The following is a 255,635-nucleotide window of genomic DNA, read 5'->3' as shown; positions in this document are numbered from 1 at the left end:
TGAGCACAGTGCAAACAAACTGGGGACTCGCTCATTCAAACATTGCTCCATAGGGCTTCTAGTGTTCAAAAACTGTTTTATGATTCCTTGTGTTTCCTGAAATGTTCTGTTTCATTATTGTGTTTTCTAAAATATTCTCTCTCTGATGCTGAGAAGCAGCTATCAATGCGAGGCCTTGTCATTACCAACAAAAGAACTCTTCAAAAGCCACAGATAAACCTGTGCACATCGAGACAGCCTGGGAAACTCCATTAGTGTTGATATTTCACCTCTTGGGCTGCTACAAGCACTTGTTACCTATAAAATGGGTCTGGGGGTCCTGTAAAGTGCTGCTGTTTGTCACAACCACACAACCACACAATCCATCATGTCACAACAGTGCACTAAAAAACCGAAGTCAGGCATTCAAGCTGTGTCACTAATCTCCTGGGCTAAAGAAAGACCAGATAGTCCCCTCCTGGCCTTAATCTTGTGTTGACTTTATATAAACTCACCTCAGATTGAGGCTGATAAGCGGTTACCACATCAGCAGCACTCACAGCATGGCGGTTCTGGGAAACTTCCACTACGTCCTCGCGTCAGTTTCCAGCTTCCGTTTAGCAGAGTTAAAAGCAGCCCGTCCATGGCTAATCCCTCTAAAGAGACTGAAGCCCCAAGAGCAGATCAGATGTAATGTGCTGCAATGAAAACCTGCTTTTCACTGCTTCTGCCCTCCATCATCGCAAAGTGGTCTGACATAAGTACTGCTGACAAGTAATCTCACCACAAGGTCCATTGAGTAGCTGCTCTGGAGCTTTCCATCATGTCACATGGTCTTTTTCACCAGATGGAGATTATTAGCAACTCTGCACTAATAAACATGTGATGTGATTGAAAGCTCCAGAACAGATCCAGCAGTTGTGGAGCAACATTAGCATTCATTTGTTTTTTAGCTCTAGCTGGTTTTGGTCTCTACTGACTCCTGAGGGAAACGTCGGGCTCTTTAGCTGCTAAATGCTCCAATAGCTTCACCGGCTAAATGCTAACTTTGTCTGTCTGATGTTTGGTGCAGAGCAGATGTGTACAATGGATCTTCAGAGAGCTTTTTGGCTGATAACAGCCTGCTGCACCGGAAAAAGACGATACGAGAAGTGAGAGTGAACCAAAACAGTGAAGTTGTGGCTTGAACAGCTGAGAGATGAGCTGAAACTCACGGCTAATTATAAATCACTGTGAAGCCGAGTGGAGCTGCAGATTCAGGCGCTGAGTCTCTGCAGGTTCATCACTAAGACCCCCCCTTTCACAGCCGTTTGATAAATCTTGATTACAGCCACTTTAATGTTCTTGCCACTGACATTATGGACACAACTGTCCCGACTGTCTCTTACTAGCTGAGCTGAAAACACTGAAGATAAACTTCCTGTTGTACAAAGACTGGAAAACACCCAGCATCCCTGCCTTAAACAAAGGTGAACACATATCATTGTGTAACCACCGTCTCCTATTTCATAACAGTTTTAACTATGCATTACACAATTCATGCAGAATACATTGACCATCTGCTCCGTCCCACACAGACCGAGCTCACACATTTACCTCTAATCCCATATTGACTTCAACTGTAAATCCACAGAAATCAGAAAAGTTACAGAAGACATAAATAACTTTCAGAAGAGCAGCTGATTTCCTTTAAATACACTCTATTCAGTTTAGTTCAATCACTTCGTGATTTAAAAGTATCAAATAATGCTTGTTTTGACGATGAATAAACAACATTCAACTTTTTATGGCCAACCCTCCAGCATTTAACATGAAACAGATAAAAACAACTCAGACAAACACCGAGTCAATAACTGAACACCTGGATTTATTTTAAGAAACAACACAAACATACCAGAAGACTCGTTTTTTCACATCCACACTCACAAGCTCACATTCATTCTCACACGCCAAACTCGAAGCGTGGGGCGGCGTCGCTACTTGTCCTTCTCTTTCTGCTCCTTCTCTTTCTTGTCTTTCTCGGCTTTGGCCTCTTCTGCTTCGTGCTTCTTGATCAGCTCCTCGACTTCCTTCAGCTTCAGCACTTTGATGCAGGTCTTGCCGTTCTCGCGGGTCAAAGTGGCGATCTCCACTAAAAAACAAAGACGGAGCCAGACGGCGAGGAATGATTAAGTACACATTGAATTTTAGACATAATGTTTTTTTTTTTTATAAACTTTATTTGTATTGAATTATTTGCTTTACAATAAAACAGAACATTTAAATACCAAAAAATGCACAGATGATCAAGTGGAAACTAGCAAGGAACACATGAATCACAATTACAGCCAAGGCCGCCTTAATGCACGGGCTTACCTGGGCTGAAGCCCAGGGGCCCACGGAATTTAGGGGCCTATCATTTTTGGGACAAATTAGCATAAAAAGTCAAATTGTTATGTAACTTGTCAGTTTTCCTGTCAATCACATTATGTGCAAATTTGAGACTGCTGATTGATCTAAAATAACCCGTTGCCACCATGCCCAACCCCGCCCCCCCATGTGTCAATCTGGTCACGATTCATGACTTTGATAGAGAGACAGGTGGAAGATGTCGGCCAAATAAAAGTTCGAGAGTGGTGCTTCCAAAAAAAAAATCAGCTTGTGACAAACAGAACAGGGAGAAAACTTTACTATAGAGCATCCCAAAGCTCACGGCATTCTTTCAGTCTCACACAGATGACAGCGGAGGAAGCGGCCCATCGAACACACCGGAGGAAGCAGTGGGGCCTGCGCCGATGCCGGAGGTAACGGACACAGGAGATGAACACAGAGGTGGGGCGGAGGGGGAGCGGCAGGCACAAATGGGACCAACGGCTTGTCAAATTAAAAGCGCTGATATGTCTGCGTCAGAGCGCACATATAAACAAACAGAGATGTTTTTGTTTTTTTTTTCAAAAACATATTTCAGCTGCAAACTGAGTAACGGCGAGTGTGTAAACAGAATGGCTATGTTACTCTCCATCAGCAGGGAGTGTATTTTGTAGACTCCCATCAAGCATGCAGCAAGACAGAGTCAGTAACCTTACACTTATGTCCACTGAGCATGACATTCTTCATGATTTGGATTTGGCTGTGCATTGTTTGAAAAGTGATGTTGATTAAGCTATTATTTAGTTACATCTTATGGAAGGTGACATTTAGGCCATGCTCTGTCCATGTTGCTGTGCGTGTGTGTGTGTGTGTGTGTGTGTGTGTGTGGTGTGTGTGTGCGCTAGAGGTACATCCAGAGTTTTTCAGTCATTTTAGTTCCAATTGTCCATGTTTTTATTCTCCATATCAAAACCGAGCAGAAAGCTTTTCATACAGCTATACAATAAACAACGAGTACATAGGTATTTATTAATTATCTCCTTTTACAGCGCAGGGTCATCTATTCAAAATAAGCTATCCATGTCCTCCAATATTTGGTAAGTCTGTCCATACACAGGTTGAAAGAAAAAGTCAGCTTCTCCATGTCAAACATTTCTTTTACAATACCAATTCACTCCTCTTTTGATGGGCATTCTTTAGTTAGCCACCGTCTTGTGACAGCTTTTTTACTGGCTGCTAACATTATTTTGACCAAATATCTGTCCGGAGCATTCATCATAGAAGAGATATTACCGAGATAAACTGTACAAAAATCATGTTCAAATTCGAAACCCATTATTAATTTTATTTTATCTACTACATCCCGCCAGTAAGCTGGTATAATTGGACAATCCCAGAAAACATGGAAGTGGTCTGCCTGGGAGTCTCCACACTCTCGCCAGCACCTTCCATAACTTGTTTGGCCTGTCTGAGACTGTTTCATTTTAGGAGTGATAAAAAATATGGTCATATTTTTCCATGTAAATTCCCTCCAATAACCAGAACTTGAAGTACTCATTTGAGTTTTACAGATGTTCAGCCATTCCTCTTCTGAGATGGTTATTTTTGCTTCCTTTACCCAATATAATGTATATTTCAAGTGTAGTTCAGTTTTTGGAACATGCTTTTTTTGACCACTTGGGGGCAGCAGCACAGGCTGAGAACAAAACACTGACCTATTCTCATCTTCCAAAGCTGATGTGGCGAGCTTGTTAGCAAACTATTGCTTATGTAGCCTGACTGTAAATGCTGTTTTGTTTTCAGGCATCTCTTGAAAAACACATCCTTATCCCAGTGAGACGACCACATCAAAAAGCTCTCAACATATCTAGATGTTTTCAAACCGTACCTTTCTCTGCAGACAGCTTGCTGACGTCCATGGTTTTATTGAGAACTTTAATGGCGAGAGCAAGGGCTGCAGAAAGTGTCATCTCTCCCTCCTTAAAGTCCTGCTTCAGCATGGAGACAGCTGCCTGGAAGACCACAGAGACCAAGTAAAAATCACTCTAATCACAACAAAGTCCCAAAACACCACCTTCTCATTAGTGCTGCAGAATTTACATAAGATGTGCAAAACGGTCTTCCCATGTGTGAGGACTGCATTTACACCTCAGTTTCTCCTCTCTGCTCTGTGTGGAGCACAACACCAACACTGTCCACATCAGGTGTGTGTTTCCTCACTGGAGACACCTGAACTAAAAGTGCATGCACTCAGGGCACTTTAGGCCTGATGGACAAAAGCGTTGGCACAATGCTCTGAGGCGGCTCGGTTACCCACAATGCTCTGTGTGCATCCCTGTGGTAACCCACTGAGATTAGCAAAGCCACCATGAATCAGGACTTACACAATAAGCAGCCCCAAGAGTCAGCACTAAGTAGGCCACAACATGTCTGTTTACTGTGAGCTCCCAGTCCTTTCCATGGCCACTGTGTGCAACAATTCTGTGCAGCTGCGCCCCCCAGTGTCACAGAGCAGAACAGCAGTTTCATAATTCCCTCACAGTGTTCAAATCCAGATACTCAGATTACATACCACACAGATTAGTTTCCCTTTTAAAATAGGCTGAATTCTATCTCAAGACTAAAAGCTAATAAATCCCCAGGTGCGGATGGATTCAGTTCAGAATAGTATAAGAAACTGAAGGAGGTTTTGACACCTATTTTATTAAAAACATTCAACTGGGTCCTGACTAAAGGGGAAACCTCATGGAAAGAAGCAGTTACATCTGTTATAGCTAAGGTAAATAAGAACAAATTAGACTGCTCAAATTACAGACCAGTTAGTGTGCTTAATTTGGACTATAAATTATTTACTTCAATTATTACAAAACAACTTGAGAAAATTTTACCCCGTATAATCAATATGGATCAAACAGGCTTTGTTGTAGCGCGTCAGACACATGAGAATATTAGAAGAGCTCTACAAATTATCAGACATATAAATCAAAATAAAATACAGGCCATGTTGGTTAGTTTAGATGCTGAAAAGGCTTTCGACTCAGTCAGATGGAAATTCTTATTCGATACTATGGAGAAATTTGGTTTCAATCAAGTAATTATTAATACATTAAAAGCTCTTTATGATAAACCATCAGCTAAGCTAAAAATCAACGGGGAGCTCACAGACTCATTTTTACTGGAGAGATCAACGAGACAGGGCTGTCCCCTAAGTCTGATCCTATTTGCAAATTTTTCTGAGCCATTGGCACAATGGATTAGACAGAACAACAAGATCACAGGTATTAGCATGGCAGCGGGCGAACAAAAGCTGGCCCTGTTCGCGGATGATGAGCTTGTTAGCCTTTCAGACACAACAGAATCTCTGCCAGCGTTGATGTCTATTTTAGATGAGTATGGGTCATACTCAGGATATAAATTAAACAAGAAAAAAAACTCAGGTCCTTAGTTTTCACTTTGATCCCCTTCAGTGTCTCTGCTCCAGGTACCTTCTAGACTGGGACAAAAGCTCTATGAAATATTTGGGAATTTTCCTTCCTTTAGACATATCAAAACTAGATGAGATAAACTATGGCCCCCTCAAAAAAGAAATTACAGCAGACATCAATAGATGGAACTTGATCCCTTATCTAAATATCAGTTCTTGTACAGATTCGGTTAAAATGAACATTTTACCAAGACTTTCATATTTATTTCACTCTGTATCAATAGAGAAACCTGAACTGTACTTTCGAGAGTGGGATAAAATTCTTTCCAGATATATATGGGCAGGGAAGAAGCCAAATACAATTACCAAAAGAGAAAGGTGGATTAGCCCTCCCCTGTTTGAGAAATTATTAAATCCGACCATTAGTGGGATGGTGTACCCCAAATTATAGATCGAAATGGAAAGAAATAGAAATGGCAGTGGGAAAGGGACTACCAGTTAATAATTTAGTTGGAGATCCTTCATTAATTAATCACCTCTCGGACCCCAACAACCCATTGATAATTGGCTCTTTGACAACATGGGGTGAAATAATTAAAAAATATCGACTGAAGAGAAGAACCGAACTGTTTAAATGGTTTGCATATGATCCAGATTTTATGCCAAATAATTATGACACAAGGTTCAGAAAATGGACTAACAGCATACTGTCCACTCTTAGATCAGGATAAGGTTTTGAGTTTCCAGGACCTAAAAGAAAAATTTGGTCTACAAAATCAAGATCACTTTAGACATTTACAAATCAGGGATTTTATGAGTAAGAAATTCCCAAGGGATGCTGCTTCAGGGAGGGATGAATTTTTTAACATTTTTCAAGGAGCCTACAAGAATGTCACCCTCCAAAAGATAATATCCAAACTGTACTCAGCTCTCCAAAATCTTGTGGGTGATCATACTTTGGGTATTAAGGAAAGATGGGAAGCAGAGGGAGGTTTCACAGTTTCACTAGAGGAATGGGGCAGGACTTGCAGACAGCAGGGGTCAGTGACAAGCTCCCCCTCCTGGAGGGAATTCAGCTGGAAAAACGTGACTCGATTCTTTCGCTCTCCAGCACAAAAGTCCAACTATTCAAATCAGACTGCATGTTGGAGGTCCTGTGGGAATACTTCAGTCCCTCTGTGCATCCATTTTGGAGAGAGATTCTTGGTGTCCTGGAGGCTGTCTTTAAAAGGAAAATGTTTCTAAACTTCAAAGTCATGAACCTGTGTGATTTGGATGGACTTGAATATACAAAGCAGGACAAAAACCTTTTGAGTGTGTTGTTAGTGGGGTGTAAAAAGGCTCTGACCAGAAAATGGCTTAAGAAAGACAAACTAACAATAAATGAGTGGGTCGATATAATGTATAATATATATGTTATGGACAGAATTACATTCAAACTAAGAAACCAAACTGATATTTTTGAAGAGAATTGGTCAAAATGGCTCAGTTATGTGTCAACTGTAAGACCTGATTTCATATAGATCACAAAGATAAGGTCAAATCCTTTAATAAGGAATGTTTTTTTCCCTACGTTCAAGTAGGTATCTTTGCATTTTTATGTATGATGTGCTTATGTTGCTGTTTTACTTAAGGCACAAATCCTCCCCTCGTCATGTTCTGCAATCTTGTGTTGTATGTGTATGTTACTAAAAGAAAATGAATAAAAAGTTAAAAAAATAAATAAAAATAGGCTGAATTCTATAGTTTAATTCTAGGACAGAAGCTCTGAAGGACTCGTGTGAGACTTACAGCACTGTTGTTTCCAATGCAGGTGGCCTTCCAGCCTCCGTAGTTTCCACTGGGATCGCTCTGGTAGAGCTGGAAGCCATAGTGTTTATCCCAGCCCATGTAGAGCAGCGAGACTCCGAAGGGACGTTTTCCTGTGAGAACAGACACACACAAACAAACTCCATCATACTGACTCAGCCGAAGCGTCTGTGGTGTTCCCAACTTTGATCTTTGAACCTAAATACTTTTGAAATTTGAGAGGTTCAGTAGTTTTGTTTATGGCACTTGAGAAAAGACTTTGACATTACATCAGTTTCTTATTGTAGAGTGCAAAGACAAAACTCCACAATTATTCATCTATCAATGTCGCAATAATTTTTCGATTGCAGGGATTCAGGAAACTTGACTGCACACAAAAAAAGTATATCAGGGGCAGCAGCATAAGCCACCAACAGTTTTCAGATAAACATTTTAAATTAATCATTTCAAACGCTTCTCTGAGTCGGAGTACGAAAACGAATACCCTGCATTATTTATTTTGGCGGGATGGTTCAAGATCTAGCTGGCAACTTGCCAGCTTTGCAAATGAAACATCCATTAATTTACACACGCCAGTTTGTTTACACGAGAGAGGTTGTTTGTTGCTGTCAGCCAATGATTTACGAGCTGAAGACCAAGAGGGAAAAGAAGTGAAATACCAAATAGTCAAATATTCCAACTGAGAACATTTGGCCAGATTGTACAGATGATTTCAAAGCTGGTTTCATCAGGATGTAAACTCTGCATGTACGTGAAACACAGCTGTGGTGCTGCACTGTACCTCCAAACTGGGTGTAGGCCTGTTTGATGTCACACAAAGCTGTGACCAGCTGCTCGCAGGGGATTGGCTCCTGGTACTGCAGCAAGTACCTGTAACGGCAGCACAGATCATCACATTCATGCCTGTACCCCCCCACACACACACTTTAAACACTTGGCTGCAGCAGAAACCATGAAGACCGTCCTCCTGACTGAAGCTTACCTCTGTGCTATAAGTCTGAGCTCGTTGGTCAGCACGTTGGCATCTGATGTGATTCCTGCCACGCTGCACGCCATGTCTCTGCAACACAATGGGAAGTTGTAGGATCCTTGTAAAAACAACTGTTTTCTCTGTGTATCTGATGATGTTTTCTCATTGTTATGCCTTCACAGGCTAATGCAAGCTGTTAGAAAAATATGTCACTGTCGTCCTTTTACTGTTGTAGAGCTGTAAATTAGGCCACATAAATAGGTCAATAAGGCTGAAGCAGAAGTCACTCACTCGTTCAGCTTGTAGATTTTCTCTGAAAAAAACACTTCATCCAGCAGCTTGTGAATGTTCCTCCTCTCAGCAGCCAGCAGCACGCCGTCATTGGCTAAAATCCCCAGGCAGGTGCCAGCGTGGCCGATGGCTTCCATGGCATACTCAACCTGATACAGACGCCCTGCGAATGACACAGTTCAGTCAACAAGAGGATGCCAGCACAAAGAACTAAAACACAAGAAATGAAAGAACACAAGATACCTGATCCGGGCTTGAACACGTAAAAGTTCTACGCATGGTTGAAATAATTAGCTTATGAACTCATATAAAAAGTAACTCGAAGCCGTCACACACTGAACATCTTGCAGCCTCATCGGTTGCAGTATTCAGCAACTCTTACCCTCTGGCGAGAAGATGGTTGTTCGTGAATCATATCGACGGGACTGAAAGGGAACAGAAAACAGCTGAAAGCTAACTGAACTTAACTTCACAATACAGACCACAGAGCGACAAGTAATAAAGAAGGTTTTATTGTAGCTAGTCCAGAGACAATAAGTAACTCTTCTCTTAAAATGTTCTTCACCTTTGACAAGTGCTGACCAATATATGATTAAATGTGCTTTTTGATGAAATAGCTCCTTGGGAAAATGTGTGTGTGAAATGCCTCTCAGTAGGAGGCTTTGCAGAGGCCTCAATGACACACTTTATGTTTGCTTTTCCTTTGTCAACCATCTGTATGCTGCAGTCTTTTATGGAACATTCATAGCTTCTGTTTTATGCAGCATCAATATGTAAAATCCTCCATCTAGGATCTAATGGACAAATAACCGAAATATTTGGGTCTCATTATGCCAAAACCCAGGCCCCATCACACCAACACAACACCGCAGGGAGCTTGAGGACTGAGGTCACCAGCAGTTATGGCTTCAACCTAAACTGTACCTCTTGTCAAGGAGGCTGAATAGGTGCTTTGCTTTTATCTTACAATATAGAAGCTGAGCAGCACATCGTCAATACAAATTAAAATCTAGCAATCGAGATTTCTCACCATGTTGGAGGCTGCAGTCAAAACCTGCGGGAAAACAAAGAAAGTTATTTTGTTTGGCTTTATGAAAACAGCTAGCTTAACGTTATATACAAATTTGCTTGGTCATCTGGCTACTTGTCGGTGAAAGTGAAAGAGACAAAACCAAGAATAGCTCACGCCTGTCGTGTCTAGCAGCTAGCTAACTAGTACTCACCGCTAACTATGGGATTTACTAAAATCTTATATTTGCTCAGGTTTCTTCAGATTTATGCTAGCGTTAGCGCACAGGTCTTAGCTAAACTGATGCCCACTCACAGTAACTGTTCACACAAACGGAGATGAATCGACAAAAATGTAAACCACCGCTGCGCTTGACGCTTTCAAACGCAGCTAATGGCTAATCTTTATGTAAATCTTTCACATATGAACCACGAAGGAAGACATTAACGTTAAACGAGACAAAGCTGTAATCTAACTTTGTAAGATAAAATGCTTACCGCTAACACAGCTTTCTGTAGAATGCGTTTTGATGACGTCACCAAACAGGCTGTGTTGCGTCATAAAAGCGCGATCCTTTACTTGTACCTAATGTTTACCACCAAGCAACAGCGTCTGAAAACGGCTGTTAGCGATGAGAAAAGTGACTGACATGCTGCAGTTTGAGGATGGTAAAAGTAGGCTACATCTTTCTATCATTTCGTGACTTCTTTCCATGCAAACTACCTTTGAAATATTCTACGTATCATCAGCAAACAACGCTGACATTGAAGTTATGTTTTGTTCACAACATAAGACCTCATACAGTGAGTATTTGGAGAAACAAATTATCTTTTCCAAAAACAAAATCATTTCCTCTGAAATTGCTATCATCATTGCATCAGTTTTGTATCTGATTTGTTTGATGATATGAATACTTGGATTAATTCACAATGAATTTGTAATTCAAATTTCCCTTTCACCTATAATGAATTTGTATGTTTGAAATGATCTGCAAGATAGGACTTAACTGAAGAACAGGAATAAAATCTGGTCATATTACCACTCTATTTTTAACTTTATTTATTCCTTTTATTCAGTGGTCTTATCTTCCATCGTATCTTATACTTTCTCTTTATTTTCATCCTTAATCTATTTTATTTTTGCTTTTATTATTAAGTGGGTTTTATGTTCATTCTGTCTTTTATATGAAGCATTTTGTGCATTGGATTTCTTAGTTGTAAAGCACTTTCAGCTGCATTTCTTGTATGAAAGGCGCTATACAAATAAAGTTGTTTATTATTATTATTATTATTATTATTATTATTATTATTATTACCACCATATAGTTTGTGTTTACCCCATAAGACTAGCAATAAAGTTCAAATATAACATCCTGCTTATCAAATGAGGGTTGAATATACTGTAGGGCAACTGCAGATTGTAGATACTTGAAAATGTTTCACCTCTCATCCGAAGGTCTTCTTCATTTCTAACTGACTCTTCATCAGAGGTTAAGATGATCATAGTAATCCTATGAGATGTAATAAAAGCATGGATGAGGGTCACCGCAGTGGAGACAGGAAGCGATGGCCTGCGTCTGGAGATGTTCCCCAGGTGGAGGAGGGTGGGAAGACTTGAGGTGAGGTTCAAATGAAAGGGTGGAATCAAAGATAACATGGGTAAATTGAGGCATTTGAATTTCAACTCAGTGACTTAATTTTTACTAATTAAGCCACAGGGTTATTTTTTGTTGATGAGTGGTTTGTACTGTCCTCTGTAGGTTAGACAAAAACTCAGCTCCTTTGGTTTAGTTGGGCTGCGTATTTATGTGATTAATCATATTCACCACCAGGGGGTCCCCTTGCCTTGAATGTGTCATAGAGCTGAGAACCAACTGCTTAAAAGTACACCTACTGGGATTTGTTACACTGGAAATGTGACCAATGAAGAATCAGCTTCAGTGAAGAAGTCTTCAACAGGACTGATTTATGGTTGCTGCAGTAAATCAGCTCTTTGGAGTTTCTCTATACGGGGGCAGCACTGTAGCTGACCCGGACTGCTGACCTCTGACCTCTCTGGTCAGGTGGTGGCTGTGTGTGTGTGGTTGCTTTTCAGTCTGACCGTGTACTCAGTCTCTATCCTTGGGTTTTCTCCAGCTGGATTTTTAGTCATTCATCTATTTATTTCGATCAAAGTGTTGTTGCTGCCATCTCAAATGGAAGAAGTAGCAGAGAAAGGTCATCCTGACTCGTCCTGAGTGTTTTATGAATTGAGTATAGGATCAAACCAGTCTTAGGTAGAATTTTTGTTCAGGATTATTGATGAGTTGCTTCTGAAACTAAAGAGGTGTTCTGCAAAGCTCATTCAGCTTATTTTTATTCAACAGCAAACTAAGCACTCAATATCACACAAACAGTCATGTTCAGTCCCGAATGCACATTTTCTCAAGATTCTTTATTTGAAATCCCATTATAAAAATCAGTCATCGATTTATACATTGGTCAGACAGATATGCAGTACTGCAGCATTGTACAACAAACTTCTTTGTTTCTTGTTTGAGGTTTTCCTCTCAGTTATACAGCCAGGGGTTGCCACAGCCTGGCAGCTTACCTTGAGATTATCAAAAATAATCACATCCTCATATTGTTCTCCGAGGACTGGCGCAGGGAAGTAGAGAGTTGCAGCTGCAACACCGCAATAAACAAGCCATAACACCGCACTGTTTATTCAGAGATGAGGAGTCTACTTGGTTTTGATTTGTTTTGTTGGCCCCAGTGTCCGCTGTGGAGCTGGCTCACAGATCCTCCTGGATCTGCCTGAAGACAGAGTTTATAACTCCTTCACCATATTTATCTTTTAAAGGCCTCTGACACGGGTCTCACGTTGTTCCCACTGCAGGCTGTAATTTTAAACATTTGAACTGAGCTCTAAACATCTATTCTACATCACTTTTAGCAAATAGGCACATTGTTTTGACATACGGGCTTATGGCTGAGTGATGGATGTGAGCTATCCAAGCTCCCCTGGCTTCTAATTGTTTGGTATCTCTGAAGGGGCTTATGTTGTTGTAATCATTATTTAGCTGCCAGTGCTGGAGGTGTGCTTCAGAGGGATTTTTATTGGCCACTATAAAACTCAACACAGTGGCAAAAGGTACCCAGCACCCAGGTGAAATATGGGAGGCTGCCAGCCACAAATCACTATGTGAAGGATGGCACGGATCCACAGATAAACATTTACACAAAGGCAGTCATGCTGTCAAACTCTCCCTGGAAAATTACCCTCACCTGTATTTAGCTACCAGACTTATACAAAGTGAAATAATGAGTCCAACAGCAAAATCACCCTCAGTTCCTTCCATCCAGGTTCTGTGAAAAGTCAAACCCGAACAACTGATGCAACAAGTCATCATTCTGTCCTTCTGTAATACAGCTGTTGGCATGCCCCATTGGTGAAACTAAAGTTAAATAGATCTTCATAGCAGACATTTTATATTTTCAAACACAACTTTAACCGATAGTATTATCAGTCACACCTTTTTATTGCTGGAATTAATAAGCTATCTTAGATAAGACCACTGTTTTGACATCTATATTTCAGTCACTCGTTTTAATTTATCTCCTGCAATGCTAGCTAGCTTAACTGAACACACTAAACACCTTAGCTAAACATCTTGAGCACCAGCCTTTTAAGCTAGCTAGCTTGATATCTGAAGCTAACTTTCACCATAAAACTACTCCAGCCAGTACAAACTATATTAATAATTTCCATACTTCATAAATTCTTATAACATCCACTAAAGCAGTGTTTCCCAACCTTTTTGAGCCACAGCACAAATTTTACATTAGGAAAATCACAAGGCACACCACCAAACAAAAGTGTCACACAAAGTATATTTATTGAAATATAATGAAAATCTAGTCTCAATTTACTCAATTAACTTACTCAGCGTGAAACCTGGGCCTGTTTAGTTGAATACAAAGCTGATATGCTTGCAGGAATCGAAGACACACACATTGAAGACACACAGGAAGATTTCACCTGCTCTAAGCTTTAGAGCACCAATCAGGTGAAATTGGATAATCTTCCACGGCACACCTGATGATTTCTCATGGTACGCTTATGTGCCACGGCACAGTGGTTGGGAAACACTGCACTAAAGCATTTTAGCTGAGAGGGCAAGCTAATAGTCTGTAGCTAGTGTTAGCTAGCTACCAGTGATTAACATCGAGCATCTATCTTCACAGCATCATTTTCATCTTCACGTGAAACCTGTGTAGTATCTGTGTGTGTGTGTGTGTGTGTGTGTGTGTGTGTGTGTGTTTGGAAGTGGTGAAAATCAGGACTTCACCTGACTTTGAAGCAAAAATTTTCTTTCACTTTCAGTTTCTCTGGGTCTATAGGTGACCAGTGTTTCCAGAAAAGTATCAGTCATGTGTTATTTCCCATATTGCCAATAACACATCAGACAAAGACAGTGCCAGGTGAATGTACCTTTTCAAGTGGATTCTATTTCTGTTTTTGGTTTCGTGAGTCATAAAGTCTGCCCAGCGTCATCAGCAGACATAATTAGGAAACCGTGGCACAAAGCAAAATTAGATTAGCTGTAAATGTTGAAATGATGGGATGTCCAAAGGGATCATGGTTGGGAACCGTGACAGGTATCAGACAGTGTGTCATCCCAGATGGGCATGAGATATTAAGGTGTGAGAATATTCCCATTCCTGCATCTGTTTAATGTTTCTGTCATGACTTTGTTATGAAGTGGCACAATATATGGGCTCCACACCCACCTGGTTATTCACACAGACCAATAACTGCACTGACTTTCATCTGGTTGTCTTGATTGACAGACAAATATTTTGCATAATTTAAAAATAAAATGGTCATTAGCAGATCTGTAACCATCGCTGAATGCCCAACAGTCCCTGCTTAGCGTAGCATAAAGACCGGAAAGGAGCAAAAACAACACATTGTTTTTACAATTTTAATGAGATATGGGTTTCATGGTGAGGTTTCGTTATCTTTGGATGGAGCAAGCCTGTTTCCAGTCTTTATGCTATACTCCTAGCGATAGCGCCATATTTACCATTTGAGAGAGTCGCATCAATCTTCTCATCTAATTCTTGGCCAGAAGTCGAATAAACATATTTCCCAAATTGTCAAACTATTCCTGGAATTTGGCATTATTTTTATTCTAAGAAGGTCGAAACAATCCAGCAGTTTTTGCATGTGGATTCTTACTTTACAGTAAAAATATATACAAATGTCACACTCACTAAAATACCAAGAGGCCCCTTTGTTGCTGCTTTCTCTGTTTTGAAGATTTTTTTTCATCCCATCTCAGTTTTCTGGTTGACAGAGGAATCCTGCCGGCCTCCTGGCTACGCTCACCACCATTTCAACCTTTCTAGTCTATTGTCTCCATCAGCCCACCCTCTGCCCTCAGCTACCGTCTCTGTTATTTTATGTGAAGCTCCTGTCATTTTGGACACCAACGCTGGCCTGAACCTGCACGCCGAGGGCCCCTTGACTCGGAGTTGGATTCCAACTTTCAGGGCCGAAGGGAGGATTTCCTTTTCAAAATGTCTGGCTGGTAAATATGTCACCAGGCTGGAAACCGATCCTGTGAAAAACAGGTGGGATGTTTTCAAACCCGCCACAGGAGTGTGTGATCTGCCTCCTCCCTCACACACGCTTGAAGGTAAAGAGTGTTGATCCCCTGCCAGCAGAGTATTATTTGTCAAGAGTAAGCAGCCCTGCAGCAGTTTATCTGAGATCTTCTGCTAAATCTTCTCTAATTAGATTCACCAAATATTCACTGTGTGTGTTATTTCTGTGCACCCCGAAAAGAGTTGAATTTCACTGCACACCCCCACGGTGATAACAAAAATATAACGACACTGACCTTTCAACTGATAAATCCATGCTGACGGGGAGGAGTGTTGTGTGCTGGGAGTATTGACTCACTGAAAGCTTCTTGTCAACACGTCTCAAAGAGGAAAGAACCTGTTACTCATTCTTGAGTATGTCACAGAAATACTCCATCATTTCTGCATAAAGAATGAATCAATGCCAGACACTCACTTGTCACCGCCTCCACCCACACATACACAACTTAAATACATTGTTTGAATCCACCAATGCCATTACAAGTGCGCAAGTTTACCAACAGACAGTTTGTGTGCAAGCCCACGTCTGCCAAATATCAGACTCAAGCATCTGCACTCATATCATAGCTTAGCTAGTGTCAGTTTATCAGAAAAAGGCTGTCACGCTAACAACCTGTGCTAAATGCTAACATCAGCCTGCTAAAATGCTAAAATACTGCTGTTTAGCAGAGATAATATTTCCATGTTAACCATCTTAGTTTAGCATGTTAGCATGCTAGCATTTGCTAATTAGCGCTGAACACAAAGTACAACTTAGTTTTGCAGGTTTTCTATTGGCCAAACTAGAAGTTTTGTCCTGATGGTGGCGCTAGAGGTTAAGAGATCACTAAAGTTCATTCTGCTTGAATGTGTGTATAAGATCTTACATCTTACAGATGTTAAACTATTTCACTAAAAAACTTTGACCTGCTGGTGGCGCTACAGGAAAAGTCAGAGGATCACAAAAGTCAATGCGGATTGACCTCGACCATCAATATTGATGTCAAATTTTGCAGCAATCCATTCAATAGCTGTCCAGATTTTTCACTCAATACCAAACAGGACACTTGAAAAATTTTAACCTGCTTGTGGCTATGCATGAAAAGTCAAGGGGTCATCCTCTGGGGACCATGAATGACATTTAATGGCAGTCCATTCAGGAGTTGTTGATATGCTGGACCACAAGCGGTGGCTGAGCGATCTATAAAAACATCAGGAATTACAGATGTTACAGAGCAGGCCATGAGCGATATTAAACCATCCTGGCATCACAGGGGAATGTCTGTACATAATTACGTCTCTTGGTAACAAGTCTCTGACAGCAGTGGCAATTAAATCCACAATACAGTCATGTTGTGTAGTATATAATTACAAGATGCTGCATCTTCAAGTAACATATACAAGAAACCAGAAGAAAAACACTGATTGTAACTCTGTATATGTTAGAGATTGTGCCACGAAAGAGAAGATCTAGTCTAAATCTCTAGTTTAGAGCAAGTCTAAAGTCTATTCTGATAAAAGGCCTTATCAGATCCGTCCTCCATGTTTCTCAATGCAACTGTTTCAGTCAGAACATCCAACTCAGTCTTTGTGCATCATTTATGTTAAAAAACTGTTTTTATCTCACTAAAGAAAACATTGCATTGTTCCCATTAGAAAGTATTTTAGAAAACCACAGAGATGGCACATCAGTGAATATGTGAATAAATCAAAGAAGGGAATATAAATTGGAACTAGTTTTTGCAGTCTTTCAGTCTTTTGAGCCTCAGGTTTGATTTGTGAGCAGTTATTTTCAGCATAAAAACAAGTAGTATATTGAAATATATGTCATGAAAGTTTGAGGGGGGAAAGCATGGATTATATTTCAACACAGGTAAATACTAAAACGGTTAAAAAAGGTTTCATTTGTAAACCTCACAGACACACGTTTTAAATTATTTCAAATTAGAAATTAGAAATGTTGAATTGACTGTGTGTGTGTGTGTGTGTGTGTGTGTGTGTGTGTGTGTGTGATGGGGAGGGGGTGTCCGCTCCTTTGGCCACACCCCACCCTCCTGTCAGTCATGTGCTGAGTGACACTGCCTGTTATTAAACCGACACGTTCACCCTGGAAAAAAGAAGCCAAATGAAACCCGAACAGATTCTTCACTTGAACACAATCAATGCTTTTTGTTTTGTTTTGTTTTTTAACAGGAGGGTCCTCCCATTATCCCACCCACCCATAACACTGCTATATAGCTCCCACCCTACGGCCCTACGTGGACGCGCAGCGCGAGTACACGCACAGTACGACTGGCAGCGGTTGTAGACGAGAAGAAAAAGGAGAGAGAGGCAGAGCGGAGGGGAGCTGTGGGAGGAAGGACACTCAACACAGAAGCTCCCAGGACTACGGCAGAAAGAGAGAAGGGGGACGCGCAAAACCTGGACCGTATCTGCGGCAGATTTGGAGGTTCGAGCGGCGGGGACGTGGTGCGGACTGTTACGCACGACAGCGTTTCCCTGCGGTAAAATAAGCCCGAGTTTTTTGGACAGGAGGCGCACGGCTTGCCTGCTCTTCCTCGTCAGAGAAGAGGGTTTTATAGCGGGGAGGTCTGCGGAGCAGCTGACTGAAGGCGCACTGGAGGAGGTAAGCCCCCTTTCCTCCCTTAGGTTCCACTCAGTATTTACGTGCTTGCTGTCAGTAAAGCGGACCGGCAGGGCTCGGCGTGGGGAATGTCAAACCTCCGTCTTGCGGCTCGCCCGCTGTCTGTCTGTCTGTCTGTCTGTCTGTCTGTCAGTAAAACATCAGCTGCAGCCTCCTGATCCCTATTCAAACGCAACATCAGGCCGCATAACATGTACTATTGTGAAAGATATGGATCGACGTGGTCAAATTGCTCCCACTCAACCCCCCACCCCCCCACACCCACACCTCCTCCCCACCTCACCCCCTCCATCGCCACCGTTGCTGCCGCCGCCTCGGATAAATGTCACGCTGTTTTCTTACATAATGCCTAAATGTGCAGCTACAGATGTTGCCCCGTGTATGCTGGACGTCACATCTGGGCTGCAGTTCTGTGTGCGTGGAGTCTGACAGTGCAGCAGCAGCAGCAGCAGCAGCAGCAGCAATAAACGTGACGCACTGGTGTAGATGGATGAGCTCGATCCATCCAGAGCAGTGCTGGCTGGGTTCATTGTCGCAGAGGGAGGTTGGAGCTCTGGATGTGTTATGCTGATGCTGTGAAGGCTGCAGGGCTTTGTGTTTTGGGTCTGGTGCTGAGAGCTGTGACGGACCGTTGTGACAATTGTGGTCATGTGTGAGGCTGCTTCCTTAGGGCATGCGTGAGGCTTTTTACTGCCAGACACAAGGATGGTCTGCTGCTATGCATCTAATGTTAAACAGTGGCAGTGTTGCTGTGGATGGAGATGAACGTAGGTGTGTGTGTGTGTGTTGGTGTAAGCTTCAGTGTGATCTCCTGTTGATCACAACAAACAACCATAAACAAACAAAGCAGCTATCGAAGAGACTGAAGCTCCATTAATTCCACTAAAACAACCTGCTGTCATGTATTTGCACAAGTTAAGTAGTCAATCAGCCGATGGACAGAAAATAAATCTGCTATGGGAGTCATTTCTAAGTAACAACGCTCAAAATTCACATATTTCAGCTCCTCAAACGTGAACCTTTGCAGGTCTTGGAGTATTAGTGGGACAAAAAAGCAATTTGAAGATGTCAGCATGGACATTTCTAGTGTTTTATATGACCAAACAATGAATCAGTTACTGAAGCAAATAATCAGATAAACCAATAATGACAGTAGTTGTTGCCACTGTTGTCAATATTTGGTCTGCAGCTGCAGTCTGCGAATGAGGTGAAAACATGTCATCTTTAATTACAGGGCATGTAAAATGAGTGTGACGGCTTTAAAACAGAAAGGACCAAAATTGCTTTACAAAATAAACAGTTTTAATACAGTGAATGTGGAGAAACAACCCAGAATATGTAGAGAAGATAATGACTCAAAGGCACAGAAGAAGAGCATAAATGCTGTAAAGCAGTTAGGATGGATTCACCTATTTTGGTTTTATGCAAATCTGACACCATCACTCAGCTAAGAGCTCAAAAGCAGCAACAAAAAGGGTTTGTTGCCAAGTTGGAGCTGAAATTAGGTTGTGTTTAGTCAGCTGACATGTTAAAACAGGCCTGCATGGCCTTGAACGCACCGGACCAGACCAGCAGTGCCCCGAGGTGTCTGTCCACGAGCCCAAAAGCTTCAAGAGGTGACCCACCCTCCTCCTCCTCCTCCTCCTCCTCCTCCTCCTGCGCCGGCTCTGAAGTGCCTGTGTTGAGCACCAGCACTGAGGAGCCGTGGCTGCACGCAACGAGACTCTGCCGACCCGTGGCAACGCTCATGAAATGCCACAGGGAAGGAGGCAAAGTCATTACAGGTGCATTATTTTGAAATGCCAGGACAGCTGAGAACTGCTGGCCTCCTGCAGGAGACCTGCAGTCCACTCCTCTGACTCCCCGTGTTGCTGGTTCAGTCAGAGGAGATTTCCCTTATTGCGCTGTCAACTTTGCTGACATTAACATTTCAGTCAGGTTATTATGTAAGTGGCAAAGCCCTTGAGAGCAGGACTGAAAACATTGCTTTGACAGCTCCAGCTGCCCAGTGAATGTGCCCGTGAACGCAGCGTGAAAGCAACTCAGAAAGCTTCGTTTTCTGAATGTGTGACAGATGAAGACATCACGGCAGGAGAGGAGCATCCACCCGGTCACAGTCAATACAGACAATATGAAAGCGATCATATACAAGGATACGGGTGGTGAAACAGGAACATCATTCATTTTAATAATTCATGTTGACTGAAAGCCTCTGTTCCCTTTTCTAGAGCGGTTTGAAGACACCACAGATACTTGAGGTGGCATTTTCTTCAGCATGGACACATGTACATGTACATCAACATGTACATCTTGGACTGTCCTTTTGAACCACTTGGGGCCTGTTTTCCTTTGAGACTGCTGTCAGATGCTCAGTCAGTATTTATGAACCTTATTCCCAGAAAGAGGTGAAGCAGTACTCCGTCCTTATGGAGCCGCTCCGCTGAGGTTCAGTGAGACGTTTAAAGGCCTAATATCAGACACCATCCAGGTTCATGTAAGTTTGCCTTGGTGCATTGATGTAACTGAGCAGATCAGAGGGTTAGAGGTTCTTCGGGTGCCTGCTGTTTGGTTTACATGATGTGGACCAAGACAAAAATGATGCATTGCAGCCATTTAATGATAGAAACAGGCTGGAAAAGAGGCAGTTTGTGTTTTAACATTATGAGGGAATAGAGCTTTAGATTCTAGAATAGTTAGAGAGTGCTAAATTCCATCACTTTCAATGAGAAACACTGAATTCAGCTGCTTTTGCACTTTCTGATATATATATATATATATATATATATATATATATATATATATATATATATATATATATATATATATATATATATATATATATATATATATATATATATGCCACCTGAAGGACGGCTTACTTAACGGTTTGATGAACAGCAGATGGATTTAATAGCAGTTCAGTCTCTCAAATCACATATCTAATGTTACCAAATTTTGTCTGCTTTGAGTCCGTTTGGAGACTGACTGGGAAGCAGATTTTCAGGTGGTCTCGATCTGGTTTTTTAGTCCGATTGACAGATTTCACACCAGCCTAAACAAAAAGAGTTTGTTTGAGCCAATTCAGACATGTCAGACGTGAATGTAGCCTTGGTTGAAATAGCCAGCCATTGTCTCCTAAAAGTTCTGTTTGTATAGCACTGAACTGTTTTCCCAATTATGTTGTGGCGACAAACACAATCGCAGGCAGGATTGTGTTCCTAAGCAACGTTTTTTGCAGTGGATGATGCGCCGCATTTATGTGCCGCAACGGAGTCACAGGAAGGAGTCTGGGCTTCACATCTGTGGTTACGTTCAGGCAACGAAAGCAGTTTGGTGACAGTTAGGAAAAGGTTGTGGTTTCAGTTAAATGCTGATAATCATGTTGTGTCTCATGTCACTGCAGACTGTTTCCAGCATCTAAACAGAAACATAAAAAGTTTAATACTGCTGTAGTCATTATGAGCAGTTATTGGATATTTTGGCAGAAAAATGGTGAAAATCGCTTGCATCAATGACATTAATTAGCATTTTGGCATTACGTCACCTAATTAGTTGCACATAAACATGATCTCCAGGAGACACGGGTTGCCAAAGCAGAGAGTGTTTGTACAAAGAAATGTCAAGTGGATTATTGATTTCTGAGCAAAGTAAAGACATGTTTATGAAGTCAAGCTGTACGTTTACAGTCAGCGTGGCTTAACTCTGCTTATTGTCTTGCTTAATGGAAAAACAACTGGCCTGTATGATCTCATAGCTGACCTTTTTCGTGCTGACATCCAATCACTTTTCTCACAGATTTATCATAAGCTACAAGCTCTGATGATCACGTCTGTATCAGATCATGGACGTAAGCTCATCAGCAGATTGAGGGCGGAGCTCAAGAGCGTCTCCTGTAAACTGCTGAACATCTTTCCAGTCCACGAGCCCACTGACCTGCATTTCTGTTTTGTTCCTCTGGAGCTGATGGCTTTTAGAAAGATGGTTTTTGTTCTATGTGACTGATAGCCACCGGATCCCAGTGTCCTCGCTCGAGCAGTCAAATCACACTCAAACCTGCTGCTGCGATGCTCAAGGCTCCATGTAAGACAATACCAGGATGAGGTCAATGTCTCACATACCGTGTCAGAGCTGCTATATGCATCTCTAACCAGGTGTATTTATAGAGCCGTCCACAATAGTGGTGGAGGGGGTGGTGGTGTGGTGTGCGTGGGGCGTCTTAAATAGCATCTGTCTTTGTCCTGACACAGACGTGAGGATTTGAGAAGATACTACAGCAAAGTCGTCCGGTTTCCATTGTTGTCACTGGCGTTTGTCAGAGAAAATTAAAGTTTGATGAAATCCCAGTAATGTCATTAATCAAATCTGTTATTTTGGGACAAAACACTTTTTTTATTAACTGCTGCGAAGATTGCTGGATCAAGGAGTAATCACTGTGCATCTCCCTCAAACCTTGCTGCAGCTCAGACTGCAGCAGGCAGCTTCGTCATTTTATCAATTTAAAAGGCAAAGAACCTCTTTCTTATTTTGTGCGGTTAAATCATCTGTGATGTTTATTATGCACACTGGGATGAATATTTGTACTTTTTAGTTGTATGCTTCTCTCAGCCTTCATCATCTGCTTGTAGTGCAGTTAGTGATTTCCCAGAACAACTCCCATAGACTGAGTATGATGTGGTTGCACTGAGCTGTGGGTTCATGTGTTGATCGGGTGAGCTGTGATTGCGGAGTCATGTGGCTGCAATGCATTCTGGACAACTGAGGCCCTGTAAACGGAGTAATGTGCATGTCTTCCTGTTCTGTGTGTATTAATCCGCAGCTGAAAATAGTCCCCACAAACAGCAAAATATAACATGAGCAGCTTTTTGATGTTTCTTTTATGGCTGCTGCACTTTGACCACATCTGGCCATGTTTGTCCTCAAGGATTAGACGTGTCCACTATTACTCCTGACAAACACACTTCAGCGTGCACTGGCACTCAGCTTTATTGAAAAAATCTGGCGTTTGAACATCTGAAAAGGATCCTGCATACTTCCTGAACACCATTCAGTTGAACCATGAGCGCTAACACGCCAGTGCTGTTTCTGCTGCTGGTCGAGGCTGCTGAGCGACCTCTGTGACGCTCATGTGACACGAGGACTGAAAGTGGTTTGTCACAGTGTTGATGACTGACTCTGATAGAGCCTTTAGTGTTTAAGAAGTCCATCATATTGACCACAGTCTGAACTGGACGAGGACACCCTCACACAAACACGCCTGCACCTTTTTGAAGCCTTTATCCGTAGTCGAAGTTAATTCATGAACACGTTTTACATATTCTTTAGAGAATAACACTCAAAGAAACTCTGTCCTAAACAAAAAACGACAGGCGGCATGAAATCTTACCTCTCTCTTATGCAGCTGTCTGACGGTATTAGAATCGCTTTCACTTTTTCCACAGTTCCTTCAAAGGAGTAGCAGCGGTATAATATGTGTCACTGGCGCAGATTGTTAGCATGATAGCAGAGGTCCTTTTGATTCTTAGCGGGGCGCTCCTGTTTGTTATTCTTTCAGCTGTTCAAAGCCGCGTCCTCTGTGAATTTCTGCATCCATTATCGCTCCTCACATCTCTTCGTATTATTTATTTAACCTCATTCTATGGCTGTGGCTGCATTAGGCACAAAAAAAAGATTTCTTCAAATAAACATGTCCTTGTTTTGTTGCTGAAGTTTTTTTTTCTCGATGGGGAGAGTTGGAGCACTCGATTGTGCTTCTTCAACAGGCAGCAGCTGGTGAGGGCATGGATCAGTCCCCTGGCACCGCCCGGGGCAAAGAGCAGCCGGCAGCATCGCCACGCTCCACTCCGTCCTGCTTGGCCGATCATAGATGGAGAGACGGGAAGAGAAAGTTTGACAGGGAACAGGGATGATGAAGAGGGAGTGCAGCCATTAATAGACTGTGAGGGATTCCTTTTAAATCAAGCAGCCAGCAGGCCCTCTCTGCAGATTAGGACGATGCTTCTAGCTTTTTTACGACTGCACTCACTTCTGTGTATCTATGAGACTTTAAAGGGAAATTTGAATTTATTACAGTGTGGGTCTAAACTTCTTTTGTTTGTCTGCCATTTGTACCTGCTCTGATAACATCATACTCACCAAAGTAATTGCTGAGATGTTTTAGCTGTGACTCTGCAGTCACCCAGCTGTCCAGATCTGTGAACTTTTACCCTCTGAAAGACGATGTAAAGCTCCCAGATGTAGACTGAACCACCATAAACATGCGTCTGCACTTATCTGTGTTGATATTTTGAATTTAAGGAGTTAAAAGCTGCAGCTGGCTGTATGGTCGGCCGCAGTTCTGTATTTCTGTACCGTTTGGCTTTAGTTGTCTTCAGTCAGCTTTATATTGTGTCAGATTTGGAAAATTAAATCTACATTAACTGTTTTTTGACCAGCAGAAACCAGTTGTTCACACACGATCACCTAACAGGTTGATGCATGACATTGTTAGCACACAGTTCCTCATTTGCACATCCAGCATTCACAGAGAAACGTTAGCATTCATTCACAGTCGTGTCTCTGGCCTCCTGATGGAGTCAATATTTACTCTCCTCACTTCATTCATTTTTAGCTTCCACCAGCTCCTGAGGGCAATATCTGGCTGTTTAGCTGCTGAATGCTCCACTATGTTTACCAGCTGGTCGCAAACTTTGATGTTTGGTGCTGAGCAAGTCGTGTACAGTAGGTTTTTAGAGCTTTTCACAGAGAACAGCTGCCTGCTGAAAACAATGCTAATGAGAACAATGAGAGTGAAGTAAAACAGTTAAAGCAGGCAGTAAAATGAAAACGATTAGACGAAAGATGCTAAAGTGCTTAATATGGCTGAGAGGAGCTGCAGAGCCAGGTGGTAACTCTCAGTGGGTTCTGTTGGTGAAAATATTGATTATAGCAGTGGTAAATGTATATTTTCTGTCTGTGAGCACTGAAAACAAGTCTGACAGAGCGAGAAACTGGAGCAGCCAGACAGTTAGACTGACGGTAAACAATCCAGCAATTTAGCCAGATTATCTAAGATTATCTAAACCCCTTTATTTGGAGGTAATGCTGATAGTGAGCGCGCTGTTGAAGCAGCAGGTTGGTCTGTGAGCTCAGATGACTGAAAACGGAGAGTTTGGGCCATAATTTTCACATTTATCTTTGCTTTGTGTGACATGATGTTGCCTTGTTTCCAGATCTCTGCAGCTAACGTGTTGAGGATGAAGCTATCGTTACAGAACGTGATGATGGGCTAAAGGACAAAAATAAGAGCCAAATCCCACGAAACAAGATTTTCCCTTGAAGTCTTTCTACTTTATCTCCCTCTCCTTGTCAACTTCTGGGTGGTTTAGTGTTCAGAGAGCCCATCCACATGATCCGCATGACCCCGGTCCAAGCATTAAGCCAGTAGTCATCTGCCCCGCTGAAGTGTCTTTGATCAGTTCTCTGAATCCCTTAAAGCCTTGAGGCTGACACTCAGAGGTCTGCAGACTTGAGCAGGCAAAGGGAATTTCCCCACAGCAATCGATAGAATATCACATTAATCATTTTGTTTACCAGCTCTGGATGCAGTTTTTTTTATTCTGTTCACAACATGAGTGGAGCAGCTGAGCGCAACCAGGAGCCAAACCGCGACTGTTGCAGCAGGACGTCGGTTTGAGGAACCCACAGAAAACAATGGCAGGAGGCTCAGAGGATGTGATGCACAAATGTACAGAGAAATGGCAAATTCCTATTTATTCCAATCAGAGATGCCATGAAGCTCCCATCAGCTGTAATTTGTGTCAGCTAGGAAGTGGAAAACTTGATAGAAAACAGGCAGAGAAGGGCCTCAAACAGTGAATTCAGGTGGTTGGTGTTTGCTCTCAGCCGATGTTTCAGCTCTGCTGCGGATGCTGACGCTCGCATTGTTTGTCTCACCGTGTTGCCAGCAGATTGATGGAGCTGTTTCCCAGATTGACAGATCTAGGCTCAGTCAGCCACTCTCCCCTAAAGCCAGCCAGACTCTGCCTGCGACAAAAAGCCTGAGAGGGTAAATCAGTAGTAAGAAAAACTCTCACCCCTCTGCAATTAGCACCGTGTCATTTTGGGGTTCGAAGGCAGCCGATAATGTCACATCTCACTCGCATCTGTGGTGCAGTTCTTAAACATATTTGACAGGGTGCCTGCAGACTCAGGAGGCTGCGTTATTCAGCGCCTGTGTCACTTCCCCTGAGAGCTGAATTACTGTCTTTAATAAGTGCTTGTCTCATATTTGTGCCGTCTGTGCTGTCAGTTAGTTTTGCGAGCAGCGTCTGGTTTCAGTCACCGTGGACGGGCTGCGGGTTGGGAGTCGTAGCCAAATGACGCCCCGCTGGAGAGCGCTGGCAGCCGACACACACGCGAGAGGAATTTGAATACATGCACAACACGACAGGCAGGCAAGACAAGCGTGTGACCTACTGTCTGCCATAGCTTTGTTGCAGTATGCTGTTGGCAGTGTGTGTGTGTGTGTGTGTGTGTGTGTGTGTGTGTGTGTGTGTGTGTGTGTGTGTGTGTGTGTGTGTGTGTGTGTGTGTGTGTGACAGAGAGAGAGACAGTGGTGGCCAGAGCCAGAACAAAGCAGTCTGCGACCAGAGGACTTGGGTGTGGCGCTCAGTTTGATGAGGCACCAAATGAAGTCTGATCTCTCAATACTTCTGCTTTACTACATCCATGTATTTGTAGGTGCATCTGTGTATCAGCCCAGTACTTTTTTTGTGTCCGTCGAGCATCAGAAACGGTCAAGTAGCAAAGGGACAAATGCTTTGTCAGATCTTGTTCCTGATTTAAGTCATGATTTTGCCTGTTTTCTGCTAATTTTTGCAAACATTTGCTTCTTTCTCTGTTTTATCTCACAGTTAACTGGATGTCTTTGGTTTTTCATCTGTTGTTTGGACAAAATGAGACATTTGAAGAGGTCACCTTGGGCTTTGGGCATTTTTCACCTTTTATAGGCCACATAATTAAAGGAAAGGCTCCAAGAACATGTTTACATACCTCACATTAAGGGACAAGGTAAAAAGTATTGTGCTCGTCTCCCTTTTTCCTCTTTCCTGCATGTCTCCTCTCTGTTTTTCTGGTCCTAAAAGCTTAGTCATTCTGCCAAGGTTGTCTGAAAGTTGCTCTGTCCTGCAGTCTGCCCTACTTTGGTGCACAACTCTAAACTGGGACACCACAATACGAATATAGCAGGTAGGAGCCGATGGTTCACCGGCTCAGAATCACATGCTGTGCAGACTAAAGCATTGAAGTTTTGGACTTCTCCTCTTCTGTCTTATTAATGTTTTTTCTCTTGTGTCTCTTCACTGTGGTCCTGAGGTTCCCTCAGCAGGACGCTGAACTGAACTGAGATGAGAGTGGCAGCTAGTTTACCTAATTGTAAATAACTATTATCTCATCATAGTTAAATGTGTAGGAAGTGACACATTTTCCCTCTCAGAGGAGCCTCGAACGCGTGATGGTGCTGTTGATATGGAGTCATGTGACACATCAGGCGGCATCTTTCTTTTGGATCATCATTAGCTGGTGATGTTTGTCATGTCACTATAACAATAAAGACCCACAGAAGCCTTGTTTTCATCACTTTATGTTTTTCTGCCTCTTCCCTGCCTCTCAAATTTGCTGCTTTGTTCTGTTTTATGTCATTGGATTGGATCATTTTTAACTATCTTCTGAGATTTAAATTTTTTTTAAATTCATCAAAATTTCAATCCAGTTTGGGTCCACAAACACTCGTCATAACAACAAAGACTGACAGCAGCTGTGTGTTGGACATCGTCTCATTCATCCTCATTATACGTATGTTAATGAAGGAATCGGCAGCTACTGTCACGTTTTCTGCAGGGATTCAAAGCTCAGTCCTTCTGTATTACAGATCTTTCATTCATTCATTCATTCATTCGTTCATTCATTCACTTGCTGCGTGCGTCTTCAGCCTTCCCTGTCAGGCAGCAGTTGCTAGGAGCTGGACTCGCTCTCCAATACGCAGCGAGCCAGTGACAATAAGGGTCACAGCCGAGCTTCAGAGGGCTGTTGTGCTGTTGTTATTCATTCAGAAGCAGGTTTAGAAGGATTCCTCTCATCATTCTTAAATCATCAGACTCAGTGAAACCTAACAAACAGAAGCGTCGTCTCACTCTGCTCAGGTGTGTTGCTGCTTTCCCGTTTCCTTCAGTTCTGTCCGTGTGGTTCTTCTGCAGGGATTAATCTGCTGGATGCTGAAAGATGCTGTTAATTCATTTTGTTTCAGTAGGCTGCTTTGAATATTTGGATGATGCTCGAGATACTGTGGGATTATTTTTTCTCTCGTCATGAGTCAACACGATAGAGCTGAAACAGTTGGCCGATGAATGGATTAGAGCAACAGAACATTAATCTGCAGCTATTGTCATAATAGATTAATTGCCATAAATTAACTTATTTAAAAAAATGGCAAATTTCTCTGGTTCCACCTTCACATTTTGCGCTCATTGTAACTGCATGTCTTTGCACGAGACACTGGAAGAATCATCTTGGTCTGCAGGAAATTTTTCTGCATTATTTTCACAGTTTATAGAGCAGACAGTTAAAAAGTCTTCTGCTGATTAATCAATGATGACCATTAGTTATTGGTATATTGGTTTTCTGTCATTTTATAGTATATTTGATATATTTGGATTTTTTATTGAACATGTCGAGTTGAGCTTTGAGGAACTGTGAGGTGCAGTTTTCACTATTTTTTTAAGCAATTAATTAAGAAAATCATTGGCAGATTAGTCAATAATTAAAATAATTGTTAGCTGAAGCCTTAACAGAAACAAATGGGCACTTGTATGCATCAGAATATAGTGAAAAGAAAACCTTGGCAACAAAGAAGTGCAAAATCTGTGAACAAACACAGCACAATGACAGAGGCTGATGACAAACGGCTTAAAGGAGCAGTTCAGGATGTTCAGCGGACACACGGATGATGAATACGGAGCCGCTGTTGGTAAAATACAGTGGAATGTGCCACGTTTGGACCGATCACAGAGTCACAGTTACAGCTGTTGAGCTAATGAAAAGCTCTCTGTTCCGTCTGAGCAGAAGCTCGCTGGAATAATGAGGCGAGTGAAGCAGCAGCAGCTCTACGGTCTCATCTGGAGCGATGATGAAAGCCGCTCATGTAAAACGAGCCGCGCACGGGGCGCTCTCATTGGCTGGTGACGAAAGGGGAGCGGGGGTGTGATTGGCTCGTGGCTTCCGAGTTGCAGCGATGTGGTTGGCTGTTGTCACGGTGCTGAAAGGTCTCACCATTGTACGTGTATGTGTGTGTTTAAAAGCCTACAGTAGGTCAAGGTGAGCACAGCAGGGTTTGATTTAGTCAGAGCGAGGTGTGAAAGCTGGCCCGCTGTGGCTGCACGGGTGTGAATGAAGGGTCTTTGAGACGCTCCACACACACACACACACACACACACACACACACACACACACACACACACACACACACACACACACACCAGCTCCTCGTGCCTTCTCAAAGATCAGACTTTGCCTCCCAGTCTGTAATAAAATCATAAAAGCAAACTTAATGCTTTATGAATCATTTGTGTTGTGAATTTACAGAACAATTACATGGTCATTATGTACACCTGACCGGGATAGATATTACTGTGTTCGTATTGCCCAAATCTTTGTGTGACTGACATTACTGAGTCAGTTTGCTGATTTAATAACTCTCATCTACTTGTGCTGCTGTCACACCACATTTGAGCTTTCAGCATCATCCAGGATTTTTCACTTGTGCAGCATAATTACAGGGTTTCTTTGAAATGAGACCTCACAGTGTTGACAAATAACTATGAGATCCACTAATCTGTCAGTTACATACTTGATTAATTGATTTATTAATGCATGTAAAGTGGAATAAAATAGTGAAAAATGACCATCATCATTGTTAGGAAGCTGATGCCCTCAAATGTCTTCTTTTGTCCAACCAACAGTCTAAAAACAAAAATATTACATTTACAATGATATATAAAACTACAAGAAGAATCCTCTCATAGAAGCTGAGAACAGAGAATCTTTTTCTCTCGTTTTGAACGATTAAACAGTAAATTGGCGGTTAATTTAAACGTGGTCTGTGAATTTGTGTGTGTGCGTTTCTCATTAATGCACTCGTTAATACAGGCCTCTGACAATGACTGTCAGCCTCCGTCGTGACCTTATAATCCTGCAGCTCATTTGTCTCTGGTGTCACTGTGATGCCCCCCCGCTCGACAGTCATTCACAGTCACTTCCTATGTGCAGGTGAGGTTTCCCAGCTTTGGTCTTTTAAGAAAACACGAGGTTGCACCAGGAAAGCCAAGACGTCTTGAGCATCACACATTCAGTTTTCCTGTTTCAGCCCAAAAATTCTGCACCGATGATGAAAATGTACATGAATTGGATCCTCACTTCAAACCCTGCATTCAGCACACTTTCCTTTAAAGATTAGGAGAGCCTGGTGTTGATTGCAGGAGGAAATTTAAATCTCCCACCTCTTCGGTCCGTCTCCGCCTGGCTGACAGTTGATTAGGTGGTCGAGACGGAGGACGAGGCAGAGCAGCTGCCGCCAGAGAGAAAACAATCAGCGAGGCGCACACTGGTCTCTAAGTGGATTTGGTGGCTGGAAAGAGGGAGGGGGAGGGGAGGGGAGATGGCGTCTGTGCTGCATGTCTAGATCGCCTCGTGGACTGTGTGTGTGTGTGTGTGTGTGTGTGTGTGTGTGTGTGTGTGTGTGTGTGTGTGTGTGTGTGTGTGTGTGTGATTAGATGTGCCTTTTGTTTTCAAGATGTGTGTGTGTTGCCAGTTCTGTGCAGTGATTTGGTTTTGCCAGCAATGTGTTGGACACGTGTCAGGGTTTGAGCGCGTAAGATGAAATTTTAATGATCCATGTGGGGAAACTGGGTCGTTCCACCAGCAAATTAATACGATACGGGGAAAGAAATGGAGCCGTTTCACAGAAAACATGAAACATGGTCTGCACTTGATAATAGCAAATGTGTGTCAGTGGTGACGTTAGCTGTAGAATATGCTCAGTTTATTATTCTCTGTGATGCTGTTCAACTGTTTCATGCTATACTGGCAGGTGTTTCTATGTTTTGTCCACCCCATGTATATCAGTGACGGTAGGCTCAATAACGGACACCTCTCATTGAGGTATCAATCAAACGTGCAAACCTGCTCATTGCATGAAGCCACACTGACCAGTAGCGGATGATTACTTGTGGCTGGTGATGTTTGTGTTTAGGCTTCATCCAATCAAATCCCTGAACAAATCGATCAAATCCCTCTGTTTCATTTAGAAACACGACACATCACCAATGACGCTCTAGCTGCCATTTATCCATGGCTTTAGAGGATCTGTCGATTCCTCTCGGAGCACTGATGCTCTCACCTGGTGCATGCTGGGAAAGGCTCCAATCCTGGATGCTAAAACCGGACCTGACGGCTGCTCGCTCTCCTGCTTGCACGCGTCTGCCATTGATGTGACGTTTCATCACATTTTCATCGCTACCTGTTGCTGCAGTGAATAATGACTGTATTTACCTCGTGTGTTTTGAACCTGGTGAGAGTTTGTGGTGGCTTGTGGTCGTTTTTTAGAGGAAGTGGAGAGAGCTCTGTCTCTCTCTGTCGCTTGGCACAGTACATAAATCTACTCAGGTTGTGAAAACAGACAAGCAAATATCTGAGTTAATTCAGTGCAGTTAAGACTGAAAAAAACACACGTTATATGTTTATTTTGCACTTCTGGTCACCTTTACTGACAGCCGAGTTTTTCCTTTTTTCTTGCTGCTTCTTGTCTCCTGCCATCTTTAACTTGCCCTTAATGCTGCTGCTTCCACACGAGCAAAGCTTGCCAGCTGACTGAGCGAGGCCATCATGGCGGAGCTTCCTCTCTATTACCCAATCCAGTCCAACGCTGATTTATTGATGAAGATGTTATCGTGTTTCCTGGTGCCAGAGCAGATTCGCGCACGTCCTTTGTATTATTTATCCCTGCGTGGTCATGTGTGTTAAAACTCACAGGCAAGAGCTGCGTGTGTGTGCGTGTGTGTGCGCGCGTGTGTGTGTATGATCTCATGGTGGTGATGATGATGAGGGTGTGTGTGTGTGTGTGTGTGTGTGTGTGTGTGTGTGTGTGTGTGCCTACCTTCAGTCCCACCCTGTCTTTTGAAACGTGCCCTGAGGCTCATCCTTGTGGGAGATGCGTTTGGCTTAATGGCTGCATTCTTGGGACTAAATGGAGTGTACCTAATCCACATCATTGATATCCCCACAAACACACACACACACACACACACACACACACACACACACACACACACGCACACTGACACACGCTCGTACAAGACTCACGTCCTCCCTCAGGGCCTTCTGCGTAGGAAGCAGACTGGTGTCCGATGCTGTCCTCAGTTGTCTCTCCGCGGCTTCGCATGGTCGGCATGGTGACTGTGATGCGTGTAAATGTTAACGTCCTGATCAGAGCGAGCTGTTGGCTGTGAGGCCTTATTTCTGCATTAAACTGACATCACCCAGCAGGATTTGGCAAGAACAACGCTGGAATTTGACACTACTCTCCACTTTTTTTTGTCCCTTTCCCTTCTCTTTGGTTCAAGCCGACAGTTTTTTTTCCCCCCTCGCTGACAGAAAACAGACATTTGGTCTGCAGGCCACTTGAGGGGTTTTAAAAACATCCTCTGAGTTGTTTGGCGGGTCAGCTTCAGTCTGGAATCTGAGAGCTTCTATAGCTGAGTTTGTCACACAGTCCCTGTTTCTGTGATATAATCCCGGAGGATTCGGCTCCTCTGTGTGATGGTCATATCTAATCTGTACAGGATTGCACCGGGAGGGCGGACAGGGTGATTGAGCTGGGGCTGTTGCCATGGTAACCCCAGGACCAGGGATAATCATTGAGCCAGCGTCTGGTTTCAGGAAAAGCAGAGCGAGATGTTTTTGAAGGGTTTCTGCAGCTCATTGACTGAGGATTTCTCCTCGGTTGATTTGATTTTTGGGGCCAGATACTGTTAGAAATTAATTAATTAAATCTTTTTTCATTCAACAAAGAGAAACTTCTGAAGCGTTGACGCGATAGTTTGATATTTTGGGAAATGTGTGCTTTCATGCTGAGATTTAGAGGAGGGTCTCATGTCTCTACATACATTATAAATGAAGCTCCTTAGCTTAGCTTACCATAAACACTGGAAATGGGAAAAAGCTGACATGGTAAAAAATGTGCTCCTATCAGCACCTCTAAAGCTTACTAATTGATACTTTGTATCTGGTTTGGTCAATGTGTACAAATATGGAAGTAAAAACTGGTTTTACAGGCAAATACGTGCAGAACTGTTTCTTGGCTGGGTGCAGTGACTTCTTAAAACCCATGAAACCCATGAAAATTTACATCATATCATTTGACTCAAATGAGCAAATGAGCATGTTTCCCAAAACTATTCATTTTAAAAAAGAGGCCAGATGTGCCAAATGTGAAACATTGAAGGAGCCGCAAGTTCTCAATATCCGGGGCTACGTCATTTTGTCAGTTTTGAGGTTTGACATCCAGGCTTTCCAATGAAAAGCTCTCTGTCTTCAGAGGACATTACTGTATTAGATAACAATGTATGTTTGAGTGCCTCAGTGTACAGGTGTAGTAATTCTAAGCCACTCATGCATGAATCTTTTGGCTCCGTCAGTGTTGGCCGCAGCTAGAAGATGCCAACAAAACGTAGTGTGAGAGTTCATTTCTGTGCACGAGGTTGTTTGAGTGAGAAACTGTGGGCAGGGTCGCTGCTCTTGTTAAGGTAAGGCCTTGATTTATGACCCTGTTTGGAGCCATCTTTGCCAAAGAGCCTTTTGTGTTCCCCTCTTAGCCTCCAGGGTCAGAACAGAACACCAGCGGCCTCTTTTAGCACACCACCCATTTTTCAATGATGGGACGCAGTGGAGCGTTCAGTGCCAGAGGTCTCCACTTAATAACGTAATCACTTGGCCGCTATCAGCTCCACATTCAGCTGCTAGCTGCAGTCCTGTAGCCCTGAAACGGAAGCCATTCAGGTCGTATTAGTCACAGAATTAACTCAAAGTATCAGGGATCGGTCATTTTCTCTCCGTTCTTTCAGTTGTATTTGGACTAGAAAGAGACACTTAATTCTGCACCAGGGTGGACATTTGGGACCACTGGTCCCAGTCTAAGTGAAAGGCAGAAGCATGTTTTTACTTAGTAATGAACGCTGCTGCAAACGTATACGCTGATAAGGTCATTTAGGAAGGTGGGGTACTGGAAACTGGAGCTGCAGCCTCCAGAGCCCCGTCATTACCTGCACCACCACCTCCGTCCTCAGACCTGCACTTGACAGTTGTCCCCTCTGCCTGTCTTTGTCCCTTCTCCTGTCTGACCTGCTCAGAGCTCTGCAGAGACAACGAAGCAGCTGGTCAGGGAGGCTTGGAGGTAATTTAGGTCGTCTTGCACGTTCAGACTCTCGGGTTTCTCATGACTCACAAACAGTGAAGTATAAGAAGAGGATGTGCTAATCTTCTGCTGGTCTGCCTATTTAAACCAACCATTATGGGAAATGAATCATGTGGAGGAGGCTACAGGGAGCTCTGCAGCTGAAACCTCTGAGGTGGAAGTGAAAGTGACCACAGTGCTTTGTTTGCCCTCCGCCTCTTATCGTGTTTCACCAGAACTGAAAGAGGACCTTGAAGCATCTTCCTCGTTCCCTAATTGGAGACTCATTTCCTTTTGGATTTCATGGAAGGGGAGAGAATGCGGCTGAATGAAAACTGAGAACCGAGATAAACGTCTGCTATGGAGAGAGAGAGAGAGGAAAAACAGGGAGCAAGACGACGTGAGCGGCTGCCAATGAACGTACAGCAGCAAAGCCCTCGCATTGTTATTGTGCCCAGCCGGGTTGGATTTGCTGAAGTACAAGGTCTGGTACACACAATAAGGTGTGGCCAAGGCAAACAATGCAAGCTTTTCCTCAGAAAACAAATCAAAGCGTCACACGGACGTTTCTTGGAAACTGTGGCACCAGCTAACTGTGTACAGTAATCACTTTCGCTTAATGAAACACCTCATTTGGTCGTACATGTCGTCGCCTGGTGTGCAGAGCGGCTGCAGAGTCAGAGGTCAGAGACGAGATCTTCTCCACCTCAGCATTCGAGTGAGGTGTTTACAAGCCTGTAAACAGAGCTGATCTGAGCACATTCTTCTTATTTTTGTCTGGTGATCTCGGATTTTTGGGCGACCCCCCCCCCCCCCCCCTTTTACAAACATGAACTCTGCCTCAGGTTGGATTAAGGCCCAGACAACAATAATACTAAACATGAGGCTTAGAAATTCCCTGAGTCCCTCAGTGAATGAATTGGATTTGAGTCTTTCACCGAGCATATTTCACCTGTGAACTTTAAAGTAATATGTGTCTACTGGAGGAAATATTCGTGCCAGCCCTCTCACCACGGTTAACTCTCATCTTCCCATGCTGCTCTGCAGAACATCTTAATGCCAACTAAAATGCTCCTTAAATGAATCTAACTCCATTAACGCTGTATCTGGTCTTCCGCTGAAGTCACTGCTTTGCTAAGTGGGTCGACCTTGAAGAAGTCAGACCTCCGTCTTTGCTCTTCCTCTGTCTGTCCTCGCCGACCGTGGTTCCTCTTCCCGTCACTTGAATGACGCCACTGCTTAGAAGCCATGTTGCCACGGTTGGTCTCATGACTCATTGTGACGGGCGTCAACCCCTCGTCTTCTTCATCTGCTGTTTCCTATCAAGGCCACGATGAGCTTGTGTATCTGTGCCTCCACATGCTTCATGTACTGTATGACTTTCCCTTTCCTGCCTTTTGGGATGATTCTGCAAAACTACAGATTTGACACTTTCACTTGCTCACTTTTCACCAGCATAATCCAGGAAGTCCTGTGCAGATACATTAAAGCACACAATAAAGCAATTAAAAACATAGAAAACATGTTCAGTCCGGTAATCAAGCTTCTGACGTCTGGATTTCACTTTTCATTTAAATCTCTGGAGACGAGCTTGTTGCCACTGATTCCAGGTAGTGGTTCCTGAACACTTCAGAGCCTTTTACTGCTGACATCGTGCAACCGTTGGTGGCTGGTGGTGAAGCCTCCGTACTGTAAACACTTCTGTAAGATGTGGTGGGGCAGTGTGTGACACACAGATTTCAACACCACTGTCAGCACAGATGCCTGGCAAGTATGATATGGTTTAGGCTAGAGAAAGATTGTGGTAATGGCAAATAAACTGAGGTAAAGCAACGACCAGGAGCTTTCATTTAGTTGATTTTGGCGGCCCCTGTGGACAAACGTGGTAGTGTTTCCAGCACCTCGCGTCAGTTTTGATCTGATTTGAAACCTTTTAAATTTCGCAGTTCTCTTCATCTGTTAAATGACTGACCAAGGTTGACTCACTGTTCCTTATATCTGTTTTTGTTGTTGCTCTTCACTCACTTCTTTCCTTTTTCTCTTCTAATCACAAAATGTTGTGTCAAAAAAAAATTCTTTAAGGAAAAATCTCCTCCTGCTTCCTTTTAACTGGCTAACATGCGACCCGCTGAGAAACATTGCATGGGAAAATGTAATCAAAGGCTCTTTGTGCCATAAATCCTTTTGTTTGATTTCACAGGGAATCTGACCTGGTGTCAGCCATAAAGATTAACTTCATAGAAATAGCCAGTCTTGTCTTGTTTGCTTATATTTGTCATATAGAGGCATCAATATTAAACTGACTGTTTAACCCGTTAAAACTTCCTTGTAGTTCATGTAAGTTATGGTCAGGGTTCGGCGACTAAATCGCTTGATTAAAGTTAGGGAAACATTGTGGTTAGTTGTTGGTCTGCAAATGAGCTCCAGGCTCCAATATGAAGCCCACATGCTGCTGCATGAGCCCATCTGCCTCCCTTGCAACATAAAGGGCGTGTAACTTCCTGAACTGGGACTGATAGCTGGCACTGGATGTAAACCACGTGCTCCAGAATCATCCAGTATTAATGTGGATGTATTATAAGAACTGGATGCCATACTCCAACATGGCGCCAGTTCATGAAAATGAACATAACATTGCAGTAACTTGTGGTGCTTCCCACTGCAAATGGCGTCACACACAAAAGCTTTTCATGGTTCCCTGTCAGCACCTTGCAGACGTCTCTTTTATAATGGTGGTCTATGGGGAAAATGCTTTTTTGTGCTGCAGAGATGTTGCATTTGGCCACACAGACAAATTGGCAATGAGGCCGACGCGCTGTGCTGTTTCCAGCTCTCTTAATCGATGTCTTCAGTGTTTACACCACTTTGCTCGTTTAACAAGCCGAGAGGAATAAACCCCAGCAATAGACTTCTGTAGCTCTTGAGGCTGTACTTATTTATGGGATGAATTCAGTGTTGGTTTAGTCTCTTCTGTGGAGTTTGTTGTTAGAATTAAAAACCCGAGTGATGCCAGTCTTATCCTTTTAAGGTTGAAACACTGATCAAAGAGAATTAAAGCCTGAGATGGTGAGGAAGTTGTGTGCCAACAGATGATGTGCCACTTTAGATCCCAGTACAGAAAAGTCAAGAGCCACTGTCAAAGGCAGAGCCCGAAACACGGCCGCAAACATGCGATCGGACATCCCCTCTGCTGATTGTCAAATACCATCCCTCATTTAAAAGACATGCCACTGGTAATTCTTGTGGCACCCTTGTTTTGCCTGTCTTTGCCTCTTTCTGGCTGTGCTGCGGCCGGTGTCGTGTTTCAGGCCACTGTTATTGAAGTGCTGCAGACCTCTTCATCTCAAAGCCCTTTGGCTCCGTCCACAGCAACTGCTTTTATGTATTTTTACACTCACACTCACGCACACAATCAAATGCACGCATTAGCTGCTGACTTGTTTTTCCGTCCGTCAAGGCATGGAGGGCTGTTCACGTGAACCCAAAGTGACTGCAGATCGCTTTCACGCTGCTCTGTCCACAACTGTGTATGTCTGACACAAAAACTTCTGCAAAACTGCAATCAGCAAACGTCACAATAGCCTGTAGCACCGAGAGCCAGCTTTTGCATCTGCATCGAGGAACGTAATCCCCTGTTCTCCATGCAAAAACATGCACGCATCCTGCCGGTCGTGACATGTTTGGTTCTTCCTGGTCCAGCGCTGTGAGGGCCATTATTAGGGCCAGACTTGCTTCCCTTTGATCTTCCCAAAACGCCCAATGCCGCACCATTCATTACGGCTCAGAAATTATGCATGGGGATCCGTCAGTCTGCAAGCATTACTCAGCCCTGAGCCCCTTCGCGTATGATTGGAAAGTACCAGAAGGAAAAAGAAAACAGTTTTAAATTAAGAAGTTAAAAGAGGATTGCATCCTCTGTGGGCATTTAATTGGTCCTGACATTTTACATCTCAGACCTTTTATGGAGGCCAGCTTAGCGTGAGTAATGCTGTGTAAAATAAGCTCTGTTGTTCTGTACATTCTGAACTATTCCCCGCCTTTATGTTTGAGCTTGATTTGAGGGAAATTTATCACATTAATGTCAAATAATTTAACTTAACCTGTCTTCTTGGCATTTGTAGCTCTGAAACAGAAATTAAAATAAGAGTCTATCTTAGCATTGATTATTTGAACATGAAAAAATGTGGACGTCTAATGCACAAAACAGAGGTTGGTATTGATCGTTCTCCTGCAGACTCAAATCCCAGCATTGAACGGCAGGACCAACGGGAAACAGAGGTGGACAGCAGCAGGATCAATGAGGATGATGGAGCCATTAGTGACACAGTGACCCTGGTGAGGTTTCATTGGTTTTTGTAGCATTGTTTGGACAGCAGGACTGTTGACGTTGGGTAACTGCGCAGTGGTTACTTTGAAAGCTGATGGTACCTCTGTGGTTGTTCTGTTGACGTTTCAGATGCAGGTTTCCTCGCTTATGTCGGAGCGAGCCAGCACGTCTTTAAGCGTGTCTGTCGTTCCTGCCCGCCCTATTAACTTCTACTCTTTCATTTTCCACTGTTCTGCGGTGTCCAGTAGTTACTCAGCAATAGCTCCTCTGGATAGTGTTCAGCTGACCGCACCTTGAGAGCCAAAGCTGCGGGCAGATCATCTCTTATTCTGAGCAAAGCTGCTTTAATGCAAACACACTCGGGGGGTGTTTCTGTTGGCCTCGCTCAGGTTGTGGGAGAGAAACGCAGGCCGAACTTGTCCTTGGCTCAAACTGAGATCTGCTCAGTAAGAGCAAGAGAAGAGCAAGAGAGCTTTTGGTGGTCGATGTGAAAACTATTTTAGATTTTGAACTTAAATCACTTTTAATAATTACTGCTTTCAGCCCTGCACACAATTTATCGAAGGTGAAGGCCGTGTTTTTGACCAAATTATTCAGGGTTAGTGGCGTGGCTCTATGGATGGCAGCTGGTCTGTTCACCACTTCGGTCCAGACTAAAATATTTCAACAGCTCTTGGTGGCATTGCCATGAAATGTTGTGTTTACATTCATTGTACCCAGAGGATGAATCCTAATGAGCCTTGACTTGATGTTGCATTTTTAGTTTTGCCATTTTTAACTTCAGTTTTGACATTCATGCCCCCTGCAGGATAAATTGCAATAATAGTTTAATCATGAGATTAACTTGAATTTTTCCAAGTCTTTGCTTGTAAATCTTATGACATTCCCATCAGCTTCAGCTGTATGTTGCTAATCAGCATACTTCCACCCAAAAGTAACAGGGTGAACACGCTAAATATTATATCTGCTTAACATCACCATGTTAGCATTCTCATTGTGAGCATGCTGACATTAGCATTTAGCTCGAAGCACTGCTATGCATAAGAAAAGCCTCACAGGGCCGCTGGCGTGTCTGTTGAGGTTTAGTCTTGTGAGCAACATGGCTCCTCTTTTGCACAAATATCTCTCTACCCTAACTCTCCGATATCTGTTTGACCTCAGTCAATATTGTTTTGACCTCATTAATAGCACTTTTGTTAATGTCTCAACCAATTAGTTCGTTTTGCCACTGGAACGCAACATTTTGTCAGAAGGTGACCTGATGTTTGAGTGATCACATCAAATACCATAATGTACATACAGTAGAGGCGAAGCACCCTGACAGGTAGAGACTGTGTCTGCTTCAGAATCAGTTCCTGTCTCTCACATTCAGGCTGAACCTCAGGCAGAAGGCCTGCAGGACACACCCCACCACCCTGCAGGCGAGGTCGACATTTTCTCTCTGCGCACAGGCTCGGATCAATAAGCACTCGCTGTTCATCACTTATAGAGTCATCTCTGTCTCCGTGGGGGGTTTGTTAGCTGCATCCTGAGAAAGAATGGAACCAGATAAAACTTGCTCTTTTGTTTGTTTGTGCAGTTTGCTCACATTTATCAGCTGACATAAGAATTTATAACGTGCAAAAGTAGAAAAACATTCTGAAAACATTATGGGCTGGCAGTGACATTCTGGGCAGATATTACGATTGTATGTCATTTGAACGGTTGTGGCCTCTGCTCAGACTAACGTTTATTTCACCATAAATAGTATTACAGAAAAGGGCAAGAAACGAAACAGCACTGAACAAAAAAAACAGTATGCAGCTTTAACTGCTGCTGCATCTGCAGCTGGTTACGCAGCTGAAAAGACAGAAAAGAGAGATTTGATGATAAAAACCGTTCTGGATTCTGTTCAGCCCAAAGGGACGAGAAGCGAAAAGCCATTTCCATTATGACCCCTGACTGAAGACAGTGTAACAATGATGTAATACACCGAACAACTAAATAATATCACATTGAGAGGATATAAAACACACATGCCTCTAATTGATTTCAATCAGCCTGTAGCCACGGCAACAGGGATGCTCAGATGATGTCTGATTGAAGTGGAGAGGGCGTCTTCAATCAATATAGTTCCCCACAGTGGTCTTTTTCTGACATTGATGCTCCATTAGCATGTGTGTGTGTGTGTGTGTGTGTGTGTGTGTGTATGTGCATGTGCGTGCATGTGCATGTGTGTGCGTCTATGCCAGGAGGGGAGCAGTGCAGGTCGAGGTGATGTCATCCCCCAGTGGGAAATGTAATAGTGTAGAGGATGAGGAAGTGGCTGTGCATCATGTCTTTAACACACACACACACACACACACACACACACACACACACACACACACACACACAGTATTGACCTTTTGAGGGGACCAGAGTAGGGTGTGCCGGCATATAAAGACATAAACAGTTTAAATGTGCTTCTCCTCTTCACTTCTCTTCTCTTCTTCTTCCTCACCTGTCCTCTCCTCCTTTCCCCCTCACCCCCTCTTCTCTCTCAGTCTGCTTTCTCATCTACCCTTTCCTCTCCTTGTTCCCTCTCCTCATCTTCTTCCTCATTCTACCCTCCTCCTCTTCTTCTCTTGTCTCCTCCTATTTCTCGTCTCCTGCACAAAACAGGCCAAACGAACACAAAGATGCAAAAAAGGAGACATCAGAGGAGGAGAAGCAGCATTTGGACCAAACAGAGCACGAAACCTGTTGTCCTGAGTTTTATTTCTCTCACTCTCTCTTTCTCATGCACACACACACACACACACACACACACACACACACACACACACACACACACACACACACACACACACACACACACACACAAACACACACGCACTCAGAGCGCTGCACTGAATGACTCGGCACTCTGTCTCGGTGTGCACGAGTTTCTGGCAGATGTTTGTGTCTGTGTGGGCTCAGTTCCTGTGAGCTCTACTGGCCTGCTGGAATTCAGGAATTCACACACACACACACACACACACACACACGGCATTTATTATTTAGCTTTTTTTTTTTTTTTTTTAATCTATCTTAACCTTTAACTTTCCAGGGAAAGTTGCCTGAACACATTTTCTGTTTTCTCTGTCACATTCACACTTAAAGTAAATGCTGCAGTCTTAAGGGCTCAATGTGCCTTAAACAAACCCGCTCATCCGACCACGGCTGAGCGAGAGAGTGCTCATACCTGTTCAGAGGAGGAAAAGGCCTCCGTAGAGGCATGGCAGTGAAGGTGAGATGCAGAGAATTGCAGAATGGAGATAAGAGCACACACTTTGAAACAATCTTGCTGTTGTCCACCTGAAACATAACGTGTAGTTCTTAGAAGAAGCCCCCCTTTATTCTGACATCACAAAGGTTTAGGCTCTTTGGCTGCTCTGATGGAGCAGTTTTGAGGGACTGGGTATCAAAAGGAGGGAAACATGCAGATTTACATCCTCCGCCCTCATTTTCCACAGATGCTGTGGTGATTTTTAATAGCAACTCTGTGTTCTTGCAAAATGTTTGACCTTCAACATGTCACACGAAAACAGCTTGTAGCGCGATAAGAATGAATGCTGGCAAAATACAACAAGGCGTTAACAGATTTCATGAGCCCAAGAAGTCAGAGGTTGTTCTAACCTTTATTATTTGTTATTTTGAAAATCCAGGAACACAGCTTTCTCAGTTTTGATTTCAGGGGTCGAGGTGTGAACACGAGGTGTGGCTTCGCCTGAGCTGATGTTTAGGGAACGTGTGTGTGTGTGTGTGTGTGTGTGTGTGTGTGTGTGTGTGTGTGTGTGTGTGTGTGTGTGTGTGTGTGTGTGTGTGTGTGTGTGTGTGTGTGTGTGTGTGTGTGTGTGCGTGCGTGCGTGCGTGCGTGCGTGCGTGCATGCGTGTGTGTGTGCGTGCATGCATGTGTGCACCTACCGTGCATCAGCAGCAGCCAGGAGTGAGGAGTAAAGCCACAGGGAGTTTAAAATATGCCTGTAATCCTTGAATGATCCTTTCTGATGAGTGATCAGGGGTGGGAGCGAGTGTGTGTGGAGGTAGAAAAGAATTACTGTGTGTTACTCACAGCTCAAAGTGTAATTTAACCATGTAGTCCCTAATCTGCAGCGCAATCATCCTCCAGTTAATAAGTACAGTGCGGTCGTCAGTTTTGGGACGGGGAAGCAAACGCACCTTCTGTGTTGAAAGATTTAAAGTTAAGTGAACTTGTGTGTGTTTATGTGTGTGTGAGCAGTGTTGAGGAATGCTGAGGTTTGGTGTTTATTGCTATTACACTGGTGAGAACCAACTGTGGGAGAGGAGGGGGTGTTAACATTAACCAGCCAGACTCTGAGACCTGCAGGACGAGTTGAGCTTCTCATCTGTGTTTAATAGCTTGGATGTGTGCCTGTCCCTGGCAGCTTGTACATGGTCTTAAAGACTCTCTGCCTCCTCTAATGCATTTGTTGTAGACACACAGTAATTTACTGCCTGTTTGCTGCACCGCTGCTGTTGAATATAAGTTTTTATTATCCCTGCGCCAAAGAATTATCTGGAGATGTAGAAACAAAGATGAGGAACTAACTTCCTCATCTCAGCTGCTGTGGAGAAAAGGCTGAAGTGTCAGTGTTCATGGCTGCAAAGTCTGCACCAGCCGTTCATGGAAAGGACTTTTAAGGGAGGGTTCAGTTGAGCTAACTTTATTAGCAACAGGACAGGCAACGATAAGGCTACATTTCAGGTTTTATCCCATTTAGTAAAGGGATGCAGAAAATATTGTGTAGCACCAAGGCGAAAAGCCAAAGGAGTGCAAAGAATCTGAGAGGGTGCACAGTGATGATTAAGTTACCTTGTTGGTCATATGAAACAACAAAATGAACAATGGAGGATTTTGGTGGCGTCATCGCACACCTACATTAGCAGACAGCTGAAATACAATCAGACTAATCCACAGGAGCAGCTTTGCAACTTGACTCATAAGATGCCGCACAGGTCAGCAAATATCATCCGTCATCAGGAGAGGAACTGTACGTGATTTTACACAACTTCTTTATGGAAACACAAACAGTGAGCAATATGGTGACCTGAAGTTGTTTTTAAGCGGTTCTCTTCATACAGCACAATCATCTTTTATTGTTTATTGATTTATGTTCCCAGGGTGGAATAAAGTGAATCATTTCAGACGCTTATTGTTAATAAATACATAAGATTTCAGCTAATGTTCACCTCAATCATATTTTATGCACAAAAACAGATAAATGCACGCAATAATGTGCTAACACAGCAGCTAATGGACTAATGCAGCCACAGTGTAGACTTGCAGGCTTAATGGGAGAGACAGCAGTGCTGATGTCTGGGAAGTTGCAGTGGATAATTAATTTATTGCTTTTCAGATAATATTTCAAGCATCCAAAGCTGGTTGATCGTTTATATTTAGAGTGTAAATATCCTTAAACTTTGGTCATACACAGTGGACACAGCTTGCCTAGAGCTGAAAGTATGAGTTCATTAAGTCAAAGTTAACTGCTACTACTATTATAACTATATTTTGATAGTTGATTAATCTTTTCAGTCATTTCCTTCAGCAAAAATGACCAAACATCTGCTGGTTTCAGCTTCTCAATTTGTCCAAATTTGATGCTTTTCTGTGTCTTGTATGATTGTATTCTCATTATTTTTTGGGTTTGGACACTTGGTTGGACAGAAAAAGACATTTAAAGACAATCAGTAATGAAAATAATTGTGAGTTACTCCTGTCTGTCACTTTCTCTCTCCATCTGTCTCTCCTTTCCATTCTCCATCTCACTCTTTAAATATTAAAGTCTGTTTGGGAGGAGCTCTGTTTTCTAATGTGAGCAGTTCTCCTCCACCTGAATGATGGCTCTGAATGGTTGTGACCCGCGGCTGAACCTGCGCAGCCATCGAATGACTGACACGCTCTCATTAAGACGTCCACTACTCTTTCAATCTCTCTCCATTTTAAAGCACGATCTCATTCCTCCACCACGTCAGCTCGCCGCGTTATCTCAACACGCTGTCAGCACTTCAGATTCGACCGTGTCAAAACAAGACGTAACAGACGTTTAGCCTCCTCTGCTTCACCACCTCTTCTCCTCGTCTTCTTTCCTCAGCTTTCTTCTTCTTCTTCTCATCTCGTCTCCTCGCTGTGCCTGACTTGTATCGCTCTCCAGCTCCATCCATCACAATCAAAACTCCGTCAGCCGTAGTTTTTGCGGTAAATGCTGAACATACAGTATTAAGATCACGTCGATCTGTTGTACTCAGCGTCTAATAGCCGTCCAGTTCCTGCCTGAATGACCTCACTGCACGCAGCTGTTCGAGGAAATGCCAGAAAAATGTTTTTCATCTTCCCAAAATCTTGGCGGCCAGCGTCACAGCTCCACGCATGTGATTTGTCAGAGCCTCAGCTGGTATGTAACCTTGGCTCCTCAGTCTGACCTTTGACCCCTAAAGACCATCCGTCAGTCCCCACCCCTGGTCCCTCTTATGCTACTCCTGAAGTCTCCTGCTGTCCAGCTTGCTGCTTCATAACGTCTCTGCAGACAGGCTGCTGAAAGCAGGCAGAGAGGCTAATCTTCTCCAAACTGCTCTGGAGATCCGCCGTCCAGTGGTTCTCTGCTGGAGGGGGTCTCAGTTTAACTTGAGGGGAAGGGGGGCCTTAGGTTGTAGGTTGCAGGCCAGAATTAAACTTGCTAGTTTTGGGAAAAACGTCATTACCCGAAGTAGGGATTTAGATTGCCCCCCCCCTTTAAACTGGTAATCCGCAATATCCTTTTATTTTGGTGACATCTGTGGGGCTTTTGAACGGTATTTCCCAGAGATCATTCCTGTATCAGTACTGTAATGTCTGTCTATTTAAATTACTGTAGCTGTCTGTCTAAAATGACACCAGCTGCTTAGAAACTTTGCTGTTCCATACCAATCAGTGATCAGTGAGTGGAAGGGCAGAAAATGCATCTTTTAATATCGTGTCTTGGTGGATTTCCATGTTTGTTTCCTGCTGGTTCAGAAAGCATATATTTATCTTGAGGTGTTTTTAAAAGTGTTTGGGTCAGTAAGGAGAAATACATGCAGGATAACAGTTGGTACCTAACTCAGTGAAACACACACACTCCCACACACCTACTGTATCTGTGTCATCTGTTCTCATTGTAAAAGCAGCCTGTCTTTTGCCCCATAGCGGCTAACGTGTTAGCAGTGAGACGAGCGCTCGAGGACGGCGGTCATAAGTCACAGTTTTCCATCTTAATGATTCACTGAATTAGACTGACAGCTGAGGTCAGCCAGCTCCGGAGAACTGAAGAAGACGAGCTGTATTAAGGCTGGTTTCAGTAACTGTGTATTCATATCAAACTGGAAAAGTAAGCAGGTGGAATCCGGTTCTACAGAGCTTAGAAAACAGCTGAAGGTTGTGTGCATATGAGCTTTTTTCAGTGGAACTGCCGTGATTAGTGGATTCACTAATCTGCTCAAATCATGAGTCAGGTTCAGCTTCCCTGAACTTTCACGCAGCCGTGGACCAGCAGCAGCCATACTGACAGTGCTCACCTCAAAGTGAATCCAAACCAGAGGAAGAATTACAGCTCATGATCCGTGTTGCTCCATCCACTTTTCTTTAATCCTCCTCAGTCCAAATATAAACAAGCATGGTTAGCGGGCAGTTATGAGGCAAGAGTTGATGCTGCAAACGTGTCCCTCGAGTGTGTCCAAAACCACTGCCTCATTCACTCATTCACTACCTCCTTTATGATACACTCTCATTTGTGAAATAGTGAGCAGTAAATCAAGATTTTGGACACTGATCAGTTTGTGTCATCACTGTCAGGTGTAGATTTATTTGTAGAGAAATGGCTGACAGTAAATAGTGCACTAAACTTTTCATTTGAATATATTCCTGTAGCATTAGCTATTATTAGCCCTGTCAATCATCACAAAGAAGCCTCTGGGTTGAGATAAAATGACGAGAGGAGGAATGAAGAGCACAGATTTCATTAAATGTTTGTCCTAAACTCAAAGGACACTTCTGACTCACCATGAGCTCTGGAACATCTGCCGAAAATCACATGGATGCTGTCTGGAGACCAGCAGCAAATAAACAAATCTGTACATTTAAATCGGTTTGTAGCAAAGTGCTCTTTCATGTGGTCGAGGCCTGTCTTCATCAAAGGTCACATGACGTCGACATGTTGGGCTTTAGCGTGCTTCTCCGTGCATCTGCCATAGGCTTCAATAGAGCCGGCCCCAAACGGAGCATCTGAACGTGGGTATTATGACGTCATCGGCCTTCTTTCTTTTTTAGTGTCTTGGACAAAGTCAGGGAAGGAAAGACCACAAGCAAGTAAACATGGATGTAAACAGAGCTGTATTTAAAAGACTTAAAAAAAATCAGCTTTGCAGTGTTTTACGAGGAAGGAAATGCATTCAGCACATTTGTTTCAGCTCGATTCACACAACGCAGAGTGGCACTGAAAGTAAACATGACTTGTTTGTTTAGAGGAAAACTCTGCGGGGCACCTTTGGTTTACTGTCGGGTTGTTGTGATGTATTTTAGCCTTTTTACTTTTACTCTTGCGGACTGTGGTGGGGTAACTGAGCTGCGTCTGTCCCGTTCTTCACCAGATGTTGGCTATGATGCACAATTTTGTTGTTTGCCAAGTGGAAGAGCAGGAAAAGGAAGAGATTGAGACACTTTCCTGTTGTTTTGATGTTTTAATGTGGATGGAGATCTCAAGAAAACGTGTGGAAAAGCACATTGTCAGATTTAAATTGCTAATGTAATTTAGTTAATTTGTTTGTTGATAAATCAACTCAGTGTATATGTTATCTAACAGACTACTGATCAGGGTTTGATCTGCACTCTGGGACCTTCGGAGTGAAACAGATTCGTTTTTGGTTTTGTTCTTTATTTGCACAAGCACCACACACACCCAAAAGAAACCCCACCAGGAAGCACAAATGGACCATGAATGCAAACTGTATTTACATTTCTGCATAATAGACTTCAAACTCTGACCTTTTACCCATTTGAACAGCTCATTAGTGTTCCAAAGAGTGGCTGCTTCAGTCACGGCGGACATTGTTTTCAATCTTGTGTACTCTCTTTCATCCCTGTCTGTTTCTGAGCTCAGTCGTCTCTGCCTCCGCTCCATCTTTCATCCCACACAGTTCACCTCTTTGTGTCTTACAGACACCCAGCTGTCTATTTCCTCTCTCTCTCTCTCTCTCTCTCTCTCTCTCTCTCTCTCTCTCTCTCTCTCTCTCTCTCTCTCTCTCTCTCTCTCTCTGTGTCTGTGTGGTGGTGGTGGGCTGCTGCAGACTGCTGTAGGTGGTCAGGATCACTCCAGACAGGAGGGTCTGTCTGGGGCGCTCGGAGGACGACTGGCTGGCTCGTCCTCTCCTTTTTTCTCTCTTTCTTTATCTATCTGGAACATGCACTTACTGCAGCTGAGAGAGCCATTGAGGAAAATGTTATTCAGCAACAAAAAGGGAGAGATTATTTAAATGAGGGTCTAACACGGCAGTGGTCCAGTGTGGCCAGTGAAATGTGGAACTCTGTTTGTCATTTAAGGACTCTTCTTTTTTGCCTTTGCATTATGGTTCCCAATAAACAGGATAAACAGTTGGAGAAAGAAGATAGAAATTTTAAAGTGTGATGCATGTATTTGTCCTGAAAGTGAAAATCCAGATCACAGTCAGAGAGAAAGAAGCAAAAACATCACAAGAAAACAGCCAAAAAATGCAAAAAGGAAATAGAAAGAGATGATTGAGTGCACTGACTCAGAAAAGTACGATTATTGACAGGAGCTGAAGAGCAGCGGGCGAGAGGCGGCTGGCGGGGATCAGCTAAGCCTTCACGGTGGTGGTCTCGGTGTGGCCTACATTTAAATTGACTTCTTGTTTTTACATTTTGGTACTGCACTGATCCTTCCTCTTGAGGCTCTGTGCCTGAAACACAATCACATATAGTCAGGTTTTTGGCACTTGTGTCTGCATTTAGGTGTTATGCAGCAGAATAGAATGAGCTTCAGTTCACAGATCAGACCAGTATTAAACTGGAAATGCAAAAGTCTGGAAGAGGTTTCTCGTAACATTCCTCTCAACAAGTAATAATAAGTGAACGAATGTAATAACACTGACATTGATGCCAGAAGAAACATGGCAGGTGTTACTTCTTGACACAAAACTATCTGTAATTGTGCTGTGATATAGGAGAAACAGTTAAAATGGCATATTTTTAAAAGAATTTCTTCCAAAAAACAAAATTATATGTACTTTAAATCAATTGAAATTATGTTTGGAACACTCAATGCTGCAGAGATTACTGACTCGCCTGAATAATAAGCTTTTAAAATAGTTGCTTATATTGAATTTCAGTCTGGTTTGGCAGTATTTTATATGGTCATTTAAGGTGAAAGCAACTGATAATGCAGTTCAGAGAGATAAACATGCATTTTTGAACACACATAGCATTGCTTTGCATCAGTAGCTTATAGTTAGCAGTAAATAATTGTAAGTAGTCACTTGAAAAGAGGGTTTCATTGGCTTCATCTCTGTCTCATAATCAACATATTCAACAGTAATTTACAGTTAATCTTTTTTTTTTCAACATCACATTTGTCACTTTGTAGTCTGTGAAACTGGGCCATGTGTGTGTGTGTGTGTGTGTGTGTGTGTGTGCGTGTGCGTGTGTGTGTGTGTGCAGACACAGAATGAAGTGCTGTGTTCACTATCAACAGGGAAGTGGTGAATTACACCATTGTGCTCTCATTACAGCCACTTTTGTGTGGAAGGTGGCAGCTGTTAATCTTGGCACACGGCTAGAGCCTTTGGATTATCACATGAGTACACACACGCACACACGCACGCGCGCGCACACACACACACACACACACACACACACACGCACACACACACACACACAGGGTATGTGGCTCTGATAAGCTGGCCAGTAGCCTTTAAATTCATGAAGCAGCTACTGTTCCTCATTGGTTTGAATAGCTATCAGTTCTTGTCTGTCTCTTTGACTCTTCTCATGCTGTTCTTTTGTGGCGTTTGTGATAGTAGTTCCCTTTACGATCCAAAACAGAAAGCCTATTGAGTCGGCCTTCCCTGTCATGAGACAGATGAAATCGCCATGACTCTACTGACCCTGTTGTGACTCAATGTACTGGAAATGCCCGAGGCTGTGAGGACATCATGTCTGAGAACCTAATTTCTCCTTTGAAACCTCGTTGTTCTGTTTCTTTGCTGCCATGTTTAACCCCCTCCATCTCCTCTCTCTCCTCCTCTAGTTGGGATGTCCTGAGTCAGTCCTCCGGGCCCAGAGAACGGTGTGCTGATGGGACCTGCTGCGCCACCATGAGCTTACAAGATGGCGGCTGCAGCTACGCCAGCAGCGCCAACATGGCCACCGCTAGTGGCAGCATGCGGCGGCGCCTGGAGGACCAGGAGTTCACCCTGCGAGTCTACCCAGGCGCCCTGGCTGAGGGCACCATCTACTGCCCCGTCAGTGCCCGCAAGAACACCACAGCTGCCGAAGCCATCGAGTGCCTCATCGAACGGTTGCACCTGGACCGTACCAAATGCTACGTGTTGGCAGAGGTGAAGGAGTTCGGCGGGGAGGAATGGATCCTGAACCCCGGCGACTGCCCTGTTCAGCGGATGATGCTGTGGCCGCGGAGCGCCCTGGAGAACCGCAGCGGCCTGGGTAGTGGCGATGACTACCGCTTCCTCCTGCGGGAGAAGAACCTGGATGGATCTATTCACTATGGCGGCAGCCTGCAGATGTGGCTGCGGGTGACTGAGGAGCGTCGGCGCATGGTGGAACGGGGCTTCCTCCCCCAGCCCGCAGGGAGCGACCCTCCGTCCGACCTCTGCGCTCTCCCGGAGCTAACAGAGCGCGCCATTTTGGAAAGCCTTCGTGCACGTTTCCGCCAGGAGAAGATCTACACTTACATCGGGAGTATTCTTATTGTGATTAACCCCTTCCAGTTCCTGCCAATCTACAATCCCAAATATGTCAAATTGTACGACAACCACACGCTGGGGAAGCTGGAGCCCCACATTTATGCTGTGGCAGATGTGGCGTATCACGCGATGCTGCAGCGACGGAAGAACCAGTGCATAGTCATTTCTGGTGAGAGCGGGTCTGGGAAGACCCAGAGCACCAACTTCCTCATACATCACCTGACTGCACTCAGCCAGAAGGGGTTCGCTAGTGGGGTGGAGCAGATCATCCTGGGAGCGGGGCCTGTACTGGAGGTAAGAAACTCTCTCGACAACACTAGAAGTATTGATGAAATGTCAGTTTGTCAGCAAAATAGCTCCAATTCTTATGAACAATTTGGTTCTTAGTATAGAACAGACTGTTTGATTTTGGAGGTGGTTCAGATCTGCATTGATGATTGATGAACCTTTCAGTGTTGTTGTATGTGTTTGTGCTATGAGTGCATTGCGCATGACTGCCTGGTATGACTGTAAGACCACCTGACTCTAAAGAGCCTTTTTCACTTCAAGAACTGTCTCAAAAACCCATGAACCTTTTCATGAACTCAGGAACTTGGCCTGGAACAAACCTGCAGTTTCATCTAGAGGAACTTGTGTTTAACTTAAGTTTGTGGTCCGGAGTTCCTTCCCCCAAAAAGGCAAACAGGAATGTGTAGAACTTTTCCTGATTTAGCTCCTGAGTAGTAGAGTACAAGTTCAGTCTGAGACAACTGACTGACAAGTCTGAGATGACCTTCAGAGGAGCTTGTAGATTTTCTGACCATATCAAGTGTAGATCTATAAAATGAAAGATGTTTCATAGCAAGACCCAGCAGATAGTGAAGATCAAGAAATGTGTGACCTTGAGACCATGACTTGTTGTCGTGCTACAGTCATGGGGACTCCATAATGTAAGACTCAAATATTCTGCTATACGTGTCCTGTGCTGCTGTGTTTTTTAAGCCATGCTAACATGGTCTAGCTGCACTTATTGTAGCAGTCAGCTCAAGCCAAGATGAATGAGACTCATATGTTGTGAATTAGACGGCCGTAGAAAGGAAGTGACAAAAGCCTGATGAAATCTGAAGAGAAGTCAGCAGGTTATTTCTCTGGCGTTGGAATGTCAGCTCATGAGACGAGGCATGAAATGGATTATAGAAATGTCCCTCTGAAACTGGAATGCCCCAACATGCAGGGAAACCTATATTTAGGCCCGGCCTTACCACATATGACTCTTACATATATGTTGTTTGACCCAGAAACTGTTTCTGTCCAATCTCTGCATTGATGGATGAAAAAAATCCTAATGGAATGTGCTCTAATCCGTCCTGGATTATGAATCAATAAAGTTTTATGGATTATGGAATTTCATTGGGAATTTCATGTTTTGAAAAGGTCTGTTCAAGGACAACATGTTCTTCTCCAGCCTTAGAAATATGACTCAGTGACCTCTGCACCTCCCAATAGTTTGCTGTTTTCTGGCAGCCATTTTGTTCCACAGCATGCGGCTTCCTGTCAGGACGTATGGGGATGTCGTGTCAGCACACAGCTGTGCATGTTGACACCGTGTGCGTCCCATGTGGAGATCTGTACAGTAAAACCAGACAGTCGTTTGGTCAGTTGGATATACAGTTCGTCATCTGGAAATTCTGGATCACCTTTTGGATCTCTTTGCTGCTTCCGGGGAAGAATCTTGTAGCTGCAGCTGCTTTCGTGTTTACACTTTTCTTGCGTGAAGAATAAATGGTGTCTGGCCTCTATGGAATTTTTTTGTAAGATTTCCTGCAGAAGCCTTACAGGCACACAGTTTTCATGTGACTACTGCTTCATACATCCTAAGAATCTCTTGCAGAATAACAAACAAGAGGTATATTACATGTGATTAAAATGAGTGGTGTCTTGGCTGTGTAGCTCTACCACGTTACTGTGGTTGAACCTCACTGCCAGGTGGGCAGAGTTGCACTTCTGTGCAGCTGATGATTTGACAGTGGTGACTGAATACCTGTCAGAGCTCTGATGCCAGAGGCGACAGCGCAGGGAGAGGCTTGTTTTGATGATAACACAGATAGAGGCACGTTACTCTCTGAGGAACTGGATACTGTGCGGTGGCTTGTGTGCTTTGTGTGGAAGCATGACTGTGTCCCATGTTAGCACTTCCCTATCAATCACCTGTCTCACCGAAGTGTGACAAACAAGGTGCACAGCAAAGTCCACCTTTGGTTTCCAGTTTCTTGTTTGTTTTCCAGATGTAGGATATATGACATCATGGGGACGGTGCTCTTGATGAAAGAAAAAAATAATTGATTTTGTTTACGTTACAACATAGTCAAATTTTTAAATGCATTATCTGTCTTTCCTGACTATCGCAAGTTGTAAAGAAACACTTTGACATTTTGAAAATGCACTTGAGAGTACTCTTAAGTCTGTACACTAAACATCAGGTTAAAACCAAAACCATAAAGACTGGAAAGCCTGGTTCTGTTTGAAGATAACAAAATCCACCTACCGACACCTCTAAAGCTCTCAGTTTGACAAGTTGTATCTTGTTTGTTTCACATGTACAAAAACCAAAGTGTAAACACACCACACAATAATGCCAATTTGCTGTTTTACAGGCAGTTATGGAAGAGTTAACTTCCTGGAGTGTCTGTTGCTAACCTGGCAGCTATTCCAAGCCAAGAAATAACATCCAATTGGGATTTGTACTCTTCAATTTTTGTAAATAAACATGATAATTAGTGAATTTTAGAGGTGCTGGTAGGCAGATGTTGTTAGCGTCGGACAGAGTCAGGCTAGCCATTTCCCCTTTTTCCTTTATGCTAAGCTAAACAGTTGCTTGAGTGCCTGTAGCTAACCTTGCAGCTACTCCCATCTAAGAAATAACCACATAAAACATAAAATTGTCTTTTTTACTCCTCCATTTTCATACAGATTAAACAAACAACATGATGATTAGTGAATTTTAGAGGTGTTAGCTTTAGACAGTCAGGCTAGCTGTTTCCCCCTCTTCAAATCTTCATGGCGTTAGCTTCATATCCAGCGTACAGACATGATAGTGGGATTGATCTTCTGATCTAACTTTGACAAAAAATGAATAAAATGGAAGTTTTAGTGGAAGTTTCTGCAATATTCATTGGAATTATTTTATGTAACACAGAATTTGTTTGTAGCATATAATTATATCACTATTTTGAAAGGAAGCAAAAGTAATTGGATTTTCTGTAACAAGAATCATGAAACTACAATTTGTATTTTTTTGCCATGTGTCTTTAAAAAGCTGCTTTTATAGATGGGATAATCGGATAATAGGAAAAAATGAATCCCCACATGCCAAAGTGACTCCGTCACACTGTATGAACTCTTGTGACTCTTGTTCTCACCAACTGCACACACACCGTAAACATCTAATATTAACTGTTTTCCTGAGTGCTGTTGCTCTTCCAGCACTCCCTGACAGCTGAACATGCTGTCCACCTTAATGCACTGTTTGCATCCCATGACCAACAGCTGGATGCACGGACGTTATGGGCCGCTGTGAATGCCCCGCGGCCCGACGTGTTTCTTTTAAGAAGCAGCTCTCTGGGGTAAAAATTTCACCGCTGGCCAAGAAACAAGGCTGCAGAGTTGAACCAGCCGAATTCTTTGGTTTCCACAAGTTGTAATGCCAATTACAGAACCATTTGCCTCGGTCAGATGCTGCCGCTGCTGCTTTGTGAGAGTTTGAGTGTTCGCCTGAGGCAGAGTCAGGCTGAAAATATGAGGTCGGCTAGACCTTATTAGATGGATTTCAAATACATGCCAATCTTGAAGAAGAATGAAAATTCTAGTCAATTTGTTCGTTCCCTGTTCAGCAGCTTCTTCTCCCCTTTGTCTTCCTCCAGCTTTAAGCTCTATTTCTGATCCTTCATCTGCACGCCTACCCCCCAAAATGTGGAAGTGCTTTTTTAGTCACTGTGGTGTAATTACAGTATAATTTAGCCATTATATTGACTCTTTGACTGTAATCTGTGATTCATCCACAATCTGGGCATTTTATGTATATTTTAGAGATGAATGTCTCATCAATTAAGCAACTAGCAAAAAAAAGTTGAAAGACCTTCCTGAAACTCACAAAATATTCTACATCCACATTGTACATGTGCAAATTATACCTGTGTGCACAAAACCTCTTCACATGTGCACAAATATTTCTACAGCAGCAAAACTGTATTACACATTCACAACCCTTTTTACAAACACACATTCAGATACGAGCACACAGAAGGTGATATGAATTGATTGTAAACACCATTTCACAAGCTCAAAATATTAATGACCCTTATTTGCTTCTGTAGTCTGGAATAAAAAAGAAAAGTGATTCTTAGGATGAACTATGCCTCGCTGGCAAGAAATGCTGTGGTTGGACCTCGATTTGAGAACACTTGTGTAAGTGCCTGTAGACTCAGATAAGTCATTCTTTTTGGATTCACTTAAGAAGATTACTGACAAACTGCATGAATGGAGGGAGGGATGGGAACCTGCAGGGGAGTGAAATATGAGGTTTTAAACCTTGTTCTTTATAAATATTCAGAATCAATTATTTGAAGTCTTGTGCCTTCCATATTTGATTGACAAAATTTAAACGCGATAAGCTGATTTTAAATAGCACCATGGGGTGGGCTTTAAGGCAAAATCCAAAGGGGGATTATTTTCCGCAGTTTTAACTCTAAACAGTGAAAGCTTCTTTCTGCTCAGGGGAAATAAAAAAGTAAGCTTTTAGTGAATGTGATGGTTAAAAAAAGGATATAGCTATTTTTTTCCTGCCACTTCTTCACCTCTGCATCCCTCGACCTCTCCCTTGCTGTTTGTCTCTCTGCGCCGGATCCAGCTGAGCTGAGTGGCCATCAGCCCCGGCGCTTCACATCATGTTACGGTGAAGTGCAAGGTCAACAGCATTGCAGGCGAAGGCTATTTTAGTCGTTGGTTGAGCCAGTGCGGAGGACTCTCCCTCATACACACCAAGAGGCCCGAGCAAGTATGTTCATATTCACAGCATCGCTCACAAAACAAGCTCAGAGCAGAAAACTGACAAGCAGGCAGCTCCAAACACACTGACAGGAGCCGAGACGCATGCTGCACCACTGAAGATCTTTAAGTCTGATTTGATGGAAGTAACACAACATATGACATCCATATTGGCTAATAAACCCTGAATTTATGCTGTTAGTTTTGGTTTTAAGCTCCCAGTCTTTCTCTAATTGTTTGTTGTTGGCTGTGTAAATGCACAGATTTGTATAAGGAGCTTTGTCTCTCTGGGCTGCACCACAGCTCAGCTGCCTCCGGCTGCATGAGCATCTTTCACAACATGTGACAATTCAGTTAAAAATGTGATGAAAGGTAACACGTATGAGCGTTCAGGTCTGTATTGACTTCAAGTAGCATCATATTCTGATGCATATCATCACAGGATCATGTGGCCCAGATGAAGGAGAAACGACTGATCGAATGCAAAACACTGCAACGCTGTTCATTCCATCAGACATCATCAGTCTATCATGACATTTTGATGAGCATGAACAGGCCGAAGATCTACATTTTTCTAGCAGCAAATAGCAACTTAGACGCTAAAACTACAGCATTCAGTTTTTTTGCTTGAAAATGAAAAATGATCATCAGTCACTACCGTTGCTGATGAATTTTCTATCAATCAGCAAATTGATTAATGAATTGATTTTGCCCATAATGCCAATGACTTTTAAGAGCATTTGTATCCTGGCGCAAGCACTCTTACACATCCCCTCATTTACCTGCATTTATAAAGAACCGCTGCCACTTTATGAAGGCCTTCTCATTTCAAGGACACAATCGTGTGAGTGAGTGAGTGAGTGAGTGAGTGAGTGAGTGAGTGAGTGAGACAGTGTGTGTGTGTGTGTGTGTGTGTGTGTGTGTGTGTGTGTGTGTGTGTGTGTGTGTGTGTGTGTGTGTGTCTGTGTGTGTGTGTGTGTGTGTGTGTGTGTGTGTCTTTAAAGGAACAACACAACAGTCTGCCTTCATTAAAGCAGTGCGCTGACTCACTTTGACTGACCACATACAGCTTCATTGTCTTGACTGTCGACCCTCAGCTCTTGATAGACACGTCGGCCTCCGCAGGGATCAGTCTTGTGACCTTTTGGCTACAGTGTAGCCTTTATAGCCACTGGACCGCCATGTGACGCTCCTCCAGAGACCTGGCAGTGCAGCCCCATAGCAAGCGGAGACAGTCAGGCTGTATCATCGAACACTATTTTTCTTTCTCTCTATAGTCTGATCGCCCGCTGGAATCATTTCTTGTCATGAAAAAGCCTCTAATAATGCACCGCAGATGGCCAGTAACTGCAGTCATGTGTAATCTGAGCTACGTTCAGTGCCAGGCGACAGCAGAGATATGACTGTACAGCAGGATAGCGCTGACGGGAAGACAGCTGGCAGGCTGATGGGAAGGACTTGGCTTCTGTGGTTTGTGTCTCGTAGTCTGACCGTTGTTGTGCTGTCAGGTGATCTTAGATGCTTCTTTTTTTGTGCCCAGCCTCAACATTGCATCCTATTGAGTTTCAGACACCTAAATATACGGGTGAAATTTGACCGACTGACTTACAGGAAATGTTTGTGCTGAGAGGTTTATTTATTGTTTCTTACATCAACTTTATGTATTTTTCACATCGTCAACAGATCCTAGAAAAAGACCAAATTGTCTTTGTACCCAAAGCTGAAGTCACTGTAGTTTAGTCCTCTCTGTCATACAGCTCCATTATTGTCCAAGAGCCACTCCACATAAGCTGTCCTGCTGCTGTAAATACTCACTAGTGCACCGATGTGGATTAATCTGCCACTGAAAATAGCCTCCAAGAAATATGCGTTTTAGTCAAGTTTGAGTAACGTTTGCTGAAATTAACAGTTCCCATCTGTTTTAGAAGTGCATTTAGCTTTTCTTAATATTTCTGTCTTCTGAACAAGTCTGAACAAGTGAGCAATGAGTTTGAATTTGCTTGCTTTTTTTTAATCTTTAAAACTGCCTGATCTTGGACACCTTAGTCACATCAAGTCAGACATTTTACTGGTCCTGCAGAGTGTTTGCTTACAGATGTGTGAGACAGTGAGGTTTGTAACAGGTTTTGCAGGTACTTCTGACAGTTAAGCTCAACCTGCAGGAGACAAGGTTGGAGGTTTGTGTCACATCACCCGAATCACCTTTTTATTAACTAGAGATCCGGCATCAAACGGGTAATCTAAGGACAGCATGGAAGTGGGGGAAGTGTATTAAGTTATTGTAGAATCAGTCTGAGGTTCACCAGCTGCTTCTCCTCAGGTCTTCAAACAATTCGGACATTATCAGGCTGTCTGTGGTGGTGAAAATAAAGATAACTGACGTCATGTTGGAGCATCAACGATAAAGAAAGTCTGCTGAGAAGATGAGTCAGGAAATATAGACATTTACTTCATCCTTGTTTCTGATGTAAGCGGGGCAGCCTTCTGCACAGACTCATAAATCTGAACAGAAAAATGTTAACTTTATCCAGAAACCTCACGATCTGGAGGGGAAACAGACATTATTTACCTCCATTTTTGTTTTGCTATAAACATTCAACAAATGATTTAAGGTCTCGTCTAATTCAAGGACATTTTGGAAGGTCACACGGCTGTTGATGAACGCATTGGCTGCAGTTGCGAGTGTTTTGCGAGCTGACGTCCAGTGAATGCTGGAGAAACCAGTCCTGGTTTTTCCTATTAGTTCTTCCAGCGTCAGACATGAATAAAGGTGATCCTTGTAAGAGAGGCATACATCCCTGCCTCCAATCCTCCTGAAGGCCGTCTGAGGATTTGAGACTGACCCCAGGTGTGTGGTGCTGCATCTGGGAGCAGACAGACTGAGGGCTGCAGGGCCACGAGGGCCAGATTACAGCCTGCCTTTGTTCTGGTGGCGTGGCCAGCAGACCTGCCTGCCTCCTGCATTAGTACCCTTCACCAGATGGTTCCCATCCAGATGCCCCCCGCCCCCCGCCCCCCCGCTCTTAACCAGGCCCTCAGGGACAAGACCTGTCTCCTGTGGCTGATAGATGGCTCCAGGTAGTACCTCGACCCTCTGGTTTTAAAAGTGTGTGTTCAAAGGCTGTGTATCGTCAAGCATGTGAGTGTGTAAGGGCTTGAGAAACTGCCCAACACCCTTATCCAGCAACACAGACCCAGGGAATGGAGACAGCTACTCACTTTAAAGCTTTAAATCCCATGTAGCCTGTGCATATAGACACACTTAACATACAGTAACAGTACCGGGGCCTCTGCGGGGTAACCCACTGAACCTGACAGACCAAATAGAAACCGTGACGGGGCTGGCAAAGAAGGCATGCGTTACAGCACCTTCGCTTTAGGCATGTGTGTATTGTAGGGAAGCTGCGTTTATTCCCACTTCAATGAGGGCAGCACTGCTCTATGTATTAGTTTGTGCATGTTTGTGTGTGCATGTATGTGCGGTGCTAACCTCTGCAGTGCCTGTCAGAACGTGTTAGCAGTCAGCTCTCCCAGCAGCAGGGGAATAGGAGACGTTTGCCCACGACTCAGTGTGTCCTTGCTCTTTAAATCACAATGAGACATCCAAAAGCTCTCTGCTATCAGGACTGGTCTCTGCAGAGGACACGCTGGTTTACTGCAAGCCCTTAACAATGCTGGTCTGTGCACGAGGGATAGGTGAGTGGTCACATCAGCTCTCATTCATGCTCTGCAGATGCTAAGTTTTAACGTGGCTGTTGGATTGAAGAAGCTTCCCTTTGATTCAGAGCGCCGGTAGAACGTTGATCAAAGCTCTCTTTCTGTAGACTACTTTCAATCCCAGTGTTTCTTTCAATGCATGTGGCTTAACAATAGCCACTGCCTTTACCTCAGGCAGCCCTGCGCTGGCTAGCTATCCTAGGTGTGTGTTGGCTAATCACGAAGCCCACCTCAGGCCCTCCATGTTCCTGTTAGTACTTCCATCCCTATAATCCGTATCCTCTGGCCAGCGAATGCTCTTCGATGCGCTCCCAAACATCTGTTCGCTGGATTATCCCCATCTCCTTCTCAGTTGGCCTTTCTCTGGAGCGTTCTCGCTTTCCTCTCTCAGGAAGCTCAGTACAGTGTGCATTTATCCCTGCAGACAGCTGTACACAGTGTTCTCAAATGCTCTGTGGTCATATCGTTGATCTGGACGGGGTTCAGTGGGATATCAGTGGCCAGGTTTTCCGCTCTCGCTGCTCCTTTCTGCAGCCCAAGAAACAAGTTTCTGGCCTTTTTCCAATACTACTTGTGACTTATTTTGAGTCTAATATCTGGTATTATTTGGTATATATTTGGTATCTCAATGTACCTTTGAGCAATGTTTTAATGGTTCCTTTTAATAAGATGCGGTCTCTGAGTCATCGAGCACAGGACTTGCACATTCTCACAATACGAAGCGTCCATTGATGAGTCCTGTTTAAGTGGTTCTTTTATCATTTATGTTGTTTGCTAGTGAAATCATTAGAAATGAGTCATGCAGCGTCTTTGTCATTAGTGTGACAGTTTTAATTGAGTTCAGTTTCATTCTCAGGTAGGAATGCGTCAGTCCATCAAAGCAAAGGGCTTTTTACGATAGAAGCAGGATAAGATGGATTGGGTGTTGCATCATTGACAAAGTGAAATCAGCCTGTTTCTTTTGCGCAGTCAGCCTGAATAAATGTGATCCCGTTTAAGAATATTGGCCAACATCAACATTGGAAGTGATCTGCTCCTATTCCTCTGCTCTGACAGAGGTGGACGGAGCCGTATTTCATCCGTCTTCGTGTCGCTTTTTCTTTTTTGCTGACTTCACACGACTCCACCCAGCAGATTTAGTGAAAGGCTCGCGACAGGAAATTGATTGTCCAAATGGGCCTGATTCAATCTGAGGCTGCTTACATGGTGTCACAGCAATCAGACACAGATGAGATTACAGACATCAGGAGTCGTAGTTGGACACAAGGCCATCTGGGAGGATGGGAGCAATTGAGCAAACCAGATCTGCGTCAGTGATCTCGTCTATTTAAACCCGTTAACTAGACTGTAATCAATCAAATTGAATCTAATTAAGGATCATCTATCAGAAAAGGCTGTTTAAATGTGCAGATTTTTCATCTTGGAAGTGTGTTTTTAGAATTAAATTTTCATTCCTAGAAAGTTTTCAGTATTTAAATTCACATCTGTCCCATTTTCTTTCCTCCTCATTTGGTCTCTCACACACACAAAAAGCAGCATGTTACTTATTACCTTTTCTCTCTGGGTTCTGCAGTTGTGATCCACCCTTTGAAGAGTTATTTTAAGTTTCTAAAGAAAACAATTTCGGCTTTTGTTTGTGAGTTTCTGAGGAAGCTTTGCCTCAGACTAATTGGTAGCCTCGGTGCATGACAGCAGCAGCGTAAGGGGTGTTGCACAGAGAGATTTCAGAAATTACATAAAATAGTGTTTTCCAAATTGATGGCAGTTTAAAGCCTTATCCATACTGTAAATAACATTTTTAAAACACTTACAAATACTTTGCAAAAGGAAGCCGATGAAGCTCTGCACAAATTATTATGTTTCTCAGCTTTTATTTTCAGCATTCAAGATTATTGATAATAAATCCCTTTTTTCACTAAATAAATCTCCTGCTGAGCTGATTCACACACATCCTGATACCACTGTCATGTCTGTATGCAAAATGTAAAGCTGTAGCCAGCAGCCAGTTAGCTTAGCTTAGCATTTTAGCATCTTATGCAACAAATGGAGACTCTAGGAAGTCACTGCTCCTGACCCATAAATAGTCCTGCACATAACTGAAAAAAACACTACATGCTTTCATTAATGTTTTAATTAATGAGCCTTAGAGGTGCTGGTTGGTGGAATTTGTGAGCTTTGGACAGAGCCAAGGATAAGCTAACCAGCACTGGCTCCAGCTACATATTTAGTGTACGAGCTTCTCACATGACACTTGGAAAGACAGTGAATAAATAATGCCCTCCCATCTTAAAATGCAGACTATGAACTGCAATGTCCTTGGTTGGAATCTGCCTTGCCACTGTTTCTTGTCATTTTTCCATTGTTGCTATTTAATAAAGGAATTGAAATGTCTCAGAAAAACATTTTTGGGGAAAAAAAAGACAGCATATTTCTCAAAAGGTCAAACTCTTCCTTAGAATGTATATCATGAAAATGAAATAATATCTTCTGATATTTGCAGAGGTTCTTCAGCTGAGGTGTAGGAGGAGGCGTATCCATGATAAGATACTGCAGGAAAGCCTGGCAGTGACTTTGGGGGTCCTGGTTATTATTTAGAGTTGAGGTCTTGATATTATGTGCATTTCTTTTAAGACAAAGAAACCTTTCACTGCTTTGTATGAATGCCAGTATTGACGATTTACATACAGTGCAATCTTTAAAATGATGATTTTTCAGGAGCTAAGAATGTAGCCTCGCTTGTATCTTAAAGCCAAAGCCTAATTTAAAAGGGGTTGGAAGGGTTGTAATTGTACATGGAGCCTATGAGTAGCATTTTCACAACCCACAACTTAAGAAACAACAGAAGTTCAAACTCTTCTAATAGTCGCAGCAAGTTACTGTCAGGCAGCCACAGGAAAGAAAATCCCTCCAGTCTGACTTGACTGCAGACTGATTGACTTAAAGCCAATCGGGCTGCAGTGATCAGGCTATCTGCTCCAGCAGGCGGCTTTATCAAGTATAGCATGCTGTCAGTTTCTGCACAACGTCCTGAGGCGAGAGAATTCCAGAGATATGCAGACACACCTCAGGACATGACAGACTAAATAATTATATCATTACAGATAGAAAAAACTTGTACCTTTACTTTATAGCAATCCATCTATTAGCTGTTGAAATGTATGTCAGCAGTCGACTCCTCTTTGCAGAAACAGTCCCCATATTTCGGTAGAAAGTAGTTCCAGTGAAAGCTGTTTACAGCGAGGTCTGTGTATGAAGAGAGAGCAGAAACTAGAGGTTGCTGACGTCGATAATTGCGATCGTAGCTGCTTTTAAAGCGGTGAGCTGCGCCCTCATTTAAGTGGGATTTGGTTCAGCTGCCGTGCAGGTTGAGTAATAGTCTTGCTATCAGATTGGCATGAAGTCATCGTCAGCGGCCTGTGTGCACCCACGCTCGTTTGCTTTTGTCTTTGCTTGTGTGTCTCTGTGTGTCAGGATCACTGAAGAGAGCCTCAGACAATAGCAGTTGTAATCACCGTCTTTGCACTCTTTCGCAAAACATAACTTTACACACGAAGCCTCGTCCGTCAGGTTTCAACAGGTCTGCGTTAAAATAAAGCAGACCCCTCCAGCCTCACCCCGACTAACCAAATGAAGTACGGTCACGTTCAGTCTAGCCTCTGAAAGCCAGGCAGGCTGTTGTGGGTAAATGAATGATGGGTTGAATGGTGCAGATGTGCCATTGAGAGTGGCCCGCTGAGTGTGGGAGTGGGTGGGTGAATGAAAAGGCCGGGAGTGGCTGGTGGAAGTTGGGACATGTTCCCGGTGGAGCTGCTGTTCCCACATTGAGCCTGACAGGTGATGCTTTGGTTTCGTTTGTCATTGTATTGTACACACACCTGTTTCTCTGCCATTTCTGTATTTGATTCTCTGTTCGCACAAAGCATGTTGGTGTTTACATCTGCACCATCTCCTCTCATTCCTGCAGAAAAATGCCTATTTGCTTCCTCTTTCTTTTCATGTCTCCTTTCCTTTCACTAACTAAACCCTCTGTAGTATTTTTCTTTGTATCAATCAATCCTAGCTTTTCCTCTCTCAGATGTCCCACAAGCCCCTCTTCCTGTGGATGATGCAAGGAAAGCTACTGTAGCTATGGTATGATGAGATGTGCAACCCTGATTCCAAAAAGGCTGGGACTCTGAGATAAAGACAGAATGCAGTCATTTGAAAACCAATTGTGTTTAATGAAAAACAGTGTATTTCTGAGCTCATGTATTAATCTCCTTCATCCAATCATGTGTTCACAAAGTGGTGAGCCTCTCTCCATCCTCGGTTGTGAGTGACTGAGTCTTTCCAGGATGCCCCTTTCATACCCAATCATGATGCTATCACCTGTTACCAATCAGCCTGTTTACCTGTGGAATGATCCAAACAGGTGTTTTTGGAGCGTTCCACATCTTTCTCAGTCTTTAGTTGTTGCTGTCCCAGTGTGTTTGAAACATGTTGCTGCATCAAATTCAGAATAAGCAGATATTTACGAAAACCTACGAGGTTAATGAGTTAATAATTCCTATTTTATCACATTGATAACCAAGTTAAATCTCATCCTAACAGTCCGGTCTTTGACCTGTTCTTTGTCTTTGGTATTTTGTGCTGTGTTTTTAACAAGACAGTGTTTGGAAACCTGTATATGTGGACTGATGCCTCCATCATTTGTTGTATTATCCTGATTACATTCTCTTTGTACTGTTCTGATCTATATCCCGGTCTCGGCTGGTGCAATGACTTGCTTTCCCCCATGGGGATCATTAAAGTTTCATTTCATCTAATAGACCATAACAGCGCCGTTGACTGATGCTGCTCTGCTGCCATGAACTGTGGTAATGTACAGTCGTGGGTTGGTCATGCAGCTGAAGTTGTTTCTTGTTGGAATCACAAGAAAAATCTTTCAAGCTGTAGTTTGAAAGAAATCAGCATTGTGTGTCACATCACGGCGATAAGCTCTATTCACAACCTGACATAACATGCTGCAGAGTGTTGGGGCAGAAGTCTGGAGAAAGTTCAATCCAAAACACTTGACTGAAGTTTCGATCTCTGCAGACTTCATTATACCTCACTAATCAAGATGAACCTTCTCATACGTTCAGGCTGCTGCAGTGCCAATGGGAGATTTTGGATCAGTGTTTAAATGCTCACACTCACAGTGGGTGTTTACGGTGCTTTTGAACTGAACAGAGCTGTCGGCTGTGGCTGAAAGCAATGCTGTGATAGCAGTGAGAGGCAGTGGGCCGGACAGCCGAACACAGAGCTGAAACTTGCTGTGAAGCTCTGTAAAGATGAGCCGCAGATTCAGCTGGATTGCTGAAAAAAGCAGCATGGTAGGCTGTAAACCTTTACAAAGCAGTCTTCATCTAACTGCACCCTCGTTTCTGCTTGCTGCTCTGATGCTCTCGGCTGACAGCTAACAAACTCAGCTACATAGGAAATACTCGACTTTTTTACTAATACGGAGGATCAGGATGGACAGATTCTATTTTAATACCTGCCATTTTCATATCTCAGATGATTGTCAAAAACAATCGCTGGTCTGTAGCATAACCAGGCAGAGATCATGATTATTATAGTATTAAGGTCTCAATTCAGTAATAAAATTTAATATTTAAATGACGCAGCGGGAAGTTGGATATTTTTGCCCATGTTGTTGAATCAGAGTCGCCTTAATAGTCAATAATTCTCAGTCTCAAACTGTTATAACTGATGAGGTTACAGGTAAAACTCCGTGAAACAGGTCTGTGTTGTGCAGTGCTGCTGTTTCACTGGAGCCGCTCGCTGTGTCTCCCCCTGATGCAACAGCCCTGCAGAGAGAAGATGAAAGCGCTCTGTTGCAGCACCCGGCCTCCCTGCCTTCATCTCCTCTCCATCCCACCCACCCACTACAGCACCGGGGGCATACTGGGGGGGTAGCGGGGGTAAAAAAGAAGGGGGAGGATAACAGAGAAAAAAGAGAGTGATGGAAGAAGGAGAAGAGAGGAGGAGGAGGAGGATGAAATCCTCGCTTAAATAATAGAGAGCGAGAGAGTCATTTTCAAGTGAGCGAGCTCCCAAGTGCCCCAGTTTTGGTGGTTTAGTGAAATCGAGATGAGGCTGGTAATGCAGACAGATTTTACTCTTCCTGAGGACCGTCTCCGCCGTCTTCAGCAGCGCAGCAGAAGCACTTCCTCCAGGGAGCAAAGCAATTCCCCTGCCATATCCACTCACCCCCTCAGCAGCCTGTTCACCTTCAAAAAGATGGCATGAAGAAGAGCGTCTGAGAACCCTTAAATAAATAAATAAATAAATCTTTATTTAATACCTTTGACGCAAAAAGAGTGAATGTCATTTTGTCTCTTACTTATCCACCAATGAAATTACATTAAGAGGGTTTTAATATACCTGACAAAAGGTTCTTATTTTATTGATTATAGATGGATTATATTGAATCCATGGACAGATGCTGTGAACTACATAAACATTGCAGTACAAGTGTTGGTTCAGGCTGTGTTTTGTTGCTCTTGATGATTTCTTTTAAAGGCTGAGTCATTTTTGGGTGTCATCACAGATTGTGCTGCGTGTCTGCGCCTGTGAGACGTGTTGTGTAGCCTGTATTTTCTCCACCCACTCCAGCAATGTGCTCCATCATACGCTCATGTTTGTTTACAGTGTGAAGATAAACATAGCTGTGATGCTGCTATCCCTGCACCATCGAGGCTCGCTTGTTTGGTAGCGGCCGCTCAGATGATCCTGTGGCGTAGCTGTTGTTTTTATGGTAAACGTCGATTTACTTTAAATGAACAGTTGTGAAGATCCGGGGGTTTTGCTCAGTGACCAGTTAGCTGGTTGTGGGATTACATGCGGTGAGTGCTCCAGTGGCCTGTTGCACCGTTCACATCGGCGCTGTGCATTTTTGTGGCCTCAGCGGCTGCTGCGTGATGTAAAAATAGATCGTGCCGCTTGTATCGCAGAGTGAAGCATTGTCCTGAAGTCTGAAACAGGTCGGGCCAGAAAGGAGATGAGAGAGAGGAGACGTGAGTGACAAAGAAGAAAATGAGGCTTGGAAGTATGGAAGGAGAGGTGGAGGTGGAGGCAGCCAAAAGAGAGAAAGGAAAGCACGAAAAAGAGGCGTAGAGCGGAATATTATGAGAAAAACCTGAGAGGTAAAGATAGAAGAACAAGAATGAATGGCTGCTCAGTTTCCAGAGAAAAGCTCCAGCTAATTTTCAGATAAAGAGGAAACAGAGCAGTCTCACAGGAAGACAAGAGCGTCTCTCTTTTGGTGCCTTCACCTCCCTCCGATGTTTCCTTCCCCCGACAGTCGCAGATAAGACAGGAGGAAATGCCATGCTCCTTTATTGAATTAATTTGCCAAATCCACTGTTCGTACAGGGCACTAATTCAGCTTCCCCGCTCTTCCTTCCTCTGGCACTTTGGCAACACAATACTCCATCCATGAGCAGAGATCGGACGATAATTCCACAAGAAGTCCATTTTGGCTCCAGACCTGATCGCTGAGTTACGAGCAGTGAGGTGACTCTCAGTTAAAGCTGGAGTTATTTATTTGTGTTCGTGCACAATGTGAAATATGGTGTGGATATGGAAACGGCCAAACTGGAAATTGGACTTGTTCGCCAAAATATCTGTAACTCCGCCATGTTTGTCTCATAAATTTGAAAGCTGTATTTTTGAAGAGGATGTGAGCTCTCCTGAATGTAGAAAGCTGCACTTGAGCTGCTATTCCCAGCTAATGTTTTCGTCCATGCTAGTGGCACGGCTTTGCGGATGGCAAGGTTAGTCAGTCGGTCTGTTGCTTTGGGGGCCATGAATGTGTTCTGAAAATTTCATGTCAATCCGCCCAATAGTTGTTGAGAGTTTTAAGTCAGGACCAGAGGACAGCAGTGACATTTCCTGTGGTGCTACCAGTGGACTGACATTTCTGTTTTTGGTGACATATGTCAGCAACTATTGGATGAGTTTCCACTGAATTTGGGACAGATATTCATGTCCCTCTCATGATGAATTGTGACGCCATCATCAGGTCAAGATTTTGTCCAAAACTCCAGCAACATTAATGACATTATCATCAGGCTAAGCTGTACTTTGTTGTTAGTGCTAATGAGCAAAGATGGTGCTAGCATTCCTCTAGACTCTTATTCTTATACAAATGTAAATAACCACCATGATACATCGTGACCTGATCGCTCAAACGTCTTGCCGAGGTGGTCTGGAAACACGTGACCATATTTGCAGTATAAAAGCTAAGGTGTCCTCATATGTCCCCAACAAGGACGTAACAGGAACATACCTCATTGATGCAGGATGTGGTGAACCAGTGTGAAACAAACATGGCAGCACGTAATAACTGTGCTTTGACCATGCACAGTAGCGGAAGTGGCATCGACGGTAACAGAATCTGCTCAGCTGGACACATTGTAGACACATGATGGACGCAGGTGTGAATGGCGATGTGTCTCGTTTGCCCACGAAGCGCATGCTCATGCAAGGTGTAAACGGTGCTGTGATGGTGACAGAGTCACCAAACAAACTGATGCTGCAGATGCTTTGCTCAAGAGCAGCATGTTATTGGAAGTAAGAGTCACATCACAGACTTTTCTCAGCCAGTTTGAGGTCCAAATCAGCAACTAGCCCATGCTGCAAAAACACCTGCTTAGATGTTTTATTTATGTCTGTCCCTGAAGTAAAAACTACATTTCTTATCCCCTTATCAGCCTCTTCTTAACCCACTGACTGATTCTCATCCAGCTCTTTTATTTCAGACTGAACTTCAACAATTGAAACATCAACTTTGTGTTTTCGCTGGCCGTACTTGAAGTTGGCTTTGCCCACTCAAACATGCAAGTTCATTTAAGCTGTCAGCGGACCAAAGGGTGGGAAACGATAACTTTACTACAGTTCACCAAGTGCAAGTCCTCCAAGCTTCCAGTTACATGACCCCTACAAGCCTCCATACCGCAGTGTGCAGCATCATCTCACTGTCTTCAGTCAGGTCAGTGAGGGGATGCAGACGGACTTGTTGCTGCTGGGCATTTGAAATCAGACATGAATTATAGTGACCAGACATGGCAGAGCGATGTGACTCTGTGGTAAGAGTGTGAGGCGAGGTTTCAGCCCACAACCGAAGAGAGAGAATGACTCTGCTGTTCTGTCTGAAGTGGCAATCTTGCCCTCTCACCACTTTCGACCATTCAGACACAACAGTCCCGACGTGATTGATGAGGGTCTTCGAGCCACTCTGTCTCTGTCTCAGATGTTGATGCTGTGGCCCCTTTCAGCGTATCCTATCTTTGCAAATGTCCTTCATCATTCCTCGAATGATTTCTCAGCATTTTTTTCATCAATACCCTGCTATCGCCTCTCTCCATATGTGCTGCATTCATTAAGAAATCATATCGCAGGTGTGTTTGAGTGGAGACAGGAAAAGTTTGAAGAGGTCAAAACTCCAGCAACACTTGTAGCAACGTGTTTTGGTTCAGTAACCTTTTTTGTTAAACTTACTGTAGCTTTTGAGCTTTTGGGGACATGCAGAGCAACGTTTTTAGCTAAATGTAATTCTAAGAAGGTCAACTGGGAAAGTCGCACTGGGAAAAGGGAAGCAGCGGCGTTCTTTGTTAATTACTTCGTAACATGGACGCCATATTTCCACTGTCGACCTCATGATCAATGCAACGGAAGATAAAATACTTGCTGGTGTGATAACTTTGTTAAATCCCGTCTGAGTATTTCAAAGCATTGTGCAGTGCTTTGATAAGCCTTTAAATGCATTCATTATTACTCCAGCTGGACTTCCTGGATCATATTTCATTGTCTCACTGGTATCTTAAAAAACACACCAACCCTGCACTGTTTGAAGGACAGAGCTATTGTGTGTATGTTTATGTGTTGTGACTATGTGTGTTCCATGTACAGTATGCGGTGCACGTCTGAGTTCTTCTTCACATGTGTTAAATGTTGCATGTGACAAAGATGTTACATAAAAGCCTAAATCCCCCTTTGTATATTTTATACACAGTAGTGCTTGGAGACCGTGCTTCTGACAGGGAAATAAAGAGCAACACTGAGCTCACTAAGGCTTGTTGAACTGACTTAATGAAGTGAATTTAAGAGCGTAGTGGAGAAGAAAAGAAGACGAGAGAGAGGAAATGCTGGAGGCTGTAACCATTGTTCCCTTCCCCTGCAAAACCCCCAGTAAATAAAGCATGAGCATGTACACACAAACACACATATAATAATAACAATATTAGATACGCACCACATGAATTCTCACTGAATGCAACATAATATGACAGAAATTGCTGCTTTCAGAAGGGAATCTTCATGTATTGCTTTTAATTTTTAAAGACAAAAGCATTTTTTACTTAAAAGATTTGAATATCTTTATTTAACAGGAAGACAGGGAGGTTTCTCAAGCCTCAAGTAATCAGAACAGTTTGAAATGCAAGTCTTGCAGATGATCACAAAAGCAAACTGAGATGATATTCAGAAAGTGCTAAATATTGAGCATTTGGTTGCTGAATATACTGCTTTGACACACCTTTAGTCTCACACACACAGAGAGTCTAAGTGAAACACATAAGCATTCACCTGACACATGCGCAAACATACACACTACATCACAACATCCAAACATAAACTACTGTATGCACACACACACACACACACACACACACACACACACACACACACACACACACACACGCATACACACACACACACACACACACACACACACACACACACGCACACACACACACACACACACACACACTCTCCTCCCGCCCAAATCCCTGAATTAATCATCTCTCACTACACACTGCAACATGTAGGAGTCCAGCTCTCGAGGGATTAACACTTCAGCACACTCAGTCGTGGGATTTTCCCACACCACCTCGCACGCTGAGTTACATATTCTGTCAGTCACACTGCGCGGGGTTACCGGCTCACCGCCAGCTCCGCTCCCAGAAAACTCTCAGGATCTGCCAAAGGCTGTGAGGCTGGGGCGCGTTAGAGCGCTGGATCGAAGCGAAGGTGGTTCAGGGTCAATTAGGTGTCTTAATGTTTGTTGAAAGGTGTTTGTTTTTCTTTGAGGGCCGTTTTTTTATTGGAGGGGTTGTAGGAGAGTTTGAAATACATCTTGCTAGCTGCTACCCTGGCAGAGGTAGACAACATGAAGCTAGGCTATTTATGAGGTATGCCTGGACTGACACACACTAGTTATTCTCACACACACACACACACACACACACACACACACACACACACACACACACACACACACACACTGTTCTGGAGCCAGTTGTTCAGAGCTGTTGGAGTAATAAACATTTTGTCTTTCTCTGTCCGTCCAGCTTTTTTATGCTTGTTTTTAATTTGTGCAGAAAACCTGAGCAGATATTAATGAAGGCTGGCAAAAACAGATATTTTAAAATGACATTTTCTGTTTTTGCTTCTTAAGACAACATTGATGTCATGCTGTTACTCACTGTCACATGCCTCCACTTTAGGGACAGTTTAGAATTTGGGAAATATTTGCTTTCCTGCAGACTGAGATGAACAGCTCGAGGCTGCTCTCATATGCAGGGCGAGCTCAAAGCCACAGCCCAGTCTGTTAGCTTAGCACAGCACAGCACAGCACAGCACAGCACAGCACAGCACAGCACAGCACAGCGTAAAGGCTTGAAACAAGGGGAAACAGCTAGCCTGACTGTGGAGTCCCAGCGACTTCCTGGACTGTCTGCTGGTTCAGTGTGAACCTCACCGTGACAACAAGACTTCAAACGAGACTTCAAATAGTCGAGCTGATTAACGCCCTCCCCCAAAAAACCACATCTAGTCATTTTTACACTTTTTGTACAGCTTTTTTTTACACTAGCTTTTTTTCCTGTTCCCAGTCTTTATGCTAAGCTAGCTCAGCTGCTGCCTCAGCTGCGTGTATATCATGCGGACATGAGAGCGAAGCATAGACAAGATGTGCTTGCTTGATTTAAGAAAATCCCTCGTGCACAACATAATTAATAGGAACTTAACTTGTTTATCTTTCTACCTTTTCTTTGTCACTCATTTCCTCCTCCTCTCCCTCACATGCCTCTCCTCGATACCTTCCTTCCTTACTTTCCTCCCCTCTGTCTCCCGTCTCCTTCTCCCACCTCCTCCCCCTTTATTCTTTTCCTCCCTTTCTCTCCTCAGTCCACCTCTCACACCTCTTAAGTCTCCTTGTGCCTGTCCTCCTCCTGTCCTTCTCCTACCTCTGCCTCTCTCCACCTCCTCGCTGACAGCGGTCAGGGCCTGTTGACAGTCCTGTGCCGTGGAAGGAGGCTTTTATTGGGCCTCAGTGTTCAGCCCTTCCTGAGGCCAATGGGATCCAGATGTGGCCCAGCACTCTAGTGACAGCAACCATTTATGGGGAGAGAGAGAGAATGTGAGTGTGTGCGTTACTGTGTTTGTGAGAGTGTGTGAGAAAGATGTGAGTTGTCGTCATCTCAACGTGGTCTTTAACTCCTCTCAACAGTGGACAGATGTGTTTGGCTGCACTGGACTTCACATTCTAACGTTGGTAGCATCAAATATGTTTAAGCACATTTTCTGTGAGATGCTGGGATAAAGGTGTTGGCTAAAGGTTTAAAAGGTGATTGTTGCATCGTGTACCTTGTTTGTGTGTGTGAGGGGATCTTTCTGAAGAGTTTTAGACCTGCAGACTAAGGCCAGTTTTGAAAAGTGTGAATGTTTTCCTCATATCTGAAGCTTCATGCCCATCATGATTTATTTACTAAGCATGTCTCCATTGTACTTTGCTTTTAAACCATATAAATAAACAGACTTGTCCACCTCAGCCAACTGTAAAAACTCCTGCTCCTGCACAGTACAAAGGATTGAGGGTCCAGGATTGACTGTGGATGACTAACACTGTACATTCGTGCAGGCACATCCTGGATATGTGCAGAAACTGTACAGTATGTATGCAGAGAGACTATGCTGCCTTTGTACAGTATGTTCACTCTCTGCAAAGTGCCAATATTTCCACTGCAGCCAAGACAATTGACTCCTTATTTTCTACTTTGTCATGCACAGTCATAAAGCTTGAATGGGGATTAGTGGGCGATTGTCTCCCATTTGTTCTTTAGCTGATTTTATTTCATGACACACACTTGCAGTCTGCCTTTAGTGCTGTATTTCTCTCCAATGAAGACTATACTAGATATATAGAGTTACTGGAACCCACCCAAGTTCAACCACATGTATTTAAAATAAGACTTTTATATTTTACAGCCGTGTCTGTTTTACGCTTTTGTGGATCCACAGGCCAGTATCAGCCCGTTGTCCTCTTCTAAGCCTTTTTGTGGTCAAATTGGGCAATAAAACCTTGGCATTTACTCAAATGGATGATAGTCAGCATGCAGGGTTTTTCATGTCCACCACCATGTCATTAGGCTGTGACGTTGACTTCTCGCTTTCACCACATGAAACGAACCTCCGTCTCAGAGTGTGTCACCTAATAGCCGAGCACTATTAGCCAATAACTACACCCACGTGGAGTGCCATGATGAAGCCGGTCCTTCAGGAAGCTGAACCCATGTGGGTCGACTTCGTAGGTGATAAGAATAATGTTCTAGATGTGAAGTATTGAACTCATACTTCATATAATGTTTAGAGACAGCAACTCATTACGGTGCAGTAAATATCAGCTTATTAGGGGAAAATGTGAAGTTTCTGTGCAGGAATAAGATGCTCTATCATTTGAAAGATGTTTTTTAAAGTGATAGTTTGATATTTTGGCAAATAACTATATCATACAGTATTTAGGGTGCAGGGATGACAGTGGTATCAAACTTTGATGAAGAAGGAAATAAGTTTATTTCCCAAAATGTTGAACTTTTCCTTTTTATCTGGAGAAAATGTCAATGTGCTTGTGCAGCTTTAAGTTTTCCTTTCCTTTTCATTTCCTGCAGTTTTAAAAGGTCGACAAGCATCTTCGTTTCAGTACTGTTGTAGCTAGTAAACAACTGCAAACAATAAAGGGAAATTATTTTGTGTTATTTTGTGAACAAGTGATTGTACTGAATGTTCAGCCAGTAAATGAGGTAGATTGTAAGTTAACGTTTCAGCAGGAAATAAGGTAATGGTCTTTTCTAAAAGCCTGGAGGAAGTAAGGAAGTGCTTGATGGCTGTATATGTGTGTGTGGGTGCAGGCATGTGTTTGTGCGTGTGTATGTGTGTGTGACTCACAGATTTTGGTGAATGTTTGTTTGAATGTGTACATATTTCCAGGCCATGTCCAAATGCTGTATTAAATTTCTTTCCTTTAGCCAAACTAACTCACCTTCTTGCTGCACATGTTAGGAGGCCCCTTCAGTGGGACCTGTCAGGATTATGTAACCGCACTCCTCCTCCATCCTCACCTCCTCTTCCCTCCCCCGTTTCCTTTTTTCCTAGAAAGGAGGGCTCATCCCATGTGTCTGATGTAAAGGAAAGAAAAGGAACAGAGAAAGAGAGGAATGAGAGGGACGAGTCCAGGGAGAGACTCTGAGAAGGGAAAGTTAAAAGCAGATGAGCTGCAGAGAGAGAAAGACTTCAGAAGCATTGTTAAAGTTATTTAGGGCCGTGATTTTGCACATACAACCAATCATGGTGCCTTATTCTTATGTACTTTGTCAAAGAGGTCTGAGTAAACTGTAGTACTTTATCTCTTGACGGAGCTGGTGTTTGAGTTCAGAGATCTGTGTTTGCGTGTTTCAAATGTAGTTATAAGGTAGTTTAATGAAAGCACCTTTATTGTATTTTATGTGTGCATATAAAAACATATAAACACATATTCCATCACACATCAGTTCTCTAATTAGTTGACAGTAGAAATATTGTGGTCTTGGACAAACATGTAATGGGGATTTTTCATTATTCTTGATGTTTTTTTGAGTAAACGATTATCTGAAAAACAGCAATAACAGATTATTAAAATAACAGTTGGTTGTAGACGTTGCTTAGGGCCTTGTTGAAAAGCATTTTGGTCAGTGATGAAGGAGTAATACCACCTTTCCTCTTCCTCCTCTTCCTGCAGAGGATCGAGCGTTGCAGCCTCCAGTTACTGTGTGAGTCAGCCTCCCAGCTGTGTGTGACAAACACCAGTTTGCCCAGTTAATGAGGGCTTATGGACGTCCAGACGCACGTGATACTGTAGCACTTTACAAACTCAAAGTCTCAAACAGATAAAGGGGCGAGTGCACTTGAGCTGAATGCAAACACACACATGCTCTCACATGATGCTGTCATTTGTCATATCTTATGAATGTTACAGCTATTCACAAACTTGAGTGTGTGTTTTCAAGCCTAACCGCACACCTAGAGGAAGAGCTGGCACTGAGGCTACTCCAACGCCCCCCCCCCCCCCCCCCCCCCCCCCACACACACACACACACAGTGTTTTTCCGGCCTGCCATGTGAAGCTGAGCTGCACCTGCTAGTGTAGGAATGCGATGTGATGTCATCTCGCTGTGAGCTGCCGTGAATGTGGAAGTAGTAAAGCCTCAAGAAAAAAAAAAACCTTTGGGTCTAAAAGCAGACTCAGACAGCCCTCTGGGGGAATCCACACAGCATGAAGTCATTGTGAAAGATTGTTTTTGAGGTATTTCTGCTGCTCCAGATGCTGTTTAGCAGCAGGAGACAGGCATGGAAAGAAGCATAGCAAAGACACGCAGGTGATGAAACGGGCCCAAAGTTACAACGGAAGTGGCATCAACATCTCCCCAGAGACAAGCTGAGTTCAGCACAGCTCAGTTTGCCCATAAGTCATTACAGAAATCATAACAGACAGAATTTAGTATATTGTGACTCCAGTAAAGAATACTGTATCTCTTCATGAGTGTTGCTCATTGTGAGCCAGTATTGGAAAGTCCTTTTTGACATACTTGTACTTTACTTGATTATTTCCATTCTATGCTTCTTCTACTCCTACTTACACCTACATACATACATACAACTTATATTTCAGAGTAGAAATGTAGTAGAGTGTAAAAACATATATGTGATGTGATACAGTACTATAGGACTTATCTACCCTGTAATATGTAAATATATAAAGTTATATCTAAAGTTTGTTCCACATTGACAAATTACAACATTAAAATGCCCTTACATGTATTTGTCAGTGATAAAGGCAGAATAATATAATATTCTATATAGTGCTGTCAAAAATATCACGTTATTAAGGCGTTAACTCAAATCAATTTTATCAGCGTCATTTTTTTTATCGCGCTATTAACGCTCTTTGTGACCTACAGTAGTGAACTTTTTTTATAAGCTGTGGCCACTGCTAGTAACGTTACAAAAACTACAGGATCCGATTGTAAACCGGAAACAAAACAATAGGCACGCCCCACGCACTTGTTTGGTCTCGCCTGCTCGCTAGCTGTAAAGGAGTAGGCTACCGGTTTGTGCGGATGTCAAGCGCGAAACGCCGAAATGGATGCGAACAAGATTCTGAATAGAAAGTTTAGTTTCAAAAAGTTGCCAGATGGGTCGACTGACAAGACCAAAGTTTGGACAGAGGCATATGGATACCGCAACTAAAAACAAGCTTACTGCAGCCATAGCCAAGTAATGTTCATTGTTTCTGGAGAGAAATAAGAGGCTGGGTTGATCAGCCTCTGGTGAATAAACAGAAGAGCATTATAGTCTGACTGCTTGTATGTTCAAAGGAAACTTAAGAAAGGAAAGTTTAAGCCATGGTTTAACTGCACTATAGGCTGAGTCCTAGTTTACAATGATGTGCACTTTGACAAATGATGTTACTTTATTTTGTATCACCCTGTTTTGATCCCTTAAAAAGGGCTGTTTAAGGGGCTTTTTTGTAACCAAGTGTTTATTTTTTTGTCATCTGTTTATTGACAGTGTTAAATTGTGTGAGATTTTTCTTCAAATGTGAATGACCGCTCAAAGTGAGAATGTTAGTGTAAAATAAAACACTACATGTTGTTGTTTTCAATAAAAACATTTGCACAAAGCAAGCCTATCCACTTTTCCATGTTGATAACAGTATTAAAATGAGAATTAATGGGACATTTAGAATAAATAAAAATGTGCGATTAAATTGCGATTAATCGCGAGTAAACTATGACATTCATGCGATTAATCGCAATTAAATATTTTAATCGATTGACAGCACTAAATTCTATAATAATATAACACTTTGAAAGGAGCATTTTTGCATATCAGGTACTTTTACTTTTGTGTCTTTTGTTAGTACGGTTGTTAACACTTTTCTACTCTTACTTAAGTAACATTTAAAATTCAAGACTTTCACTGGTAAAGGACTATTTTTATTGTATGTCATTTATTTTATATAAAACATAGCATAAAGCATAACAAAACAAATAACTTACTGAAACTGAAATACTGAATGTATTACATCACCACAGTAGAGATTACATTAGATTTTTATCTTTGTACACAAAATTCAGATGAGCATCTAACCAATGACATTAAGTATAAACAGAAAGCAATAAATAGTATGTACAGTGTAGAAGAAGAGAGTATGTGGACGTACAAATACAGCAGGCAAGGTGCCAGCAGCAGTCATAGTGTAGTAACACTAATTTTAAACATGCAATCCTGCATGTAGGCTAGCTGAGAAGAAGGCTGTCTCCTTATACTTTGTACTATGTAAAATATTTGTCAGCCTGTAAGAAAGATTAACTGAGTCTAGGCAGTCTTAGCCTCCATGTCCCTCTGACTGTCTACGTCTGTATTGTAATATGCTTTTAGGGCAGAGAAACAGTGAAGAGCAGACGTCTGCTTTAATAATGGCCCAGTGGGCTGAACTGCTGAGCAGGCCAGCTAATGAAAAAGGAAGTCTTTGGTTGGTGGACATGGCAGTAATACACTTGCAGTAAATCCCTTGAATGTTTTTTGGAAACATTGCTGAATAATATTTTCCAGAATCTGAGAAATGAGAAATATTTCTTCGCTCTGTTACTCAATTGTTGTTGTGAAATAGCTTTCACAGTTTTTATACTGCGTTCTGTGTCTTCCTGGTTTGCTATTTTGCCCATGATCAAGCTGTCAAAAACAGTTTGACATGTGCAACTGTTCATGCATATCAGCAGAGCAACTTGGCAGTCTGCTCCTGTCATGTTATAGCTGTGTAATGAAGCAGCAAATGGGGTTCGTGTGATCTTGACTGTGTTTGAGTCTATGTAAGTGATGGCATTTACTATATCTGCCACCAAAATCATTCCAGTGTGTGGTTTCTCCATAGATGCGTGTGCCTAAACTCGACTGACACGGAGTGTGTAGCTGGACTGCTGTGCACTGCAGCCTGGATACCCGCAGGCCAAATGCAGAGTGGCGGTTTCTGCATTGGTTTTGCCAAGTTGAATTGGAGGAAGAAGGTTGAGCGCTCCTGCCCACCTGCTGGTTTTAAAGCAAAATTTACATGCAGCAAAACAAAAAGAAACCCTGCTGTTTGAAACTCCTCTGTCCAAACATAATGCTCTCTTTGCAGCAAGTGGATGTCATGGACTTTGTATAGCGCTACAGTGCTAACAATGCTAGTAGTGGCTTTCCACATGTAAAATTTATGATGGAGAACTGTCATCCAACATAAAACACAGTACTTTTTTCTGTTTGTATTCTAACCTAGCTAAATGTGCATCTCTACAATAAAATAACTGATATTTTGTTACCATACATCCATTATTGCCTTAACCACAATCACTGTGAAACCCTGAACTGTTAAATGTTGTTATACTGTATCTTTGTTAGACTTATGAGCTGTACAAGTTTTACTTGCTAGTACAGTCTTTAGCTAAAAATATTGGCAGTATTATTTGTAAGCTTTAAAGGCAAACAGGAGATATGGAATAGGGCCTAGCTAGCATAAACAAAGGAAGCAGTGTGTCCCGTATCAAGTTGAGATAATAGCTGTTTTAATTTTCTAATTTTGAGTAATTTTTTTACAGCAATAATGATAAACCTGAAACGTGATTAAAAAGCATATAGTATATGTTTTATATGCATTTTTACAGTACTGTATATATGGCTGAAGTCAAGGGTATTGTAATATTAGCAGCTATGCTTTGCCCTCTTAGCTAACAGCTGGTTTAGTAAGGGACCAGTCTACCAAAACATGTCTTGAGATGTGAAGCCATGTGCCCCATTTAATGTCAAGTCCTTCTGACCTGGATATTCACAACAGCAGAAACAAAGAAACTGCTGAAACAAGCAGTCACCATCACCTGGACATCAGGGTGCTGCAGCCAGCATCAATAATTTTAACCACTCAGCACTTCATGAAATACTGAAAACTAGCTAATGGAAACTAGCCCAGAAGAGGTTTTGGCACGCCTCCACTTGTTTTTCATAATCTAGGTCACCAAAATGGTTTTTGAGAGTGTTTAGGGAAACACTGCAGCTGTGCCGGGGAACCAGACAAAGAGAGGAATAGAAGGAGAGAGCACCAGGTTGTTAGTGCTCATTTTTGAGCTTATTTTAGCTTTGAGGATGGTCCTGACATGCTAATTAAAAGGCTAGGTCCCATCTTGTCCCTCTCCCCTCAACGCTTAACAAGCCAAATCCTGTTCTGAAATATCAGCACCACTGCTTGCTTCCTCTGAGGCTGAGGAGCTGGGCTTTTCTGCAGCAGCGGAGGAAACAACTGGCTAACGTAATGTGACAGCGTGGAAGAGCCCACAGGGGCTAACACTGTGCATAAGCATACATTAGCATACTGTCAGTATGGAGCCAGTGTTCCCATTTGGATTTAGACACACACACACACACACACACACACACACACACACACACACACACACACACACACACACACACACACACGCACAGTCACAGCAGGATTAAGCCTTAGGGTCAGCACATTTGCTTCAACATAAAATCTAACATATGGCCGGTTAAGCATTGTGTGATTTGTGTAAGTGAACGATGTGTCGAGCTGTTTTTTACACACTTAAGTTGGTTATTTCTGGACTCCATATGGCACCACAGGCTATCCAGTGTGAAGGCCCAGGTTAATTCAGTTTGTATTGAGTCACATTGAATTTCAAACTGGAATGACAATTCAGCCTTTTAAGTCTGTCAACTCAGTATTCCTTGTGCTGTTTCCTCAAGGCTGCATGAGGAAATAACAGTTTGCCATGTGTCTTAATACCTGTCATCACTTTAGACCGAGATCCAAACAAACCCAACATTATCTCAAAGGAAATGAGACACATATCTTTACGTACGTGTAGAAAAATGTGTCAGGACTAATGTTTTTTTAACACAATTGTTGCATTGTGTTCAGGATGGGTTTTTGGCAGCCTTTCCCTCACATGTATGTTATATCTCCTTATGTGTTCAGTACATGTGGGCGAAATTTCAGAAGAAAGCGGCTTCAGAATTTTCTTAAATTAAAATGATTTGAACACTGAACACACATCCTACCACAACAGCCCTCAACCCTGCAGAGCAACATCGAGCAATGAGCACATGGACCACAATTTGACACTGTCTTGCCCCCGACAACTATATACATATTTCTAACTAAAGCAAGCCAGCAGTACATGAGATGAACAGTCTGCCATCATTACCTTTGAAGCTAATTTCACTAATTACTTTTTGTTTTTTCATGTAATGGGGGCTGTGGAAGGCATTTTTGTTTTCATTACAGAGGTGATAGGAAATGAGTAGAGAGAGAGAGAGAGAGAGAGAGAGAGAGAGAGAGGAAGGTTATGCAAAAAGGGTGGTGCTTAGAGGTATATTTGTATATTTTTTTATTTTTAATTTACATAGACTACCAGAATAAAATTTGTTTAGTTTCATTTTTATACTTGCCCACTCCCTCTCTCTCTCCTGCACTCCCCATTCTCTCTCTCTCACCCCGCTGGTCTGTCCATACACTCACATGTTTAGCACGCACACACAAAAACACACTCTCTCACACACACACACACACACACACACACACACACACACACACACACACACACACACACACACACACACAGTAATCACCAATTCATAGTGTGTGTTTTCCTGTGCTGTGGTCACAGCAGGCATTGACTATGAAGCAGAGTTCACAACTAAATCATCCAGACGCTGCTGCCCTGCTCATTAATCTCTTTCACACACACACACAACGTGCACACACACGTGACACACAAATCGAAGTGCATGCATTTTAAGTTGAAAACACACAAACATACCCAGTGTGTGTCTTCCCTGCCTCTCCTCCCTCTGTGAGTCGTTTGCCAGCAGTGGTTTGATTGTCATTGACAGTTTCCATTAGAGCTCGGCCCCGCTTCACTCAATCATTTCAGGAAGTGGATTTTCCCTCTAAAAACTCAAAACTGGAAACATTTTGCCACAAAAGGGCTCTTATATCCAGAAATTATGGAGGATGAAAGCACTGACATTATCATGTAAATTGCAGTTTCGATTTACATTTTGGATGGAGGGAGCTGAAGGAGATCTCGCTGCCAGTCCACTCTCGCTCTCTGTGGTTCATTGTTATTTATAAAGCCTCAATGGGGATCTGGTGGAGTGAAAACAAAGATGGATGGGTTTGAAGGAGAAGAGAACGGGAGAATCAAGGGACAGATGGGCACAGGAAAGGAGAGAGATAAACCGTAATGCAGTCGTATTTGTTGTCTTGTCCCTTTTGTGAGCTGGCTTCACCCGATTGGCTCGTTCAATGTGTGTCAGGTTGGCGGCGTTGGGGGAGTTTTTGAATGAATCATCACAACAGATCAAAGCCTGATTCAGGAGCAGGATTTTACTTTCATTAACCGTGTTATTCCAGAGCTGTAGTATTCACCCGGCAGCCACAATCAATTATCTGACGCCCACTTCTCCCTCTGTCTCTTCCTCATCCTCCCTCCTGCTCCCCTTCCTCCTCCTCCTCGCTGCTGGTTCTTATTTAGTCATTTATCATAACTCCAAAATGCTGATTGCGTCAGCCTGAATTTCACCCCTGCATCTGTGAACTGTTGTGCTGAAATGTGAAAATCTGCCTCTCATATCTCACACTACATGTAGGCACTTCTCCTGTTTTCTTTCTCAGTTGCCTCCTCGTGTCCTCCCCTTTTCTCCTTCCTTTTCCTGTTTCTTTCCTTTCTCCTTTTACTCTTCTTCTTTTACTTCTTATCGGTTTCCTTTGCTATCGTCTCATTTCTTGCTTGTTTCTGATTTTTCTTCGTGTTGTGTTCTCCTCCTTGCTTCACTCCTTCATTTCTTCCGTCTCCTCCATCCTTACATTCTTCCTTCCCCACAGTCATCATTGTCTTTCCCACTTTTCCTTGTTTCTTTTGCATCTTTGATAAGTCTCCGTTTTTAATTTGTCGTCTCTACTTTTGTATCTGTATTTTACTCTTCTTGTTTTTCTTCTCTCCTAGTCTCCTCTCTTCTTCTCTCCTTGTTCCCTTTCTTGTTTCCTCTCCTCCTGTGTCTTTCCTCTCTGTTTCTACTTCTCACTTATCCTTCTGGTTTCTTCACCCTTCCTCTCATCCCCCTGTTTCCACTCCTTGTCTCCTCTCCTCTCCTCTCCTCTCCTCTCCTCTCCTCTCCTCTCCTTGTTATTTCTCCTCTCCTCTAACTAACCAGGTCCACTGGGGCCATCAGACTCCTAATGAGAACCTGAATGAGTCCTCTAGGGGCCTCTAATGATGGACTCGTGTGTGTGTGTGTGTGTGTGTGTGTGTGTGTGTGTGTGTGTGTGTGTGTGTGTGTGTGTGTGTGCCCACATACTCCCACAAGTTGTGACTGTGTTCAGCTCTGCAGTGTTCAGTGTTTGCCTTCACAGGAATTTGGCAGTTTAGTGCACGGTTGATGCGGCTGAGAGTGAGTTACTGTGTGTGTGTGTGTGTGTGTGTGTGTGTGTGTGTGTGTGTGTGTGTGTGTGTGTGCGCCTCTTATGGGCCCCTTCCCGAGCCTCATGACCTCTGTTACAGTACTGTGATTGGTAGCTTTTTCCCTCTACTCTTAATACATTTTTTCGCTTTGGTTCAGAGTGGTTCCCATCATAAAGTTTGCATCCAGAATTGCTGTATTTTTAAGACCCTTCACACCCGAAAAGCCAAGTTGAAAGCACGTCTGCGTCTTTCTGTTTCACCACTGTACACAGTGAATGAGAGGAGAACAACACCTGTCAGTTATCACCTGTCCACATGCTGAAAAGTTGACCCGGTCACTCTTTCCTTTTTTCCGTCAGGCCTTTGGGAACGCTAAGACAGCCCACAACAACAACTCCAGTCGCTTCGGAAAGTTCATCCAGGTCAACTACCAGGAGAGTGGCACCGTCAGGGGGTGAGACACAAAACACACACACACACACACACACACACACACACACACACACACACACACACACATAAAAATCTGTACATAAGTCACATATCCACACACACTGTTTGGGGGAGTGGTAGCATTTAATCAGCTACAAATGGTGATTTAAGAATTGCCATTTAAAGATTTGGTAAAAATAGCTGCTGATTAATACCCCACATAGGTCACATGAGATCATTACAATAAATCTATAATTTATATGTTGTCTGTGAAAATGAAATACTCTCTGTGAATACCTCAGTTAAGAATATGATTAAGAAGCATTCATTGGATGCTGATTCATAAGTGCTATTCATAGTACTTCATTTCCTCGTGTGAAAAAGGATCCTGCATTAATCAGCTTATCTTGAGACAGAGCGGCTAATAAGTCTCATTTCACAAATTATTAAAAAGAATTCGATAACTCTTAACTTAACTGACCCTCCTGTTGGTTTTCATGTTCAGTTTTCTCCTATCTTTTTAATTACGTTAATTAACAACTCCGCTTTCTCCCCTGTATGTACTTAATATTGTCATATATCTGTTAAATATGTATGACTTTCAGTGTGTGTATGTGTGCTTAATCTTCAGAGCCTACGTGGAGAAGTACCTGTTGGAGAAATCACGTCTGGTGTACCAGGAGCACAATGAGAGGTAAGTGGAGAACCGGGAAGCAGAGATCAGACTGCTGGCTGGGTTTGTGGATGATGTACTTTATGTTTATCCATCCATCCATCCATTTTCTATGCCGCTTATCCCTTTTGGGGTCGCGGGGGGCTGGAGCCTATCTCAGCTGTCAACGGGCGGGAGGTGGGGTTACTTTATGTTTATTTTTGTTTATTTGTCATATTGTCACTGAGTTGGCTCATAAACCACAGTGTTTGACCAGATTATTGTCATGTAGTCAACACATTTCTGATAAGATCTCAGATTTTGTCCAAGGTTCTCTTGTATGTTAGATTATAGTCTGAAGATATGGGAATTCATCAGCACGGATTTTGATCATTTTCACAGGATCCTATTCAGTGTTAACAGAGTTGTTGACTTAAGGACATAAACTCCATGTGAAAATAAGTTAAAACCAATCTGCTCCTTTACAAAATTCTAGGATTTCTTTTTGTGAAAATCTCTAAAAGGTGCACCTAAAGACCCTTGAGGAACCCTGGGTGAGGTGGTGCAGCCATGAATGTAGAGCCATATTCCCACTTGTATGAGAGATAAGATGTCAAATCCATACCTCTGCACTGTTCCTTGCCCAAGAAACTCAATACTAAAATAGTCTTCATTTCCTCTGCAAGCTAAGGATATATCATGTGTCCATCTGAAATAGGCCTCTGCCCTTTACTAAGATAACACTGAAAACTATCAGGTGTCCCTCTGAGTTTGGTTGTGTATGCACGCAGGATGTGATTGTCTATTACTACTAATTTCAAATCAGAACAATTTTGGACAATGAGAATACAGATTTCATAGAAATCCGTTATGTGTTAGTGTAAAAACACTGTGCTCACTTTTTTCACACTCATTTGAATCTCCTACGCAGAGTGCACAAACACACCTACGCATACACACGTGTATGAATTTCCTCCTGTACCCACATATCTACCATCATTTTTTCCTTCTCTCAGACAACACATACACTCTTTCTTCCTGACTGCCTCTGCCAGTATCCCACCAGCATAATGGATTTCTGAGAGAAGATGAGAAAAAAAAACAAAAAACCCCAGTGTAATACCATCCACCGGTCATCTAATCCCTCTAACCCTGATCGGCCTGCGGTTTCTATTTCATCCTGATGACAGGCCCTGGCGGCCATATTGATAGAGGTAGAAACTAAAGACAGGACCTCCCAGACGGCTCAGACCTGAAGCGGAGAGGTGGGGGAGCAGGCAAGCTGATGATAAACTGCAAACAATCTTAAATCTTAAAGCCAGTCTCATGACAGGTTGCCTCTCTACAACCCCAGTGGAAGAAGAGAAATACTTGAAGGAGACTAGCTGAGCTTTCCAGTGATGCCGACAAGCATTATGACTCTGGAATTGATGGAATGGTAGCTGGTGCAAGTGAGAGGCTGTTATTATATTTAGCAATCATGGTTATCTCTGAAATGGTTTTAGATGTTAGTTTGTTGAGGATCAATAACAGCGGAAGCAGTAGTGGCTGTTTAAGGGCTGGGTAGCATCATTATTAACATTACCATTACCTTTAGGAATAACCAGCCGGTCCAGGTGACCAGAAGAACATGTAGGGCTCTATTTTTGATTCCGCCGCCAGCGCGGCGCAGGCTGCGCACCCCGCGCACCCCGTGCACCCCGCGCAGTGGTATTTTCGTGCAGCGCAGGCAGGCGCACAGCACATTTGGTATTTTGGTAAACTGAGGCACACAAAGGTGCACCAGGATGGGCGTTGTGGCACAGTAGGGGGGGGGTGTCAGCAGGATCAGCCGGTGGATTTGCATTTTTGTTCCATTTCAGTCCACACCAGCGGGGTACAAGTGCGCTGAAAGCAGGCAAGTGGATTTTCGTAAACCGGCGGAGTCGTGCGCCCACGTCACCAATACCTCACAGGCAGGTTTCCACAATGTTGGCACATGACTCGTTCATCGTGACAAATTCTAGCATCCCTACAGTCTTTCAGGGGGACACCCCTCTGAATGGGTGGCTGCTAGGTGATAACGGCTATCCACTGAAAACGTGGTTGATGACGCCATGTATCACACCTTCAACAAGACAGCAGCGTGGTTTTAACGGTGTTTTCAGCAGTGCTCGGTCAGTCATCGAACGCACACTGCGATCAATAATTAGTAACAGCCACGATTCAATGCAACCATCTGAGTCAGCACATACAGTCAGACCTATATTTATATATTTTGATCAGCATATCATCTGATGACATCGCAAGCGCGTTCGGCATGCATAATGGTCACTCACCCTGACCGAATGTACACAGGTGAAACAGGGATGCGAACTAATCAATTAACGTCGCTGTGCCAACCAGAAACAGCCGTGACATCCTACAGAGCATATATACTGCATCTATCTCAGAGCACTGAGAGACAGAGAGAGACAGACACATGAAAAAACGTAAGTGATGATCATTGTCCGCTATTACCCACGTCATTTCATTCCAAATACAAATGTAGTCATAGTAATGCTTAACGTTATCTACAAAGATGGAGTACATCATTGCTTTGAGGAGGATGAGGAGGAGGAGGCTGAGGATTTACCATCTAAGGACCTCATATTTAGACATGAGTGACGTCAGTCTCCTGGAAACTTGCCATGCGCCTCGCCAGCGGCGTTTTTAAAGGTGAGGCGAGGAGCTGGTGTGATTGGTGAAGATTTGACTTGGCTGTGTCAAACCCACTCTTCTTCACGCCTTCTCCCCTCCCTCCTTCCGAGTTGCGCCGCTGGGTGGGACTGAGATGAGGAGGGGGAGTAGATGCACCGGCAGTGCAGTGCACGAAAATACCAAAGTCTGCGCCGCCACGCCCCATCGGCGAAGTGGACCTGACTTTGCGCCGCAGCAGAATCAAAAATAGAGCCCCTGAAATCAAAACATGTCTGTATCTCTATGCTAAATGTTACAGCTGGCAGCCAGTTAGCTTAGCTTAGCACAAAGACTGGAAGCAGGAGGAAATGGCTAACCTGGCTAGCACAGATCTGCACACATCGATGTTTATTGTTGTGAGTTAAGCAGCCAGCCAGCTCATGTTTTTCTAAGCTCAATAGTGTTCATTAAGGTGTTCCATTATATCCCTAAATGTTTGTAGTAAATGGAAATATAGAGGGGGGAAATCATATTTTAGTGTGTTTTGGACATTATGCAACTTCAACTTTTATTTGTAACAAAACTCTCTAACAGTCCTCGAATAAATAAGACTTGTGATAGAGGTATTATTTAGTAGCTTCTGTACATTAAAGTAGTATTAGTACTATACCTCTTCTGCTTAACAACTGACTGTCCACATTGTAGTGTCACCTCTGTAACCGCACACAGGTTTTCAGCTGAAACATCCGTCTATCCACCAATTACAGATCTGCATTCTTTAATATCCTCCCTGGGCTTTTTAACTTTCCACCACTCCATCAGGCACTAAGTGTCCCTGTGCAGAAGAGCTTGTTTCCAGCTGTAATAATTACATCTCGGTGCGTTGGCCAAAGCCCCAGCCTTTGTCACAACAGCACAGCTCCTTACCTCCAGCCCACACAGCACACTGCTGCTTTGTTTGACTGGAAATGTGAGCCTGCAGCGGGTGAAACCTGTGACTTTATCTGTTACATGTTGTAGGTTTAGATTGTGAAATTGGCTTCGGATAGAGTTCTTCACTGTACTCTACCGCAAAGCTTTGAATGGAGTTTGGTCCCTCAGGTGTCGCTTCAGCAGAGCCAGGAGATGTGAAAGCTGCTGTCCTCAGTTTACCTCTGAGGGAATTTACAGTGAAATCAATACAAGAAAAGTGTTTTGTGTTGGAAAATTATGCCCTCTGACATATTGTATGTCTGCAGGAACTACCATGTATTCTACTACCTGTTGGCCGGAGCCAGTGAAGAGGAGAGGAAGTCCTTCCACCTGCTCAAACCTGAGGAATACCACTACCTCAACCAGGTTTGCATGCGTGCGCGCGCACACACACACACACACACACACACACACACACACACACACACACACACACACAGGCAAAGTGCATATACAGTATGTGTAGCAATATAAATACTTGTAGACAAATTCTATGTCACTATGCTGTTCGATTGTGCCATTGTTAAAATGCTCTTTCTACCAACATGCAGGAAGGAAAATAGAGAAAAAATTATTTGTATTATTTGTATTATTTATTGTGACTATCACCTCTATCTCTAGAGGTGATAGTCACAGCAGTAAAGCATTTAAAAGTTAAACCTTATTTAACCAGAGGATATATTTAAAGAGTGTCCAGGTCAAAATAGGTAGCAGTAACAATGAGTTACAGACAAACAGTGTAAAGCAGATTATTAAATTATGTCACATATATACGAAAGGACAAAATGACACCAGTGGAATAAATGCTTGTCTTTATTATCCAGTGTAGTGTCATTTGCCATCATTTGCCAAAGATGCAAGCAAGCCGCTGAGAAAAAATGATGCCGTGACAGAGTAACTAGATGAACCAGCCATCCGAAGAATTTAAAAGATCTGATTTGTAATTTGAAGCAAGAAGCAAACTTGTTATACACAACTTGTACATGACTCGTACCACAGGTCTGGATCACTTGTAAATTTCAGAGAAAAGATAAATCTGAGAACATGGTGACTGTCAAACATTCTAACTGGCCCATAGGTGTCACAAAAAAACAAATGTGTTTGTACAAGCATGAGGTCCAGTGTAACGTTTCAGTTTTACTGTGCTGCAAAGAGTCCATCATAAATTTGAAATTTTCCCTTTTCACAAATGAGGAACATTCATCCCAAGAGAGACTGATGGAGACCTTGAAGATGATGATGATAGAACATTTCTGCCTCTCCCCTCCCTCCATTTCTTTCTGTTGGAGCTTATTTACTCATTTATCATAACTGGGTCACTTCTCAGCGCGTGTTGATTGCATCAGCACAAAAATTTCAACCCTGCATCTGTGTGTGTGTGTGTGCGCCCTACGTATGTATGTGTGTTTATGTCTGGGTGTGTTTACGTGCTTGTGCACATGCCAAAAGCCCCCATATGTGTGCATCTTTTGCAGTGCATGTGTGTGCATTGGCAGCAGATGTGTGAGGATTCATACTCCCTCTTACTATGGCAGTACGCTGGGGAGGCAGCAGAAAACCTCCTTTGTTCATCTCTTTTGGCTTCCCGAAAAAAGTAACAGTTTTTTCTATCCCCCTCCCTTAATCCCCACGACAACACCCCCCCACCCAACCGCTCCATCCTCCGCTGCTTGTTACTATGCAGCTCTGTTTCCTTGGCAACAGTAGGACTCGGGAGTTAATCCAGCGCTGACTTGCTCTCGTGCAGAGGGCGCCGGCGGTCGCGTGTGTTTGTGTGATTGTCTGAGTGCACACGCAGACACTCCTCGCATACATGGTGTCACAAAGGAGTGAAATGATTATCCATATTTATCTCTCTGCTCTCTCTGCGGTGGATTTTGCTCTGTGTGCTCATCTGTCTGTGTGTCTGCCCGTCGGTCTCTCAGTGCTGGACCGGAACCAAGTACTCAAGTTCTGTACTTAAACCTGTAATCCTTAAAGGGCCATAATCTATAGTTTCATAGTAACAATGTAAATGATGATGTTTTAACAATTTAACAATATGAAGTCACTATGAGTGACTAACTTAGAAGAATTATCACCTGGATCTGCAGCTCCTCTCAATTCTCCGGAGCTTTGTAGTGAGTTTGAGCTCATTGTAACTGTTTGGTTCACTCTCACTGCTCTTATAATGTCATTTTTGGCTGCAGCAGGCACCAAAAAGCTCTGAAAACCTGCTCAGCACAAACAGCGGACAGACACGGTTAGCGACCAGCTGGTGAACATCGTGGAGCATTTCCCCTGAAGAGTTAGAAGAGACCAGGACCAGAGCTAAAAGAAAGTGAATATTGGACTTACATTCATTAGGTGGCCACAAATACGACTCCAAATAAATGATAATATTACCCTTTGTTTACTCAATCTGTAAATAAGCAACTGTATAATAACAGATGATATATATTTAATCTGAAGCAGCGGCAGGTTGGTAGGAAAGGTTTGGATAGCATTAGCATTAGCTCGATAATAGACAGTGAGGCTGATAACAATGAGAAAAAGGGTGATTTTATGTGTCATTTCCTGTGAATCCCTCACGCCAAAGTTGCTTAAGTATCTCAATACAGCACGCCACTGCCAATAACAACTTCATAGAGAGGTATTTACAGGCATAAGTTGAATGTCCGTTGCAGAAAATCACATAAGAATATTGTCAAAAATTAAATTACCAGGCACAATATATAATGGAGTTGAAATTAGCTCCAGCTCAACAGGCAACAGTGAAATGCCACTTCCACATTCATACATCATTTGTAATTATCAAATGATATAATTCACAACTTTATTGCAATCACTGGTTAATATATATATGATACTTCTGTACTTTTGTTTAAGTAAGATGTTGAGGAGAAACTTGTACTTAATGGGGTGTTCTTACACTGTTGGACTGCAACTTCTACTGAAGTAAAAGATAAAAAAGTCAGTGATGTCACCCTGAACTTAAAGGAATCTAAACCACTCGTATCCAATCTGGCTAGATCACATCATGGATTCAATTATTGCAGCTCTGGATGTGTGTGTGTGTGTGCGTGTGTGTGTGTGTGTGTGTGTGTGTGTGTGTGTGTGTGTGTGTGTGTGTGTGTGTGTGTGTGTGTGTGTGTTTTTTCCTCACATGTTAACAGCACGTGTCATGTTCCTTCATTTTCAAGAGTGCGTATTATTGTGTGTAATTCATGCCTTCTTAACCCGCTCTGCCTTGCTTCCAGATGACAAAGAAATTGCACAAACACCACTGGGACAATTACTATGAGAGCGATCTGGTCAGTATCTTGTGGATGACAAGTTGTTTGTGTACGTCTGTGCTCATGGGTGTGTCGTGGTACTCTGGGTTTTTGGTGCCAGTCCTGGTCTTGTACTCTCTCTGCTGTCCACACCCGCCTGCTTTCACTAAAATGGACTAAAGATGGAGGTGACCTGAGCTGACCCCAGCTGGTCGAGCTCCATAAAGAACTGCCTCTATAATGTTTAAAGGGATACCTTTAATGTCATGACTTCACTGGACTTGATTGCTTTGTGTACTTTGGAAAAATCAACATTCGGTATCTCATTTAAAGTGAGGTATTGGAAAAAAATATTGAAAGCAAAATGAACTAATACCAGAGACAACATTTTCTGTCTCTTAAGAGGGAATATTTCTAGAAGAAATGGAGCTCTTGCTTTCCAAATTTCTTTTTGAAGCTACAGAACATGATGACGTACGCGCTGATTAACCAACTAAAATACAAACATAAAGGAATCCCTTTAATCTGATCTTTGGCTTTGGATGCTTTGCTGTCTGAAGATGGGTGATGACATCAAAACTGGAAACTGCCATCTTTAAAGGGAAGGTTCAGGATTTCACCACTTCATTCTTATTTATTATCTGACACACACTTTATACTGCAGACAAAGCAGTACATGAAGAGTATAAATACTTGTGCATTTCGAGCAGTGACATTATAGTAACAACATCCAAAGGCATACTGTTAAATTAATTAGCAGAGAAGGAAGGAAAAACATGAAATAAGCTCTGATCCTTCTCTATAAATGTATTTTTCTTTTTTGGGCTAATATAGTTCAAAATGACTGCAATGGTCACTGACAGTTTGCATTTCTACATAAAGTCATTGGGGATTGCAAAATTTTAGTTATTAAAGGTTATAATCCTGTTGATTTGTCAACACCTGTGACTGCTTCACAATAAAAGTCACCCAGTCTTTTGCCACTTGAATGCTTTTAATGTGAAGTTGCAGCTGTGGGAAACATTTTTGCATTCGCAGTAATTTAATACAGCGATTACAAGACTGTATGAGTGAGCAGTAAACAATGAGGCTTATGCCAATGAGATAAAACTAGAAACACTGGATTACATGAGTGTCCATCATTCTTGGGAATCTGTCGTTTGGAGATATGCAAAGAATGCATGGTGGACTCCACCACTAACAATGAAAATGACAACATAATGAGGTTATTGTTGAATGTGAATGTATAAATTGGCTTTTGAGAACAAAACGGAAATTAAAAAAAAAGACAGGGTTTGATTTCAAGAACATTTGAAGCTTAAATAGCTGTAAGCTGTAATAGCTGTATGTCCCATGGCAGGTAATTCTACCGTTGAACAATAACTTTAGTCATCAAAAGATGATTAAGATAAAATGGCAGAAAAAATCAGTCAACTTAAATTTAAATTTAACTCCATGTCAGCCAGTATTCTCAGAACTGCCAGTACGTCCAACAAACATTATGTCAATTCCATATTCTCCAATAACACTGTGTACAGTATACCTGAGTGGGCTAGTTAGCGTTTCTCTAAAGAATCACTCCTTACATGCACCTGTGATTAGGTTTCATCAGTGATCAATAGGCTTCACTTCCTGAAACTTCCCTCAAAGTGTGTGGTCCATTTTGTGTGTGTGTGTGTGTGTGTGTGTGTGTGTGTGTGTGTGTGTGTGTGTGTGTGTGTGTGTGTGTGTGTGTGTGTGTGTGTGTGTGTGTGTGTTTTTGCCGTTTCACCGGCCTTTGATCCTGCCACTGTCTTGCCTCTTGCCTCCACCTGAAGTGAGTAATGTTTGGTCAGTGGGATTTGTTGTGTGTGGTTACAGGATTCAGTATCTCCTAATAGGAGATTATGTTACTTTGACTTTGTCGGCGAGCAAATGCTCGACATGAGAGTCAGTTAGTATAAATACGACTTGTCTATTGGTCTTACTGTTCTTCCCTCTTGACTTTGGCTTTTTGTCGCCCACTTTTTGAAAACTGCTCTTTCATCCATGAAAGGGCTTCTGAGGACACTCACTCTTTTTTAGCACTTATTGTAGATCCTGCTTCACATTCATGTGGTTAAAGGAATTGTCCACCAAAAATCTGTCTTTTGAATAGCAAATAATCATCCTGTGTGCTTGAAAGGGGCTCAAAAATGTTGTTTTTATTTTGAATTTCCCACGGCTCACAGTGGATGGAGTGAATATTTGATTCTTGAAGGACAGATTTTCAGGTGACCACTCTTTTCTAAGAATACTTCAGCATTTTATAAAGACGTTTATTTGATTTCTTTCCCAGAGTGAGATGAGAAGATTAACATCAATGCGTTAAATGTGGAGCTAGAGTCAGGATGTGTTTAGCTTTAGCTTAGCATAAAGGCTGCTAGCAGGAGAAACAAGGAAGCTGGCTCTGTCTAAAGTGAAAAAACACAACTGTGAAGAAGAGTTAAGCAGCTTCGTTCACACAGTATATCTTGTTTCTTTACCAAAACACAAAAAACACCAACTGTATTTTGGAAGAAATAGTGCTTTAAACTCCCTCTATAGGTGGTGAAGGTGTAGCTTTTCCCACTTTGGACAAAGCCAGGCTAACTGCTTTCCTCAGTCATTATGCTAAGCTAGGCTAACCAGATTCTGATTCCTCCATATTGTGCTTTTTGGTGTAATACCACTTTTTATTAAATTAAATTTGGGACTTGTTATTCATATGTAGCACCGTACTGTAATTCATCCTTTTGTGTTAAATAGGTTTCATTCAGTTGTAGCTTATTTTTATCATCTAGCCTTTTTAATTAAAAATTTTAATGTGGATTTGTCTTTCTTTTATATCTTGTTCATGTGTCTTTTTATGTAAAATATGTTGAATTGCCTTGTTTTTAAAAGGTACTACAGCATACAGGTCCATTTGCTTTGCTTGTTATTGATCTTTTTATCTCACTCTTGCAAAGGAACATTTTTATCTCCCCAAATTTTGAACTGTTCCTTAACCGACTTGCTCCCTATGCTCCTTTTCCCCTTTTTCTCTCTCATGTTTTCTCCTTACACAACTGTCCCCTCTCACTGTTTGCTGACACACTGTCTCTTCTCAAGGGTCAGTCAATGACCTCATCAGTCTGTGGCCCCACCATCTAAGGAGATGATGTCACTGTCTTGACAAACCCTCACACACACACACGCACGCACGCACGCACACACACACACACACACACACACACACACACACACACACACACACACACAAACAGAGAAAGCTCAGCAGCCCTTGACAGCTGTCTGAGGATCTGACCAACCCTTTGGGCCTATTTAACCTTTGACCTTCACCACTGGTCAATGTGTGGCAAGCACACTGCAGTAAATAGAGACACTCAGCACTTTGAACAGTGACAAGTGTATACAGATTCCAGATGCAACGTCTGGAGCCAAAAATAGAAAATAAACAAGTTTTTGAGTAAAGATCCCAAAGACCAAACATGTTGTGGATGTTTGCATTTGATGTGTGCAGTTGACTGTTTGGCTCCGGGCCTCAGTGGCTGTGGGTTTGCATTTTGTGCCTGTTTGGGTGTCCGTGGCTTTTGACCATATGGAATGTCTAGTGACGGGGTGGCATGCTGTTTTTGGCACAACATCGACTGGGTGCCTTGACAACATAAATCATGATTAAGTCATGGTAAGTAAAAAGAAAAGCCTCGACTGAATGTACGGAGATTTTAACCAGATCCACGAGTGATCTGTTAAAAAGCTCCATGTGCAGTGTCAGCTGGGCTCCTGACTTGACTCAATTTAGTGAAAACCTGCACCAGAAGTGTTGCAACTGGCCTAAAATTGAAATGTCAAGTCGTGGAGGGAGAAAAGGTTCTTTGTTTAAAATAAGTAAGACGAACAGATTGTTTCTTAATCATCCCTTTGCTGCACTCAAGCATCCCTTTTTTTTAAGTACCAATAGCTAAGGTTTTGGTTTTTGACCAAATATTCTCTAACAACTGGCCAAAATTGATCTCTTTATTTTCTCAACTTCCTTCAACGTATCACATTGTGCTGCTTGGCGCTGAAGCCTAACATACCCAGCAATTTGAAAAGTGGCTTTTCCCGGGTCTCGCCGTAGCTCGAGAAGCCTCAAAACCCCTTTGTTGCAATTGGAGAAGCTCGCTGGAGAACGACGGCGATTGTTGGCTCTGCAGCTCCTGACTAGTTCTAAGCCAAAGGAAAACAATGGAGAGGCAGTGGAGTGTTGAATGTTGAAGTGTAGAAGAGGCAATCCAGAGTGTGGATTATGGGTTCCTGTGTCTTCTCTCGCTGGCCGGTCGCTGTGGTATGTGCTAATTACAGCCTGAAAGAGGCTGGCTGCCGGAGCAGAGACATGCTGACCGACCGGAGGGCCCAAGGAGACACACATACACATAGTCACTGTATACATACACATTTCTGCCTCCTTTACAATCACTGTATGATATTAGCGTCCCCCAGTTGCACAGAAATGTGTTCACAGAGGTGGCTTGTGTTTAGTCTCCTGGAACTGGAAAGCGGGATAGACCCAGAAAGTGTTCTTTCACTTCTGACATGCTGCTTTAATTAATCACTTCAAAGCCAACGTACCATTTGATTGATTAATCGCTGTCATCTGCTGCACTGAGTCAGATGACCGTGATGACATTTTGTCTCCTGTAATCAATTTAGTTCCAACATGGTGGTCTTACCCATCAAAGACATGGCCTCTGCTGTCTGATGTTGCTCTCTGACAAGCGAGGTGTGGACTCCAGTCACATGACTTAATAGACTTAACTTCACTCAGACATTGTTGATCTGGACTTGCAAAACCTCTGATTTAGTGATAAATTTTATAAGTTAATTACACTTTCAGGCAGTGACTTCCTCTGATGTCAGCAGAGACACTCTTTGTCTCAAGTGGCCCTTTTCATATATGAAATATTGTGGGAAATCCCACTTAATCACACACATATTCAGTCATTTAGCTTCTGCAGGACGCTTGTACAAGTATATGCATCCATTGTTTTACAGTGTTCCTCCTCTGTAATAGCATTGTCATCAGTTTGTGTGTTATATATCCATATAAAAAAATCCTTGTGTTGCTGATGTCTCTGTCTGTCTGCCTCTGTTCTTCTGTCTGTGTGCTTCCACCTGAAACCAGCAGGACTGCTTCACAGTGGAAGGAGAGGATTTGAAACATGACTTCGAGCGGCTGCAGCTGGCGATGGAGATGGTCGGCTTCTTACCCACCACGCGCAAACAGTAAGATGAGCTGCGTGACGTATGCAAATGTTCTTATATAACTGGTTTCAGAAGCTCAGCCTGTCTGTTAAAATCTTGGCTTGGGAGTGTTTTTAAGTAGCATTAGCATGGACAGATACGTGTGGTGTTATATTCTTGTGGAAACATATTACCAGCTTAGCAGATGTGGCAGTGGGAAGGGACTTAAAACAAAACAGTCATACTCTTCTCACTCATTGTAGGATGAGCTCAGTAAGACAGAAGGTTAGTTTTCCAGCATCATGTAAACATATTAACAGTAAGTGTCTTTCTTCTTCAGGATCTTCTCCCTGCTGTCAGCTATTCTCCACCTGGGAAACATCCGCTATAAGAAGAAGACCTACAGGGACGATTCCATCGACATCTGCAACCCAGAGGTGCTGCCCATCGTCTCCGAGCTGCTGGAGGTGAGCAGCGCGATGCAACCTTTTCACCAGCACTGCTTTACAGCATTAAGGCTCAAGTCTCAGCAAAGTGGATCTCAGCACTTTTCTCTACACAACTGCAAAATATAACAGAATTTTAGTTTTCATTTGAAAATGCAGTTGGAAAAGCCGCACATAACAGGTCAAAAAACACAACGGTTCGCCTCGCTGACTTTATGCTGAAATACAATACTCTAAATACTTGAAGGATAATAAAAAAGAAGAATTGGAGCAGGGCTTTACCACAGGGCCTGTTTGTTCACCCTAAATGCTTTCTTTGCCATTTTGTCTCCCAAAGTTATTCCATCACATGCCCACTGGAGATACTCCACGGACTTAGTGAACTTTAAAAAACGAGCCGCATCCATCTGAGTGAATGAGTTTTCCTTTTGCTGTGCATTTTTTTAAACGCTTGTGATTCCTGTTGCTAGAGTTTACCTGGGGCTGCACAAAAAGCCTTTTCGAGAGCTGAGGACTCTGCGTACAAGCGCAGCTTGTGGTGACAGTGGAAGTTAAGAGGTGCTTCAGGTCCCAAAGAGCCGTCCGACAATCCAGTGCTTCCACAAAGTACTGTTTGTGTTGAGGCTATTTTCAGACCTCTTGTGCTGGCGTGCTGTTGCGTAGGCGAGCTTTCCCACCAGGAACAAAGAGTCCTCTTTATTGTCCCAGCATCACCTGCGTCGTTAAATCATATTTTAATGATTAGAAAAACATATCTGACCCTGATACGAGCTTCTTTTTAAAGGACCATTGTGAGTCTGTCATACACGAGTCGCCCGTCAGCTCCTTTTCGTGCCTTAATTTTGAGGTGAACAGTTTTGTTTAAACCAGCTGTTATTCTGCAAAGCGCTGCAGATTTCTGCCTCAGCCTGTCATCTGCAAATTGTCAGTCACTTACAGTATGGATGTGTGGTGGGTGGTCAGTGCTTGTCCAATCACATCCTTGCTTGTACAGTCCTTTACTTGTCTAATTGCATATTTGCGAGCAGATTAGTTTGCTCGTTGGCAGCACTTTGTCTCTGTAAATAAAGTTCAAATGAAGTTCAGCCAGCCTCTGGTTTCAGAAACATCATTATGGAAGCAGCACAGTAGACGCAAGACTGCCTCAGACTGTTCACAGACTGCAGTCTCGCTCCATTGTGGACCGTGTCATGCTGATTCATTGTCCCGCTTTTGCTTAATTTAATTTATTTGAACATTTTTCTAACCTCACTTCTGTGTTATTACTGCACAAACAACGACTAAACTGAAAAGCAGCTCTTACAAAGGCTTTGATCTAAGCATATATCTTCCTGACCTCACTAGACACTGCAGTCATTATCCAACATACACTAATCAGTCTGGGCTGTAGGTTTAGACTGCTCTGGACTCTTTATTGTCCATGATGAGAGACATGGAAAAACATTTCCTGGCATGGGTTAACATGCCACACAGCGTTTACAAATTTATGATTTGTGCTGAATTTGGATTCATTCTTGACACCGACTGCAGACCACACACACACATACACGCTGGTCAGTATGCACCGTGAGGACAGCTCAAACATCCACATGCTGTTCTGATTTGCCTTGGGACTGAGGCATGGTGGCGCTTCCCAGTCCCTGTTACAAACCTCAGCGATTAGCCGGATGTGCTTGTTGAGTCACTGACAAAACAATGTCCGAAGTGTGCCGGAGACTCCTGTCAACAGCGCAGCGGGGATGTTATGACTGTGGAGAGCCTGACAGGGTTCCCTTTAACATCCAGACTGGTCTCTTTGACTCCTCAGAGGTCCAGGGAGGCAGTGAGCTGAGCCACATGTTGGCCACATGCTCAGGGGTTAGTGTTTTAAGTTCAAGTTTATTTGGATGTCTGTTAGTTGGTGCAGAGGCAGCGGCTATTTGTCCCCAGGGACATATAAAACATTCTTAAGCAAAGAAGAAGAAAGGAAGGCAAACCAAAACACAGCTTAATGAAATCAAACAGAGTCTCAATGAAACAGCGTTCTGGGGGCATCTTAACCCTTAAGTACAATGTACGGGTGGGACAAAGGGGGGTCAACCAATAGGAAATCTTTGTTTTTTGATGTGAGGAGTGGAGTGGAGGGAGATAATTAAAGAATATGTGATGCTTTTAGTGGTTGCATGTGCCAGCTGGTATAAATTGTGTTTTCCAGGAAGTTAATGTGATGTAATTTTGATATACAAGCGTTAAGCAAAGCGTTCATTAATAAAGAAATCTGTTTGGGAAAGCTAAGAAGGTAAATAGTTGCTTTTCATTTAATTGTAACTTAATAGCAAAGACTGTATTTACTGTATTTGCACTGGAAATGCATTTGAATTGCTTTTATAATTGACTTTACTTGATGGGAAGAGACTGGATGTATAGACCAGACAGTACTGTGCTTAGCACTCACATTTCATTGAGGATGCATGACTTTATTTTAAGATCGGTTTGCTAAATGCAGTTTTGTGTGAGTCATGCATGGCTGGAATTGCTTCAAGGGAAAGTTCAGCTGAAGTGCAGCTACTTGGCTCTGAGTGAGGTCTTAATTTGCATGAATAACCAATGTTGGAAGCAGTCCGTCCTTCACTTTGATATGTAAAATGGACAACATTTCATACAAGATGGGATGTTAGCTACTGCTCTCTCTATTACTGTGAAACACTAATGTGAAGCACCTGTCAAGGAGAACTGATGACTGATGAATGAATAGGACTGAAACTAGCTGGGACTTCCTGTTTCCTGTGGAGGTGGAACTGGAAGAGGAAGTAGCGTTTGTAGGAGCTGATGGACGGCTGACAGACTGGATCCTCTGAGCTGTGGAGTTGAGTGATTCGACCTAACCAGAAACATTCCTGTGCAAAGTGGTAATCAGTCCTGAGAGTGACTCTTACTGTGCGAACAAATCCCACTAAAGCCTGAATTTGTTGATGGTATTTTAATGCTGAAAACAGTTTTTGAGCCTGAGGTCAGTTCAGTTCAGAACGTTCTGAAAAAATTCAGTTAGGTTTTTATTTTCCTTATCAGTAACCACACAGTTTCTTCCAGCATCTTTTCCAGTTTCCACATTTCTAGAATAATTCCAGCCTCAAATTTCACTTATTGCAAATATTTAATGTCCAATTTAGAGTAGAAGATGAAATCAAATTTCACGATATGGTGACGTCTTTACCGTTTACTCCTTAAAAAACACAGGTGTCCTAGTACTGTGTGTTTCTGTCAAAATACACAAAAACATGTCTGCTAACAGTCTTCTGCTGTTTGCAGCATGTCATGAAAATGTGGGGACTGTGCAGCAGGAACAGCAGACTAGAAAGATGACTGATGTCTGCGTTCAGGCACAGCTGTGATTGGTGCACTGAGGGAAATCACTGCTGCTTAGGATCAGTCACTTCTGTTGTGTTTGCTTTTACAAATATAAAAAAAGAGAGAGAGCAGCATCTGTCAGAGCCAACGATTAGCTCGCACAAAATCAGACTTTGGGAAAAAAAAAAAAAACCTGGGTAATTTGAGAACAGAATCACTGACCCCAAACCAGTGCTTACACACTTCTGTGTATTATGGTATTAGAGATGTGATCATAGACGGAGCAGCAAGCCTGTTACCAAGCGACTAATACATGGAAATGTAGCGGCTAAAGACCAATCACCAGGCTCCAGAATAGGCTTTGCTCATAGTCGAGGGATTATCAGGCAGTGTGAAATGAAGTCTGATTATGCCCCCCCCACGGCCCACTCCCACACACACACACACACACACATGCTGCCCTCCTCCCGTCCTCCCTTCTCTGTTTATGTCAAAGTCTTTACAAAGGAGCCAGTTGACAAAACTAGATCCATAATGGTATTAACTCTTACATTAACACCCTGCCTTTTATGCATGAAGACATCATGAAATCACACAAAGACAGGCTGTCACATATGTACACACACATACACACACACACGTGGTCTCAGCAGCAGCTGCTTGGTCCAATCCCATAATCCCTGTAGATGGAGGAGATGTGTGCGGTGACATCTGCTTCTCCCAGTGTGGCCCTGTCATCAATGGTTTGTCCAGGGCCAAGTTTAGAGTCAGTGTGAACTCGCATGCAAGGCCACATAGTATTGTATGTGTATGGACGCAGAATGGTGTTTACGTGCCGATCCTGGCCAGCTGTGTTAGTGAGAAGCAGCAAAATTATTGTGAGCACCAGTTAAGTCGAGCGAAGGGTCAATCAGGGATGAGTCATGTGGATAGAATCCTCTGTCACAGTGTTTGTGATAGTGTGTCTCCACAGTGATGTGTATTTTGACACTGTGCGTTATCAGGAAAGCCAATTGAGAAGCTGCTGATGCTGGAGACAAAATAGCAAAATGGGAATGTTTTTGTCAAAGTGAGTGAATTGAATATCTGATGAATTGTGGTACTTCATCACATGGATGAATCAGTATTGCCAAAAAGCAAACCGGCTCAATGATTTGCAACATTCCCTGCAATAAAGTGAGAGATATTAAAGAAATAACTACCCTGATTTAAACAGTCTACTGTTAGAAATGATCTACCTGTAGACAAATCTGCTGTTGTGTCCTCTTATTGTCCAGCTATGGGTCAGTCATCACCAGCTGTCACTTCTTATCAAATACATATCGCTAATGCTATTTTCTGGACAGTGCAACAACTTTACGTTACGTTTAATGGAGATCAAAGTTCAATCCAAAGCACATTTCTACAATGTTTTCCTGTGATAATAAAAATGTATTTTCAGTCAGAGGCGGAAGTCGGCTGCAAGAAGGCCTGCGTCCTTACTATTCCAAGGACTATGTGGCAGATGAAGGCTGCAGTATCCAAAAAAGCAATTCTCACTTCATCTTAACTTTTGCTATCAATATATAATGCTAACTTTCTATCCCTGAAAACTGTGTTTATTATACTCCGACAGGCCACACCTTAAACAATACGGCCCTCCAATATCATGTCAACATGTAAGAGCTCCAAGTGACAGCAAACTCTGATCTTGACATCATAAATGTGCTTTCTTTGCTCATCAGGTCAAAGAGGAGATGCTGCTGGAAGCACTGACAACCAGGAAGACGGTGACTGTCGGAGAGAGGCTCATCGTACCCTATAAACTGGCCGAGGTGACCTTTTTAGTTATCACAACATCTGCATACAGCACCACATCAAAATGACACCTGCCCACCTGAGTCAAACACGCTGACTCTGTCGGACCCTCTAAAACTGATGACCAGTAAAGTCCCAGTGAGGGACATTTTTTAATCACACTTTCAGAATTTTCTTTCTTGCTACTGATGGTGAAAAGCGCCTGTGTGAGGGTGGTGTGAATGAAATCAGGTCAGTCTCAAGAAAGCAGATTGGAGGGCAATGTTGTGTCATGAAGTGCGTCAGCTGTCGGGGAGATTCTGTGTTTGTGTGTCCATGCTTTGGAGCTTGTCTGGGGAGTTTGTTATGGCACCCCCCCAGCCCCCACTGCTTCTTTCTAAGGCTCTTTTGATAGGGGTCTCTTCCTCTGCAACTTCCTGTTTCCTGTCGAGTCAAGCAACAGCGGGACTTAACCCTGTCCACACAGCCCTCTGGACTGAAACGTACCTCCAGGACGCCTCACTTGACCTAGATAGACTCCTCTGATGTGTATCGTTGCACTAGTGAGCATTAATATTCAGTGGTTTTCGTTTATCTCTCCGTCCCTCAAGCCTGTGATGGTTTGGCGTAGGATTGAATTTGGTCCAGCTCTCTGCTCATGTCTGCCAGGCCTTTTCTCAGTGGAAGGAAATGCTACACATAGATAGTCTGTTACCCTGCTCCGCTCACCCCCCTCATCTGATGTATGGGTTAGTTTAGCCCAACAATGGTTGCTCCCGCTCTCACACGCCCCCCATCTCTCCAGTCATGTGGTCTGGTCTCAGGAATGTGCAACCTCCACTGGAATATACAGTACAGAGGCCAAAAGCCTGATCCTGAGTCTGTTTCTGTTTCTCTCACAAAAATTTCTCTTTTTCTAGACGAGCTCTGTAACGGAGGCTCAGACAATGTGATCAGAAACTTAATTCAGCACAAAGGCTGCAGCTATGATAAACCCTGTCCTGGAGGTTCTGGTGTCACGCTATGGAAGTTCCCTCCGGCCCTTCACAAGATGGCCTTATCTTAAAATGAGCCAGGGGCAAATGGGAATGGACCCGGAGAGAATGACGCGGAGATCTTTCGATTCCTGAAAGTCTCCCATTTGCAGAGAAGGAAAAGAGAAAAAACAAAGAATAGCGTAACTGGAAATCCCCAGATGTGTCCTCTAAGAATATAAAAGAGTCTTATTACCTGTCACTCTGTCACTTAACCTTGCAGTGACATACATTAGTGCTTACATAGTGCGTTTTCTACATTAAAAGTGCTTTATGTTTCAGTTTCTTGCTAAAAAGAAAAAAAACTAGCTCTGTTTTTGGTCTCCACTGAGTCCTAGGGATATATGTGGCTCTTCAGCTGTTTCAAGCTCCACTTTCGTCACCAGCTCTTCGCTAGCTTCCTCTGCTCATGATTTGGTGCAGGGTAGGTAGCGTACAGTGGGTTTAAAGAGCTCTTTGGCTGAAAATAGCTGCCTCGAAATGACTGTGAGGATGGACCAAAGCAGCTCTGGGCTCTAAAAAGAAAACAATGAGCTAGAAAATGCTGTGAAGCTCTGCAGGGCTACAGTCTTGATCCATTATTAATACAAAAATAGAAATTACAACCACTTTAAGTCACGCTAGCACGCATTCAGGTATAAGATTGTACTTGCTCTTGTCAGCACCCTCATTTACATAATACATTCCTTAGCCACTAATTAACTATATGCCTAACCTCAGCCCTTACCCAAACCTTAACCTAAACCTAATTCTAACCCTTAAACAAAGCCTCTACCCTCAAACCACCATTTGAAGCATCGTCCAAAATGTCCTCACATTCCAAAAATGTCTTCACTTTCTATATTTAACACTCAAATTGGTCCTCACAAAGATGGACAGACGACATCACACAGGCAAAAGTGAGGCCGTACCCTGATCTGACTGAGGGCCGTGGGAGCGAGTCGAGGCCACCTGTGGAATCCATAAAACGCCTGTTTTTATACAAAGGAAATGTGGAAAAAAGGACCTGGCAAACGATGCTGCCTCTTCTCAGAAATGATTTCTTCCTACGTGGATGAGAAAGGTTGAGAAAGTGTGCGAGGCAGATGTCCCATCCACCCGCAGTGGAGATTTTGACGAGGCGTCTGACCTTCTGACCCTCAGTGTGCTGCAGAGTAGAGGCTGGATGAGCTCTGGTTGAGTCAGGTGGAATGTGTTGAAGAAGTGCTCAGGTTTGGTTCCAGAGTAATGATGAGAATAAAAAGATTTCCTATTCAAGCAGAGAAGCTGTGCTTGGCAACCTCTAAGGAGGTCAGAGTCTTGAGTTGATTTGCACTTAAGAAATTCAGCTCAATCAGTCATGACAACAGGCTTCACAAAAGATTACAATTTCTAATCAATAGGCCACACTACTGCTAATGTTTTAAGATTTTATCAACACAATGCTAAACTCAAAAAAGGCAGGAAACTCCATATCGGCTTTTTGATCAGTTATGTTCTGTTGTGGTGAAATCTGGGACAGTTTTCTCTCTTTCTGATTATAAACATGCCTCAAATTACAGAGAAATTATTGATAAAAAAAATATTTTTATTGTTTTAACAGTAGTTTTGGTACATATATTTGAGTAGAAAAATCTGCTCTTTTAATATTAACATTCAGCCTTAGCTTTGCTTTATGCTAAGTGCCAATTAGATATTGTTAGCATGCTAACACATTAAACTAAGAGGGTAACTGTACCTGTATGCTAACATGGTTGTTGCGAGGATGTTAGCATGCTGACATTAGCATTCAGCTCAAAGCATCACTGCGCCCGAGTACAGAAGGCACTGTGGTGCATTTGCCTGGTTAGTGCAGTTCATTGAGGCAGATGTAAAAGCTGTCAGTTCAAACCTGGTGTAAACAGCTGGACCGAGACCCATGAGAAGAGGTGGTCTCGGTTCAGTCCCAAACAAACTCTGGAGTGGTTCATTTGTGGTCAGAATGTGATCTGACCTCAATCAGATCCGACTACTAGGCGTGCTCTGCAAGTCTGAGTGAAGCGTCTCCTGTAGCCAGGTATGCTTTGCATAGTGGGACGTGGATGAATGAACTTAACAGTTGCTAGCAGCTAGCCAGGAAACGAATCGAGGTTGGACCTGGACTAGAGCAATGCGGTGTGTTGTATCTGGCCAGTGGACTTCCTTCAGGATCTTCTTCCTGTGTTTACGTTGTTGCTCCTGCCAGAAGATCTGACCAATGAGTGAAGTAAACATTCTCACATGGCTTGTAGAGCTGCATCTTGTGAAAAGAAGCTGAACCAAAACGAGAAGTTCTCCAACTAATCAACTGATTCAGCCCAGAGCAAATGGACTAAAGGTGTGAAAATGCCAGCCTGCATAAAGCAGCTGTATTCAGTTTTATTTCTGTGACGACTGAACGGAAAAAGAAATAAAACTGAAACTAGTAATTACTTATAAAAACTGGTAATACGATAACAATATATAGGGGCCAGGAATCTGTGCAAACCAAAGTTCTGCCCGAGTTTAACCTCTCTTGAAATTAGTGATTATCAAGTAATCAATGAGAGACATTTATTGTAAAATTATGGGGAATTCCAGCCTTCAGCCCACCATGCAGGGTGCAAATGCTGTTGACCTCTGTGGTTTAGCTCAGGTTTAGACGCACTTTATTTCAGGTCTGGTCTGGAGAAGTGAGAGAACAGAAGCGAGTGTATGCGTCTGCGGGTTTACGTGTATGTGTGTGTCTATTAAGGTGCAAATGCATGTGAGCCCATGTCTCTCAAGATAAGGTTTGCTGTCTGACTTTGACAGTTTTGATGTGGCTGCAGATAATCTGACTCCACCACTTCCTTCTTCCTGTTTAAAGACAGACATGTGGAAGGGGAAGTGACGGGGGAGTAACCAGCCGCTCATTCATACATTTGCATTCATCTGAAAGGTTCTGCTTCATATTAGAAACTGTTTCAGAGTCGTTGAAGCCTCATAGTGAGAGTGTAGCACATAGAAACGTATATAGACACACGTGCACATCCACATGATGGACAAAAACAACAACAACTACAGAAATGCAAATTAAAAACATATGCAGGTTGGCATATTGTGGTGAAACATGCACTCACACACAAAACATCCTGCAGCGAGGAAGCTAGCAGGCCACGTGCAGCGCGAGCTCATGCTGGTGTTTCACACCTCCTGTGGTTTTCAGGAGAAAGAAAGAAATGGAAAGAAAGAGAACAACTTCCCCTCAGCACAACCGTATAATCACAAACACCAGCTAAGACCTGCTTTAACAGCCACGACTGTTAGAGTTTACAAAAGTCTCTGATAAAGTCCTGCTAATTATTTTGTCAGTTTCTTGGGTGGCCCACCAGTAAAACATTCTCAGCCCATTTGCTTCCAGCCATGTTCCCTCCTAGTTTGTAACTGGTCCCATTGTGGTGCATAATTAAATTACATGGCAAACACAGAGACAGTGTACGCTCAGTGAGCATGTCAAATGTTCACATCACATCTGCCAATCCCCGGAGTTCCTGCCGAAGCATTTAACTGGTGATTCTTTTTCAAGCGTTGTATAATTCATAACGTCTTACATAAGTTTGTGGGAGCAGGGACGTCACAGGCCTGCTTACTAAAAATATCATAAACAATCAATAATGCAGGAGTGAAGAGGCAGCTTTTAAAATGCACGGTTTTGCTTCATCACGGCTGTTGGCTGCATGTGTCCTCAGCCGGCAGTGCTGGTGAGAGCACTTTAAAAGTGAAGGTATCCACATTCACAGCGCCCCACAAAGGAGGAATATTTGTATTATTTATGGTGATATGATTGATTTAAGACCGTTTGCTTTGTTCAGTTTTTATGTCCTGGTTGTGTGAGTCTGTGTGTTTCAGGAAGCTTCACACCAACTTCCTCTGACAAATTTAGTTTGTCTGAACTTTTTATGTTGCTTCCCCCTGAGCCAGGGTTGTAACACAGTGTATACGTGATATTTTCACTTTAATCTTTACTTCTGTCTTAAGACAGTCAGCTGCTCATATGTACACTGAGACAGATAGGCAGACAGTTAAGAGATCCAAACCCTAATCAATTTCAGCATTGGTTCTTGTTCTGTGGCTTCAGCAGTCAAGAGTTCATCTTACATCTTTTCGAGGACAAAATTCCTTCTTTGTGGAGCTAACCATCCACCACAGCTCAGTAAGTAAAGACTGTCCAGGGAAAAGTGAGTAAATGCACGCGAACTATCTAAGACATCTGCTTGATTTTATCAACTCAGACTGCTGAAGCCTCATTTGAGCTGCATGTCTTAATTTTTCATAATTTCATGACTTGTTTTGTCCCCCATCACTTTGGAAGTGCATTAGGAAGGGGTCTTTCAAAGCTCAGTGTGAATGGTTATGGATGGTGAATGAGTACAGCAAGCAAAGCCTGAAGATCATCTCTTCACTGCAGGAACCGTCTAGAACAAAACACTAAAAGTTTTGTTGTATGATTTATTTTGTCATTTTTTGACAATTGTCATTTTCTTGCAATGTTGGAAGACGACTTTTCTAATTTTGCTCCTGTTGACCAAACCTCTGACTTGTCCCCTGATTGCCCAGCTGGTGGAAATAGTCATTGGTAGGCATCACAACTGGACTAGAACCAGACTACAGTATAGTGTGTGTGTCCGGCATGTCAGCATTGACAGCAGATTAACCGGGAACCTTTCATAGCTTTACTTAACAGGTTAACCAGTTCAGTGTTTGATAGCGTAGAGTCGTGAAATCCAAGGACCCTTGTCAGAATCACTCCGTGTAAATCACAGTGGTTCCACCCTTCTGGTTTCCTATTTGTTTTCAATATGCACTAAATTAAATCTACTCTGATTTGATTACAATGAGCAGGGTATTGAGGTCTGTGTTGTAATGCACAACTATTTCGGGGTTCCTGGCATGAAAACGTTTGACCTAGTTGAAGCAGCTTTCTTTTGTCTTGTTCCATTCCTCATTCAGTCATAACACTTCTCGCTGCCAAGGAACGTGCTCTGGTGTCCAAATCTCCGTTTAAGTCTGCTTATGTTAGCTTAGCATGCATTTCATCATGTCTAAGGATAGAGCATAGTTGCTCTTTGGCTTGTTGAGGCACAATAATGGCTCCTCTTGGCAGAGCTGTCTTTTATGGATCGAAAAGCAATCCATAAAAAAGTTCCAAACAGCGATCTGCAGGTCTGGATGCACTTAAGACTCTGGCTCCTGACCGAAAACACCTAAAGTATTACAGCACTTTGCACAGCAAGGCTACCAAACATATGAACAGTAACTCGGAGTTGTGAGCAGTCTGGGAGCTTTAACACAGAGCCCATGTTTGCCCTCTAGATGCAAACTGGATGTTTGTATTTATGTACTTTTAAATACATAGATATGTATATACACACACACACTAACACACACACACACACACACACACACACACGCACACAGACGTATGTATGTATATGTGTGTGTGTATCTATATAATACAGATTTAAAATTCTTCCCACTGGTCACCACGTCTCTGATCTAACCTCTTGTGGCTTCTGGATCTTTTTCTCAGTCCATCAGATGACTCAGCTTCTCCCTGTGCAGTAGTTCATTAGACCTCTTCTCTGCCCACTTCACACACTTAATATGACACTGATCCAGTTCCAGAGCAGAGAGAGGGAACAGTACTGAACAAAGCTGCTGCAGCGTGCAGGTGTTCGGGGTTTGATATGGTGAAGTCAGCCGGTTTCTGTTGTATTTCTGTCACACAATGAAGAGACAAAATGAATATGTTAACGAATAGATGTGAGTGTTTTACGGGTTGCTGAAGTTTTCCCTCTGCATGCATTTAACACTTGTTACTGCAGTGAGGCTGGAAGCGATAAAACACATTCACCGAGCTTAAACAGGCTCCTGTTCCATATTCAGAAATCCATATGTTTTGGATCAGGAAGAAACTGACATGTTCTGTGTGTGTTGTGTGTGTTGTGTGTGTAGGCGGGCACGGTGAGGGACTCCATGGCCAAGTCATTGTACAGCGCACTGTTTGACTGGATTGTGTTCAGGACCAACCATGCTCTGCTAAACAACAAGGACCTGGAGGACAATTCAAAGGTAGGAATGAAAACACGCTCAAAGACATCTCGTGCTCACACACACAAATTGTATGACAACTCTATTGAAAATAGACAAATCTAACAGTTGAAAAGGATCACAACAAACTCAACTACAAATACACACTTTAAAGGTACAGTATGTATTTAAATTGTTTGTCCGATTGATTAAAGAACTTCTCTGTTCTGTTCTCATGCATTGCTGTTGAACATTCATATAAAAGGCATTGAAGGGTTTTTGTCTTAGTCTCGCTCTCTGAAATGAAAAAAGCACCATTAACCACAGTTTAACCACATGTGAATGTCACTTTAAACCGCTCAGCTGAACTGGCTGAACTGCACCACCACCAGGATGAAACATGCTTCACGTTGAGCTCACAGATGAAGCGTTGTGCTTTGTTATAATACAGTTTATCTGAATCTTGTTTGAGCTGGATTTTACTGCATTTTAACCCTTGATGTTACCTTGCCAAAATGAATTAGATCACCTGCAAATTGTCCAACACCAACCAGACAGCTGTAAAGCTCCTTGAGTCAACCAACCGTAGACAGCTTTAAGTACTTAGGAATATTCTTCGACAGCAAACTCTGTTGACTCAATAGTTTGAGCCAGCACACACAAGGGCTGCGCACCATTTAGCTTTACTAGTTTCAAGGTGCTGCTGCTGTGGATGCTGGCTCTCTGACAAGCTGACTGACAGCTGTGTTAACAGTGTTAATGACAGCTGTGACTCTGCTGTATGACCAGTGAAAAGGAAAAGGTCTGTTCTACTGATGGAGGATAAACGTTTACCTCCTACATCAACGTCCCTTTGTCTTCTTCCTGACTCCCTATTGTTCTTTTTGTCTTTCCTTTGTCTGAGGCATATTTCCCCATCCTTCTGTCTTTCTGTCCTTCTGTCTGTCCGTCCCTCTGTCTGTCTGTGCCTCTGTCTGTCTGTCCTTCTGTTTGTCAGTCAAGACTCCCTGATTTCTGGCTTTCTCCACTCCCAGAGGCAGGGAGTGGTGTGATATGAAAATTCCATTCTGCATGTGTGTCTACACGTGTGTATATGAGTGCATATATATGTGTGTGTGTGTGTGTGTGTGTGTGTGTGTGTGTGTGTGTGTGTGTGTGTGTGTGTGTGTGTGTGTGTGTGTGTGTGTGTGTGTGTGTTGGAGTGGCAGCTGGCGAGTCAGACCCTGTGGGGGCATCTAAAGGATTAGAAAACAGAACATTCTGTGTGTGCGCGCGCGCGTGTGTGTGTGTGTGTGTGCGTGTGTGTGTGTGTGTGTGTGTGTGTGTGTGTGTGTGTGTGCGTGTGCGTGTGCGTGTGCGTTTGTGTTTGTGCATTTGTGAGCGCCAAGAACATTTGGGCAGATGGCGTCAAGTTCCCCTCAGCTCAGTTTACCCCCTGTGGTCCTCGGCTGTCCCTGTGCAGTGTTTGTGTGTGCGTGCGTGCATGTGTGTGTGCGTGCGTGCGTGTGTGTGTGTGCTTCCTTTGGCACTGACATCATCCGTGTGTGTGCGTGCCCTCCCTCAGTGCTGTCAGGGGGTCGATGAGGTTGCACTTTCTGTCAAGGTCATTGTTCTTATGTACTGATAACAGCTTATATATGCAGCTTTTGCTCATGTGTGTTTTTATGGCAGAATTTTAAATAAATTGCCCTTCAGAGAGAAATAAAACACTGCTGGATAAAAATAAATGAAATTGGAAACAGCTTTTACAGTCCATTTCATAATTAAAGGCCTTCTTTGAGTGAACGCCTCCTTCAGATGGTGCATTAATGATATATGATGATGATAAGAATCTCAGTGACACCCGGGGGAGCTGCTGGGTCACTGAAGCTGTAAAGAATGGGATATAAAAAGAAACACAATAAAAATGTCTCTAAATAAAGATGACAAAGAGTCATAAATTTTTGCTGATGCTTACAGTGTTGCCAGAGGATGTGTTTTCATCTTTTGTATATAGCTGAAATGAGCTGTCTGTGTTTTTCACCAGATTCTGTCCATAGGAGTTCTGGACATCTTTGGCTTTGAGGATTATGAGAACAACAGCTTTGAGCAGTTCTGCATCAACTTCGCCAACGAGCGGCTGCAGCACTACTTCAACCAACACATCTTCAAATTAGAGCAGGTACTGAGCAGTGAACTGTGCCATTTCAGCCCCTTCTTCACCATCCACACAATGATTATTGTGTGGCTGCTGATAACACGTCATTGCATTTTGTGTTTCGCCGCCTCTGTGACGATGTTGGGAACGCCCAAACATTCATACACCAGCTGCTACCTCATGTCTTGGTCTCTAGTGATGTCAGTGTCTGCACTGGCGTCACATTATTGTCATCTGCAAAAACGCCTGTCTGCTTTTGATTGATTGAACTGATGGAGGGAAGAATAGGCCCCTCACTGACTTTGCAGTTTTCCTTCATACGTCCAACACGTGAAGATGGACGACTTCCTCTTCAGAGCGTTGAACGCAGAACAATAAGGCTGCAGCAGCACAAAAGCAGGAGCTGCTTTCGTGCTGCACACTCACTGACATCTTTTTCATACATCTTGGTTATTTAGCCCCATGCTATGCTCACTGTGCTAACCGCACTGTCAATAATAATGGCTGGGAACAGTATTGGATAAAACAAATTCAATCATAGTCACTGCAAGCACACCACAAACAACAGTAGTCAAGAACAAGTATTCTAAAAATAGATTAGTATAGGAACACGAAAACTTGATTGACAAACATGTCAAATTATTTACATTTTTCATCATGCCAAGTATCACAAGTGAATGAACATTAAACAGTCATTGGCTTCCTTGCCAAGAGCAATATGAGAAGATCAATACCTCTGTCACTGAACTAGCACTCTTTTTGCTTTCGATGATGGAAAATGATGTGCGACAGTCATCTTTGCAGCTTTTTGGTGAAAAATAGAAGCTTGGTTTTCTCACTGCGGCGTCGTTTGTGATTAGGGGTTGAGTCTAACTTCTCTTTGTATAATAATAATAGCATACTGTTGTAGTTTTACTGTTGTTATTCTTTTGCTGAGTGGCACCAGATTAATACTGTCAGATGTTTCACTGACGCAAGCAGCCGGTCTTTGCAAGCTGAATATTCCCCTGTATGATTGCTTTGTGCTGGACAGCCACGTCCCCCCTGACATTACAGCACAAGCAGCTGTAATTATGTAGCTAGCTTAAGTTAGCAGGCACATCCATTGAAGTTGAACGTCAGCGCTGAATTAAGCAGGCTGACAGGCTGGGCTAGAGTGCAGAGCTGCATGCTTCCTGACAGCTAAATGCTGCTAACACGCAGCGTTTTTAGCTTTTTGTAGGTTTGAGTAAATTTTTTCTGACTTGGCTTGCTTTGTTTACTCTTTATGCCTCTGAAAGGCCCAGCACTCCCTCTCTTTTTGTTTCGTCACTCTTTGTCCTCGCTGTGCTGATCAGAGAGACGTCAGCTCTGACTTCCTAACCTCCCTCTCTCTTTCACTCACAAGGCTGAACCACTAATCCCTGACCAGCTATATTATGTATTCATTATCCTCATTTATTCAGACACCAACTGCCAAACCGCTTAATATTCACTGCACGTTTTATTTTTTTTCAAAATTGCAACCATAGAACAAGTGAGAGAGCAATGAGAGGCCAAGAAAAGAGAAGACATTTCAGGGAAGATAATGAGTCTCAATCAGATGGACTGTGTCACAGTGGCTGTTGGCTCTCAACCCTGATTGGCGGTGGCAGCTGAGCAGGCGGGCCTATCGCTAAAGGCTAAATGAGGAGGGGAAAAAAAATAGCAGCGTTTCAGCAACGAGTGCAGCGATGTCCCTTCACCCTGAATGAAGATTGCAGACTGCCAATGCGCTAATGGTTCTTTTATCTGACTGTTAGCCCTCAGGCTTTACACACACACACACACACACACACACACACACACACACACACACACACACACACACACACACACACACGCTGCAGGATGTGACACGTACAAACAAACAGGTTGTGTTGCAGTAAATGAAAGATTGACGGTTAAGCACTCAGCCTGAGCTGTACTTGGTGTTTAGTGCTGATTAGCCAGTGTTATCATGCTAATAGGCTAAGGTGAGATAGTGAAGGTGGAAAACTTGATAAGCATCAGCCCGTTTGTGATTGTGAGCATGTTAGCATGCTGATAATAGCATTTAGCTGATAGCTCCACTGTTCAGCCTTCCAGAGATGTGAGCGTGTCTTTATTAAATCCTTCACTGTCTGCAGAGAAGAGCATACAGAAGTATTTTTGTCAGCATTAGCTGCCTGCTGCACTTTTTAATGTGCTATAATTGTTCATTCTGTGACAGCAGGTGCTCCTCGATGGTTATCTCTGTTTTGATGAAACCTTTCACTTCAAGGTTTCTTCCTGTGTTATGCTCAACTAATAAGTGTCAAAGTGCTGCTGAGACGCTCGCCCTCGCAGGACGGTGCCTAATATTATTTCAGCAGAGTTCACGTTTATTATCCTTTAATCACGGGGGTCCTCCAAACCTTTGGCTCTCTGCCCCTCCTCAGTTTATTTGACAGGACAACACTTGAGGTGGTGCTGAGTTCTGGGGCCCCTCCAGGGCAGGTTGGTCGAGCTTCCTGATCGAGAGTTGCCAGATCTTTACTGATTTGTGTTTGTTTGAATAAAGTTGTGCAGTTCACGCCACGGGCCCCCTCTAGCCTCACTTTGACGTCATGAACAGAGAAAGCACTCCACACCTTGTCTGTTGCATTGAGCCTTAGTTTTAGGACACCAGGCTCGATATCACCAAAATGGAGATGAAGTTTGAAGATCTGTGCTGCTGCTTGTCTAAAAATCCCTCTTACTGGGGACCTAATAATGATAACAAGCTCCTTTTTTGTTTGGCTGAAGCAGAAATATGAAAATCAAACTCGGCACAAACATTTGTTGTTATTGCTTCAAAGCAGCTGTGTTTGCATTCTTTCATTGACGCGATGATCCAAGACGAGACTATTCATAATCTCTGTGTTTACGTCCTTTCATTCACTGTGGCGAGCAGAAAGTTCGCAGGAGAAAATGTTTATCTAAACGTGTGTTACTGAAAAGGAGCAGATAATTGAGCCTTTCTTCGTGTTTGCTCCACTCTTGACTTCTTTTTCAAAGATCGGAGAGTTCTTGGAGGAGAAAACAAGCAGCCCAGGCTGACCAATCACGGCTCTTGTGGTCTCCATGTAGCTGCTGTGGCCCCAACATGAAGTTTTCGGGAGGTGCAGTTTAGCAGCCATGTTCATACAGTAGAGCGCTAATACGCCATAACCCCTTGACACAAAACTATAAATCCAGCCTCAGGTGTGTGTCTCGGATCAGATGATACCTTCAGTTGGAAGTTTGACTTTGGGCCTCTCATTTTTTGATAAAGACCAAATCGATGAAGTTGTAACTTGTTTTGTGTGAACATATGAACCTCCGCTCTCTCCTTTGAGGTGATTTTCATTTTCTCCTTCCTCCGAGCTTCACCCCCCTCCAGCCAATCAGTTGGTCTTATCAGCGTTGTGTGTTTACCTTCAGAACAGCAGCCAAAGCTAATAGGACCACACCAACTACAACTATCAGTGAGGTGGAGGAGGGCGTGTGTGTGTGACTCTCCACTTCAGTGTTTACACTCAACACGCCAATTGGTGCTTGATTTCTTTTCTGTGTGAGGACGGTGTATCAAAGGAAGAAAACACATGACAGGCACCGCCCTAGGCAAACATACTATCCTGTTTGACTCCTGAGATGCCCTGAGTAAAGAAACAAAGAGCATCTGGCCAGGTTTACCTTCATCTGATAGGAGGGGAGACTCCCGCTGCCCATGTTATCGAGTTCATTGGAGGAGTCCAGCAGGAGTAATTATAATGGTCACACTGATAAAGTTTATTATTCATAGATTGGAAACATGAAGTTTTGGTCTTTTGATGCAGATTTTCCTCTCTGCACTCTTATTCAAATCACACACTTCCTTGACGTCATGTTTGTGACTCATGCTGGTCCACAGAGTCCCAGTTCTGGTCTTTCTTGCCGGACTACAAATAGCAAAACCCACTTACAGTACAGAGCATATTTAATGGCAGCAGGCGAGTCTTTGTTGGTCCTCTCTTTGCTTTTAAAAACCACCAGAACTTGCTCCAGCTCCCATTACTGCACCGCCGTTCCTCCTGTCTGCTCAACAAAAACACTCTGCTGTCATAAGACGAGAGAAAGGCGCTGAGGGAGGGAGAAATATAAAGAAAGGAGAAACAGAGTAATAGCGGCTGAAAACTGCACTGCACAGCAGAGGACAGCTGCAGAGTTGACTAACAGATGGAGGGATGATCACAAATCCTGACCAACCTCACTGACCACCACAGCAGAACTTCCTGCTTTCTTCAGCACAGGAAGTCTCATCTGCTCACAGGTTTTTGTCTGAGATTTTTACATCTGCGTCTCTGTGCATAGTAGTCATCTGACACTTTAAAGGGTCAGTTCACCTCATTTATTTCAGCGTGAGTGTTGGGGACACTGCCTATGAAGGAATGGCACAGCTGCAGGTTGAATTTTGTGTGGAAAAGTAGCAATGCTGCAGTCTAGACATGCTTTGTTGTAACGGTCCTGCATTCAAACATTTACCTGAGTAAAAGTATGAAGAATTATTATAAAAAGGATGTACCTTTATACTGCTGCACAGTTTAATCTATGATTATACGTCATCATTTATATGTTGATAATATTTTGCATGAAGTATTTAGTCCTGAGTTACTTGCCATCACTGGGGAACGCACAGAAGCAGAAATACTCCTCAGGCAGACTCTCAAAGTGAACCAGGACAACACTCAAAGCTTCATTATTGACCCGTGTGAGATGGATCGATCCCTGTTTGAAACCTGCTGTGCAATCAGCAAGTCTTAATAGAAACCAGGATTCGTCAGCATAAAGAGTCTTTACTGAAAATCATCTGGTTTTGGTGAGCACTTCTTCAGTTCAGCTCCGTCTTTGTTGTCCTGCTTGGACTGAGGGAAGACATCTGCTGGGCTCATGTGCTCTGCGTTACGCTGTGCTGTCGCTGTCTGACTGCGTCTCTGTGTCTCCAGTTTAGATAAGTCTATCATTTTCATCTGACCTCTCCTATCTGCTGCCTTGTTTTGATTTAATGTCTCCGTTCTCTGTAAACTCTGCTTGTCGGCCCTCAGGGTCCAGAGCTCTGTTGCTTTGTCTGTTTCATCAGGTCTTTAGTGGCATTCACTCGCCATTCTCAGGCTCATCAGAGCTTTAACTGCACCGCTGTAGACAGCCAGCCCCCGGACCCCACTCCAACTGAATTTAGAGATATTGAAGGATCTGGATCTGGCATTAGTTTTCATTATCAAATACTCAACTAATTTCTCAACTGATGAATTAATCATGTTGTCTAGAAAATAATGAAAAATGACCATTATTGTTAACCCCAACCAAAATACATTAAGTTTGCTAATATGTTGGAAAAATCTTCACATTTAAGAAGCTGGAAGCAGCAACAATCTCAATTTTTTTTTAATTAATTAAAGATTTGTTGAAGTTGACAGTTAGTTTACTGTGACAGTCTAAACAGTCACTTGTTTCAGCTCTGCTTCAGTCAGTAGCAGCTGCTGAGATCAGAGGTCGATGAAAATGCGAAGACTTGTTTTGCAGCACACACAAAAAGTCTCTGAAAGCAGCTGTTTCTCAGTCGCTGGATATGGCATCTCTGGCACTTCATGATGGAGCTCCGCTCGGCCGAGCCACCTCCTCTGCATGCTTCTCAAACTGAGTCACAGCTCTGCAGTCCTCAGTCCGCCGGCCCAGCTGTTTGCATACATGTGCGCATGCAATAAAATGGCTGATGAGCATGTGCGTGTTTATCTCTTTATCTGTGTGTCTGCATCTAATCGTCTCCCTGAGTCAACACATGTGCTCGCAATCCCTCTCACAGACACAACAGAGTCAGGCAGAAGAACTGACTCAGTCGTCGATAAGTGCTCGGCTTGATGAGATTTAAACAAAAGCACACGCATGCAACTTTTTTTTTTACGGCTCTAATTTTGTTTTGCTTGATCCGGTGCAACGTCTGAGTGAAAACGAAAACACACCACATGTTCTGAATGCCTCGTCAGTGATTCAGCCGCCCAAAAAGGAGGTGGCAGACGTGTCGCACGTGTAAAAGTATCTGCTTTGAATACTTGACTGCTGTCTCATTCTGCTAATTGACTGTCAAAATGTTTGACATTTTTTTCCTTTATTACCGTAATGCTAGTTCAAGAGCACATGCCCACACTCACACCAGCATGCGTGGGCGTAATACGTCACAGCACACACAATCATTTATTATTATAGCATCACACATGCTAGCACACACACACTTGTATGTCATACACACACAGTCCTGTTTCCTGCTGGGTTTATTTATTTATTTATTTATGCGTGCACGTTTGTGTCAATGCTGGTTTTGTAACAGCTTGACGTGAGTTCATTTGTAAGAGACTTTCTCACCAGGCCAATCGAAGCGTGAAGTGTGTGTGTGATATCACTTTTATGTAACGAGGACGTCACATTGAGGTTAGAACGTATTTTGCAATTGAGACCTTGCCAAGACAGAGTCGAATAGCAGCATCAAGCACATGAACAGGACAAGAACATCAAACCACCTTAACAACAGTAACCCTGTAACAAAGACACAGTGAGTAACTCTGAGCTAGCAGTGACCACTTCCTCTATTCTTTAAAGGGTCTCAATTTTGAGTTTAGCCTGCATATTGAGGACAAAGGACTGCAACAGAAATGCTTGCTTTGCCAACCTCTGATCTGATACTGTAGAAGAGACTTTAAACTGAAGCCTTTTGTGTGACATAAGATTAAAGCTGCTTCGCGGAAATGAAGAACTTCTGTTTCATCCAAGTATGAAATTTGCCTGAGATAATCTTATAGATTAAGATGCAGCTGTGCTGGAGCCAAGTGGGGCATGGCCATCCCATCATGCTGTATGAGGGACAGTGATGGAAGCTAGGAGAAGTAACAGACCTTAAGGCTGAGTGATACGGGTGGGACAAGGTGGACGGTGAGACAAACGTATAAATAGTATCACCTTCGTCCATCTGACTCAGAAAGAGGCTGAACGGAGTGTTTTCTTCAGCCTGTGCAGAGACGGTTTGCCAGTCAGTGTGAATTTTAATGTCTTTGTGAGTCAGAGAGGCATCAGGTTAAGACACTGTTCAACAATCTGACTGAATATTTGAAGCACACTGACACCTGAAGGGTGGTGATCCATCTGTCCATCCATCGGTCCATCTGTTCGTCCAACGCTTTGGTCCACAGATAGTTATCTTTACATATTCTGAACAGAGTGCCGTGACATTTGGAACAGATATTTATGGTTCCTGGAGGATGATTTCTGACTTTTCTTTTGCTGCTGTATCTTGAATGTGGAGTAGCCGTTCTTACAACACACTTGTTTTCTTTGGCTTTTTCCCCAGTTTATAACTTTCTGTTTTGTGGTTTGCGCTGATATCCTTGTTTTTGTTCTCCATTGTCTGCTGTTCAGTCTGTCTCTTCTCTTTCTCATGCAAAGCTCTTTCTGTTTGAAAAAGTGATCAAATGGAGTTTGCTTGCATTTGTCTAGGGCCAGCATCAAGTCACAAATTACCCTGGAAGAAAGCTCAGTCGATCAGAACAGTTGGAGATCTGAACTTCTAGGTGGCTGTTTGTTAAACTGATGTGCATATTGGTGGTACCCATAGGATGACACTCAACTCTTTTCTTACCATTTTTCCCCATTTAAACTAAAGAAACATCAGTGTACAGCCCCGTGAAACGTACTGAGCACATTCATGTTCGTCAGAGGAGCCGTTTGTCTGTCTTACACATCTGGCATAATCTAACAGGCACATTGCGATTACATTTTCTGAGCATGCTTCCAAAAGGGAGGAATCGTTTTGTTTTTAATGATCCCACTGCTTTTCATCTAACTACTAGCAAGGCTCTAACAACATCAAAACAGCAGTATGTTGTTCTTTCCATCGTGTGGTGTTGGGGGATGTAAAGAATACTGCAGCATCTGGGGGCTCCTGCCATACTGTAAGTGCTTCTGTTATTTTTGTTATTGATTTACCTGAAACAAACACTCCTTTTCTTCCATTTCTCTTCAGATTGGCTCACCGCCTTCCTGGTGCTGACCATTAAAATTTAATGTTATTCAGGAAAGGTTTGCTGAGTCTGCAAGAAGTCCAGCAAACACACTGTGACCTGCAAAGCCGCTGGAGCAGGAACTGTTAACATGCCTCGCTCAAATTTACCTGAGCAGTAGCTTTCCAGGGAGAGGGGAGCGCTCCCCTCCCACTCTTCGTCCAGGCTGGCAGAGCGATTGTTTGTCATTGGTTGCTCCCATAGGAGTATTAAAAGGACACGGATCATAAAGCTCAGTCATCACTGGCCCCTGAGGGCCACATAGATGCTACCAATCTGACTGCGGTTTTACTGACAGCCAACAAGCAGCCAGGTGTTTTCATAGAGGAGCTTCAGGTTTTTAGTGCAGTGAAAGCTTGGGCTCTTTGTGGTGGAGAGTTTGCACAAGTAGAATAAATCTCAGCCGCAGTTTATTTCTCGTTTCACCTTGAACATTTCAGGAGGAGGAGACGGCCCTTTCCACTGAAGCTATCATGAAAGTGGGCGCCAGATTGTTTCTGTGTTGCTGCTCTGTGGCAAACAATAGATGACAGTTGTTGTTGTATGTGGACATCAAGGTTCCTTCAGAAGTGCTGAGTCAGTCTTATTCAGATTAGGGTTAAAAATGTCAGTAATGCCTTTTTCTTCACTGAAGTATTGACTCACCCATCATGCTCCTTGCTCTGTGTTTCCCCCTGCAGGAGGAGTACAGGGCAGAGGGCATCACCTGGCACAACATTGACTACATTGACAACAGCGGCTGCATCAACCTCATCAGCAAGAAACCCACAGCACTGTTCCACCTGCTGGACGAGGAGTGCAAGTACGTACTTTAATTGCCACAAAGTGAAGGTATGATGTGATGGGTGAATCCATCACCTGCTGACGGACAGAATCTGATGCAGCTCATGTTGTTACTGAGTCATCTCACTCACTGAATATGCGGCTTTTGTTGTGTGATTCACTGCCACTGCTTTTTCTGATTCTTAATAGACAGAATATTCTGTGTAATTAAGTGTAGTAATTTCTTAGCTTCAGGTATTTCAGGTACAGTGGCTCCACTGTAAAGCCCTGAAAGAAGAACTCATGTTATTGAGGCTGTAATTGCCAATTTGGCTTATTAGAAATATTAGAAAGTTTCTATGACATTTGCTGTGAATATTTATGGTACCTCCTGTGCTTTTAGTGACCCCCTTACCCTTGTTCAAACACGAGGAAAGGGTTTTTTATCTTTAAATATGCGTGATAATTGGTGGTTGTTTGACCGACGAGAGGCACCAAATGGAGAGCAGAGTATTGCTTACAGAGATTTAAGATTAATATCTTGGAGGATAATGAAAAATAACTTAAAATAGACTTCCTGTGCACCAGTGTACAGTTCAGGCATATTTTGTACACTGCTAGGGTTGGAGCTTTTGGGGCTTTAGTTGACATATTCATAATTTACATTCTTTCCTTGTCAAAATGTTGTGGAAGGCAAACCATATTTCATTGCAGCATGCTTTGTTGAAATGACCCTCTGATTACCCTGCACAAGCCCGTCTTTCATGCAACTGGTGGATCGGAGAGACAAACTGCTCCCTGTGTAGGCCTTTCGCTCATTAGCGTGATGGATACCAACACGGAGGCTTAGCTAAAGCATAAAGACGTGCTTATTCCCCCGCCAGCATCTCCGGATAACGTATGAATTTTTCTCTGCCTTCTTTGCTGTGAAGCGCTCTCCTCCTGCAGGTCAGCACTCTGCCTCTGCATCTTTGTCCTCCATAAATCAAATGCAGCGCTCTCCTGCCCCCCTCGCATAAAAACACATCAGGCGGTGCACACACAGCCTTATTTATCTATGTTAGCTGTCATTTTACTTGCCACTTAGCTTTGCTGCTTCATCTGGATCTAATAATGCCAAGGATGGCCCGAATAGTGTGTATGTATGTATGAATGTGTGTGTGTGTCAAGAGTGGGACCACTTTTAGAGAATTAGGGTCAAAGGGGGATCTCTGAGGAAAAAAACGAGGGGGGACAGGGTCTCTCTTGGGGGTTTATGCTGCCACAGGAAGGGGCTTCATGCTAAATGATTACAGAGAAAGAAAGACGCTTAGAGATCTCATCATTCACAGTTAGTGGAGCTCGCGGGGCTTCGGGGCCTCTGGAGAAGTGGATTAGGTTACTGCAGGATAGGGGGCGAGTGTGGGGGTTCATTTCTACAGTAACCGCATCAAGCTTTAAGACCCCTGCGGATATACTCCAGCAAGCAGTGCGCTTCAGAGGTGCAGGGAGGAGAGCTTTAGATGATATGAAACATCACTTTAGGTATGTTGATCCAGCCGCCTGAGGTTAGCGGTAAATGGGTAAAAAGTCCACGAAGCAAAGGTGAAAACACCAAAGAAGAATGTGCAAGTAACTTTGTTTAAATCTGAGCCACAGCATTAAGTTTGTCTCAGAGATTTGATCCCTGAGGGTTAGAGGGAAGAAATTCTAGATACTGTATCCTCCTCTTAAATTTTAAGAGTGTAAACATCAGCTGCGACAGTGGCGGTGCTCTGTCGTCAGAGGGAGATGAAGTAAAAGTAAGTAATCATTAGATGGAGATGCTGGCTGTGTGTGCAACTGCATTTACCTTCCCCTTTTTACTGTAAATAGATGAAACGCTCTCTTGGAAACACTCAAGTGGCTGTGGGAAAATAAGTGCAAGGGGAAAGTTTCCCAGAAAAAAAAACTCATAAAGTTTTAAATGTGAGATTTATTCAGATTCATGATTTCTCCTTTTTGAACCTGTGGCTGATAAAATCACTGTTTCCTCTAGTTTCCCCCAGGCCTCCAATCAGACCTTGCTGGACAAGTTCAAGCGTCAGCATGAAGGAAACAGTTACATCGAGTTTCCTGCTGTCATGGAGCCCGCCTTCATCATCAGACACTACGCTGGGAAAGTCAAGTATGGAGTCAAGGTGAGATGCGTCAGTGCCTTGAGAAGGATGGCTCAGTGTCACAGTGGAAGATGCTGAATTGCACACGATTAAGATATGGATAATAGATACAGTGTTTTGTACTATTGCACAGTAGAAAAATATATAACAGTAAAAATGTGATGTGACAAATAACAGAGTGCAAACAGCAGGTTTGTGATGTTATGATGTATGCTGTAACCGTTTTCTTCACGAGCTAGCTGCAATTTAGAGAAGAGAGAATGTTTTTAGTGTTGATTCACAGAAACGCAGATGCTCGCCAAGCAGTTCCTCAGTTGTCAAATCTGCTGTATTGGTGTGTTAGTTCAGATTTGCTGCATTTCAGTATGTCAGAGACACCAAAGACAACAAAGCTTTATCATCAAACAGTGTGGAAAAATACAATATGGGCCCTTCAACAGAAGTGAAGCTGCTGTGTGTGCCGTATAAAAGCAGGATTGGATCTGGATTAAAAGTGTGTGCTAAAGTGATAAAATATGAATTAAACAGAACTCTTCTGTCTGTGTGTTTAAAGTCTAAAATCAAAGCTTGAGCAGATGAAGGAAGCTTCTTCTCACTTCACTTAAACCTTTAAGAAACTCTGCAAATCTGCAGCAGACCTACTTGTTGTTCTGTCGACCTATTTTTTCAGCTAAATCAAATTCTCTGTTCGCTTCCCAGCTGCGTTTTGATAAGAAGCACATGTGCTGGAAACGGGCAAGTGTATTGTTGTTTGATTGTATAATATAAATCTGTAACAGTTGGCGATCGTGGCTGTGGAAAGGTATCCCATATCTACCGAGAGCCAAGGAGCTGTTTGGTGTGAATTGTGTAGTGAGAGCCATGGTCGTGAAATGCATCTGACGTTGGCTCGCTGGTGAACACACAGCTGACTCGAATCATATGGAGAGAGAATATGTTGAGGGGTTTACAGTTCATGGCTGTGTTATCATAGCACAGCTTCAGTGGAAATATCTTAAGTGCTTACAGACAGATGGGACAGAAGAAGAGATGGCAGCTAGCTGTGTGTGTTTCTGCACCTTGTGTTTAATGTAAAGAAGTGTGGAAAGTTATATGACAACAAATACGAACTATGATTAGAATCTTTCACTTCTAACCTGGAGATTAAAGGAAAAGTTCAACATCACTCTTATATCTGTTAAATATGAAGCTGGAGCCAGCAGCTGGTTAGCTTAGCATAGCATAAAGCCTGGAAACTAGAAACTAACTAAGAAACTGCTAGCCTGCTACTGTCCAAAATGTACCTAACAGCACCTCCAGATGTCACTAATCCACGCATGATGTCTTTTTTGTTGATTCCAGACCAAAACCAAAGTAAAAAACAGTTGCTGCAGCTGTACTCATCCAAAAAATAGTTCCCCCATGAACAAGACATAACGTGTTCAATAGTGAGCGTTAGAGATGCTGTTGTTACCTGATGACAGAGCCAGGCTAGCTGTTTCCCCTTTATGCTAAGCTAAGCTAACTGGCTGCTGACGGATATAATTGTAACATTTTTTGATGAAAAAGTATCAGTGAGAGGATAAAGAAACAGGTAATTATGATGATACACACTCTGTCCTAACGCGCGGCTGTGTCTCTCCTCCAATCAGGACTTCAGGGAGAAGAACACTGACCACATGCGTCCCGACATCGTGGCCTTGCTCAAGAGCAGCAAGAACGCCTTCATCTGCAGCCTGATGGGAATCGACCCTGTGGCGACCTTCCGCTGGGCCGTGCTGCGATCCTACTTCAGAGCCCTGGTGGCTTTCAGGGAGGCCGGCCGCAGACACACCCACAAGAAAAGCGGTGAGGAAACGTCTTCAAGTCCGGTGTGATGATGAATGAGGATTTTTCAGGATGTAGCAAAAGTAGAATTTGAGTGCAGGCAGAGTCTGTCAACTCTGTCCCGAGAGGACCAGTTTAGATGTGAAAATGTTTTGGCTCTGAGTGAGATCTGACCTCCTTCCCACCGACATGAACCTGATGCTGGTCCTTGGCTGGTGCTGGTGCTGGTGCTGGTGCTGGTGCTGGTGCTGGTGCTGGTGCTGGTGCTGGTGCTGGTGCTGGTTCAGCTGTCGAGAGCAGCAGCTTCCACTTGTTCTGCGGAGGCAGACCATTAAATCAGCAAGTAAAATGACAAAAATCACCCCAAGAAAAGCAAACGGCGATGGACTCAGCCAGTCGCTGACAGCTGATATATTCGTCCTTTTCGTCCAAATCTTTTCTCTGCGCCTTCTCAAATGATTCTTCTCTCTGTTTCATGTCATTGTCAGTATAATATCTTTTTTTTGGAACATATTTTAGACATTTTTCACTAGTTTATGACAGTTATAGATTCAACAGTCCATTAGTCAAAAGAATAATCCAACAGATTAATCCATGATGAAAATAAACATACATATACACATGTGCTGTGATGTCCAAGCTCCTGTTTTAATTGGGCCAAGGACAGCGTGGTGCGTTTGAGGAGCTGTAACTTGGGGTTGTGCCTCTGCTGTTGATGATGATGGGGAGGAGGAGGAGGAGGAGGGGAGGAGGAGGAAGGTTTTGATTTTCTTCAATGTTTATTTTCACAAACTGGGAGGAATGTTACATCGCTGACTGTTTGAAAGTGTCACCAGTGACTTGTCTTCAACGAGTTTGTGTCTTTGTTCTTTACACTCGAAGAATTCCCTCTTTAATTCTTCTCCTTTTGTTTTGTTTCTGCTGCTTTTCTTCTCCCGTTTCTTAATTCTGCTTCACACCCGACTTTCCTTTTCACCTCCTCTCTCTCTCTCTATTTAATGGCTCATTATTCTTCTTGCCTCATTTAACATATGAAACTATTATTTCTTCACGATTGTCATTGCGGACCCTAAAGTCTGTTTCTTCTCCTCCTCCCTCTGTTTTAGGGAATGATGCAGCAGTTCCCTGCACTGTGGTCAAAACTGTCGACAGCTTCAGTTTCCTTCATCACCCGGTTCACCAGAGGAGCCTCGAGATCCTTCAAAGATGCAAAGACGAGAAATACAGTAAATAACCCCTTATACCTCCGCCAAGTCATCGATTTATGAAGTTCCTCTGTCTCCTGCTGCAGGATGGCGTCGGCCTCCGCTGACGTAAACAGGGTCTTCTTGACAGGTTTTTTTTTTTTTGTGCTGTAAATCTTATTTTTTAATCAGAAATTAAAAAATTTTCTTAAAAAATTATAGTTGGCCATCTGCACACATAAGAGACAGGAAAGAGATGAACAGGACTTTTATTTAGGTTTTGTTCAAAATGATTCAGTCAGTCAGTGGAGTTGTTTTCAGAAGGTGGAGGAGACTAAAATGCACTGAACTTATAATGAGTTTCAATCCTTTTCTTTAGGAACTTCTCTGTTAAACTGGACAGTTATTTTTTCAAGGTACATTAATGAAGTTTTTGAGTGAAGCAGTGTTTGAAAGGTGCTCCCCAATAATGGACTTTATAATATCATGGATATCTTGTCGATAAAGGTCTGTCAAATTGAAGTGAGCTAAAGTGAGAAATGCCTTTTTCATTTTTTGAAATCCCAATCAGAAGACCTGCACAGGGCTCAAACCAATCACACAAATCAATTCCAGGCTGTGTTGAAAAAGCAACGGATCGCTGGTGTGGCTCCTTTTGAGCTCTGGTCGGATTGACTCGCCTGACAGCAGCAGCGGCTCGTAACCGAATGTGTTTCCACACATGAGCGATCAGACAAATGAATCAGTCCCGTGTGGACCGGCAGGGTTTAAAGATGCCCTCGGATCTTCTGGTCATCCTTTATCACACATTTGGCTTCTGTTGTGTCCGTACTCATTTGTACATGAGTGTGCCTTTGAGTGTGTGTGCGCTTATCTTGAGGAATCATTCGGTAAAGCAGCACTTTCATGCACATAACTGGGATTTTAACAGCTGCCAGCACTGAAAGTGATTTCCAAGGAAATTTCCAACAAAATTCCCAAAAGAATTTCAACCACTAAAACAAAACTGATTTTACACATGAACAGCAGCGCAGTCGTCATAGTTAGTATTACTCAGCCTGTGAAAACAGTTGTGTGATGTCTTTGTGTGGATCTGGAGGAAATGTCAAGTTGGAAAAAATAACCCTGATGATGTCAGCAGGGGTTATCTCACCTCGAGTTTGGAGGCTGTTAGTGGAAATCCTGTGTTACAAACTGATGGTGTGGGGGCTGAAAGACGTGGGCATTTACCAGGCTTGAAGTTTCTAATGAAAAGACACAACTAATAAAGACACCATTGATTTGTATTATGGGGGCTTGACCCATGAAGGGACTAAAAATTGGGATATTTGATATCTCTGAATCTGTGTCTTGTAAATCCTCAAATTTTATGGCAATTTAATACTGAATTGCTGATGCTCTCTGTTAACATTAACACATGCTGGAGCACACAAACTTTTGAACTGAATGATCCGACAGGTTTTGCCCTCTTTGGACAGACAGGCTAGCTGCTTCCCCCTGTTTCCAGTGTTTGTGCTAAGCTAACAGGCTACTGGCTGTAGCTTCTCATCAAACTCTCTCTCTCTCTTTCTCTCTCTCTCTCCATCTCTCTCTCTCTCTCTCTCTCTCTCTCTCTCTCTCTCTCTCTCTATCTCTATCTCTCTCTCTCTCTCTCTCTCTCTCTCTCTCTCTCTCTCTCTCTCTCTCTCTCTCTCAGAAAGTAAATGAGTGTATTTCCCAAAATGTTGAAAATGGGCTATTCCTTTACTTCCATCCAGTAAAGCAAGATGATGTTTTAGTAGTGGATGAAAGTAGAGAGAAAACAGCCAGATAAGAGACAGATAGAGGAAAGGTTTGTCATTTGTCTCTTCCTGTCCTCTCCTCGTCCTTCTTTTTCCTCCATCCAGGTATCACCAGGAAGAATCCTCGGACACCTCTGTCAGATCTTCAAGGCACCAACGCCCTGAATGAGAAGGCCAGCTGGTGAGTACGAGAGAGGGCAAGTGTCTGAATCAAGTCAGGTTTATCTGCACAGCAAAGGACGACCTTGAGTCAGATCAGAAACACCCTGAAAAACCCTTCTACAGGGAAAAATGGAAGAAACCTCAGTCTGATTGAAGGACATAGAGATCTTTGTTTCTCGGTGTGGTCAGTGAATGGTCTGGTGGTCTTCATTTAAATACATGTGACAAATCAAAATGTAAAATAAGCAATATTTCAGATATTAACATCATCTCAAATCACTCTGTGTAATGAGGAGCTTTTGCTAGTACTGCTGAAACTAATCAAAATCCCTCCCTCTCTCTTCTGTCTTCCCTCCCTCCGCCTCCACTCTCACCGCCTCCATAGGGATGGCTATGGCGTTGGCTGTAACGGTCGCAGCTCCAGGTCTGGTCGTCTGTCCTCGTCAGGAAGTCCCGCCCTGGAAGAAGACGGCATCTTCCTCAACTCGACGAGCAGCAAGCTCCTGGAGAGAGCTCAGGGCATCCTACTGTGAGTCTCACACATACACACACACACACACACACACACACACACACACACACACACACACACACACACACACACACACACACACACACACACACACACACATACATTGACATAGATCACTTTAAGGGACATAACGTAGACTTACATTAATTTTCCTAAAGACTTACCCTACTCTCAGCCACTGGGGACCGGCTTTTGTCCAATCCAGGAGGGCCTAAAGCATTGTGGGTAGTGAAGTATTTAGGGTAATCAGTCCATAGTCCATAATGAGCCACCCTTCATGAATGTACATACTGTTTTGAAATGCTATGCTAAAATAATTTCATCTGTTAATAAAAAGAATATTTCCCACCTGCAGGAGAAACAAAATCTGTAAAAGCAAGCTGACTCTTCCCAAGGTAAGATGTACACGACGCCACATGACAGCATTCTCAGACATTAGTGGTCTGACGGTCGGTATCAGCGTTCAGGTTCATTTATGATCTGGTTTACTGTTTGCAGCACTTGTTGGACGTGAAGTCTCTGCACTACCTGAGCAGCGTAACGCTACACGACCGCATCACCAAGTCTCTGCTTCACCTGCACAAGAAGAAGAAACCGCCCAGCATCAGCGCACAGTTCCAGGTCAGTGACACCGTCGCCCTCTGCTGGAGAATCGGTGATTTACAACAACATGAGTGACTCAGCAGCATCAACAGCCTTTGATGAATATATGATAAACATACAGATTTCAAAGTTAAAGATTTTTGCAACACTTCTTACATGTAGTACATATTGTGGCCTGAATAGAGACATAAATCATGATATGAGCTACAACTGTATTGTCTTATAGCTTTTTTCTTTACACTGGGCAAGGATTTGTTGTCACTGACTTGTGTTTATGTGTGCAGGCATCCCTCAACAAGCTGATGGAGACTCTTGATCAATCAGAACCATACTTTGTCAAATGCATTCGCTCCAACGCCGAGAAGGTAATTTCTGCTGCAGGACGGGTCATTGCCTAAACACGGCCTCTCTTCACGACTGGCTGCTGATATCTCATGTCATTTTTGTTCATGTCATCATGTTCTCCCTCTGCTTGCCTCAGCTGCCGTTGCGTTTCAATGACAGCCTGGTGCTGAGACAGCTCCGATACACCGGTATGCTGGAAACCGTCCGGATCCGACAATCAGGATACAGCATCAAGTACACCTTCCAGGTAATCCACCGCTGTCTAATCTGTGTTGTTTATACGTTTCAATAGACATTTTATTGTCTTTTTATCTATCTTTTTTAAATATGTTTATATGGAGCTTTGTTGTCCTTTTTGTAGCTCTGTCCCTCTGCACATTTGTTCTTGGCACTGTGTGGAGGTTCACTGCGAGCCATTGAAAACACGCTTCAAATTCTTTGTATGTCTGAACACACTTGGCCAGTAGAGCTGATTCTGATTCTTATCTTGCTTTTTATTGCTGCACAAACATGGCTGCATGTTGAGATTCACAGTCATTAGTCTACTATGAGTACGGCTCTCTCACCGTCAGATTGAACATAGTGAGATGTTTAGTCATTTTCTATGTTTTGGGGGAAACTTGAATGTAATAGTAATTGCCACCTACCATGAAGCCTCGGTGTATCTCAAACTGCTTTGCTGACCACACATACCCCACGTTGCAGGACTTCGTGCGTCACTTTCATGTGCTGCTGCCTCGAGGCACGAGCCCGACCAAGTCAGGCATCAGGGAGTTTTTCAGACGGATCCACCTTCTACCTGCGGGGTATCAAGTGGGCAGCTCCATGGTACGGCTTCTGGAAACCAGTTCATCTCTTCCCTTTTTGTACAGTCTTATCTGTTGGACTGCAGTGCTTATTTTATGTTCCCATACGGTGTAGGTGTTCCTGCGGGAGGCGGAGCGTCAGCGTCTCCAGACCCTCCTCCACCAGGAAGTCCTGCGGCGAATCGTCACGCTGCAGCGGCGCTTCAGGGCCGTCCTGGAGAGGAAGCACTTTGTGAACATGAGGAGAGCCGCCTGTGCCATCCAGGTGAGATGTTGTGGTTGGAAGAAGACAGTTTCAGCCTTAGAAGTGGTCACGTCCAGCGCTTCTGCTTCCGTGGTCTTGTTCATGCAGTTAAAGCAATATTTCCAATACCGATTAGCTGTAAAGTTATAGCTGTAAGTGCATCATGAATCAATTTATCAATCCTGCACTGCTCCTCAGGAAGAGTTTCCATAAAGTCCATTAAGACTACTTAGCAGACTAAGTGATTAATAGTGGTGCATTTACTCCTGATATACAAGGAAATCTCTCTAAATATAGACTCTTGATTAGAGATGATTCGCATTTCTGCCCTGACTACAGTTTCCTTTATATCTCAAGCTATTATTTCTCTCACTCTGTATATTAAGTATGAATTTTTCTTTGTGATGGATTTGCTTTCATTCCAAAATGAGATCTCTACCATTTAAAACACATTAGAACATCTTGACAACATTAAAAACATATTAGAGAGTAACTTAACACCCCTCAAAATCTCGTTTTTGCTGACCTGCAGTGATTTAACAGCCAAAGCTGCTTTTCATCCTGGTATTTAGTTACTCTTTAAGGGCAGGAGGTGACTGAACCTAACGTAAATTGAAGAAATTTTATTTTCCTGACTGGATGTATTTAAGTATTTAATTGATAGCTATTTAATGCAAATCAAATCGTGTTTGTAAATCCGAAAAAAGGAACCATTTTGCTCTTGAATCAGCAATTTTGAGAAGGAAAAGAAAAGAAATGTTGTCAGACTACAAGCTCATACTGTGACATCTCTCTGAGAGGAGAAAGAAAGAGAGACAGAGGGAGAGAGAATGAAAGAAAGCAAACAGTGACAGGATTGACGGGGGGAGAAAACACTGCGTTCAGGCTGTATGTTTTTTCTGGAAGAGTCCTCAGAGGGGAGCTGTCCAAATCTTTGTCAGGCTGGAAAAAAAACAAACCCAGAAACAGAGAAACACTGAGCAGGAGCCAACCAGCCACAGATAACATATATTAGAAGAATAATAAAGCTTCAACATATACTGTAAACTGCTTTTTGAGCTTTAATCTATTTGAGGTCTAATAAGTGTTATTTTAGGACTGAAAGTGATAATCTGAAATGCTGCTTTTAGTTTCAAAAGTTAGTCAGAAATGAGAGTTAAGCTCATTTTTTTTCAGTTGCTTGCTGATTAGGTTTCTGTTTGCACAAGAGTGCAGATATTCCAGGGTCTAATCCAAATAATGCAAAGTGTTTGCAGCCTTCCAGTGATATCTGCCAGATGCAGGTGCCAGATAGATCTTTCACACTTTATCACATTGTCCTGGCAAACTATAGCAGTTACTTATTCAGAGCAGCCCAACAGGAAGGGAGGTGTTTTTAGAGGGTCTGAAAATGGTGATTAAAAGGTACATCAAACCCAACAGGAAAATCAGTGCAGCCTGTATTTCCACCTCTGTTTAATTAAGCGCATTTTCCTTTTCTGTTTGCCTGCAGCGATGGTGGAGAAGCTGCCTTCTCAAAGAGTCCACCATGGACTCCAGGGACGAGGAGGAGGCGGCGGTGTGTCTACAGGCTGCCTGGAGGAGCTACAGGGAGCGCAGGAGGTTCCTGCAGTGGCGGGACTCTGCCGTCGTCATACAGAGGAGCTGGAGGCATTGCAGTCATCGCAGATCTTTGGCAGCTGTAACAGTTCAGACAGCCTGGAGAGGATTCAGGGAGAGGAGCCGCTACTGTCGGACCTACAGGGGTGTGACGCAGCTACAGGCGCTGAGCAGGGGATACCTGGCTCGACTCAGGTGAATGACACAGCATGAGTTTGAGTAGATGATGAGTCACTGAAGGTTGTGGTTCATTTGGTTTGATGTGTAAATACTGTACGCATTGTTTGGTTGACATGTGTTTTCAGGACTCAGGACAGGTGTTTTCAGGACTTTAATGTTCTGCCTGCTTGAAATGGAGACAGATAATTACACTTTTGTATTATTCACTGATACTCAGGTTCAGTGAAATGAAGGAGCAGCATGAAAGACTCAGCAGTACACCAGCAGAGATGGATGCAGGAGCTGTGGAGGACCTCAACTCATCAGAACAGGAAGGCTACGTCCAGGATATCTCTGGAGAACTTTCTGAGGACTTAAAGTCTGTCCTGTTAGATGCAGGAGAGACGGAAAAAGAAGAGAACTCGAGCAGGAGCGTAGATGAGGCGAGTCATAAGAATCGATCAAAACGAGAGAGCAGACGGATGAGAGAGCTGGAGCAGGCTCAGTTCAGCTTAGAGCTTCTCAAGGTCCGAACCACCAGCATGGGAGGTCCTCTGCACGAAGACTCAGTCCCAGACAGCAGCAGCTGTCAGCTAGAAGACCATCACAGACATTCACCCCGGGGGTCTCCAGCCAGTCATGGAAGTTTTGAACTGCTCAATGTGGAAGACATGGAGACTGAAGGTTCTCAGTCAACGGCACATCAAGAATATCCTCAAGTACTGGATATTCAAATACACGAGGGGCTGAGAGATTCAAACCATAATGAAAAGCCTATGATAGAGCCACCAAGCAAGGCCGAGGGTCCAAGGGCCACGTTTTACATTGCTTCTGACCAAAGTCCAGTCCATGAACCAAAATTCGAAAGCCCCAGCAAACCTTACAAAGAGAGGAGAGAGTCCACGTCTCGAAGGCCTGTAGTGGTGTTGATCAGTATGCAGAAGGAGAGCCCTGTGGAGGAGGGGGAGCTGCTGGCAGCCCAAACCCTAGAGAGAGCTCTGGAAGCAGAAGCGGCCTCATCCAGTTCCCAAATGACTCTCATTTCAGGCTTGGAGGTAGCATCAGAGACAGAGCAGCCTCATGGGATTGCTACCCGGGCCAAGAGAGATGTATTTGGAGTGGACCCATCTTCATCCGCCCATGGATCAAGTCCAGAACCACCAGGGATTAGCTCCTCAGAGGTGGACATCCAACTCACCCTAGAGCCAAAGGACAATCTTCCAGCTGTTCCCCCCAGTCAGCAGGAGAGGAAGGCGGTCCAGCCTGCACAGGAGGCCCCCAGCCCAGTCCTGGACACCAAACCACCAAAAGCTCAGAAGAAGAGTTCAGGCCAGAGTGTGATTGTGAACATGGTGGAGAAACCCTCCAACTCTGTGTTCTCCCCACCCAGACGCAAGCTGCCCTTCTCCAAGTAAGTGAGCCACTGGACTGAAGCAGATGTTTCTGATAGTTCTCATTTGCACAAACTTTCCCTCCTACAGACGACCGTGTAAAACATTTAATGGTTCTCTGCTGCAGGTCAGATAAGGATTTGGTGAACCAGGAAAGATCTCTGGCCATGTACAGAGACGACTCCAAATCTGCTGGATCCAGAAACAGAGAGGTAGGACACACACGTATGTTGATGATGATGATGTGTGCAGACTAATCTTTTTGCTCTTAATCATTGTAAGACTGTCTTTTGTTCTTTGCTAATTGTTATAGAACTGTAATATATACTAACTACTCTGCGTTAAAACCTCAGAGTCAGATTTACTTTAATTGGCTGCTGACACAGAAATTAAGCTAGCATAGACATTTAAATAACAGATTAGTACAGGATGAAGAAGCGCATGCAGCAATTATGTACTGAGCAGAGCTATGAGATAGATAACTTACATAGTTAATATATATTCACACGTGCATACATTTATTTGCAAGTGTTGCTTAATTGAGTATCTGTAGCTACTTTATGGAGTTTTTGCAAAGACTTTCCCTCTGGTGTATGAGGGGTCAGCTGCATTTACATTTCATTAGATTAACAGTCTTGTGCGCATTAAGTCGATTCCAGGATCACACACACACACACACACACACACGCACGGACACACATGGACACACACACAGCCCAGCGGCTGATCTGATGTTCCTGTGGTTGCCTGGAAGCAGGTGGGCCGCCCCGGCCCCAAAAAGAAAGCGCGAATGTCCCGGACGCGCTCCGACTTCCTCACCCGCTGTAACTCTGAGGGGGCGACGCAGTCCGATGACGATGACGAATACTACATCCCCGCCCACTCCCACACGCTGCCCCCCTCCCTGTCTCCCTCATGCGTCCACCCCGAGGCCGACTGTCACAGCGACTCTGAGATGGTAAAACACCAGATCGATCGACTGCTTCCTGTCCACTCAGGCCGCCTCCCCCACCATCCTCCTCTCTGGACCCGGCCGAGCGGCAGGGGAGGCGCCTCTTAACACTGCTAACCCCACTTTCGTCGTACTGTTCATTACTGAGCTACTGTTGGACTGTTGGACTGCTTGTCTGCAGTCACCTCTTCACTCAAACAGACTGCGCCGCGGCTGGTCTCAGGCGAATGGCCTTGCACGTCACTCTGCTGGTTTGAAACTCAGCCCAAGCTGAGTCATCTGAGCTGTCACTTCTAGACTTCTCTCACTGTCTTCATCAAGGGATGCTTCAACATTTTCCTTCACCAAACAGATGCCATGTTGCCATTTAAGAAAACAAATTCATTAGATATTCACTTTTTGATCATTTTTAGTATAAAATGTTTCAAAAAGCAACAAGCAACAAAACAACAGCCCAAAACCTCAAGATTTCCCACTTACAATGATGTAACATTGTAAAACTAAAAGTCAGAGTCAGAACACAGTCAGAACTGTAATCAGGCAGATGAAGAAGAAAATGGTGTCTTGCAGGAAAATAAACGGTTAAAACTCAGATGGTCAGTGTATTGAGGTGTCCCTGTGTCTACCTCCTCTTTGACAGCAGTAAACTCATAGTAAGGACTGACTGAAGATCTTTGTTATTTTGATCCTCAACAGCAGCACAACATCACGCCTCGCATCAACGCTGCACGCCGACATCTGCTCCTGCATGCTGGAGTCGTTGAAACTTGGAGCCAAGTATTTTCTCACTAACATCGCCATTTTCTAACAGGATCTTGCAAGCATGACTTCTGTTTCTCTCATTATCGGCGTTATCCTCTCCTTATTTCACTCAATCTCTTCAGAATCAGTAGATGTATTATATCGATGCTTTCGGTAGCATCACTAGAACCAGGATTTAAATGCTAATTTACCTCAGTATGTGGTCACTCACATGATTTACAAAGCTTTCCAGCTGTGATGTGGAATTACACATCCTATACTCTCTGATATAGACCAAATATCCTCCATAGCTTAACAATTTTGTCCCAAAGGCTCTTAATAGTCAACATAAAGGAGCCAGCCTGCGTCAAACAGGAAACTGAGCTCCTGGAGACGGTCACCAAAAAGCACTTTACATGCTAAACCTACCAGAAACTCATCTGTCCACTGAAATGTATGTTTATTTTTTCTCACTCATGGTTTTTCTCTGCTCTCCAGCCATCTCACAAAGACCAGAAGAAGATCCACAAGACCATGTCGTCAGGAGACCTGGGCAAGGTGGAGGTCCTCAGGAAAACCTCCAGTCAGGATGGGAGGTAAGATCTCCAGAGAGGCTAATTACGCTAATTACTGCTCCTGATAACTTCACTCTTTACATTTTAGTGGCCTTTTTTTTTTACTTTTCCTCTGTTTTTGTGGTGGAAGTTTGAGTAGTCTTAAATTAATGGACTGTAAATCAATCAGTTGTGTTTGTGATTCAGTAGGATGAGAGGAAAGATGAGATTCTGGAGTAAGACGAAGCATGGCGAGAAAAAACTGTCAAGAGAGAAGCAGGCCAGCAGGAGTGAAGCTGGAGAGATGCATGGTAAACACACACACGCGCACACACACGCACGCATTTACAGTACATACAAATGCACAGACAAAAAGCAGATCTTAGTTTTGTTGCTCTCCATGCAGCATACAGTACAGTACAGTATACTAAATTTAATTTAACAGGATAAAAGAAGTATCTAAACTCTTACAGATCATATTCAGTAATCCGCCTTCTCTCCACCTCCTTCTCCATCTTTGTGTCCATCCTCCCAGAAGTCCCTTCTCCTCCTCGCAGTCCAGATTTGGAGGCAGCCTCCTCCCGTGGGGTCCGGGACAGTAAGGAGAACAAGGAGCCGTCTCCGAAGATGAGGAGGCGTCGCAGCGTGAAGATCAGCAGCATCGCTCTGGAACCCGCCCAGTGGCAAAACGACGCACTGCACATCCTCACCTCGGCCCACGACTACCGCAGCATGAACGACTTCCTCATGAAGAAGGTGAGAGTCTATAAGTAAAGAAAGCAGTTAAAAAGAGCTCAACCTTAAACATGTACAGCAGTCAAATGCAACATACACATTAATGCTGCTGGAATATTAATACACAAACATCAGATATAGTCATTGTCTCTGTAAGCGGTTACTGAGCTGTTTTATTGACATTTCATCACTTGTTGACTCGAGTCGTTTACCTGAAAATCATTCGACCCTCCAGATCGCTGACCTGGAGTCTGAAGACGGTAAGAAGGACACCATGGTGGATGTCGTCTTCAAGAAAGCACTGAAGGAGTTCAGGATCAACATCTTCAACTCCTACTCCACCGCCCTGGCAGTGAGTCCTCTGTGTTTGTTCTCAGCTGCTTGAAGCATCACAGGATCTTTGTTCACCGCTTTCCTGTGATTGTCTTGTCATTCTAGTATTTTACTGATGTTTGTTGGATTTAATGCAAACTATAATAAAATTATTTTGTGTTTGAAACTCAAAAATCTGAGCTGATGATCCTGTCAAATCTTCCTTTCTTTGGCCCTCCCCACCAGATGGATGATGGGAAGAGTATCCGTTACAAGGATCTCTACGCCCTGTTCGAGCACATCCTGGAGAAATCCATGCGTCAGGAGCAGAGAGACTGGAGTGAATCGCCAGTCAAGGTGTGGGTCAACACCTTCAAGGTCTTCCTGGACGAGTTTATGACCGAGTTTAAGCCCATGGAGGGAACTATCGGCAGGGTAAGAAAGTTCAAAACTGGATGGATGGATGAAAAAGTATTATAATTACATTGCTTTACAGCATAAGAAAATGTTTAGCCAGAGAAAAATGCTGTTTAAGTGGGATCTAAAATTCAAATTTTAAGCTTGATTATTGGAAGAAGCAGCTCTTTTACTAACTGTGCTTTGCAGTACAAATAGTATTTGCATGTACCAATTCATTACATGTGCAGCACTCACATGCGACATGTTTTTCTCTGCAGGCTCCTAAACGTGAACGCAAGAAGTCGAGGAAGAAGGAGACGGACATTGTGAGTTGTAAATTCAATACCTTATATATGTGCACTGTGTGTACTGAAACAAAGTGTTTGGAATGAAAAGGGTAACTGAGCTGAGCTGGTGGCTCTGCTGCCCCCTGCAGGTGGAAGAACACAATGGCCACATCTTCAAGTCCACGCAATACAGCATCCCCACCTACTGCGAGTACTGCTCCTCTCTCATCTGGATGATGGACCGAGCCTGCGTCTGCAAACGTGAGGACCAGACACCAAAACACACACACACAAACGTTTACTGAGATAGTTTGGTTGCTTTCACGTCATTAAGTCGGTTTAATCGGCCCTTAATGAAGAACAAAAATGGTTCATTGTTGCCTTTTACTTCTGTTCTGTCACATGTTCGTGAACATGAAGTCTCACTGTCATCAGGCAGTTTTTACAGCTGTCATCCTGCAGCGCCAGTGGTGGAGTGCAACTAAGTACATTTACTCAAGTATAATTATGATGTACTCTGCTGGACATTTTCCATTTTATGCTATTTTATACTTCAACTGCGCTACATTTTTCTGACATCTTCTAGCAGATTGAGACTATTAATACAAAATCTAATAATTTATAATAGATTGTTATGGATTAAGATGCCCTGCAGTATATAAAGTAATTAAAATAATACCCACCTTTACAAGCTGCAACGTCAAGGTGACGAACACATTCATCAGTACTTGATTAATAGTCCAATAAAGTGATATACATTATTCTGAGTAATTTTACTCCAAGTACTTTCAGTCTATTTTGATACTAATACTTCTACTTTTGAATGCAGGACTTTAACTTGTAGTAAAAGAGTATTTTCACTCTAGTATTACCACTTATTAGATCTTTCTTGCACTACTTTACTACAGTGACTCAGATTTATATGTCCCCATCACTCAGTTAATGACAAACTATGACCTCGACCCTGTGGACACTGAGTGTTTATCTTATTCTTACACAACACATTTATTTGCTTTTTCTTTGCATATTTGAATTAAGCATAAAAGGAGCTTGTAAATATCTGCAAATCTGCACGATGTTCAGACACACCAGCAGCAGCTCCTAATGTTCTCCTAACTCACTTACCCAAAGGCACTCACACCCATGTGTGTAGTTTTTATTTCCAGCCACACAGCACACACACACACACACACACACACACACACGTTTATACTCACACTCTTAATCTGCCTCCCAGTATCAGAGTATCAGATAGATTTGATTAAACCTCCCTTTCCTTTCAGAAATCTATCTTCTATCTAGTTATAAGATCCATCTTCACTCTCACTGAGCAGCAGACATCACAGCTCTCTGTCGTTGCCGCTGCCTCGCCAGCGTTTGCAGTCTAGGGTCTGGGGTCTGGGGTCGAGATCAACTGCAGCTGTTGTTGCAGTCGTGTAGAGCTTGTAGAAATGCCATCAGTCTGATTGTGTGGGCCTGTTGTTTTGCAGTGTGTCGCTACGCCTGCCACAGGAAGTGCTGCTCCAAGATGACTACCAAGTGCAGCAAGAAGGTAGGAGGAGATTTTTTATTTTTGTTGTTTCAGGATGTTTTAAAATCGCACAAAGAGAGTCAGTTTAATCACTATTGAGAACAATTATTACATTTCAAGTACTTGATTTTCTGACTTTATGTTATTTAACGCAGTTAAAATTCTTCTGCTTCTGTTCTTTGTAAATATACTGTACGTAGATATTCTCTGTGGGATGTAAACCTAAAAATAAAATCTCAGACCTATGGCTGTAATCAGTTACTCTGCTTTTTATCTGTAGAACTTAATGCAGAGTAAGTACAGAACCCTCATCCCCCACCCCACAAAGTCTCAGTCGAAAATGAAAATGGAAAAGAAGGGGGGGGGGAATACTAAAAATAAATACATATAATATGGTTGTTGATAATTCCATACGTTGTTAAGCAGTGTTTAGGATGTAACCATGAACAGCATACATGAGTGTCTCCTGTGTCATGTAGATGTGTAGGAAAAATGATATCAAGTGTCTGTGATGCTTTCGATAAATTCTATTAAAGGGTTCCAGGTTTTCATGTATCTGTCTCAGGAGCTACTCTAATTATATCTCAGCCTCTCTAATGGAACCTTAGAAAGTACTTCCTTGACCCAGCGCTTCCTCTGCTTTTTTAAAACGAGACCTTTTGACACTCGGTCAGACCATAGGTTATGGTGGCTAATGTTAGCATATGTTAGCACATTTTAAGTTCATACCCAGTTGCTGTATGATGGACATGACTGAGTGAGTTTACTTTGTGTGTCATTTATCTTGAAGCTGTAGTTGCTCCAGCAGCCAGAGCAGAAGGTACACAGAGCGCAGGGGCTCGCTTTCATGTGACATGTTTCTGTGTTTTTGCACACAAGTACGATCCGGAGCTGTCGTCTCGGCAGTTCGGCGTGGAGCTGTCCCGTCTGACCAGCGAGGAGCGAACGGTGCCTCAGCTGGTGGAGAAACTCATCAATTACATCGAGATGCACGGCCTCTACACGGAGGGGATCTACAGGAAGTCGGGCTCCACCAATAAGATCAAAGAACTCCGCCAGGGGCTGGACACAGGTGAGCCTAACTCAATAGTACTACTTCTACTACTACTACATCATCGTCTTGTTGACTGCTTCTTTTACTGCAGTTACTTCCTCCACTACTTCTTATTCTTTTTTCCTTTCCTTCTTCTTTCTTCTTTCTTCTTCTTCTACTGTGCTACTTCTGCTACTACTCCTTTTAATACTACTCCTACAACTACTTGTTTTCACAAAAACAGAAAGATGAAGCAAAGTTACTACCTGAATGTTTCTCTTTGTTCCAGATGTGAACAGTGTGAACCTGGATGACTATAACATCCACGTCATTGCCAGCGTTCTCAAACAGTGGCTTCGTGACCTTCCAAACCCTCTCATGACCTTTGAACTGTATGAGGAGTTCCTCAGGGCTATGGGTAAGCCTGTAATTAGCCCCTCCAGTGACTCCTCTTCGCTGTTTGTCAGTCCAGAGGCTCCTCCAGCTGAGAGTCAGGGTCAGAAGGTGAAACAGTACTTGCTCTGATGGTGTGTGCTTGTTTTCTTTTCAGGTCAGCCTGACAAGCGGGAGGTGATACGAGGGGTGTATTCAGTGATCGACCAGCTCAGCAGGACGCACCTTAGCACACTGGAGCGCCTCATCTTCCATCTGGTCAGGTGGGTGATGAGATAATAATCAACATCAGCTGTACAGCTTCGGGCAAGATGGCCTGTGTCTAAAAATTGGGTTTTGAAATAAGATCTGAATAATGTTTATGCCTGTGAGCAAAGTGTGTGTGGTGGGAATGGGTGTCAGACTCTGGGAGGATCAACATCAGGATTAACACAGCTTTATTGTGGTGCGTTTCAGGATCGCCCTGCAGGAGGAGACTAACAGGATGTCAGCCAACGCCCTCGCCATCGTGTTCGCTCCCTGCATCCTTCGCTGCCCGGACACTATCGACCCGCTGCAGAGCGTCCAAGACATCAGCAAGACCACAGCGTACGTCTCCTGTCCTCAGCTATCCTCTGTTCATGGCTCATCAAACAGGGCTTGTAAACAAAAAAATGCCTGAAACAGACGTTTTATGGGTCAAAATGTGTCACTTTCCAGATTTCTTCTCTATTTATGTGAAGAACTACATTATTTCTTATTTGCGTCATACTCAAAGTGTGTTGTGACATGACAGTGACAAAAAGCCTAAACCAGATGCTTTAATGATAAAAAATGTATCATTAAAGTACATGTTTATTAAGTGATTTAATCAAATTAGCTAGCTAGCATGATATGTTTGATATCTGACCTGATTCTTGAAATAATGTTTGATAATGAAGATTTAAAATCACATTTCTCCTGCCTCAAATTACAAAACATTTTACCACTAACATGACACTAAATAGCCAGATAGCATCAGTTGGCTCAGCACAATCATTTCCTCCTCGGGGGCCTGCTGTGGCTCTGTAGGTAGAGCAGTTGTCTGCCAATCAGGAGGTCGGTGGTTCAATCCCTGGCCTCGGCACTCCACGTACCGAAGTATCCTTGGGAAAGATACTAAACCCCAAAACTGCCCCTAATGCTGTGACATTGGTGTGTGAATCCATATGTACGTCACTTTGGGTAAAAGCGTCTGACAAATGACTAGTTGTAATTGTAATTCCTCTAAACTGCATGAATATGAACTTTGACAGATATTTCTTCATATAAATATTGGTAGTTGAGTTTAATGTAGCTTTTGCTGCTCTAAAACTGCAATTTTTTTTAAGCATCACAACTTGTGATGCTACAGTGACACTGTTTACACAGCTGATGCTTTTTATTGGAAAGCACTACAGATGTTAGCTGCCTGGTGGCTAATTTCAAGGCTTTCCCAGCTAACTTCTAATGGTACAACCAGGCTTGGTCAACTGCTAGTTTGGACTTTACGCGTAAGCTTAGTAATGGATTTCAGAATAGCCTGGTCCTCTATTTTACTTGTGTTCTATTCAGTCCTTCTCTAAATGCCTCTCTTCCATGTAGGTGTGTGGAGCTGATCATCAATGAGCAGATGAGCAAGTACAAAGCTCGTCTGAAGGACATCAGCAGTCTGGAGTTTGCGGAAAGCAAAGCTAAGAGCAGACTGACCCACATCAGGAAGTCCATGGTAAGATCAGACGACTGTCAGTCCGTGTAAATTATCCTCATTGACATTAACATGGATGTTTTTCTACTTGGTCCTCTCACTCATCATTCGAATGGTGACCAACAGTTTTCAGCTCCACAAGCAGCTGGCATGGTTTTCATATGGCCATGGCAGGAGTTCATTCCTCTGTGTTACATCTTTCACCAACAGATTTTGCTGTGTTTTTGTAACATGAGCAAAAAGCTGACAGAAAAAAAACACTCTCAAGGGGATATACCTTAAAAATTTATTTAGCAGGACACATTAACTTTGCATCAACTAACTTTGAAACTTTGAAGGATAAAGTTGGACTGTTATCTTCTACACCTCTACACCTTCTCCTTATACACTGTGTAACATTATTTAACCTCCTATTGCGAGCTGTGTAATATCTCTTTCTGACAAACATTAATCAGAAAGATGCTGCCATCTTGTTTTTGATTCCCAAAACTCCCAAAATCCTCTACCAAGCCAAGTGTATCTAAACTTTCCCATTTAACATGGATTTAATGATTTACAGATTGAAAGATGTGTACATCTTGGTTAAAGCTGGACAAAATTAGGTTTAAAAGTGATGTTTTTTAGACATCTAGTTCACGTGTTGTGTCAACAGCATTTCAGTGACTATAGTTCAGGTAATGAGGATGTGTTATATTTAACTAAAGTGTCTTAAAAACTGTCACTTTCCAACCAAATTTAGCTCAGGTTTAACCAAATGACATCTTTTGTCCTGTAAATTACCAAATCCATGCTGACCTGATGACCTTCACCACACCTTAACCCTAATCTGTCCTTCCTTCCCTCCTCTCCCCACCAGAAACCTGTACTAATTGCTGTTAGGTTTATGAGCATAACCCGCACTGCTACCCCGGTATGTATGCCCCCTGCCACTCCATGTGCCCGCCCACTTCCAGTCCTGTCCTGTCCATCAGTCTATTTGATCCGTCCACTCATGCTGTGTCTCACCTCCAGTCATAGTACTCGTCCCGTTTGTCTGTAGACTTGCTCTCTTACAGCTGTCTGGCCTTCTGTTTGCGTATTTGTTTCTGTTTTGTTGTCACTGGGTTAGTTTAACACTGTTATGGAATAATTCACAAGGGGCCTATGACCCCTAAAATTTACATTGCTGGTTAATATTGTTCATTTTTCCACCTGAACCCACTGGGAAATAGACATGAGTAGATACTGGAAATCAATCTGTTTCTGATCTGTTTATGCTTAAAGATAATGTCTGTGAGGACTGACTTCAGTGTTATTGCTTAGAGACTTGATGAATGATGGCACAAAGCACTGAACTCATGACTTCAGACTTTTTGTGACGCAAATTACACCAAAATTGAACTTTGTACCCATATATACTGAGACTGCAGGCTCAGAGCTTGACTTGGACTTAAATTACGCAACAAGACTCAAGACTGACACTGTCTCTGTCCCAGTTCTGCTTGTGAGCCAATTTCACAGAAGCAATTTTAATGGTAATCATTAGCGTGCAGTGGCTGTGAATCAACATCTGTTATTTATTGAAATAGTTTGACAAGGTTTGCGAGTTGATTAATAATGTCATAAATAATGATAATAATATTTATCTTAGCATTGTGTGAATGACTTTTAAAGCACTCGTACTCTTAAAACAAAGCAATTCAATGTCACCATAATGTACGTTTTGAAGCCAATTTACGTAGTCACTGCTAACGTTGTTGAATTGATTCGTAATCGCAGGCAGTCTTTTCCAGATGGGGCTAATAATGTAGCTCTGCTGTTTGCGTAGATTTAATTGTTTTTATTTCTATCATGGTGTTGTTGCTTTGTGTTGTATCTGTCAAATCTCTGTGGAAATTTGACAGCTTGCTGTGCTAGCTTATTGCTAGCAGCATCCCATCTAATGTAAGAGGTGCTAACAAGCTAGCCTTACTGCTCCTGTGGGCACAAATGAAAGTCATATCTGTTATTTCTGACTGAAATTAGTCAGTTTAGGCAAGTGCTGTGTTTCTGTACAGTTTCAGGACAGGTCCAGTGTACCCAGTGCTATAACTGTCTGTGGTTAATGTTTGTGGCTAGCGCTCTGAGATGACAGCTCTCTGACTGTAGCTCCTCTGACTGCTTTCTGTTTCTGTTTCACAACTTACTAACATGCAGCCTAACACAGCTAAACTTAAGGTAATGCCTACCTGTGTGTGTGTGTGTGTGTGTGTGTGTGTGTGTGTGTGTGTGTGTGTGTGTGTGTGTGTGTGTGTGTGATAACCAGCAGACTTCATAGCTTCTTAGCAGTGCTATTGTGAACTGTTGTCAATACATCCTCTGTAAGTCCGTATGTGGTGAAGACATTAAGCCGTGTCTACAGCGAGTCCGCTGTTTGTGCACCATCACTGTCACTGTCAACACAAACAAGACAGATGGCTGCTATTGGTCAGCCGCTGCTAACGCACTCTCTTCCTGTGATTTTTTGTGTAAAATTGCAGAGCAAAGGTCGTGTTCGGCAAAGCAGCACCCACACGCCCTCTCCTCCTCTCAGCCCAAAGGTACCCCCTGTGGTTGATGGAGAGAGTGCAGGAGGTGGAGGAGGTGGAGGAGGTGGAGGAGGTGGAGGAGGAGGAGGAGGAGGAGGAGGACCAGGAGGAGAGGACGCAGCCGAGGCTGGGATGAACGAACAGCAGCAGTTGGCGATGCAGCAGGAGGAGCGAATCCTCACCGAGCAGATCGAGAGTCTGCAGAAAGAGAAGTATGACGTCTCTCTGGTTGAACTGTTCCGAGCCTGATTGGATGAAGTGTTTTGTTTAATGTGTCACATGACCTGTGTCAAGGAAGCTACGCTGTGAAAAACACAACTGCTGTGACGATTTTAGTAAAGCACATACAGTATCTCCACGCAGACCAGTGGTACCTTTACATTTGTGGTATTTTTCTTTTCATGCCACTTTATACTTCTACTTCACGACATTTCAGGGGGAAATATTGCACTTTTACTTCATATATCCACACAAGGCATACAAAGAGCCTATATAACATGTTGTTTTGTCGTAAATGAAATTACCCATCAGTATATACAAATACAGCTGAAACCATTAGTTAATTATCAGTTAGTTGATTGATCAATTGATGGGTTTATAATCCTGATTGATAATCAGGAGATTTATCCATCATGAAAATAATTTAGTTTCAGTCTGAAACAAAATGGTTTAAAATTTGCTCCACCTTAACTACAACAGTAAAATACTGCTCTTACATCAATTCATGAGGAATAATAATGATTATACAGAATACACTTACATACTTTTACTTAAATAACATAGGATTTTTACAGTGTGGTATTAGTATTTCACGCTGTAGCTGTTGGAATAAATCTTAATATGAGTCTCTCCGTCTCTGCCAACCAGAAAATAGTTGCAACATCTCTTGCAAAACCATTTTTGTAACTTCACTTAATCATGGCCACACATGAAAACAGCAATTCCAGTGTGAGCTGAGCTTAGCACCTTTCTATTTATTTATCTGTTCCTTGTTACTCTTTGTTTTTACCCAGAAAGCTGTTTCATTGATCTCTTCAGGGACACACACACACTGTATGAGACGTCTCTTATCAGGACAAAATCACTGAGCTTTGCACATCTTTAGCAGGGTTTGCTAGGAGAAACTAAAGGTCAGTCTGTAGTGCTAATTAGAAATTGAGATCTGGGCTTGTAACCTGTTTTTTGCACGTGTGTGTATCTTGTGTGGCAGGGAGGAGCTGACGTATGAGATGTTGATCTTGGAGCCCCGGGCGTCTGACGATGAGACTCCTGAATCTGAAGCGTCCATCGGCACAGCAGACAGCTCTGAGAACATCACCATGGAGACGGAGGGAGCCACCTCAGACCCCTCTGGTATGAGTGTGTGTGTGTGTGTGTGTGTGTGTGTGTGTGTGTGTGTGTGTGTGTGTGTGTGTGTGTGTGTGTGTGTGCGTGTGCGTGCGTGCGTGTGTGTCGTACTGAGAGCATTTTAATGTTGTAGTTCGTCAATGTGGAGGCAATTTTACATACTTTGTATATTACTAAGTGCCCTGAGTTTGTACTTTAAGTACTTGAGTACTTACTTACTTTCCACCACTAGCACTAATGGAGTCTGATTGAGACAAAAGTTGTTTGTCTCTTAAATTTTGGGAGGTTTTTCATGTGTGTGTCAGAGAGAGAGGAAGGGAAATGAGGGGAGAGAAAAATGGGGAACAACACGCAACAAAGGTTCCTCCCCAGACTGGAAACAGGGAAGCTGCAGGTTCATGTTTGTTGCATTAACCCCAGACTATGAGCTCATAAGACCTGGCTACTCTGATCCAGGATCAGATTATACCTTCTGTATGGTCACTTGTGTTTAAATAGCTGGAGCTGCTTTCTGGCTTTTGCTTTAATACGACAGGAGGCTGATTTCAGACCTCCTGCTGACGCAGTTACACTGTGCCGTGCCGTTGCTCAGGTAGTTAACACCTCTCTTCCACTGCTCTCTCTGCAGATCGCGGCGCTTATCGCTCCAGAAAGTCGGAGGCAAAGGCCCGGCGAGCGCTGCGCCGTCAGCCCGACTCTCAAGACTCTGCGGACTCCATCTCCACCATTTCCTCCTCCTACCACCCCTCCTCCTCTCTCTCCTCCAACGCCTCCGGCTCTCCCTCCCCTCACTACCGGTTCCGCTCCTCCTCCTCTGGGCCCCTGCTCACCTCTTGCAGTTTGGGGGCCCCACTCGCCGAGGCAGAGGGGAGCCAGAGAGCCGGAAAGACCCGCCACAGGCTGAGGCTCAGCCGCAGTTCACCACGCGAGCCCTCGGGAAGCCACCGGAGGGAGCCGGACTTCAGCTCGGGGCCACAGCAGCTGGTTCTGTACGGCAGCAACGAGTTCATGGTGTGAAGCCAAGGAGGGAAGGAACGCCGGCAGCCGCCTGTTCAAGCGCAGGGGGGCGTATGAGAAGGGGAGGAGGGAGAGTCCGGGGTCGAACGAGGCTGGTCACAGGGCGAGGTCCGCGCCCTGTGTTGCCTGCTGCCCCTCCTCAGTGCCCAACCCCCCTCCTCCCCTGGTCCAGTCACAGAGAGAGCCTGGGAATAAAAGAAGAGAAAACTGGAAATACGAGGCAGAGGGACAAAGGAACAGATGAAAGAAAAGAGGACGCAGAAAGCTGGAACAGAAAAGACGTGGTCGGCCATGTTTGCTGACCCTCTGGTCTCAGTGCTGTGTGACCCCTGCTGGAGCACCAGGGGTTGTTAGAGGAGAGGGGGAGGAAGGGAAGGGCGAGTGGTGACAGCCCACACCTGCAAAGCCAAATCTTGTAGTGCCCCATCTTTAATTTCTAGCATGTGGGCAGGTGGATACAGCCACCCAGAAGAAATGTAGCCATACTGACTGAACTGGCGGACATTTTGTCTGTAACCAGCGCCAAGCTAAGTCTGCTTTTCACGTTTACACAGGACACACCAGCCAAGAGGCTGCATGCTACTCCACCACACTTTTTCCTACGTCAGTTTGAAGAGACTGTACAGAGTAATGTTACGGCTGTATGTTACATCTTTATTATTATTGTTATTATATTATTATTATTAATGTTATTATTCTGTTACAGAGGAAAAACGTGTACATAGAAAGACACTCCAGCGCTGCTCCTGGGTCATTCATTGTCGATTAGTCTCTATTTCCTGTCTATTTTGCAAAGTGAAGAGTCTGGAATTCAGGTTCCACTTTTGTTTCTGTGCTGGTTTACCGTCATCTTTCTCTTTTCCTATTTCACAATGACCACAGCCAGTTTTGTGTCTCCTCGGGTTCTTCTCTTGAGAAACAATTGAAGGAAAAGCTGCCGGTCGCGGTGCTTCGCGTCCGTTGGCACATTCAATGTCAATCAGCCATAAGTGTATTGTATCTGCCTGCCTTTCTCTGCAAGGTTGTTGTTTTTCCTTCTGTTTTATTCAGAAACATCAGTGTTACGACGTCAGGACTTGAATTTTTATATATATATATATATATATATATATATATATATATATATATATTATTGCTGTATTATAGGTGTTGTTATTGATATCAAAGATGTCATGTTTTTGTTGTCAATATTGTCTCATAGTTTATTTTTGTTTAGATGAAAGCCATTTTTTTCTCTCCCATCTGTGTGTGTGTGTGTGTGTGTGTGTGTGTGTGTGTGTGTGTGTGTGTGTGTGTGTGTGTGTGTGTGTGTGTGTGTGCGTGTGCGTGTCTGAATGGACGGATGAATAATTCCTGCCAGTGTATCAGCTCCCACTTTGTGCATGTGTAGTCTTCTCTACACACACACACACACTAGTGTTTTCCCCGAATAATCATCCTCTTGTAAAGGTGAAAAAAAAATCTCTGCGACCATCAAGTGACACTAAAGCTAACTCAGACTTCATTGCACCTGTGGGGACTCTTGCACTCACCCACACGTGAAAACCGTCCATGATGTCCTCTGAGCCATCCAGAATACTCTCCTCTTCCTGTTCCTCTTCTTCTTCTGCTGCTTCTTCTTCTTCTCTTTTACCATTATAGCAGCTCTTCCATCCTCTTCTCTCCCGGCTCTGGCTGTGAAAAGTAGCATTTAATCTGCCTGTAAACCAGACGAAAACGAGTAGCAACTGACTCTGACCGTCCACGTGTTTCTGCATATTCTTCCTCTCTTCGTTCCGTCTCTGTCCACACAATATCCAAGCAGTCAGTGTCATATTCAGTCTTACTGAGTAGCTTAACAGCAGTGATGTCTCCGTACTTTAGCTGCGATTTCCCTCCTTGCTTGCTGCATCTGTGATCAGATATTTTCGGGCAACCTTTGCTTCGATCTCACCAACACAATCAGTGTTAATCACCTTTTCTTTGAAGCTGGGGGTCTCGGTGAAGACTGTGCTGATCTCACTTTTAATGCAGGTGTGGAGACTTGAAGCGTGCTGTCTTTTTACAACATAAACCTGTTTAGGGGAAAAAAAAAAAATGGAGGTGAGCTGAAAGGACAAAACTGATTCCAGATCAAATGTCTTTCAGCAGATATTTGATGGGAGGGTCTTTGTACATGTCCAGGCTGTCATTGTGGCATTCAGCCCCCCCAAAAAAAGAGAGAAAGAAAAAAAAAGTGAATGTACCTGTCACTGGAAGGCATGCTCTGCTTTCTCTGGTTGTTTTTGTTCCTCTTTTATACACAGTGTATGTACTATTTATGATCATGCTTTTGGGGTGTACATTGGTTTAAAAGAATCTCTTCTAAAAGGTGTTATAAAAGGATATATTATCCTGTGTACGGTTCATTATCTACTATTAATCATGGCAACATTTTAACGGGCCACACTCGGTCTGTCATGTTTGTGCTACCAAGCAGAAAAAAAAGAAAAGCGTGTCTCTCTGTTTGCGCCACTCTGGACACGGTTATGTACAAGGTGCAATTTGTGTTATATTTCTTTTTTTTAATGATACAAACATGTCTATGGTTGTAAGAAAAAAAACTTTATGGGGGAAATTCATCTGCTTATTAAAAAAGCAAAACTGCAGCCAAACACAAACGAGTTGAGTCAGATTTTGTCCAACAGAAGTGCTGAAATGTGTGTTTGTTTGGTTTGAGTTTCCTCTGGGACATCGTCACATGTGTGTTCTGTTTCAGTGTCAGACATACAGTTTGAGTTGAAGGAGCTTTCTTGTTAGCAAAGTTATGTCTAAGTTCACTGTTTCTCACCAAAACACACTGTGAATCCCTGAGGCCTCAGTTGCTTTTTAAATAGTTTAAAATCCTAAACTGTTTACATTAAATGGGCCTAACAGGCCAGAACCCACCCACTTTAACAACAGGTCCACCCTGAATGACCAGAAGGACATATTTTCTTTTTTCTTTTTCTTCTTTTATTTTTAATTTTCTTGACATTCAAATTCACAATAAAGACTCAGAAAATAGACAATATTTGTTAAGCTTCTATTGAGTGTGAAGCCTGGACCAATCACAACACCTGGAAATCAAGGATTTGGGTTTGTGTGTGTGTGTTTTTATTCAGCTGGCTTTAGTATCACGTCAGTTTCCAGCTTTGTAGAATGTAGAAAGAAGAAGAGAAGAAGAAAACAAGAATTTCCAAGAACATTCATTTTCAAGAACAATTTCCAGCTGTGTAAAATACAGATGCAGCCACTTCATAGCTGCAGATGCATTTCCTATTGACACTAAAAGAGACCAACGGTGTAGACAGTTTGTTAACTTGTGTACTTCTTCTGTAGCCAGCATTACTTTGACCCCAACACAGCTGAACTCCTGCCACTGTGCCTGGTTTCCATCCATCCTCAATATCTTACAGTCCTGTTTTTTACTTTGCTGGCAAATTGCTGCATATTCTGTGTTTTACTGCCACCAACTGCTGATCAGTGAAATAGCATGAAACTGTAGGCAGGAATGTGTGTCCATTGCCACAATGAGCCTGTTATTGTGTGTGACACAAAAAGAAGGGGGTCCCACGCTTAAACACACTGCTGTATAGCCCTACTTATGGTCAAAACTCTGGCGTTCAGGCCTGGCTCACAGTCTGTGTCTCAGTTCATCCCAAAGGTGTTGGATGGGGGTGAGATCAGGCCGCTGTGCAGGTTTAATCATGCCCAGACCAGTCCATGAAACGCTGCTGCATACCAGAGGCATCTTCAGGAGCACGCACAGAGGGGCATCTGCATGCTTTTGGACATATAGAGGCAGGCAGGCAGGCAGGCAGGCAGGCAGGCAGGCAGGCAGGCAGGCAGGCAGGCAGGCAGGCAGGCAGGCAGGCAGGCAGGCAGGCAGGCAGGCAGGCAGGCAGGCAGACCAATACTGATTTGAATTATAAATCAGTCAGTTTGAAATTCAGTTTCTCAACAGAACTTTTTCTTTGAAGGTGTTTGATGCGTCACTGTCGGCTCAGGTGTAAATAATGAAGTTAACAATGGCTGATTACCTGTAGCTGCTTGCATGTTGACTCACTGTCACAACATTCGAATAGATCAGAGTCATCATTGCCGTTAATTACCTGTGCGTTTTGAATTATGACTAATAATAACAGGTTTGTCAGTATCAGGTGTGTCATCAGGTGTGTTATTTACCCTCGAGAAAAGCATCAATCATCATAAATGCATCAATCAATACAGTGAAAGTGAAACTCTGACTGTATTATATTAAGCAGTCCTCAAGTGACTCAAGTCATGTTAATGTTTTACTGAACGGTCACTAAAATATTTTTCATAAAACATTTCTGTGGTTTTACTTAATTTTTTAGGTTATCTGGTTTATTTCAAGCTACTATTTTTATTTATTTAAAAGCTGACTTTAACCACTATATACTATATTTTTTAGACATTTTATAGTTAAAGTATACATTCATTGAAGGACGGTGAAACCTTGTAATTGCTGCGTAGCCACTCTCAGTCTTGCTTAAATCTGTCTTTTATTTTGCAGCAGTGGAAGAAAGTAAAAGTAGAGATGCCGAAGTTTTAAAATACTCTGTTAGCTGTGCATGCTGTGAAAGGCATTCATGTCATCTCTGTCTCCATTTCCATCATCAGAGACCTTCACGGCGTTTCTCTCTTCTGATCTATCTGAAGTCACTTAATGCTGAACCCAGATCAGTCCTTGTTGCTCTGACACTCTACAGCAGGGGGTTTCTGGTGATGATTTTTGGATTCAGTGTGTGTGCTTTTGTCTAAATGTGAGGGGATGTGGGCAGTGGTCTGGGTGGTGGGAAAGTTCAGAGGAAAATGTCTTTTAGTTTCAAATCCCAGTGTTGACACGCATGAGTCATTATTCAGACTGTTAAATTGCAATGAAATATGTTGTTTTGGGCGTGTATTTATTTAACTTCGTCTCTATTCATGAATCGATTTCCAAGTTTCATTCTCACGCGCTAAGTTGCTATTTCCACAACAAAAGCTTCGACTTCCGGTCACCCGGCAGGTGAAAAATGAAACGGACAGAGCAGAACAACGAAGAAGATTCCACCTTTCACAGTAAAAACACCTTTTGTTTGGAAACTAGCGGGCGGTCGCAGCACTCGGCTGATTCACGGGAAGGAGACAATCGTCGGGTTTCTCTTCCACGGAAGTGAAAGTGAAGTTTGGAGCGCGTCGCTTTTGAAATGAGCTGGTACTGATTCACCTGTTGCCTGATGCGCAGGTTCATATGTGAGCTGACTCCAGCTGACTCCACATCTGTCTCAGGACTCCGCTCGACCCACATCACAGCGATCACAGTGAGTTTCTCAGCTCTGCCTAAGTGGCACACTGTTATGACCATTTCACACCACCGTTTTGATGTGTTTGTCTTTAAATTTGCAGATGTCTGATAAAACCATCGTTTTCTTTGACCTGGAGACCACTGGATTAGGTAAAAACTTTGATTTGTTTGCTTCATCGCTCATAATCAATTACATTAAACTTTTATTTACTTTATTTGATGATATATAACATGATGAATATTTGCCACAAATACAGATTTTCAAATATTTTTAGATAAATTATCTTATTGAGCTTGAACGTTCATATAATAATGAGTCCACTTACGTCTTGTTGCCTTCATTAATAAGACTCCCCCCCCCCCCCCCCCAACTAATTATTATTGTGTAGGAGAAAATGATAGTTTTTTTCTTTTACTTTTAACCAGTGATGGAAGAAGTACTCAGATCTTATAGACAAGTAGAAATATCACAGTGTGAAAATACTCTGTTCATAGTCATGCATTTAAAATCTTACACTGGTAAAAGTATATTAGCATCAAATTATACCTAAAATACCAAAAGTAAGAATAATTTCAAAATAATGTATTATGAATATATCTTGTAATCAGTGGCACAATCGGGCCTAAGCATCACTAATGTTGGTAAATGTTGGGCTAATTTCAGCTACTGTATATACTGCCGGGCACCTTAATCCATAATAATAAATCAGAAATTATGAATTGATTTATACATTTTTATTGACAATCAGAATCTGCGAAGTGTCTAATGTCAAGCAAATGTAGTGAAGTGGAAGTATGACATAGCATAAAATGTACTTGAACAGTACTTGAGTAAATGTATTTAGTTACATTCCACCATGCGTCATTTACTACGCAAACTTATCTTCTAGATCAAAGCGTGATGTTTTTTCATTGTGTACCAGTTCACCTAAAAACGGAACTGACGTCATAATTTAAACCGTTATACTTTTTTGTCAGCCTGGTCTGACAACTGGCAACCCTTTCGACTGGCATCATATCAGTCAGTTTATGTGTTTAGGGGGATAAGACTGTTTCAGTTTCCATTTGTCTCGGTAATCTTGCTAATCTGCCACAGGACGCCTCTGCTGTGTGACAGATTGGAGTTAAAGTTGCGATACACTCATTTAATTGATAACAGATCACACAAATGGTTCAAACACCGGCCCCTGTGAGCTTGGCAAAGACCAAATGATCATGGTGATTCATTGTGGTGGTTAAGCAGGTGTGTCCTGAACCTTTGAAGCAGCTGAAACTGGAGACTAATTTCACTGTAACTTTAAATCAAAGTTCCTGAATCTGTGGTTTTGACTTTGCATGGGTGGGTGCAGCTAAACTGACTCAGTGGCTGCACTTGTTCCTGTCACGCCGTTGGCAGGATGTCGTGACAAAAAAATCTTTCAGTGTATAGTTGGTTTGAGGACGCAACGTACAATGAGAGCGCCACCTGCTCTGTCAGCTGATCTCTGATGAGTGTAGAGAAACCACATCAGCAGCTCTCACCACAGAGGTTACTGTAATCTGTGTGTAACGGATAACACCCAGCAGGTTTCAGCCATATGTAATCTAACTGAAAAGATCAGTTGACTGTTTATTTACGCAATCACCTTTTGAGAAAGCGTTTCTGTTTTGAATAACAGGAAACAGGAAGTGTTCATAGTTCTGAAGAAGTACACTGGCAGCTCAAGGAATTTCTCATGAGGATGGTTCAGCTGTCATCGCTTGACTTAAAGAACAAACTCGATATTTCGGGAAATAAACTTATTTGCTTTCTTTCTGTGAGTTTCAGAGAATATTGATACCACTCTCACGTCCGCACACTTCATTTGAGGCTGTGGTCATTTAGCTTAGCTTAGCACAAAGAGTGGAACGGTTGTTAGCCTGTCCAAAGGCAACAAAAATCAGCCACTGCTCCCGTGCCAAGAAGTAATCCAGCACATAAACCGCATAGAAGCAAAACTTGTTGTTTTTACAATTTAGTTTTTGGATGGAGCAAATGAGATTTCATTTGTTAATGATCAGTAAAGGCGCTGCAAGGTGGAGCAGCAGCTGACTGATTAGCACCTCCTCATAGTGTCTTTTGTTACATTGTCCACGCTGACATCACAGTAGAAATGAAGATAAACGGTATTTTAGCATTTTGAATACTGTAACCTATATTTTTTTAGATTTTCTTGCCCTCTATCCTTCTTTTATCCACTTCTTCTCTACTTTCAGACACTGATGTGTGTGACATTATCCAGTTGTCGGCCATCTGTGGAGAGAGGGTCTTTAACGCCTACAGCCTCCCCCGCCGCGCCCTCACTGAGAGCGCCAAAAACGTCACAGGCTTCATGGTCAGAGGAGGCAGCCTGTTCCGGCACGGGAATCCAGTGCACACCATCCCTGTTTATGATCTTCTCACCTCCTTCATCGCCTTCCTTTGCTCTTTCCGCCACCCCGTGGTGCTGGCGGCCCACAATGCAAGGCGGTTTGATGCGCCTGTGCTCACCAGAGTTCTGCAACAGCACCTCCTGCGGCAGACGTTCCAGCAGGTGGTGTCTGGGTTTCTGGACACCTTCCTGCTGAGCAAGAATGTCTTTTATGGTCTGGCCAGTTATGGCCAGGAGTATCTGGTCCGCCACTTCCTGAGAAAGAGCTATGACGCTCATAACGCCGTGGAGGACGCCAGGATGCTGCAGGAGCTGTTCAACCTATGGAATCCTACAAGCCGGGATATCTCCAGATTTACCTACAGGTCGTCCCTGGCATTTTAAAAAAGCTTTGGACAAAACAAGAAAACAATCTGGCCTCAAAAATGAAATATTACATTTAAAAACATTTTCTTTGAAGTTTTGCTCCCATCATATGCCCTCAGGTGGTTGGACAGACTGATAATTGAACATTCACGAAAATGATTTTCTTGTGACTAGAGACAATTAATTTATTTTACACACCAAACTCACAGATCTGTCCTTTCTGTATTATGATTTATATTGTTACATGTTATTGTTTAATGTATTGAAACATGTCACAAGTGTTCTTGACCCATTAAACTTCCATTTGATTTTTCCAGACAACATTTTAAATGTTTTTGTTGATTATTTTTAACATATAAACATTAACATATATTAAACTTTGTATTTTTTGAAGTCTTGATTGCAGCTAATTTCAGCAGCCATACAGGGTGCAATCTCTCGAGAAAGTAGCCTCAATAGATGAGTATTGCAATGCAGCTGCAAGGCCTTTTGTGTTTTATTTATAAAGCATATCTGCCATCATTATTTTTGCTACCTACTCCACATACAGTAGAGCACATGTGTAGTAACTCTCAGCAGATTTTCAAGACTCTTCTCTAAGGGTTTGTCGCACAGCATTTTGGGAAACGGAGAAAATCATTCTGAGAGATGAGAGAGGTGAGTTGAAGTGGATCCATCCATCGAATTAAAACAGCATGAAAACAAAACACCACAAAACATGACCAAGAACAGTTACAGACTTTATGTTATTTGAAGGGATTTCCAAGTCTTTTTGATACTGTCGAGGAATCTTTGCAAGGTGAAAGAATTTAAAAATGGGGACTAAAAACTTACATAGAATACAGATTTTGTTGGTAGTAATATTATCAAATTATGGGAGGAATGGAAGTTATTATGAGAGGATTGCAGGATTACAATCAAAGTAAGCAACAATGTTTTTACTACTAAAATACATACAGTGTGATACCACTCAAAAAATTCCTCTTAATACTCTATAATTAAGAATAAGTGTATTGGTGGCTCTTTCTTAGAAATATTACAGCTGTAATAAGTGTTGTTCATTCACCAACCATAGTCGTTATAGTGTTTATTTATAGACTATATGGACATGCATTAGTTCATCCACATGCATAAAATTAAATATTTTATTTTATTTACGTAATTTCTCTTCAGAGATCAACAAAGTGTTGTTTCAGACTGGTTGTTGGGCTAATCACTTCCTGTAGAGGGCAGCACTCTGCCTGTGCCGCTTGTATGCGGTTCATATTTTACAGAGGAGGAAGAAAGAGCACTCTGCGCCTGCGCAAATCTGAGTAAACCCTTTCAGAATAGTATTCCACTTTGTTCAGTCTTGATTTTGTTGGAGAATAATATTTTAATTTACCCCAAATTTACACTACACAGTGTACAGCTACAGCTATTTTGGTCACAGCATCTTTTTTAGTGTTCGGTTACGTCTCATAAATTCATCATCGAGGCTTTTGTTTTGAAAGTTTCGATCTACGCAGGTGTTTAAAAACACGGAGGGAAACTCTTCATGGATCCAGATGCAGGTGTCTATCTACGCCATTATGGAGTTAAATAAGTGCTGGTGTGTGTTTTTGTCGTCGTTTATTTTCCAAAGCTTCATTGTCACAATGCAGAAACCTTATTGAAACTGTGTCTGCGGCGGGATGCAAAAACCAGAATCAGACCGACCGGAAATATCTCAACAGTCCCTAGTTTTCTTTGACTTGGAGACAACTGGACTGGGTGAGCTCACTTCTTCGGTGTTGTTTAGTTAAACAACAGATAAAACTTTAAGGTCATGGCGGATAGTTTCCGTGTTTCACAGCATCAATGCAGTCGTGTTTGTTTTGTTTATAACGTTAACCCAAACATCCGTTTCTTTAAATGTGCCTCAGTGAGGGGACACCAGGGGTCCCAGCAACATGACCATGATTCATCTTCACACTTTGATCCAGTTTTTTGATTAATCTCTAAAAAAAAAAGCCAATTAGGTTTAAAATTATCAATTAAAAGTTCCCAGAGCCTAGGGTTAATCTGCTTATTGACTGTTTCCAGTGATGTGAAAGAGAGAAAAGCAGCAATAAAGCCGAAACCACTGAAGTGAGACCGTAGAAATTTGGTTACAGTCAGAGGTTTTGTCCTCTGTTGGTGATTCTGCTTTAATATGATCAAATAATCTGATTCAATTTGCTGAATTTCCCCCAAACAGATATGATTGTCAGTTCCCAATTGATTTTCCAGGTTATTTACAATATCATCAAGATATAGTGTGATTTAAAGTATGATTTCACCTGATGTTGATGAATTTAATCTAATTTGATTTGTACACATTTGCTTTATTTTCCTGGGAAATCCTCTGAAACACATGAAGTGATGCCTTTTTATCTGCATGTTTTATTTCCTCAGGTCAGGGCTGCGAGATCGTCCAGCTGGCTGCAGTGAGCGGAGGCCACTCGCTCAACCTCTTCGTCATCCCTCGCTGTCGAATGCAGCGAGGAGCTGCCAGAGTCACCGGCTTCAGGGTCCGCAGACACAGACTGTACCTCCATCGACAGCTTGTCCTCACCAACTCCCTGCGAGAGGTCCTGGTCTCCTTCATAGCTTTCCTTCGAATGCTCGGGCGCCCGCTCGTCATCGGCCACAACATCCGCCGCTTCGACTGCCCGCTGTTGGCTCGAGCTCTGGATGAACTGGACCTCAGAGCAGACTTTGACTCCTCAGTCTCAGGCTGTGTTGACACTCTGCCGCTGGCTCGGGAGATGCTGAAGGGCCGCTGCCTCCAGAGCTTTCGACAGGAGAACCTGGTCAGGGAGCTGCTGGGTGTCAACTACAAGGCCCATGATGCTTTGGAGGATGTGCGGGCATTACAGGCACTGTATGGTGTGCTTCAGCCCACAGCAGAGTTGATCTGTAGGCATAGGTTTACTCTGGACACCATGGCAGACAAACCAGCTCCACAGTCTAAAATGCCCTGTAAGGTACCAGGACAGCGCCCCCTGTGGGAGCACTTCAGACAGACGGTGAAGGTCACAGAGAGCGAGGCAGAGGAACTTCATGAATAATAAAACTCGATACACGATCTGATTGAGAAAAGAGAGACCATGACGAGGAACTGGCAGCCTTCATCGCCCTGCTGCACGGTGCACCTTAGACTGTGTTCCACAGGGTGGAACGTATGGAACCCGCTGGAGTTCTTGATGGCACAAAACTCTCAACTGGAGAAAATCACTTTCAGACATCTTATGCAGCGAAGATGGATTATTCCAGCAACCATTTGTGGAAGTGTTTGAAAGGTGAAAGACGAGTACAAAGATGATAAAAAATGCACATTTGCAAGTCACACAGATGCAGCACTGACAGGTGAGATGGGTCTTTAGTTCTTGGACCACCTTGATTGGCTTTGTCATGTGTACTCGTCACTTTCACCCTTTTAATTACTTCAAAAACATGCACTTTTATTCATTTCTCAGACTTAAATGATTAGAGTCCTGAGGGGCCTTTGCAGCTGTAGTAAGATTTTCATCTCTTAGGACGGCTTTTGAAGTCTGTGTACTGTTTGCTTCATCTTCATCATCTGTAATGAGTATCTCTTAACAAAAAGCCAAAACTCAGACGTCTGTTTGTGATAATAAAAGGTGAAAATGTAGAAAACGGTGGGCAAATTGTAAAATATGTCTCTTGGTTTTGACATGACTGCTGGAAGTGTGCTGTATGTTCATACAGTAGTTTGGTTACTGAGAAAATTTGATGGGCTTTTATTTTGAATTCACTTTTTCCAAGTTTTTATTGGAGGTAAATTAATCTGCTAATAAATTTATTTTATAAACTTCATTGCTGTTTTGTGTTGAATGTGCGAATAATTTAAGTAGAGCTGGTACACAGAATGTTGTTTTTATTATTGAGAAATCTAACTGTATGGCTAAATTACACATGAAATATTCAAATGGTGTTTAATGTAATAATCCTGTCTGTCTCTTTTTTTTTTTTTTACACTCTTTATTTAGCGTTTTCAATTCAAGAGAAAACAAGAAAAACATGGGGGCTCCTCAGTTGATAATCCTATATTTAATGTCCAGTGTCTTTACTTGTTAATGTGTAGTGTCCTCAGTTGTTTTGATTAAAGCAGTTCAATTTCTTCTAATTCCTGGAAAAGGTTGCTCCTCTAGATCTGAGAGAGAAAGTCATCTTTTCCATTAAACACATTTCCTTCACTCTGTCCATCCATTGGTTAATGCTTGGAGACTCAGTTTTATACCAGCATTTTGTTAGCTTTTTTACAAGCCATCAGCAGTATTTTACATAGATACCAGTCTTTTTTAATAATCACATCTTCGTTTAAGACACAATAATAGAGGACCATCACATTGTTAGGAATTGTGTATCCAAAGATCTTTCCTTCAGTAATACATACATTACCCCAAAAAGTTAGAATTTTTGGGCATAGCCAAAATATATGGGAGTGGTCTGCGTTCATGTTTCTGCACTCCAACATTGTTCTTGTAATTGAGAGAATTTGCTTTTTATATGAGGTGTAATGAAAAAAACAAATCAAGTTTTTCCAGCCAAATATTCTCCACTTCTTTGAACTGTAGATGAATGCTGTGCTCACCACATAGAACGCCAATCCTCCTCTGATATTTCTATGTTTAGTTCTTTCTCCCACTTTGCTTTAATATATCCTGTGTTGATCCCATTCTGTTTCTGAAGACCTTGATACATTTTTGAAATGATTTTTCTATTCTTCTTTTTATAGGCTTCAGTCAGAATATCTATCACTGTATTGGCCTCTCTGGATAATGTTGGTTTGATTCTTTTATCGTAATAATTTCTTATTTGCAGGTATCAGAAAAAAATCTTTATTTTCTGGTCTGAATTCTTTTTGTAACTCTCTGAAATTTTTAAAGAGTCCTCTGTGGGTTAATGTGCATACTGCTGTAACGCCCCTGTCCCACCATCGTCTGAATCCAGCATCACCTATTCCTGGTTCGAATCTGGGATTTCGAGCAGGCCAAATGAATAATTTGATATCTCCCTCCATATTGAATTGTTTTACCATCTTGCTCCAGATATCCAGTGTTTGTTTAATAATTTCATTACTGCTTTGTTGAGAGTTGTCAATTTGTTTCCTGTGTCCCCTAATGTTGCCTGAATCTGGCAACTTTCCATCTTGGCCTCTATGTCTTTCCATCTTGCCTGATATAGAGGGCAGCATGTACAAACCAGGAACTTTACTTGTGCTGCATAAAAGTATTGTTTCAGATTAGGCAAGGACAGCCCCCCTCTTCTTTTGGTAGTTGAAGAGTCCTATGCCTGACCCTCGGTCTCTCTCCGGCCCAGATAAATCTAGATATAAGTTTGTCCCAGTGTCTGAATTGTGTTTCTGGAATCATCTGTGGGATGGATTGAAAAATCCTGTCTGTCTTTAATGTATGTTAAAATTTGACTATTATTTTCAAGGTTTAAAGAAATGGTCCTGACAATAAATAATGAGTTCAGACAGAAGTAACAGATCAAGGCTTTATTAAACCACTTTTACATACACGTGTTCTCTGCAGTCCCAGGCTACAGCATTCCCATCATCAAAAATGCTAAACCATGCCTTCTATAGAGAAATATTCCAAGAAATGTTCCCACAACAGTTAAATAAAACAACTAACGTAAAACACTGTGGCCTTCAGATTTCTGTGCATTTGAAGGACATGAGTGAAGAAAAAAAAAAAAAAAAAAAAAAATCAAGAAATGATTTCTGTGCAAAGTCCCAACGTACAGTATTAAAACTACAAGGTGCCGTAAAACAAGATGAGTAACAAAGATGTGAAAGTGAAATGAGAAATTAAATTCAGATTTGAAAAAGATTAAATCACTTAATTAAATCATTTTGAAAACAATTCACAAAAATAACTCTACAATTCCCGAAAGATGAATTTGAGGTAATGGTTCATTAATCAAAAAGATGCAGTCATTCTAACTATTAACACCCATCTATCTCTTTATATTCTTCCATTTTCAACAATCTTCATAACAACAAACAACTAAAGGTTTAGTGCATCTGTACAAAGGACGAGCTTGGAGATCAACCCACATCACAAACATGGTCATGAAGTGCGTGAAAGCTTTACCAGCGTTGGCTCAATTCACCGTCACCGTCACTCACTGGGACCAAACTAGTCACAAATATTTACTCACTGGTAGGTTGGCAGGCGGACAGAGCATTCATTCTCAAATACCTATAAAAACTGCTGCAACAAGAAAGTCCACTTCATGATTGACTGATTCAGATTGACCCTGGCATGAAACTGGGATATTACGCAGAAGTTTGCACCATAGTGAAATAATCTAGCTGCGACATTGTACCGAAAGATTTTACTGTAAAGATAAACCACTCACGCCATGACGTCATAACGTACAGGTAAAACCTCGTCATACAGGGTGGTTTCAGGATCCGTTCTCTTCATTATGTAACGTCACGTACGGAGAAATCCGTACAAACAACAGAATGTGCAACGTCTGAAAAATTTGGCTTCAAATACTCAGAAACACACATGATCGATGTCATAATACTAGAAAATTGAATGCAGCATTTTGTCGTCCAGCTGTACAGATGTGGGTGTGTAAACCGGCTTTTGGGTCAAATTGTCAGAGTATGCGACAAGCAGCGGTAGTGCATTTTCAATCATGTAGGAGTTTTGTTGGAGTTTTGATCAATATGCATTCCTGACTCCCATGTCATCGTGCTGAATGGGATGAAACAGCTGGTGGCCCTTTTTGCTCGCTCCTGTTCTGTTTTTTTATTTTTACGATTGTTCACCACTTTCAGGAGAAGTTTCCAGACCGTAAACATGCACCGCTAACAGATAAAAGCAGTAATACTTTCCAGGGTTGACGTCACTGCGACGTCAGGCGAGGCCCTCTCCGGCATTACTGCTGGAAATCAAACATGCACAGGCATCTCAGTATTACACTATCAACTGATGCTATATACTAACAAAGTACTTTTCCCAGAGGAGGATATTTACTTCAAGCTAAACTAAAATGATAAAACAGGTAGTTGGACCAGTGATCCTGGAGAAAGACAAACTGCTGGCTCATATAACAGACATGCTCAGTCGTCATCAAGGTGGTCCTGTACTGTAGTTGTACAAAGCAGTGAGTGGTGTACTGCATCAGTGTAAACATATCCCCTACCCTGCTTCAGTGCTGTTTGAATGAATCACTGTTAGTGTGTGTTACCTTTATCATGGACTGGAAGATAAGAGCATGCAGCTCTGAGTGTGTTAAGAATAAAAAGGGAAAATGTCAGAAACACTGAAGGACAACCAATAAATAAAACTACTGATAACTTGTGTGTGTACAGTCTCTTTAGGTCCATCTGCACGTGTCATTGTCAGTAGATGGAGTTTAATTATTTGCTGAATCAGGGCTCTCTGTGCATCTTGCAGCAGTATGCAGCTGAATCAGGTGACTCAGGCTGAGGACAGCAAACTTCAGAGGGACAAAAAGAGGCTGGAGCTGGCCCTTTTTGTCCCTCTGAAGTTTATCTAATGGCTGTTCCTGAACTTTTGATCAGCTACTAAAAGAACATAATGAGGTTGTTTTCTCGACTGCAGTTTAAATTTTCATACCACATTTTAATCGCTCAATCCAGTGATTTGAACAGTGTCATGCACATTCTTTATATTTGGTCCTGTTCAGTGTTGTGGACATATTTCACTTTTTATTCTGTGTATGTGTCCTCTGTCCAGTGCCTATGAAGAATTTGGGATGTGCACATGTGTTGTTTTTTTAAAGATGCACCACTACAGGTAAAAAAGTCAGTTAAAACCAGTTAAAATCCAGCAGCAACGGGCAGCTGCTGGATTTTAAAGCTAAGAAATGTTGCTGGAGGTGGCACAGCAGACGAGTTTGGGTTGGGGGGGGGGCAGCAGACACAGATGGGCGTCGACACACTGTGTCTGAAAGCTCCTTTGGCGTACTACCTACGAAAAAGTGCACAGCAATCGTTGGGCTCAATCCAGAAGGTGGTGTAGACCTCGCTGAGTCAGACCAGAGGAAAACAAACACAGGTAGCACGAGCTCGCACACAGCCATGGACTCACAACTACAGAAGGCAGCAGGCTCGGAACATGCTTATCCCCGACTGGGAGGTGATGTGCAGGGAGACACTCTCATTGGCCGACACAAACAGGACGGTGCCCCGCCTCAGCGTCACATCAGAGAGGGCAGCGACAGAGGTGGCGGTGGCGTCGCCTTCAATGACCAGGAGGATGCTGGCACTGTCGACCGGAGCAACAGTGTACTGCTTCACGGAGGCTGGGACCTGCAGGAGGGACGGGACAGAGCGAGGTGAGAAGGTTTCTGAACGCCACTAAATGAAAAATGACTCATCAGTCTGTGATGGGCCACCTGCCAGCTTGTGTCCACATGCCTAAATCCCTTGACATCTTGATGTAATGTTACATAACTCAGTTTTTATGCACAGTACCAGTCAAAGGTTTGGACACACCATCTCATTCAATTCGCTCATTTATTACGGTGACACACTGGCCAAATCTGTAATTCACCAAATAACTAAATCTCACTTGTAAATTAAGGGTTTCATCAAAAAGAAGTATCATTAAGAAATAAATCATTTTTTATAATCGGGACTGTTTTGCATTGAGATGAATAATAACATCCACAACACAATTAGTGCATTTTACCTCTTGTATCACTTTTCATTTTGGGACATCCCTCCTAAAGTGGAACCGTCCAGTCAGCTGAGGTTTCCTACCTGTATCCTCATGACGGTGAAGTCTGGCACTGGGGGGTCGTACAGGGACACGCAGGGGTCTGAGGCGTCCTGGACACATGGGAAGATTTTGGCGCTGGCGGGAGCCGGGTTGTAGCTCAGCATCTCACACAGCGTGTTGACATCAATGTATTTCGGTGTCAGACCGGCCCTCACGGTGTTGTCTGAGCACGCCATGCACTCGATGCAGTCTGGACCGAAAAGGAACGCACGTTTTAAATAAGCAGAGCGGGCACTTGAAAAATCAATTCTCAGACACTCTTAAGGCCCATTTATACCCTCCGGATCCGGACGAAATCCGTCCGTCCGTCCCACACGTTGCCTCTGTAGGGGGCCTTCATACCTCCGTCCGTTTTCAGCGTTTTGTCAGTGTGTCCTCTAGGGGACAATGTCGAGTCATAAATTACAGAGCCGTTGTCATGGCAGCCGATGCCTTGTCAACGCTTCTGTCAGCTTATACCGGCATCAGTAATGGCGTCAGTAGAGGAGGTTATTATAATGACAGTACTGAGAAATAGGAAAAAAAGATTAGACAAATCTTTTTTTTGACGTAGAGCCGGTTCTCTTCTTCGTCGGTTTGACTCATTTTGCTCATTTTGACTCTATACTGCCCCCACGACTTCCGGTGGTTTCGAGTGGTTTCGTCCGCAGAGCTCCGGATGGCTAAGCTCAGAGCCGATGGACAAACTGACGGATGAAACAGCCTCCGGATACGGACGAAAGCGTCCGTATCCGTTATTTTCGGAGGGTATAAATGGGCCTTTACAGTGTTGAATTCAATGCAGGAGTTACTTCATCTCCTCGTTGTGCCTCCTCCTAGTTTTATAGTTAATGATTTCCGAGAATGCCCTTTTTTAGTATGGAGTAACACTCAACAGTGGGATGAATATGTGCATGGACAGAGATAACAAAGACAACCATAGAATCTTTTTTGACATTTTTTGACATTTGACATTTTGACAATAAGAACAGAAAAGCATCGTCTGACCTCCGTAAAGGTAAGCGTGCGGCTCGTTGGCTCCCAGGAACATGGCCTGGCCTGGATCCAGGACGATGTGGTTGAGGAAGTAGATGGAGAAGCAGCCGATGTCTCCGGGGTACTGAGAGTGGAGGCGGAGCAACAGGTCGCCGTTGCTGCTCGATGTGTCCTTCCCTGCTGCACCTGCACAGGTCATTAACATCCACCAAAGTGATTATGTCAGTGAAAAATGCTCCAAAAGAGCAGCTCACCTGCGCTTTTTCTAAATTTGCCTTAAGGCCTTCTACTTGTAGATTAGAAAATGCCTGGTTTTGGTGCATCCTGGTGGTCATATCATAAAAAGACATTTCCAGACAGGAATGCAGTGTTACTCCCTTCCCTCCCTGACTCTGGGGCACAGAGATGAATGGGCTACAGCAGCACATGCAGCACACTGCACCATCTTAACCATGAAGAATAATTTGAAAGAAGCCTTAATCACAGAAAAAATTTGCGCATTGTGGCTTTAATTCAATGAATGTTTTGATGAGGCTGTTTCATTATTTCACTGTATTTCAGTGTTTTAACTCGCAGCTGTCTTTTGTGAACCTGTGAGAGTGCTGGCCTTCTCTGGAACACTATCTGGGTATGTCTTTCTAACACACATGCATGTGATACCAGATAGTTGGCTATGATGAAATGAAAGTGTTTCCACATATTGAGTAATCCTCTTGTGGTCAAACTGAGAGCGTGCAACAAAGAAAAGCACAGGCTAAAAGGCACACACACACGCACGCGCACACACGCACACACGCGCGCACACACACACACACACACACACACACACACATATACACACACACACAGTGTGCAGGGCTTTGAGTAGTAATGCTTAAATGACAAACTAGGTGAATAAAAGCAGGAATTAGCCACATCCCTCAGCCTCCTCACCCTCTTCAGTGACTCTCTTGACCAGCATGTTGAGCTGATCTACGAACACCTTCTTCTCGCAGTTCATCATCCTGGTGAAGCACTTCTTCAGCACCTGGCTTGTTTGAACCGCATCTCCCATGCTGCCTTGCAGCTCCTCCGCTGTCTCATGTCCCACCAGAGCACGGAACTCTGGGACAGCTGATGGATGCACACATGCACAAGGTATGAATTTATGAATGTCAAAGTAATTAAACTCCCTGTCTGTTATATAATACACAGTATGACAACAAAAAAAAACACAATTTCTTCCTTGTATCTCCAGAATCAATCCTCTGATGACCCTGTGGGTTTTTGGGACTCACATTTAAGGAATCCCAGGATCTCCTCCACGGGTCTGAAGCCACAGAGGCCCTGGAAGCAGGTGAGAGCGATGGCCATCTCCGGCTTGTGGTTGTTGTCTGGATAGTGCTCCGGAAACTGAGCGTGGAGACGAGCAGCTAACTCCTGACCAAACCATGACATTATGAAAGGAAGAGGGTCACTAAAGAGGGCAGGCTGATGACCACATACAGTATGCAAAAAACATTTCCAGTGGTCTCGGTTCCAAACAGACATTTCAGGAAATGACAACATAAAGAGCTTCAGCTTCACACTGAGCCAGCCATTGGTTGAAATGTGGATTTTTTAAATTGGGAATGAAGCACTCTCCACTCACAGGGAGAGCATGTGTCTGACAGCTGATTGTAGAATTTGAAAAATGTGAACCAGAAAGCTGTAAAACAAAAATCGCCTTCAGTGCACTGCTGTAGGCATTAAGAACATCCACGCTAAACCATTTCCCCCTTCAGAAGAGTGACTCACTTTATGCAGAATTTGAACACTGTTGGTGTGTGTGTGTGTGTGTGTGTGTGTGTGTGTGTGTGTGTGTGTGTGTGTGTGTGTGTGTGTTTGTGAACTCACCCTGTTGGGATGGGCCTGTATGGACAAGGCTGTATTGACAGAGAGGACTTTGAAGAGGAAGGGCAGCTGTCCCTGGAAGGTGTCTTTCACCTTGGAGCCCAGGCAGGCAGGGAAGTGAGCGATCCACTGGCCCAGCGTGGTCTGTGCGATCCTGTTGTCTTTAATCTGGGCATCGCCTTTTGGGTGAGCACCCATCCACAACTGGAGGAGATGGCAGATATTATGTCAACATTGTCCAATATTTCAAAATACTCTTTAAATTAGTGGGTTGAGGTCGACTAAAGGTTGCAGAAGTGGGTTTGTGACTGGAGGATTGATGGTCAAAATCCTGATCTGACTGGAAAAACAAAATAATATGAAACACTTTGCTGTTCCTCGACCTCTCTCCTGTGTTAACAGGCTCCATAAGGAGTCCCGGTCGTTCCCAGGCCCTCTGACCAAAAGGCCGGGTATCGTACACTTACATTCAACCAATTTATTTAATGCTGTAATCCAAAGAGATTTATACTCAGCAAGAAATCTTCACTGTCTCACTCCAAATCACTCCGGATAAGAGGGTTACTCCAATGACTATGACTTCAATGTAAATGAAGGATACTGTCTCTTCAGGACACACGCTTGTTGGTGGACAAACCCTGACTGTAAGGTTGACAGAATTAGAATGTCACAGTATGATAACTGTTTCAGGACATAAAGCTGTGTGCTAAACCATAGGCCACATACTGTACTGTAGGATCAAATATCCAGACCACCCTCTAACCTTTGACCAGCCATGGTGCATGACTTCATGTGTCTTGCGATACATGAAAATGTCACCTCTGGCATAACCTGAACTAATGACCTTCACGACAACCCCTGCAGAGCTGCTGCAGCTAAATAAGGAAAGACTTAGGAGAGGCATGGAGAGAACAAGGCTCCCTGCCAACACACAGACATGATGCATCTTTGGACTGAGGCAGAGTGTGAGCACCGGAGGGCAGAATTTCTGAATCTTCAAGATCCTGTAATCCTTACAGTAAGTGATAGCATCTCAAGCACTGTAGTTATCTGAACAAAGAGTACTGAACATCTAACAGGGGCCCTACGAATTAATGATATGTAGTTTCTAAAGGATAATCATTTCATTATATCCTGCAATTTGTAGCCAAAAATACGTTCACACATTTTATATATCCACTTGTTTGTCAATAACTTCCAACACCGATGCAAACTACACTCCAGTGTCTGAGTAGTGGGGGTTAAGAATCAAATGATCTGAACCAGCACCTTCCCAGTAATAACCTTACCTCCGCATAGGGCTTGCCCTCCTCTATGACAGCTAATGGGTCTCCACCTACAACCAGTTTGGCCACCTCGCTGTCCACACCAACCTTCCCCCATGCATAATTTTGCACGGCACAGGTCAGCGGGAACACTGAGGAGGGATCAGATTTAGTGTTTTTATAACAGGAATGTGAACACAGAAGTGAATCCAAACACACATCAATGTATTCTTACCCTTCCAACAGGTGTACATAATTCTGCATCTCTGTCTTTGTTTCTATCACTGATTGTCTGTTACATCATTATCAGACACACTAAAAACACATATTTTCATCTGCATATTGAATACAGTTTGGACAAAAATATGGTTTGTTAACATTGTGACCAGCTTTGCAGTTCAATAAGTCGTTGCATACTTTGACAGGGAGAGATAATTAAACACAGTCCGCCCAGATATCTGCCCTCATTGTAAAGCAGTGAGCCCGGGGAAGCAGATTCCGCTGGGGTTACATTATTTGGCAGAACACCGGCCAGCTGACGATGCGACGTTCACTGACCGAAGCGCTCAGTAAGCAGGTTCACATTTGTGAGGGACTGAGTCTGTTCGCCGGCTTGACTAAAATGTGTGCTTCGAGTATGGCTGTAGACATTTTATATGTGGCTACATGTTCATTTCATAGTCGTGCTCACGCTGCTGTTTTCAACACTATCCGTTAATCATTAAACAAACAAAACGCCGGCTAAAATAATGACGTGGATACGACACAATGAGTTTATCTGTTCGATTCGGTTTCATCGCATCTACGACTTGTGTCACGTTTCTTGTGAAACCCTTGCACCATTAACTGACTAAATATTTATCGATGAACAGACGATTTAAAACAGTTAAGAAGGAGAAAATCTCGCTCACCTCTCACTTCCTCCATGGCTGCGACGTCGGCTGTCAGACCGCCACTGACGTCATGACGCGACCAACGGCTTCTTTTTTTTCATTGGACGTAATGTTAAGATGAAAATGCTTGAAAAAAAAATCTAATTAATTTTAGCACTACTTGCAAAAATTATTTGAAGCTGTATAGACTTGGTATCTGTATAATAAATAAAAGAAAATAATCATAAATGTGAATTATTTTTGCTTGTAAACCCTGTACCGTTCTAATGTTATTTTACTTGTTTATTTATGTATTCATTTATGTTTATTACTAATTCATATTTCTTTATTTATTCATTTTTACAAATATTATTATCATTAAAATAAACCTCTGATGTAATGGTGTATTGAATTTCCTGTCAGACTATTGCCTGCATATTGATTGATGTTTTTTGTTTTCTGTATTGTTTGTGATATGTTCAAGAAAGAGAAGGGGAAAAAGTTCTTTAAACTCTTTGCTGGAATATTAGAAATCGAGATAAAAATGCTGTAACTAAATGCAGAACCAAAAACAACACAGTTCCTATAATGCAATTCAGTAATATGTTTCATATATGTTTCATAAGACCTTCCCTCCTGTTAAATACCATCATCTTTCAAACTCTGTGCACCCAGACCAACTTAGAACACGTGTTGTCTGTCAAATATTTAAAGACTTAAGGGTAAGACTCAGGTTAGGCCTGATGACATCATCAGGGTTGTTTTCTCCCACTGGGACCGAGTAGTACTTTCCAGGATGTGTAAACTCACCTATATGTGTAAAATAGGTGGAGTACACCTTTAATCAAAATGTACAAAAAAACATATTTTGGATTTTGTTTTTCAAATAAACATTCACTTTAACCGTCACTTGTGATTTTTTTTTAAGAATAAATTAACATTTTACTCTTAATATCTTCACTAACGTTGTATTATTGAACTGAAGTCCACAGGTGGCGCGTCGTGAGCGTCGTATGTGCATCATCTGACGTACACGTCACTGTCCAGCTGGTTCAGTGCGCCTGCGCCGTAAACTTCATTCGAGGAAGTGGAAGCAGAGGCAACTCAAACGACAGAGAGGAGTTTGTTGTTTATTCCCCGTGTCAGAGAGGACAAAAGAGCACGTAACCTTTTCAAAATGTCGGATTTTGAGAGCAACCCGTTCGCGGATCCTGCCAGCGACAACCCTTTCAACGTAAGTGTGTCCTTTTAAAGTTTGTTAAGGAGCTGTTACGGCTCAGCCGAGCCTGGCTGCTGGCATATCATTCGTTAAAAGGTAGCCAGCACGCCAGGAAACTTGTTGGGTGGATGTCGGGGAGGGTTCTACTTCTGCTCTCTTGAAACTGTTTGACTAAGACAGCGTGATTGGCAGTCCTTCGACCAATCAGCGGGCCTCGTGTGAAAAGAGGGCGGGGTATCCTGCGAGATTAGTTGCAGGAAGTTAAATTGTAGCTATCTAGGAATGTATGTCAAACCTTTTTTAGCCACTTTACAAATGTTACCATTCGATTTGGGAGGAATTTGTGTCATTGTGCGGATTTTCAAAAATGGTTAGTCTGAAGTTTTGAGTCCTGTAACATCACCTGTATTAGCCAAAAACACTCAATTTCAGGCTATCTGCCGCACCTCCATTGGTGCTGCTTGTTTGCTAAGTGAAAAGAACTTCAAAAGGCTATAAAAAGTTATGTAATGTCATTGTCTATGTCTCCTAAAAATGTATTGTATCCAGGTAACTTTTCTGTGAACACAGCTGGCCAGCTGTGTTGTGACTTCCATCTTAAAGTGGTTAACCTGCAGATGAAAGTGTTTTTTACATAGATGCAAAATGTTGAATGACGTAAAAGTAGACTTACTGATTTTATTATTTTGACAATTACAGGAAACCAAATGATCCTTGGGAGATTTTGTTATCCTCACATTTCACAAGGATTCCAGACTTTCCAGATTTGAGACCAGTTGCATGCAATTTTGTATAGTTTACTTTGTGCAGATTGTGAAGGGGCTCTCCAGTGATGGAATATTGCACCTTAATGAAGTTTGGTGATTTGCAAAAAAAAAACATGAAAGAAGAATGGTTGACATAGAGGCAGTGATGGACAAGATATCCTGACATTTTTTTCGATAAGTCAAAACTCCAATAATGCTGGATCCTACATTTCTCATTACATATGTTGTCATTGCGTTAGACCTTCCCTGCCTGGTGAGTTCCCACTTATTGAAACAATATTTGAATAATTAACCTTCTTCTTCTTCTTCTTCTTCTTCTTCTTCTTCGTCTTGTTGATCTTTTTCTTCTTCTTCTTTGGACACACCTGCAGGTTTATTATTCTTCTTGTTTTCTTTGAAGTCTGTCTGGACTTCCAGCTCACTTCCTGTGTAGCTTTTTGGATGTATGTTCTTTGTAGCTGTGAAGACAATAGACTGTTTTTCCCAATTACCTCACTACTTCCTCTCTATTGCTGTGCTTTGATAAGAGTGTTAGAAGCATGACATTTTGGTCACAAGGATCTTCCTCAGATATATGGAAAGGGGTTTAGATGCAACATAAAAGGTGAACTGAATCTTATCACTGAGCAACATCGGGTGCCCTGATTACGGTGTCTTTGAACACTGCGCCATATGTGATCTAATCTACCTTACAGCACCACGTCAGGCCTGTATGCTACAATATTTCCTGTTTGTATCTGTTATATCTCTACTTGCTGTAGATCTTTCAAATGCAGGGTTGCATTTGAAATGTAGATTAATTCAGTTTGTGGCAGAGACACAAACTGTTTGCATGATGAAACAAGAGGGTCATGGCTCAAAGGCAACTGGGCTCCACATACAGTATAACACATCAAAATGTCAAATCTGTGAAAACTGCTTTAGGATTTCAGTGACATCACATGAACCGGGCACTTTTACAGAAGTTAGGAGTCATTTTTTATTGTATCAGGTGCACAAGGACTGTGACGTCAGTGGAGACCACTGTTTGTTTGCTGGGTATGGAAGCGGCTGTATGAAGAACCAGCTGCTGGAATATGTTGTCTGTGCTGTAGTGAAGCAGTTCAAGTGGATATATTCACACAAGCCTGCAGTCTGCAGTGACAATAAATATTTAATATGTTGCAAACTTTTCAAGGAATTTCAGGAGGGAAAACAAACGGGAAATGTAAATGCACAGATGCATCCTTTGTGACTGACCTGCTTTTTTTCTCACCTACAATGTGCTTTAATCTAACAAGTGTTTGCTCTGTAAGGCTGTAACATGCAATATGAAGAGGGACTTAAGTCTTTTTTAGCTGCAATATCCGACTACAGTTATGAAATGGGATCAGCAGCCACACCTAGGCAATCACAGCAAGTCTTGTTTCCCAGTGTCGAGACTTAAAGCTCAGAATATAAAGCTGGATTTATCCCAACTGTATTTTTTACACTTTTTAGTTAGCAGTAGTACAATTTTCAGACTTGACCAGTATAGAACTTCACATAAATATCAACGGAGGGATTCTTATGTTTGCGTCTCCACGCCCCTGTGCTCTCTTTTTTGAAGATGGCGTCGTCTTGTTTTGGCCTGTCCCAGCTTAGGCTTTATTTCAGACGGGGCTTAGTGGCTGCTGTCATCAATTTGGTTTGTTTTTTTGGCTTCTTCATTGCTGTCTGTGCTGTGTAATCAAAAGGCACAAGCAGTCTGTCCGCTGTGACTCAGATGCAGGTCAGACAGATCCTTTGCCTGCTGTTACTGTGGTATGAGGTAAACACATTTTACATAATATGCTGTTTTGAATATCTCCATCACAAGAGAGATGAGAGGTTTTTCTCTCTTAAGAGATCCTTCTTAAAAGATGTCCTCATCATTTAAAACATACACGAAGACACTGACAGTATTATCTCATATTGGCAGATAACAAACAGTGTAAAAGCATATGATTAGTTGTATTTCGAGCTGATGAACTGTTCACTGAGCCACTTCACAACCCATGCCAAAAAGTGCTAATGAGTGAAACTGCTCAGACATCCCTCTGTTTCCTGCTGGGAATGTGTCCAGGTGTGTCCTGAGCAGATAAGCCAGAGTGAGTCAGGCTGCACCTTCAGTCACATGGCCAGTGAGTGACGTGATGGGTTATCATGTGAGGTTCTTCATCTTTCTTCACACCAGAGAAGAAGACATTGACACAGATTATAGAAGCAGATCTGACAGTTGTTAGTGAGGTTCAGCTTCATCAAGATTTTTGGTTTATTGTATCTCACAGAAGTTCTGCAGCTAATTATTACATTTGAGGGGCTGGAAGCAGCAAATGTTTGGAATTTTTACATCAAAATGACTAAAACAATGAATCTATTATCAAAATGTTGATCCATTCATTGATTAATCTTCGCAGCTCTAAGATGGGCACTGTAGTGCACTTCGCTGTGACATTTCTTCATTATCACAGGAGGTTTATTTCATCAGGGACTCTGAAACCTTCTCTGAGGACCTGACACTCGCTGCTACTCAGTCATCATCAGAGGCTACTGAGTCACTACCACAACATATAAAGGCATTTTTTACAGGGTGCAGATCTACAGATTGTACTGATATCTTGTTAACAAAACGGCATTGTTACATTGTTGATTAATATTTCAATTACTTTCTCAACCAATGATTCATTGTTAGTCTGTTTAGTCAGATAGAATCAGTCTTGATCGATTAATCGACTGATCATTGCAGCTGTGATTATTAGCAACTAATTTAGCGCATTCATTTCCAAATCAATCCAGTTCCAAACAGCTTTTTCTACTGGAAAACGGAGTTAAGAGTCCAGTTTGAGCTCACAGGTGTCCTTTCATTCAGTCCAGGAGTGTCTTGGAAAATTCATGGAATTCATCAAGGAAATCTGCTTTTAACAGACTTTGCAGACTGGCCTCTCATATCAGTTAGAGACAGTTAAACTATCCATGAGGTCTTTGATCATACAGAAACCACTGGAGTCCATTAATGTTTACTAGTGGTCCGCGTCTGGTCCTGTTAAGAAGTGACTTCTTCTCAGGTAATGATTCATCAGGACCTGCAGAGGTTATTGCAACAATTGCTGGATGTTATTGTTCTTTTTTATGACTTGGTCGGAGCGTTGTACTACATTTCATAGTCTGGGTGGACTTTTTTCTAGCGTTTGTCTTCAGTGTCTCAGGAAATGAAAAGACGAGTCCTTCTGAACACAAGATAAGCAGCAGTAAATATTTTTTTAGGTGTTTTTCAGAGGTCAAATATCGAGACTTAAGGTTAGAGAACCTACATGTCTTGTTATACAGTTACTCCTCTTAAATACAAAGAAATGAAACACTGATCTGTCGATAACCCCTCAGCAAACCTGCCTGGAGCTGTGTCCAAGCCCCTTTTGTATTTGTGTCTTTGGACAGTTTAATGGAAGCCAATCAACTCAAATTGGATCCAGAATGTGTTTGCTGAAGTCTCAGTTGATCTGGTTTCTGTAGATGTATTCGTGGTGAATAACTGAGCAGCTGATCATGATGTGTTGTGTTGTGTTGTGTTGCAGGACCCTTCAGTCACACAGGTGACCAACTCCAACACAGAATCAACGGCCCAGTACAACCCTTTCCCTGCTCATCCCACAGTAAGACATCTGAAGGCCTTCTCATCCCTGTCCTCTTGTTTTTCCTCTCCATCTTTAACTCAGCCTTTTCTTCCTCTCTTTGTCCTCATCTTCCTTCAGCATGTGTTAATCTCCTCTTACTCGTCTCTTCTTGCCTTCTCTCTTCTCACTCTTTTTCCTCTTATTGTAAGTTTTTGTTTTGTTCTCCTCTTCCTCGTTAATCTTGTTCTTCCAATCTACTGACTTCCACTGACTCTTCCTAACTTTCATTTCCTTTTGCTTCATCACTTTCCTGTTTGTCTTATCTCATCCTTGTACTTTTTTCTCCTCAGTCATGTAATTTGTTCTCTTACAATAACTTTCCAGGACGGCTTAGCGACTCATACCACTCCAGCCTCCCCCTCCCCCTACCAGCCTGCTGTGTTACAGCCGTCTACAGAGCCCAGTCCACAGGTGAGTCAGCCAGACTGAATCTCTGTCTGTCTGCCAAACCCTCCACTTGCTGCAGGAGGAGAGATTGAGTTGAAGTCGACTGAGGGATAGTGCATGTCATAAATATTTCATTGCAGCTCTGCTACTGTTGGTACAGCTGTATGATTCAGTTTTCCACGAAGTAAAGCCACGACATAAAAAGACAGAACATGATGAACCCATAAGAATGCATAGTGAACATAAAGAGGTGTGCACGGGGTGGCAAAATGAATAGAAAACCGAAAGAAGGCTAAATATATAAATAGAATTTGGAAAAAAAAAAACTAATTAATGTTCACATCAAAAGAAATGTCCAAGCCGGGCAGAAGTGTCAGTGAAGGTATCTTGAATTTGAGGCTCTGTGAATCTGTGTTCCAGCACTAAACCGTCCACTGATGAGTCTAATGGGGGGACTACAATCAGAGACCTAAAAATCAACGTCAGATGTGACGTCTGAGCTGCCATTAAAGCAGCTGTTATCAGAGTTAAAGGCTGATGCTTCTGGGTGCCTGTTGTTAAAACAAACACACTGATGATGCATAGTTTTAGGGACGAGCGCCAACATCTAAAAGGCATAATGTACAAACCACATCCTGTTTTTAAGAAACAATGCACGGTGACGCTGTTCGGTTCAAGGCACAACTGCACAACAGCATGTGATATACAGTCTACAGTCAGTCTGAAAGTGAGTTCACCAACAGTTGTAGCTGTCAGAGCTACAGTAAATGGACGTTTCTAAAGAGTTAACCAGCCGGTCTGCTTCGTCTCCTCGGTTAGTGAGAGTTACCTGAGGATATGTGGTGACTACACAAACATCTGCTCAGTTTACACAATATTATAATGAGCTTCCTTGTTCCACATGCAATCTCATGAATATTCATGAATTGCACTGCAGCTCACCTGTGCCCTTTGTTTTTCTGCCAAGTCAGACATCAGCTGTGATGATCAGAAATGTGTATTCTAGCTGACATGCAGTACTGTGGCCTTGTAGAAATACATGTGAAAAGATGGTTTTTGACACCTTCATTCAGCTTCTTTAACAGTTTACAGTTGCTCCTACCTTAGATGTTACATGTAAAACATAATGTAAACTGATGCGTGTTCAGCATCGTGTCCTTGCACCGTGTCGTATCCGTACCATTTGTATGTAGAGCTGCTGATGCTCCTGCACCAGTGTCTCCAAGATGAATTCCTGTACGTTCAGTGTGTTTGTTGAGTAAAGTGTTTCTGACTCTCCTCTTACAGGCGACCGCTGCTGCAGCTCAGGCCAATCTGCTGAGGCAGCAGGAGGAGCTGGAGAGGAAGGCTGCCGAGCTGGACCGCAGAGAGAAGGAGCTACAGAGCAGAGGCCCATCAGGTCATTAAAGACAAAACCTCTCGTCTCTGCAGTACGAACAGAGGCAGCACTCCTCACTGAGACAGGAAAACAATATGCAGTGTGTGCGTTATGTACCAGAGAGAGGACTAAAAACACAGGCTGTGGAAAATGCTCCGAAAGCCCCATTCTCAGCTCTACAGGGGATTATTTATAAAAATCATGTTAAATAATCAGAATAAAAACCAAAACATGCTGTTTGCCGCTCACAGAGTGAATGTTGACCTGCACTGAAAAGCTCAGGCCTCTGTGTGTGTTTACCTCGAGATTGTGCTGAATCAATTAGCCAGTTAAAAACACATTTTATTGATCAACACAGAATTACAAAGCTGTGGTCATACCTAAAGTTATTTATCGAGTAAAAACACCAAACATTTGCTTTTCAAATCCAAAGATTGTCTTTCTTTTCTTTCATGTCTTTGTTCAGTTAACCTGTGTTTTTCTTGTGAAGGACATTCGTCATTATGTTTGACCTTTGAAGAAACAGAATGATTCTTCGAAAAGAATCTGATCTTAATGTTATGTTCAGATGTGTGTGTGCTTCTCTGGATTGGTACAGTCTACACTGAAGATAAATCAGCTGTGTGAGCAGCACTTTATGTTAGTCCAGAGCCAACACAGTTTAGTTATATACATGCATTTGTACACATACTGTACATGAACACATTAGATATTTAACAGCTGTAAACTGTGTTTACGCTGCAGTGTGGGAAATCTGCCAGCAGCGTTCGTCTGCTTGCTTTCTTTCAATATAACATTTCAGATTTTCAGTGTGTGAATAATGAGCAGATGTGCTGAAGTGCTGTATTGATTCCCACTCACCTGAAGAGTGTTTGATTATGCAATGTCCTCTGAGGGGAAACTGCTTTTCTTTCATTTTAAGTCTTTGTTGTAAAAACATCATCAGATAACCACACACTCCCTGCTGTCGAGCTATAAGTTTGTCCACCGTGCCATCCTTTCTAACAGGGCAGATGCTGTCTCTTGTCTTGACAGGTAAAGAGAACAACTGGCCTCCGCTTCCCAAGAGCTTCCCCATCAAACCGTGTTTCTATCAGGACTTCTCAGAGGAAATCCCCCCAGAGTACCAGAGAGTGTGCAAGATGATGTACTACCTCTGGATGTGTAAGTTCACTGAAGTGATGCATTCAGGCTGACATGTAAGCAGGAATAATTGTGTTCATAAGTGCTTTGTAAAGATTACCATCATCAGTATTGACAGTAGTTGTTGTCAGTGTGTTTCTGTTCGTTACATATATGAAGATGAAGATGATGATGATGATATTATATCAGTATTATTTCCATTGACTCTCGTCTGTCTCCACGGCTCCATCAGTCAACTGTGTGACTCTGTTCCTCAACCTGCTGGCGTGTTTGGCTTACTTCACCACTGACGCGGCCTATGGCGTGGATTTTGGCCTCTCTATCCTCTGGCTCATCCTCTTCACTCCCTGCTCCTTCCTCTGCTGGTACCGGCCCGTCTACAAGGCCTTCAAGTGAGTCTCGCTCCACAAATGATGCCGTGCTACTGAGAATCTGCATGTGTGGCCTTTGCATCACTGCAGTCCATCAAATACAATACATTCTTTATGCCATGTTACAAGTGAACTGACAGGTGAAACTAACCTCAGCAGTGGGTTAATGTCCTAAAAGCAGATGTTATATATAATTTAACAATCCTTTGCGAACAATTTCCCAAAGTGTGTCACATTGTGAGTGATGCGCATGTTTTCTCATTTGTAGGACTGACAGCTCCTTCAGCTTCTTCTTCTTCTTCTTCGTGTTTTTCTTCCAAGTGGTGATCTTCATCATCCAGTCTGTTGGCATCCCCAAGTGGGGGAACAGGTGAGGCACACTTCACACGACGAGTGTTTGTGAAATGGCTCAATGGTTTGGATTGTGTCCTCAGGAAGGTGCTCAGAAATGACTGAAAGTTAAAAAATGTCCAAATCCAAATGGTCCATTAATGTGTCTTGCACAGACCCTACTGTGAATAAAAAACACTTAGGATAAAACATGAAAATTACAGATGGATTCATTCACATCCAAATGAATTTAACAGTAGCTCCTCTGAACATGTTGATAACAGATTACTGATAGTCTTCTGTTTACATGTGGTTCCTTGCCTTTGTCCAATCAGCTGGCCTGCGAGCTGCTGTCCTCCCTCTTGTCTCTTTTGTCTCATGTTCTTTCATCTCTTCTGACAGACTTTTCATCCTTCAGCCTCTCGCCTGCTGCCTCTCTGTCTGCTGATAACTCTGTAAGTTTCTGCTGCTTCCTGTCTCTGCTACGCTCCGACAGCACTTCTAATACTGTGATTATCGCTATTTTTCAGACAGCTGATTTGTAGATGCTGTAACTTTCAGAGACTGAGCCTAAACTTTACCTGAATGACAATGAGGAAACTCCCGTCACACTGCACACATTGTGTTCTTCCTCAGAGGTCAGCTTCAGCTCTGTTTGTGCTAATTAGCACTGCACTCTGCCTTTAAAAATGGCTTCAAGTATTAACACCCAGCAGGTAAGGTAACTTACTTTGACTGATAGGTAGACAACATTCAGACCTTAATTGGGCAGAAGTTACCGAATTAGATCCATTGGTTCTTTCACAACTGTTAACACCCCATTAAAATGAAAACATAAATGAGTGCAGACACAGACTATGTGCAGTGCTTGAAAACATTTCTATTCAAGTACCTTAAACTGTGTGACGTTCGCTCTGTTGAGTCAAACAAAGCTGCTCTTCTTATGGATTCTGGGGCCGTCGTGGTGTAATACTACGATTTGAGGAAAGTTCAGTGATTACTGTGGCCTCAGATGTTGGTACTGACATCCTTTTTACAGACAGTGGAACAAGCTGAGAACGTGACAACATTTCTGAGGGTTCATTTTAAAGCAGAAGGCGACAGAACACTTTGTCTGAAAACTCACTTTTTCTGACTCATTGATCGCTCCTTAATTTTCGCTTCTTTGCTTTTTACTCAGTTGCTTTTTCATTTTATGCACTCCTCCATAAGAGAGTTTTAAAATTGTTTAAGGAAGCAGGTAAAGCCTCTTCTAAGATGTTTATCATATCAAATAAAGCCACTTATTCAAATATGACTTGAAAATTGAGTTCTTTCTTTCTGATATTACTTATTTTGGTGGCTTAGATATCTTGGAAAACCCAGAACAGACAATAAAATAGATAAATAAGCCTTTATGAAATAGTTACGTGTGGGCAGACGAATGCTTAAAGAGTACTCCGTATGGTATGTCCTATAGGTCTGTTTGTGTTTCCACATTAAAAACAGGTCAGTTTTCATGGATTTGGTGCAAACACACCTGACAGGGTCCTTAAAAGATCTTAACAGCTGTCCTGATGTCTGTCCGCCTGGCTCCTTCCACATCTCCTGCCTCATTACTCTGTGTACTCCATCACATCGGTTTCTTGATGCCGGTTATTTTACTTTCCCCAAAAAGTCTCTTCTATGCAAATTCAGGAGGCAGACTCTGTAGATATTTTCAAATTGTGTCTTCAAACTCTTCCTTTTCTCCATGATCTGGACTCTCTTGGCTTCACTGGTCGGGTAAACATTTAACTGACGTTTCTGTATGTACAAATGTTTCATTTGTGATGTTCACAAGATCAGCTGAGATTTAATGATGCTTGTTGACTGCAGCGGTTGGATCTCTGCCTTCACCATCATCGGCACAAACAAGGCGGTGGGAGCCATCATGATCATAGTGGCCATCCTGTTCACCATCTGTGCTGTGCTGTCTGTTATCCTGCTCAAGATGGTGAGACTGTCTTCACGTTTCCTCATATTTTCTGTTTCTACTTTGATTCATGTGTGCTTTTACTCATGAAAGGGAATTAACGTGCAAGTTTGGAATTGACCCCGCTTTTCTGGTTTGAGAACAACATATTTCTAATCACGTGTTGATGAGTTAAATCCTGACCCTTTATTTCTGAACAGTCACCAAAACTGACAACCAAACACTTTGAATAGCAACACCAGCAGATTAAGTAGAACCAGTTAATCTAGAACAGATTAGACTAAAGTAAAAGTATTTTCTCAGGTCCGCTTCCAACTTGTTTAAAACAAGCAGCAAGGTCACGTTTTCTGTGATCACCATAATTTAGCAAGTTAGCGTGCTAACATTTGCTCCTTAGCACTAAACAGCTTTAGGTGGTGAAAATGTCAGTTTTGCAGGCATTTGTCATAAACCAAAGTAAATAGCAAACTGAAGTTTTGACCCGTGTCAGGCAAAGTCACATCCCTCCAGTAGTTGTTGAGACATTTCAGTCTGGACCAAAGTGATTGACCATTCAGCTAGCATGCTACATATGTGTAGCATGGCTAAAAATGTGAGCATAGCAATGAGTTGGTTGGATGCTCAACATTTGCTCGCCGTCTCTTTCTCTTCAGGTCCACAGCATGTACCGCCGGACCGGGGCCAGTTTCCAGAAGGCCCAGCAGGAATTCTCACAGGGCATCTTCACCAATAAAACCTTCCAATCGGCTGCTGCCAGTGCGGCATCCTCCGCTGCCCAGGGGACCTTCCAGGCAAACAACTAACGGTAGACGGAGCTAAGCTAAGCTCCATTTAACAGGTCAGGGTCTACATGTTATCACGTCTAGATTATTAAGTAAAACAAAGCAAAGGTGTTGTGACTCTGGAAACAGCTCCTGCCTTTTGGAGCCAGCAGCTGCAAATGATGATCTAACCTGATTATGTATAGACCTTGAGCTAGGTGAAGCTACATTATTAGCCTCCCTCCTTTCAACCCCACTGCCAATGCACATGTAAGTCCCCTTATTAACTTTACACACTCAGCACGTCTCCTGCAGAGTGACTTCATCCGGCTCTGTATGGGTGTGAAAAGCAGTCCGGGGAGGAAGTCAAAAATCAAGTGCGTTCTGGGGTGGAAAGCATGAATGAAGTTGACTGATCGCTATCTCGGTGTGTCCTGGCTTTGTATATTTTGTGTACGCTTTTTTGCCAATGCTCCTCAGTGTAATGTGTGTGTGTGTGTGTGTGTGTGTGCGTGTGCGTGTGCGTGCGTGCGTGCGTGCGTGCGCACCGGCGTGCTGATGGTGGACCCTGATCCTGTAATATAAAAGAGATGAAGTGTTTCTGGTTGTCATTGATTGGCACTTTTCCTCTGTCTCAAAAGCATTTCCTCTGTGTTGCTGAACCTCTTTCGGCAAACCGTCTCGTTTGTATGCTGCAAAAGAAAGGAAGAAAAGTAACTGTAATAAATCATGTCGGTAATTCTAATCTGTCCGGCCTTGGGTTTTTAGATGTTACTGTTACTGTAGCTGTTGGCTAAAATCTGCGGTCAATTATTCAATGAGGACAGCTGATCACTTTCACACTGTAATACTGTAAAACTGTGTCGTCATTTTTTAAAATCTGTGCCTTTGACTTTTCTCTCGAACCAAAATGTTGCCAAGATCTTCCTCAATCACCACTGTGGTATCAGCAGATTTGTAGAAATACTGTATATTTTGCTATTACACGATGGTTTCTAAGATCATATCCACAAAGGAAGAATAGTGTTTTTGCTTCGGTCAAGTTCAAGCAAATTTCATTTCTGCTTCAATGTAGAATACAGAAGCAGCTTCAGCTTCATGTGTGATCACGTCTTTGCTCAAGAGTTGTTTCTATTGAAACCAAAGCAATACTGACTAAAAAACTGAATATTTTGGTGATATGATCAATGTATTTACTCAAATCAGACTGCCCCCAGTTCATGCAGTCTGCCTGAACGGGCTGAGCCTGTTCTATTCATTTCACTACTAACAGTAAATGCAATGTTTTTCATGAAGTGTGTTTTCAGCCAGTGTGAATCTTTAGGAATCATCAGAAACGCGTCCGAGATTTCAAGATGTTCTCATGAGGTGTGGCAGTAGAAGCAGGACCTAAGTAATCCAGATTTCCCCAAAGTGTGTCTGGTTTCTAATCTGCACTCGAGCTGTGTAAACTTGCCATAACACACCTGAATTACAAAGAGAACCAGTGTCTGAACACCACCAGGATGCAGTTAAGGCGTTGCATCTTCACTGTTTCTCACAGACGGTTTCACCTCTCGAAGGAATTCTCAAAGTCTTCCTCACACCTCTCTAAGACTACCACCAAGTTCTAAATTATTTGTGTACTGATGTATATTTTCTATGTGATTTCTTTTGTTAAAAACATGCATATGTGTGTTTATTTGATGTGCTGTTTCAAAAACTTTGGCTTGGGCATAATGTGTCAGCATTTCTAAAGGACAATTGCAAACAGTTTGTGCGGTGCTCTTGCAGCAGGCATCGGTCTAATTTAAGGTTTGATCTTAGATCCATTGTATGATACAAGATTTCTATTCATTCTCACATCTGTATGCATTGTTTGGGGCAAACCGAATTCAGTGCCTTTTTTATTTCAACATTGAACATATCTAATAAATTGCTTTGCTTTTCATTTAAAGCTGTCAGTTTTTTTTCTTATAAAAACAATCCTTATAGTTTCTGATAGTGTGAAAGATTTATAAAAAAAAATCAATGTCTAAATTCTTAACATGCTGTAAATGTCCTTTTAATTTAAGGTTGATGAACTTCACCATTATTTTGCTCTTACAAACATTCAGACTGTAAATTGAATCAGGAGAACTGATCGCAGTTACTTGAATGTGATGTACTGCAGAGGTCGTTTTTACTGCTGAATCACATCATGAAACTCACCTAAAACTTTGGAAGCTGCAGTTTCACAAGGGGGCGCTGTTTGGTCATTATCAGACCAGGATGCCAACCTGCAGGAGCTAGAGCAATGGTTCCCAATGTGGGGGACGGGGCCCAAAACAATGGAACAAGATAAATCTGAAGGGACACAAGATGAGAAAGCAGAGGAAAGAAATGTGCAGGACTTTTTCACTCCTCTAATCTTTACTCTTTTTGTGTGAATGACTGCATGATGTCATCTCTGCAGAGCCCTAAATGTATTAAATGAAACAGACATTCTTTAACTAAAACAGTGCATCAGTGACCATGAGCCACGGGTGGACACAGCTGTTTTAAAGAGCTGCAAGCCAAAAAAAGGTGGGCTTGCTAACGTTGACTCCCACATGCAGACAATAAACCTTTTAGATGTGTTTAACTTGTCTTGCCTGTAGGTGGCACTGTTTGGGCTGGAGCTGCAGAAGCACAGTGCTTTCACATCAGTTGCTTCTGTTAGATTCTGTTTTGCTGATGTGTTGCTTTGATTAGCCAGAGCATTTAAATTCAGTTAAATAACAGCTAAACCGTAGACAGCATACTCACCAATAGCTCCAAGCTGTTTTCTCATCCTCGATCGAGAGTCTGACACTTTTCTGTCAGTTTCCTCCTCCTCCTCCTCCTCTTCTCTATTTTAAGAAGGACAGAGGAGACAGGACACAAAGCAGTGAAACCCAAACTGCTGCTTCTACTATCTCTGTGTGTGTGTGTGTGTGTGTGTGTGTGTGTGTGTGTGTGTGTGTGTGTGTGTGTGTGTGTGTGTGTGTGTGTGTGTGTGTGTGTGTGTGTGTGTGTGTGTGTGTGTGTGTGTGTGTTTCCCTCTAAAGGCTCTGTCTGAAGCTCAGAATAACTGTAGCCGCTTTCCATCAAACAGCCATCAGCACCCTGAGCTGTTAGAAACACTTTCACTCCGCTCTGCATCCTGATCCTGATGTCGGCAGTCTGGACGGCTAGTTTTTCAAAGTGTGTCACACTAATGAATCACTGATTAGTTAAGATTTTTTAATCAAGGTTTCCTTTTATTAATGTCTGTTGTATGAGGTGAATGCTAAAGAAAAAAAAATCCATGTTTTGCTGAGTTGAGCTGCAACTAATGAGAGACAGAGAAAGGTCACATCCCAGCGGCTTATCTCGAGAATACTAATTACCTAATGATCCAATTATCAACACCTGGGTTTCCCTAACAAACCAGCCGCAGTGTGTGTTTGTTCGACCAAGACGGCAGTAAGTGATTTCAAGTGATTCGTTTAACGCATTTAACACACCTTCCTACATCATTCATCGCTTTCTGTGGAAGAAATTTGATCAATTAAGGTCAAATACCATGTAATTCAGCCGTGTTCTGTGCTCCCCTGAGACAGGATGAACCATATACACAACTCCACAAGTGCTCATGTTTTAAACGGCTGCTTTATAGTGTGTCAAAGAAGAGACTGTTCCTGCGGTTAGTGAGCAGGCTCTACCTCAAGTGAATTTTAAAGGGTTGTTTCTCTGTACTAGATTACCTGAACACCATCGTTGAAGGCCTTCATCCAAAGTAATTATAAATTCAGGCACTCAGGTAATTAAGTTATTCACAGCATCTTCCTGTTCCAGTGTGTTCTTTAAGTGTGTACCTAAACACACTTTTAGTGCATTTATAAAATAAATTTCAATCTCATGGTTTGTTCTTTCTTTGAAAAACATGTTTTAATTAACACCTGACATTAGTTTTGGTGAGTGCATAAGATCTAGTGTAATGGATCAGAGGGTTATTACGTTTTTATCCAACAATTTGTTTCACACTGGTCATCCAGCAGATGGCGACAGAGAGACCAATTTATAGCAGCCATGTTTTCACAGTAATCTTGACTATGTGGTAACTGGGATAAAAATGATCTCATTTGCTACTTGTTTGAAAAACTGACAGAAGCAATTACATTTATCTGACTCTAAAGTGAAAAATGGGAAATAATTGTAATTCAAAAGTTAAATATTGGGGGGATCCTCAATTCATCATTAGACATTTGCTTTGCCTGTTTTTTTTTTTGTTTTTTTTTAAATTTAAAATTAAATAGAAAAAACAAGTGAAACTGTACACTCTGCCCTTTTTGTCAGTCACATTCCACTGATGTATTATAGCTTACATCATCTTACTTGTAGTGAGTTGGGAGTCTCAGTTTTTACCACTAGAGGGAAGTATGGCTGTGGTGTCCGTCAACCATGGAGTGAAGTGCTGACTCACTGTCAGAGAGACCTGCAGCAAAAACCCCGTATGAAGCATCTTCACAGGGATACTGTGGGATGTTAACACACTGGCTATTACAAACCCAGCTGACTGGAGCAGGTAGTAACTACACCAGACTGATCAAGTCATATGCACTCTCCTTTCATGCAAGATATTTAACCATTTAACTTGAATTCAAAGGGAGAAATTCAGTTATTGTACAAGACATGAACACTTAATTTGGTCTGTTGGGGTCTTTATTTTGCATCAGAAATGTGAACAGAAAACAGCATGTGAAAATACGAGTTTAATAAAAACATGGCCTGAATGAAAGCATTTACCACCTACATCAATGTAAACTATAACTGGGACAGATATTTGCAGTGGTCTCCTGCCACGTGTCAAGTCAGTTAAAGGAAGGTTCAGGCGTACTTGTGAAGCCCAACAGAAGTTGGTGTGGGCCTCCTTATTATCCCCTCAGTGTGGAGCTGACAGTTTATGCCGAGACGCCCTCTGCTACACACTGAAATGTGTCAAGCTCAAGGTTAACTTGAATGAGGAACATTTCTCTGAGAAGAAAGAGGCTATTTTAAGGCTGGTCTGCATTCTCTCTCTGCCTTTATCGGTGTGTCCTGATGTGTGTGACAGTGTGTGTGTGTGTGTGTGTGTGTGTGTGTGTGTGTGTGTGTGTGTGTCTGCATAAAACACATTTGAGCTCTACAGAAACTGTCCTTTAATATTCTGTAGATCACTCCTATAAGTCCTCCACATTCACTGCACAAGGCCGACTACATTCACACATCATCTGAATGCTAAATGGAGATTGAGAGAGAACAGCAGTGACTGATTGACACTTTGAGTGCTCTAATCCTGTTTTACCTATAAATCCTGCCAAACTATGAGTACAATCTTTTCTATAAAATGTACAAATTGCTCCTGTGTCACAATTTGTTATGCTCAAGCTGCTGGATTCAGGTGAGTTTCCTACACCTTCGCTCTGACTCACTGAAATGCTGAAGCTTCTGGGTCTGGTTTTGTTTTCACTAAGAAGTGGCAAAATGGTGTTGATTGTTGTGCAAGAATATATATGCTGGAATAAATTTACAGCAAAAATAATACAGTGAGAGCTGCTAGACCATTATCAACCACTTAATGCGTATTCTATGGTATGGAACAGGTACACTATGCAGTAGCATGCACAGTGGAACAGGGGCTACATGCTGGATGCCAGAAAGTATGTCAATGCATTGCAGGTCCTCTTGCTGGTGGAACAAAACAGGAAAAAAAAAATGCCAAAAAAATTTGCCAATGCAAATGTAGAGAAACATACACTCAATTCTGAGTTCATAAACTCCACCCAGCTAAAACAGATGCAGTCTAATTCCTGCAATAAATCCTACATTTAAATGAAGGCTTGTTGAAGCTGTTAGACAGGTGTTAACTGAATTTTGTGATCATTTTGTTATTGGCATTACACAAAGACCCCGTTTACACTTAGGGAAAACGCATATGTTTTCATGCGGTTTGGCCTCTCGTTTACACGCAAACTGAGTTTTGGTTTTTTTTGGTTTTTTCACGGAAAACGATCATTTTTAAAAACTCTGGCCAAAGTGGAGATTTCTGAAAACGCTGGTTGTTTGTCGGCGTGTAAACAGGGTTAAACGGCGTTTTAGGTTCCGAAACGTCACAACATGCGACTGAATACTGATACTGAATACTGAACACGTGAGCGACCAATGTTTACACTCGCGCCCATAGGTTTGGCACAGTTATGATGCTTTCCACAGCGTATTTATCCGGGTCCATGTAAACGACAACATTTTAGAAAACAATGTTGTGTGCATGATGTTATTTTTGAAAACAGAGGGGCCAAAATATCCGTTTTCCACAAACCCTGCTACGTGTAAACGTAGGCTCAATCAGTGAAGTTAGAAACTGAACATTAAAACCTTTATGAATGGTTTCATGGCTGTTGCGTTAGCCTGTATTAGGTTTAGCTACGTGTGCCTTATAAACTAGCAAACATTAAGAGCATTTTTCCTGCAATTTAGTCGGTGTAACCAAAGAGTGTTGTATGATGGGCTGCCGTTAGCTTTAACTTTGCTAGGCTAGTTACATTTTGTCCATGTTACCTGTCTTGGTGTCTGAAAGAAATTTCAAAGCAGTAACATTAGCAGTGCTCCAGAGAGTCAGCTACTAAGCACGCAGTATCACGCGAGAACACAAAGATGTCAAGAAACGACACATTTAAGCAGTCAAAGAAAATATTTCCAAGACTAGAGCTGGGTATGATTGAGTAAGGTTAACATGGATAAGTTTAGCTTCACTAGAGAACATACCTGGACAAGCATAGGTATGAGCAAAAGGTAAGATTAATGCTTTATGGGTGTCCATAAAACAGTATATTAGACTTGTACCTGAGAAAAGTCTTCGAGGATGTTAATGAACTTATGTTTTTATGAAATGCACAGTAGGAGAAGTGTGCTAGCTAGCCTAAACTGATCATATTTAGCTAGCCAAAATGTTAGCATGTTCCTAGCATGATTTGTGACCGCAGAGATGTTATTCCGCAATTCGGCCGCTCAGCGTCTCCAAGGTAAACCACAGGGATAAATCAAAAGTTTATTACTTTCAGTTGTTATTCAGGAGTGAGTTACATATCTTAAGATATTTTATTATTTTATAGATGTCTGTTAGGAATGCTAAAATGTTTAACAATGTCACGGTGAGCCGATGTACTGTGCTAAGCTAGCATTATTCGGAAGTATTGGATTTATTCACGGAGGGCAAACATTTGTGGCAGACAACAGAAACCTCACGAAAATAAATCTAAAGTTGCAACCCTCTGGTGAATAACAGGTGAAAAAATACATTTAGATTCATCCCCACTTAAGTTCGCTCACCTGAATCGTAACAGTAAACCAAACTAAATCCACTGATTAATGCAGATCGTTTGTTCTGTAAGATGGGAACATGAACTAGTAAAGAGCAGCAGGCTGCTTACTGTATTATTCAAGTAAACTATTCAAATTTAGATGTTGTTTACTGTTGTTTATTGAGTTAATATCGCTCTTTTAATATTTCAAAGTGTTTTTTTTTATCGTATGTAGAAACACTTGCCAATCTGCAGCTCAATAACAACAGTTTTGGCAGCCACACAGTTACCAAATTGCTCTTATTTTGAAAGCACCACCGGAAACAAACGTTTATTTAATATTCTGGGCGGTTTGACACGATATCCCCTGTTCTCCCCTCCCTCACCTCTCAGCGTCCTCCTCACCCTACGCCCCCCCTACCCCACCCCACCACACACTCCTCCACACTCACACCGGTAGTTGTCATGGCGATGGAGTCAGCCTCGGCGTCGGCTCCGGGGGTTGTTGCCATGGAGATCCCGGTGCGAGGTGCGCTCCCGGTGGTGGAGGAAGACGAGGGCTACAGTGCGCCGCCACCGCCGGGGTCCGAGGATCCACTCCGGTACCGAAGAGGAGGAGGGAGACGGCGGCGCGGGGTGCCGTTCAACCGGGGCGGCTATTACATGCTGATAGTGATCGGGGAGATCGGCACGGAGCACCAGCTGGACAACGCCAAGGCGCAGATAGAGCGGGGTGAGTGATGGACGAACCGCCAGGCTTAACCTGTGCTTATTCTCTGGTTGCCAGCTTTAGGAAGGAAAGTCGAGATCTGAACCTGAAAACAGCAACAGGAAAGAAATGTTTTGACGCAATGGACAGAGTAGTATCCATAGGTAGAGGCAGTTGCTGCAGCATTGCACCATGGGACTCGACGCATTTCCCTTCCCCTCCGTGAACTCGATGACTGTAAAATTGCAGAGTCAAGTTGTAGATGCAGCAGAGGTCTTTTTAGTTTGATAGAGCAGCCTCCCTCTCAGTCTTAACCAAATGCTCATCTCTATTTCAAGGCTACTGATCAATTCCTCCATAAGTATTTAGAATTAAAAGGACATTAACAGACCTGACCAATCAGCATGGCTGGATGAGTTAAGTAAATAATTTATTTCCACCCTGCTCAATAGTGTGCCTGTCTGTGCTGCAGCAGCCATCTGAAATGCAGTTTGAGCAGTGGTGTGTGTGTGTGTTTTTGTGCTTATGTGTGTAAGCAAACCAAATCTGCAGGCTGTGCTCAGCAACAAGAGCACGACAACTTCACAGATATTCCAAAGGAAAACACGTAGCGTCTTCGTCGCACTCAGGCATCATCACTCAGCTGAATATGTCGGTGCTGTCAGAGTTCAAACCCTGCTTCTCCTCTTGAGGAATCACAGCATGTTGCGGTCTTTCTGTCGGTGTCTGAAGTTTCGAGTTGTAAAAGGATTGTTGAGCAGTTGTGAAAGATGTGTGGACTCAGGAGTGTGCTGGTCTGCTGCCTCTCTAAGCTTCTGTCAGTCCAGATGATCAGTCTGGCCCCTCTGGCCTCCTCCTCCCACTATAAGGGACCTGACAGCTCTGCTGCTCTGTGGCGAGCTCAGTATCACACCCCCCTCGGCTCATTACAGCATCGATTTTTTCGCCTGGGTCTGTGTTTTCGGTGTGACTCAGTGTGAGTGACCTGCCGTTGACTCTCATTATGTGTTAGCTGCAGGGTCCTTCTGTAGGCCTGCAACAGGTCATCATCACTGCAGTGTACAGTCAAACAAGACAAAACAAGATTAAAGACATTTTTATTTGAGCATATTTTGATTTGATTTCCCTAAAATCAATCAACCAATAGCTCTTTTCAGTATTAATTAATGTGGCAATAATGTTTAACTTAATGTAAAATTAAATTAACTTCCCCAAAATCCAAAGTGATGTCTTGAAAGTGTCCATTTTCTATAACCTAAGGCTGCAGCTAATGACCACTTTTTAATATTCTGCCCATTATTTAGAATAATCAAGTCATTGGTCCATAAAATGTCAGAAAAGAAATAAATAAATGTTTGCTTGTTGCTTGTTTTGTTGACCAACACTCCAAAACCTAAAATCAAACGTGTTACTTAAACACACAATGTAAAATCTGCCGGTAGGGGTCCCCCTCTAAAAATAATGAAGCAGCTCAACAAAATATATAATACAGGTCTAGTTGTTTTCACACATTTTCATACAGAAATGTTACATGTTTTAACTCATACAACATTGCACTGCCTATGTATTTTTTGTGTATATGCTGAGTGCAGTACACGTTTCACTGTCCAGTCTTCATTTGCAATTAATTTGAGGTCCGCTTCCTGCAGCATGTGTTTGCTTAGTACTGTGTGTTGTCTTATTGTCTCCCTGCACCAAATCCCTGGTACACTTTATTGATCCTGGAACAGAAAATGACTGCTCCTGAGAACAGAGGCTAATCAAACACCACAGACACGTCCCGAGTTCCTGATCCACTGTTTCTACCTGAGGTGTCGGGGAAGACTGTCAGGTTCAGCACCTTTTAGCTTACCACAACCTGGAGGCAGCGAAATAGAAAACTGTGATTGTGACACAGCTCCGTGCTCTTGCCCTCTCACCTCAGACAGCATGAAGACGAATTGTCCCAGCCCTGAATTCAGATTTTGAACAGTTACACTTTTCCCTCCATACAGGCAACTGTAGACGTTTTGCAGGACGCATTAAGCAGCCTAATCCTGCATTTCAGAGTGGGACATTATGAAATATTTTGCACACAGTCGAGTAAAGGAATCCAATAGATCAATCAGTCAAACTGACTGCTGCTCTTTTAACTACAAACATTTTACAGCCATCTCTTAAGACTGCAGCAGAAAAGTTTTTGATGCTAAAAATTCTGTGGGTGGGGTGTCAGATGCATCATGCTCACTTTACTGGCCATGCTGTCACTAAATAATGAATCTTTGATGAGTCTACATGTTGCCCATCAGTCCAGCTGCTGCATACCGGTTTGTTGGATTGTTAGCTCCAGCAGAGATTTCATCTTTGTGTCTCTTGTCCATCTGCGTTTTTGAGTGCACCGCCGTCTTTGGCTCATTTTGGTGTACCAAGCTGTCATTGGCTCGGTACTGCCCCCTTTAGCTGGAGAGCAGAAAACACTGACTGCAGCTACGGCTGGTGAGAACTGCAGTCTTGTACCTTTCAAGCTAAAATGAGCTTGTATTTGCAGGTTTTTTAGTGTTTTTGTCCAGTGTGACAGAGACTGTAGTGCGTGCCCCCCCCCCCCAAGTTGGTCAAAAGGTGCAGCAATGAATCCATCCAACACCAGCCACACAAAACTGAGATTTATGCTCTATCAGATTGTTTGCAAACACTATATTTTGGTATGAAGGCTTCAAGGATGAGAGCTAATTTCTTTCTTTCTTTGCACGTAGAGTGAAATTTCCCACAGTAAATGGCAGCGCACAGCCGCTTCTTTAAGCTTATCAATGGAAGCATCAGTGAGGGTCCCACACTGGGCCGTCATTCTGTATGCATATTGATGTGCAAGTCTGGGTGACTCTGTGACTTTGAGCAGATATTGACTCCTAAAAGTAAAAGGACAGAAGAGGTTTTCACTCCACATTGACTTCTAAAAGTTAAAAAGTGAAAGAAATCCATCGAAGCAGGTCTTCAGTCACGGGAAAGTAAGTTTAAGGGGGCTTATTTTGTTGGTATAGTGCTGCAACTAGTCCTTATTTTCATTTAGATTAACCCATCAATTCTTATTTTAAATAATGCTTTTAATTAAATGTCAGAAAATACAGAAAATGGACATTTTTGTTTTGTGCGACCAGCAGTCCAAGATCCAAAGATATACTGTAAAAGGTCTAAAAAAAGATCTAAAACTTACAGTGATATGAAAGGGAGAAAAGCAGGAAATCTTCACATTTGAAAAACTGAAACCAAATATTTTGGCTTGTTGCTTGCCTCACAGCAAGAAGGTCGCAGGTTCGATTCCCGGGTCGTTCCTTTCTGTGTGAAGTTTGCATGTTCTTCCCGTGCATGCGTGGGTTCTCTCCGGGTACTCCGGCTTCCTCCCACAGACCAAAAACATGCTCATTAGGTTAACTGGTGACTCTAAATTGCCCCTAGGTGTGAGTGTGAGTGTGAGTGTGAATGGTGTGTGTATGTGCCCTGCGATCAGCTGGCGACTGGTCCAGGGTGTACCCCACCTCTCGCCCGTTGACAGCCGAGATAGGCTCCGGCCCCCCCGCGACCCCGAAAGGGATAAGCCGCATAGAAAATGGATGGATGGATGGATTTTCCATATAGCTGTTCTGTTGGTTAACTGATTGAGTGGCTCATCATTTCAGCACTAAACCGTTGTCACTTGACGTGCATCAACACAAAGCTGGTAACTTTAGTAATATGAGAAGGACATTGAAACTCTCCATGCATGTAAACACATCCAGTGAGGGACCAATTATGCCCGAATGTCTCTTCGGTGTTTGAAACGTTGACTTTGTTAACTTGCTGACTGATGTCATCCTTCCAGATTCAGGTGCATAAACACTCCTGTATTCCCATCATTTTAGCTGTCTGCTGTGGATGCTAACAGTCCTTTCATTGTGAGGATTTGGGATGAGAAGGCATCAACATCAGAGTGACCGGTTGTCATTTTTATGTGTCTGGTAGTGCAAAGAAAGACATTTGCCACTGATGTCCAGCGAAAAGTTACTAACAGTGACACAGCATTTCTGGGAGCAGACTGCAGTCAGCAGTGAGGGAACATTTTCTCCTCAGTTAAGGGCAAAACAAGGTCTTCAAAGTCTTCTTTGTGAAAGAGGAGATTGTAGCACAGGGGCATGGATTTGAAAAAATTAGAATAATCTAATTTCTTGCTTTGGCTGAAGGAATCCGCAAGTGGATACGATGAGAGAGGTGTGTGCACTGGTTTCTATCCTGCTGCACGCGATCTGACAAGTTCCTTCTGAAGTTTGATTCACTGCGGCTCAGCAGGATCTGATAAAGCTGGTGTGTGTGTGTGTGTGTGTGTGTGTGTGTGTGTGTGTGTGTGTGTGTGTGTGTGTGTGTGTGTGTGTGTGTGTGTGTGTGTGTGTGTGTGTGTGTGTGTGTGTGTGTGTGTGTGTGTGTGTGTGTGTGTGTTTGTGTGTGAAGCTGATCAGTTCATTACTGTGTCATTTCCACTGATCCAGTGAGCTTGGAGGCTTTTACTTTACTGAGATATAATTACTTCATAAGGTCTGAAACATTTTATGATGATGAAGTATAAGACTGATAAACAGTTCAGAATTATGCAGTATTCAATATCTCATTATAGTGATATCATGCCATCCGTTAAAATATGTCCCCTCCCTGTGTTTCATCAACCCTGCAGTTACAGATATAATGCATGCTTACTGGAGGAGTTTATCAATGATTTCTGAATAAAAAACACATGAGAGGACAGAGGATGTACATCAAACAGGTTTACTGTATATGTAGTGTGAAAGATGTCTCTTGTAGTGACGAACCTACAGAGAGTCGTCACTCGACTCTGCAGCTCCTCTCAGCTCTTCTGAGCGTTTTAATGTTTCTCAGCTCATTGTTCTGCTTCTCCGGCCCTCAGCTGTACTGTTTTGTCACACTCTCATTGGTCTCGTCAGTGTTGTTTTCCAGCAGGCAGCTGCTTTCAGCTTCAACCAAACAGCAGAGAGACACAGTTAGCAACTAGCTAGTGAGCAAAGAGGAGCATTTAGCAGCTTAAGTGACAGATATTACCCTCAGGTGTTGGGAGAGACCAAAACAGAGCTAAATGGAGAGACTGAATGTCAGGGCTGTCATTTGCTGCTCTTTGTCTGCTGAATGTGTGAATAAGCAACTGTTTCTTGCAAGTTTCCCCTAATTAACTGAAAATCAACAATAAATATTTAAGTTAGATATCACTGCTCTGATTCTGGTACAGTGAACAGAATCAGAGCATTAGCATTAGCATTATCTTTTCTAGAATTCGCATTGGTTGTTTAACCTGCTTCGTTCAACAATGGCCACAATAATTCTATATGTTGTAGAAGGCAAATCATGTGCAGTGCCCTTCATTTCAAAGCAAGTGGTATGATTGGCTACATGTCCATATTAAGATATTAACAGATACAGGCAATCACAGTAGGCTGGGCAGCTAGTAAGTACAATATTTTAAAGAGAAGTAGCTTAAATGGAGATAATGGACATGCAAAGCACCGACCGTGCTGCACCTGATGCACAGTCAAGAACTGCAGACTGGACCTCTTCACCACAGACTGGAGACTGGATTCTACCTCAAAAACTTCAAACTTGACAAACAAGAGTAAAATACAAAGTCACTTTTACTTTGAGTAGTTTATTGACCAAGTACTTACACTTTTACTTGAGAAGGTTTATCAAATGGTAATTTTTAGTTTTTTATAGGAGTAATTGTGCTTTTACTTGAGTATAGATTTTCAGTGTGCTGCTCTCACTGCTGATGAAATGCACGGTGTGCAATCAGACTTGGGACATTTTGAATGCGAGAAGGCTTTCTGCTTATCGACCTTCCCTGCAGCTTAAACAGAGCTAGAGATCAAGTTGAGGGGAGAAGGTGGGAGGAAGGCAAGATGCTGCAGCAACATCTGGTAAAAGGTTACCTCAAATTCACAAAAACAGCAGAGAACATGAGGAAGTTGCGTGCTAAATGTGTGTTTGCCTCGGGTTCATCAGATACCTCAGTTTCACTAATGTCTGCCCTTCCCTGCTTCATGTTGTTGTCCTCAAGCAATCTCTCTCTTCCTTCCTGGCAGGAATTCGATCCTGGGACGTCGACATCAAGTGCTGCGACCTTGATCAGCAGCTGCAGCTGTTTGTAACTCGTCACTCCGCCCACTTCTCCTCCGAGGTCAGAGGTCAGTGTGATATGGCGCTCTCTGAGCCAGGTCTCTTATTCTGAGAAAAACTTTCAGTGCACTGTTGACTGTTTATACCACTAATTATCTGTCTGATGAGCAGTAACACATTAGTGCTCTCCTGCATATGTGATAATTCTGATCAAGTGAAGACTCGGGTGGGTATTTATGCTTCTCCTGCTACAAGAAGGGATAAATTGCAATTGATCAGCACCTGTCAATGTAATACCAATATTGTGACCTGACACTAGATATTATCCATATTGTCCTTTATGCTGATTTGAAATTTAGTGATCTTATTTTCTGAACTTATTTGAATGTTCAGTCTCTACCTGTTTGTTCATTATATTCACTTCATTCATTGTTTTTTTGCAGTGGCAATGCATTTATAATAAGTGACCTAAAAATGGATTTGTTGATTCAGTGTGGGCGAATCGCAGGTCTGGCTACTTAAAAATAGCTGCCTGAGACTGGCTATTTACTTTTCCAGTTCACAGTGAATGTCTGTCAGAATTATCCTCTGAGCATTAAATAGCTAAAAGACACAAATATGGAGTTTAAAAAAACACAAGGATGAACTCATGTATTTTCAGTTAAAACATAACGCCAGCCATTTCATCACCGTAGGATGATTGACAGCGGTGGACATTTAATCCATCTGCACTGCATCAAAGCTGATCTGTGTGTATAATCACCATGGTGACTGTTGATAGAGCTGTGGACCTGCAGCATTAGGCCTGAGTGTGTCTGTGTGCGTGTATTTGTGAGTGTGTACGGCCTCTTGTGTCTGTGTGATGTGATGATTTAGGGCTCAGAGCCCAGTTTGAAAGTACAACAGATGCTGAATAGTCATCTGCCAGGTAAGGGCCTGATGGGATGAACATATACAAATACACACATACACACACAAATACAAGGAAGCAGACAGCCACAGGATAGATTATTACTGCACTGGTGGCAAGTGTGAAGCAGCAGTCAGCAGAAAATGACTCAGCATTTTTCAACACAATTCTTAAATGAAGCTAATGCCATCAGAGGAAACAGAGGAATTCCTGTGAAACAATAAACATTATAAGTGTATTCGTCGTCCATCTGTCATCCAGTCTGTCCGTCCGGGTTACTTTCAGAGACTCCACGCCTGTGAAATGTGTGATTACAACTGCTGTTTATTGATACAGCTGCTATTACAACAACCACACATTTCAGTGATTAGTTACCTCAGATCTGCTCCTTCTGTAACACATGAGAACAACATTTGAGCCTTGGACACACTTTTTGGTTCTCTTAGATTTTCTTTGTACCTCAGTTACATGTTAAGATAAATCATTATTTTGACATTCAATGCATCTCGGTTGACCAAATTCATATTGCTTTGAGAGAAGCTGTATTGATTTCTTAGTGGTATATTGGATTTCGACGGCATCGTCCTGTAATGTAAAGTAGTGGCATAGTGGCAGGACAGGACGCCCTGTATCTGCCAGTGTCCGATGACCTCAAGTGTCCTCCCTGCAGACGTGATGCTGAATCCCTGCAGGTCTGGTTCATGCTGGTGTTTCTGTGCAGGTGGACAATATTTCACAAAAACTAACATGTACGCAGTTTATATTTGTATTATGTGGTTATTTTTATTATTAGGTTTACTGCTGTGGTAATTCTGTACTTCCCATTTGTCAGAGTGATGTCTGTGTCTGGATTTTCTGTTGAATATTTGACAGTCCATAGCTGATAAACTTTGTTTTTTCAGTGATTTGGTGTTTGTAGTTAATGCGAACTACTCAGAACTCTCACAGCCCAAGGAAAAAAAAAGTCAGCAAACTGGCTTAGTCATGCTTAAGTTTGCCCAAATTTGGCAAAAACATTTGCCACCATAAGCTTCTGGTCAATCCAGACAAAGTAAGGCTGCAGTGAAAAACCTGTGCATGCACTGGATTGAGCAAGGTTGACTTTTAATGCAATTCAACTGTAAGAGGAAAGTCCCATTCCATCACTTTAACACCTAATGCCACAGACTTAATGCTTAGATTTTATTTAATAGCATCATGGAGCAAACTGTGTGTCATTCTCAACAGTTGTGGTAAGACGTTGTACTGGAGCATATTAATGTTCAACATGCATACGTGCAGTACATGGTGTTAAAAAGTAACAGTGCGCTCTCCCAGACTGATACAGGAGATAACTGTAAATGTCCCATCCCTCTTTAAGGTAGCTGAGGGTGGAGGACCAAGGATGGATGCCGGTATTGATTACATTACCCTTTTTTTTTCAGTACAGCACACAAGGCAAATCAATAGCACTTCAATGGAGAGCAATCCAATGGCTGCAGTGCAGAAATAGATAAGGGGATCACATTGCTTTGGGTTGGCGGAAAATTTTCCATTGTGGGAAAGTGGCAGCAACTGTGGCCCCTATCTGGGCAGCTGCTTTTGAAAATGAGGTGATAAGATGAGGGAGGGCTGATGGGTTCACTGATAGAGTCTGGGAAGGTCTGGGTGAACGGGCTGCATCGATTATACTTTCTCTCTCAGTTAGCTGAGGTGCTCTTGGGCACCAAGTTTAGGTTTTAGTAAAGGAATGATATTGAGCTCCTGTTGTATGACTGAGTCAGGCTGCTGTATGCCGAATTAAGAAGTGTTCTCAGTATTGTACTTCCACAGCTGGCGCAGATTCAGCTTTTACAGACTTGCATTTAACTTTGAATGAACATTCAACTGTTAATTTTCAAAATACATCCATTTGGATGGAGAAAATAACCCTTTTTCTTGTGCAAATATCTCAATAGCAGATAGATTTGGGTCATTGTTTCATCGACCGAGGCCTTCAGCTCCCTACTACTAGATATTCCCTTTACACATTGCTTTTTTTATGTCACCGTCCCTTTGAAACATTCAGTGTCATTTTTTGTTAGATTTCTCATTTTGCAGCGAAACTCTGCCATGTTGAAGCAGTACGAAGGGACTTTTATTTTTGGCAGCTTGTCTTTGGTTTCTCTCCATGCACATGCCGTCCTTCCGTTCCTGAATGTATTGTTTTCTCCAAAGGGCCAGTCGTCAGTTACTGTAATTGAAGGAGTACAGTTCATGGAGGTATTAAGGAATATGTGGTTTATAGATTTCCAACTTTATTCCCGGACTGACTGCCATCAAAGCCACTTTTTAGCTGCGTCTTAATAGCAAGTGCTGAGATACCTGAGAAAGAGCGTTTAGTCTTCAATTTAAAACGCTGCCAACTGACAAAGTCATCTGACGACAGCAAAGCTTGATTTATTATTCAAGATGAGATTTGCAGTCTCTCGGGTTAATGCTACCTATCTCCACTTGCTCAGAGATATTTAATCTCAGCTTGTCAGGGTGCTCTTAAATGGGAAGATACAACCTTTTCTTAGCTTTATTATTAAAAATTGCTTCAGACCTTGCTGGAATAGTTATATGTTCAAATTTCACACCACACTGGTTTTGAAGAAACATTTCCAAGGCCTATGTACTTGTGCAGAATAAGAAATATGTTTTCTCTTCATACTGTAGTGGCATAGTACAAGTTCACTTCACAACAGTACGACCCACTGTGAGTCACCTGTGGGATTTACTGGTTTTGCCTGATACTGAAGATAAGATTACTGCTGCATCCAAAGTATTGCTGTTGTTTGTCCACAGCTTTGCTTGTTATTATCTCTCCTTGTACGTGTCATTTTAAACTATCTGCAACCAACTCTAATGCAGAATAAATGCATGACCTTCTGTTGTGTGTTTTTCTGAAGGAGTGCTTCAGTCCCTCAAGTTCTTCAGCATCTTCAATGAGCATGCTGCTGGTTTGGGTGTATTTTGGCCCTCTGACTGCTGATTTCATCGGACGTAATATGCTATAATTTACTAAAAAACATCCTTTGTAACCTTTAAATTTTGATGACAAAAGACAATATTGGGCCATTGTAACACAGCTGAATATGAATATTGATGTTACAGTCAGGGAAACTTACTCATAGATTGTCCGTATTGATCTAAGGTCTAAAATTCTCCTTCAAAGTCTCCATGGTGATCATTTTTCCATTTAATGGGTACATTTAGTCAGAGAGTGATGACAGTGCTGTTCAGCTCAGCAGCCTCACCTCGCAGTAAGAAACACAATCACCCTTTTCCCTGAAGGCTGGTCAAGTGCACCTGCTAGCATTCACCTGAAAAAGAAAAACAACATGGCCGAGACTGAATGTTGATTTGAAGAGTAGACATCAAATACTTCAGCAATAATACACTTCGATCTAAAGCCTGTCATAAATGTCAAATACAGTTCATGCTGTGTTGACAGTTTGCTGCAGGATGTTCACTTTTACATGCCAGGCCCTCCATACCAAGTATTATGCAGCGCCCCCTAGTGTTGAGGTTGTGTAGTGCAGTGATAGATTTAAGGACAGGGATTCAGACTCTGCCTGAACTCTCTCACATACAAAGAAACACACACACAGCTCACAAACCTAACAGCACACATTCCCTGTGAAGCTCACCCAGCCAGCGCACCCACGCACGCACGCACGCACACGCACACACACACACACACACACACACACACACACACACACACACACACACACGCATGCATGCGCACGCATTCAGGCTGCCTGCACAAATACCCAGATGAGGACCGGGTGAGATAGGCCGTGGATTAGTGTCAGCGATTTACTCTGATTAACCCTCTCACACTGAACTCACAAAGGAGTGTGTGTGTGTGTGTGTGTGTGTGTGCATGTACGTGTACCTGTCTAACTGAAAACTGAGTGTGAGCGCGCTGTGTTTTGTGGAGTTTGTGTGAGCACTGATTCCTGAGTATCAGAGATCTCATTGTTTAGTCTCGGTCCCTTGGTTTCCTTATTTCAAAAATGGCTGTAAGTCATTCAAATCCCGTCTCCCTGCTGAGGTTTTACATTCAGGGCTCTTAGACATTTCCAGGAACACCGCAGAGCTCCTTTCAGGGGAAATCTACCTTTGTCTGGTTTGGTTCTTGCTGTGTTGCTTCACGCAAAAGAACTTTTATCTGAAACTTTCAGAGTTGTGGAAGGTGAATAAAGTGTAGTGTTTGCTGTGAAAAAATCACTTCCATGTCTACCAGAGAACGGGGACAGAGAGCCAGAAACCACTGGGGTTTATGGGAAATGAGGTCTTACCTTGAATTCTTAGTAGACGGGACACTTCAGCAGTACAGATGCATCCATTCTATCGACCCTATTTCTGGTGATTTATTTATTTTGAATCAACATAGTGTTTGTTTGCTCTGACCCTCCTACTAATGATTAGTCTGTCTTTCTATTATTTATTTTATTTCTCTTAAGTTTCAATGCATGTGCTCATAGTGAAACTGCAGGTCTTGAATGAATCTGTATAGTTAACAAGTTAACAACATATTGAAAGAGTTACTTCAAATGTCAAACTGCAGCCTCCAGACTAACCATAAAGTTGAATTAACACCTCTAAAACACAAACTGAACATTTTAACTTTCATGAAAGTAGTATTTATTGTAGAACTGTTGTATTAGACTACAGTAGCTTTAACTAGGTGTACTTGATAAACTGGCAATTAAGTGTATGTAGAATTGAAGAATATTTGTTTTGACATATGGCTAAAATACTAAAGAAAGACCTTTACAAAATGGTGTTGGTGAGGGCCGTGCGTTTAGACTAACACTAACAGTAAACAGCATAGAGCAGGGATGATTTCCCCGATGTTTAAACTTCGACTATTCAGCTAGTCTAAAAGCAAGAAAACACTAAGCAAAAATGAATCAAACAGTAACAAGTTAAACTGACTAGTTTTCACGCACGTCCACAGCATGTAGTGTTGCACATAGCGCTGCCAGCCCGTCAGTGCAGGTCTTTCTCTAAGATGTTTGTGAAACGTATTGAACAAAGCACTGGGAATGCTAAGTAGGACTATAGCAGCAGTTGGTTGATGGGAAACAGACTTCAACGTCCCAAAGGTCCAGAGATCCTTTGAAGTGAGATGTGAGACATCACATCTTTTTTTCCTCTCCTTTTCTCTCTTCCTCCCTCTCTCTCTCTCTCTCTCTCTCTCTCTCTCTCTCTCTCTCTCTCTCTCTCTCTCACTCCCTCCCTCTCTCTCTCTCTCTCTCTCTCTCACTCCCTCCCTCTCTCTCTCTCTCTCTCTCTCTCTCTCTCTCTCTCTCTCTCTCGCTGAGGGCGGTGTGGGCGGAGAGAAAGGGAAAAGTAAAAGAATCAGTGGGAATAAACTCGATGTAATGATTACGTGTGGATCCTCCCTCCTACACACATGCTCAGACTCTCTCTCTCTCTCTCTCTCTCTCTCACACACACACACACACACACACACACACACACACACACACACACACACAGATTGAACTCAGTAAGATGGCTTAGTCAGGCAGGGAGCTCATGAAAGACTGCAGACATCCAGCCCCTAATAAGAGGCTTCCAGAACAATCTGCAGGAAGGACGTTGTTTTATAATTCTGTGCATTCAGTATGGAAGTCATATTGTTAAGATTAGACTGTTTTGTAACTTTTCTGTGTGAATCTGTGACCTCTGGCAACAAAAATGCACATGCACCCAATTAATGAATGAACAGAGGGGATTTACTTCTCAAGAAAAGTAATTCCAGGTTGAGCTCCACCTTCGATAATTAGAAAAATCCTTCATAAAACGAACCATCGCTTGTGTATGTAAGATGTGAGAAAAGGGTTTTTTATTCCATTTGAAAGCTAATTCCATTTTTATTCCCAGGAGTTTCTCCCAGCCTGACATGTGTGTGCACCAGTTATGGACACACACACACACACACACACACACACACACACACACACACACACACACACACACACACACACACACACACACAGGGAGTGTTATCTCCATGGCGTTATCTGACGTGGATGTGGCGGTGGTGAGAGCTGGCCCGGGGGCGACACAGAGTGATTAAACATTCACATTCGATGATGGAGCCAATTTGCTCCGGTGCCTTGGGAACGTGCCTTTTCGTGGCTGTTGCCGTAGCGACCTCTCCATCCCTGCCTGAGTGCGATGACACTTTGAAGACCTGAAGGTGTCAGAGATGAAAGGTTAACGAGGTTGCGTGCCGTTTGTCCACATATCGTGACAGAGGTGAAAGCAGGCAGTGGCTGGTGGAGGATGGACAGGTTACTGAAAATCAGGAGGAGGAATTCTGCTTTCCATTCATGTAGTTTGCCTTTAACTGGACGTTGGACGGGTTGGGAACTGATGAAATTTGTTCAAATGCTCAGAAATGCTTTTTTTAATTATTATTTTTTTAATCTAGATCCTGTCTGGTGCACTGAAAAGTTTCTGAAGAGTATGTTGTTTTTAAAGCCCCAAAGTGTCGCATTAGAACTTATCTGACTTTGGAAACTCTCTCTGCAAGTATCACAAATCTAACTTTGCAGACACAGGTGCTGTCTTATTCAGGGATTTTCAACACTGCCGGTTTGTTGTCAAGTGAACAATGAAGCCAAAGTCACACAGGATCAAAACGACAGCCATGCAAGCAGGCCTGTGAGGCTGCGAGACACAGTGATCCTGGACTCACTGACGACATCAGCATGCTGACGTTCAGGAGGTTTACTCTTAAACATCTTAGTAATTCTTGTCAGTACATTGGCAGTTTTTATTACTCTATTGTAAGTATGGTACAGGATCTAAGAGCTCATTTGTGTCTCAACCAATAATCTTCAGAGAGTTCAGCCAAGATGCAGTTCAAGTGATTAAAGAAACTACATTCATAAGAATGTGGAGCATGCACATTCACAAAGGCTATTTTTCCCCGTTGAAAAGGCATTTAGAGAATTTGTTTATTTATTTTATAAATGTTATTACTCAACCCTCTGACATCTTTGCTCATTAGGCGGCTCCCCTGTATCACTGAGTATCTGTTTTATTTGTTGTTCAACAAACTGGCAGGCTCGTGTGGATTATTCAACTCAGTGACATTACCAGAATAGATTAAAGGTGCCATATGTGAAGAAATGGGAGAAAAGTAGAACAAACTGATCAAAACTAAATGTTGACATGATGCTGACTTTAGAAGAGAAGTGGTGGACCGAACATCCAACTGCCAGACAGACCGACGTTATCAACCCATTAGCATGGCTGTGGTTTAATACTGTTCTTCTTAACCTCTCTTCTGCGATTAATGACAAATACAATACAGTGTGTTACAGGAAGCTGGGCATTCCAGAGCATTTATAAAACTGCAGCATCATGCAAAACAGCAGAAGCAAAGGAAATTGAAATTCTTTTATGAAACTTATGGCAAAGCAAAAGTACAACCCTGTTAGAATGTGTGCACCGTTAGCTACTGTGCACATGGATTTACTGTATGCCACAGCCAACGCAGCTTGTAGCATCTTGGCTGAGGGTCCATATCAAATATTCATGCAGCTGCCTCTTCTAAACGCCTGGCTTTGGGTAAAATTGTGTGCACATGGGGCTTTCTGCCTGCTGGGGACCTTTTTCCTTTTGAACCTTTTGAAATAGCCACAGCAGACCTGCAGGTGAACCATTGGATCCAGCTCTGTAGACTTTTAGACACCTTGTCTTGTCACTTGTCACATGATTGGAGTCTCAGATATGAGAAAATGAGGAGAAGTTTGAAGCATGTTTGCCTGAAAGTGTAGAAAGGTTAAATAAACCTGTATTTTGATACAGGAACAAAATGCTTTGGCCTGTTATGGAATGTTTACCTTGTGAAAATATACCGGGTTGCCAGTTTATTAGGTAAACCAAACTAAAGTTAAGACAAGATAAGATAAGATAAGATATACCTTTATTAGTCCCACAGTGGGGAAATTTTAGGTATTGCAGCAGCAAAAGTGGATAGCAAACACAGAGGGCATCAGTAAAAGGACATTAAATATTAAATATCAACCAACAAAAAAAAGTTAATGCACTCTAATACAAAAGTCTGATAATTAAAGCCTCCCTTCATGAAGGTTACAAGTTTTTGTGATTCTGTTATTTAGCCTGCCCTCATTGATATAAATGAGGTGGACAAAATAATAGAAACACTTGTCTGTATAATGCGGTCCAGCTCCAAAATGGGCAAAGCATTTGATCAGCACCTCTCTACGATGGTTTCAATGAACGCTGATCATTATAACCGTCATGAAGGAAGGATTTATTGTACAGCTGTTGTGTTAGACTACATACAGTTCAGCTAAGTACCCCTAATAAACGGGTAACTGAGTGTGTTACTCTTCAGTACTCAGCATGCTTGTTTTGTTGACATACTGTATGCAGGACGGTAGGTTTTTAATGAGCAAGTCTACCACTAAAAATCACTTTTGTGTGGTCAGTGACTCAACACAATACAATAGGAGCAGAAGTCAGTCCGGCTTCCTATGTGTCTGTTATTGCTCGGTTTGTGATGTGTTAGCATTGAGATTCTGATAACTACTTTAAGAACTAATGTAAGAGTTCACCTAATGATCAACCTCCCCAAAACTTTTGACTTTCTAAGTAGAAAGAATGGATGAGAAACTTTTCTCTCTGTGAATGTCTGTGCACATGCAGGGCTTGAGAGTGCCGTAAATTAGGAAGTAATACCTCATTTGTTCCTCTTACCATTGTGTCTTATCCCCTCTCCCAAATCTTCCCCCTCTACTTACTCAAGATAAGCAAAACCCTTCTTCCTCTCCTGTAAGCTCTCATTGCTGCTTTGCATTTCGTGCACTTCTTTCTCACTTCATCACTCAAGGCTTAACTGAATATTTTTACACCTAAACTCTGAGCAGCAGATGGCTTTAATTGCTTAAAAAAAAATCTCCTCTATCTCGGCCCTTAGTCTTCATATCATTTCTGGTCCCAGGTCACGGCAGCATTTGCTCTGAACGTTGATACTTTTATTAGTTGCCTGGAAGGCTGGCCATCTAAGATCCCATTTCAGTCATGCTCAAAGGTTCTTAGCAGTTTTAAATGTGGAGGGGAGACGGACAGTCTCATATGAAGACACTAACAAGGAATTATCCAAACAGATTAAGCAGCTCTAATCACAGCAAACACTCACACTGCTCAGCTGAGACATTAATGATAGTTTTCATCACCAACTTAGAGACGTCCAGGTCACGACCTTCAACTGCAGGCTCTCATCCCCATCTGTCCCTCACATTTTCATCATTTTATCATTGTTTTATTCATTTTTTTGTTTGTTTTAAAGGGAGAATGGGCTGACCACCCACCATTTGTATTTCTTTGTACAGACATTGGAATAGCCATGAGGAAAGTGTGTGAGGGGGAGAGACAGAAAATATGATTAAACAGGATTTGAGCTGAGAAGTGTGGCCCAGTTGTGGCCAATAAAAAGGTGGGTATGGTATTACCTCTATCACATTACAAGAAACCAATTATGTCAGTTATAATTTCAGAATACGATAAATCTGACATATCTTCATGACATATCCGTCTTTGTTAAATCAGGTTTGAGTGCTCTGTGGAGGAAACTGATCCAAGACAATTAGTTCAAAGTATGTTAAAAATTCATCATGGCCTCATGACTCTGAATCACAGAATATGTTCTGTAAATGACACAGTTGACAAACAGTGGGATTGATTGGAAATCATCAACCTTAAGCGTGATTGTGTCTTTTTTTTTAGACTGCATCTACTGAAACATATGAACATGACATCATCTGTTTACATATCATTGAGATCATAGATATCAGATCATTTCCTTTCTGTACTGGGGAGACTTAAGTATTAATACATGTAAAAACTGGAATGTATGAATCAGTATTAACTTGGATTTCTCCAGTATTATATAGTAAGGGTTTATGGGTTGGATTTAAGGTGAAGATCTGCTTGTGAATGTTACTGGAGTTGGTTTCCCCTGTTTTTATTTAATTTCTGTGGAGTTTGACAGTCAGGACTCTAGATTATATTAATTTATATCTTGGGTGTAGTTTCATGCTTGACACAATAATAGAAACTTAATTCATTCATACTTATATACAATTTCATTCTCATGTAGCAATGATTGTGTCGTATTTGCATTAGCAGAGAGATGTTTCACATCCAATCAAGCACTCCCAATCTTTCCCTGAGCTGTCGCAACCAATGGCGAGACTGGAAGAAAACCTGAAACTGAAAATATCATGGGAACCCCTCTGGTGATTGTGTGGAGGAGGATATGAATTTAAACAGCAGTAGTAGGCCATAAAAATGCCTGTGTATCCCTCTGCTGTCTATTAAATAAGGTCTTGACAGACAGATTGAAAGAGTCCATTTTGGAAAAATACCTGCAGCTGTCGGATTCCCCGCCATAGATGTACAAACACACACTGACCCTAAACTAGATTTTCTCCACTAACCTGTGATGTGTGTAAAAGAGAAGAGCAAACACTGGTCTAATAACTTTTATGGCACGTTTACGGTACCATTGTTCCTTCCTATTCCCATCACGTATCACCTCCTGCCTCTGAAATATTTCTTCCTATGTCAATCTCTGTGTCTGTCCCCTATATTGGATGGTGGGAAGACATTTTCATCACTGTTAAGCTCTGCTAGATTGCCTTGAAGGAATCGATTGAGCACAGTGGCAGCAGAAGTTATGGTTGGGAAGCTCGAAGCTCTTTTCCCCAGTGCTGGGGCACTGTGTCGGCTCTTCATTTTCACTGCTTTCTTCCAGATGTTTTAGAACTCCTGAGCTGAGCCCCCACCCCCCCTTTTTTTCCTCTCCTTGGTGTTTTCCTCTCATAGAGGGCAATTAATATATATATATAATATATATAATATCATATAAAAAGTGCCATTACACTCCTCACTCCTGCACTTTCAGGATTGCATGAGGTTGCTGTTTCTATTTAGTCCCAAATGACTCCTCAAACAAAGTAATCTGGTGCTGTGGAGAATCCAGGCGAGCAATGTTTCACGACAAAAAGGTCCTCGCTATTCAACTCTGATCAGTATTCAGCTCATGAATACCACACATTTGTTCCACCTAACATTTCTAAAAAATCATTTCTGAAGAAAAGCATTTCACATGTAAATAATTCAGCATTTTTTCATTATTTCCCACTTAAATATATGTTTTAAGTCTCAGTGCTGTGCCGGCTGGGCCTCAAGTATTGATCAATGGCTTGGGTATTCAGTATGCTTGGGGCTTAAACGATATAGAACTGTTCTTTGCACAATTAACTTCCTAACCTTCAGTGTCCTCAACACCGCCTGCAGATTTCTCTGTAAGTAGCTTTAAATTGAGATGTAGAATTTTTGTTCCACACTGTGTAACAAAGTCACGCATAGTGCACATTTTTTATCTGCTGTGTAGGGCCAGCATAATTTTCTTTCTGATCTCTTTTTCTGAACCACTTTTGTATAAATGAAGTCTGACAATAAATTAATTATGTTCTGTTTTTAGAAATATACAGTACATACACAGCATGAGATGCTCAAGATGTAGTCTGAATAAAGCAAAGAAAGAAATGCAACAAAAAAAGCAAAGTGCTGCTGCTGGTGCACATCTTATTGAGTCTTTGCTTTATGTTTTAAAGAAGATGCTGCTCATGTACCAGGGATCTACTCTACCACTAAAAGCTAGCACACAAAAGTTACGTCTATTTTGTAGCACATCATTGAGCTCTGTTCAACCATCACCTACGGGAGTTTGCTCATCGATAATCTTCATCACTGTCATCATCACCTCAGATGCGTATCATTGGCTCAAGGTAACCAGTGTTAGAATTCTGCTGTGTAACAGTGTCCTGACCTACAGTGTGACGCAGCAGTTCTGCTCTCTCACCTTGTCGCAGCAGGAAAGGGAGGAAGTGTGTGTGTGTGTGTGTGTGTGTGTGTGTGTGTGTGTGTGCGCGTGTGCGTGTGCGTGTGCGTGTGTGTGTACACCTACACTTTAACCTTTGTAAATAGAGCTGCTGAGAACACACACACACACACACACACACACACATACACACACACACACACACTGTCTTTTTTCATACTGTATGTTCACACTCTTGTGGACACACTCGCAGCACAGTCTGCTCTGCACACACACATCCCGTCAGCTATCGTTGCCTTGGCATGTGAGGAGCTGTCGGTTTCTATTTCGTTGGCCCTGAGCTGAACCAATGTGGAAAGACCGTTTGCACTTAGTCGGCTCGTTTCTTTCCGCTCCCTGCACATCGTCTTGTCTTGTGCTTTCTAGTAAAATGCTCCCCAGTGCCTGGAGGCAGTGAGTGGGGTGAAAAGTTTAAAGTCACGAGTGCTTCCAACGGTTGGTGGGACATCAAAATTTCATGTTTGTTTCTACTATTCATGTTGTCAAGTTGTAGCCTAGAGTACTTCATTCAGATCATTTTCACAAATGCTACACGTGAAGCTAAACGCTAACTTCAGAGAGGTTTGTGTCATTTCAGTTGAGAGGTCCTTCGCTGTGGTTCCAGACTGACAGTTGGAGCTTTTGCAGGTTTAGAATGGCACATAATTCCAGTGATTGTGAATTAGCTGTGTAGAATAAAGCTGTGTAGGAAGTTTTGATAAAGTCAAAACTCCATGAAATAATAAATCAACACAGCACACACTAAAGAGGCGCCTTACTGACTGCTAATAAAATGCTAATGCATGAACCTCAAACTAATTGTGCTCATTGATTAATAGACACAGTAAAGGCCTTCTCCTGTAGGCTCATAAACGCACTGTGGAAACAAATATGTGGCCAGCAAGCCAGGGAAATCAAGATGATGGAGATAGCTTACTTTTGGGGTTTTTGAGAGTCCTTTCATTTAAATCTTTGGTGATGAGGTCTCTGGAGAGCACTAGGTGCTGAATGGACCTGAGTGAATCTACAACCATGTGTACGCTAATGCTAATCCAGCAGTGCTTAAAGTGCAGTGTCATCATGCAGTGCTCCGCTGTAATCTCTCTGAGATGGTTCACCAGCCTAACCCTTCCCATGTGGGTGAAAGAGAGGATATATATTTGTTATGTTGTAATATTTCAGTGCTATCTTCAAATTCAGTGTCCTTCCTAAAGAGCCAACCGACTAAGAAGTGGCTGTTAGCAGTGTCCATCACAGCTTGTCTGGAGTGTGACAGACGACATTTGAAAGCACTTTTTCCAGGTAAACCATGTCTAATATTTGCTCTTCTTTAAAGGTGAGACATTTATGAACTCCTCAGATATTGAATAAGGGCTCACTTAACTGTCTCTGATCTGTGGTGACTGTTGATGTTAGTGCACTCCAGGCAGGCCAGCTTTTGATCCCTGTCAGTATGTTGTCCCAGCTGCAGCAGAAACGGAGCGTCTTCCTCAGTGTTAGATTTGAATGAATCCTTCCACTCCTACGATAATACTCTTTGCAACAATGCTAATTGCAGCAGTGAGGCAGGATGCTTTTGAAAGATGATACACAGCTTGTTGACTCATCCTTTTTTGGTTCTTTAGCACTCTGTGACATTTCTGAAGTCGTTGTGTTGTGTAGCAACAGGTGGAACAAACTTCAAGAGAGTTTAAGAGCTGAACTGCCTCCTTAACTTCTTAATATGAAGCTGAGACATGCAGGAAACAGACTGAACAAGGCCAGCATTCATCAACTAATTTCATTGTTTGAACTCTACATTTATCGGAAATGCAAATGACAGTACGCATTGACTTCACCTGGTTCAAGACAAAGGTAGAGAGAGACAAAGACAGACAAAGAGAGACAGACAGAGAGAGAGGGAGGCATCCTTCCAAAGTGGCTCATTGCGTCATACATTACTGAGGCAGCTGTTGAATTATGCAAAGCTCTGATATTGATCCCAGGGCTTGCCATCGCTGCAGTCTGAGGGAGAGAGAAAGTAAGTGAGTATGAAGAAAAGGGGGCAGTAAGCGAGGAAAAGCAAGATTGGAAAAAGTATGTAAAAGAGGGAGAGGGGTATACGCTAGGAAAGGAACTTGTGAGCAGTAAGGGTGGTGACATGGAAGGAAAAGACATCAAGAAAGAAAGGAGCAAGCCATTAAAAACAAAGTAATAAAAAGATGAAGACACACCGAGATGTCCATATGGTGTGTGGCAGCAGGAATACATCGTGCATTCATGAGTTCATTTGCCACCTTTGTGGGAAATTTGTCATGAATAACAATATCCCCTATGGCTAAGAAGTTACTCCAGCAGTAAGAGGACTAAGATGTTACTTCAGAGAGAACACACACAGAGAGAGAGAGAGAGAGAGATATTTAGGAAAGGTATCATCCCTCTGGGACCAGGACCTCTGTGCTCCATGAATCTTAACCAGCATCTCTAGAGAGCCAAACAATGTGTCGCCCTGGCAGGGCAAAGCATCAGACCTTGGCAGATATCAGCAGACAGTTTTTCTATTACTGAGGCCGCACGAACATCTGTCGTCTATCACAAGCATGAAGCCGATCTCAAAGCATCCTGGCTTGAGCTTTTATTAATGGGTGAAATGAGAGAAAAGTCTGTGCTGTCTGTGCTTTACTGCAACCACTGAGAGGCAGTCGTGAAGTTAGATGCAGGGTTGTACACCATCTGCCCAAATATGTTTACCTCTGCACAGTGATTGATTTAACAGGTGGAGCAGCCAGGCAGAGAGAGTACAGCCTCACAGTCTGAGAGTAAATTATTATTATTCTGTGTCAGAGTGTGAGTCTCCTCTCTAAACACAAGGAGCTCACTAGACCTGTTATTTTACTAAGAGTAGAAAGCTTTACCAAAGTAGAGTTAACTTGCTGTGTTAAACCTTGTGTTAGCAAGCAGAGAGTAACAAGTTAACTATGCTAGCTGGCTAATATTTGCTTGTTTGCCAAGCTTGTGCTCCACCCAAACTGAGCTATTCTCTCATGTTTAGTCTATCTATGGTTACACACATGCAGTTTGATTTATTATGAGCAGTGTTTTGCAGTCATACAGTCCTTTAACTGTTGACAATGACTCAGCTTTTAGTCCAGCCCACAAAAGCTCTGATTGTTTTGGCTGTTTCTCCATCAGCCATTCATGAGAGCTACACCAGACCTATTTGCATCACTCCACAAAATTTGAGGCGTGGGTAGTGAAGAACCAGGCTAGCATTACTTTCCCATCCATCTACAGATATGACTAAGATGCTTTGTTGCCAAGACCAGGAAGGAAAATCTATCTATTCAGAGACCTGTGGCTCTCTCTCGGCTCCTCTGATTGGCAGTTTATGTGAGAAGGCGGGCACAGTGAGTGGAGGGGTGTGGTCTCTCAGCATCTACTGAATGGATTCTGGTGATCTGGTCAGCTGACGGGTTTTATTCCAATGACAAAGGAGATAGAGAGATACATGAGGTGTGTGTGTGTGTGTGTGTGTGTGTGTGTGTGTGTGTGTGTGTGTGTGTGTGTGTGTGTGTGTGTGTGTGTGTGTGTGTGTGTGTGTGTGTGTGTGTGTGTGTGTGTGTGTGTTCGGGGGATTGTTAAACTGTTGGATGACACAGGATGGCCGCTGGTGCAGTGTACTCGTGGCACCTAGCAGTTGGCTGATATAGAGCGATCCTGTGTCAAACACCTACAAGATGATACATAATGACACATATTAAGTACTTAATGCACAACATACAAGCATGATTATAGCAAACACAATCGCAAAGACGCACTCACAAACCCACAATCCCCTTTACTGGAGCGTAAACATTGTCATCATTTACTTTTCTGATTAATTTTAATCTATTTTTATTATGCAGCATTACACAGAGGGGTATAAAAGATTAGAGGAAGTGTGAGAGAGGGTGGGCTGCTGCCACCTAACGTGAAGTCAACAACTACATACAAGCAGTGTTGTGGGTGGACGTCTGCACACATTGTCAGCATTATGATTAGGCCTGCTTAGGTCAGCTGCAGCTCTGTTGTTTGTGCATTATATTTCTCTCTTTAACTAGGATGATGCTGTATGCTCAAAGACAGTTATTAAAAAGGAACACACACAGACATTGCACCCATATGTGGCTGTTGAACATCTCATTACAAAACCACGTTAAGGCTAACATGCTGCTATTACAGCCTCTGCTCTTCTGTGAAGGCTTTCCACAAGATGCTGGAGGCTGGCTGCAGGGATTTGCTCCCATTCAGCCACAACTTGCCCACTGGTGTTTGGCTCCCAGTCGGGCTTCCAGTTCATTCCAAAGGTGTTGGATGGGTGGAGGTCTGGGCTCTGTGCAGGCTAGCCAAGTTCTTCCACACCAAAATGTGCAAATCATTTCTTTATAGACTTGGCAGGAAAAATCTGCCTCCACAAAGTTTAAAGAATACTTCATTGTATGCATTAAGATTTCTCTTAGTTTGGATGAAGGCTGCAGACCAAGACTGAGGCCTACAGTTTGGCCCCCCTAATAGGTGAGGCTGTGCTTTCAGGGGGACTTTCTATATTGTTGGGACCTCTTGGTGTCCCTCCTGCCTCAATTGCTGTGGAATTTGGTTGGAATTTGTATCTGATAGTCTTGGTCCCCTCATGTTGATCCTCAGTGATTCTGGCGAGCCCCTGATCTTTCCTGTAGCGCCACCATCAGGACAGAATTTCCAAATTTCTGCCTTCATTTCACCAAGACAAAATTAACTGTCCCAGGAGTGATTGAATTGTTAAGAAGTGTTCCTGGTAGATTATATGTACCAGATTAACAACACACTTTACTAAAACTCCTCTTGGCTCCAGTTGGCCCTCGTTTACAGCAACAAAACAGTTAAAAATCACTTTTGTTATGATAATAATGTGTCATGAATTCCTTTGTGACTTAATAGGGAAGTTGTGGGCTAATCCTATTTTAATAATCCTATAATTTCACCTGCAGTTTCTTAATAGAAATTTTAGTTTGACATGTTTTTTAATTTGCTGCGTTGTATCTCGGAGAACCAGTGTTTTTTCTGTGGTCATATTTGACGTATGGCTGCTGCCTGATTTATAAACTGCTGTGATAATGCTCATGGTGTCATTGTAAAATTGACGAGTGGTTGACGACAGATGTTTTTATGAAGTGCTGTGAGATATGGTGCAGAACACCACTCGCTCACACACACACACACACACACACACACACACACACACACACACACACACACACACACACACTGTACTCAGCAGCACGGAGCTGCTGTTGCTCCCCCTCCGCTTACAAAAGCAGTGCACCCACCCACACCGCCTCGGCAGTGAATGAGTTACTGCTGGTGCAGTGTGTGAGCCTGGTGCGCCCCTCCCTGGCTGGACCGCACGCCGCTGGTCGGCTGTCTGCAGACGGATGTTGCCGCATCCCGGCGCGCTGCGCTCCGCCACCAGGCTGCGTTCCTCTCCAAATGTGCCAAATCTCCTCCTCTGTCCTCCTGTCTCCGCCTGACTCACACACACACGCACCGCCGACGCTCCTCTTCGGCTCTAGATACTCAACTCTCCGGTAAAGTGGCTGATCATCTATAACGGTACGTAAAGTGTTTGTGAAATACCGAGCTGTTGTGTGATCAGTGTTTTTCCGCCTTTTTGCGCGGAGTTGAATGCGACAGCAGGTTTCTCGGGTGGGATGCTGTGGAGCGGCTGCTGCGTATTTTGCCGTTTTTTACTCCCTGATGAGATTTTTTTCTTCTCTCCGCACAGACGTGACGTTTACCCTCAAACAACTGCGTTTTAGTCGATTTTCTTTTAGCCTGTTTTTGTTGCGTAAGACCATCGAAGCATCCAACATCCAGGAAAAGAAACATTTACTTTTATGCGCAGTGTCTTTGATGGCGCGAAATGTCTGGAGGAAATTAGGGCATGAGACAGCATAAACTCGTTAACAACCAGTCCTTTTAAATCTACCTTGACATAAGAGGAGGCATCTAAGGTTCAGTCAGGGGATTTGGGCAAGTCCGTTCTTTATCCAAAGTAACGGGATTAATGCAGGTGACAGAACAGTAGGTGCCTCTTTAACCTATTTTCTCTGTGAAAATAAACTGTACTGGAAGCAGCAGATCAATAGCCAACGTGTACAAGCTTTCAGAAAAATGACTGCAGCCTGTGCCTACTTTTATCTGTGAAATGATTATTAGAAAACTTGAGGATGATGTAACAGACAGAGATTGTCCTGCAACTGCAAGGACACAGGTTTGATCCCCTAAAATGAGCCTCTTTCTGCCGAGTCACTGTGAGTCATATGGATAAATATTAGAGATACCTTCCATGCAGGTGATGCAGATGAACTCAGTGCCTCCTACAGACACCAGGGGAAAAAAGAAAAACCGGGTTCTGTGTTCTTTGTGTCATTGCTATGGTTTCCAGTTGGCATGCTGGTAACGTAATGGGCTGAAGTCAGACTCCAGGCTGTGTTTTGGTCCAGAGGAGGACAAATGACCATGCAGGTTCAGACTTGAGTGCACAAAGAGGGATAGAGACCGTGTGTGTGCGTGTGGGTGAGAGGGTATGTGTTTAGGTCGCAGAACAACCAGCCATCATTTGTACTCTAAAATAGACACGTAACTGTTTTGTGATGATTCATTCATGCTGAGGACGTTGCCATTGCAGTGAATCCATCCTTGTCTGTGTGTTAATGTGTGTAGCATGTGTGTGCGCGTGTGTGATGGGTTCAATTGTTGCCAAGTAAAGCTGTTATTTTTCAGTATTAGTCAGTGTTCAGCCTGTGTTAATGAGTTATCATCATGTAATAGGCTCCTCTAGTTTCCTGTTTAGGTTTCTTGGGACTGAATGTTTCCAGTGACTCAGCAAAGGTGGTTCGACCCAGCCACTGTGTGTGTGTGTGTGTGTGTGTGTGTGTGTGTGTGTGTGTGTGTGTGTGTGTGTGTGTGTGTGTGTGTGTGTGTGTGTGTGTACATATAGAGCTATCTTTATGAGAACTAATTTGAGTTTTAGTCCTTGGGAGTGAAAACTAATTTAGAAAGTGAGGGTTAAAACTTGGTGTTAAGGGTTAGGTCAGACTTAGGTTTAGGCTTAGGTGAGGGTTGGGGTTGGGGTTCGGCATTTAGTTGTGATGGTTGAGGTTAGGGGTGGGTCTAGCTAATCCATTATATCAGTGCGCATCCTCACAAGGATAGAAGTTCAAACTTGTGTGTGTGTGTGTGTGTGTGTGTGTGTGTGTGTGTGTGTGTGTTTGTGACTGATCTAACTGAGTGTCTGTCTGCATGCATGATAATTTTTGCCCTGTGATATAGACTCTGATTGTCTGCATGCGTGGCTGTGTCTCTGTAATTACTTAGCAGCAGCATACTAATCCCAACTTTAATTTTGGGGTAAAATTGAGCCATCAGTTTCTATAATCGTGTGTCATAAGAGATTTCCTCTGATGTGCAACTTTGATTTTGGTTGGTGAAGGATGCCGCACATCAGTCCACACCAGTCCAGGGTTTGAAAGAAATATTAAACACTCCACAGCAGACAGCACAGTTGTCATGTTTAAATCTGTGTTGGTCCTACTGTTAACTGAGACTCTTTGATGACTTGAAAGATGCTTTTGGAGCCTGGTTACTTTATCATTCTGCTTGAGTTAAACTGGGCTAACTTGACCCAGTTGAACGGGCCATACTGCTGTAATAAGAAGTGTGTGTGTGTGTGTGTGTGTGTGTGTGTGTGTGTGTGTGTGTGTGTGTGTGTGTGTGTGTGTGAGATTAATGTCAACATGATTATATCTATTCTACTACTTCAACTGAAGTCAATGTCAGTGTTTAGTTGAAATTATGCCAATACTGTTAAATCTTATCTTTTGTGGAGACATCTTTGATACTAGAGCAGAATCTGGGCCCTGTGGCATGCTGGGAATCTTTAACACCATTTTCTTTGCCAGGCTACAGCAAAAGTTCACCCCGACTGTCTGGCCTGCCAGTGAATCAGCTGTCACCCGCTCAACTAAGATTGCTGAGTCACTGTTTGACATTTATTGCTTCCCACTGTCAAGCAGCCAATATATTGGATACATTTTGAAGATACGAAGATAAAACTGCATGGTTCGGATCCCCAGAGCAGTGACAGTCGGTGCGTCATAAGCAGGCACTGCTGAAGTACCTCTGAGCAAGGCGACTCAGGAATAACATGCAATTAGCCCAGCTGTGTGGCCTTCCAGTGAATCAACAGTTAGTTGCAGTGAGAGTGCTGAGTCACTTTCTGACAAATGCTTCCTACGATTCGGTCATCACATCCCACACTGACTCTACACATAAATACAAGGTTTCTAGATGAGCTATAGAAAGTGCTGCGGACAGCAAAGAACCAAATTGCAGCGGATGACTCGTCAAATGTGCTGTTAGATGTTAGTCAGATGTCCAGCAGTTGTACTAGTGTTTTATCACAAAGGAGAATATATCAATATTAGTAAATCCTCTTAAGTCTCTTTGATAGTACAAACATCATAATGGACAGATATGCTTCTCACAGGCGTGGTGGGAGTCCTGATGCTGGTATCGTTAGACTCTCTAAAGCTTTAGACACTGGTTAGAGCAGATTTTAAACTTCCAGATATAAATCTCAGTGGAGAAAGGAAAATAAATGAATGAGCTGTTATATTTTATCAACATCCAAGAATAAAGTGCCACCGAGCAGAGCATCGACTTCTCATCTGCTACATCTGAGCTGCTGAGAGCAACTGTTGGTTGTTAATGTATTACACTGTTTTCTTGGAAGACTAAACAGGTTGCTGGTGTTTCTGGGAAAACAGGTAAAAACAAAATATGACATCTGTGATTTCTCTGTATTCATGCTGAGGCAATACAGCAACAAATTTACAGCCATTTCTGGAAAAAATGTGACTTTAAACAAATGTATTGCAGCCTGCACTATAGAACGAATATAGAACGAAGGGATAATGATGTGATACTTCCAGTTGATCATGGAGGGAGCTGTCTTTTCTCCTGCCCTCCTCTGCACCAGGAGGTCAGAGTCAGCTGGAAAACAGCTGTCCTGGAGCTGGATGTCTTTTCGCCCTTCAGCAGTGCAGGTGTTTGATGACATGGATGTGCTCCAGTTTCAACATGGACCCAGCTACAGACTAAGGCTGCTACTGACCATTAATCTGCTGATTAACATTATTTTTTCTTTTGATTAATTGGGCAATTGTTCTGTCTATTACAAACCAACACAAGTGTCCAGCGTATTTTCCTAAAGCCAAGGTGAGGAAATCAAATCCCTTATTTTACACAAAATCCAAAGATTTTAATTTCACACACAACATGAAAACAGCAAATCGTCACAATATGGGAGCTGGAATAAGGGAATGTTTGGCAATTTTGTTGATTATTTGAAAATTAACTGATTAGCAAAATAGTTGCTGATTGTTGTCAGTCGACTAATCGCATCAGCTCTAGTTCAGACTATACCTGGAAACCAAACAGGTGCCTTTATTTAGGAAAACTGGCCGGCCCATTGGTCCATCAGGTGATCTGACTTCATCCTCTTACTCTTTCACCGTTAATTCAAGCACATTGGTGCTTACCGCTATTATTAAACATGCATAATTTGCCTCAACAGACTCAACTGCATGTTTTCAAATCACTAACTCTTAGCTACTCGAGAAGGTGCTTATTTGTTAAGCTGCAAGGATTTGGGATTGTGATGGAGACAATGAACGGCACTTGCTCTCAGATTTGCTGCTGGCCTGCTTAAGTCAGCGGAGGGGAGCTGAGCGCCTGGGGAAACTGATCACATGATGGGGCAGACACCTCAATTAGATGAATTTCATTGATTGAAATCATACTCATGGACACACACGAACTCACATTTGTACACATGCATAACAGGCACACACAGCCATCCCATTTGATATCTGTAAATGGCTTAACCACTGACCATTATAAAGCACCTTAAAGCCCTCATGACTCTCCCAGGACCACTTGGCAGAGCTTGTGGTGCAGACCACTGTGATCGCTGACATACTTCATTAGGTTGTCTTATTAAAGTATTAGCCGTCTTATGTCACTGTGTAAATGCTCAAATGGGGACATTAGATGGCTTTCAAATTAGTGACCAGTTTGATTATGTAAATGCAGTCAGAGAGCAGAGCTTGAAATCAGCTTGAACCAGTTTTTTTTCATACCAGCTGGACTTTGAGTGATCCTCTTGGGTCGAGACCTGTTGTTACTCATTTCAGCTTGTAACAAAGTCCAGCGATTGGCTAATTCAGCCTTAGGCCACTGCTCTACTACTTCTCCACTTATTACCATTACTCATTGCAAACCTGATGATACGTTTCTTTTTATGCCCACACCTGGCTCACGAAGAAAAACTTCCAGTTGCCATTATCTGCTCTCCACAGGCTCGCAGGGTAGCCGAGTTGTTAGAGAGGCAGACTTCTAGCAGAAGAGACGTGGCTTTGACGCCAGCTTCCATCAACAGCACCGTTTTTTACAGGGGACAGACACTGAGTCCCAACCTGCTCAGTTCAGATAAGAGCATCAGCTAAATGTAGAAATGTAGCTCAGAAACACTGGGAGTGTTTGCATTGTTAGATGGACTGAGAACATTATAAAGCCAGTGCAGGGAACTGGCATCATCATGCTGCTGGCTCATTGCCTTGAGAGAACCTGTCTGCAAATTTGTGTAGTCTGTGTCCAGACGCAACTTTATTGCCTCATCCATCAAGTGCTGGCAAACGAAAATACCAGCTATTAAAGAGGTATTTTTAGTTATGTTTAATGAAGGCCAGCACAGTGGTGCAGAGTTAGCACTGTCGCTTCATAGGAGGAGGGTGCTGGGATTTAACCCTCTGGCCGCCTGAGGCCTTTCTGTGAGTTTGCATGTTCTCCCGTGTCTGTGTGGGTTTCCTCCAGGTGCTTCCACAGGCCAAAGACATGCATTTTAATTGGTTAATTGGTGGCTTGAAATTGCCTGTAGGTGTGCATGTGAGCATGAATGGCTGTCTGTCTCCATGTGTCAGCCCTGTGGTGAACTGGCGACCTGTTCTGGGTGTACCCCACCTCTCTCTCAGTGTCAGCTGGGATCAGCTCCTGCCCCCAAATGATCCAGCAAAAGATAAGCAGTTATAGATAATAGATGGATGGATGTGTAATTCATATATACCACTTGTGTAAGAGATGGCGTATATATTTCCCTTATATGTTTTTCCCTGCATACTTTTTATTTTTTTTCCAATTTTCAGTGCTGTTAAGAAGAATGAGGAAGGTGAGGAGATTAGCAATGCAATTCAGAATATGCCCACAAATTTCTGTTTCTTTGCCAACTTGCCACATTTGATTTAATATTGAGCTAATGAACTTTCAAACACTGGAGAAACTAAGAACATGGTAAACATACCTGTTTAACGTCAGCGTGTTAGCATAGTCATTGTGAGCATGTTAGCATGCTAGCGTTAGCATTTAGCTCAGAGCAGGAAGTACAGTCTCAGAGTCGCTAGCATGCCTTGGGCCTGTCAGCCTTGTTGTAGAACCACTGTCCTACTTTAATTTGATTGGTTGACAGTCACAGTGTACACTGGTCAGTATAGACGAACAAACAAAGATCAGATCAAAGATTATCTACAACCATGGTATTTTAAAGTTGCTGACAGACTATAGCCATCTATCAAAGAGTTTAAAGTTTTACCAACTGATGTTAATTTGAGATCCTGATTGTTATTTTGGCAACCTGCACTTCATTAAAATGTGTTGGCTCTGTATTGCATCTCAGTGAGGAATGTGGTTATACTTATGGATTTTTGTGCAGTTATTCCAGGCTATAATCTTGATGTAACTGATGTTATATTAGATGTTATTTCAGAGGGGTGGTGCATTCTAGACCTTTCCCTGCTATTGGGTCCCTCCACCTTAAGGAGCAGCTGACCTGCCTGATATATTTTAGGTTTCAAAGGAGAGTGTCCCATTTTTAACTGCTGTGTCAAAGGTACTGCACTACTTCATTTTTGGGTGCCTGAAAATCAGCATTACCAATGAGGAACACCAATGTAAAACATTGGCTCATAATGTAAATACTGGAACTGACTTTCATAAAGCCTCAATGGTCAGACCCTTGCAAGGTGTTGTGACACATCTGTCTGAACAACAGTGTATTGATAGTTGCTGCGTAATTTGTCACAATATAGTTAATCCTGCTTTCTGGTGGTATTTGTGTAGAATAAAGAGCCACCAGTTACATAAATAACAACCAAGTCGGCCATCATCGCTGCCTAAAACATAAACGTCTGTATAAGGTTCGTATTTAACGAGACAAAGGAGGAGTGCAGAAAGAACGGGTACTGAGCCGAGAGTCTCGGGACTCGTCGACAACAATGGAGAGAAAAGAGGGGAGGTTCTGGCTCGGAGAATGCAGCAGTGAGCAGTCTTTGCAGTGTTTCGCACCTCCCTGTTTGCTCTGCTGCTATAGCAGCTCTCTCCCTGCCGCACAAGTGTGTGTGTGTGTGTGTGTGTGTGTGTGTGTGTGTGTGTGTGTGTGTGTGTGTGTGTGTGTGTGTGCGCGTGAGAGAGAGAGAGAGAGAGAAAATGTACAGATACACAGAAAATAGCCATGCTGTGTTTGTATTATGTTCATGTAAAAGGAGACTCTGAGTATGGACCAATGCGACGAAGCCCTCCGCCCCTCCCTCTGCTCCCTAAACACCCCCTGCAGAGATTAGAGTCCCTGTTTTTCTGGGGACATTATAGTCTCCAGGTACAGAACTGTTCAGCCACAGTCTCTGTCTCTCTGTCCAGTTTCTATCTCTGCTTCGTTCTGCTTGACGAGCTCTGCCTTTCTTTCCCTCCGTCATACGTCAATGTAAAACAACGTATATTTGTTTGTGTTTTTTCTTACTGGTGCAACCATGCGACATACTGTGGTTCTTAAACATGCCAGCAGATCAGAATCAGGGACACAAAGGGTTAAAACCCAGCACTTTCCTTCAGTTTCTCTCTTTTTCTCTCCACACCCTGGGGGTTATAAAGCAGATATAGAGAGGGATAGAGATATGAACTGAAAGAGAGTAAGTAACATCAATATGCAGCTTTTTTGAGATGGAGAGTAAGAAGACTCAGTGAAAGCTGCAGAGTGAATGACAAAGCAAGAAAAAGAGAGGAAGAAAGAAGTAAGGATAAATACCGGAATGACAGAGCAATGGGCAGAAAGACAGACTGCCTGACAAACATATTGAAGTCACAACGACCATGAATGAGTCAGCGTGACGGACAAACAGGACAAGACAAAGAGAGAGCAGTCACACCGCAGAGAGGCAGTTCATGCTGACGGCAGCCATATTGGGTGGGAGCGCAGAGGTGATGCCTCAGTGTCTGCCGCCATTCGCCTCCACCATCAGAGACGAGCGGCAGTAAACATTGATCCCTCTGTCAGGAGATGTTCCCAGAGGCCCCAGCCTGCATCCCTCTGTCCACCCTGATCTGCTGACATGGACCTTACTGCGTATCCAATGAGCCCGACACACCCAGACTCTGAGGGGACGGACCCCAGCGAGCCAGGGCGTTGTGAATGTGAATAAATTAAAATCCTGGGGGGTGGGGGGGTGGATGGATGGGTGGGTGGGGGGGTTATGCCTTCAGAATTTACACATGTTGGGCATCAGCTAGTGTTGCATTGCAGTTACCTTAAGTAGTGAAATCTGGGAATGTGGTGACATTTTACTAAAAACCCACTTTAGCCAAACTTATCTGGCAGTGAAAAAACAGCAAATGACAAAACATAGACCCAAATTATCCGACTTTGACTGATCACGCATGCTGCGTTCCATTCTTGTGATCCACCTTTACAAATCTGATGTTCTGTTTTTGTGTGCTGTCACAGACTTGGAAAGAGAAATCGTTGAATGCTAGAAAATAAACATTATTCCTTTGGTAAACATTCATTTATTCACACAAGTGAACAGAAGCAAGGCTTTGTCTCTCCATAAAGACGTGATCTTGTTACTGTTACCACCTGAACGATATTCAGGTAAATTTAGGAAAATGCTAACTAAGTTTTGAGTTTGAGCGAAGGTCAACCTTCAGGGTTGTCTTTGTCTCCTCAGGTTTGGACTGTCCCTTCTTTGAGCTACTGGTCTTGAAGTGCACACACGCGGTGAGTCGTCATTAGATAAAACATGAACAAGAAACACTGGGTGTAAGACATGATTAAGTATTAAGAACCTGTACTTTGCTGAACATAGCAGGTTTGAATGTGCTCTGCAACCAGGAGATGCAAATGAGGAGCCAGTGTCCATGGTAACCTGTCCTTCATTTAACCCTGCTGTAATATAAAATAACTACTGCAGTTTGTTACGTGCTGTGACAGACTCCTTTGTCAGTTGTGTCAGTCCTGCAATTATGAACGTTTTATGAAAAGACTCAGAGTAGCTTAAGTCTTTCTTAGCGTGTTTTTGTCAGGGCAGGGGCTACATTTTTTAAATATCAGATGGTTAATTTTGCCGTTTTAAATCCACAAATCCTCCTGCAGACTTTTAAACCTGCAAGCAGAACAGCAGATTGAAAAACCTCCACCGAGCCAAGCTGGAATAGTCCTGAAGTAAGCCTGTGTGTATGTTGATCCAAATCTAAGAGTGGCTGAGCCCAGAGAGAAACTGGAACACACAGCTTTTTTTCTTCTTTTATTATAACTTTGAATTGAATGCAGCCAGTGAAGAATGGTGAAAGCAGAAGCCGTGTGCTCCAGTTTCCCTCTGAGCTCCACTACTCTGAGATTTGGATCTACACTGGCTTGTCCTGTTCTGAGAGCCTCAACTGCAAGATACAGTGCTGTTTAGTCGCAGTATAGCCCTTCAGTTAGAGGAGCTTCTGTATATGTTAGACTGGAGTCATCTTCCATCCAAAGCCACCTATCTATGAGGCTGTTGTTTGCGATAAGCTGTTATTACCAAGCCACCAGCCAGTAACTTGAACCCGCACGCTGGCAGTTTTAAAACCACCTTAAGCTGAGAGTAAATCCCTGAGGGCCAATGCCTCTCACCCAGGAGCCGCTGCAGAAAGGGCTTCAAATAAATAGCAGCCAATTTAACAGCCTGTGACTTCTGAATGGCATTTTTTCACCTCAGCATTCCCATTTTCTCTCTTTCAAGCTTGTGATCTCTCTTGGGTTGCCAGTCTTCTCTGTCAGGGGAGGAAGGCCTCTTCTTCTCCACCTTTTCCTTTGGGTCTGCCCACCTCCAGGGATTGAATGTCTTGTCATTGTGCGAAGGAAGGTCACACGACATAATTTTTCATACCTGTCGTCTCCCTTGCCTGCATCTGCCTGACCCAGAGACCGCGTGTTGTGTCCGTCACTGTGATGAATGAGACGTCCCTGCTCGTCAACATATTGCTGACAGGCGGTTTGAAATCATTGTGGCTCTCTGTCGACACTGCGAGACCTCAGCGATGAAAATGAGGAATGTCTTTTTAAAAAAGGCGTGTGTGTGTGTGTGTGTGTGTGTGTGTGTGTGTGTGTGTGTGTGTGTGTGTGTGTGTGTGTGTGTGTGTGCGTGTGTGTGTGTGTGGGGTGATGCAGCATATGTGAAATGGTGAAACATAAGCTGTAAGAAAGTCAGATTTATGTATGAAAACAGGGGCGGTTCTAGAGAACTTTTACTAGGGGGGCCAAGGAGGGGCCAGTGTTTAATCAGGGGGCACATTAAAATATGACAACAAATAATATTTAAAGATTCTAAACTTTATTTTACTTTACGATCATATAAACATTTATTTTGTTCAAGAGTGAGCGCAGTTGCAAGAGAGGTATGGCTATAAAAAATGAAAAATGCAGTACAGAGTACAAATACAACGTGTCAATTCAATGTGAACAAAACTCCAGGGTACAACAATGTGCCTTTTCCTATTTATGGAAGCCCCACTAATGTGGACAGCTGAGTCCACACTTGAGTACTGGAATTGGCACTTTGCTGGATCAATTGAATTTTAATTAGAAGAAAAAAAACATAGGGGCATGCATTTACATTTTGTTGTCTAACCATCCCTCTCTTCTTAACACAGGCAGACAGCCGACTGTTGATACTTAACTCAGATGTATTTGTTATCACAATGCAACAGCCAAGATGGACAAAGTCACGTGGTTAACATCACAACATTGTGTAGACCTTGCAACGATACTGACATTTGGATATTTGCTTCTGCTTTGATGAATTTGCTTAGATATGATTGAGTTTCTAAACATATCGAGAGCAGACATTTTCAAACTTGATGTCATTGTCAGTGTGAGGAACAACAGTAATGTGGTTATGTGCAGGAACAACAAGTCACTTATGAGAAGAAATCATTTTGCTCACCTTCGACTCTTGCAACAAGAGAAATCGTGGCTCCTCTCCAAGAGTAGTTGCTGAGCTCTTATTCACCGAGCAGCACCACACCTGGCAGGCTGCAGTGTGTGGGTGCAGCACTCTAATTTACCCGTGTAGAACAATGCGTCGCATTAGTTCTGCTTTTGACCCTTGTGTGTAAAATCATAATAAATTCATAATTTTTTATTTGATCACAGGGAGGCCATGTCTACAGAGCCATGGGCCTCCCTAGGCCTCCGTGTAGAACTGCCACTGCATGAAAATAAACAAAACTTGAGCTTAAATCACTGTTCAGAGTTCAGCATCACATGCATAACAAAAGCACCAAATTTAAAGGAGCAAAGAACATAAAACCAAAAGTAAAATTAAGTTTAAAAAAGCATGTGCTAAGTATTAATTTCCTTTAATAGGAAACTGTACACATTCTATTACAACATATATTATTTACATTTTTACATTACATATTTGTATTTGCAAGAAAAGTAGGAGCCACAACACTGGAGGCGATAACCCTTCAAAATAAAAGTCTCTGCTAAATCCACTTAGGTTTGTCAGAAACTTGTAACGTCCATAATTTAGCATCCACACAGCAACTGGAGCTCATGTAGGACAGATAATGGCGACACGTCTGAATGTGACTTCTTGTTCCAGATACAGCCTGAACACAAAAGGCCCATTACTGCGGGTATTTATACTTTTGGACAGCGGGGAAATGTTTGTGGTGGCCTGACAAAGATGGCCTGACACATTTAAGTGTGATGTTTTGGCAGCATGTTCTGTACTGTTTGTGTGTGTGTGTGTGTGTGTGTGTGTGTGTGTGTGTGTGTGTGTGTGTGTGTGTGTGTGTGTGTGTGTGTGTGTGTGTGTGTGTGTGTGTGTGTTTGTGTTTGAACTGCTTTCAGCACCTCTTTAGGCCTTTAGACAGTGGGAGGAGCACAGGGGGTAGCAGTGATGTCATTGCTGGCACACTGTGGACTGGACTCTAAGAGACGATGACACTTTGCCAATAACCTCCCGCTGCCCTTTTCTCGCAGCAGCTCTCACTGCATTTTCATGCTTCTCCTCACCCTCAGGGTGGTCCGACGGCCCGTCACTCTGATTGTTTCTCTCACTGTTGCTCTGATTATATTCTCTACTGCTGTAAAGTTTATCATGAAGTCAACAAGCTGGTTTATTCAAGCGCTTCACATAACTGACAAACATTACCGCAGGTCTATCCACAAACATGACAAATTGACAGTATTGAGCTGTGTGTGTGTAGATGTGTGTGTGTGTAAACTAGAGCTGTCTCACTGTCACTGATGTGTCATTATTAATGCGGAACATGTAAATATTTTGTCACTTAATGTTGCTTTACCTATGCCAAAGCTTCAGAAACATTCATTAAAGTTTCTGTTTTAATTGCTTAATATGTTATGTTGTCAATTAATTTTCCATTTACAGTAATTTATATTTTTGATGTATTTTTTCACGAGTTTCAAATAATAATATTAAGAGTAAAGTTCTCTTAGTAACTGAACATTTGGGCATATGAGTCAATATTAATTTATTTGACATTATCATAAACATTTTTGTTTTTTAAGAAACACTTAAATTTGTTTATTTGATAGTTGACAGTGAGAGTGATGTGTGCTGAGTGGGACATTTTGTTGTCACTGCTCTCTGGAAGAGGAATGAAGTCATGTCTTTAAATGACTTTGAACAGATCTTTGACATGCCTGTAATTCCAATTATTTATTTATACTTATCATGTCCAAAGCCAAGATCAGCCAATATATCTGCTACAGAAAATACATTTAGAAAACCTGAGTATGTAGTGCTCGTGTGTGTGTGTGTGTGTGTGTGTGTGTGTGTGTGTGTGTGTGTGTGTGTGTGTGTGTGTGTGAGAGAGAGAGAGAGAGAGCAGGGCATCACCATGGCAGTGCGCAGCAACAAAGACTGAATGATAGACTTGCAAAAGGAGCTCAGAGGCCCTTCAAGGAGGAGAAGGAGACCGGGATGGCTGGTGTTATAGAAGCTGAACTCGCTCTGAGTTAAACGATCTGGAGTCTGGCCTTAAATGCTGCCGATACTTACATACTGAAATACCAAAGAGACTCTTTCATCAACATTTCCTTTCCCTCTATCTTCTCCCTATTGATTTCTTGCTTTTAATGTGTCAGACATGAGGACAGTGAGCTCAGACTTAAGTCCTCTGTTAAATCAGAGTGTCCCCTGAAATGGCTGCAGAAGTTAGTGAAGCACTTTGCAATCAGCTGGCTAATATTCCTTTCTCTCATCTCCTTATTCATGTGGTCATGACTCATAAACTGATAATGAGTCAGAGCTATTTTAGAGCCCCGTCTGAAGTACTGAGGACAGTGTTTTGTGAATGAGGTGATGTTCTGTCATAATCATTTTATGGCATTTAATGTTAATAATGGACCGTGGAAAGTGACATTGATTCATACAGCATCTCTACTGCAACAGCTTCATGTACAAACCTGTATGTTTGGTTTTCACGTCTCTTATTGCAGAATCTTAAATTTCACAAGTACAGAGAAACTCGATTCACACTGAACTAAACTGAAACTAGACGCCTTTTTTCGGTGACATTTCTGGCTTCAGTTGGAGACTTAATCCGTATCTTAAAGTTACTAGTTAGTTACTCAGCAAATATATTATGATACATTATTAAAAGTTAAGCTTCCCGAACTACAACTCAGTTTCCCAAGAAGATAAGATGTTGTGTAAAACATTAATAAAACAGACAGTGATAACTTACTAATCCATTTTGACTCATACTCAGAGCAACTAAAGACTGAGAAAGATGTGGAACGCTCCAAAAACACCTGTTTGGATGATCCCACAGGTAAACAGGCTTATTGGCAACAGGTGATGGTATCATGATTTGGTATCCTGGAAAGGCTCAGTTGTTCACAAGCGAGGATGAAGAGAGGTTCACCACTTTGTGAACACATGATTGGATAAAGGAGATTACTACATGGAGTCAGTAAAACTGTTGACAGTAAACACAGTTTGTTTGCAAATGATTGCAGCAGCATTTAAGTGATGTACACATCAATGCATCACGTATTATAATCCAATAATTCAATATACGTTATTCTGAAATTGGTAATTCAGCATTATGAGTACTTTTACTTTTTATATATTTTGATGCAAATAATTATGACCATTAAACATTTTGAATGCAGGATTTTTAAGAAAGACCCCAAGCCAACCAACTAAACTTAAGCTGCTGACTGACCTGTTCATAATAGGCTTTATGAGCAGGAGGAAAAGCTCTGAGAAAACTCACAGCTGATGGTTCTGTGTGAAGGATTTGGAGATCTGGTCACTCATTTAACCAACATTGTGTCCCTGACTCTTCAAGACGCTAATGTGAACAGTTTACTGCACCGTAGATCAAAGTGGAATCTGTGGAGTATGGCAGACTCCATCTTCATCTGATATTACTGACAGAATATATACTCATCATGCAAATCATTCCTGGACTGCATGTGTGTAATATCAGCTGTTCTGCTTGTAATCATAGCTTTCCCACAGTATCTTTTTAGCTTTTTATTCATCTGTATTCTGTCCTCTGGTCAAACACGTCTCTCACTCAGTATGTGGATAAGCTAGAACAAGTCACCAAGCGGTATGAGAGGATCAACAATTGTTCACACTTTTCATAAACAAATGTAGGTGTACATAAAGCAGAGTACAGAGTATGGCTGCAAATACACGCTTTTCTATCTGAAGTCTTATTTTTCAATGATTTTTACAGATGTTTGCGTGCTGAAAAGTAGCTGTGCTGTTGTAATCATGATCCATTTGTCGGTGCCATTGTTGTTTATGATTGGAACCATTTATTGATATTTTAATGGTGTGTCGTGTTATTGATTTTGTTATGCTGTGTAAAGATCAGCCGCTTTGTTCTATCCATTTTAATTTGCTTTTGTGATTATACTGTTTTATTTGGACATTTTTAATCCTTAGGAAGATTAGCAACTTGGCAGAAGCTAATAGAATAAACAAATAAACCTTCAGGTCTCAGTGAACAACTTTAGGACATTACAGAATCTGTCAGTTCTTTTAACCAATTGCATTTTTTTCTTTTCCTAGAGAGACGGTTTGCTAACTGTTTCTGGTTTAGAGGCTTTAAACTGGTTTAGCCGTCCAGTGATTCAGTGCTGCCAAATCACAGGACCAGGATTAGCATCAGGAGCTGAGACTCTGGCTTCCTGTTGCTGCTGTGAACCAGTGACCGTGATCAAAGTTTAAGGAGCAAGTTTGTGTCATGGAGGTTACTTCTTCAAATCTGAATCTCTGCTCAGTTAGATCAGATAAACAATTACATATCATTAACTAACAGTAATTTTCATTTCTGCTAAACTTCACACTGAAACTGTTCTCAGAGCAGTGAAAGCACTGGATTAGTTTCGCATGTTTTAGAGCTACAGGACGTGTACTTCAGCGGTCTGCACTGCAGACTTCAGCGGTGACTCAGCAGTCACTTGCTTTCAGACACAAACACACAGTTGGACTTGCAGTTTTGATGTATGGCTTCTCTGGTGGGAGCAGACGCAGTGCTGAAATGAGTGCGGAGACAGCCGGGTCTGCATCGGCTTCTTTAATTTTCCAACCCACTTCACACCACTTCATCTCTAAGCTCAGACAATAGTACTCAGTCTGAGGGAAGGAATGAGCCCACATTAGGCAAATGAGATTAAGAACAGGATAATAACTTTTTGATGTCAGCTTCAATCAACCTCTGTTGATCTGACGTGTATATGAAGACGAAGCCGAGGCATCAGTTCAGCGACATTAACTCGCTCATTACTTAACTTAATTTTACTTGATTTACTTTGAACAGAAAACAAGGCCAGAGTTACAGCAAAAGGGTATTTGCTGGGGCTGCAAGTACGAATAGGTGAATTTCGACCCAGCAGCCAGATCAGTGTTGGCATAGTACATTTCTTCAAACTGTTCAAACTTCGCATTTCTTCATGTTCACACTTTTTGTTCTGACACTTGGTTAAAGTTAAGAAAAGCTTTAGTCATCACAAACATCCATCCATCCATCCATTTTCTATGCTGCTTATCCCTTTCGGGGTCGCGGGGGGGGGCTGGAGCCTATCTCAGCTGTCAACGGGCGAGAGGCGGGGTACACCCTGGACCGGTCGCCAGCCGATCACAGGGCAACATACACACAACCATTCACACTCACACTCACACCTAGGGGCAATTTAGAGTCACCAATCAACCTAATGAGCATGTTTTTGGTCTGTGGGAGGAAGCCGGAGTGCCCGGAGAGAACCCACGCATGCACGGGAAGAACATGCAAACTTCACACAGAAAGGCCCGATCCGGGAATCGAACTGGCGACCTTCTTGCTGTGAGGCACGCGCACTACCTGCTGCACCACCGTGCAGCCCTCGCCACAAACACGAACACAAACATCATCTTAGCTGTAACAGTTATCATTTTCCATTTACTTGCAGTGGTCTTGGCTAAAAATTTGCATCATCACCATGCTGAATGCTTTGACCTTTTGTGCATGTGTGTGCTGACGTGGGTGGCTTTATGGCAAAACACCAACCACCCTGAAGCTCGTGATATTATGTTTAGAACAGGATGTTGGCTGTCCGACTGGCATTACATTAGAATTATGACTTACAGCTGAAAGAGGAGCTGTCCTTGGTGCTGAATTATTTGCAGCCCTGTGTTAAAAACTCTGGCATCTTGCTGAACCTAAGCTCTGAGACGCTGATCTTATGCTGCGGTAACATTGGTGATGAGTTTAATTTGGAAGTTTGTTGTCCACTTTAATTATAACAATTTGCTGAACGTAGCAAAAAGAACTCCAGTGCTTACTTAACTGTCTGTTTTCCTAGAAGTAGCTGCTCCTTTAAATGTTTTACCTGCTGTCTTCAGATTCTTTGAACCCTCTCATCATCCCTCTTGCCACTGTAAATGTGGAGCATGCTATCTGGAGCAGTGCAGTGGCTGGGCCTCGGTCGATCAGTGCTCCGCTTTAGTCGCCTTTAAACAGAGCGTTCTCGTTTGGGGAGTTCAGACGTGGATATTTATAACAAGCGGGTCAGCTAAGAAAGAGCCGGAATGAGCAGAAACACTGAGTTCTGTCTGACAAATGACCTTCCTTCCTCTGGGCCTCGCAGTTACGAACAGAGTTGGGCAAAGACTGAGAGATCCTTAAGTCAACCGTCAGGAGCAGGACACATGACGTCCAACGTCCCCTCAGTTATTTCACTCAATAAAATGGATCATTGCAGATACGTGATGTCGGTTAACGCAGATACCCCTGCTGGGTTACACCTTACTAAATCTTTCTTTGGGCTTCGTTTTAGGAACATTTGATTGTAGCTTGGCATCCATCTTTAAATAAAGATCTAAAATCTAGAAATAGACATGACACATTAAAGTCAGGCTGGCAATATGCTAAGAAAAATATCTCACTGCTTTCATGATTTGAATTCATGCACATTCTGGTACAACACAACCATTGGAGCCCAGTCAGTACATCAGCATGATTTTACTGGACCATTTTAGTGTATTACAGACCCATTTTTCCACATATGTCTGCTGATATACACAAGGTGTGTTTGAGGCCATTTGAAATGGTGTCACCATTAAATAATGCTCTGCTCAGTACAAATCTCCATCAGAATTATTTCATAACCCAATTTAAGCAATCTTTCCAAAACACATCCAAAAACAGCAATATCAACAATATATTATTATCTGATCAGTAATGATCTTTCTGGCTCTAATTACCATCAAAACTGGCTAAACCCTGAAAAAAGTTTGACAGACTCACAAACAGTTCCATATTTTCCTTTACTGGGAAGGTTTCCTATTTTTAGCCTGCTCAGCATGATGCTTTCTAAAGCAAAGCAGCACTGGATTTTAAGCTTTGACACATACTAAAAATCCACAAATTAAGTATCTTTCTTTAATCCCAAAGTCAGCTGCAGCATCTTTTGTTGTGGTCTGAGTGAACTGCAGAAATGTGTCACGATGATAAGCTAATGATAAGCACCGCTTTGAAGTTCACAATCATGGGCAGATTTACTAAACCAGAGAACCAACTGATAAGAAGCCACGAGTGCTTTAGATTGATTCAGCTGACAAAGGAAGCAGGGACCAGCAGTAAAGCCTGCGCAGAAACCAGAGGTATTTCACAGTAGTTTAAGTAGAAAAAATCAGCCACATTTTCCTAAGTTTCCTTTTATAACCAAGCATGAGATTCTTAAATGCCTCTGGCTGAAAGTCACTGTATGTGAAAGCAACATGCCTCGTCTCTGTCTGGGATGCCAGTGAAGGAAAGCCACGGGGATGAATAGATGAGGGCAACTTGGCTGAACATCGCACCCTTCCAAAGGACTGTTTAACAAACACATTCAAGCAGAGGAACAGACGCTGGCCTGCCTGAGGAGGCTTTAGCTTCACTCTGTTTGTATCTCCGTGGACGCAGTGAGACCCTCAAGGCTGACTCACATCATCGGGTTGTAATTTCCAGTAACAGCCTTGTTATTTATTACAATTTGATGAGCACAGGGTTGAAACTCTGGCATGATGATGGAGTTTTCCATGAATACCACACAGTTAGTTACTTCACCCATCAGTGGCTGTTATTCAGCCGGGTAATATGCACTACACCGCTGTAGTAGACACACAAACACCTAAAAACATCCTTGAAAAATTTGCCTTGAATAATATTGTTTGTTTTTAAGGAGCTCTACTCTGAGTTTCTTTCAAAAAAAGGTGGATACATGTCTTTCCTTCTGCATAGATTCCAGCCTTGAGGATACGGACAGAAAAAGGCTGACGTGGGGATGTGTGGCGCTTGTAGGAGGAGGAGATGTGTTTAATGAAGGCGTGTCTGACGCACTGCAGAGATGAGTCGATTCCCACCTTGAATGAAGTCATTGAGAAATCCATCAGTCTTCCCCATTTGACAGCTTTCTTAAGGCTGAGCACATTTGTCATTTTTGTAAGCAAGAAAGTTGCCAAAGCTTGAACATAAATCTGACATTTGTCACACAAAGACAGCTAATAAGTTTGAATGTTTCACTCTGAGATGTACACAATTATTATACGTTATAAGGTAAATTACAGTTTTCTTTACAGAGAAAAATCTGCTGTTAAATACGCGTTTAAGTTTATGTCATGAAGATGCTTCTGGACAGGATGCTTCACCCACACTGACACAACATATGCATTAGGATATGTTGTGCTGAAAAGTAACACAAATACAGGCTGTGATAAAACAACACGCCCACATCTGACAATGACCCAACTTTTATTAACAACATATAACACTGCCGTCCTCAGCCAAAGATCCAGTAAAAAGTACAATTGACAAAAGAGAAGTAAAAATGTAATGTTCATTTCTCCTGCCTTCACCTGTATAGAACCATCTAAAATCCTCCTTTTATATGTCCTGTTGACTGATATTCTCTCAGAAACAAGTCTGTCTGCAGCAGCAGTGAGTCTGTCTTTATTAGAGGACTCTCTGAGGAGAGCGTGGATCATATCGCACCAGCTAACTAAATACAAAGACTAACTGCTCCTTCAGGTGGAGTGAAAGCCTTCTGTCATCAGTCTCAGCTTTGCTGGAGGCAAAGTGGAATAGTTGAATAACATTAATGATATTATGTAATATAATAATATTTGAATAACATTGATATTTTTGGAACTTTTTTAAACTTAAAGTCTAATAAAGTCTAACATCATATCGTCCCATGTAAGTGAAGTTCAGTTTCTGTTTTATGTCTTGCACTTCACCGTGGTCACCAGTGTTATATACCAGCAGAACACAACTGATGCACTTTTCTGCTCTGGAAAATGTGGTGCTGTTGACTGTTGTAACTGCAACACCCATTAAATTTTAATTAGGCCTGCAACTAATGATTATTTCCATAATTGAACAGTCTGTAACTATTAATTGTTTGGTGTATGTAGACTTATGAACACTTAAAAAATACCCACCCAAATGTTCTCAAGCCCAAAGTGATATCCTCAAATGTCTTGTTCAATTTGACCAACAGCCCAAAACTCTCAAATGTTCAATTTACTGTAATATTAGATTTGTGACTTAAAAAATGATTTAAAAGATTATTCAGTTATCATAAAAGTTGCTGATTGATTTTCTGTTGATTAACCAACGAATCATTGCAACTCTAGATTTATTTACTTATAAGATATCGTAATTGATAAATGAAATTCCTTTATTTGTAAAGCATCATGAAAAACAATGGTGTTATCCTCAGTTATAAACCACTGAAAACAAAAGTCAGACAGCTGAGCATCACAGGACCTTTTAACTCAGTGCACCAATGTCACCTACACAGATTCCCGTGTGCTGTGTGTGAGTGAACCTGATCTGAGAGGTCTCCAGCCTGCAGCTCTCAGACGCTCTGCATTGTTGATGTTCTCTGACCCCCCCAGCAGCGTTTCAGACTGACTTAGAGTGCCTTTGTTGTTGTAGTATCACATCGTACCAGTCTGCAGTGAGTGTCAGTGAGCAGTCACCCTGCAGGCCGCCATCAGCAGCAGCTAATGCAGCCTCGTCTCCTCTGTTTCACCTGGGAGGCACATCAGGAGGTCAAAGGGACACAGTGTCTCTGGGCTTCATTCTTCTGAAAGCAGATTTACAAATTCATTCCACTGCCGCTTGACGCAGGTGTCTCCAGTGTCTGTAAAGCTGCCCCAGTGTTGTGTGTTGCTCTTGTCAGCATTGGAAGAATCAAAGCAAACTTGCAAATCATTGCTCCCCCTCGCAGCTTAGTCATCGCGCTGTGAAACCGGACACGTCTGTGGGCAGATCTGCTGAAGTGTTAGAACTCCCCCTGACTGCTGCACCGGCAGGTTCATTCGAGCGGCGAAGGGTGTCGTCGTCCTCGTCCGTCCACAGAATCCTTCAGTCGCCTCCTTTCCTTTGCTCCACGCCGGGGTCAGTCGAGTAAAATTCATTTTCTGCCTCACATTAGTGATGGTGACCACAGTGTGCATCAACAGAGGGAGCCACATCCTCTCATTTGCTTCGGTGATGTTCTCTGTACGTTTAATATTTCTGAAGTTAATGCAGCGTACATGTATATACTTTTCATTAAAATTCTGCTTCTATTGTCTTTGGTCATGTTAAGTCAAGCTACAAAGCTCATTAGGTTCATGTTTTCTTTTTTGTAACATCTGTGGAACAAGTAGTTTATTTACTGTGGCAGTAGTGTCAGCTTGGACCTTCTGTTTCTGATTTATTGTGGCTCTTTCTCATTGTCTGTTCAGCCATGCTCACTGCTGCTCAAACCCACAAGCCAAGGCAGTTTTATTTATCCAGTATACTGCAACACCTTTGAGCCAATTCAGTGATTCACAGGTTCCACAGAAGACTTTAAGCAGGAGAGGAGGAAAATGAACTTCAAAGTTAAAACCATAAACTGACAATAAATGACAAATCAAAGTCAAGACAAAGCACATTTATTTGTACTGTATAGAAAACAAGGCAGTTATAACTACTTTATATAAGACATAAACACAAGATACTATAGAAGCATGAGATGGTATAATCATATCAATATGGTCAGTAAGACTAAAATAGTAGGTTGAATTATAAGTTAGAATTTTATAAAACAGAATAATGAGTTCAGTAATAGACAAAAGTGAGTTGTTCCAAATGTTAGTTAACTAAAACAGCTGCAAAAAGAAAGATTTTAAGCCTAAAAGTAAAAGAACTGAGAGACAAATGTATTATTTTAGGAAACCATGAATAAGTAAGTTTTAAGTTTAATTAAAACATGATCAGATTCGGCCGTGACAAAAACAAACCAGCTTGAGAATGAGTATAATGCAATAATCACTCAGTTGACTTAAATATTTCATGGATCACTGTGAGATTTGGTGCAGACATTCAGGGTCTTCATGGTCCCCACATGATGAATCGTAATGACTTTCATGATCCTCTGACACCAGCGCCACCATTAGGTTGTCATTTTTATTTTCCAGTGAAATATTGACAGCTGTTGACAAAAGATTTCGTTCAAATACTCGCGTCCTCCTTGAAGTTTTTGTTTGTCCAATGCTTTGCTTTATGACCAAATACCTACAAAGCCAAAAAAATTCCCATTAGTCTCAGCTGGACTTTGTCTTTGGTGCTAAATAGCACATGTTAGCATGTTATCATGATGATTATAGTAAACTTGCTGTGAGCATGTTAGCATTCTGACATTAGCATTTAGCTCAACGCACCAATGTGCCTCGGTCTGCTCACAGTGAATGTGGATCAGCGTTTTTGTTTTATTTTTATGTGTTTGATGCACATCACTGTTGTTGCTGCTGGAAAAGTGAAATGCAAATCCTAAAGAGCAACCAGAACAGCCAGCTAAAAGTTTTCATGATCTACATGCAAAACCCCCTGACGTTTGTTTGTAGGAAAGTGTCACAGATGACTGTTTGCAGGATAAGAGGAAAATGTGATTGAGTATAAAACAATTCAATTCAGCTCATGTTTTTTCATCAGTTATAATGTTAATGCCATTTAGATCAGTGAAGAAAGCATAAAATACAATCATCAGCTGGAAGCAGATAAAATGGCTGTGATTACCATCTGCAATAAAACAGCCTCTCATTGGGTGCTTTTTCCTCTGACTCACAGTTGGTCTAGACTTTTAAGTAGTGTGCTGATTACCTTATTGATAAAAGAGATGAACCATTAATTTACTGCTTGAAATTACTTTTCTTATCACTTTCACTCAAGCTGTTTTGCATCTTAACTGCTGTGACTTCTTTTGTGAATTTTGTGATGTGCTTTATACATCACTGTATCTGAGAATGATTAACATCTGAGGTTTTTCATGGAAAATACATGTTGACAGCCCAGATCCTAAAAAGATGGCAAAGCACCGCAAACTCAGGGGATGCTCTGAAGATCTCTGTGGATGGTGGAGTCACTGAGATCCTCCTATTATTAGAACTCTCTAATATTAGAGCCTGCATCTGTGCTGAAACAAAGGGGAATTAAAAGCTTAACATCACCTCTGAGTGGAATTAAATGCTGATGCATAATTATGATGAATATGCATAAGGATGTATGGAAATGTGCCCAACAGTGCAGTGCATTTTGTGATATTTTCTTTGCTTTTGTGTGCGGATTTCCGTGCATTAGTGTTTTTACTCACAGAACTGTTTTGTCTTTTAATGTTTCTGCCCTGCATTGTAAAAATCGACTCATTTTCAACCACATTGCAAGCAGCATATACTGTATTTCTGTCTATGGCCCGAGGTCAAGTGATGGAGCATGAAATCAGGTTTAATGCCTAATATCAGTGGTAAATGTTGGTCTCAGCTTAGTGTGTGTTGTGCTCATAGGTTTAATTTTTAACTTCACCCAACAGATATCAGTGACCCATTTCCTGTTCCAACTTTTGTTCTTGATGCACAAGTGGGTTGTCTGCCTCTATATAGTGATTGCCCCACATACGATGCAGCATGCAGTATAGCGAATCTCCCTGACTCAAACAGGTTTTCCAGATCAGGTCTGGATGTTGTCCAGCAGGATGTCTTCAGGCCAGACGGCTCAGCGTCTGGCAGCAGTGTCAGTCAACTTGTTTACCTCGTCCAACCTTCAGGCCTTGATGGAGTTGAAATCCCCAGGCTTAAATGCTTTATTCATGAAAGATTAACACCATGTTTCAATCTTCTCCTGCAGGACAAAGAACTCTCCACCACAGAAGTGAAGTCCTAGAGACTGTGGTGCTCGTCAACCCTTCAGAAGACACTGTTGTATCAGAGGTAATGTCAACATATTATGAAATATACAGTAGTTCCCTGCTGGTTGCATGTACACAAGCATGTGGTATATGTATTAAGAGTCAACCTCCATTCCTTTGGACTCTGACAGATACATTCATATATCAGTTCACTGTTAAATCTGGGCATTGTTTGAAAAATTTTAAACCAATAATTTTTCTAATGACACCAAAATGATTTTTTTTCTGTAGCGTTTTTTTTGCAAATGATATCAAGATTTTAGAGTTTAAAAAAATCTCATTTCAGATAGGGACAGGGTAAAATACTTTACAGTATAAAAATGAACTTGTAAGTGTGTAAAGGTGATGCTGTTCCTTAAGTAACAGAACATACCTTTGGCTTTTCTGTGCTGTAATTTCTTGTTCTGATAAGCAGCATATATGCCAGTACCAGTACATCTGTGATGAGCTGATATCAGCCCAGCCAAAAATAATACATTTTCTTCTACTACTTTTTATCCAGAACTTTGAGGAATGTAAGCATGATCTTCTTAATATTTTTTTTGGCTTTGTAGGTAATGACATTTTCCCATAATATAATACAGCAAAGTAGTAGTTTATTTTGGACAGGCTGGTGACTTTTGTGTCTGTTAGATTTTTCTGTATTCGTAGCCAGATCTTGTTAACCTTGACACAATTAAACCACACCGTTGTTTGTCAGTGACGCAGGTGTTTCTCTCTCGATCCTGGCAATGCTGTCTCTCCTTTAACTGTCCTCTGTCTCCCTCTCTTTCTCTTTCTGTGTGTGTGTCCCAGATCCAGTCTCTAGTCACAGACTCAGCAGGACACAAGCTTCTGGTCTTGAGTGGTCAGAGCTCAGATCACGGTGGCCTTCTCCTTCAAACTGGGGTTTTCACCTACCAGACCTTTTCACGTGTCTTTGCTGATCCTGGGGTGAGTCAAATCTACTGTCCTCCAACTCTTACAACAATCTGATGAAATATTAATGTGTTTATTATGTGCTTGAATAGTTGACTACGAAAGGAGAGTATTCAAGCTCCAGCTTTTACTTCCATAATAAAAGTTAAATTGATGATTTTGATTTTGAGAAAATACCTTTAAACAAGAAGTTTACTTGATTCATGTATTTTTTTTATTTTTTTTTTTTCATTTTGGGTACCTTTACAAACAACAAATGTCTCCCACATTAATGCATTCATCACTGACTGGTGTGTCTGGGTTTGTCCCTCTGGCAGGTCAGTGAATTACTGGGCACAACAGCCCCCAAGCAGCAGGCTACACTCACTGTGTCCTGCCGCGGGGAGGTGGGCTGGAGCTCCCTGGGACAGCAGCAGACCCTGAGGGAGTTCCTGGAATACAAACTAAACCCTGAGCCTGTTCTCCCCAAAATGGAGGGCGTCACCGAGTTCACAGAGTACATCTCTGAGACGGTCGACGTCCCCTCACCTTTTGACCTCCTGGAGCCACCCACCTCTGGAGGCTTCCTGAAACTGTCCAAGCCATGTTGCTACATCTTTCCCGGTGGACGAGGAGACTCTGCTCTCTTTGCCGTGAATGGCTTCAACATCTTAGTGGATGGAGGCTCTGAGCGAAAATCATGCTTCTGGAAGCTGGTTCGTCACCTGGACCGCATTGACTCAATTCTACTCACACACATCGGTGCTGACAATCTCCCAGGTATCAATGGGCTGCTTCATAGGAAGATAGCAGAACAGGAGGAGGAGCAATCTCAAGGCTCCACCAATTATAGTGACTGGATGAAGAACCTGATTTCTCCTGAACTAGGTGTGGTATTCTTCAACGTGCCAGAGAAGCTCCGTATGCCAGAATCTAATCTTAAAGTGAAACGCAGCATCGAAGAGGCCTCGCTGACTCTGCAGTACCTTAACAAACTAGGAATCAAGCCGGAGCCTCTCTGTCGAGTTGTCAGCAACACAATTGAGCCCATTACTCTGTTTCACAAGATGGGAGTGGGCAGGTTAGACATGTATATTCTCAACCCTGTCAAAGAGAGTAAAGAGATGCAATTTTTAATGCAGAAGTGGGCTGGAAACAGCAAAGCCAAAACTGGCATTGTGCTGCCCAACGGGAAAGAAGGAGAAATATCTGTGCCCTACCTGACATCAGTTACAGCCTTAGTGGTGTGGCTCCCTGCCAACCCTACAGAAAAGATCGTCCGAGTGCTGTTCCCTGGGAATGCACCACAAAACAAGATCCTAGAGGGGCTGGAAAAATTAAAACACCTTGACTTCTTGCGCTATCCTGTAGCCACACAAAAGGACATTGCCTCAGGAGCTCCGCCCTCTGTTGTAAAACAAACAAAGTTAAAACAAAGAACAGATAGCAAGGAGAGTCTCAAGTCCTCCCCAAAGACGACTGCAAAGGCATCAAAGAAAGAAACTGAAGGACAGGATGACGTGTCGGCCGCCACAGAGGCAAAGAGTGACTCTGTGAAGGAAAATATATCAGAAAAAAGAGAGGAGAAAAAGCCTACTAAAACGATCAAATCTAAAACTGATGTACCAGAAAAGAAAAAACTCTTGAAAGAAAAATCCTTAAAAAAGCACCCCAAGGAAAGGGTGTCAAAAATGGATGAGAAAAAGGACAAGGAGAAGAAAGAGATCAAGAAAATAAAGAAAGATGACTCTGCTAAAAAGGATGAAAAGAAGGATGTAAAGTCCAAAGAAGACAAAAAGAAGGACACATCCAAACCTGAGCTGAGAAAAATTACAAAGCCTGACCTGAAACCATTGACACCAGAAGTCAGAAAGACATTACATAAAGCTAAAGTCTCAAGTAAAGCCAAGACTGGAAAAATCAAAGCAGCAAAGGCTGAACCTGCTGAACCGAAGGTGGTAGAGTCAAAACCTGAAACTGCTCAACCTGAACCAATAGAGAATGGAGTTGTTGAGGGTATATCTGCTCCCTCAACTCCTGAAGACCTCACCAAGGATTTTGAGGAACTGAAAAAAGCTGAAGTTGTAGCTGTATCAGCAGAGCCACCAGACAGTAACAAGGTTTCATCGGAGCAGACAGCACAAACTCTAACCCAAGAGAAGCAGGAAGCACAAGAAACTATACCTGAAATTCCACCTGGCACAAAGTCTCCAGAAAAGGAGGTCTCAGCCCCAGAAGCTGAAGGTGAAGGTGAAGACAAAGACAAGGAACTGACACAAAAGAGAGAAATGGAAGAGGCTCAAAAGTTTGAGGATGAAGGAGCAGCAACTCAGGATGAGGATGAGGAAGAAGAGGAAGAAGAGGCACCATCTGCTCAGAAGAAAACAGAAGAGGAGGAGGAAGAAGACATGGGAATAGGTGAAGAGGAAGATGAATCAAAATGGAAGGAGGCAAAAGACGATGGGCTTGACAGGAAACATGAGATAGAAGAAATGGAGAAATCAGAAAATCTCTCAGCAATGGTTGTTACAAAAGAGGAGCTACAGGTGGCTCCATCCGAAGAGGAGGAAGAGGAGGAGGCAGTGGAGAAAGCTGAACTGGAGGAGGTTGAAGATTTAGATGTAATAGCAGATGAAGAGATCAAAGTCAAACCTGAAGATGAAACTGAAGAGCAAATGGTCACTGAAAGCAAAACCACTGAAATTCTGACTGCAGCCAAAGATGAAGAAGAAGAAGAAGAAGAGGAGGAGGAAGGCTACCTGTCACATGTTGGAGGGGCCACTGCTCCCATAACCTCAATAGCTCAAGGAGCCGCTGCAGCTGAACCCATCTCCTTCATCCAGGACGAGACCATCCCTGGCTACTCCGAGACAGAACAGACCATCTCTGATGAGGAGATTCACGAGGAGGCAGAGGAGAGGATACCACACCTTCAATACGACGTTGGCGCCTACGACATCTCTGTTCCAGATCAAACTGAATCGTTTGTAAACATTCATGGCATGAGGGAGATGCAAGCTGCAGCTATGACCGAGAAGAGTTTCATCCCAGGTGTGCAGGAGCAGGTGTCAGTGTTCACCAACATCATCACTGCTCCTCTAGCAGAAGAAGAACATGTGTCGTCTGCAACGTCCATCACGGAGTATGACAAAATGTCTTCCTTCCCTACCTCTATCGCCGAAGACCAATCCGTGGCATCTGTCGCAGCACCTCAAGCTGAGGAACCACCCAAAACCCCTGTTCCCCTGCCAACCCCACCTGACGCTACTCAAGGCAAAGAGCAGCCACTCTCTGCAGGAACTCTTTCACCACCTTCTTTAGAAGAAGACAAACAATCTAAGTCTCCATCCGATGATTTACAACTTCCTGTTGCAGAAATGAAGGTGGGAGCTAAAGCTCCCGATGCTCCCGATGAGGAGGAGGAAGAAGAAGAAGAGGAGGAGGAAGAAGATCAAACTCCTAATGTTGACATTTCACTTGAAAAACTCCAAGAGGGCTATGCTTCATCCCAGTTCATACAGAGTAAAGAGAAAGATACAGAAAAGCCTCCTGGCTCAGTGTCTCCAGTTTTGAAGTCTATAGAAGACACCAAACCAGTCCACCTACCAGTTGAAGAGGAAAATATAGATGCAGTTGCACCTAAAGATAGTTCATCTGTTGTCCCTACTAGACCTTTTGGATCGGACTCAGTAACTTCAGAGAGTGAAGAGCGCTGCTTCAGTCCAGATGATATCACTGTGAAAATGGCCTCACCTCCACAATCCGGGCCACCGAGTCCAACTCACTCTCCACTCCGTCAGTCACCAGTGGAAGACAAGATGAAGGTTTTCCCTGATGTGGAGCTGCAAAAGCAAGAGGAGCTCCCCATAGTCACAGCAACTGAAGACAAAACTAAGAAGAGCGACGAAGCAGAAACAGAGACACAAGAAGATGTTAACAAACAGAAAGCAGATCAGCATGAAATAGAGGTTTCAGTATCTTTGGACAAATCATTTGAGAAGGAAATGAAAGAGGTACCAGTGATGAAAGAGCCAGAAAAAGACACTTCATCAGTGCCAAAAGATGAAGGAAAACAGACAGAAACAATCCCTGTTGTTGCTGCTACTTTAACAGAAGTTCAGCTGCCCGCATTAAAGAGGGATTCCCTCATCTCATCTGGAAAAAGTGATGAGGAGGCTGACGAAGGGCTCAAAGGGAGAGAACCTAAACTACCTCTTCCAGGGAAATTTCCAGATGATGATAACAAGAAGGATGATGATGATGATGATCATGATGATAAATCTGCAGTTAAAACTGTCAAGGTGGAACAGGAGAAAGAAAAAGACGACACCCTCGATGTTATACAATTCAAGGATGAGCAGGAACAGAAATCTGTCATCCAGGAAGACTTTTCTGCCGTTAAGTCCATCATGGATGAGAAAGCAGAGAAAGAGGCAGTAAAGGATGATGCATCTGATATTAAACCTATCAAAGAAGAGCAAATTGTGAAGGACATTGTCACTGATAGAGCCATTAAAGATGAACAGAAAGAGCCTGAAAAAGACCACACTCCTGAGGCCAAAACTATTAAAGAAGCAGAGCCAGAAATTGTTGCCTCGGAGGCCAACCAAATCAAAGATGAGGAGAAGCAGAAAGCTGTAAAACAAGAGGATGGTTTTGACCTCAAAACCAAAGGTCAGGTTGTTGAGATGGAGGTTAAAAAGGATGATGTGTCTGATATAAAGATTTTGAAAGACGAGAAGGAAGTGACAGAGAAGGGTGATACTCTTGACATTAGCTCAGTAAAGCCTGGAGAGAAAGAGACAGAAAAGGTCCAAGCCACAGATATCAAACCTGTTAAAGACGAGATGGAGAGAGAGGCAAAGAAGGATGATGTGCTCATTGTTGAACCTCCTAAAGATGAGAAGAAAGAGGAGACAGAAGCAGCTGATATTAAAGTGATGGAAGATAAGAAAGAGAAAGAAAAGACAGATGTTTCTGATACCAAGCCCCTTACAGATGAGCAGCAGGAAAAGGAAAAAGAGATGGGTGACACCATTGTTGCTAAACTCACCAAAGAAGAAGAAATTATTTGTAAGAGTGATAGCTCTGCTGTTACAGGGAAAGAAGAAAAGGGGCAAGAGATTTGTAAAGATGCTGTCTCAACCATCATCCTTACTGGGGTGGAGGAAAAGGATGTAACAGTGAGTAAAGATGCAAAGTCAACCACAGAGCAAGAAGAGAAAGAGACAAGTAAAGATGATAGCTCTGACACCAAACTCTCCAAGGAGCAGGAAATGGATATAACAAAAAGCAAGGATGATGGTGGCCTCCTCAAATCTACTATAGAAGAAGACAAGGGGGAGGACACAAGTAAATATGATACTGCTGCTATAAAACTTACTGAGGCAGAAGAAGATAAACTGCCCAGTAAGGAAGATTCTTCTGCTGTTAAACCAACAGCTGCAGAAGAAAAGGAGCAAGAGGAAAGTAAAGATGATACTACTGCCATCAAACCTATCAAGATGAAGGACGAGCATGTAATAGTGTGTAAAGATGACGATTTCTCTGCCACATCAACCAAGGTAGAAGCAAAAGAGACAATTAAAGATGCTGTTGAACCAGTCATGGGGGAAGAAAAGGGGCAAGAGACGTATAAAGATAAAGATGTCACTTCTGCTGTCAAACCTGCCAAGATGGAGGAAGAGGATGTAATGAACGAAGGTATTTCTGCTGTCAAAACATCTGAGGACACAACAAGCACGAAAGAGGAAATTTTGGTTGTTAAACCCACCGTGCATGATGAAAAGGAGAAAGAAATTAGTAAAGATATCTGTGCTGTCCAATCAACGATAAAAGAGGAAAAGGAGAAAGCTGTAGATAAGGAGGAAGCTTTTACTGTGAAACCATCCAAGGAGGAAGATGTGTCAACTCAGGATAGTGTTGCTATCAAATCCATCAAGGAAGAAGTAGATACAGTTGCAATTAAGGATGAAATTTCTGGTATGAAACCAACCAAGGAGGAGGAAAGGAAAGACACTGCAAGTGTAAAACCCCTTGCAGAAGAGGAGAAGAAGGTAGTCCAGGAATTGAAAGATGTTACATCTGATTTAAAACCCCCTAAGGAGGAGTCAAAAGAAATCCCGGAGGAGGAAATTTGTGATAAAGAAATGAAGGTCAAAGAAGAGGAAAAGGAAAAAGAGAAAGAAAAAAGTGATATTACTGATTCTGTATCCATTAAGGAGCAGAAGGGAAATGACATAGATGATATTTCTGTTAAAACCACAAAGGATGACAAAGCATTGGAAGAAAGTGGCATTTCTGACAGACAGATAAAAATACAGGAGGTTAAAGGCGAGGAGAAGGGTGATATCTCTGACCACAAACCCATTTTGGAGGAAGTTAAGGACAAAGAAACTGAACAAGATGACACAAAAAAGGAGAAAGAACCAGACTCAAAGGCTGAGCAACCCAAGGACATGAAAGACCAAGAGCCATCTAAAGTTGAAACCATCAAGGAGGAAATGAAAGAAGTAGTCAAACAGGACAGTCATGATTCTGAATGCATCAAACAGAAGATAGAGGACACGTCCACTCCAACATTTAGCATCAAAGATGAGAAAAAAGGGGAAGATGATTATCCTTCTGAGTCTGAATCTAAGATGGATGATAAAAAAGAGGTAGATATCCCCCTGACTCAGGCTTTGGAAGAAGAGAAAACTAAAAAGGATATTTGTGATGTGAATACCCTTAAAGAAACCTCTGATAAGCTTACTGGAACGCAGAAAGAGCAGGAAACATTTGGTGCTACGTTAATAGAAATGCAACAAGACACTTCTGTTACTACATCAAGTGAAGTCCTGAAACCAGTGACAGACGACATTTGTGTATCTCCCAGCCACATGCAGGAGGAGAAGAAAGAACAAGATAAAGAAGCAAAGGTCATTATTAGTCAGGAAGAGAAGATGGAGAAAGAAAAAGATGACACACACGTTGCTGAACTGAGCAAAGAACAGAAAATGGAAAAAGAACAAGAAAAAGAATACACCTATGGAACTAAGGAGATCAAAGATGAAAAGACAAAACAAGAAGAGGATGAAAAAATTATTAAACAAAAAGATGTTGCTGACACAAAGACAGATGAGACCACTGAGAAAGAAAAATATGACTCCTCTGACACAGACCACACCAAAGAGGAGAAGTGGGAGCGAGAGGAGTTACAAGAGAAAGACCTGGACAAAGCCATTAAACAGCCCGCACAGACAGCATTAGGAGAAGCAGTGATGGCATCCAAGTCAGATTACAAACCTGCATTTGCGGTTCAGTCCTCCGATGAAGACAGGGAAGATGAAGAGGAGGAGGACATCTGTATGGGAGGAGCTGGCTCCAGACCTTTGTCAGTTGAGCCAAGAAAATCAGACCATGACATCTCCTCTGCAGGTCTGCCTTTATCCCAAACTCCACAGACAAGTGACCAAACTAAACCACCATCAACAGAACAGACTACATTGATCATACCAACACTTACAATGCAGGAGCCCTCTATTGATGAAGACATCAAGGAGTTTGGCAAAGAAGAATCCAGACTTCCACCTCAAGAGGGCAAAGACGTTGTAAAAGCAGAAACCACACCTGCACCACTTGCCAAGCCAGAGCCCTCCTTTGATATTGTCTCATCAAAGGAGGAGACGACCTCTATTCCAAAACAAGAAACGGCTTCTGATGTCCCAGCCGCTAAAGCAGAGCCAATGTCAGACTCAACTGAGAAAAAGCCTGTGCTGTCAACAGTGTCAAGCACTGACAGTCAACCCAGGAGCTGTACACTGTCGAGCACTGAGAGCCAGTCCAGTATGGATGAAACACCGCAAGAGAAACAGAAACCGTCTGAGACAAGTTCAGCAGTCAGCTCTACAGAAAAGACAAAGCTGGATGAGAAACCAGGAAAGGAAGCAGAGCGAGAGATGGAAGGAGAGCGAGAGTTGGCTTCTCCAGGATTATCACAGCCTTGTTCATATTTTATGTTGGACAAAGATTCTGCGGACTCCAGCCACGCTGAAGTGGTAAAATCAGACACTGCAAAAAAGGAGAGTGTTGATAAAATGACCTCAGAGAAGGATGTGGTCAGTGGAAGTCTCGGAGATGAAAAACAAACCTTTGGTGCATCCAAGTATGATCCGTACGAAAAGCCTGTTCCAAAGGATCATGACTTGGACTCCAGAGAAGAAAGTGAGGTCTCTTTAGGTTTCGATCAAGCCTCTGATATAGGTATCAACGATAACAGAACAACGAGCCAGACAGAGGCTGGAGGAGCCATGTTCCTCCTGGATGATCAGTACAAAGAAGAGCCTCTGTCCTTTAGTAGAGTTGACTACAGTCCAGTGTCCCTCACAGAGAGCGAAAGAAGTAGCCACCACAGCCGAAGTGCCTCGCCTAAATATGAAGACAGAGAGAAAGGCCAAGAGGAGGAGAGGGAGAGAGAAGAAAGACCAGATACACCTCATGTTGACAAGAGCTTTTCATCCACAGAAATGCAAGATAACAAAATGTCCCAGGCTGCTGAATGTTATTCTTTCAGTCCAAAAGAGGACAAACCTGAGAAATCAGAGAAAGAGAAAGAAGATATGATGGAAGGTGCTGCAGCAGCTTTTCAAACAGGGCCGACAGGAGAAAGTGATAAGATTCCTACCAGTGAGGCTGTCCAATCAGCAAGTGCACCATTAAGACAAGAGACACCCTCTCCGTCATGGAGCCAATCAGATCCTGGCCCTCAAGTTGCAGCTGCTCCCATAGCTTTTGGAGAATTCACAGAAACAAGAACAACAGAAAAAGAGAAAGAAAAATCTGCTGAGCCGCTCAAACACAAAATGGAGTCTTCTGATCATGAAAGAGAGGGATCTCCATCTGGTCGGCATTCACCTGCAGAAAAAGACATTATCCCTCAGCAAACATCACTTTTAGAGAAAGAAGAAACTTCAAGTGAGTCAAGGACTGCACCCGCTGCCACATTTTTAGGACATGAAGTCGATGATAATGTTCTGGCATCTGACAATAGTCAAATTAGCAGCTCTGCCACTTGTAAATCAATGTTAGACTTTCCTGAAGGAAAGGAGAGCCTGATAGACAAAAGGTTACTTGTAGAGGGGGAAGACTTCAATGTTGATGATGATGAAGACGAAGATGAGGAGGAGGAGGAGGAGGAAGAGGAGGAGGAGTTAAGTGATATAGATATGGAAAAGGGTGCTAGAGAACAGTCTGAAAAAGAAATGTGCCGACGTGGCTCTGATGATAGTGCTCCATTAGCAGAGGTAGAGGACTCAAATAAAAAGTCTCAGTTGCCTGAATCAATCATCCTTAAAGAGGAAAAAGTCTGTAAACCAACACCTGATGATGGCTCAGCTTCTAAAGTCACAGAGACAGACAAGGAGGACATGAGTAAAAAACCACCATCTCCTGAAACAAAACTGCTCAAAGGAGATGATGCAACCACATCCAAACTTCCTGAGACAAGGAGTGAAGATGTAGGTAAAACAACTACATCACCAGACTCAAGTGCTCTCAAAACAGATGAAAGATGTTCTGCTGTATCCGATGCCACAAAACCTCCTGAAACAAAGAAAGCAGAAGACACAGAAAAAAAACACTTGTCTCCTGAACCAACCACGAAGAGAAGGTTGTCATCAGCAGAGGATTTTACCTCTGAAGCACTAGACTCAAGAAAAGGAGATGAAGACAGAGTGTCTCCATCACCAAGCGTTTTGACAAAGGAAACTTCTCAACCACTGTCCCCAAGCAGCTTGACAGGCAGCTTTTTGCCACCTGACCATTCAGAGTCCACGTCCAAGACTACATCTAGTCCCTCCCCTCCGCTAAGAGGCAGCTATGCCGATATTGGACAGAGCAGATCTGGAGGTTATTCTGAGCATTTTTATAGTGAGGAGAGTCAGGTAGGATTGACGGAGGATAAGAAAGAAACCTTTGTGCTCTCAGATGCCTCCCAGGTATCCAAGCTCAGCGAAGACAAATATTACAGCCAAAGAGACATCCATGACGAAAGTCTAGATGAGAGGCAGACCACAGATATCACCACAAAACATGAGGAAACTTCCTCATCATCTTGCACATACACCTCCTTAACATACTCTTCTTCAGCGTTCTCCTCCACGTCGTATAGTTACTCATCCTCTGCCTCAACTTCTGCCCTTTTGAGCCAACAGTTTGGAGAAAAAGGTCAAACTTCCACCACACTATCAGTCTCTGAAGTCAGTTCAGCCAAAGAAGAGCCATCTTACACGAAAGGGTCTACCAGCTCCTGCTTTGGAGGGTTTCAGAGAGATGAATACATGGAGGTGACGACGAAACCTGCAACAAAAGTGTCTTTATCCAGTCAGTTTGATGAGACCAAACCATCATCTCCAGTCTTTTCCACCACTGCCAAACAGACTGAGGATCAAAGTGGTTCTGCAAAGCCTGAAACAGACACAAAGTCCAGCACTGATAGTTTCTATATGCTAGAAACTAAGATTACAACATCCTCCGCAGCATCATCTGTACAAAGTACCGAACCAGTCAAGGTGTCAGAGAGCTTATCCACATCAGAGGTTTGCTTTGATGTCTCTCCCCTCCAGAGGGCTGACTCCTCTGATAGGGTGTCCCAAGGGTCAGCAGAAGATGAGGAGCCTGATACACTTGAATTGGAGGACAGCACCCTACCGTGTCGTATTGAATGTCAAAAAATCAAAGTTGCTGAGCAAAAAGAGACTTATTCATCAGTAACTGAGTCATATATGGTAGAAAGTACCACACACTCCACAGAGACGAAGACAGTCACCATCACCTCTTCCTCTGTTGTGTCCAAACCTGATGTGGTGATGGAAACAACTCAACAGACAGCCTCATTTACTCCACTGGGTGATAGTGGAGCTAGCAAAATCACATGTGCCACAACAGATGTGTCCAAAACAGAGGAGGATAAAGAGAAAAAGGAGAAAACACCAGAGTTAAAAGAAGAAAAGTCAAGTGGAGCTGTTGCACCTTTGAAGGAAGATGCAAAGGTGTTTGAAAAAGAAACAAAAGAAAAAGATGAAAAGATAGAGACTACTAAAGACAGTGAAGTCGAGCAGAAAACAGAGGATAAGAAATTGGAGGAAAAGACCTGTAAAGATGGTACGGAGGAGAGAAAGGCAACAGCTGATCCAAAAATGTGTGAAAAAACAGAGGAAGGTAAGAAAGAAGAGTCAGAAAGAGTAGAGGAGAAAAGCCTGTTGGAGAAGCCATCAGAGAGATTAGAGATCAGGAGAAAGAGCAGTATATCTGATTGGGAGTTACTACAGAGGCCTGATGACTACCCAAGTGCCCCTCCACCGGGCTATGGTGATGAGGAGGAGGAGGAAGAGGATGAGGAGGCAATGGAAGCAATGGAATGGATGGCCAGTGTCCACGGTACCTCTACGTCCTCCTCAAAAGATACCTATCATACAGAAACATCCGCAAAGGCTGATCGTCCCTCTGATTTGGACACAGGGGCCACATCCTCCTCTGCCTCCCACCCAGGCTACTCCTCCTGTGAATATAAACATCGCAAAGGAGAACTTTCTCCATCATTCATCAACCCAAGCCCTCATCAGCTCTCCAGTGACGAGGGCGAGGGGAATGGCCATAGTGACCACTCCCAAGAAGGGGACGAGGATGACCAGGAGCAACACTCTGTAAAAAGGAGGTCACACAAGCAGAGGCGCCACCATGCTCCAAGTTACCATGGAGATGCTGGACAGGGGTCACACCAACTGCCCGGCGCCATGTCATCCGGTTTGGCTGTGACGTTAGCTGGAGAGGAGACACCTCCAACATCAGTGAGCGAGTCGTTGCCTTCACAGTCTGACTCTGACGTGCCTCCAGAAACCGAGGAGTGTCCATCCATAACAGCTGAAGGAAATCTGGATTCAGATGAAGACGCTGAACATCTGCCGGTGGACAAATTATCTGCACCTGGAGCTGGAGGGGGTCACCGTCCTCCGTCACCAAGGTCAGCTCAGAAGACTCATGATCCCTTCCCTACCCCGATGAAGGACCCTCTTCCCCACCCTCCTCACCCAGATGTGTGCATGGTAGATCCCGAGGCTCTTCTCAATGACCATAGTAGCACAGAGAAACTTCTTAAGAAGGAGCACAAGACCACTAAGGGCCTCAGGAAGGGCAAACCCAAGTCAGCCTCCCCCGCTCGTAAGGGGGAAGTCAGGAAGAGGTCCTCTACACCAGTGAAGCAGACTTCTAAGGACTCCGCCTCCCCTCGATCAGCCTCCCTCAGGAGGAAGGACACAGACAGAAGCTCCAGGCTGATCAAGATGTCTGAGACCCAAGGCTCCAGGAGTGAGATCCTCAATCCGGTGAAAGGCTTGGTCAACGGTGTCAAGAGCAGTTCAGGTGTGTTAACACATTTACATCCTGCATTTACCTGCAAAAGAATTTCGGGGCGGACTCAAACAGCCTTCACTTTATGTTCTGTTGCAAACTCACTTTGCTAACTCTCTGCCTCTCTGCAGACACCATATACTGACCAGCTACAGCAACCTTAAAGGGTCAAAACAGTGTGTGTGTGTGTGTGTGTGTGTGTGTGTGTGTGTGTGTGTGTGTGTGTGTGTGTGTGTGTGTGTGTGTGTGTGTGTGTGTGTGCGCGTGTGCCCATGTATTACTTACATTGTGGGGACATAAATCTGTTTACACCTTCACATTGTGGGGATTCGCCTTACTTGAAGGGACAAAATGCAGGTCTTCATAATGTAAATCATTAAACTGTAGGGTGAAGACTTGGGTGACCCTAATACACCTAACTACACTAAATGTATGAAGTGGCATTAGATGCCATTTAGAAAGTTGTACTTGTGCTGTTTGGCTGAAAAGATTTAGGGAAACTGTGTGACTGGTTACTGTTTTTCTAATTTCCTTATTTGTTGCAGCAAATATTATTTTTGGGAGCTGGTCCAATGATTTTAACAGTTTATTCCTCAGTTTATTATTATTATTATTTTCTGAATAATAGATTTGTATGAATAAATTAATTAGACCATCATTAGTTCAGTTAAGGAAAAAGTTGTGAAAGTTCATTGCTGCAGCCCAATTTTGGTAAATTGTAAGAACGATCACTCCCCTCTAACACTGTTTTAATCCTCGTTCACTTCCAGTTAACAACTCCCAGAAAACTAGCTCGGCCGTCCCCCCCGGCCCACCCGTCTACGTCGACCTGGCTTATGTGCCCAACCATTGCAGTGCCAAGAACGTGGACCAGGAGTTCTTCAAGAGAGTGCGAGCTGCCTACTACGTGGTGAGCGGGAACGACCCAGGCAGCGGCGAGCCCAGCCGTGGAGTCCTGGACGCCCTGCTGGAGGGCAAAGCTCAGTGGGGCTCCAATTTACAGGTATTTACGTCCGTCTGTGCCTCCATATCTCATATTCTTTGCATCCAAGTGTGCCTACGATAAATGTACTATGCACAGACTAATGTATAGGATGTGCATCTACACTTAGTGCTGACTTCATTACTGTACTTATTTCTAAGTTACAAATTAATATAGACAGTATGGATATTATTTACTGAGTCATTGTGAACTCATCTCACCAGCAGGTGAGCTGTTGATTAAAAAGGGAGCAGGGAAACTCTGAGGCAACAAGCATCACAATTATGCTGATGACGGCTGAGTATAATAAAACAAAACTCATTTTACCTTATGGATGGTCAACGGCAACAGAAGAACATGAGTCGTCACTCGTGTCTCCAAAGAGAAAGGAAATACAGTTTAAGTGAGCTCATTATCAACAACAGTGATAGGTGGAATCAAACTGTATGTGTCTTGTACTGTCTGCTTCAGCAAATCCTGGTTTCTGTATTTGGATGTATTTGACACGGAGCATTGCCTGGTGTTCACGCATCTCTCATGCAGCTACTGATGCTGTATTGACTTTAGCTTACTACAATTCAGTCCTAAAATCTATAACCCAATGAAACACCTGAGCAGACATCAAATCTGTAAGAAAAAGATTATGTGTGTAAACCACAGACAGTAAAGGATAGAAACAGATTCAGCTGAAGCTCAAATGGAAGAAAAAGTCCAAATGTTGAGAGATTCAGAAATACAGGCTGGTTTCAAAGCAACATGAGCTCCTAGTTATTGCAGTAGCTAATGGTGACATATCACCACTCCATAGATATCATTATCTAAAACTATGTTCATGGAAAATAAGTCCTTAGAGCAATAGTTAACCAGAAACTTACATCTTTACACTTTGGTTATTCTACAAATTAAACAAACACCATATCATGTGAACAGGGCCAGGCTAGCTGTTTCCCCTGTTTCCATTCTTCATGCTAAACTAAGCTGACGAACTCCTGAATGTAGCTTCATAATTAAAGTACGGAAAAAGGCCAAACTATTCCACAAATGTCTTGAATGTATTTGTTGTCTTCATCATTTATGGCCTCTTTTCTCCTTCACTTCCTCTCTACTGTCCTCACTCATCGTGTTTCCTCGTGTTCCTCGCAGGTGACTCTGATCCCGACCCATGACACGGAGGTGACCCGCGACTGGTACCAGCAGACCCACGAGAGGCAACAGGACCTGAACATCATGGTTCTAGCCTCCAGCAGCACCGTAGTCATGCAGGACGAGTCCTTCCCTGCCTGCAAGATCGAGTTCTGAGCTTCACAAGCCCCGCTGTGCTTTCCCCCTCTCATCCGCCCCCTCCCTGTCATCTGTTCTCACTGGAGGTAGAGCGAGATCGAGCAGCACTCCCTGCTTCTTCAAAGCCTCTCGCTCTCTCATGGTACCAGTCTCAAACACATTCGCTGCAGCCCTCAATACGCTAGATTCTGTTAGCTGAAATCAAAGTCAGAACTCTGGGTTACGCTCTGTGTGACAGTGGGGTTATCACGCAAATAATAACATACTTTTATGTTTGCTTTCTTCTGTGAGTTAACTGTCTGCCCTCACACGCACTCTATGTGATTTAAAAGTCAACTAATTTTCATTATCACACATAACAGCTTTATTTGCCTCATGTCTAACAGACAAATGCACATTATTGTCCCACAAATATACAATGCCACAGTTAAACTAAAGATTTGAAAGGTGTAGTTTTTAAACTGTTGGCTCAAATCACAAATAACTTGGAAATTTAAAACTCCCAAGTGGCAAATTTCTCATCCAAAGGACCAAAACAAGTGGCAAAACCGAAACTCTTATTAGCTAACGTCTCCAAAATGTCTCCTAAATTAACCAGTGATCAATAATTTGAGTGTACGCACAGAGTTTTTAGAAAGGTAGAAACTTTTCGATTTCTTAATTTGAAGCTTTCTTTTCCATCTGTGCACATGACAAAAACGCATCCTTTGCAATTCTGCTCACGCTACAGTAGTTTTTGGGCTAACTCAATAACGACATAAATTGATGTTCTGTATAAAAAAATGTTTCTTCTTGTCATTTGTGGTGAAGTTTTAGGAGGTGCCTGAAGTTGACACTGTTTCGGCTTTCACAGCTTCGCTGGTGCATGACGCTTGCATTTTTAGCTCGGACTCTTTCAGAACTGCATAGGGTTAATCCTTTCTTTAGCCAGCCTTCAAGTGTGGAATGCAGTATAGTGTAGATAGATTACTACACTGTTTGGCTGTCTATGCTCAAGTGAATTCAATAGGCGCCAGGCAAAGGAACGATGTTTGTACACTAATCATATCTCTGCTGGATGTAATGGCTCCTCTTTAAGTCTTTATCATGGTCTTTGTTGGTTGTATGTACTCCAGTATACATATAGGGTAAATGTTTCTATATCAATACAGAGGTTATGTTAAACAAACGATATATTTTGTGACGATGCAGCAAATTATGATCTGAGGTGAATGCAGTGTTTTTGATCATGCATTTAAGAAGAGGATGGTTTAATTAACATTTCTGTCATTTCCTCCTGTTCAGCTCCATTTTACCGTCTCTGTCGATATCACATAGCGTTGGACAAAACAAGCAGTGACCTGTGACAAATGTAGCAAAGGGAGCTTGTCCACTAGCCCTGTCAGAGGGAAGCTTACGCCAGTGGGAACTGCAATATTTGTATTTATTACTGGGGTAATTCTTCAGGAAAACATAATAATGTGAAGTGTGTTACAGGAGGCTTCTTTCATGTGCCTTTAGCGTGTGGTTTTGGAGAGAGGGGAGTTCTTTAAGGACATGTCAGTCAGTATGAAGCAGAGCCAGAAACCAGGGTCAATCCAAGACATCAAGTACACAGCTTTGAAATAGAGGACCAATCAGTTCATGCAGCACACGCACAAAACTTACCCAGGATACTCCGAAATAACACGCCTACATGGAAATGACTTTGTAACCCAATTAAGCATTCTGAAATGCCACTTAGCCAAACCAGTATGAATGTCTCAGAGCAAGGTGTTGCCCCAAACAGGAATGTACTTTTCTGAGTTTAGAAGTGGAATTTTTGTTTGTGGGTGAAGCACAGAGAGCAGCAGAATGAAACAACGTTCCAGTGTAATATACTGACCTGATCTTAATCCCAGAGTAATATCTGTAGAATGAGCATGAATGTGACGATTGCACTGGACGCAGTTACAGTAGTAAAGTAGAGTAGGAATGTCTCTGAAGTCGTTTTGTGTGCGAGCATACGATACAGTAGCAGTTTTTGTACGGCAGCATAGTTTGTGTCCAACGGTGACGTGGAGAGTGAGTTTTCTGTGGGTTCAGAATGAAAGCTCTTTCTGCTTATTCACAGCCAGACTGGAGAGAGGCTCGCGTTAAATTTACTTTTCTTCAGCTACACCTGAATTCTCCAGATTTCTGGTGACAAGCAAATTCCAATTGTTTGTTTACATTAATTCTTGTCTAAATAGGAAATACATTGGTGCCGCAACGGCTCATCACGTGTGTGTATTTTTGTTGTTGTGAAGACCGATTTGAGGCCAGGCTCGTGGCAGGCGTGGATTTCTAGAAAGGACCTCGTTTGAGCTATTGATGACTGATTGATTGTCAGGAGGATGTTGCCAACTAAACACAGGGAGGATCCTCTGCTCGCACAGTTCAACTTCACTCATGTTTTTCCCTCAACCTGATTCAAGATGTGGAACAAACTCTGCAGAAGGCTTGAGTCTGTTGTCGGCTTGTGCTGGCCTGGGACCAGTGCCATATCCTCTCCCTGAAAAACTCTCATAACGCTCACACTACCTTATACCTCATCTTCCACAGCCTCCGAGCTCTTTGCTCTGCCTGGCCTCCCTTTAGTTCCACATTGTACTCGTCCATTATGCACGTATGCATGTAGGAGGCAGACATAGCTTTTCTCATCCCGCTGGGGAGAATCTGAGTTTGACGCAGGTTGTGTATTAAACAGCTGGGCACGCACAAGTAGACACACACACACACACACACACACACACACACACACACACACACACACACACACACACACACACACACACTACTGTGGAGGGAGCTGATTGACAGAAGGCCACATTAAGACGTGCACACTGAGGGGAAGGTCGATCAAGCAGCAAAAAGTCTTTTTCACCCCGTCCTCTGCTGTCTGGACATGTGCCCAAGGAGCTTTTCAGTGTATTGATCAGGTTTTGTGGATGGTCTGATATGTTATACTGTCTTTGAACAATGTTTTTAAGTTGACAGATTCCAAATAGCCGGCCTTGAGGTTTTCAAGGCGTCAGTAAGAACGCTGTGAATCACTCAATACTGAACTGTGTGACTATACAGAAGCTGAATGCACTATACAGGAGATCTATTTTTCTGAATGTAGAGTTGGTACTACTATGCGAATGCTGCTGGATCAAAAACAATAGATAAAAAAACAGAAAAAAAAAAAAAAAAAGAAAAACCTTCACACCAACCAGGACAGAAATACGTGTTAGGGAGCTTGGAATCAGGGCAGATACTGTTTCCTGTTTTGACAAATAGTTGTTTCAGTCATGGTTCTGCTCCAGAGGAAGAGACGTTTCACGTGTCGGAAAGCAACTAAGATCCAACAATAAACATTAACAGTAACACAGAAATAGTGCTAACTGCAGCTGCAACTTTTTCCTTTTCCTGAATATGACTTGAAACACATGCAGACTCAGAAACCAGTAAAATTAAACGAATGCTACACGTACATTTATGTACTGTACACAGATTTGTACATATTGCTCTGGAAGGAAAAAAAAACTGAAAGGTAGAACAAATCGTTCTTGTGATAACTGTTCATTTTAGCTGATTTTAGTGACAATATGATCCAAACTGCTAACTACTCCTCGAAGCGGGAAAACTACACAATCGCTGACAAGATACAGAATGAAAAAAAGTGCATCTTTCAGTTCAGTGTCATCGCCATCCTGCATTAAAATGAAAATATCATTTGATCACAATATGGTGTCATCTGTCCATCTAATCTCTCTGCATGTGATTTATTTAGTTATAATCCTGAATGTAATTGTTTAACATGGAAATAATAATAAAAAATACAATGCTATTTTAAAGAGGTATATTTGAAAAAAGCTAATTGTCTTAACTGGTACTGAAATGACCTACAGTAATATAATACTGGGCTGTGCTTTCATTGTTTGCCCTATTAACATGTTGTTAAGAAGACGCTGTATTGGTAGTTCTGTTTGATTCTCTCTTTTTTTGCATTGTATTAATCTTAGTTATGTTTTTCTTCCTCAGTGCAATATTCAATATCTCTCTGTCTCTTTAACTGGTAAAACTAGAACTACTGCAGATCCATTGTAAAAGGGAAACAGCCTGGTGATCATCAATTAAAGTACATTGAAATCTAAATGTCTGTCGTGGCTGTTTTTGTTCGTCTCTTTGCATTTCATATATCTTAAGTGTCAGGGAGTAACTAAGTACATGTAATGAGATGATTAAAACATATTACAGTAATCATGTTTAAGCAGGACTGCAGCCATGCTAGCAGCTATTGCTTTTAGCTAAATGCTAACATCTGCAAGCTAACATGGTCACAGTGACAATACAAACATGCTGATGCTTTGCAGGTATAATGTTTACCATGTTCACCAGCTTAGTTTAGCATGTTAGCATGCTAAAGTTTGCTAGTTAGCACTTAACTCAAACGACATCTTATAGGAATTCTGCCACTAGTGCAGCAGGTATTTGTACTGAGCAAGCTGGGTCATTTAATCCATCAGTGCATCATATTCTGT

General features: G+C 42.6%; 7 protein-coding genes across 9 annotated transcripts; 5 read left to right on the top strand and 2 right to left on the bottom strand.

Annotated features, from left to right (window-relative positions):
- Positions 1–1,825: 1,825 nt before the first annotated feature.
- psma4 (proteasome 20S subunit alpha 4) lies at positions 1,826–10,374 on the bottom strand. The gene is made up of 9 exons (XM_070972040.1): positions 10,329–10,374; positions 9,853–9,876; positions 9,205–9,247; positions 8,823–8,985; positions 8,544–8,621; positions 8,343–8,431; positions 7,544–7,674; positions 4,217–4,340; positions 1,826–2,110 (listed from the first exon to the last, which is right to left on the bottom strand). The coding sequence occupies exons 2-9, from the start codon at positions 9,853–9,855 to the stop codon at positions 1,956–1,958; spliced, it is 786 nt and encodes a 261-aa protein (XP_070828141.1). The 5' UTR covers positions 9,856–9,876; positions 10,329–10,374; the 3' UTR covers positions 1,826–1,955.
- Positions 10,375–17,732: 7,358 nt separating this feature from the next.
- LOC139337295 (unconventional myosin-IXAa-like) lies at positions 17,733–146,533 on the top strand. 2 transcript variants are annotated; one of them, XM_070971822.1, is made up of 45 exons: positions 17,733–18,087; positions 50,213–51,182; positions 82,846–82,940; positions 83,550–83,612; positions 87,467–87,566; positions 90,440–90,493; positions 95,622–95,719; positions 96,018–96,144; positions 101,175–101,264; positions 108,234–108,350; positions 110,335–110,469; positions 119,210–119,331; positions 121,309–121,450; positions 123,061–123,256; positions 124,342–124,461; positions 126,306–126,381; positions 126,748–126,891; positions 127,250–127,289; positions 127,393–127,515; positions 127,782–127,862; positions 127,979–128,089; positions 128,548–128,670; positions 128,764–128,913; positions 130,385–130,686; positions 130,889–132,061; positions 132,169–132,253; positions 132,799–132,999; positions 134,233–134,330; positions 134,496–134,599; positions 134,824–135,044; positions 135,259–135,375; positions 135,582–135,770; positions 136,013–136,060; positions 136,171–136,282; positions 137,512–137,573; positions 138,432–138,624; positions 138,875–139,003; positions 139,136–139,241; positions 139,435–139,566; positions 140,581–140,704; positions 141,540–141,593; positions 142,859–142,879; positions 143,182–143,441; positions 144,440–144,582; positions 145,205–146,533. In XM_070971822.1, the coding sequence occupies exons 2-45, from the start codon at positions 50,280–50,282 to the stop codon at positions 145,591–145,593; spliced, it is 7,473 nt and encodes a 2,490-aa protein (XP_070827923.1). In that variant the 5' UTR covers positions 17,733–18,087; positions 50,213–50,279; the 3' UTR covers positions 145,594–146,533. The 2 variants fall into 2 exon arrangements, with proteins under 2 accessions (XP_070827923.1, XP_070827925.1); XM_070971824.1 differs by lacking the exon at positions 132,799–132,999 and having other exon boundaries at positions 95,619–95,719.
- Positions 146,534–150,991: 4,458 nt separating this feature from the next.
- LOC139337972 (DNA polymerase III subunit epsilon-like) lies at positions 150,992–153,979 on the top strand. The gene is made up of 2 exons (XM_070972833.1): positions 150,992–151,054; positions 153,140–153,979. The coding sequence occupies exons 1-2, from the start codon at positions 151,006–151,008 to the stop codon at positions 153,676–153,678; spliced, it is 588 nt and encodes a 195-aa protein (XP_070828934.1). The 5' UTR covers positions 150,992–151,005; the 3' UTR covers positions 153,679–153,979.
- A 1,178-nt stretch (positions 153,980–155,157) lies between these two features.
- Positions 155,158–157,499, top strand: LOC139338198 (protein PML-like). Its single transcript, XM_070973184.1, has 2 exons — positions 155,158–155,412; positions 156,076–157,499. Exons 1-2 carry the CDS (start codon positions 155,334–155,336, stop codon positions 156,729–156,731), a joined length of 735 nt encoding a protein of 244 aa, XP_070829285.1. The 5' UTR covers positions 155,158–155,333; the 3' UTR covers positions 156,732–157,499.
- A 1,674-nt stretch (positions 157,500–159,173) lies between these two features.
- mpi (mannose phosphate isomerase) lies at positions 159,174–167,529 on the bottom strand. Its single transcript, XM_070972947.1, has 8 exons — positions 167,482–167,529; positions 166,595–166,722; positions 165,309–165,509; positions 164,711–164,852; positions 164,367–164,546; positions 163,446–163,619; positions 162,440–162,648; positions 159,174–161,986 (listed from the first exon to the last, which is right to left on the bottom strand). The coding sequence occupies exons 1-8, from the start codon at positions 167,495–167,497 to the stop codon at positions 161,768–161,770; spliced, it is 1,269 nt and encodes a 422-aa protein (XP_070829048.1). The 5' UTR covers positions 167,498–167,529; the 3' UTR covers positions 159,174–161,767.
- Positions 167,530–168,525: 996 nt separating this feature from the next.
- On the top strand, positions 168,526–181,353 carry scamp2 (secretory carrier membrane protein 2). Its single transcript, XM_070972909.1, has 9 exons — positions 168,526–168,676; positions 173,001–173,078; positions 173,424–173,510; positions 174,774–174,885; positions 175,900–176,028; positions 176,240–176,399; positions 176,647–176,748; positions 178,566–178,683; positions 179,316–181,353. The coding sequence occupies exons 1-9, from the start codon at positions 168,620–168,622 to the stop codon at positions 179,463–179,465; spliced, it is 993 nt and encodes a 330-aa protein (XP_070829010.1). The 5' UTR covers positions 168,526–168,619; the 3' UTR covers positions 179,466–181,353.
- Positions 181,354–187,049: 5,696 nt separating this feature from the next.
- Positions 187,050–255,249, top strand: map1ab (microtubule-associated protein 1Ab). 2 transcript variants are annotated; one of them, XM_070971414.1, is made up of 7 exons: positions 187,050–187,457; positions 193,529–193,630; positions 235,502–235,584; positions 236,358–236,495; positions 236,798–248,858; positions 249,617–249,849; positions 250,972–255,249. In XM_070971414.1, the coding sequence occupies exons 1-7, from the start codon at positions 187,190–187,192 to the stop codon at positions 251,125–251,127; spliced, it is 13,041 nt and encodes a 4,346-aa protein (XP_070827515.1). In that variant the 5' UTR covers positions 187,050–187,189; the 3' UTR covers positions 251,128–255,249. The 2 variants fall into 2 exon arrangements, with proteins under 2 accessions (XP_070827515.1, XP_070827516.1); XM_070971415.1 differs by lacking the exons at positions 187,050–187,457; positions 193,529–193,630 and adding an exon at positions 211,665–212,026.
- The last annotated feature ends 386 nt before the right edge of the window (positions 255,250–255,635 follow it).

Source organism: Chaetodon trifascialis, chromosome 10, assembly GCF_039877785.1.
Source record: "Chaetodon trifascialis isolate fChaTrf1 chromosome 10, fChaTrf1.hap1, whole genome shotgun sequence".
Classification (NCBI taxonomy): domain Eukaryota; kingdom Metazoa; phylum Chordata; class Actinopteri; order Chaetodontiformes; family Chaetodontidae; genus Chaetodon; species Chaetodon trifascialis.
The sequence above is the reverse complement of the archived record's forward strand: the minus strand, read 5'-3'. Positions and strand labels throughout refer to the sequence as shown.

Bases quoted from the DNA above. Each gene is read 5' to 3' on its own strand.
- LOC139338198 (XM_070973184.1), top strand. From the start codon at position 155,334: ATGCAAAAACCAGAATCAGACCGACCGGAAATATCTCAACAGTCCCTA. The intron at 155,413-156,075 runs GTGAGCTCACTT...TTATTTCCTCAG, and splicing joins CTTGGAGACAACTGGACTGG to GTCAGGGCTGCGAGATCGTC.
- mpi (XM_070972947.1), bottom strand. The intron at 165,510-166,594 runs GTAAGGTTATTA...CATCTCCTCCAG, and splicing joins AGGGCAAGCCCTATGCGGAG to TTGTGGATGGGTGCTCACCC. The intron at 161,987-162,439 runs GTAGGAAACCTC...TCCCTCCTGCAG, and splicing joins TCACCGTCATGAGGATACAG to GTCCCAGCCTCCGTGAAGCA.
- map1ab (XM_070971414.1), top strand. From the start codon at position 187,190: ATGGCGATGGAGTCAGCCTCGGCGTCGGCTCCGGGGGTTGTTGCCATG. The intron at 193,631-235,501 runs GTCAGTGTGATA...CTTCTCCTGCAG, and splicing joins CTTCTCCTCCGAGGTCAGAG to GACAAAGAACTCTCCACCAC. The intron at 235,585-236,357 runs GTAATGTCAACA...TGTGTGTCCCAG, and splicing joins AAGACACTGTTGTATCAGAG to ATCCAGTCTCTAGTCACAGA.
- LOC139337972 (XM_070972833.1), top strand. From the start codon at position 151,006: ATGTCTGATAAAACCATCGTTTTCTTTGACCTGGAGACCACTGGATTA. The intron at 151,055-153,139 runs GTAAAAACTTTG...CTCTACTTTCAG, and splicing joins CCTGGAGACCACTGGATTAG to ACACTGATGTGTGTGACATT.
- scamp2 (XM_070972909.1), top strand. From the start codon at position 168,620: ATGTCGGATTTTGAGAGCAACCCGTTCGCGGATCCTGCCAGCGACAAC. The intron at 174,886-175,899 runs GTCATTAAAGAC...TTGTCTTGACAG, and splicing joins ACAGAGCAGAGGCCCATCAG to GTAAAGAGAACAACTGGCCT. The intron at 176,029-176,239 runs GTAAGTTCACTG...CGGCTCCATCAG, and splicing joins GATGTACTACCTCTGGATGT to TCAACTGTGTGACTCTGTTC.
- LOC139337295 (XM_070971822.1), top strand. From the start codon at position 50,280: ATGAGCTTACAAGATGGCGGCTGCAGCTACGCCAGCAGCGCCAACATG. The intron at 110,470-119,209 runs GTACTGAGCAGT...TTCCCCCTGCAG, and splicing joins ACATCTTCAAATTAGAGCAG to GAGGAGTACAGGGCAGAGGG. The intron at 119,332-121,308 runs GTACGTACTTTA...TGTTTCCTCTAG, and splicing joins CTGCTGGACGAGGAGTGCAA to TTTCCCCCAGGCCTCCAATC.
- psma4 (XM_070972040.1), bottom strand. The intron at 8,986-9,204 runs GTAAGAGTTGCT...TGTCATTCGCAG, and splicing joins AACCATCTTCTCGCCAGAGG to GGCGTCTGTATCAGGTTGAG. The intron at 8,432-8,543 runs GTAAGCTTCAGT...CTGCCGTTACAG, and splicing joins CTCAGACTTATAGCACAGAG to GTACTTGCTGCAGTACCAGG.